This window comes from Arvicanthis niloticus, chromosome 4, assembly GCF_011762505.2.
Source record: "Arvicanthis niloticus isolate mArvNil1 chromosome 4, mArvNil1.pat.X, whole genome shotgun sequence".
In the NCBI taxonomy this organism is placed as follows: domain Eukaryota; kingdom Metazoa; phylum Chordata; class Mammalia; order Rodentia; family Muridae; genus Arvicanthis; species Arvicanthis niloticus.
Genome location: NC_047661.1, coordinates 84,398,197 through 84,674,833, shown reverse-complemented (window position 1 = coordinate 84,674,833; position 276,637 = coordinate 84,398,197). Strand labels below are relative to the sequence as shown.

The 276,637-nt window shown below is 46.3% G+C and overlaps 3 protein-coding genes across 5 annotated transcripts; 1 reads left to right on the top strand and 2 right to left on the bottom strand.

Moving 5' to 3' along the window:
* Positions 1–5,430: 5,430 nt before the first annotated feature.
* Inka2 (inka box actin regulator 2) lies at positions 5,431–21,503 on the bottom strand. Of its 2 annotated transcripts, none has more exons than XM_034501220.2 (2): positions 21,311–21,503; positions 5,431–9,943 (listed from the first exon to the last, which is right to left on the bottom strand). In XM_034501220.2, the coding sequence occupies exons 1-2, from the start codon at positions 21,365–21,367 to the stop codon at positions 9,101–9,103; spliced, it is 900 nt and encodes a 299-aa protein (XP_034357111.1). In that variant the 5' UTR covers positions 21,368–21,503; the 3' UTR covers positions 5,431–9,100. The 2 variants fall into 2 exon arrangements, with proteins under 2 accessions (XP_034357111.1, XP_076789179.1); XM_076933064.1 differs by lacking the exon at positions 21,311–21,503 and adding an exon at positions 20,632–20,710.
* Positions 21,504–40,254: 18,751 nt separating this feature from the next.
* On the top strand, positions 40,255–48,998 carry Ddx20 (DEAD-box helicase 20). The gene is made up of 11 exons (XM_034501143.1): positions 40,255–40,867; positions 41,239–41,333; positions 43,127–43,295; positions 43,885–43,999; positions 44,118–44,260; positions 44,398–44,536; positions 44,639–44,697; positions 46,153–46,235; positions 46,624–46,729; positions 46,835–46,936; positions 47,561–48,998. The coding sequence occupies exons 1-11, from the start codon at positions 40,567–40,569 to the stop codon at positions 48,721–48,723; spliced, it is 2,475 nt and encodes an 824-aa protein (XP_034357034.1). The 5' UTR covers positions 40,255–40,566; the 3' UTR covers positions 48,724–48,998.
* An 8,707-nt stretch (positions 48,999–57,705) lies between these two features.
* On the bottom strand, positions 57,706–269,311 carry Kcnd3 (potassium voltage-gated channel subfamily D member 3). 2 transcript variants are annotated; one of them, XM_076933061.1, is made up of 8 exons: positions 269,179–269,311; positions 261,512–262,693; positions 68,616–68,778; positions 61,972–62,073; positions 61,521–61,610; positions 60,050–60,106; positions 58,718–58,965; positions 57,706–58,037 (listed from the first exon to the last, which is right to left on the bottom strand). In XM_076933061.1, the coding sequence occupies exons 2-8, from the start codon at positions 262,615–262,617 to the stop codon at positions 57,836–57,838; spliced, it is 1,968 nt and encodes a 655-aa protein (XP_076789176.1). In that variant the 5' UTR covers positions 262,618–262,693; positions 269,179–269,311; the 3' UTR covers positions 57,706–57,835. The 2 variants fall into 2 exon arrangements, with proteins under 2 accessions (XP_076789176.1, XP_076789177.1); XM_076933062.1 differs by lacking the exon at positions 60,050–60,106.
* Positions 269,312–276,637: the final 7,326 nt, after the last annotated feature.

Genomic DNA, 276,637 nt, shown 5'->3' with positions numbered 1-276,637 from the left:
CTCAGCATCTCAAGTAGCTAGGATTACAGGAATATATCACTGTGTGACCAATTATAGGCATACCATATTTTAAGGACTTCTGAAGTCATTATGCTTTGAAATACTTCTCACATTTCAGACCTCTCACAAACCAGTTAAAATGTCTAAATACTGTGTCACATGGGTTGTGTGGGTGTTTGTTAAATTAAAACAGTCTCACCAGTAGTGTGGACTGATTTTATCAGGTTCCTTTGACACATCTTATACTCTTCCGTTGAGTTAAAGGTAAAACCCAAGAAAAACACCTTTTCGGCATCCCAGGGATATTCAAACCAGAGGGATGCAGTGTTATCCAGGGGAAATCTGTACTTCCTAAGCAACGTGGAAAGGTGTCCTGTGAAGAGAGAGGGTTATCTTTTTATTTATCTGATAATGTCTTGATGTGAGGTCCTTGATCTTGGGAAGAGTGACTGAAGGCAAGATGTATTTTTATAGTCAAGACATCGAGAGTCTTTAGTGTATTAATTTGAATCTCATGATATATATCCATGAACAAATTACATAGTAGTGTTTATGGCTGTTTCAAGTATTATAGCTTTAGTTTTTTTGGATAGCAATTTAATTTAAAGGAAGCTTGATGCCACAATTGGTAGGGCTTTTTTTTTTTTTTTTTCTTTTCCCAGGTAGACCACAGCAACTTTAATGACTTGATGCCTCCAGTCTAGTTTTAGAATTAACAGTAAATACAAGTGTATCATCCTATCCTCCACCAGGGGGAGCTTCAGTATCACATGATGCTTCTACCAGCATTGTAGCAAAAGTACATGCTTTTTCTTACAGAGTCATGGAGTTTAAAACTTAATTAGGCAGAAAATATACACAAAATTTTGGGGAGGTATAAATACTATTAACTTAATGAACTGTAGCCAATTTAGTATTTTTTTTCTTAATGTTTGGAGAAACAGTGGCTGATAGCATGTAACTGCCACCTCTCGACAGCTCTGAACTCACCTTGGTCTGCCATCTTCATCTGCCGTCATCAGAGGCCCCTTTTACTCCTCAGTAAGACAGTCTCCTTTTCTGAAGTTATAATGTACTTTTTTGTCTATTTCATTAAAACAAGTGATTGGAGTCATTTTTTTCTCTCCTTAAGAATAGTAATAAAACATTCTGTATGCCTTGAGTTCAGCCACTTTAAAATAGCTACTCTGTGTTCCCTCACAGGTCAACAAATATTTGCCAGTCATATGTCTGAGTTTTGATTAGGGCCAAGGGTCAGAAAGAAACAATGAGTACTGTGTTTCCTTTCCTGACCGATACTCATAGGATGTTAGAAAACAAAATGTGCTCTTATAAATTACGTGTTGAAGTCAGCATGTGAAGAAACTGTCTCATAATTTATAAGTGGAAAATTATACTTTTATTTGGGTCTTTGCTTATTTACGGTGCTAAATATGTAGTGAAGTGGCCCCACAACCATCCACACCAAGAATCAAAGGATACTTTGGTTTGCTCATCCAGAGTCTGGAAAGAGCCCGTTTTGTAAGGAGCAGATGAATGTGAGCATTGAGCCGTCTGACTGCCCAGCTATTAGCATCAGTGTTGCTCAGAATATAAACATGAATATTCTTGCAAATACAGTACAGCTCTTAGGTTGATTTTGGGTTTCTCTTCCTGAAGTTTCATCTTGAATCTATTGACTGTGTAGTCCTCTTAACTTTATCATGTTTAAATGTTCTGTAAGAACAGCTAGAGGCTTTGAACTGGCTGCCTAGAACCTTTTTGGGAAGGCAACATGGATCCTGTTTTCCAGATATTAACAGTCTTCAAAGGAAACTTGGGAGTTGCAAGTGCTTTGGGCTTGTTAAGAAGCAGACAACTATAGCTCTAGGTCCAACTGCTAATTGCTTGTGCAAGAGACTGGCTGTTCCCATTAAAGGAAAAATTTTAATAAACCTTCCCATTTTAAACAGTTGTGTGACTCTTACTTCAAACTGATTTTTTCCAGTAATTTTCTTTACTCTTACCTATGTTCAAATTTGTACACTACAGTTGGAGTGCATACAAAGCAGAAAAGTATATGATCTTTATGTGCCTATCAGTAGATACTGTGTTTATACTCTCTGAATTCACAGTATACAACAACATACACAAATTTCTTCCCTTGTAGACTTTTAATCCTTAGAAAATGGCAAAAGATTGTGCTGGAGAATTGAATGAGAGAGTAACCAAAGTTCTTTCTATGCAAACACGGGGACTTGAGTTCAGATTTCTAGCACTCACACACCCATCTAAAAGGTGAGGCCTAGTGATAACTGTAATCCCTGGGAAGTGAATACTGGGAAGTGAAGACAGATGCTCCCAGGAACTCGCTGTCCATCAAGTCTAGCCAGACAGTGGGCTCCAGGTTCAATGAGAGACCCTGTCTTAATGCAAGTGGAGAGCAATAGACACTCAACACTGACCTTGGATCTTCACAAGCATTTGCAAGGGTACATGCACTTACACATGTGCACATGGTACACGTACTACACATCCAGATAGAAAAAACTGCTGAGAGCCCCATGTGTTCATTACAATGAATGCTGTAAAGATTGTATGGTACAGACGGCAACAGGAAGTGGCTGTAAGATATATATATGTCCTTGTATTGGTTATGTGCACAAGGACTAAAAGTGTGAGCCCATGCAAGTCTTCACATGGGGAAAGGATGAGGGCAAGTGTCTTACTGGAGCATGTGCTGGGCCTGTTGGAAGACTAATGACAAGGTCACCATGGCTGGAGGAGAATGAACAAGGGGAAGAATACTGTAGATAGTAGAATTCACTGGGTTGAATACAGACAGGGAAAATCAGTATTAGCCTGTGTGGTATTCATGGGAAGGATTTTAACAAAAGGCACAACATAGAATCAATACTATGTCATGGAGAACACTGTGGTGGGCTGGGGGTTGGCTCAGTGCATAAGAGCACTTGTTGCTCTTGAAGAAACGCCAGAACCCAAATGGCAGCTCACAACCATCTACCTCTAGTTCCAGAGGTTCTGGCCCTTTTCTAGTTTGATAGGCACTGCATATATGTGGTGAACATGTTTACATGAAGACAAAACACTCATACATGCAGCATTTATCCTTTATGAAGCACCAGCTCCTGACAATTTGGCTGTCAAAGATATCAGAGAGGATTGGGGATAAAAAGCTCTTGCCCTTAGTTCTGTGTTCACTGCCATGGTTTGTTCCCCTCAGATTAGCACAGACAGCACACTCTGGACATACTGTAACTGCTAGCTCTCCCTCTCTGTCCTTACACTGCAGGTGAGGCAGCAACCCCTGGCCTAGGGAGGAGGTGGCTCAGTGGCAGTGGGTCTAGTGTAAGCTCAGGGAGTGAAATCTCAACACCCACCCACCCACCCCACACACATCACCTGTGTAAGTTTCTGATGGCCACCTCTCTCCCACAGCTTCCACACAAGTGCCTGTGGACCTTTTACCTTTCTGGCAAGCAGGGCCTGGTGGGGAGACAATGCCTGGAGTGCAGCCAGAGGTGGGACTGGAGGTAGAGAAGGCACTCACCACCCAACTCTCAATTTCCTTCCCCGCTACACTGCTCACCCCACCCCTCCCTTAATAGTCACAATAAGGGGAGGAGGATCTAGCAGGCTTGGTGTTCCCATTAGAGCATGGCAATTAGGAAAACATCCTGGAGTAGGAAGGTCTGGGACCAGATGTTGATGTTTTGGGTTTGGTTTGGTTTGGTTTGGTTTGGTTTGGTTTGGTTTGGTTTGGTGTTTGGTTTGGTTTGGTGTTTGGTTTGGTTTGGTTTGGTTTGGTTTGGTTTGGTTTGGTTTGGTTTGGTTTGGTTTTAAAAAAAAAAAAAAAAAAAAAAATATGTAGATGGAGGTGATCCAGGTCAGGAAGGCTGGAGAAGGCTGGAGGAAAGAGGCTAGGCAAGAAAGGGAGAAAATTTGGGGGCTGGGGCAAAAGGGGACTTCATCCTTCATCAGTAACTATTGAGAGAAAAGTAGCTAATCACCTGAAGGGCCTGAGCAGCCCAGTGACAACAGAAGGTGAGGTAGATTCCACAGCCAGCCAGAATTATAACAGAGTTGGCTTGAGAATCCAAGCAGTGGGCCATGGGCAGTTCTGTACCCAGCTTGAAGAGGGGCCTGTCTGTTGTTAACTGCTCTGACAGTAACTGGCCATGGCTCCCCTCTTTTCTGGCGAATGGACTTTGGTGCTGTGAAAAGCAGAGTAGGAGGGGATCAGCTAAGAAAGGCTTGGCCTCTGGCTCTTTCTAAACAGGATAAACTAAAGGTGGGCTCAGCTCAGAGCTCCCTGGGAAGTGGAGATCGCACAGGCAGCAGCCCTGTGCTCGGGATTGGAGGCAGAAATACTGAGTAGTCACTAGCTTGGAGGTTGTCACAGGTCTGGAGGAGAAGAAAAATATGTGCAGAAGCAACTCACCAATCCAAGTAAGTACTGGGGTTAGGCCAAGGCACAGACAAGACCTACAGGAAGACTCTCAAGCTGGGAAAAATAAAAGGCGGTCTGAGCAGGAACAGCACAGGCAGACCCAGAACTTGGAACCCTTAAAGTAACCCATCTCCTTGATGGGTAAAGTGGGTGAGAAATGCCAGGAACAAAGCCAATCAGGCCAGTTCCGTGTCTACTTGAGCAAGATTAGGTCTCTGACACTTGGGACAGACAGGAAGACAGAATCAAGTCACAGATCTCACACCCAACTGGTATCTGTCCAAAGCCGGGACGTTGGGTGAGGACATCTTCCCCCTTTGAATTAGCAGCAACATCCAAGTGGGTGCCCGAACCACCCTGCCTGGCCAGAAGGTGGGATATGCAGTGTTGGGAGAGTTCAAAATGAGCAGAGGTACAGAACACTGACTCCTATTGTCCCTGCACAGTGTAGAGTCCAGTCAGGGGTCCTGCTTGAGGAGATGCGGAGATGCAGAGGAAAGGAAAATTTAAAATGATTGTCAAGATCCCCTGTGAGAGATTGGCCCCAAGCTCTGGAACACACTGCTTTGAGGCCTACTTTCAGAGAACCATGGGGGTGGTGAGGGAGAGAGGACTCCAGTGGGAGACTGGAATGTAAGAATGAGAACTTTGTTGCGGGGACAAAGATGACTCCTTGGTGACCAAGAAGGTGAAACAGCTGGTCACAGAATTTGGCTCAATCAACTCCATCCCTGACCTGCAATTGAGGCTCCTGGTTGTCAGGGAGGGAGAATTGAGTCCATAAGACATTCGGTGTATATTTAGGGAAGGGGAAGGTCCTGAGGCAGTGGGAGCCCCAAGTACCTTCCTAGCCTGGCCCAGACTATCCTTCCCCATTTGACTAAACAGCCCAGATAAGCCACATCTGTGCAGTGGACAAAACCACATTTACTTCCCTCTGATCCTTGCCACAATCCTGTGATAAAATGAGAGTCACTGTATACTCTTTAGAACACCAGTAAGCACTGTTTATTTTCAGCTTTGTCCATGCTTAGGCGGGAGATGGGTGGGTAGTGCCTTTTCTGTGAAACCTGTGTGTTGGGAACAGTGTTTTTCACTACTGGTGTGTTGTGCTGTGTGCCTGACAGCATTTCTGTTTCATACAAGAGCAGAGGAGCCTCCAGCAGGTCAGGCCACATGCTCAGGCTCCCACGTAAAAGGCCCAGGTCTTGATTCCTATCTATTTGACTCCAGATCAGGAATTCATGAAAATACTGGTGCTGGGCAAAACACCAAAGTGTCCTGGCTGGAGAGATCACCTGAGGTGAGTGGACACTTCTCCAAGGAAGCTGCAGACAGGCCCCAGTTCCACAGACAGGTTGGACTCTTGATTTTATCCTGCAGAGAATATTGGGGTGACTTGAAAAAGAAAGGGCCCTCTCCTATGGAGACTCTGGGAACAGGTGAGCATAGTAGGTGAAACCGAGCTAAGTGTCTGTTCCTCAGGATTAGTTTGGGTTAGAGATCATCCTGAGGGTAGGCTACAGAAGAGCACGGAGAGAAGAAAGAGATTATACCAGTAAAGAGAAAACGGAGATCTGGCAGGCTGTACCAACTGTGGCCTGCAGGGAGGGGATCGTCCAGTAGATGCTGCGGTTGGAGAATATCTACAGACTGACTAACAGACTGACCACAGACAGGGGTGCAGAGAGGCAGGTAGATCCCTGAGAAGATGCTTAGGCCAACTAGAGGCCTACCAAGGACTTAGGTCAGGTGTGGGGCAGGTCTCGATGCCAGGAAGGTATTAAATGAGCTTCCAGCTTATTTACTTGTCCTAATTAACCATAAAATGAGCCCAAGAGGCAGAATTAAGCTGTCAGTTTCTCTCTGCCTATTTTCACTATCTCCATCCCCGCCATGTGGCCCCGCAGGCCACAGCACCAAGGCCAGAGCATTTCTGTTCTCCACTTCAGTAGAATACTCTCTATCACTGTCTCAGCAAGAGCCAAGGATGCGGACAGAAAGGTAAAAGTTATATGAGGTTGAGTCACCGTAAGGTTTCATCAGCCAAGCATGACGACGTAGTAGTTGGGATGTTCTATCAGCCTCTTTGAGACCCAGGCAAAACTCCTCCAATGGGTAATGAGCATGCCACTTGTCAATCATGAAGAGACATGGATAATCTCAGGAGACAAATGTTATTGTTGGTCTGGCTGCGGAGCAAATATGGACAGTTTGCCAGGTAGCATGAACACAAGATTGGAAGTCGATTACAAATTGATTCAATCCCAGCTTTGTATTCTGTGGCCTTGAAAGAGCTAACTTCTCTGAGCCTATTCTGGTAAAATGAGCAACCATTTCCTGGGTGTAGCAAACAAAAAAAAAATTAAAAAAATAAAAGTATAAAGAAGAAAAAAAAATAAAAGAGGCAAAGAAAAATAAAAACGGCAAAGGTGCCTGACACCTGTGGATTATCTTAGAAGCCAAAATTACTTCCGAATTGTTTTGTATTGGTCCCTTGACTCTTTTCTAGCCAGGTGGTGGTGAACTGCATTTCTTTGTGTGCCTTGGTAGCAATGGAGGCCAGCAGCTGGTTTCTTTCCCTTCGCTGAGTTCTCACCTTCTGTTACAGTGCCCAGACAAGCGAGGAGGCTGTCGTGTTAGTTGATTTAAATGATGTGAACTATGACTAGTCCACAAAACAAGCGAGTTGCCCATGGATGATGAAGCAGTGAGTTGGCTTCCCATGCCATCACAGTCCGTGCCCTCTTGACTGATTTGTTGAGTGTGCCACCCTTCAGGAGTCAGGATATGGGGTTTTCACATGTTCCTCCTCCACACACACTGCAGCAGCCATCAGAGGCAGCTCACTGATCATCCTTCACCAGAGACAGAAAGTTCAACGGAGACAGAATGGACAAGGACCTGCTTGACCAGAAAGAGTGAGCCCCGCTGACAAACACCAGGCCAAAGTAGATAGGCCTGATGCCCGTGGATTTGAGCTGGAAACTGCTTTCCTTTTGGAGCAGCCTGATGGGGGCATCTTGCATGCCAGGACCCTTTGACCCCATTGATTAATTGTTTTGAAATCGATAGGCACATTGCCTGGCAAAAAGCTACAGATTAAAAAAAAAAAAATCCCACTTTAAAAAAAAACAAAACAAAAAGACCATCTGTCATTTAACTTCATGGGAACTTGCAGCGACCCTTCCCACTGTTACTGTTACTTCCCATGCCTATCCCTTGAGCTCTCCCGTCCTCCTCTCAGTCCTCTGGGGGTCTAGACTGCAGGCAGAAGAGCTTCTCTTGTTATTTTTCTTCTTCAATTTGCTCTTAATGCTCTGAGGGCAGCAGGCGGCTTGCCTCTAATTGCAGTTGTCACACCCCATCAAGCTGAGCTGGGTCTGCAGGAGGGGTCAAAGGAGGAGCTAAGGCACCCTCGGGGTAGCTGGGCTTGAACAGGGGGCCTACTTTGTTCTCTCCTGGCTAAGGGGTGGGGGCTGAGATGGATCCTCTATGGACCCAGGCTTGCATGTCTGCTCATTATACGAAGTGCCTGACATTAACCCCACCCTGAGGGTCTCGTGTTGATTTCCAGGGTGATGAGAATAGATGTGTCCAGTTCACTGACTGACTATGAGATGTAGACTAAGAATTTTTCTAAATGTGTGGGTATTATTTCTGAGTTCGTCCCAACCATCTGCTGCCCTGCAGGAGCATTAAGGCAGGTGACAGGGGGTCAGGATGGGCTCTCACTGCTGGCTCGGGCAGTGTGTGACTCTAGGGTCCATTGATAACCATGAGATTGGCCTGACTTGTTTGCCTCCTGGCAGCCCAGTGTGTTCTCAGAGATTGCTGCTTTATGGACTGTCATGCTGGTTGGGCATGCCTACTTGGACTCATGAGACAACACCTGGGTAAAGGCACATTGCTTCTCCTATGCACTTTGTAGATCTGGGAGCATCTCAGGCTTCCTCACCACACACACACACACACACACACACACACACACACACACACAAATCATTCTGCTTTTTTCTGGGTCGTCAGCATCCAGCTATGGACTGAATCTTGGTCCTCGGAAGGGCTGTGAGTAGGGATTTTCCTCTTTCTGGTGCTCCATTCTGAGATACCAACCCTTTAAAAACAATCAAACCCTTGTCTGTAGCAGTGCCTTGGAGGGAAGCAGACCATTAAAATAGTTGGTGGTCCCTGAGACAGGTCTTTATTGGGAGTTCCTCTGGGAAACCTGAGGGCTCAATTCCCCTTTCCATATAGAATGTTCAAATAAGATCTTGGGAAGGTAATGGAGGAATATCATAGGCTTGTCCTGGACTCCTTTCCTGCCTCTCCCAACTATTGTCACATCCAGCCTCAAACAAACAAACAAACAAAAACCAAACAAAAAAAAAAACACAACACCACACACACACACACACACACACACACACACAAATACACACAAATACACACATACTCTCCCAGGACTCAGCTCAGCCTGGCCTGTGACAGCCTCTCTCCACTGTTCTACCGAGGCCTAAGAATTCTGCTTGCTTTCTTTCTTTTGAGGATGGGAACTTGCATCTGGCCTGAAGACCATGCCATCTGCCCTCCCTCTCCCCCAAGGCCCTCACGAGTCTGCATTTTAGGTTCAGAGAGCATCTCTCAAATTCAGACCCAAACAGCTGTGTTCATGTCAAAGCCCCTACAGGAGGGTTCTAAGGCCTTGGGGCTGCTTGTGGCAGGGGTTTCAATATGTCTGGGCTCTCCTGTGCTTGAGAAAGGGAACCGTCCTGAGCCCTTAGAAAGGCTCCTCTTCTTGACTTTCTTCGAGCGTCCTGCTCGTGACTCAGAGGCCATGGGTGTCATCCAGCCTGGCTTCTCCTTAAGCAGCCGGTCTCGGTCAGGCCGCACACTACGCAAGAACTTCCTAAAAATGTTTGCAGTAAGGGCAAACTTACGACCCAGATCTCTGGACTGGCCTTTTTCTCCTTTGGGCTCACTGGATCCCCCAGTCTCACCTTTCTCCCCACCCTTTTCCAGTTCTGGTAAATCTAGCCAGTTGCCCACCAGGTCTGCGAAAACATTGTCCCCCAACACCAAAGGCTGCCGATTTCTGCCTCGTGACATCAATGTGGAGGTCCAGTCATCTGGCTCCACCCACTCTGTCCCCTGTTGGGTACAGCTCTGGTGTTCCAGCAGCTGGGTCTTGGGAAGGACAGCCAGCTCCTTCCCACAGACACTCCTACGGCATGGAAACTTGGGGCTGCTGTCAAAAGATGGTTGGCTGGAGGAGGGACAGGCAGCAGGCCCAGCAGGACCTCCACTACCCTGCCAGTGAGGGCACTCAGGCTGTTCCTGTGAGCTCTCAGGGCAGCTGAAGGTGGGCGTGCCTCCAGAGATCTCCAGCTGTTCCAATGCTGTCTGCACTTGTAGGAGCTTCAGTTCTTGAAGTGCGCCCATCATGCAGTTCATCTGATCCTGTAAGCCATCCCCCAGCTCCTTCATGGATATCTGCAAGGAGAGACAAAACAGGGCCAGTGAGTGCTGGGGCTGCAGGGAGGGTTACCCCCTCACAGCCTTGCACCTCAACCTGTAACGTCTGAACATACACTTTCAGGGTCTACCAAGACAACCATTGGACCTTCACCTATACAGTCTGCTGCGGGGCAGGCCTGTGTCAGGAGAGGAGAAATCGGAACACTGCTCCGGCTAGATAAGAGAATGAACATTAACAGCCGTGGGCTAACCAAGATGGGCACTGTCCTGAAAGCTGCTCAGATGTTCCACCGCTTGCTACATCCACAGTACACTGAAACGATCATTTTAACTTGAAAATGCATTCTCTGTATCTAAGCCATCAAACATCACAGCCTGGTCTAAACTATGTCAAAGTGCTCAGAGCTCATATCAGCCTACAGAGGGAACATGTATCCAATACAAATCCCATTGCATTGCATAATAATGTATTGACTTTGTTACTGCACTGCACACACACACACACACACACACACACACGAGAGAGAGAGAGAGAGAGAGAGAGAGAGAGAGAGAGAGAGAGAGAGAGAGAGAACACAAACAGAATAGACAGCCAGCCATGATGGCTCACACTTGTATTCCCAGCACTAGATTTGAAGTACAGCATATAAAAGTTGAGGCAGGAGAGTTACTTTGAGATTAAGGACAGCCTTGCATATGTAGTAAATTCCAGACAAGCCTGAGCCAAAGAGTGAGATTCCGTTTCAAACAAACAAACAGAAAAATCTAGAATGGCTTTATGGATATGCCTTGTCCAAAATCATTAAGTTGGGGACTGGTGTTTTATGTGTTTGGTTGGTTAGTTGGCTGGTTGTGTGTGTGTGTGTGTGTGTGTGTGTGTGTGTGTGTGTGTGTTTGTGTGTAGAAATGTATATAAATACATATATGTATGTATATGTCAACTTACATTAATAGATTGCCCTATTTTAATCCTGCCCACCACTCTTGGCGATTGTGACTATTCTTGCTTCCATCTGACAGATAAGGAAACAGGCCCATAAGCAATTAGACAATAAAAGGTAGGGCTGAGTTCAGTCTAAGGCTGTACAAAGTGGTAGCAGCATACCCAGAGAAATGGTTGGAGGGTAAGGCTACTGGCTTTTCTTCCAGAGGACCCAGATTCAATTCCCAGCACCCACATGGTAGCTTACAACCATACATAACTCCAGTTCCTGCGGATCTGACACCATCTCCCGGCTTCCTCGATTCATTGCCCTATATGCAGACCAAACACCCATGCACACGAAATTTAAAAAACAAAAACCACTTTTTTCAAGAATGAAAATAGCCACTCTTGTCCCTTTTTGTGCCATTGCTCCCTGACGAATAATGGTGGCAATAAACATTTGAGAGTATTTACCATGTGACAGGAATCACACTGCACAAACTAGGTATCTCATCTCGTTCAATCTCTACAAACTCTGGAGGTTGCTATTCTCACTTCAGCAAGTGAGTAAGCCATAGCAGGAGTGAAGTGAGGGACGTGACACCACACAGCTCATAGAGCCAGGACTTCAGCAACCATCACACTTGCAGATGGCTAGGCAATAGGGCCAAACTTGAAGGCTACTGTGTCCTCTATGAGACAGTAGCAAAGGGAGGGGAAAGGGACACTAGAGAGGAAGCATAGGCCTGAGGCTGCGTCTCACTGTTCTTCACATATGACTGGTCAGGAGAGAGAGACCAGGGAACTCCTTTGTACCAGAAGCCCCTGCCCAACCCTGCCAGCATCCCCCACCCCCACCCAAGCACCTGTTCCCTCATGCTTGGCTCCAGCATTCTTCCTGCCTTCTCAGCCTCTCTGGCTCTGTCATGCCAGAAGCAGGGATTCCAGGATCAGTTCCCCTAACCCCATGTCCTAGGTACCATCTGGAAGGGGCTGAGGGACTGACTTGACTTGGGTGAGGGCCCCACTTGGAGACTGGAAAGGAGAGGCTGCTTCTGATAACATTCACAATGTTCCTAGCCCCTGTGCCCAAGCTGCCTTAGGCCTGCCAGCTCCCTCCCCACATCCTGATCAAATTACTCACAGTGAGCCTCTGTGCGGGAACCATCTGTTTTTTAAGCCCCCCAGAGACCCATGGGATCATCTTACCTCCCAGGCTTGTCTTAATGCCCAGAGCTAAAACCAAGGCATGGTGGGGTGGGGGACTAAACTAGTGGGGGACACAGAAGCACTATAGTGTGGGCTGTCAGTTGGCCCTTTCTGGCTTCTAGGTTAAATCTGCCAACCCTGGCCTGGTAGAGAGAGATCTATCCAAGCTCCCTTGAGCCAGCAGCACTAAAGGTCAGTGGAGGACTGTCAGCCCCTGAGGGCCAGGAGGCCTTTTTCTGGGCTTGCCCTTGCTTTGTGCTTTCTGAGACAGGGAGAGAACAGACACAGGCTAACAGCTCTGGGATTTGCTGGGGACACATATGTGCCATTTGAGTGGCAGGAGACACAGAGCCCACAGAGTAGCTGTGTTTGTCGTTGGTGGTCCTTGTCCTGACCCCCTCTTACACACATGTATTTACTACATATTTACATCAGCTGCTGCTGGTGTAGCCCAAACTCTAGGATGCAAGCCCAGCTCAGCTCCTTCCTGAGGAATTGCATTTCCCTCAGGTTGCCCTATTGATCCCCACTCTCCAATCTACTCTATCACACAGTATCTCTATTCGGTCACCGTGTTCTTGTCTAACTTGTTCCTGCACTGGGTTGGAGTCCTCTTTCCTGAGATATCCTGCTTCTTTCCTTCCATGCTGGGAAATGCTTCAGAAGCTTCCTCCTGCCTTCCATTTAGGCCACCAGCCCCATGAGTGCCTGGCCACCCCTCTGCATGTGTATCTCCATCCCATCCCCTCACACGGTGGCTCTGTAATGTCAAAACTCCGTTACTATGAGTCTACAAAATGCTGTGACCTCTAGTCAAGACTCATGATGGAAACTGCAATTCCTGGAATTTGAATCCATGCCCCTTACATGTCTCCATTGTGTTTCCATCAGGACACCCTCTTAGATCCTTGAGGTATATGTCGCTAGAGTCCTACTTCTGTACTGGAGCCATGTCTTAGCCATCCATGGTTTAAATGCTCAGTTGCTCATGAAATGTGTACTGAATGGCTACTGTTTAAAGGTAGAGACGGAGCTCTGCATCACTGTATGCACTGTATCACCCCAGAAGCCACTTGATGACACTTTGAATGACCGTATGTGGGATGTGGGACTACTGACTCCCCCCCTCACACACACCATCCTTGTAGACTGTTTACTACCTTAAGTCTCATATTAGACAGGGAGAGAGAGAGAGAGAGAGACAGAGAGAGAGAGAGAGAGAGAGAGAGCGAGCCAGGGCCATTTCCCAAGGTTTCGATTCAACAAGCAACAAGGAATCTAAGCTGGCAGGCTTTCATCCAGAAGGAGGAACACAGTCAGACCAGAGGTAGTGGGAGGAATGAAATGACCCCATTCAGTCTCCTCCAGTGTGGAAAAATCCATAAGAAATAAGGCTGACATTTTGTACAGTTTTCCAGCGGGAATGAATGTGTGTGGGGATATATAAATCCAGGGTTGTCCACAAGACAGGGGCTCCTTTTTAAGAAAACAAGGGCTGAAATTGTATCCATATTGAAAATATTCTGTATTGGTTCAAAACTCAGGGATCTAGAAACAAAAGGAAGAGGGTTCAAATCCCAAGTCTGTCATATAGTAGCTGCATTTTAATTTTTCCATGAGGTATTGTTTATTAATTTGTTCTATTTTCTTCAGAGTCTTGCTATGCAGCCTATCTCGGATTCAAATTCACAATTCTCCTGCCTCAGCCTTCCACGTGTTGACATTATAGGATGAACTATCACACCCAACTCAGTTTCTCCATTGGCCTCAAAATACTGGGAATGATCTTGAAAACCTCATCCTCCTGCTTCCCTCCCAGTGCTGGGATTATAGGCACACCCTCCATGCCCAGTTTTATGCAGAGCTGGGAATCAAACCCAAGACTGTAGTAGGCAGGCACTCAAACAACTGAGGTTCATCACCAGCTCTACTTCTCCATTCTTTAGAATAGGAAGAGCGTAGTCTCTGCCGCAATAGCTACTGTGCAGATTAGATGAGGTAATAATTTTCTACATGGCCCAAAGAAAGCATCAAGTGCAGGCTGGCTGTTAAGACTTCCAGTGTGCTTTCAAAATATGTCTTCCTTGGTGAATCTTCACACAGAGTGATGACAGGATTCCATGTATTATATATGGTCTGACCAAAGGGAGCACTTCTTTTGTCTAGCTCCTTATTCCCAACCCTGCCTCACTCAGGGAGGCCACTGAAAGGAAGGGAGGAAGGGGAAGCCTCAGCTTCCTCCTGAACACTCACACTGATTTCCGGGAGCCCAGGCTCAGGCAGAGGACAAACTGACACTAAAGGAAAAACAACTCTGAGAGGGATGAAAAGAAGGAAGCCGTGGGAAGCTGGAAGGGCCAGGGGCGGGGCAAACAGTAGCATCCTCTGGGCCATGTGTGTGAGGGGAGCCAAGAGGACAGCTTTTCCCACCAACCCCAAGGGGATGATGTCATCCATGGACAAAGAGCCAGAGGCTGTACTGCTCTCTTCACTCAGGGCGTGGGACCATCTGGGATCCCAGGGCTTCTCTTGTCTTAGGACCAAAGGGGGAGCAGTGTGGAGTGGGAGCTAAGAAACAGGGTTAGCTTAGATAGCCAGAAATAAATAGCTCTGAGTACCAATCTCCATGCTGCAGGCCTCTTAATATCTCAGAGCTGCAAGGGTCAAGTCATGCCCTACTTGCTCTTGGGAGTCAACTGGTGACATCCTAAGAAGATCTGGTTGGTTCTCATCTGAGTAGACATGGATCCCACAGCCCTGCCTCCTCTGCAGCTCAAGACCATCAGATGCAAAGTCCTTAAACATATCCCAATGGAATGTCTTTGAGCAAGGCTTCAAAGGTCTCCTCACCCACATCTTTGCCCTCATGTTGCCCCCAGTTCATTGCTTACCTCCTGCCTTGCCTGGGATTTGTATTTTTATCCTATACATTTTCTGCATATCAAATTTTAGTCTCTCTAGCCGCAATCTAGTTTTCTTGGTGTGGTCAAGAGTTCCTTGCTATAGTCTAGGAACCCTGTTAAACTTGGCACTTGTCATTGGGAAGATTCACCTGTGTTCTTTAGGTCATTGGGAAGATTCACCTGTGTTCTTTAGGTTGTGAACTTGTGCAATGTCCACCGTTCCGTGTCAGGGATGCAGCCTTTTCTTTGCATTCCTGAACACCACTATCGCCCTGGGTGGCTGGCTAGGCAGGAGAAAGAAGCCCCACCTGAAGAATTAGGAAGTTCCAGGTTGCCTCAGATCATCTTTTCTGGAGCCACTGTTACCCAAACCTTCTTTTCCAAGATACTACATTCACAGTATCTTCAAATTATTTAAATTCCTATTTACTGTTTTTACTTAAATCTACTCATGTTGTTACAATCAACGTGTTTATAAAGGAATTTGCATGAGAAGTGTAACACAAGCCATCAACAGGTGGGAACTGGAAGGATACATGCACCGGGACTCCTGTCCTAAGGCTTTTTGGTATGAGTGGGATCCAAAGGCCTTCCTGTAAACCAGTTGGAGTGCTGTGGGTAGCCAGGCCAGTCAATAGGAGATGGAAGAAGGAGTTACCATCAGATGAGGAAGAAGCGTGGAGAAACCATGGTCCGAGAGCTTCCAAGCCCCAATTCTATTCCTTCCTACTCAGGGCTCCTAAGAGGGAAAACTGACTGCCTGCCATTGGGCAGTAGATCCCTCCATCTTGAGTCATGGAGCAGGAAGGGGTTCTGGGGTCAGCCATCTATGGACAGACCCTCCCATCAGCACTGGCTTGGCCCTTTGTGGTGTGGGAGGAGGAGTTAGAAGGAGATGCCAACATCCTCGGCTCCCTTCCCAAGTCCTGCCTTGGGCCCCTGACTGATCCTGCAGCTGTGCCCTCCTTCCATCCATCTCACGCCCTCTCGGAGCTCAGCCGGAATCCTTTGACACAGGCTCAGCTTTGCCCATGGACTTGGCAGTGTGCCCTGCCTCCCTTCCCCACCCCATTACTCACAAAATCCCCACACAGTTCCTTTCAACCCATGGGGAAGCTAGGAGGAGGCTCTGGGCCGGAAACGGGAAAAGCCCCACTTTTGCCAAGTGACCCATTCTCCAGCTCAGTGAATAGGGACCTTCTTGACTCTTGGCTAGAACTTTCAACAGGAAGGTAACATGGAAACTCTGCCAAGAGCTGCAGCGGGGAGGAGGGTAAAGACAGGAGGAAGGGAAGGGTGAGAAATGATGAGCCTACTTTCCCAAGTGAACCATCTCCTGGGGATCACATGGTCAGGCAAGAAGCAGATGGAGAGAGAAGCCCAGTATTGCCTGCTCTGGAAAGCTGGCCTCTCAGCCTCAGCCAGCCCTCTTTCCTCTGACAGCGTCCTGCAGTCAGCTGAGGAACCTGAAGAAGTTCCCTGCCCCTCTCCTTCCTACTTCAGATTGTCATCCCCTCTTTCCTGATCTCTTCTGATTCTTGTCACTGATTCTTGTCACTGATTCTTGTCTCATCGGCTTCTTCTCCTCTCGTCCTATGTCTCAGGATGTATATCTCTGAGCATGCTGCTGTCTGGTGCACCGAGAAAAGTCAGTCGTGATACTCAAGGCAATCCCACCCACTATTTCCCTACATATAGTCTAGCAAATTCAAATTGGTCTTCAGACACCCACGTGACTTCAGCCTCCGTGTCATCTGCCTATGTTTCATTGTGGGTCCACCTTTGTGTGAGTCCTCATTGATCCCCAAGGTCTCATGTGTGTGCTGTCTCTCTGCGACAGAACACTTGCATCACGTACCTGGATGTTGCCGCTCCTTTCTCAGAGTGTATACTCCCCGTCTTTGCACAGCTCATCAAGCAGGTAGGGACAGCAGCTTTGTCATCGTCTGTCTAGGTCTGAATCCAATCCTCACCACTTATCATCTCTATGACCTTGGCCAAGTTGCCTAACCTTTTCCAGCCTCTATTTTCTTGCTTTAGATATGAAAATAAAGCTGGGCATAATGGCTCACACCTGTAATCTCAGCCAGTCTAGGTAAGATTAGGCAGTGAGACTCTGTCTCAAAACAGCAAACACATACAGACACACACAAACACACACATGGGGGTTGGAGAGAGAGAGAGAGAGAGAGAGAGAGAGAGAGAGAGAGAGAGAGAGAGAGAGAGAGAGCGAGCAAGCAAAGAGTAGACAATAGTAAAAATGCAACTTCTTAGGTTGCTATAACAGTTGGATGGTGTAATGTATTTGGTGTATCTTTTTTTTTTTTTTCAGAACCAAAGCTTGAACACAGGATCTCACACATGCCAGGCAAGTGCTCTATACTGAGTTGCAATACAGCCCTGACTTTTTAACATCAATATCCATATATGCTTACTTTTCTACTAAATAACTATCCCCTCCCCGAAGACCAAATCTAGGTATGTTTTTATCTGTATCCACACACAGTGCCTGTGTCTGGGCAGTGCCTTAAGCCAGTAGGAACTCAGTAAAGCTGTCTGATTCTTATGGAGACCAGTCTGAGGAGCATGACATCAAGTTTATCCAAGACTGGGTCTGGTAACACACACCTTGGTCCTGACCTTGGGAGGCTAAAAGCAGGAAACTCTCAAGTTCAAGACCAGATTTTACTTATATTGTCATTATGCTTCACAGAAGCTATATGAAGTAAATATCTTTAACAATCCATTCTAAAGATGACAAAAGCCACTAATATGCCAGAGCCAGACAGGGCCAAGGTTTGGGTTTAAGTTGACCTGACCCCAAATCATGTGTCCCTACTGAATGACCCCAGACTGGCCTAGAAGCTCTCTATCTTTCCCTTGGGAGAAAAATGGGGTGGGATTTACACACAGAGAATGAGATGTTTTTGCAGAAGCTTTTCTTTGTTTAAAAAAAAAAAGGGGGGGCTGCTTTGCTCGAGACTTGAAGACTCCAATTATAACTTCTCCACACCCTTCTTTTCTCCTTATTTTGCCTTTAGGCCCCATTCCTTAGTCATATGCTAGGACACCCTAAACTTGTAGCCACTAGTGACTAAAGAATTGCCTTCTGGGAATACGAGTTCCCTGTAAGGACTTTTCCCAGCCAATGAGAAAGAAGTCTATTGGTTGCTTCCCCAGGGCTCAACTAGGATGGACATTTCATAATGTTCTCCTATAACATTCCCCTCCTCTAGGAAATCTCCCCAGCCTAGCTGAACTTCAGGAGCTCTGATCATTCAAACTTCATGCATTCAGCTTGTCAGAATTGATCTGAATTCTCAAGAAGTGTCTGTGAGCATCCTACGTCTGCTTCTCCAGTGTGCCTGTGTCTATCTATACATTTGTTGGCACCCTGAATGGATGCCGTGTTTAAGGAACAGCTGATCCCAAGGCCTGTGTTCAGGCAGGCCCCTCTTAGGCAGCTTGAAGGAAAGGGAAGCGCTGGACTGCAAAGCCCCTACCCCCACATAAGAAGAGTGTCAGCTGCTGCCACTTTTTCAAGCCACATTTCATTCCTGAAACTCAACCCTCCTCCCCTTCCAGGCAAGGAGAAAGGACCAGTGCTCTAGCTACCAAGTTAATTGAGCCAGGGTCTCTGAACTCTCTCCTGCATTAATTATTACAATTCATGCTTTTTGCTTCAGGAAATCTGACCATTTGGCTATGTTGCTTTTTTAGGAACAACTCTTCTTGGTTGAATTTCAGTGCCAAGGAAGGAACTGGATTAAAGAGGGAACACGGAATGCCCCGGACAAAGACAATTTCACAACCTGTTAAGGAAAGTTGCCTTTTGCAACAGGTTCATCTCATCGTGTCTACAGGACATTCTTGAAGAGAACTAAATAAAATAAGCAAATGTAGACTTTAGTCAGAATTACATGGGGCATTCCTGGGCAAGAACCAGGAAATAGACAGTCCTTTTGGATGGCACAGAAGATTCTGTCAGGAGTGAACCAACTGCAGACAAAAATCCTGTATGTACTTAACCCCACTACAGCCTGAGAATATAAAGAAGCTCAAAGTTCCCTATCTCCACCATAGCCACGATCCATGAATTCAACCCCTACATTCCATGGATGAGGGCAGCTCAGAGGTGGGCCCAGTCTAACTGCACTTTGCTTTCCTCTTTGCTCCAATTAGGGATACTGAGGCTCAGAGATGCCGCTTTGCTACTTAGACCCTGAGGTGAGGTATCAGGGGGTGAATGAGACCCTGATAGCTCTGCCTATTGCTCTGCTAGGACTCTTCTTCAGTAAGCTGTCACCGGGAGGGAGCAGAATACCACGGGGTGGGGGGTGAAGAACTCTGCCATCGGAGTGTCATTCTGGGCCCCAGGCCAGGCAGTTGCTTCCTCTCCAAGACAGTCAAAGCCTGGAGATGCTCAGACAAAAGGCCAAATGAAAGCTGAAGGGGAGTGGGTGACATTAGTCTCTCCTTCTCCCAGGCACAGGGACTCAAGGCCTTGGTGGGTGTTTGCAGATCAAAATCTGGGAGCTCAGCTCAATACAGACTTCTTTTCTTTTTAAAAAAAAATTCTCTTGACATTCGCAGACTGTCTTCCCCCTCCCTCACCACCTCCCACCTAGAGTGACGTAAGATGCAAATCAGTAAGATTTAGAAAATCCATCCCCATGCCAGGAACACCCACAACCCTCTATAGATGCTGCTCCTGATGTAGGTGGCGTGATCCCAGGTTCCAGGCACAAAGAGGATTCTATTTGATGTTTTTCTCAGCTTGGGCTTTGATCCTCAGTCCATAATGATCTTGGTCTTTCTGGCCACATGTAGTAGGAACGTGAGCAGGGGATATTTATGGGTCAAGACCACCATCCCAAACTAGCATGACAAGCATAGGAAAACTGATAAGGTGCAGGGCCTGGTACAGTTCAGAGGAGCAGCAGTGGACACTGCTAGTAACTTTCATATTTGCGTGTCATCACAGAAAGATCTCAGGAGGAAGGACTAAAGAAGTGAACCATAACCTGAAAAGGCAGACTCTTGGACCAGACCAGACAAGACTAGGGCCAGGTCATCTTGGTCAGCGAGCATCAATGAGTGCACCTGCTACTTCTGCTTCCTTTGTCCACCCTACTACCACCAAAGCCTGCCTGTTATACATTGCCAAGCAGGCAGAGTGGAATCTCTGCAGATAAGACTGGAAAGGTTATCTCGGGATCTAAAGAAGCCTGAGCTGGGCACTCTCTGGATCCAAATCTGCTGTCGGGTGCCTGGATGACCTGACTGAATAGAAGAAAGAAGGAGCAAAGTGAGACAGGAGGGCCTACTGCCATGGGAGATAAAATGAAAAGAGACATTGAGAGGTGAAGTGGGAGGAGGAAGCTGAGGCAGTCTAGATGAAGGGATGGGCGGAGCTGAGAAAAGATGCACACTACCTACCTATCTGCCTGAATCCTGGTGGTAAAGGAACACTAAAAGGGAGGGAGAGAATGAGGGAGGGAGGAGGAGGAGGAAGAGAGGAGACAGAAAAGAGGAGAGAAAAAAGAGAGGAGAGAAGAGAGGCAAGAGAAAGAAAGCAGAATCCACCTGGCTTCCCTCACACACCTCTAACAGTCACTTATCCTTCTTCGGTGATTCATTCCCCTTCCCCAGGGTAGCATACTCACCCTTAGCACCCCGAGGCCCCGCACACTCCCAGCGCACTCCCAAGCCCAGACCTGACATCTGGCCGAGCCTCCACAACTCCCGCTCCGCGATCTGCCAGGCGGCACCCCTCCTCCCCCGTCATTACAGCTGCCACCCTCCTCCCTGCTGGCAGACAAGCCCAGGCAGACAGCCGGCCAAGCCTGCCCCCGCAGCCGCGCCAGCTCTGCCAAGCCCAGCAGAGCTGGGGGCCCCGGGCGGTGCCAGCTCCCCACGATCGAGCAGTCCAGCCTGACCTCCTGCCCAGGGCAGGGATCTGTCTGCGCGTGCAGGAGCCCAGCACCGGACCGCTGGCGCTCGATGCCTGTGCCAGTCATTCCTTCGACTCTGGGCACTTGAGCCTTATTCCGTCCGTGTGCCTGTCCCCTCTGGGTGTGCCCTCCTTTCTCTTCAGTTCTTCTGTCACATTCAACTTGGCTGGATGCTCTGACTCCCTGTTACTTGTCCATATCTCATCAGAAATCTTTGCCAAAGTTTGTTGCCTCTGAGCGATGGCCCTAACCTCTACCTACCAGTTGGCATCCTCTCTTCTCTCCTCTCCTCCCCGCGTCCGCCCCGTTCACGGAGCGCGGGGCCCATGCCAGGTACCTAGGTCTGGGTGGAGCAGCCCTCCCTGTCCCCTGGCTCCTGCTCCGCTCTTACCAGCTCCTGTTTGAGGCGACGCAGATAGCAGTCCATGTCCCTGCTCTCCTTCCTCATTCGCCCATTTGCCGGGCTCGGGCTCACGAGAAAGTAGGGTTCTCAGAGCGCTCCGCGCCCCTATCTGCGCAGAGCTGCGCTCCAGCTCCAGCGTGGGGACTTAGAGTCGCGTCCCCCGCCGCCGCGGCTCTCGGCCCCGGGTAGGGGCGGAGGAAAAGTGCAGCAGCCAATGAGAACTCAGAAGGGGTATCATCGGCCAATGAGAAGAGTGGTCGGGGTGGGGGGTGCGCGGGCCCTGCGACCCGAGAAAGTCTGCCACCGACCTTGCAGCTGCCAGCAGCAACTACTGGGGGACCCGCAGAGGTCTTGGTTAGGTTCTGGGTTCTGTGGGCAGGGGAACTGCCAAGGCCCCCAGTCAAGTGCATTATCTATTACAAAGGAAGAACACAGTTTTAGGAGTGAGGACTAGGCATAGGATCTAGGACTAGGCAGGAGGGTCACAATGTTTAATCTTAACTCCCTTCAGAGAAGAAAAAGCTCTCCTCTGCCTTCCCCTTAAGTCCTTCAGAAGCCTTTTCTTTCTAAAGAGGGTCCTGGAAGCTCGCGGCTCCACTTCATCTCCTCCGGGCCCACTCCTCGCCAGCGGAAGGAAGCGGCTTCCTCTAGGTCTCAGCTGGTGTGACAGTCCGTTGTGTCCTAGGTAGACGTGGTGTTACTGAGTAACAGAGACAAGGTCTCAGCCTTCCATAACTTTTATCGTAGGAGGAGAAGGAACTATGAGACAAACAAGTAAATCTGAGGATAGCCACTTCAGAGGGCGAGTTTTAATGGAAGATATAAGGATGGGGTAAGGGGAGTTGTTCCGATAGAGTGGGCAGGGAGTGGAGAAACAGTTCCCTCCCTAGGACTCCCTAATGCTGGTCTTCTTGAATCAGGGAGAAGAGGGCTTGAAGATGCTCTGAGTGTAGTCGACAGGCATCTTCCTGGTACCCAAGGTGCACCAACTCCCACTGGACCTAAGGGGTGGAGTTTAGGCACAACGGATTGGGAGCTTCCGCAGGCCAGCCAGACTAGACACTTCTAAAGCGGGCCTCCTGGCTGCTTGCCAGACTTGAGTTACCCTTGGTGAGCAAAAGCCTCGCCATTCGGCCTGCCAGAGTAATTAGGGCAATTTGCTTTGCGTTGTTTCAAGAAAATTAATAGGGGAAAGTTTGCCCCTGGCAAGATTTTGGTGGTCTTCTTGGGACAGAACCAAAAGGACGCAAGAGAAGCCGCTAAGGCAGACACGGTGGGCATTCATTCCATGAATGCCAGCCAAGATCACTTCTGCAAAAAACTTAGGGGGTAGGTGAAGAACCTGATAACTGTAACCGTGCTCCTGGACTCCCTTCTCACTTCTCTTCAGAGTGATGTGTCAGTCAGAAAATTAGGCTGAACGGTGCTGGTGCTGTTGAATCTGTCCAAGAAGTTCGCGGGTCAGAGCAGCATCCTCCACTGTGAGCCTCCTACGGGAACCGAGGTGGGTTCTGACCCCGAAGCGCCCCCACTTTAACACAGTTAGACCTCCACCCTGCGGAACAGCAGCGGGTTGTAAGGAGCTCACGGTAAACAGATCTGTGGTTTTCTCCATCCCTGAAATCTGGGCATGAATGTCCTTGGAATTTAGGGTACTGGTTGTGGTTGAAATGTCAGAAGAAGCAGTCTGAGCTCTTGACAAGAACCCAGCACTGTGGTTGGGGCGACAACTCAAATGCTTTCCTGGGCCTCAGTTTCCCCTGCATATTATTTAAACCTATGTGTGTCTAACATATACTCCTTGCAAACCTCTCTTCCTTTTTAAAGATTTATTATTTATTTATGTGTGTGCCACATACGTGCAGGTGCCCTGGGAGGCCAAAAGAAGGTACAAATCCCGCGCTCTCCCCTCGAAGAAGCTGTTGACAAGCAGTTTTGACTTGCCTGCCTTCCTTGTGAGTGCTAGAAATGGAACTTTGGTCCTCTGGAAGAGAAGCAAATGCTCTTAAGCACTGAGCCATCTCTCCAGCTCTACAAAACTGTCTTTTGACCACCACCCATGAAATAGTCAAGACGTAAGAATGTATACCCCGTCCTGCAGGTGAAGAAAACATTAGCAGGGGCTGCATGGGCTACATTCCACCTGCTCTGAAGATGGAAGAGGTGGCAAGAACAGAACTGATAACCACGATCTCGGTACAGAGATCAAGAGAGGACTTCCAGATGAATCAGGGATGCACACATTGTTGCATGGCTCCCAAGGACTTTGGAACACAAGTATCAGCAAATTCTGAAGTCCTTCAATGATGCTGGGCCATTGCAAGCCTGAGGTTAGTGTGACTAAAGAGAGTATAGGTGCCCCATCTCTCCTACCTCTATCTCTCCTTCTCTCTCTATTTCTACTTCTTCCAGAAAGCAATAGCAGGGAGATGGAACTGCCTTTCTATTTCTTCCCTTTTTAAGGGCCTAAGTGATAGAGAATAAAGCCTGTTGCCATGGTTATACAAACATGGGTAAATATTCCTGGCCTGAGCATGGGGGCTGGGGGGACATGATTCAGTTTTGCTGAGAGGAATCAGATGGTTCAGCCGCCATCCTCCCACCTTCTGAAACTCAGCTTAGAGAGAGACTATGGCTATCTCAATTGACAGTAAATCCTAAAGGGGTCAGAGGTCTTGAGACTGGCTATAAGCATCAGTCTCAGAGGCATCTAGAGCTGAAGTGAACCCCTCAAAGGGCATGTGGGCGCCTGCTCCCAGCAAGTGGGGATGGTGGGTCCAAAGGTGTCAATCACTTGGCATTTGCACCCAGCTTGGTGAGGGAGGGTGGCCCCCTTTGTCCTGCTGCCAGAGCCTGAAGGTCCTGGCACTTATAGATGAGCTTAAAGGGAGAGGCAGAGCTAGCTGTGTCCCAACAGAGTGCATCCTGAACTAAACAATGGAAATGCTGCCATTCTCCTGGCTTCAGATCCTGTGGCCCCACCTGAAAGGTCCCCACCCACCAGGTCCTGGCTCAGTTATGGAAGAGGTGGTGTCCAACTTCTCATCTCTGTTGGCGACAGAAGAGCTGGGAGATACATGGCCATACATGTTCTAGAAACTTCGACATAATAGCACCCTCCCAAAGGGTGGGGCCGTGTCCCTGTTGCCCTCATTGCTCACCTCCTATGGCTGCAGAGACCTTTAGCCCCCTTCCCCCTACTAACCCCCCAGAGCATCAACAGGAAAGGCTGACCTTAGAGATAAACATGTGTTGTTGGAATGTGTTCAGATACCACTCCAGAACGGCAACTCTCCAGGGAAAGGACTTGCCTCACAGGCTGCCCAGAGGTGACTGTGTTTAAATACACTGGGGTGGGGGTGGGGGGTATGCTAGACAGAGAATTTTTCTTGGAAGAGGGTGACTTCTGTTAGCATGGCATCTTCTTCTGTTCAGTGTACATGAAGGATTGGCTTCCTGTTGTCAGGAAGGGGAGAGAGAGAGAGAGAGAGAGAGAGAGAGAGAGAGAGAGAGAGAAACTTCTACAATGGGAGAGCCTCTTGGACCTAGACAAAAGCTTCACTTTGAGTTTAAAAAAAGTGGGGAAGGGTTATGACTCAAAGGCACTGGTCATAAAAGCTCCACAAGGAAACTTTAAAGATTTGCTCTATTAGTCTCTCTCTCTCTCTCTCTCTCTCTCTCTCTCTCTCTCTCTCTCTCTCTCTCTGTGTGTGTGTGTGTGTGTGTGTGTGTGTAGACCAGGCTGTCCTGGAATTCACAGAGATCACCTGCCTCTGCCTCCCAAGGGCTGAGATTAAAAGGGGTGTGTCACCACTGCCTAGAGGCTCATAAGTTTTAAGTGTCTTCAAAGAGTGTTGTTATTCTTGTTTGCAATTATCCGTTTATTTAGTGGAGGGCTAAGTTCATTTAAGCTCCTATTTTGAAGATACAGTCCATTACAACCAGGAAGGCATGTGGGCAGGAGCATTGCATAGTCACATTGCATCCGCAATCAGGAACCAGAGGACAGTAATCCATTCTCCCCAGTTTATAGGCAGGGTGACTGAGACTGAGGCCCACAGGAGAGAATAGAACAAGGTATCCTCCTGCTACAACTCTGTAAAAGAAAGAAGGGTGTGCCCTAAGGGAGTACACTAAAATGATGAAGGCCATCCACGGAGGAGATCCTAGCAGGTCCTTGTCCACGAAACTTCCATCGCTGATGCCCCGGTCACCATCACTATGGTTTCTGCTTCCTCACATCCACATGGCTTTAAGATCATGTGATTAGCCATGCAGGTGCTAATACTTATGGGAGGGGAACAGAAGGAAGGTGTTAGAGGAAGAAAAGGTACTTTTTAAAGTAAATATGTACAAATAATGACTCTCTAGCTCTCTTACCTGAACAATTCAATGAGATTTCTTGTTCTTCTTCTTGTTATTATTATTAGAGACAGGATCTTGTTTTGTTGCCCTTACACAGACCAGGCAATAATCCTCCTGCCTCTGCCTCTAAAATGTTGAGATTACAGCTGTGCCCACTCATTAGTGATGTAGACAATTAAGCTAGTGTAAGAAACACATATTTAGTCTGTGGGCTGATAGTCAAGACATGGAATTACTAGTAGCTGTGGGCTTAGTGCTTACAGTGCCTAAACTGTGGTTTCTTCACTCGCTGGGGAACAAATATTTCCATTTTTGTAAATATTTGTCTGTTAGAAACCCAAATACAAAGAACACCTGAAGAATGTTAGGGAAATGAAGACTTGTTGATTCATGCAAACACTTCTGGGTTTTGTGTAAACTAATGCTGGTAGATGTAGATCATACCAAGAAGGCTAATGGCTCGCCCTGGACGCCCCTGAGGATATTCTACAATGTCTGGGCCTCTAGAGGTACAACACTGGCTTCTCTGTAACCTTACCAGGCCCTGTAACTCAGAGCAAAAGCTCTTTTACTATCTACTACTTGGCTCCTTCTACCAGCCGTAAGCAAGCACCAGGGGCTGCCAGCCTGCTAGAGAGACACTTGTTAGTAAGAGATTAAGGGAGGCTATCTGCTTCTCCTGAGGCTATGAGGTAAGCAGAAAATGAGGTCACTTCTCAGGTTTGGCCGCTAATAGGCTGGCTCCTAAGCCGCCTCTGGTGTTTTGTGGGGTCAGAGAACTGTGCTAGCAGTAATCATTTGTCAACTTGGGGTATAGTAGAGATTTCATCCAGGACACCCTGAAAGGAGCCAGAGCCAAAGATGACAGCTGGACAGGCGGGACCCTCTTCCTGGAGTTTGCAGTGAATACCACCAGCAATGGTCTGTACCAAGAGACTCGGGTTTCCAGATAGGAAAGGCAGGAGGCCAAAAAATAGCGTCACAGGTAACAAATGGAAATGCACACCAAAGCATAGGAGCTGAGCACATTCAGGAGTTGAACACTGGGGAACTTGACCGCCTCCTCCCCAATACTGGGCAGACTTTCTGTGCTGTGATCATTCCCCATGAATCATCATCCTTGGAAAATGAAGGGGGCAGTGGAGGATGAACAATGAATCTTCCAAATGGTCTTTCGTGTCTCTGCATGGAAAGTTTTGAAAATAACTTGATTTGAAATTTCTGATGTACAACATAAAATTTTGGAGTGACAGAGGACCTTATAGAAAAAAAAAATCAAGGCTTGTGTGTTCATGGGAATACTAGAAAAGATGATAACCAAAGTTAGGTCTCTAGTTTGCCACTGGAAACAGTCCTGACTTTACATGTATGGAAAGCTTTCCTTGTGTCAGGCCCTGAATCCAGAGATGTGTGTACCCCAATTCTCTGCAGATGATAGAGTGAGGACTTGAGACAGTGACACATGCCTCAGGCCACACCCAGGGGGATGCTAGATACACCTAGTGGCACTGGCTATGAGTTGAGAATCTACCTTCTCAACCATTTTACTCATTGTGTGGCCTTGAATGAATAAGGTAACTTCTCTGGGTCTCAGTTTTGTCTTTATGACTGCCACAGTTTTAAACACTCGTAGCACTCTGCATTTCGTGACTAAGCCCATGATTTTACAAGTCAAGAAAGTGAGGGACAGAGTGTTAGTTATCTGCCCTAAGTCGCCATGGCGCTAATGATAGAATTAGCACAGGAGTCAGGGTCAATAATCTGTGACCCCTGTCCCCAGACAAGACCTCCTTCCCTTCTATCTTTCCGTGACAGGTGTTTCTAGAGCAGGGCTTCTCAACCTGTGGGTCATGACCTCTTTGGAAGTCACATATCAGATATCATGCATATCAGATATTTACAAGATGATTTTTTAACAGAAGCAAAATTACAGTTATGAAATAGCAATAAAATAATCTTATGATTGAGAATCACCACAACAGGGAACTGCATTAAAGGGTTGCAGCATTAGGAAGGCTGTGAGCCAGTCTTAGGACTCTAATGCCTTCCATTGGAAGAGTCCTGTTCAATGTTTTCAGATATGTTGGTGCTGTTGTGGTTGAGTGTGGTTAATCCTAACAAGGAAGGATGAGACTAAGTATCCACAACCTGTCTGGATACTGTTAGCCTTTTCTACATCACAAATTCTGACATGAAGTGAGCTCAGTGTAGGCCTGCTGTGGCACTCATACACTCCCCTTGATGGTGTTTCTAGTAGTTTGTCTTCTGTGATGGCTACTTTTTGCTAAGGTTATGCGAGAAGAAGGAACTTTCAGTTGAGAAAATGCCTTCATCAGATTAGCCTGTATGCAAATCTGTGTGGCCTTTAAATGATTAATGGTTGATTTGGGGGTGGAGGGGCCCAGGCAACTGTGGGCCATGCCAGCTCTGGGCAGGTGGTCCTGAGTTGTGTGAGCAAGAAGCCCAGGCAAGTCATGTAGGAGCAAGGCAGGAAGCAGTGTCCTCTCTGTCCTGCTTCTACTCCCGCCTCCAGGGCTCTGCCTTGAGTTCCTGCACTGACTTTCTTCTATGACAGAATGAAAACTGAAAGCCAAATAAATTCTTTCCTCCCAAGGTTGCTTTTGGTTGTAATTTCTATCACAGTGACAGAACACAAACTAGGACGTCTTGTCTAAGCACATCTGCCACTTCCATTGTGTCTAGAGGCTGCTCATTAAGTAGTGTGCAGCCTGGGGTAGGTAATGAGCATGCCCGAGTGGCAAGGTGTGACAAGGTCCCAGCTGTGCTCACTGATTGGTGTTCCTCACCTTTGCCAGAACCCCCATCCCAGTGCTCCCTACTGAAGAGGAGATTGGAAGGGGTAATGTGTCAATAGCATCGTCCGTCCGTGTGTCTCTGGAGTGAGAACAAGGGCCTGTGGCTGAGGCATTGCTCCATTCACAGCGGTGCTCTGCCTGTATGCACGTGTGAGAGTCTGCGTGTGGCTCTGATACTGAAGGAGCTCACACCTACCAGTGAGTGGAAAATTAGTTTTGGCAGGTGAGGAACTGGGTGACAGGTGAGGAAGCCAGCAGGGCATCACTGCTGTCCTCCTCCTCCTCTTGCTGATTGCTGGGGTTGCTAACAATATCTTCCCACCTCACCTCCTGCCCTTAATTACAATCAGATTGAGTGGAAATGACGTGGAAGGGCTCGGGCATTCGGGCAGCTGATAGGAAGATGCTGGAGTGGAATCCTGATCTTTGGAAGCCAGCCATGTGTTTTGTAGATAGGCTGCACAAGGCCATTTGGGAACTGGCATTTTCCTGATGGCCCAATGTGCAAGCCATACAGCCTAGGTTCTAGTGGGCGGAAGAAAAGGCTAATCTCTAGGGACTACATCCTAGGAAATCTGCCATATGGTACAAAACTCGAGGCAGTGTGTGCCAGGACCAGGAAGCAAGAAACCCAGGTTCCTGGACTGACTGTAGGTCAGCTCTGTAGTCTTTACTGCCTCAGTTTCTCTAGCAGCAAAGTGGAGCCAGCAATCCTACTGCGGCTTGCCTGCCCTGGAGGTAAAGTATGAGAAGGCCCTTTGAAATGTCAAAAGAAATGTTCTAAATGTGCATAAGGCCTCAGTGCCAGGGGGATTTGCCAAGCCTCCTGGGAGGCAGCCGTCTGCCTCTGCATCAGTTTCCACAGCCTGTGCTCAGACAGGTCCTTAAGCATCGAACATCTATAAATCCCATCACCTCTCTCCAGTCAGCAAATAAGAGAAAGGGCAGGCTGATGTTCTGCCTCTATCTGATCTTCTTACCAGTGCCAGCCCCGCCCCACCAGAGCCGATGATCCTGCTGCCCCGCTCCTCTTCTCTGAGCCTGTCAGTTTAATTTAACAAGGTTGCAGGAGAAGGTTGATTTAATCAAACCCATTGCTGTATCGCTCTCAGAGGTCCCTCAGTGTCACCACTGAGGCTCAGATTAGACAGCGACAATGCTTTCCTTTCTGGCCATTGCCTTCCCCTCCCTCCCTTTCCCTGGAGGGAGCAAGGGGGCAGACCAGTGTGCTGGGACCTAAGAATAGATGCTGGAGGATCAGAGGAGGCAACCGGGCTCTGGCCCCAGAAAGCCCCTCTCCGCGCGCCTTACATGGCCTTGTTTAAGGCTGAGCAACAACCCAGAGGGTGGGGAGAACAAAATGTGAGTGGAGCTGCTTTGCAAAGGCTCAGGGCTGCCTGAGGACAGAGCTGTGTTCTCTCTGATGGAAATATCTCCCTTACAGCAGGCAGACTGGAGTATAAGGGTGGACAGGTGGCTGGGTGCTCTACCCCACCCCATGAGCATTTGTGTCTAGGTTCTCAGCTCGGATTCTGAGATATTTGGGGGTGGAAGACGATGACAGTAGCAAGGTGAGGCTCCATCCAGCCTGGTTCCCGTGGCTCTGTTCTTGGCAAGAGAGCAGGAGCCTTACCTGGGCTTCCAGGAATACTGGAGTGTGAAGTAACTGCTGAGGTACTATGGTCACAGTGTGCGTGGGCGTGAGAGTGCATGTGTGCCTCTGTGTGTGTGTGTGTGTGTGACTGATTGTAGTGGTGATAGTGGCTGGAGGGCAAGGTAAAGGAGGAGAGAAAGCTGTCTCTGCTACAGAAAGTTTAGAATTGCAAAATCTTTCATGACCTGTGACCCTTCCATTTCTCTCTCTTTCTAGGCTATAGGTGCTAAGCACTACCCCGCCCCCCCACCCCCCCAGCAGCTCACAGAAGAGAAACAAAGGGCTTGAGAGGATCCTTCACTGAGGATGGTGAAGTCCCTTTGCCTTTTCTCATTTGTGTCATATTCTTCCATTGACCCAGCAACCGACAGGTGCAGCCGTCTCTAGGCCCCTTCCAGGCTCATCCCTGAGCCATTTATCTCTCACTCAGATATCTAGCAGGCCTCACAATGCATAGGAGGAGACAAATATGAACAGCAGAAACCCTTCCTGACAGCTCCAAAGAGAATCCTTTCCAATGCATATTCTATTGAGCACATCTCATAGTGGCTGACAGCCGCTTTATCAATTAAATTCCACATCCCGGTCTTTAGAGACACCACAAATCTCCCTACCTAATAAATCACAGGCCCCCAGTTATTGTTAAATGTCCCATCAGTCTCTAATAAACTCCCTGCCAAAAGGGACAGGTTATTTATTATGCTGCTCGGACAAGAATGAATTGGGCCCCTTTCTCAGAAGAAGAGCAAACATTCTGCCTTCCTCTCTAAAGATTGGGGCAGTGGTGTTAAATGGGGCAATCAATCAACTCAGGCCTTGAGCAGAGGAGAATCTGGTACATGTATATGTGGTATATGTGGGAGGATTGCCTAGAGCTTTAATCCCAAAGCCAGCCATGTCAATTCCCATAGCCAGAGGTGGCTACTCAAAATGCAGGGGCTTAGACCTTTGGGGTATATCACTCATCCCCAATTCCATTCTGAGGAAGTACTGAAGATGCCATTGATGTGACCATGGGGCACTTGTATAAAAGCTTATTCTCCATATTAGGAAATGACACCCAGGATTGAACTGGGTCATAAAACATTTTGTGTCTAGAGAGCACATGATGTTTTTTGACGTAGAGTTATGCTCCTCCACTGCACATGAACTGAAGAATAAGACAGAAAAGTAGAGAAATCTGGGGAAAGAAGCTAGAAAACACTGTCTTGAGGTTCAGGTAAGCAGCACACAGACAGTACTGGGACTTACAAAGGAAGACCTAGGAGCCAGCAGGTATGCAAGCCAGGTGCAAAGTGGCCTTGCTGTTACCTGCCTCAACAGCTACAAAGCTCAGTGATGCACCCAGACCTGCAAATTAAGTTCTACCCCCTGCAGCTTGCTGTGAGTCAAATCCCGTTTTCATTCCCAATCCATGTTTCTCTTCACTGTTACATAACACTACCCTCTGTAGAGCATCACACGCTCATTTTATATTCCTTGTGGTGACAAACAAGGCGCTCCATAAGATGGAGCCTAAACATCCCTTCTAGCCTCATTTCCGTGAGCCGCTGCCACCCCAGCCTCCGTTCACACTGAAGGACTTATACCTCCTTTAAGCTAGTGAAGTTCTTCATGTTTCCACACCCCTACACAGACTGTTCCATTACCCAGAATAGCTTCCTGTCTGCCTGCTAAAGTCTCCTGCCACCCCCACTGCCTGAGGAGGAGGAGTTGGGGGGGGGGGAAGCTTCATCCCACAGGAGAAGTAGAGAATATCAGTCCCACCGCTCTCAGGGACACCAGCTTCAGCTCCAGGTACTGATGCCATCCCCTCCCCTCAATGCTGGGCTCAGGGAATGGGTCAAGGGCATAGTTTTCCTCAGAGTTTCACTTGGACTTGATGTGAGGATGAGAAGGATGGAGGAACAAGAAAGTTGTTGCTCTCGGAATACCCAGAGCTGTCTCCCTCAGTTTCTTAGAACTTCTCACTCCCACATGACAGCCACACTCTGAGCAGGGGGGGACCTGAAAGTGTCAGTGGTACATATGATTTCACACCAGCCTGTGCTACCTGCATGTTTCATACTTGATCTTTTCCCTGGCTGGGCTGCCAGTTCTTTTTGGACAAGCAGAAGTCGGAGTGGAGTTTGGAGCTTTGCTGCTAGGCAGGTCTAAGCTTAAGCTCTGGGACTCTGGAAGAGGGTCTTTGCTCTTCTGAGGAGTTAACAGAGGGCAGTAAGTAGCTCCTTTCCACTGCATCAAAAGTCTCTATGGGTAATAAAGCCTTCAGCTCACCCCTCTTACCCCCTTAAAGCTCATTCTGTTATAGTCTGAATGTAAAATGTCCCCAACAGGCTCATGTATTTGAGCACTTGGTCCCCAGCTTGTAATGAAGTTTGGTAGAGGTGGGGGACATGGGGCCTGAATAGGGAGGGGATGTGGGATGCTGAGACTGGACCCTGAGGATTATGGCTCAGTCCTCCTTCTGGTCCTACTGTGTACTTTCATGTTTGCCAAGATTCGGATAAATAGTGCAGCAAAAGCTCCTGGTGCCCCTGACAAAGCTGCACCAACTACTCCAGATGCCGTGCCTTCCAGGCTGGGACACACAGTACCCTCTGGTTTTATGAAGTAAACACATCTCAGTTCACTGATGTTGCTTCTGTCGGGTGTTTTGTCCCCAGCAATGAGAAAAGCAACTAATATTTTCCCTCCATTCTCATTTTAAGATATTCTAGAATGTGCTATGGAGTCTGGAGAGATGGCTTAATGTTTTTTTGGGGGGGGGGTTATTTATTTATTTATTTATTTATTTATTTATTTATTTATTGAGACAGGGTTTCTCTGTGTAGCCCTGGCTATCCTGGAACTCACTCTGTAGACCAGGCTGGCCTCAAACTCAGAAATCTACCTGCCTCTGCCTTCCAAGTGCTGGGATTAAAGGCGTGCACCACCACTGCCCAGCAACTCAATGGTTAAAAACATTGCCTACTCTTATTGAAGAGCACAGATTCAATTCCCAAAACCCAAATGGCAGCTCACACCTGTCTGTGACTCCAGTTCTGGGGTATCTGACACCCTTTTCTGGCTTCTTTGGGCATTAGGAACACAAATGATGCAGATACTCATGCAGGCAAAAGACAGATTCTCTCTTTCTCTCCCCCTCTCCTCCCCCTCTCCCCGCTTCCCTCCTCTCTTCCTCTCCCCCTCTCCCCCTCTCCCCCCTCCCCCTCTCCCCTCCCTCTCCTCCTCTCCCCTCCCTCTCCTCCTCTCCCCTCCCTCTCCCCCTCCTCCCCCTCTTCCCCCTCCCCCTCTCCTTCCCCTTTCCCCCTCTCTTCCCCCTCTCTCCCTCTCCCCCTCTCCCCTCTCTCCCTCTCCCCCTCTCCTCCCCTTCTCCCCCTCTCCCCTCCTACCTCCCCCTCTCCTTCCCCTCTCCCCCTCTCCCCTCTTCCCTCCCTCTCTCCCTCTCCTCCCCCTTCCCCTCCCCCTCCCCCCTTTCCTCCCCCTTCCCCTCCCCCCTCTCTCCCTCTCCTCCCCCTCTATCCCTCTACCTCTCTCCTCCCTCTCCCCGCCCCCTCTCCCCTCCCCCTTTCCTCCCTCCCCTCTCCCCTCTCCCCTCTCCCTCTCCCTCCCCCCCACCACAAGTTAAAATGAAAACTAAAAGAAGTGTGCTGTGCTGTGCTGTGCTGTGCTGTGCTGTGGTCTTCTAAATCTTCAGGCCTCTGCTTTCTCCTTCTATGTATGATAAGAGCAACAGCTTCTGGTTATTCTCTGGAATGTTCTAAGATTTCACAAACTCTGGGAAGATGTAGAAAACTCCTAATTGCCTCATAGGTTGTCCCCACCCCATTCTGTAGTAATAGACTCCTTTCTAGCCTGAAGTTAGACAGGCATGGGTTGTTGAGGGAAAACTACATATATCTCCTATGGGCCCAGCAAGATGTCTCTGTGGGCAAAAGCACTTGCTGCCAAGTCTGATGATCTGAATTCAATTTCCAGGGCCCACATGATGGAGGGAAAGAAGTGATTCCTACAAATAGAATTCCAGACTTCCTTGAAGCCAGGCAGGACTCTCAGGTTCAGTTTTAGTCAATGAAATGCCCCCTAGGAGTGTAGTAGCTTTTTGAGAACACTCCATTTTTAAAAGAGGACTTTCTGGGGCTGGAGAGATGGCTCAGCAGCTAAAGCACTGTCCTTGCAGAGGCCCCAGATTCGATTCCCAGCACTACATGGTGGCTCACAACCAATATGTGACCACTATTCCAGGATAGTGGTCACATATGTGGTGCATCCAAACATACATGTAAGCAGAACACTCATAATCATAAAGCAAAATAAATAAATGTAAAGGGGGCACCCGTCACAATGACCCCTACTCTTTCTAGTTTGACACTTCCTTCATCCTAATGTCTGGAATGCAGATGTGATGGTTGGAGCAAGAGCAATCGTTTGGTCAGCAGGATAGAAGCTTGGGTACACATGAGCTTTGTGGACTTGTGCTACCATGTTACTTTTACCCAGAACTTCTCCATTAGAGAGGAATGAACTTCCCAGGGACCAAGGTTTCTAACATTTTCAATTAGTCCTAATTTTGACCCCTAGGTCTTCCGTAACTCTCCACACCTGGGTTATCTGGTTATCCTTGACTTCCATAGTACCCTGTACTTTCAGTGGAAAGGCCATCTGTTTGCTTTGAGGTCATTGGCTCTAATTGTTTTGTTCTGTTTTTCCATCTTCAGCATTTTCATACTTTGTAGGGAGTGTTCAGAAGATTTGCATGAATGAATGAAAAACGAAGTGTTGGTTAGTCTGAATATATTGCTGTTGGTTTGAGGCTCAAATGATTAAAGGTGGCTGCAATAATCCAGTTTTCTTTTCTGCTTACCACATTCCCTCAATGATCCTTAAATGCAGGGGCAGCCTCGACACTGCCGTCTTTAGCAGCCTACCAAAGAGGTCCTTTTAGCCTCTCCCTTGGCTTAGAAGTAATCACCTTGAATCTTCATACCCATTCTGGGGCCCAGTCTCACTCTTACTCTCTTACCTCAGTTCACAGATGTCTATCCCTCACAGGGTTCCTACAGAGTCTTTACTGGCATGGCATGAACAAAGTACCAGAGACATTAAGGATTTAGGTTTGGTTGGAGGAGGTCGGTAGACTTCAATGCCATCAAAAAGGCTGGATCCTCAGTGTGACCCTACCAGAGGCCAGGAGGCTGACACAATCTACCCAATAACTATAACTGCCACCCTCACATCAAATCTGCATATCAAACTGTTGATTGCCTTTGTGCTTTATCTTAGAGCATTCATTGGTCTCTCTATTGATCTCCTCTCCTCAATGGAGCACAGCCAGGATTTTCACACTGTGAGCTTTTTTTGTCCTGAATCTATCGCAGGCCTAGTAATCCTTGGGCCTGCTGGGAGAAGAGCCTGCACCCTTCCCTATCTCCATGATGACAGATCCCTGTTACTACTGAAAAGACGGAACATTTTGCCTGGCTTCTAAGGATTTCTCCCAGTACCTTGTTTTCTCTGAGCCATTGCTGGACACAGGCCTCTGCAGTTCATTTCTTCTGCTGGAAGTCATCCTTGTCCCAGACTCTGTTTTGATTTGCCAAGTCACTTCCTTTCTGTAGCCGAGGAGGTGACTTCAGGGCTCCTGTAAATCTCAGAAAGATCCTTAGGGAAGAGGGTCCTGGGTATTTTCCTTATGCGTGGGCCTGAGATTAGAGCCATGCAGACTTGGGATGACATCTTTTCAGTTTTCTACCTTCTTTTTTACAAGACAGTTTTAACTAAGATAGAATTATGTCATTTCCCTGCTTCTTTTTACCTTCTAACTCCTCCCAAGTCCCCTCCCTCAAACTCCTTCCACACCTCCCACTCTCAAATTGATAGCCTCTTTTTTATTACTATTACACACACACACACACACACACACACACACACACACACACACGTATGTGTGTATACAAATATATAAATATAACTTGCTGAGTCTGTTTTTGTTGCTTGTTTGTATATGGTTTCAGAGTTGACTACTTTGTATTGGATAACCAATACAGGTGCTTATCTCTGGGAGAGACTAATTCTCCCTCTCTGAGCAGTTCTTTTTCTAGGTATGGGACTTCATGAGATATTTTCCACAGTGGACATCCTGTTATTCTAGGGTTTATAATCTTTCTGCTTCTTCTGTGATGTTCCCTGAGCCATAAATGCAGGAGCTATGTTGTAGGTGTTTCCACTGGGGCTGGGCTAATTCACTGCTCTCTGCTTTGTGTCCAGTTGTGGGTTTTCCATGATGGACTCCATTTGCTCCTCTTCTTTTGGTTTTTATAGACAGAGTTTCTCTCTGTAGTCCCGGCTGCCTGAAACTTGCTCTGTAGGCATGCTGACCTTGAACTCAGAGATCTGCCTGCCTCTGCCTCCCAAGTGCTGGAATTAAAGGCATGTACCACCATCATCCTGCTAAGAGAAGTTTCTTTAATAAAGCTACACTTGCCTATGAGTTTAAGATTTAGAAATGTAGTTAGGAATTATGCTGGTCCAGCAAAGGGGCGTTGGGAGGTTCTCTTCTCAGATCCATGACCTCACTAGCCCCTGGAAGTCGGGCTAGGTTTCTAATACCAGGTGTGGTTCTGCTCCTGTTGAGTGGGCCTTTAGTCCAGTCAGAAAGCTGTGAGTTACCAGAGTGATGTGAGTGCCACTACTGTGTCCTTATGGATATCTTGTTGTGATTCATAGGTATGTCAGATGGGTAAGTGCCTTACCTTCTTTAACTGTAAAATGGAGATCATAGTATCCATCTCCTGGAGATGTGAGCTCCTCATGGAATGTGAGTTTAATAAATGCTAGCTGTCACCACAGCCATCATCATCATACCATCTCATGATCATCCTCCACCAGCATCAACCGCACTGTCGCCTCCTTTCTTTCTTACTTTCTCTGTTGTATTTGCTTTGCTTCTTTGTCTACAGAGCATCCCACTAGAAGAACTTCATGGCTCACGTTTTATAGGACCCTATTTCTCTGTTTTTCTTTTGGGGGATTATAATTCTGAAGCACAGGACACAGATTGAATGCATGAAGACATAAGCAATGATCTTTTAAAAGATGTTATCAATGACAAGACATGTATTTACGCTATAGCCCAGTCTAGTTTAGAATTCACTGTATAGCCTAGGCTACCCTCAAGCTTGCACTAATCCTCCTGCCTCAGCTTCTCAAGTGCTGGACTAGAAAGTACAAGCTGCCTTGTCTAGCTGTATATATCTAGCTGTTTGACTACAGTTCAAGCTGTTAAACAGATAACCTTGTTTTTATGGTTTTAAAAACTATATTCAAAATGTCTTTTCTTCTGAAAATGCCAAATAATACAAAAATAGACAAAAGTGAATACTAGAATTCTCTCCTCACATTTCTTAGGGTTAAATGCCTTTATTACCATGGTATGCACTCTTTTGGGTACTTTTCATTACACACATTAAAAAAAATCAGAGTACTGGATATGTGCATGTATGTCTGTATGCACATCTTTATGTTATGTATGTATATTATATGTGTGTGGGTATGTGCATAGGCTAGCATTTGTGTGTGTGTGTGTGTGTGTGTGTGTGTGTTTGTTTGTAGGTCAGAAGATAACTTGCCGGAGTCAATTCTATCCTTCCACCATGTGGGTCTCTGGATGGAACTTGAGTAGTCAAGTCTTGGAAACATGTACCTGTGCCCCATGAACCATCTTTCATGATAGTAGAAGCTTTTTAAAAGCCATGTTTTTAAGCTTTGGTCTAACCACTTGACAAGTTTAGTATCTTGGTCATTTTTAGGTGTACTGTTCAAGTGTTAAGTTATATTGATGCGAAACAGTATTTTGTCTTGCAAATCTCACACTCTAAACCCATTAAATAACAACTCTCTTTTGCTTCTCTTCCCACTCTTGCTAACAACCATTCTATGTTCTGCATCTATAAATCTGATTCATCTGACACTCACATAAGTGGAGGAAGCACAGAGCAGTTCTTCTCTAACAGGCTTACTTCATTTGGAGTAAGGGCTTCAAGGTTTATTCATAGCGTTTGCCCAAAATCCTTCCTATAAGGCTGCTTACTACTCCATGTGACGTCCACTTTATTTATCCTTTTATTACCTTAAAAAGCTTGTCTCTAATGAGTCTATAAACATAAGTGGGAAAATATCTTGAAAAGGAAATGTAATGGTTAGTATTAACTGTCCACTTGACAGGATCTAGTTACCTGGAGATGGGCCTTTGAGCAGTCCCATGGGCAATCATCTCTATTAGGTAAACTGATGTGGGAAGACAACTTAGTGTGGAAAGAACATCCTCTGACTCGGGATCCTGGGATGTATAACGTGAAGAAAGCACCACACTTGCAAATAGCCTTTGCTTCCTGAAAGCGGATGTAATGTGACCAGATACTTCAAGTTCCTCTACCTTGACTGTCCCACCATAATTGACTATATCTTGAACTATGATTCAGAAAAACAAAAACAAAATAAAACCCCCTTTTCCTTAAAGTTGCTTTTGTCATAGCAACAGGAAAAGAAACTAAGAGCAGAAGGAAGAAGTGAGGAATGAATTTTACTCAACTGGGAATGTGGTCAAATGGTAAAGTGTTTGCTTAGTATGCCTACATCATGGGTCCAACTCTTAAGAAAAAGAAAGATAAAGAAAGCAATTTCTGGGTCTCTGAGGTCTGTGGTCTGGATAGAGAAGATTCTGGACTGGGAAGCCAATCTAGAAGGGTTTTGCAATAGTTAGGATGACCAAAAGACCAAGGGTAGGTACTATGGAGATTGAAAAGGAGTGGATGAAACATCTGGAGACAAAATTATTTGACAGTAATTTGTTAGAAAGAGGGTGAGGGCAAAGCAAAAAGGGATTCTCAGATTTGTCATTTGTGAATTAGGTGGGTGAAAGATGTGGGCAACTAAGAGGAACCTTGAGAGCTTTATAGTGGCTGTTTGCTTAGTGCTTTGTTAATTTCTAAGCAAATAGCATTTGTCTTAGGGTTTCCATTGCTGTAAAGAGACACTATGACCAAGGCAACTCTTTTAAAGGACATTTATTGACGTTGGTTTACAGGTTCTGAGGCTCAGTCCATCACCATCAATGAGAAAAGTAATACAGATATGCTTAAATTTGGAAGCATGACTAAAGCTTTGTTCTAAGAGCTCTTTCAAAACAAAACAAAACAAAACAAAACAAAACAAAACAAAACAAAACAAAACAGTATTGTTTAGGACGTGTCAGATTGCATTTCTCCTACCAGAAACAGAAGGGAACAAATCAGAATAGCTTTCTATCTTCATGGAAAGTGGAGGAGACAATAAACATTTTAGGTAGTTGTATCATGAAGAAACTGACCGGGTATGGTGACACACACCTGTCATCTCAGTATTTGAAAAGTTGAGCCAGGAGGATTTCCAATTTGAGGCCAGCCTGAGCGGCACAGGGAGACTCTGATTTAGAAAACAAACCAACCAACCCGCCAACTAACTAAGCTAATCAAACCAAAGCAAATAATCAAACGTGGGGATAGTGGGGTGGGAATAATGGGAAAGGCCAGGAAGCAGTCAGGATGGAAGCGACTTAAGATTTCAAGAAAGGCCTCTTTTGACACGGTGACCCATGAGCGGGTCTAGAGGAAGGGAAAGTGGTGTGTGTGCTACTTGCCCACCCGAGAACGGGAGGAAGGGCGCACAAAAGATCCGTTAAACCCGAGACGTCTATTAGCCTGCAGTTTCGAGAGAGCGATCAAGCGAAGCCTCGGAGTTGGCATCCAGTTCAGGCTTCCACTTAAACCCGAGGAGACTCCCGTCACGCGCTCCGCACTGTGCTAAGCACCGGGGGCACAGACGTGACAGGGCTGTGCTAGCTTGCTAAAAGCCCGTCACGCTGTGTTCCCGGGCGCTGTCTGCGAGCACTGAGGGACCGTGGGAAAGGGTGCGCAGAGCGCAGACTTCGGCGTGGCTACAGCCGAGCTCGACCCAGGGAGCCGACTCGAGCCCCGGCGGCGACCGACTCGCGAGCTACGTCACAAAACGCGCCCCGGGCGCTCGATTCCGGAGGGGCGCCACGCGCCTAGTCCTTCAGAGCCGCGGGAGGCGGGCGGCGGGCGGCGGGCGGCGGGCAGCGCCCACCAAGGGCACGCGACGCCCTCTGCAGGCCGCAGGCGGCAACACACTGGTAGCCTAATCTTCCCTCGCTCTTCCCGCCTCTTCCTCAGGCTACATTTCCCCCCCACCCCGCCACAGAGTGTCAGCCTCCGACTTCCGTTCTTCCCCTCCGCCTCCAGGCGTGTCCGTGTCTTCTCGGGGAAATTGCCAATAAAGTTTTTCTCCTTCTCGCTCCCAGGAGCCCCGCCTCAATTCTAAGTATCGCGAGATCTGGAGGCGCGGCTACCATGGCGGCGGCGTTTGAAGCCCCAGCGGCCTTGACAACCTCCGAGTCCGCTATGGCGGCGGAGCGTGCGGCTGCGCCGGAGCAGGCTGCGGAGCCCACTCCCGCCTCCCCGTGGAACCTGCGGACGGCTCACGACATCGGCGGGCCGCGCACACGTACGGGGGACGTGGTACTGGCGGAGCCCGCGGACTTCGAGTCGCTGCTGCTGTCGCGGCCGGTGCTGGAGGGGCTGCGGGCGGCCGGCTTCGAGAGACCCTCTCCGGTGCAGCTCAAGGCCATCCCGCTGGGGCGCTGCGGGCTCGGTGAGGACCAGCCGTGGGGAGGGGACGGCGTGGCCCCGGAGAGCTCCGGGGCCGCGCCATTGCGGGGCTCGGTCAGGTTCTAGGCGCGCAATTGAATTTGAAGGTAGTAAAGGCTTTTTTAGCATGGAGTCCAAGTTGGAAAGCGGTAGAGATTCAGGGGGCAAGAGGCTGGAGAAATAGCTCGGTGGTTAAGATACTGAGCTATCAAGCACTCCTGCAGGTTTGAGAGTCAACTAAAAATACAGGCGGCAACTAGGTGCTCGTAGGGGAGAACCTACCTGTTCATTTCTCTTTTTCCCATATTTGGTATCTGGAGCTTCAGTGAATCTAGGTAATGATATATATATATATAATTTTTTTTTCTTCCTCAGATTTAATTGTTCAAGCTAAGTCTGGCACAGGAAAAACTTGTGTATTCTCCACCATTGCTCTGGACTCTCTTATTCTTGAAAACTACAGTACTCAGGTGAGTTTAACTCAGGATCCAGAAGGGTGTGTGTAGCACGTGGACTCTATGGAGAGTCATGAAAAACTAGTAACTCCTCGAGATGGTGAGTTTGATGAAGGGGAACCAAAGCACATGAAAGTTACAGAAGTAAACCAGATGGTAACATCGGTGAGTTGTGGTCAGGAATATCATTATTAGTATTTTAAATTTGGAATTTTCTGTAATAATTACATCTTGACTGTCAGTTGGAATCATACAATTAATTCTTTTACTTACTGACTAGATTGGAGTTAGACATAGAAGGTAAACGTTCTGGATTATATACTCTGCTGTGGCAGAAATTTCAGATGGTTCTTAAAGCCTTGTGTATGTGTTGTATTGATCTCTTACTTTTCTAGGTTGGCTTGGAATGGTTTTGAGATTGCCTTACTCAAATTAGTCGATTTGGGTTTGGGGGATTATTCTTTAAAAACTGTGTTCAGCCAGTGTTACATATAAATACTGCCTTAGGCACTGGGGATTAAACAGTGAATTAGATGTGACCCCTATGCTGTCTTCTGGACTGTTGTAGTGATGTCTGACTTCATTTTAAGTTCAAGGTGTGCCTTTTGTGATGATGGATCTTTACTAGTAGTTCCTTAAACCCAGGATTCTTATATTTGTTGACTGGAATCTTTGAGTTCTATGTCTACCAAACCCTGGGAGATACCGGGTATACTTTTTAAGGACATTGGCTAGTCTATTTGTGTGTTTGAGAGGTTTGGCTTTGTGATACTTGGCAGCAGATGAAATCCCAAACTTGAGTAAAATTTATATTTTTCATAAAGGTCTTTATATTGTTAAAATAATAAGTGTCTGTGTGTATCAAAGTAATACTATATAATAATTTTTTATAATTGGGAAAAATCAGAAGAAAAAAAGAGAATAAAGTAACAAAAACATGTACCTAGAGTTAAGGGACTTTTTAAAAAGTTTCATTTCCCAGTCTTTTTTTTTTTTTTTTTTTTTTTTGGTTTGTTTATTTTTAGTAGTTACATTGCAGTATGTTCTGTGTGGCTCTCAGGGCCTTTGGTACCTAACCTTTGGAGTTAGCTTTGAGATTCCTCTCACACACCTTTAATCCCAGCACTCGGGAAGCAGAGGCAGGCAGATCTACAGAGAGTTCAAGGATAGCCAGAACTGCTGCACAGAGAAACTGTCACTAAAACAACAATAAAGAGTACATACGTCTTTCTGCTGTTCTTCATGTATATCTCAGTACTTTTGAATTTGCAGTTTCTCTTCCTGAAGCGCTAGTGTGTCCCACAGCCAGCTCTGCTGTATATTTAGGTTTCTTCTCTAATGTGACTTCCTTATGGGGGCTCTTAAAATGTTTGTTTGTTTGAGGCAGGCACATATGGAATAGAAACCTGGAACATAGACCAGTCTTCAACTTGAGGCAACCCTGTCTCTGCTTCCAGGGTAGTAGAATCACCTGGGGATGCCAACACTCCTATATTTGTTTGTTTGTTGTTTGTTTTGTTTTTGGGGCAGAGTTTCTCTGTTTAACAGCTCTGGCTGTCTGGAACCCAATTTTGCAGACCAGCCTGGCCTGGGACTCATAGAGATTCAAAGTGCCTCTGCTTCTCACGTCCTGGAATTAAAGAGTGTACCACCATGCCTGGCCTAGTGGGTTCTTAATAAGTGTTAACTGAATAAATAAATGAGGTACTTTCTCTTATTTTAAAATAAAAAGTAGTGTGTCACAGTGAATGTATTACTCAAATGTATTCCTCTGACTTGTTAAAATAATGTTTTGCAATTTATTTTAGATTTTGATATTGGCTCCCACAAGAGAAATTGCTGTTCAGATACACTCTGTTATCACAGCCATTGGAATAAAAATGGAAGGATTAGAATGTCATGTCTTTATTGGAGGGACTCCATTATCACAAGACAAAACCAGACTTAAAAAGTGTCATATTGCTGTTGGATCTCCTGGTAAGTCATTAATACCTGTTGGTAGCTGAAGTTCTTGAAGAATAGAACAGTGAACATGACAATAAACAAACAGGAGTTTTGATGGTGGGAATAATTACTTTCAGCATAAATGAAGAGCATTAGACCAGAGAGACACATGACTGGGTTATCAGCAGAATCTGTTCATCTCCATTCTAAAGAGTGATGGAGAATACACATGGGATAGGCTTCTGAGACTTGAAGTGACTTTAGGAAACCTGTTTAAGCCATGGATTGAGGTTTCTTTTGCTGTTCTCTCTGCTAATTTGCTCATAAATCACTAGAATCAGAATCTAGGATTCAGTGCCATAGCATTCAAGTATTTTGATAGCAGTAATGTTTGTTTTCCATATTTATCAGTGATGAAAAGTGAGGGAAAGAAGAATGGATTCAGACAAGATGAAAACATAAGATTACTAAGATCATGAGTGGTATGTGATGGTACACTGTGAGGAAACTGAATATAACTGTGAATAACTGTGAATAAATATAGTAAAGCACTCCTGAGGTTTGTACAGATTTGATATGTCGTAAGTGTTTATGACAGGTTTGTTGTTTCCCTGCCATACAGGTAGAATTAAACAGCTCATAGAGCTTGACTACCTGAATCCGGGCAGTATCCGTCTCTTTATTCTTGACGAAGCAGATAAGCTTTTAGAAGAAGGCAGTTTCCAGGAACAAATAAAGTAAGAAAACTAACCTGTTTTTAAACATGTTGCACCAAAGCATTTGTCTTTAGCTTTTCCAGGTAGTGTTTGCTGTCTGCATAGTTTTCATGGTGTATGTTTTCCTATGTTTTTCCAGTTGGATTTACTCCTCATTACCTGCCAGTAAACAGATGTTGGCAGTATCTGCTACTTACCCTGAAGTTTTGGCTAATGCTTTGACAAGGTATATGAGAGATCCCACTTTTGTAAGATTGAATCCCAGTGATCCAAGTCTCATAGGTATGTATAGGTTTTACGTTACTAGTTTGTGATGTCCTGGAGCTTTCCCTGGTCTCATTGGCTATTTCCACATCATAGTTGCTATTGGAATTTACCAGATGTATTTGTTTTAACTGGGACTCTTGACTTCTTTATAGGTTTGAAGCAGTACTACCAAGTTGTCAATTCTTATCCTTTGGCTCATAAGATTTTTGAGGAAAAGACTCTGCACTTACAGGAACTTTTTAGTAAAGTCCCATTTAATCAAGCGTTGGTGTTTTCTAATTTGCACAGCAGGTAATATATATATATATAACTTAATCTAGGGAACTTAAAAACTAAAGAATAGGTATGGGGCAGTAGTTGAAAGTCGTAAGTCTTCTTTTCTTTTGTTTGTAGAGCTCAACATTTGGCTGATATCCTGTCTTCTAAAGGTTTTCCTACTGAATGCATTTCAGGCAAGTTCAGCACATGCTTTTGTTTAATGTATTGCCTTGAAGCCTTCCATGTCAAGAGAGAAAAAAACATCACATCTCAAATTGTCTCCAGAGTGTGAGGTTGCACTCATCATGTCAGTCTCCTGGTTTTTTTGTTTTTTTCCTTTTTTTTGTGTGTGTATGTTTGTTTTGAAGGAGTAACTTGGTGTATAGTAACAATTTAGTAATTTTAGAAAATCAGTGATCAGAAATACTTAAATTTTTATATAAAATCTGAGTTATATTTACATTGTCTTGAAATATAGTTTGTTTCTTCAATATAATCAAACTATTAAAATGCTAGAAGTTAAAGAAGGTATGGTGTTGCCTGTACTCTAGAGTCAAAGGCAGGAAGGTCATGGGTTTAAGACCATATTTGCGTACGTTAAGTTTTAGGCCAGCATAGGCTGCATAGAAAACAAGCTAAGACTAGCTGAGTTTTGATCTGTCTTCTCCACTCCCTACTCCCTACCATCAGACTTGGTCTTTTATATGTAAGTGGTCTCCTACTGGCTGTACCTCTGGCCTGTGAATTGACTTAATGCATTGTCTGTGGAAGGCAAAGTGACTCATTTCATCCACAGAGTTTATTAATTGCTGGGTTAATAGAAAAGACTTAAAGCAATTTTTGGTCAATGAGATCCTTTGTTTTATATGTTGTAGTGTAATTTAGCTGGAATATGCTCAGTATTGGGGAGACTATTTCTTAATGAGCTGATAGCTTAACTCTGGATCACATTTCAGAACCAGATTTGTGGGCTGTAGAAAGGGTTCAGTGTTAAAAGCCCTTCCTGTGCAATCCTGTGCACAGGAATTTGGATCTCAGCATCCATATGACAAGCCAAGTAGTATTCTTGCTCCTGGGGATCTGATGCCCTCTCCTAGCCTCTGTGTGCATAGGCACATGCAGCTGCATACAGTCAGACACAGACACAAGCACACACAGACTCACAGATCTTAAAAACAAGATTTGTAAATAGTTAGGAGGAACATTTACTGTCAGATACATAGCACATACAGACTCACAAAGCTTTAAAAAAGAATTGTAAAGAATTGGGAAGAACATTTTTCTTCTAATCATTTAAAATTGATATTTGATTTTCAAATTAATAATCTAAATCATACTTTGAAAAATATGGACTTTAGATTTTAGTACTCAAATTTGCACAGAACAGAATTAACTGGTTGGTATTTTTTTTAAAACATTAAAACTGGAAATTATGATTCTTGCTTATTGTGGATTTGATAAATATATCTTAGCTTAAGTTTTTGTTGATGTTTTGAGATGGGATCTACAGAGTCTATGCTGGCCTTGAACTCTGGCTTTTTCTACTTCAGCCTCTTGAATGTTAGGATGACATAGCAAGTGTATGCCACTGTATCTGCTTCGCTTAGGTGTTTTTAAAATGACTTTTTTGGGGGGTGGGGTCTTTTTAGGTAACATGAATCAGAATCAGCGCCTTGATGCTATGGCTAAACTGAAGCAGTTTCATTGCAGAGTCCTCATTTCTACAGATTTGGTAAATCTCCTACTTGATTTGGGTGACTGTTGATCTTGTCATGCGTTGTTATCAGATTGCTGTCCTGTTTCATGTAGGTACCTAACAAGTATCTAACCCTAAACCTTAACCCCTAACCCTAACCCCCTAATCCCCTAACCCCCTAACCCTAAAAAGTACCAGAGATAAAAGTTATCTTTCTAGATCTGGGGAAAGTGCTTTTTAAAAAATGTCTTTAATGTTTAATATTTGTTTTGAAATAAGTTTAGTCCTAGTTACTAGAAATAGATTCTTTCTTTGAATCCTAAATATTTGCCCATTTTAAATTTGGCTTTTGGTTATATCAGAAGGGCATACATAGTGTGCATTAGTAGCCATCCTGTAATTAATACAAACAATTATCTTTAAGACTTCCCGTGGGATTGATGCGGAGAAGGTGAATCTAGTTGTAAATCTGGATGTGCCGTTAGACTGGGAGACTTACATGCATCGGATTGGCAGAGCTGGCCGTTTTGGTAAGGAACAAGGAAGTTTGGTGCTTTAATAAGAAGACTGATATGAAAGGTACTTGGACTATTGTTTCTGTGGAAATGAGTTACTATGTCATTCCTTATTCTTAGGTACATTGGGGCTGACAGTGACCTACTGTTGTAGAGGGGAAGAAGAAAATATGATGATGAAAATTGCCCAGAAATGTAATATCAACCTTCTCCCTTTACCAGGTATGTGTTTGTTTCCTTTTGACATTCTTTTACTATTATATTTATTATTGCTTATTATTTTGAGGCAGGGTCTCTTTATGTAGCTCTGGCTGTCCTAGAACCCACTATTTAGACCAGGTTGGTTTTAAACTCACAGAGATCTCCTCTCCTTTGTCTCCTGAATGCTGGGATTAAAGATGTACACTACCATGCCCATTAGTCAAAAGTTTTGACATTCTTATAGTTGTAGTGATAATATAGGCATATTAAAAACGATAGCATCTACTGTATGTGTTCATTCATTAATTCTTACCACTAGCCTGTGAAGTACACAGTATTGCTAATCTGTGTCTTATAGACTAGGCATACTTTAACATGTAGGTTAAGTAAAAGTGTTAACAACTGATAAGTAGAGATTTCAAGCTAACTACTTGACACATGAAAAATATTCTACTGTATAGTTATGAGCTTTGCACTTTTATTTTATTTTTGAGACAGCCTTACTATGTAGCCTTGCCTGGCCTGGCACATAATGTTTAGACCAGACTGGCTTCTAGCTCACAAAGATTCACCTGCCTGTAGTGCTGGGATTAAAGGTGTACACTACCATGCCTGGGCTGAGAATGTTCTTATTCTTTTATGTAGATCCTATTCCTCCTGGCCTGATGGAAGACTGCTTGGAGTGGGATGTGGAAGTTAAAGCTATGATGCGTCCTTGTAGCTCACCAAGTATATCTACCCAGTCCCCCAGAAAGCAAGTTCAAAAACTAGAGAGAGCCTTCCAGTCTCAAAGAACTCCTGGTAACCAGGTGCCTTCCCCCAGAACTACTTCTGTATCTACACTCTCAGCCAAATCAAAACACAGCAAACAAAAGCTTCCTGTGAAAAGCCACTCAGAGTGTGGAATCATAGAAAAGGCAGCTCCACCACAAGAGTTGGGCTGTACCACACAGCTGGAAGAGCAAGTTAAGAATTCTGTTCAGACCTCTATTGAGGACTCCTCCAGTAACAGCCAGCATCAGGCCAAAGATACCTCACCTGGGTCACTCCCTAAAATTCCTTGTCTGTCTTCTTTTAAAGTCCATCAGCCATGTACTTTGACTTTTGCAGAACTGGTAGAAGATTATGAGCACTATATTAAAGAGGGGTTAGAGAAACCTGTGGAAATTATCCGGCACTACACAGGACCCGAGGCTCAGACTGTGAATCCTCAGAATGGCTTTGTGAGAAATAGGGTTTCTGAAGATAGAGCACAGATGTTGGTGAGTAGTAGCCAGTCTGGAGACTCAGAGAGTGACAGCGATTCTTGCAGCTCAAGGACTTCTTCCCAGAGCAAAGGCAATAAGTCTTACCTGGAAGGCTCTTCAGACACTCAGTTGAAAGACTCTGAGTGTACTCCTGTGGGCGGCCCTCTCTCTTTGGAACAAGTTCAGAATGGAAACGAGACCTCGACTCAAGTGGAGTATCAAGAATCCCCTGAAACCCAGGTAAAGGCAAGGCATAAAGAAGGAGCTAACCAAAGGTCTAAGCAAAGTCGGAGAAACCCACCTCGGCGCTCCTCTTACAGAGTACAGACAGCACCCCAGGAAGAGGGCTGGTATGACTGTCGCAGGGAAACAAATGTGAGTTTTTCTGATACCTACCAGGATTATGAGGAGTACTGGAGAGCATATTACAGGGCGTGGCAAGAGTATTATGCTGCGGCTTCCCATTCATACTATTGGAATGCTCAGAGACACCCGAGCTGGATGGCTGCCTATCATATGAATACAGTGTATCTACAAGAGATGATGCGTGGTAACCAGTGAGGTTAGCATGTGCCTGAGACTACTGACTGTCAACAGATAATTGGATATGCATTCTTCACTGAGAGCAAGTGGGGTTTGGTGGCATTTTGGAGGAACTTGAGAGGACTTGAGGCTTTCTACTGGGGCACAACTATTTTTCAGATTATTTTTAGAACTTGGATCTAAAGACCCCCAAGGTGCCACTTCATGTAGGCTGTTCCCAAAAGAAATCTTTAAAAAGGTGACTTATGCCACTCCTTACTTAAGAAACAAAATAAAAACAGTTAAAATTTGAATGTAATGTCAGTCTATTCTGTTGAGTTTCTTACAGAAGGATTGCACTACATTTTCTTTATTTTAAATAGACTTATGTGTAGAGCATTCTACCCGTATGTATGCCTGCAGGCCAGAAGAGGGCACCAGATCTCATAGATAGTTATGAGCCAGCATATGATTGCTGGGAATTGAACTTCACTCTAAAACTCTTCTTAGTGCTCTTAACTTCTGAGCCATCTCTCCAGGACGTGTATTGCATTTCTCTATTGCTGCATTTTTGTGGAAATTTTATCATGGTAGATCCTTGATGTTTAGGCAGGAAGGAATTTTTTTAATGTTCTCTGCTTCCAGTGGTAGTTTTGTTAGCCATGAAAACAGGTTTAGGTAAATGTGCTGAGTGCTTTCTGTTCATCTTCCTGACGAAGCTGTGAAAACACCCATTTCACTGTATTAAGTAGGTCAGCGTTGTCTGTGGTTACCTTCTGCTTATGTAAGGGGTAGCTTGTCCTCTTGTGTCTTGGGTTCTAAGCCTTTTAGAAGCTATAGACAGGTTGACTCCAGAAAATTTCTCATTTCTTAGTGGGATTTTGAACAGAATTTCAAAGGGCCCATAGGTCCTCAGAAGTGTATTTATGCAACCCTGGTTGAGACTTGACCTGGGTTGCATAGATGCAGACCTACTACTTTGCTGCTGGTAGACTAATGGAAGGTTCTAGCTCTTGAGTGTTTAGTGTTTGATGGAAGATGAGTTCATTCTGTTCTGAATCGTCCCATAGTATGTCCTAATCTTGTTAATCTGTGTTAGAGAATTTTCTTTTCTTTTTTTTTTTCCTCTTTTTTTTTTTCTTGAATACTAGGATCTAAGGAGATCTATCATTTTTCTGAGATGGTAGTACCTCTAAAATGATTTAGAAAAGTTAGGTTAAGCATTCTGTAGTCACTAAACTTCTCAGTCTGGGATCTTGCTGTGAACTGGCATTTAGGTAAGAGAATCTCTTATGTATTGAGCAGTCTAGACACTTTAAAAAAGGAAAGTTCTTCACTGTGTATATACAGCAGTGTAGACTCTTTATCCTAATGTCAGCAGATACCCATTGCCATTGTCATTTAATAAGGAATGTTCCTAGGATATATATACACTTAAACTGCTCAGCTTGGATTTCGGTGATTTGGCATGGTCATAAGTGGACATATCTATACTATACATGTGTTGTGAAGTTACATGAAATAATTTAGCAAACCTAGATTAGGTCCAATGTATTACTAAGATTTAGAGATTTTAATTTCACACTTAAATAAGGTCTTGTTGTTACTATGTAATTGAACTTAACCTCTTTCTACTCTTTTCCCCCCACAACAGAGTCAACTTCACAGTTTGTCACTGCTAGAGGATTTTAATTAGGATACTACAGCATCTTAATTAGGGATGAAGCTACCCTTTAGACTTGAAATTAATTGGGATTCTCTCTAGGTTTGTTTTGTGTTTGCTTCCCCTCCCCTTTTTTCTTTTGCTAGAAAATTACTTTAGTTATTCCAAAGAATAATTTACATTCTCTAGTTACCAAAAGAAACAGGTTTCTCCAAGATCTCTCTACATGTTTAACAATGAAGGCCTAATACAAGCTTCATATATGAACAGGGCTGGAGAGAGCTGGTAAGCACACTTGCCACCAAACTTGATGACTGCAGCTTGAGCTCCACAGGAACTTCCTGCAGGTTCTCTCTCAGTGCCAGGGACACACTCTACCTCACACACTAAATGGAAAATAAAACCCCCAAGTCCAGATTGTAAGTATATGAATTAAAGGTTTAGAAAATAGAGGCACTTTGAGCATATGTATGTTCATGGAGGGGCTGAGGGATTTAATTTCCTTGGATGTAGTGGTAGCTGCAGAGGTGAAAGTAGAGGTCATTACTATTGTGCATGGCTTACTGTGTGGGAGAAGCATCACAGAACTGTCAGGCTAGGCATGTGTCCACATAATCTCTTCAGAACCATGGTTTACAGGAAAGCCAGTTGAGAACTCTCTCATGAAAAGAAAGTTGGTCCTGGTTAAGACTTTACCTACTTGTAAACCTTGCACCAGTCATCTAACCTCTCAAAATCCAGCCTTTTCAATAAAACGAGACATTGGATTAGACTTTTAGGGTTCCTTGTAAGATTTAGTTTTTATATGATTCATAATGAGAAAGTATTTTATGAGGATAATTCAAATTTATAAATGAGTTTATATAAATCAAAGTAACTTGAATTCTCAAAATCTTCAGTCCATTATCTAGGTTAAGCTAGAATTAGGTGTTCATTATTACACAGAGATCTTGGTGAAACCTTCTTGGGCTAGTTCCCCCCCCCCCCTTTTTTTTTTTTAATATTTTTCTCTGTGTTTGTGTGCTCACATGGAAGCTAGAAAAGTGTTGGATTCCTTGGAACTGGAGTTCAAGGCAGTCATGAGCTGCCCAACATGGGTGCTGGGAATGGAACTAGGATCCTCTGAAGAACAGCAAATGCTCTTAACCAGTGAGCTATCGCTCTAGCCCTCTTCCGTGGGTAACTATGAGAAAATAGGAGAGCACAGGTTACTTCTTTAGTGACTTAAAAAAAAAATGTTTCTTAAAGGTAAACTTGAGTCCCAGAATACTTAAAGTAATTAAAGGAAAATGGTCTTATTGTAGGTCATGTCTAAGATAAAAGAGTGATTTGGAAGAGAAGTTTTTGAGGTCTTTTTCCATTTCCCTTTAAATATAAAACAATCTCAATTTTTCATGGCCATTGCTGACTCTTTTGCAGAAGGCTCTTATTGGGGCAGAATGTGTTTATTTTGTATCTTTTGATTAAGTGCATGTGTTGTTCTTGATATTTGACATTTAATGCTTTAAATGTTTTGTTATAAGGCATGGGCATAAAGATGCCCAGGCCTTTAATCCCGGCACTTGAGGCAAAGGCAGGCCGATCTCTGTGAGTTCAAGGCTAGCCTGGTCTACATAGTGAGTTCAAGGACAGTCAGAGCTACTTAGTAAGAAAAAAGTTTTATTATATTTTAATTGTGTGTGTGCCTGCATGTCATGGTGCATGGGTGGAGATCAGAGGATAACAGAAGTCAATTCTCTCCATCTGTAAATCTGGGAATCAAAACAGCATCAAACCAAGGGCTTTATGCCCTGAGTCATCTTCAGGTCCCACACCAAAGCTTTTTAATGAAAACGAATTGCTGACTGCACTCAGAATTGCTGAATACGGTTTCCTATTTGATCTATGGGTCTTTAGTGACACCTAGTGGGTGGTAAAGATGTGAGCATTAGTGCTTGGAATGAATTTCATAGTTGACTTGGGCATTCTGTGTTTCCCCCTTTGTCTGTTTTCATTGGGATCTGGTGGTGGTAGAGAATGAAAAGGATTTAAATTTGTGCTATTGGATGGCAGAACAAGAAAATGCTTCTCTCACATCAACAGAATTGTTAAGGTTGAAGCAGATCTTGAAGATACTCCTACCTCTGCCCAACCCCTTTAAAATTATGAAAGAAACTGAAGGGAAGAAGTTAAAAAGTGACTGATGTGAAGTTGAAGACACATGATGGACCTGAGCTTGTGCTTCTGTTGCCTGTCAGATCTTAGAGGGTGGGGGGAGGGAGAGGAGAAGGGAGAGGAAGAGCGAGAGAGGTTTGGTCTCGGTGGAACAAACATTAGAGGATATATAAAGACATCTTTGTATCTTTGTTTTGTAACTGGTCTGAGAGAGACAGAGAGAGACAGAGACAGACAGAGAGAGAGAGAGAGAGAGAGAGAGAGAGAGAGAGAGAGAGAGAGAGAGAGAGAACTCTGTAGACAACTTCAGCCTGGTGTTTTGTGGTTAAAACAGTGAACTTGCCTAATGCATGTAGGAAGGCAAGAAGCCCAGGAAGTTGTAGAGTTGCTTACATGGAAGGAGCTTGGGGGGGGGGGAGTTTGGTTAGATGAGGCCAGTACACCTGCTCTAGCAGCCTAGAAAGCTGACTGGTATAAGGCAATACTTTTGAAAAGGAAAAACAACTGGTATTAGAAAAAAAAATTCTCACTTGAAGGCTTGTGGCACATAGTTTGTTTAATCCAGATTGGATACATCAGGTACAGCAGTGGCACAGGACTCAATACTGTAAATGATATACATGTTATAACATTTGCACTACAGTTTTAAAAAGAAGACAAGAAACTTAAGAGTTTTTTTTCCCCACAGAAAGTTTTCACATTTGTCTTCCTGCAGTTTTATACAGTGTATTTCTTTGCCATTGTGATGTTGGTAAGCAAAGCCCAATAAATTATACGAAAATAGAAAAGAACACACTTGATGTTTTCCACAAAAACATTAATGGGAGTGCATGACCTCTAAGGAAAACATTGGAATGTCTGGTTATCAAAAATATACCATCCCTCCCACCTCCCTGGTTTGTAAAATAGTCCATTGGTCCAAGGAGTCCCCTAGGACTTGGGGTCTGTGCCCTGCACTGGCTAACATGTCATCAGCCAGATAGTTTAAATAACCTGTTAAGATAGATGTCATTCCAACATTTGATGAGAAAACGTAGAATATCCTGAATAAAAAACAAGACCCATAAGGAACCCCTTTAAAAAACCATTTCGTTTTTCAAAGCCACTTTCCCTTGGTTCTAATGCTTTTCATGATGCTGTTTGGGCTCCAAGTGCCATGGGTCGTGACAATGTTTTTCCTTTATCCTATCATTTTAAAGCTTTGCAAGTAATGAGAATTCATTAGGAAATCAGAGGAAAAATAAAAGTTTCTCCTGTTCCTCTTATGGTGGTTACCATGCTAACTAGCATGAAAGGGAAAGTATGACTTCAAATGAAAAGTATTGGGATCCTTCTGCCTTACTTAGTTACCTAGTAATTGAAGTGAGGGAGCCTGAATCACTAGAATCCATTAACAATTTCAAATCTAATGCTAGCTCAATTTCAGTCACTACTGCTATTTTTAAAACAAGGATAATGATCTAGGTATATAATGCTCCCAGGTACTTTCCCTACCTGAAAATGACATGATCCTGAACTGCAGAGAAATCAAAACAACTTTATCAAATCCTCAGCAGCCCTGCATGTGACTTGTGTCAACCACAGATCATTATTTACCACTTCCTTAACATCTGTTCAAATTATGTGGTCATAAACTAATAATGTTCAACTGTTGAGGCTACCTACTGGTCTTTCGAAAGAGGTTCTGTACAGTTAGTCCTGAGCTTGAGACTAGTTAGGAGAAATGGGAATGAGGAAGAAATAATGGTCTGTTTCAGGAGGTTCTACTGCAGGAGTGCTTCCTTCCGCTAATCAACACTCTTGGAAATCCAGCTTTAAAAATATGAGCAAGCCTTCACGCCATGGAGCAGGATATAGAAGACACTTCCAGGACATGCTAAGTCCTGGATCAAATCATAATTCTTCCATTCACTTGCCATGAAACCTTGAGTGAGTGAGGCATCCAGCTTCTTTGTGCCCATTTCTTCTGAGTCAAAAATTTACTAAGGTGACTACCTTAACAGATGGTAGTGAGAAGCCATAGTATGTTTTGAAATGTCATTGTCCAAGCCTCCTCCTCACTGAGAAAGTCAAACATTTGCCTGAAAAATCTTGGGCATTCCCTTGTTTATTCCCCTGTCTATTTCTAACAGAATTGATCACCCACAGCTGGCTCTGCACAAGAAACGGTGGCTTCAAAGTTTGTAATTTGAATTAGTACAGTCAAATGATTTCCAAGAGCTATATCAAGTTACGTTGACATTTACACACGAGTGTCTCCTTATGACATGGCGTCTTTGATGTTTCTTCTCCAACATAGTAACTCTGTGAGGCAAAAGGTGTGATGAAAAGCCCCAAAACAAGATCAAACCAAAACCAAAAATACCAAAACCACATTAGACTAGTAGCCAAGAGTCTTGTGCTCTGGTCCCTATTCTGTCCTTAAACGACTGCATTGCCTTGACGGAGTCAAGTTCTCTGCCCCCACCAGCTTTCTACACCGTAAAATGAATTAGATAGTCTTTAATCTTCTCTGGTACACTCAATATAGTTTCCAAGTTATTTCCATTTATTATTTGGGTGTAGTCTTAGTCTTATTTTTTTGCCCTTTTGGTACATTCTCCCCAGTGTTGAGTAAGGTTGAATGGAGTGGTGGAGTGGGGAACTTACTGATCCCCTAACATGGTGTGTGCACCATGAGTCATTGCACCAGAGAGCTATTGGTCTCCAGAAGAATCTGACATCCTGGTTGTTCACTCCCTAGCTGATGAATCAGGTTTACTAAGGTGATCCAGCGTTTGTTCTGTGCTTCCCTATGAATACCCTTTAGCAGATATGGCTGTGAGCTGTTTTCTTGGGTTGGTATCTTTGAGCACTGGTGAGTTGGGATCCTTATCTCTTACCAAGACTAAAATGGGGACATGAAAATGCAGACAGTCTAATGATTAGGAACTGGCATGATATGGACTTTGGGAATAAAATAGAAACAACACAAGCATTCAGTTCACTGAAGTCAATAAAAATGAAATTTATGGGGGAGGCAGCTTTTAAAGTATATTTCTTTTCATGAGAACCATAATATGCTGTGTTGGTGCACTGTCCAAGTGACGTGGAAATCCTTGGTTGAAGCAGTCATTCTAACTCTCTAATGACTTGTTCTGAAATAGAATGGTGGTTTGTATGAGAATTCAAGTGTTCCTTTTAAACTCCATCTGTATCCCACTCAGTTCTTAGGATTCATCATGCACCTAGATATTCCTTTGTTTCATGATCCATTCTTTCAAAAGAAAGATCCTTTTCTACTTCTTGGCCTACCAGCTAAATTGGGTCTAGCTTGGCTCTATGCCTTGGCTGATCAAATATATGTTTGAAGTTACTAGATTGGAAGAACCATTCCATTCCTATGATAAGGGAAAATCCTGAGGCCAGATCTAGAAGAAAGGACTGTCAGGGGCCACTGAGGATGAAGACAGGGAAACAAACATGGAAGGAAGGCCCCTTTCTTCCATCCTTCTATTCACTTGCTGGTTTGGTACCACCTCAAAACACCTGGGCTCCTCTGCCTACAGGGTCACTGGAGCTGGAACCAGGAAACCCCATGAGCGCTTTCAGGTCGCTGGCTAGTTAAAACTCACCTAGATGGTTGTAGTGGGCAGAGGGATATTGACATGCAAATTAACAGCTTGTTTATTTTAAACTGAGCTGTAGAATGGATACAAATTCTTAAGCGGCTCATGTGCCTCAGATCCCAGACTTCAGAGACTGCAGTCCAGTATTTAGGGGGTGAGGAGGGCAGGAAAGGGCTCTTGTCACTAACCCTGAGGCTCACTTGCTCTGCTGTTAAGTGGCGAAAATGATTAGGAAGATTCCAGAAACACTGTTCCCAGGCCCACTACTGTGTAAATAACTTGAACAAACATATCTACATTTTCAAGAAGTAATCTCCACTCCCTCATTTGTGTGGAGGTCATCAGTGGTCCCACACATCAGCTATCTTCAGAGATGAGGGCTGAAGATGATTCAGACCTCAAGGCATCTTCCAGACCAGGCAATAATCGTCTAGAGCCTCTTGCTTGCTTTGTTACTCTGTAACATCCTTCATGAGGCACACAGGCTTAACCTTTACAGCTTCTGTGTAGGAACTGCCTTGGGTGGTAAGGCAGGCTTTCCTCCCATCCTCCTCGCTTGAAGATGCTCATGGAGCATGGGCTTCACAGTGGATTCTACAGGAGGGTACATAGCAAGGTGCTCCAGAGCTGTGGCAGCTTCCTGGTGCTTCTGTCTTCACTGGGACATAGCAGAAACAGCTGCTTTCTGAGGTTGCTGATTCCATTTTCGAGGACCCAGTGTGGTAAATGTGACCACCAACCCCACCCAAACTGCAAAGAGAAGTGGTTCCAATCAAATGGGAAGCACCTCTGTTTATAATAGAGACTTACCTCACCCTTAAACTCAGCCCACTAGGCTTCCCTTCTTTTCTGTATTTGCATTCACTCGGCCTGGCTCCAGGCACAAATCTGCAGTACTTGGCAGTGACAGAGGATTTACTGTCATGGTGAGACAGATGGTTGGACACAGAAACAGCCAAGGTGAAGCAGATAGGTACAGAGACAAAGGAGACGGACCAACGGAGTAGAAGGTTTGCTGTGTGCTTGCCTGACAGTTCTGTTCAGGTTAGCTGGGCAGTGAGGGCCCGGCTAAGGTGACCTCACTCATCCAGGGAATGGGGAGAGAACTCAGCAGTAACTGACTTTGAGCCTAAAAGCTTTTGCTATAAAAGAAGAAAAGTAAAAACCAACCTCACAAAACACTTTGTTTTGGTTTAAAGGTGTTGGGTCCATGGAGAAAAACATTTCACAAAAATCCATTGATGGTTTTTGTTTTCCACCTTTTCCCATGAATAAATATTATCCATTAAGATCCTTGAAAAAGGTGCTTAAATACACAGTGTTATATTTTCTTCCTGTTTGCATGTGACGACTCGGCCTCTGGGCTGCTCTTGGTCTTGTGTTTTCCTCACTGGGGTCTCCAGAAACAACTGTTGTTTGGTCTGAGATACCCCTACCAGGCCCTGTCCAGGCAAGCAGCCTGCACCCCCTAATGGCCAATCCCCTACCCACCCCCTCCCTTCCTCTGGCCCCAGTAAGATGCAGTGTCACAGGGCTGTGTCCACACCAGCAGCAGCATCCTTGGATACCCTTTGCTGCTTCCTTTCCCTTCCAGCCACAAGTCTCAGTGCTAGGGGTGCAACGGGGCGGCCAGAAATAGTGGGAGGGAGTGGTCCCAGTGGCCACCCACCAACATGCCAGCCCCCTTTACTCCCCACTACCCCCTCAGGCCCTCTGTCCAGTGTTTTTACAAGGCAGAGACCTTGACAACATTGCTGGTTATGGAAGGAATGTTCGTGTTGGGGCCTGGGCTGGCAGGGGGTGGCCGACTTTCACCCTCTGGGGTTAGAGCTGGGGGGGTGGGGATGCTGATGATGGCTGTGGTAATCTGGGATGTTTTGCAGTTGGGTCTCAGTCCGTCGTCTGCTTTCAAATTAAGGCTGGAGCGACTGGGATAGAAAAGAGTGAGTTGAGGATGGTTCCTGCTTGTGGGCATCCCAAATCTCCCTCAACTCCCGCCATTATTTTTGTTCTATGCTCTATCAAGGAACTCAATGACCCTTGATCTCTTCCTCTAATAATCAGCTTATAATTGCTGTTCTATTATTAACAATTACTAAATCACGCAGATAGTACTTATCCCTAGCCCAGTGGACTTATCACTTGTGATGTTATGACACTGGCTTTTCCTGAATTCTCTCCGACTTATTTGGAAGTAATGGGAAATGGCTTAAATATAAACAGAGATGAGAAGGAAAAGTCAGTTTGTGATTCATAATCAGCTTGGGATCGGCCATATATGTCACACAGCTGAGAAAAGTATTTTCTTAGGAAACTGATCATCGTCCATCTTTTCAATTTTTGAATTCTTTTTGAGTCACCTCCGCCCCCCCTCCCCAAACACACACTGCTTAAACCCACTTTTGACCTACACTGCTACAGTATCATCCAATAGCCTATGAAGATTCTTGGATAACATTAATGCAGGAGAAGGAGGAGACAGAGGGGCCCCATGTAGTAGATAAGGAGAGCCACTAGGGGATCCCCGAGGTTCTAATGCTGAGATTGTTTAATTCTGGAAAGGGAATGACTCAAGACTTTGGGGGTAGCAGGAATGGAAGCCACCCACCTGGTGGTGAGGGAGGGCTGCTCACTGCCCTGGATGTGGATGGTGCTCAGCTCTTGCATGCTGCGCAGGCGGGTGGCTGGCAGGTTAGAGTTGGGCAGGTGTGTGCTCTTCTTGCTACGGCGGGAGCAGCAGGTGGTGGTGAGACCCGAGTGGCTGGACAGAGAAGGACTTCTGGTAGAGGGGTAGTTCTGCATTGAGCTCTCCATGCAGTTCTGCTCAAACATCTGCTCATCAATAAACTCGTGGTTCTGTGGGAGGAAGGAGAGAAAGTGAAAAAGAAGAAAGGCGGCAGGGCAGAGCCCTAGTCTCTGTCTGGCTGCCTGTCTGCGTGGGGCCTTTCATGAAGGCTGCCCAGATGCCTGGATTACAGATAAGTGTTTGGGAGGGTTTTTTTTTTTTTTCTCCACAGGTGTCAATGTCAAAAGAATCAAATTGGCCTCCCTGGCCATTAGATTGTATAGGGACATAGTTATTAAATCATTATGTTTCTTATACTCCATCTATAGCTTTGAGAAGAAGGGGCTTAGAGAGACCTAGTGGCATCATCAATGCTGGAATCAAATTGTTTTCAGTAAGCTCCAAAGCCACCGAATATGAGTCTCCTAGTTCATCTTTGCACATCTGATGACTTCTAGGTGTGACATAAGTTTGGACATGTTTTGGATCATTCATAGAATTGGACAAACATTGCTCTTGAATTCAAAGGGGTCAAATGGCCAGCGATAAGATTTTTTTAATTTTTTCTTTTTGTCTGGCTAAAGCACATGGATCCTTAGCTAGCTGGTGGTACAGGATTCCCTAGGTCAAGTGTAAGCATAGGAAAAGAATGTTAACAGTGTCTTGACTGTAGGCCATGAGCGTGGCTGGTAGCTAAACCCTGGACAATTTGAAAATGGCTGCTTGGCCAAGGTGATTAAAACTCTGTGGCATTGTCAGTGATGCTAAGGCTGTCAGAGTGAGGAGAAAGAGAAGTGTAAGAACAGAGATCAGATAAAAGAGTCCCCTGGCAGCCAGTACCACGAGTTCCCAGGAAACTTGGGAGGTAGTATAGAGATAGTGGCACTTAGGCATTCCAGAAGAAATGAACCTTGAAGCTGAATCCCACTGTTCCCTCAGCCCCTGGGGAGGTCAAAGGAAAGAATGGGAAAGGAAATTGGGTAGTTTGGGTGCAAAACCACTAGGAGCCTGAGCTGGTACTGGGTGTGACAGCAGAGATAGCATAATCCCAGGAAGACTCAGTTGCACATGCAGAAAACCAGGCTAGGGGTAAGCAGAGTAGATCCACAGACTCAAGATTCAGAGAGAAGAACAATTGAATTTATAAAGTTATACCTTGATGGTGGAGGTTCGTACAGATAACAGGGGATCATCCACAAGATAGGATAACCCCTACAGGACAACATGCCAACAGAAGATAGAAACACCATTGATTGTACATTCCGGCATTCCACTTTTGACATTCAGTTTCTCAATCCCAGCATTCCACCCTCCAAGTTCAACATTCCAGCCCTTGTTCCCAGCATTCTGATTCTCTTGTCCCAACATTTCACCCCTTGGTTCCGATAGGAGCTTGCTTAACCCAACATTCTCTCTTCCCATACCAACATTCTCCTCTTCTATCATTCCACCCCTGGGTCCCACATTCCTTCCCCAAAATCTGGCATTCCAATATCCCATCCCTGAAACCAATCCAGCATTCTCTCAGATTCAGCATTCCTCCCGTCAACCCCTGCATTCCATCTTGTACCCCCCCCAATGCCAACATTCCAGCCCTTCAAACCCCAAGGTTTTCACCCATGTCCTTTCAATGTATACATTCCACCCAGCACATGCAACTTGGAATGGGCAGTGGGGTCTGGGCCTATCCCATTGGCAAGCTCAGTTTCATTTTGGGAGAACTTCTAGATATGCATATATGGTTTTTGACCATAGATGCTGGGACCTGGGTTTGCAGAGTACTTTCCCTTTGGGAAGATCTCACTGGGTTTCAACTGTCATTCATGGTATCCAGTTTTGGCTCTGAGTAAGGGACATCTAGCATCAGGGAGGGCCAGGTTATGGGCTACTAGGAATTAAGAAGTTCCTGTCCAGAGTGTGCTGAGCCCTGACTCTAGGCTCCAGGGAACTTCTGGAAAGTAAAGGGAAGACGTTCACTTCAGCTTTTCTATTCTGACTTCTCCCACCCCATGGTTCCTAGTACCTTTTGCCAAGGGTTCAGGGTTGGCCCTACTGCCCTTCCTTTCAGGCTGTCAATAAGGCACAAGCATCATTCCCATTCCAGCTGTGGCACCCTGAGCCATGATCCCCTTTAGCAATTGGCCTTTCACAGTCTCCACTCCCTACAAAACTGCAAAGTTACTAAGTGGGGTTGGGACTGATAAATTCTTGGCTAAAGAATATATGTACCGCCTCCTTCATTAGTGTAGGCACAAAAGAGACCCATGGATTGCATCAACCCAGCTACAGCAGTGGGACAAAAATCTACCCTGTGTAAATTCAGCTTCAGTCTTTTAGGGTGATTTCCTAAACTGAGAAATGAAGAACAAAACTCTTAGTCCTCAGTAATCAAGATACACGATGGTGTTACAAGGGAATGGGAAGTCCATGGGAGTGGCTTCTTTTCTAGTGTAGGACATAGCTGATCTCTCACTCTGGTGACCTTGCCCCACCCCTTGGGGGTCTTCATCATAGGGGCTGAGAGACTATGGTTTTTGGATTGGAAGGGAACAGATTAACTATCTGGCCTAGGGTGATAATGGGAGGTCAGGGATGAGGCAGGAGCAGGTAGTAGGCTGGAACTCACAGTGGTCTTTTCTAAGCAGTGTAGCAGGTGGTGGTGCTGGCTCTCAATGAGTGAGGTGGTCTTGCCCATGTGCTCCTCTTCTGGGGTGCCCTAGTGAGAAAAAAAGGACCAGGTATAATGCCGATGTCTTCTCCCCTCTCCAGCCTTCCCATTTCTTCATAGACGGGCGGTAGAAGGGCATGGGGATAAGGGCATGGCTTATCAAGGGCATCTTGATAAGCCATACTAAGGCCACCATAAAACATACTGGCCTTGGGCTGGGGATCCTTGTCAACAGTGGGTTTATGGGCAGTGGTGATATTTTATGGGAGAGGTATGTTGGTGGGAACATTTGGAAACATGTCTCCATCAGAGTCTATATTGGAGCTTTCTGGAGAGTGCTGGTACATGTGGACGAGAAGACAAGCCTATTTCTATTTTATCTCCTCTGCCAGGTCTTCTGGGCACTTACCGTCAGCTCCAGGGCTTCATTGAGGAGCCCATTGCGCTTGCTGTGCAGGTAGGCATTGGAGCTTCCTGTTTTGGCCACACGGATCCTGGCAAGGCGGGCCTTCTGTGATTGGTAGACAATAAAAGAGACAATGAGATACAAGAAGAGCAAGCCTGGCAGAGCCCGTGACAGCAGCAGTTCACTGGGCTGCCCCAGCATTGTCTGATATGGGAAAATGAACTCCTGTGTCCTGGCCTTATGCATCTCTCTATGTAGATGCTGGATCTGAGACCCGTGTGCTCACTTTTGTAATTTAGCCATGGTCGGGACTCTAGGTATCTTCACAAACATTCAGCCTGGGTAGAGCCTTGGTGAAAGGAATACCACAGTTTCAAGTTCTCTCTTCTGAAGCTTTCATGACTTTTTTCCACTCAGTATTTCATGACTTTTTTCCACTCAGTTATGTCATTCAATTATCTCCTATCCCTAATGAGACTGTGGGCTCCCTAGAGGACAGCGTGTGCTAACTGTCCTGATTCTGTCCTGGGTTCCAGTGTGGTTGGTTCCCCACATTAAGTTTCCAAATAATAGTTAATTATGAAAAAAGTGAAGAGAGCAATGGCACCAGCGATGCCCCTTAAGTGCCTTGTCTCTTTCCTCCTAGCTCTCCCACTGAGGCAGCATACCTGCTGTCTTGCTACTGTTTCTCTCCTGCGGTAGAAGGTAAGCTCTCCGAGGGCAGATGGTTTGCCTTCTTTGTTACCAGGAGGCTCTCAATCTTTTTAAAGTTAAGAAATGCATTTATAGATGCATGACTGACTTTGGAAGTTATTGGTGGATATATTAACGGATGTGTCACTATACATCTCTGCTGTGCACAGAAGTGGGAAGGATGTCTTATACATACAGGTGGCCTGGTAGGTATGTGCAGAAAGGAAATGTTCCAGCAAATCACTTTGGCTTTACCTACCACGACTGGAATCCTCCCTGGGAAAGCCCTCAGCAGGCACCCCCTCCCCCAACCCATAGGGGAGCTGATAGCATCTTGGGTCAAGCTCATCTCACTTTCTTGCTGAGGGAATGGGAGAAGCTGGGCATATATGCTCGCTGCTCTTTTTCCCCCTCTAATGACCACTAGCCATGACAACAGTATAGCAAAAAAGAGAGCACCATACATCTAGTCTGGCACTGGAGGAAAGTCTTTTGGCTTAAAGTACATAGCCTGGGCTCTGTAGATCTAGAACCAGCTGGAAGCTAGTGCTGTAAGATGAAGAAGAGCCCATGAGATTCATAGTCCTAATCTGGAGTGGAAGATTTTCTTCCTGCCTCTGGGTACAGTGGCAAATAATTTGAACCTGGACTCTGAAAGAAGGAGCCGGGGAATTTGTGGCAATTTTCATTTCTTGTTGTCCTCTCCCAGCTATCCTGACTGGGCTGGTTAACATGCTAAGAGGAGACCATGGACTGTCAAGAGAATCACAAAGGATATGTTTCCTGGGAACTCTCCCACTGGCCAGTATCTCCTTGCAGGGACAATTCAACTCTTTCCCCTGGTCTTTGAATGTGGGGAAGGGGCTAGAACTTGTTTGGAAGGGCTTCCTATAAATCCAAGGATGCCTGTTCCTCTACATGGAGAGAATAAAAAGGAAGACATGCAGAGGAAAGGCCACTGAGCCATGCCTGTCACTCCCCATCTCTGAGAAAAAAATCATTCATTCACTCACTCACTCACTCATTCATTCATTCATTCATTCTGTGTCTAGGATGAGTCTGCCCATAAACCCTGCTGCCACCTTCCCATGGTAGATGTTTATAGTCAAGTGAGTTCCCCCATAGGTCATGGAGTTGGCTGCTGTCCGTTTGGAGGAAGGCTAGGTATTGAGGGCTGCATATGGAAATCCAATTGTGTAAAGCTCATTATAGCCTTATATAATCTGATGGCCACTTACAGCCAGACCTTTCTCATATGTAGGCTCTGTCTTTATTACTTTCTGGAGATGAAAGGTTCTTCTGTCCTCCTCTGTGGCATTTCTTTTAATCTTATCTCACTCTGGATTCTATTAAAGTAGAAGATTGTCACATCAAACACACCATATCATTTAATCATTCCCAAGCGCGATACAGAGGTTTGAGGCATGTTTGCAGAACAGTAGCTTTCCGTGTAAAACTTGGTGGTGCTCTCTGCTTGGTTTTGTGTTCCTGGGGGTCAGAGCCAGGCTTGCTCTTCTTGTATCTCATGCACATTCTTTTCTTGCCAGCATCCAGTGCAGGCTCAACACTGAGCAGGAGTTCAAGCAACGCTGCGGTAGCCAAAGGAAGAGCAAGCACAGTTGGCTGGAAGGCTCTGCTTAGAAAGCTATTGTAAACGGGCCCAGTCATTGTGTGACTTGGTCAGCTTCCACTCTCCTCCACGACCATAAGGACACTATGAAAGACAAGAGAGGGTGGAGGCCATGTAGGCTATTTCGAAGGCCAAGTAACTCACAATGAATTGATTTCTTTTCTTTTAAATGGAGTGCGTGAAGGGGAGCCACTCAGCCAAGGTAAGGGAGTGGACTAGAAAGGTTTCAGCTCATGTCTTCTAACTAGGAAGCCAAATAGTGCATCTTTCTCACAGCATCTTTCTCCTTCCTCCCAGAGTTCACCTCCTTTCTGGTAGGATTCTAACCTTGACAACCAAAGCTCAGGAAGCTGACTCTTCAACAGGTACAAATGAAATTTTGGGGTTGGAGGAGAGAGATCCAGTACAGCACTGTTAACCTGGACACAGTCAGGCACCATTATTGATCAAGATCACCCGGTGACCCCCGAGGAACCTGTCACAACTGAGACTTCCTAGCTGGCAGCTGCCAGGGACAGCCTGGACATGAGTCTTTGTATATCAGAAGGGAGACAAGGGAGAAATGGAAACACAGGTGTTGTGCACTTAGACATTTATCAGAAAGACATTCAGACATGTTGATATAAATATGAACACACGGATGCTTACTGTTCTTATTTGTAATAACTTGCTATCTTACATGTTCTTCAACAGACAACCATCCAATGGAACGCTAGTGAGGGAGAAAATTGAAAAGACTTTTTTTTTTGGTGAATGGACTTAAGTTTCAAAAAAAAAAAAAGTGTTTTTTTTTTTTTTTGTTGTTTTGTTTTTTATTGAGACAGAATCTTATTGAGTTACCCAGGCTGGCTTTGAATGATGTAGCCCAGGTTGGCCTTGAACTTACAATTCTCCCATTTCAGCCTTCTGAGTATCTGGAATTACAGGCCTGCACTGGAATAAGGGATTAGTGATATAATTTGAATTAGTCTCTGGGAATTATATGGATGAAAAAGGCCAACTCCCAAAGGTTACTGCTGTATGAGTACATACATGCAACTTTTGTTATTTTGAAATCAAAGCATTTCATAGGTGGAGATCAGATAAGTAGTTCCCAGGAGTAAAGGAAGAGTGGAGGTATAGCAATATTTTAAAAGCCACAGGTTCTCATAGTCATGCTGCTTCTGGGTCTGCAGGAATCTCAATGGGTAAAGAAACTGAAACACATACACACACATACACACACACACCACCACCACCACCACCACCACCACCACCAACAACAACAACAACAACAACCCACCCAACCCCAAAATCCTGGGGCAGTCTGAAGAAGATGGATGAGAGAGGTTGCTTCATACTATCTGTGTACTGTATAGTTTAATAAAATGGTATCATTAGACAAAACTAGCCAAAGTACATAAAAGGTCTATTTTTGCAACTCATGTGAACCTGTAATTATTCCAATAAAATATTTCTTGAAAATCAAAGGATACAGTACTGGGTGGGGGTGTAGTTAAAGGATAGAGCGTTTGCCTACACGAACATGGTCCTGGGTTCAATCCCCAGTACAACAAAAGTAAAAATGTAAGCAAAACTAAACAATCTCCCCGAAACCAAAGAATGTGGGTAGAGCTAGGGCAGGTGGAAGCTTCTCTAGGCCCTATCTCAAGTCCCTTTGCTGGAGAACATTGGCTCATCTCTAGTTCCCCTGGACCCAAGACGACAGTCCCCAGGGTAGATGTGATGCACTAATTTCTTTTGGAACCTTCGTCCACCAGGCACCTGGGCTAGAGCTTACTTTTATGTCCTTGCATCTCCCAGAAGCATGGTCATGGCTGAGGACTATCACTAGCTTCCCTAACCTCCTCCCTGTCCTATCTCTCCACTGTCACTAAGTCCCCTGAGCCGGCCTTGCCTTGGCTCACCATGACAGATTGAGTGCTGGGAGCAGACAGTATTGTTTTTCCTATCACAGGAAGCCCAAGGTGAAGGAGACAGAGCTGTGCAGCCTTGAGGAGAAACAATATCCAGGCCAGGTGAAAACACTGTAAATATTTACTTATTTCAAAGGATAGAGAAAGGGGTTGGGGAGGGCTCCTCTTGAGTAGTTTAGAGGGAGGAAAAAAGCCAGAGCTGGCCCTTCTGGATTTTAATCACACACCATAAGCTCTATACAGTCTATGGGAAATAGTGAAGGTTAGAGTCTTTGTGGATGAACTTCTTTGAGAGGTAGAAATGGTGTTGGCAGGGAGGGAAAGGTGGCTCCAGGGCACAGCCACCTCAGGAGGGGCTCTCACCATTAAGCCTGGCATTTCTGACAACCCTACCAGCTCTTCGAAAAACCTGTGTCTGTGCTTGCTGGGCGATAGGAGGTACAAGGGCAGCGCATGCCACAGGATACCCTGGCCCTGGGGTTTAGATATGAGAGCCAGGTTTTCTTTTCCCCTTTATTTAGAACTGTGTGATGAATTTAGTCATTGTTCGCATTCGCCAGCTGCCCTGAGCAGGGAAAGATAAGACTTCCATTTCAGGAGTGTCTGGGAGTTGGGAGACCTTGACCTTGGGCGAAGAGACAGAAGGTAGATGTTATAGGGGACAGAGGACATCAGAAGAAAAAAATTATGGCTGGCAAAATTATAGACCAGGTATGGGTACAGGGGAACAAGAAGGTAAGGAGGAGTTGACATAATGACGTGCAGGAGGTCACTTTTAGGATGTGGAGGCAGGGTTAGTATATGATTGTATTATTCATCGTGTATTTTGCTATTTGTTTTCTGTGTAAGTTGTTATACAACCATTGTTTTAGAGTTAGCTTAAACTTGTGGCCTTTTATAACTTTGTTATGGTCAGTATACACAGACCTATTCTGAGGTTCTAGATTCTTTTGTATGATAATTCCTGCTACCCAGGAATTACTCCTGCCAGTGGGAGCAAATAATCTAGCTGTTAGGCCTGTCACATGGATGGTGCTTACATAAATGTCGGTAGAAGTGAAGGGATGGAAGAAAGAATAAAATACAGAAAGCAAAATCCTTGTCTCTAAGCTCATCTTCCAACAAGGTGCCTTCTGTCCTTTCTTCAGAGAGACTGACCTCTGTGTACGCAGAGACACAGGTCATGATCTCCAGTGCCTTAGACAATAAGGGTACTATTTTCATAAGGGTACCATTTTCATCCCAGATCAAAAGGAAAGTAAACACTTCCCTTCAGATATCCCTTGTCTTCTAGTCTTTCCCAACTTGATTAAACTTAGACTCACCCAAGAGACTGGTGAGGCACACCCTGGGAGTATCTATGTTGTCTAAAGAGAGACCCATTTAATGTGAATGGTGCCATCATGTGTGCTGTGGGCTTGGATGAAAAGAAAAAAGAAAAAAAAAAAAAAAAAAAAAAAAAAGAAAGACAGCTGAGCACTGGCATTTCCCTTCTCTCTGCCACCTGTCCGTCAAGAGATGAAGAACAATCTCAATCATGTGCTCCTCCTGTCACCATGATGTGTGAGGGCCAAGCAGTCAGACTAATCCTTCTCAAACTGTGAGCCAAATAGTTATTCTTCTTTTAATTATATGCGGCAGGCATTTGTCACAGCAATGCAAATAATACAGGACCCTTGTAAAAGTATTGCCAGGAACCATCTCTGGATGATGCCTAGGAATTGTGGCATGGCTCTGCTGTCCCAGAGAGAAGCCTGACAGCCAAAAGGGAAGGGGATTTCTGAGCACAGGAGCCTATAGGCACCTTGCTCTGTGTGGACAATGGGATTTCACTTACCTGTCTTCTAAGTACAGACTTGGCAGAACCCAGAACATTGCCCAGGCCTGATGCTGACTCTCTAGTCCTCAGCTGAGGTCTGTGACATAGTGCCCTGGTGCTTACTAAAATGTGATGTTCCACTTGACCTAGAACTCAGTGGCCAGTTTCTTCTCTCAGTGTTCATATTTTTTCTTTTCTGCACATTTATTTTTGTCACTTGGTTTTGTATAGGGCCTCAACAGGATATTAAAATGACATTTCATTCTCTGGTAAGCTCTTGGGTGGGACAAGGAGGAGCCAGGAGCTGCTTGGCAGCCATGGCTTAGGGTGTAGAAGTAGAGCTATGTGTCAGTTCAATAGACTACTTAAAAGGAGGACAATCAGGTTCTGTGTCAATTATCAAAGGATTGTTGCATTCTGTAGCAGCAGACTGAGGCTAACTGGGAACACTGGTGGGTAGGAGGATACGACACTGCCTCATTTTTCCAAGCCAGAATCCTCCAAATAATCTAGGCCTGGCAAGGCTGCCTGAGTCCCCCACCCTTCCTATGCCCCCCACCCCACCACGAACTCTGTTTCTAAGGCTTACCTTTTGTGCCCTGCGTTTATCTGCTCGCTGGTTCTGGTGGTAGATCCTGCTAAAGTTGGAGACTATCACGGGGACTGGCAGAGCGATGACCAGGACACCACTCAGGGAGCAGATGGAACCAAATATCTTCCCTGCGATTGTCTTAGGCACCATGTCTCCATATCTGTAAGAGAGAGGGAGAAGGGTGGGAACAAGAGAGAGGATGTCAGTAAGGGGCCATGTGGGAAACAACTGGGGCTTCTCAGCCAATCACTTGCTTGCTCACACACTCCTTCATTTATTCATTTATTCATTAGTGTGTCACAGTAGCTACTATTCACAGGAGTCAGGGCTACAATCTCAAAGTGAGCAAAAGAAGCAAACTCCTTATGTTCATGAAGCTGACTTTCTAGAAGGAAGCCATACACAAGTAAATGATCACATTAAAAACTCTGTGGGAAGGTCACCAGACCCTGAAGACAAACGTTACATGTTCTCACTCATATGTGGATTTTAGCATCAAGACTTGTGGTTAATTTGGAGTATCTGTAGAATGCAGAAACTCAGAATGGGACAATTGGTGGGGAAGGAAAGAAAGATCTTAAGGGAGGGAGGATAGTGGAACAGGGGTGATAAGAAGGAGAAAGGGGAACAATAGGGGGAGAGGCTTAAGAGGGGAGAGGGATAGGAGGGAGGGCAAGGAGGGGATGGGGAGGGATGACTAACTCCAAGGATGTCTGAGAAAGCTATATAGCAACCTACTATTTTAATATCAAATATACACATACAGATACATATACATGGATATATATATATATATATATATATATATATATATATATATATATTCTGTATATGGATTATTGCTCCTCCCAGAAGCTAGCTATAGGTTGCCAAATTCAAAGCCAAGTGCTGGGTTTAGGATACCTACCGTTGAGTTGTCAGTCAAAGGTGTCCTGGAGACCCTCAAAACAACAGCTTATTCCTACTGCTCTTGGTTGACTACCAGAACTTTGTAAGACTATTGCTAAAGATATCACACACACTGATTATGACATGGAGAAATCAATCAAATTGGTACTGAGCAGGAAGCTTCCTTTCTGCTGGCCAGTTTTCATAGCATTACAAAGTGCTATGCAGGCTTCTGGGGTGGGGGAAAGTCAACACAGCCTTACCCAGCTGTGAACCCTGTAAACTGCAATAATAGCAAGATCTGCCATGGATGACAAAGCAGAATGAATGTTATGGGGCAACCAAGAGCTTTTGTTTAGGTTTAAGGCCTGATCCACAGGCGTTGCACCCCTAAATGAGGAGCTATGAACATTTGATGGCTTTTAGTAGGGAGAAACAGTCAGCTTTCTTTGACGATATGGCTCCTGGAAAGTCAAACACAATCCAGGGGTGGCCCCGCATCCAGAACTATATGAGAAGCAGAAACTGGAGTTGGTGAAAGGTCAGAGACATTTCTTTGTGAGTAGATGGTGGTTGATGCAGAAATGTCCAACTATTCAAGTTCAGAGAATATGTGACTGCGCCATGCTCTGCCACAGACAAAGCACTTACATTTGTGTCCAAATGGCTCAGGAACCATCATGGATGAGGGGACAAAAGATTATAAGACCTGGAGGTTGGGGAAAGACTGAATCTAAAGAGTGTCTTCTGGCCATGACAGAATGGCAGCACTCATGAACTCACAGAAGCCATGTTTACCTCCACAAGATTAAGCCAGTCAATACTTTAGCATGGAGTGAGAAGGGCTTCAAGAGTCCCCACAGCTAACTGAGGAGATATGGACATTTGATGACTTTGGGGGATGGAGGGAGGGACAATCAGTTTTCTTTGAAGATATGGCTCATGGTAGGTTGATCATACTCTAGTGAATGGCTGCACACCAAGAAATATATAGACAGCACACATTGGAGTTGATGCAACAACCAAAGAAGAAAAAGGAGGAGGAAGAAGAGGAGGAGGAAGAGGAGGAAGAGGAGGAAGAAGAGGAATTGTTTTTGTTGTAGTTGTAGTAGTAGAAAATTGGGGCAGCTAGGACAGATATGTGCTGGTTTAGTTTTGTGTCAACTTGACACAAGCTAGTCATTTTGGAAGAGGGACTCTCAATTGAGAAAATACATATAAAGTCTGTTCAGTGTTTTCTTCATTAGTGATTGATGGCGGTGGGTGGGGGGCAGATCAGTCTACTTTAGATAGTGCCAACCCTGGGCAGGTGGTCCTGAACTGTGTAAGAAAGCAGGCTGAGTAAGCCAATAGGGACAAGCCAGCCAGCACTGTTCCTCCATGGCTCTGCCTCAGTTCCTGCCTCCAGGTTCCTGTCTTGAATTTCTGTCCGGACTTCCTTCTGTGATGGAGTGTGATCTAAGAGTTGTGAGAAAAAAACTCTTTTCCTCCTTAAGTTTCCTTTGATTGTGGTATTTTATCACATCAATAGAAACTCTAGCTAACAGGGTGGATCTGGGAAGAGATAAGGGAAATATTTGTGGATAAATATGATCAAAACACATTTTTATGAAATTCTCAAAGATGTTTATTAAACTAAAAAATTTATTAAAAGTCATAACAACCCTGTGGCATGGGGCTGTCTCTATGAAGAGAACAGAGTCAAAGGCTGTGGTTAGGGAAGGCTTCACTGAGATAAGATGTGAATCATAATTTCCAAACACACAAAACACCTGGAACTGGATAAACCAGGAAGAAGGATCAGGAAGTACAGAGGCCTCAGGTAATACAAATCATTCTTTCCAGAAATTATCTAGGGGCCAGCAGAGCAGCAGACAGAGATGAGGGTATAATATACAGAAGGCTGAGGAGGTAGGCAGGACAAAGCATTCAGTATTCAGTATGTGTGTGTGTGGGGGGGTGTTGGATCTGAGTCCAAGCACATGAGGAGCCACAGGTGAGTTTGAGACAGAAGAGCAGCCAAGCTGTCATGTATAATGAAGAAAACAGAAATAAACTCAGCTTCTGTTTATGTGAAAATTTATAACTCACAAAGCTCTTAGGGGTTTACCTCCCATGAGCCCAGGAATGCTCTGAACTTCAAGTTCTTTACCCTGTTTTACATATGAAGTAACTGAGGCCTGGGTTCTTGCATAGTTTGGCTGTTACATAACTGAGATGGAGCCTGTTCATCTTGATTTCATCTACCAACCACACTGTCTCAGAGATGCGCACCGTCTCTGACACTCAACCACTTTAGCCACTTTGGAATAATGCTGGACTCCTTTCAGTCTGAAACTCTCTTAAGTGCTTCACATGATGGCTGCTGCCCCTGGGACCAGTGTGGCCTGGCCCTTGCTCAGCCCCAGGCAGGCTGGCCTGGGCCTCCTTCCTGTAATCAATAAGCTGTTCTCCACAGCAGTTATGTTTAGACTCCTCTTTACTGAGATAATTTAAAGTCCTTATGAAGGAAAGAACTATGATGATTCCCTTGGCCAAAGCTGTGGGCCGTCTGTGTCTGTAGCAGAAACAGCCTCAGCCTATCCAAGGAGTGTTTGCTGCTTAAATGAACAAAGTAAAGGCAGTGACACTGAGGGGATCCACATGTCTTGGGTTTCCACGAAGGATGCAGGAGACAGGTTAGCCATGTTGGAAGCCTGAGGGCCTTACCTGAAAACTTGAGGACTGTAAACAGGATGGGGTGGACAAATGTTGGGCGAATGAATGAATAAATAAATAAATAAGTAAATAAATAAATAAATGGCTTCATAAGACCCTCAAAACCTTATGAAGTAGCTCTGAGAACATTTTTTCCCCCTTTCCTTCTCACAGAACAGAACCCTGGGTACTGGCTTAAGCTGTCTCAGACACACACTACCATTAGGACCTGCTCTGATCCTTTGTGACCACATTTACCTCTTCAGCCTAGACACCCAGGAAATGGGGGGCGGGCTTAGATATTTTTACTAAGAGGATCTGGGCTGAGACCCTCCTAGGCCACCATTAAATCACTGTGTGATCTTGGAGGGTTTTTACTTTGGACCTCAGGTTCCTTTATAAAGAGAATAACAACAGCAACCAGTGTTAGGATCTCACTTGCTATATGTAGCCCATAAGCATTAAACACACTTGCTTTTCTGCAGGCATTCTGGAAACCATGATTTCTGTGGGAGCTCTAAAGATAGTTAATTGTTTCAAATCCACACAACCCCAGTGATGGTGATGAGCAGTTTCTGTGCAACAGATCATATTGGTTGAGATTTTCAGATGACATGACAGACCGAAAGGTGTCTGTGTCTCCACAACCGTGGGGGAAGCTAAAGATGGCAGGCCAGAGGCCAGAGTCAGAAAGGCTGCATTGGAGAGTGGCTATGGCCAGTGAGAACCCTGAGCAAAACACAGTGGTTGTTTTAGACATTTGAAGAAATAATGGGGAGGGGAGCTACAGCCACTGCTGGACAGATGGTCTGAGGGAGCAGCTGACGGAGGAAACAGAACAACTCCACTCTGCCGAGAGGAATGCATTTCATACGGAGAAGACTGGGACCTATGCCCATCTGAAGGGTTTGGAGCTTGGAGTCTGGGAGGGAGAGTGGGCATGTGCGTAGCTGGACTCAGTGGAGTCTCTCAGAGATGTACACAGCCCTACCTGGAGATAGGAGGGAACACAGGTGGGGCTGCAGAATCACTTCGTGAGATCTCTAATCACAGCACGGCAGAGAAACACCAAGAGCCTAGAGGCTTAAGACGGTTTTGTTTGGTATTTTGAAATCGAGAAACCACAAACCAACAGGCTTGGCATCCATCACTTCTGCCATCAGATTGCTGGCAGAATTCAAAGGCAGATTATTAAGCAGACAGCTTGTGAACTCTTGGAAAATAAGCCGTGTTTGGTTTGTTATGCACACATCTTGCCAACTTAACCTTATTTCTTGTTTTGAGAGTGAGGTTAATGGGCTGGCAGATCAGGAGATGGCTAGTGGCCCATCCCGTCGTGACTTTGTGGGATGTCTTTCTGCCCCAGTTCTTTATACCCTTGACAAGCTAGAGGAAGTGGTGTGGATGTGATATGAATGCAGAAAAGATCTGGAGAGGCTGAGGGACCATCTCTAGTCGGGCACTTCTTCAAGATAGCCCACAGTGCTCAGATGCCAACAAAAGAAGTACTCAGCCCCCTTAGGAGGGTCTCCTTTAGTGAAGGCATAAACAGTAACAAAATAAAGAAGAGATCAAAAGTTAGCTCTCTAGTAGTGTGTTCCAGAATTTTCCAGCAACTTGTATAAAGCCAGAGGGAGGCAGCATGGCCTAATAATCGGGAGATGAGCTGGAATCAGTCCTGGGTTTACACCCTGGGCCAGTATGACTCACTAACTAGTCAAATGACCCTGGACAATTTATTTAACATGAGCCTATACCACCTATAGAATGGGCTTCATATCCTCAGAACTGTGAAAATAATTTAATAAAAAATCAGTTCCATGCTTGGGTGGTTGTAAATTGTCTATAGTGTGGTGGACTTTTTTTTCTGTTCATAGTCTACTGTGTGCCCCTCACTCATCAATAAATGTGAACACTGTGTAGGAAAGCTGCCAGTCACACGCTGGCCACTCTGTTCTCATTCCGTCTGGCCATAGCAAGTTCAAAATAAGGCTGGGTCTTCTCTAAGCTAGGTCAATGAGTTTGCACCCTAGATTTATTTCCGATCACTTTATTGAGATGCAGACAACACACTAAAGTTCTACGATGCAAGGTGTGTATTTCATCAATTTTTATCATAGTTGTCTAGTTGTGCTTTCTGCCACTCCATGGTAATTGTTTATTTCTACAGGAATCAAATACAGAACACAGGGCTACACAGGGCTACACATTCTAAGGAAAGTGCACTACCACTGAGCTACATCGGAAGCTTTTAATGAGAATTTCTTCTTCTTCTTCTTCTTCTTCTTCTTCTTCTTCTTCTTCTTCTTCTTCTTCTTCTTCTTCCTCTTCCTCTTCCTCTTCCTCTTCCTCTTCCTCTTCCTCTTCTCCTCCTCCTCCTTCTCCTCCTCTTTCTCCTCCTCTTCCTCCTCTTTCTTCTCCTCCTCCTTCTCCTCCTCTTTCTCTTCCTCCTCCTCCTTTTCCTCCTCTTTCTCCTCCTCCTCTTTTTCCTCCTCCTCCTCCTCTTTCTCCTCCTCCTCCTCCTTCTCTTCTTCCTCTTTCTCCTCCTCCTTTTTCTTCTTTCTCTCCTCTTCCTCCTCCTCCTCTCTGTCCCTCTCTCCTTCCCTTCTTCCCTTCCTCCTGCTCTCTTTCTCTCCTTTCTTCTTTTTTATTTCTGCTGTGTGTGTGTATGTGTGCATGCGTGTGCATGTGTGTACCTGCTGGAGAATGAATCCACGGCTTGTTCACACTATACAAATGTCCCACCGTTGAGCTATATTCCACCCATGGGGCATCTTTATAACCCATCAAAACCACACACTAGAAGTCTGAGACCACCCACAGCCCACTGATGCTGTCTTTGTAGACTTCCTTACTTCAGAGGTTTTTCTCATAAACCACAGAACTTGTGGCCTTTTTGTCTGACTTCTTTTTACTCAGCATGCTTAAGAGTCAACTCTTTCTTATGGTTCCACAATATTCCCTTGTGAGGCTAGGGCACCTTTTGCTAACCAAGTCACCAGCTAACAAGCAACTGGGTTGTTTCCATGATTTGCCAATTTTGCAGGGTTCTTCATAACAAGTGAACAGTCGTGTATTAGCTTTTAAATGGCTGTGTTCTCATGAGCTAAGGTCACATGGTAATGTTTAACAGTGAGAGGTATTGCCAGGCTGTTTTGAACAGAAGAACATTTATAATCCCATCAGTGATGACTATGGGGTCTGATGTGCCCTTATCTAAGACAACACTTGTTATTTTCTGTCTTTGTGATGATGGCTTCTGTAGTGGGTGCACAGTGGGAGCTCAGTGCCTTCTGGTTTGCATTTTTCTGATGGCTAGTGGTGCAGGCATCTTCCTACCTTTTCTGGATTGTACCTTGTAGTATACATCACATTAGCAAGTCATCATGTGCTACCTAAGCTTGTTGAAAGCATTCTCTGGGAGTGAGAAGCCCCTCCCTTGTCTTCTACAAAATTCTGTCCTGGAGCAGGTTGCTCCCTCCTAACTCTGTAATAAGGAGAAAAAAAATCAACAAAATAGCTAAGGGCATTAAAACATTGTATCTTTGGGAACAGCTAGAAGATAAATTATTTCCCACCAAGGTTGTTATTGTTTACACCATACCATAAAACGCATACAGTGGGAACGGGAAGCCAGAAACCCAACCATGGAGGAGATGGAACGGTCTTTCTGCTCAGGATTCTATCAATCAGGAACAGAAGCTGACTGCTTCAGTCTCCCCTCACCTGTCTCTGCTGGATGGGTGTAAGCACCCAATGCGATGATGTCATTTCTCTGTTGTTTTTTGTTCTTTTACTTGGAAGCCTCACCTCACAGTGTGGATGCTCCGCTCTGCCTGGGACTCTCAATCAAGAACTCCAGCTGGCTGCCTCAACAAGGCCTCCCCAGTCAATTTCTGCTGGATGTTTGTAAGCCCTGGGTTTGATGCTTCTATCTATTGTTTGTTTTCTCAGTCAGGCTACTCCAGTCATCTCTGCTGGAGGCTCCGAGTGCTCGATTTGACGGCTGTTTTGCCATCTATCGGCTGCTTCAGCCTACCTGCCCCTTGCTATGTACTTCTTTTCCTTGTGCCTGCTCCACAGCCACTAAACTCACTCATTCGAAACAAAAGCATGGCTATTGTAGATCATTCCGGGACCGTACAGACCACACAACGGTATACAGAATATACCTTTGGGACCAGATCAATCTCTTTCAAAGATCTTGAAGCTTCAAAATGCCAGTCTATGGAGCTATTGGCAGCTACATTCTCTGCAGTGGGTAAAGACCATGCTGCTGTTAGGAAAGAAAAGGACCGAAGCACAGAAAAGGATCAAAGGTAGAATGTGATGGCATTTGAGCTGTGGTTCTAGCTGTTGCTGAACGACAGCTGTAGCCTTAACATCCCCATGTCTCAGTGGTTTGGTCCATTCCCCTCCACTCATGTTGATACAGCTCAACAGTGGTTACTATTTTTGCTCTCTCTTCTTTCATTTGGAGCCAATAAAGGTGATGATCAAGGGGCTGCCACTGCTGATTTTTCTTAGGTTTTTTTTCTTCAAATGTCTCCATGACAGTTACTATGAAGTGGAGTCTTTAGGAGTCCAAGGGATTTTCATAGGTGGTAATCATGGGTAAAATCAGCCAGATTAATTTTAACAAAGACAAATGATACCACCAGCATTTGATTCAAATAATCAATGACTTGCATAGCTGACGGAAATCTATGTTTAAGAAGAAGAAGAAGACATCACTGGGGAATTGAACTTTAGCACTGTCCATCAGTGTAACAGTTTCTGAACTCCTCAGGCCATCTTGACATGAGAACAGGAGGCACTGACAGGACACCAGATGCCAAGGAAGTGACTTAGAGAGTGATTCTCTCCAATTCCTGATGCACACGCTGCACTTCCAGGCTGTGTTATACCTACAGGCCAGGCACCCTTACATACCTATGGGAGATTGCCTAACTGAATCCCACATGGAGAAGGAGCCTACAATGCAGAATTATACTGAAATCTGTCACCTAAACAATAGGGACATTTTGCCTGAAGGAGTAGGACTAGGGATGGGGGTGGGGTTATGGAGAGAAGGACTTAAATGACAGCTGTGCAGGTGAGGACTTCATCCACACCTGTGGGACTTATGGTACCCCATGTTCTCAGGCAGGGATGAGAAACCAAAGTCTACAGAGGACAAGACCTTGCTCAAGGACAGTCTTGTAGAAAGAGGCAGAATATTGCCACTAGACCTGGGCTATTTCCTACAGATCTCCTCTGCCTTTTACTTCCTCCTCACCCAGGCTGGAGAAGAAAGAAAGGAGTGAGTGGGGTCGGGGAGATGACAGTCCAGAAAGAGAGCTCTAAGGACTCGGCTGGAATCGACTCCCTCTTCTCCACCCTAATTCCACACCCTGAAGTATGGCATAGTGATCGAAAGCCTGGGTCCCGAGTGCCAGCCTGCCTGCTGAGTGCCCAGTGCCTGGCTTTGCCACTCACTGGTGACTCTGGGCATATGATTTGCCTTCTTTCTCTTGTTCTCTGCCATTTGCATAGTGGAGGAAGAGAGTTTCTGTTTGTGAAAGTGCTTGCTCTCCACAGGTATTTATCAAGTAAGCTCTGGACTCAGGCCACTGTTAGTTTTAGACTGGACTTTTGCAAAAACCTATAGACATGACTTCTCATGTTATACAAAGATGTTTGTGCTTAAAATGCAAATCTAAGGGTGTCATCCCCTTGTTTGATGTGTATTAAGAGATGTATGTGGAACATGCAGGCAGAAGGGCCACACGCAGTGCAACAAAGACCGTGTACACTTGGCAATGCTGAGACAACATGCCTGTCACTTAACAGCTAAAGGGTATGCTAATAACCAGGATGGCCAGGGGCAAGTGTCCACTTGGGCAGCTGTGCCAGGCAGGGGGCACAATTGGTGATAGTTCCCTGAATCCCAGTGGAAACATGTGGCCTGCGTTCTCTGTGGAATTTCAAAAGAGGGGGCCAAGAGGGGAAAAATAGAAAACTCAGAGTTTAGAAAATCAATCACACACAGCATCATCTCCATTCCAAGCTCCCCATAACTCCACCCTGGCTATGCAGGTGCGTAGTATAGGGGCAAGAAAGCCTTGCTTGGGGCAACTGAGATGGCTCAGTGGGTAAAGGTGCTTGCTGCCAGACTTCACACCCTGGGTTCAATTCACATGGCAGAAGAGAAAACTGACTCATCACGTTGTCCCCAGACTTCCACATGTATTCTCTGGCTCCCCAATAAACAAACAAGTATAAACAAAATGTAAAACAAAGGTGATGCTTCAGGCACAGGACACAGGACTCCACCTAGACCCGCTAGCATGGGTCATCTGTCTGTACTGCACGGGTGGGAATCCAGGATTCGGAACTCCCTGCTTCCCGCCCCTTCTCTCAGCATGTCCTCAGTAATCCACAGTGATGTCTGGGCTGAAGCAAGAGCATGGAAGCTTACCTCCCTAATACGGAAGGCTAATTAATTTGTATTAGGGCTTAGGGATAATTAAACTTTTTATCTGAACTTAAGCTGCACAAACCACCCGCCTTGTACAGTTAATTGCGCCTTCATTTCCTCCTCCAGGTGCCAGGAGATAAGTGCAGCTGAGCTGGAGGCTGCTTCTGCCTGCCTCTCAGGCAGGGCCAGAAGACCACTGGGGGGAGTCCACTGGTACCGCATACCAAAGGCACTGTCCGTTTGCTGCCCACTCTAGGAGCCCAATCAAGGAGGCTCATCCCCGATGCAAGGAACAAGTCTTGTGTATGCTGCCACACCTGGTCTTGAGACCACCTTCTCCTCTGAGAAGCAATGACACAGGCTTCCTCTTTGGGTAGGAGCAAGAGAAGAGCTCTGAGGGCTAGCTGGGCCACCATGGTGAGCCCTGGGATCTCTGAACTCTTGGCTCCCTCCAAGTGCAGGGTTCAAGGACAATGCAGTGGTAGATGAGCCCAGAGGACAAGAAACACATAAAAAACATTGAGCTGTTTTCCCTGGATAAACAAGGGTGTGGCCTTTCTCCATGCCCTAACCCTCTTCCATGAAGCGGTATGGCTGGAATGTGTACATTTCAGTTCTTCTGCCCTGTCTGGGACATAACACATCACTTCATCTGCTCCCCCCAACAACCCTAAGAAGGAGATGCACTATTATACTCATAGATGAAGAAGCCAAAGAGCATTCCCAAGGTCACCTGACTGTCTAGCTGCAGAACGGGATGTGGGAGGGCCTCTTTGACTCCAGAGTCCCACAACTGCTAGTCACTGCAAAGCTGTGGTCTGGAGGGGCCAACATGGCAAGTGGCAGCAGGGCCAGAGAGTAAGGGGATTTTTTTTTTTTTTTTTTTTTTTTTTTAAAGAAGAAATCCCTGAGGGGCCTGGAAAATGAAGCAAAACTCCCTCAACTAAAACACACACCCTGCTGCTCATGTCTTCAAAGAGAGATGCTTCTTGGTGTTCATCTGCTAAGTAAGTCCTGGCTCCAACTGGGAAGAGAAAGATTGCTAACTCTAAGGCCCACCTGGAGTAGACCCACAGAGGAGAGCAGAGACTCAGCGCAGGGCCAACAGCAACAACAGAAGCGATAGTTCAGCAATAGTGTGTGTGTGTGTGTGTGTGTGTTCCTCGGGACAAGGTATCTATTATATAGCCATAGTTGGCTTTGAACTCTGTGTTGCTGAAACTTGCCTTAAACTCCTGACTTTCTCACCTCCATCTCCCCAGTGCTGGGATTATAGGCACGTGCCTCTTTACCCAGTAGTTATCTGTTTTCATTGGGCATCAGTGTGGGTCATATAGTCCTCACCAGCCTTTCTTCTAGGGTAAGTTAACTGAAGATCAGGTTAAAGACACACTCAGGCTCACCATTCTGGGACTACAAACCAGGCAGGCTGGCTTTAGGAAACTCTTGTCTTCACTGTGCCTTCCTGTAGGAAAGGAGAGATAAGCCCAAGGAGAAAGTCGGCCCAGAGAGAGGAAAAGGAGATGGCAAGGGTGGAAGCCCAGTGGGAGGCTCTTCTGTGCTGAGGATAATATTCTAGGTCCATCCATCCGCACAGACCCCAGAGAAGGGGCCATGTGACGTTATAGGCCATTTGCTACGTTTGCATTGCGAGGCAAGGTTACCACCAGTCACAGGTGCAGGCTCTTGCCAAGGGATGGGCAACACTATTAATCTCTTCACCTTGTTGTCTCAAACGCCATGCTGGGTGACAAAGCTGACACTCCAGACCAGGGTCTCAAACCGTAGTGTACATGAGAACAACCTGGGAGCCATAGTAAATCAGGCTGTGAGGCTCTAGTCAGTAACTTCCAATTCTGCAGATCCATGGCGGCACTGGTAAACTTGCACTCAAGGTTCCTAGGTGAAATTGATATTGGTGATCTGGGAACCACACATCGCTAAACCATGGTTTCCCCATGTGCTATGTATCTACAGACTCAGAATGTCAAAGCAGGGTGTACAGCCACCAGCTTCAGGTCACATAAGCCACACCACAAATGACGAAACTAAGAAAAGTTCTGAGTTACAGGGAGAGCCTGCCTGAACTCCGCCTGTCCAGAGTGATGTGCATTTAATGCACACACTCATGCAAATACACACATAAACACATAGATAGACACATGAACATACACAGACACATTCACAAACACAGATGAATGCACACAACAAACACAGACAGATACACAAATACAGCCCCCTTCTCTCCCATTCTCCTGCCACCCATGCTTCTGCTATATTGGAAGATCTGTGCTCCCGATGCTGCAGGCCTCTCCACGACCTCTAACCTTCCCCCCAAATCCTTCTCTCCACTGAAAATGATCTGCTCTGGCAGGCCACATGCATATTTTCAGATGTTGTTCAAATGTCACCTCCTCGGGCTCACCTTGACTTGGCGATTGGCATAGCTGTCACTCCTGTCTTTCACATCCATCAGGGCACTCATTCCTTTATGCCCTAAGAGACCTTGCAAAATGTCAGTTTTCCTCATTGGTTAAGAGCAGTCTGAGGGCGGGGCTACTCATCTCTGGATCCCAGGTGCCCAGCACACTGCCTGGAACACAGTCAGGACTCAACAGCTCACATGAGAGAGAAAGCAAGCTCTTCCTACTGTGTGGTTCTGTGAACTGGACCAGTCTTGGGGCTAACAAACCAAACTGCAAGCTCCAGGAAGGCAGAGGTTTGTACAACTGTACCCAGCATAAGCCAGACACTCAAGAGACTTGCCGAATGAGTAAAGAAACTATAAATGAAGTTTTTCAGTGGGACTTCTCTTTTAGCCAACTAGATCACCAGAGGGCTCTATTGCTATAGGATGTCTGGAAATATAGGACACATATACATAAAAAAATATGTATAGGACCCCCAAATCACCACTTCCAGAAAGATGCCATGGCAGCAGTGTGAGATGGGCGCTCTTGCTGATTGCTCCATGCTTTCTGAGCACCTGCCCAAAGGCTAGAGGTGGGGCTGGGGACTAGAACTTCAGTCCGCTTCCTTCTTGTGGGCTGCTTTGGATCTGGATCTTCAGATTTCCTTGTGAAAACAGGTTATATATGTTCCTGAATTTCAGGAATGACACAGAAAATTCCTTATGTTCAAGAGTAAGAACTGGCCTAACATTTTGGCTGGACAGTTCAAATCACCTGGCTGAGGGGCCACCCTAAGGAAAGTGTGCTTACCGTGAGGCATGATAAAGAGCTAGGTGGAATAACTAGCCTTTGATGAGATAATATGTGTTTCTTTACCAGAACCCTGACTTCCCGGTGTCTCTAGAAGATGCCACGGGGCTCTGTTGTGTTAGCTCACCTCACACAGAAAGGTACAACTTCTTTTTTCCGTTCTCTTTCTCTTCTTTCAGGTGTTCACCAGAACCTAAATACTTTTTCTGGATACCCTGGCCTTTACTCTTTTTCTAAAGCCCCTGCCCTGGACACACCACATGGCTGCTTGCTACCGTATGGCCGACCTCCATGGCGGCTTAACTCAAACAGCACAGCCTTTCCTTGTCCTCATGGTCCAGACAGCTGTTGAGATTTACAGCTTACCTGCTCTGAGCTTTTCTTTTAAATTCCAATGGAGTTGTTTTCAAGCTTCAACTAACCAGCCAGCCAATCAGGACCTACTAGGATGATGTGAAAAAGAGCCAGTTCTAGAAGTATAAAGTTAAAGGTACCCACATTCACTAGGACTGAGTGTAATGCTGTACACCGGCCAGCTATCCTTACTACAGGAGACCATCTACAGGAGACCTTCTCATTCCAAACTAGTTCTTGAGGACTCTCATCTTGTCCCTTGTTCCTGGACCTGAGTTCATTCCTAATGTGACTAGTCAGATAGCAGGAAAGAGCAGGGTGTGTGTGTGTGTGTGTGTGTGTGTGTGTGTGTGTGTATGTGTGTACACGCTCGTGTGTATGTGTGCATGTGCCTGTGTGTGTGCTCACACATGTGTGTGCATTCATGCCTGTGCACAAGCATGTGTGCACGTATGTGTCCATGTGTGCCAGTGCCCATGGCCGTTTGTGTGTGTGTGTGTGTGCTAACCTCATCCCTGAATGAAGCAATCAGCAGCCACACTGCAGAGCTGAACAAAGCTAGGTCACTAGAAAGCTCAGTTTTTTGGGGGTCTCCTAAAAAGCCCGCTGACACAGAGCAGCAGAGGCGGCGAATACACAGCAAACCAAGAGGAAAACTAGATGGAGGATAGAATAGCAAGTGCCATCTGTCCGTCTGAGGATAGAAACCGGGGGAAACACAGTCAAGTTCACTACTGGTCTCCTCTCAGTGAGCGCACATTCAGGTGGAAGCTGGGATTTGCTTGTTTACGGTGGCACTTCCTAGATGTCTGGGCAGTTGCTCCCTGGCCCTAGATGTGCTTGCTTTGAGTGTGATTGTCAGAAACATGTGTCCTTTGAAGAAGAAGTAATAGAAGGAAGGTTGAGGTTCCAGAGGCTAAGATGCCCTTTATCTCCCGCCTGGGCGCCTAAGGAGAGATGTCACATAGTGTGGCAGGGCAAGTGGAATCAAGCCAGACTGGCATGTGTGCTACCCCAATCTTGATTGGCATGCTTTTCTGGAAACTGCACGTTGCTCAGTTTGTCCTCCCCAATCTCAGATCCTAAGAAACCATTCACCATTATCTTCCCACACTCCTGGGTGTATGGGTTGACCCAGAAGAGCTGTGAGGAACAGAACATGTCTGGCCAAACCATGGAGTTCCCTTAGAGACCTTGTCCCACAGGCGGGCACCATCTGCTGCTCTTTCTCCATATGTACATCACAGACGCCCTTCTCCCTGGGTCAGATGCTCGGCCTTCTGGCACCTGGGGCTAGCAAGCATCTCAGAAATGGATGTGCTACCACATCTCCACAGTGGAGCAAGTCCCAGGACAACCCTTTGGTGGTCATGTGATACAGATGGAAAGGCTGGATACAAGGATGAAGGCTCTTGAAAATATGCATCAGAAGCAGCCTGATGGGACCAAGGTCAGACACCAGTGACTCTTAGGGGTGAAGCAGTGAGGTTAAAGCTTGTAGGGGTGGTAGAGAGCTAGGTGGCGGATGCTGGGTAGATAGGCAATCAGCCGGAGTGACTTCCTATGTGCTACTTGTTGATAGCTCCAGTCTAGCCTCTGACAGCTCACTTCTGATTCTGTTTTCCATGAAATAGGTAGAGACAGACAGGAGGAGAAAGTTGGCAAGGTGAAGCTTGTTGGCATGAGGGGGCCATGTCAAATTAAGGTGCTAAGAGATTAGGTCCTGGAGCCTGTGCATGGTCACCAGGTATCCCAGTCAGCACACACTGTGCTCTTTCTTGCCTGGACTTTTGTATCTTGTCTACATTCTTCTTCTCTGCTCTGAGCTACACTGAGACCATCTTCTGCATTCTGAGGGGGGGTCTCCTTTCCTCATCTTCTAAGGACTACTTCTCCCTCTCCCAGTATGCTACATCTAACTCAGTCTTAGACTTATAGGCCTAGAAGGCCACCCTCCCTAGCCTCTGTCCTGCCCAACTGGTGGACTAGTGTCAGATAGGCTTGTGTGGAAGTTAACACACCTTCTCCATCTCTCCCTTTCCCTCTTTCTCCTCCTTACCCTTTCCCTCCAGCTGACAGACTTCCAGCAGTCACAAGCTTCCTGGGTCTCATTTACTTAATCTGAAAGATGAACAATAGGAACTTTCTACATAGGGCTTTCATGAAAGTCTAGCTCATCCCAGCATTTTCTAAGCTAGATAGCCTCTTTTCTGATAGACAGCCTCTGGTTACCCTGCTCGAAGCAAGCCGGTCACTACTGGGCTGCTCTTGCTGTCAGTTCATCTTTAGCTAGCACCTTTGAGTTCCTGTTCTGCCTTTGGGGCCTCCAGAGCTTGTCTGATCCTGTACCAACACGACAGATCTCTAAGTTCCTCAGGCATAGCCTGCCTCCTCATCTCATTTGGCATAAACTGCTGGTGGCTGTTTCCCAGTTGCCTTTCCCTCTTCCCCTCAGCTGCCAGCTCTGTATAATGTGGTTCTGGAGTCAGAGGCCACATGCAAGCCTCTAGCTGTGTGACTTCAAGGCAGTGAGAGTCTCTAAGCCTCAGCAACAACCCAGACCTCACTGGCACATTTGGGTTCATGTCTTTCCAGTACCAAGTGTGACCTCCACCAGAGCAGGCCTGGCACAGTGTAATGTCGTCACCCAAAAGAGGGCTCCACAGCTCTGCATGGCCCTGGTGCTTGCTGGGCATGTGGCCAGCTGTTTAAAGGACACCTTAGGGTGGAGGGCGAAATTCAGTTCACATTTCTGCAACAGGGCTTTCCTTGAACTTTTATCAGGACTAAATTTCTGGGTCCCCCAAATTGTTAACAATTGCTTCTAACATAGTCTCAGGTACTTAAACCTGATCTAGAGCCTGGGGCCAATTTAGTGTTTCCAGTGAGTGGTGGAAAATTCTGAAGAGTTCTTTCACATCTTACAAGTTTGCAGCCCCAGGGCTCAGAGCTTCTGGGTCGGGTTTGATTTAGCTCAGTAAATTCAGCCAACTCTTGATCATTCCCCAAAGTTTTTTTTTTTCTCCTTTTTTCTCTGGAAGGTGGAGATGGGACCACATATGAGATCTAGCTTGCCCGACTGAGCATGGGTTGAAAAGACAGATACAGTAGGTGCCCTCTGTCTGCCAGGAATAGGAGACTGGGGCTTCTTTGGTCTCTGCTCTCTGAGCCTTTGCATCTGTCTCTTCACTGTCTCACAACCTGTTCTGGTCCTGAGGAGAAACTCTGACACCAGTTTAGCATCCTTCTATTTCCACATTGTCTCTCTGCCCTCTAGATACATGCTAGTGACAGCAGGGACTTTCGTCTCCCTGGTCTCCTCTGCTTCTCTAGTGTTCCTCCCAGTGTTAGTCACTGACAGGCTTCATTACTAATTCTATGAATAAATAAATGCCTATCTGATTCTTTTTCAGTCCCTGCCTCTCAGCTCCTCATGTCCACAATGGTCCAGCCAGGCCTCCTTGACCTGGTATCTGAACAGCTCCTAAGCTCAGGTGGTCTATGGAGATACTTTCTCTTTCCACACCCTCTCTCTACTTGTGTATTTGGGGGAGGAGGGAAGGGAGCCCTTGGGGGTGCTTTCTCCTCCCACCTGTTTCTGTCTGTGTCGGGGAGGGAGATGTGGAGACGGAGGGGGAAGGAGGGAGAGAGAGAAAGAGAGACGGAGAGTGCAAGCCCCTCTCCCCTTTAGGGAAACCCTCTAATGTCTACCATCACACCATACACACACACACACACACACACACACACACACACACACACACTAGACCAAAGCTAACACACACCAGACCAAAGCTAAAAGATATGTTTAAAATGATCTCTTCCTAACAGGAGAAAATTATTGAGGTCTCTATATAGATTTAGAATCTATCAAGAAGCCTAAAAATCAAACACAAATCAATAAATGGGCTCATGACAATAGGTTTTAGATGAAGAAATACAAATGACCAATAAATTGAAAAAGTGTTCAATATCCTTAGTCAGCATGGAAATGAAGGTTAAAGCTGCTTTAAAAAAAATTTGAAGCAAACAAAAACCTGCCCTGAGATTTAGTCTTGTCCCAGTTAGGAGTGCTGACAAGGATGTAGGGAGAGGGGTGCTTCTGTTTAGTGCTGGTGGGGTGTAAAGTGGTGAAGCCACTATGGAAATTAGTATTTCATTAAAATTAAAACTAGAGTCACCATCGGACCCATTGATACCATTTTTGGGCACACTGCACAAATACTCGCACCTCAAAGTTTCTTTCAGTACTGCTCACAATAGCCTAGATACAGACTGAACCTAGATGTTCATCAACAGACGAACTGTAAAGGAGAATGTGGTAAGATACATACAAGAATTTCAGCCAGCGACAAAGAACTCCATTATGACATTGGCAGGATAATGGGTAGAGTTTGTGATTATTGTGTTAAGTAAAATAAGCCAAACCCAGAAAAGCAAATATCACATTTCTCTTATATACAGAATCTAGATGTAAATTTATATATGAATCTCTCTCTCTCTCTCTCTCTCTCTCTCTCTCTCTCTCTCTCTCTCTCTCTCTGTGTGTGTGTGTGTGTGTGTGTGTGTGTGTATGAAATGAACGTAAAACCATGGGAGGGAAGGAAGAGGTCTGCAGGGAGGAGGGGACAAGAGAGGGTACTGGAGTGACTTGGCATAGATGCAGAAGGGAGGACAATTTAGGAGAAGGAAGGGAACTGGCAAGAGGCAGAAGAGATATGGGGACACTGGTGAGGGGGACAAATAAGAACAGGTATAATGATGTTTATCTGTGGAAATGTCATAGCTAAACCAATATCTTTTTCTGCTAACAAGAAAATTAATAATAACAAAAGATATCCTACAGGTAGGTACCACTTAAGCTGAAGACAATATGTTCTGTGCAGGCTCAATATTCATGTGTTTTTAAATGGCATATATCTGAAATTCACTTAAAATACTCTGGGGGTGGGGGGAATGGCAACACAAGGGAGCCAGGAGGTAGGCTGGGGAGGGCCACTTGCTCTTCTTATCTTCACATCCTTGAACTTCCCTATGATACAAAGTAAAGCTCAAGAGTTAAGAGAAGAATCATCGACTCTTTTCCCTGCTGTTTGGACTCCCAAGGCAGCTCGCACACATGAGAAACAGGACTGCAAGCTGAGCGGGCCTGCAAGCTGAGCGTGTCTGCAATTGTGGAGCTCAGGAGCTTGAGGCAGGAGAGTCCAGAGCTGGAAGTCTACATAGTGAGAGACTTTGGCTCAGTTAAAAAAAAAAAAAAAAGAACATAGATGGGGTTGGGGGTTGGGGGGAGGAAAGAAGGAAAAGGAAGGAGAGAGAAAGGGAGGAGAGGAGGGAGGGAGAGAAGAAGGGAGGGGGAGGAGGGAAGGAGCTTCTCAAAGTCCCTTATTGCTCTGTAACTTCCTATTCATGTGGTGCTTTCTTGCCAAATTATTACTTTTGAGGCCAGGGCTGTACCTTCCATCCCTTCCTTTATATTAAGTCTGGTTTCAAAGAACATCTGATGGAAGCTACCCACCTTTGAAAAACAAGATTGTCAGTCTCATTGTCCTTGGTATTGTTTCTACTCTGACTCCACCCCAGCTCCTCCCTGGGCCTCTCAGAGAGACTGCTGCAATGTGCAATGACTCCTTTATTTCCTGGATAATCAGAGCCTCTCCCAGCTCCTCCACTTGGTCAGTATTGAACTTAACTTAGATCTTAATGCAGGCAAGGGCTTGGGGCGTGTGCTGCAAGGCTGACAAGGGACTCAACTCCCAGCCTCCCCTATAACTGTTAAGTCCACACACAGAAGTAACTGTGATGGAATTTCTTTCTCTGAACTTTCCTTTCTAATGTCTCTGCTCTCTGTCCTTCTATTAACCCTCTGTGTTGTAGGCCTGAAAGCCTGCCCCAGCGGGCAGGGAAGAGAACATTATAGGGTCAGTCTTGGGTCTCTTCTGACTTTTCCCCATAAGCCTGACAGCAGTGGGAAATACATCTGTGGCCCCTGAGAGAGGGCAGAGGATGGTGCAGTAGCTTTGCTATGGCCCCTGGGAAGGGTATAACAAACAGTATGTATAAACACTCAGGGGATAGACACTGGTCCTGGGATTTTTTTGTATTAGTTCATTTAATTCTCCTAACAAGTCTTGGAGATGGGTTCTGTGATTATCCCAATTCTGTGGGCTAGGAAATGAAGGCTGGGAGAGGTTAGCTAATGAGCACCAAATTACATAGCTAATGAACCAAAGTGCTGAGATCTAAGCCCAGGCAATCTGACTCGAAGCCCATGGACCATCGTTCAATGAAGGAGGGATGCCACCACCAGATCAGAAGAAAGCATGCTACTCCAACTCCCAGAACACCCCCTCCCAATCCCACAACCCATTTGGTCCCCTCAAAGAACAATGCACATAGCTGCAGCGTACAAGACAGATCCTTCCAGAATGTTGCAGGGTGACAGTGATGGGTAGATCAAATAAAAGGGCGCTGGTATTTTTTGCTATGGAGTGGGGCTTTTTAACACGGCAGGGAGGGCAGCTGAGGCTGGCAGACAAGAGCTTATTTATGTGCTTTCTCTTTGTCAAAGGGTCCTTTTCAAATGACTCAATCGACTATTAATCTGGATGGAACATCAACTCCAACAGTGAAATAAAGAAGAAGAAAATCTGCAAGAAGACAACATATCCATCTTGGTCCAGTTCTGTACAGGGGCACATGGGGACATTGGGAAACAATTCTTCCAAGGGTTGCCACAGATCTGCAGCCAAGCCTGTCTCTTGTCCCTAACCCAGTCCTAAGCCACACTCTCTCTTTCCCAGTAGTGAAGTGTTTCCTGGGCCACGACTGACCAACACATAGTTTGTTTCAATTTACCTTCTGCGTGACTGCTATATAGTCTGTCTTAATTCACCTCCAGCATGAATGGTATGGAAATGAATGGTAGAAATACTTCTGAGTTTCCAAAGGGCATAAATCAACTCCCTTTAAAGAGCTTGGCTCCACAGAGACCTTAAACTATAGGGAAATTAACACTTTTCTTGAAAAAGTGGGTAGAGAGGTGGGGAAGAAGAAATGGAGAGGTGAGGGCAGGGAGTTGGAGAGGAAGGTAGGGAGGAAAGAGGGCCTTGGAGATGGAGGTAGAGGTATGGAAAGTAGAGTAGGGGTGTGGAGAACAGGCTAGGGAGGTGGAGAAAAGGGAAGGGCCATCCAGATGACTGTAGGAGTTAGGAGAAGGGCAGGGATGTGCTGAGGAGGGTAGGGCTGTGGAGAGGAGAGGAGAGACATAAAAGGGAGAGGAGGGTTTCAGAGAGCAAGATTCTGCCCTTTGCTTGGCTTAGAGGAAGTACCTGCAGAGAATTCACCTACAGCTCAATAGAAGGCAGCACCTGGCTTGTGGGAGGAAATGTAACTGCACAGTGAAGTCCTGTTTTCATAAGCCCTGCAGACGTGTGGGACGAAAGTATTCTGAAGAGGCTGCAGGGTCATTTCATGGGAGCAGCAATAGGACCTGAAGGAGAGAGCAATGAGTAGCTCCTGTCAGGCTGAATCCTAAATCCTCAGACCTACCTCCCTCTGAGGTCCTTCCACTAGGCAAGTAGTATCTAGTATCTCCCCATGGGGACCCTTACTCATGGAGCCACTAGCTGACATGGGCTTCTGGCTCCTTGGGACACTTGCCTACCCATTTGTGCTCTCTAGCTCCAGAAGGGAAGCTATGAACAGAGTTACTTGAGGAAAGTCAGGCATTATTCAAGAGACCCTCTATCCCAAAAGAGGGGTCTATTTTCTGCCTCACCATTTCCAAGTGGAAGGATTCCTTAAGTAGAAGTCCTGCTCACAGGATGTCTCTGCTAGTGGCTGTCCTGGTCCAGATCACTCATCTGCCTCTTTGTAGACCCTTCTGTGATAAATAGCTTTCATTTCCATTCCCATGTATAGTGTAGTGAGAAAACTACGGGACTTGAGTTCAGAATAAACTTGACTCAACTCAGGTCTTCTCTTTGGGGATCACTTGACTTGGATAAAAAATTTTCATTTTAAATTTCTCATATGGAACATGGGAAATTCCTATTTACTCAGGTAAACCCAGGGCTTAACACAGTTCTTGCCTTTTGGTCCAGAAGTAACAGGGGTAAAGAAGATGTATAATTTTGTGGATTCCCCGTTCCTGCCCAGGGTTGGAAGCCTGAAGACATTCTCCACCATGCAAAGTTGGGGTTCATTTCAAGGTTAAAAGCTGGAAACAAATATCTTCTCTCACTGGTCTTACAGGTTAAGTTGGGTTAAAGTGATTCTGGACTGTTGGTCCTCTCGGGTGTCTGGAAGAAGAAAACTGAAGTCCTTTCTGGAGAAAGAACACTTATTTTAACTGGTAACTCCTTCCAACAATTTTCAAAGACACTGACTAGCACAGAAATACAGATAACCACACAGACAAGGAAAGAGGACACCATGAGTGAGAACCAGAGGAAATTATAATAAAGGGATGTACAAATAACTGAAATATGACTATTATCAGACTTGGACAACCATGATTACAACCACATAAATAAAAGCTTAGAAAAGTTGCTGAGAAAAAATGACTTGGCAACTTTGGGGAAAAATTTCAAACAGAAACTCTAGAATTAAAAAGGACACTAACTGAAATTAAGAGTCCAATGTACGTTAACTAAACATATCTTATAAGGAAACCAGTATACTGCAGGTTAAAGTACCTGGAAACAGTAAATAGAAAGAAGAGGACAAATGTGTCCTTGTATAAATCCTAGCATGTACCATTGGGAATTCAATAAATGTCAGGTCTCTTTCCTCCTTTCAGATTGTAAAATAGTTTTTAATCTCAGAAAACCTTTTCAGATTCACTTGGCTTAGTATTGATCATTCTATCACTCTGAGTTTCCTCAGCACCTCTGTTCTTGGTATTCTTATTGACAGGTGTCATTTATTTCTTGATACCAATTAATGTAAGAACTTAAATCATTCCCCAAACTTAGGTCTCTGGGCCAAATGTGTCCTGTTCCACCAAAAAGAAAGGAAGGAAGGAAGGAAGGAAGGAAGGAAGGAAGGAAGGAAACAGAAAAGGAGTCCAGGTCCTCCTGAGCCCAGGTGATCTAGATAAGGATATCCCATAAGGATAATGGGTCAGGTAAATTCTCAGTATGGCTTCTTGACTGGCTCTGCAATAAATGCTGGGACAGGAAAACTGCTAAGGATAACCACAAATGTCCCAGGTTTCAGAATAAACAGAGAATGTGGATATGTAGTCTTGCTTTTCTCTTCCCTCAGAGCTTGTCATCTTGGCTCATTCTGGAAATACTGATGGACACAGTTAATAAGAGTGGTTGGTTAGCATTAATAAGGTCAGAAAAATTGACAACCGAACGAGAGACTAACTACTTGGACATATGTACATTTGTTTGATTGTCTTCAGCTGTCCAAAGACGTTGAGGCTCAGGTGGATCTCGCCAGAGATGCCTTCATTCTGTGCATTGACTTTTGTCATTGAGTCGCATCATTTTCAAGCACAGAAACAATAAGGATGCTCAGATTAACAACATAGCATCTCTAACTCCAATCTGGGTCATCTGAAACCCCTGACCAGAACCTGGACCAATGGCTGTTGCTCTTTATAGACCCCAAAGAATAAAGAGGGATGAGAGTTGGTTCTGAAGAAGAGTCTCCAAAGCTCGTCAGTGGGCTCTGCTGACTCTGGCCAAGTGCTGAGCATGGCAAAAGGCTGGGCTGCTTTAGGAGTGTTTGGAGGCCAGGGATGTGGTTTTGTGCAGGTGGCAAAGGTCAATGGAGGTAGCTGTGCTTTGATTAGGAAGCACCCCAAGGACCTGCAGGGTCCACTACTTCATTTTTACCAGTTCTATTTTCACATTTTTTTCTTAGAATTGGAAAAATTATGTCACATTTAATCTCTCTCTCTCTCTCTCTCTCTCTCTCTCTCTCTCTCTCTCTCTCTCTGTGTGTGTGTGTGTGTATACGTACCCATGCACATGCACTGATCCACTCATATTATCAAGGGTTAAAACAGTATTAATCGATAGTCTTTGTGTGTCAGGACTGAACTGAACAGTAGTGCTAGAGACTCCAGACTTACGAAGATATAGGGTCCTCAGCATACTGCTAGGTTGTGCTCCAGAAGCTTTGCACCAGCTGCAAGAGGTCACACTCAACCTTGATGGCTCTTCCCTGCTCCCAGCCTGCTCTAGCACTCTTTCCATTTACTGACTGGTTTCTGGGCCAGTCAAATGGTTTTTTCACGGCTCCTTCTGGTCTCCAAAAACAGCACAGGAAATTTCAAGCAAGAAGCAGTTTCCTGGTCCAGCATCACCCAGGGGAGACAGGATATTATGAGGTCAAAGATGGATGATTTGCTGCAGCTCTTGTTTGTCCATGAGCATGTAGTGGGAGCAGGCAGAGGAGGTCAGCATGTGAAAGCACCAGAATCTATTTGTAGTTCCACTTTGAATAAGCTTGGTGAGTGTTTTTATCTCATGTTCCTTGTGGCTTTCATTTCTCTTCTTCTGGTGTGGAGCCAGATTATGCTCTGGACTCAGTCTCTTCCAATTTCTGATCCCATTGAATGGGCCTTTTGGTCATGAAAGAGAACAGGTGTCTCATGCAAGACACCACCTTGGAAGAATAGACCTCCGGTGGTCCTGGGACCCAAGGAGCCCTGCTGTTCTTCCCATTTCTGTGCCCAAATGGCTGCACCTACAAACCCACACTGAATGTAAGCTGACTGGTCTGGATTTCTCCTCCGAGCTCCCATCCTGACTATAGAAACAGCAGGTGTCTGAAAAGTATCCTTTCTCTTCTCATTGAGAATCTATAGCCAATTAGCTGAGCCCAGAGAGGTGGAAAATGCTTCTGTCTAGCCCTGGAGCGAAAGCAAATCTGGTGTTTCTTGTAGACACCTCTGTGAAGGACAGGGATGCAGGCAAGCCCCCAAGAGCCTGAAAAGCTGGCTCTTGCTGTCAGCCCAAGGCTTTAATAACAGAAAAGGCAATGGAACACTCCACTCTGTAGCTTAAAATAAGTGCAAAACTTGGCGGTCATATCTTTTTCACAGTTGGTTCTGTGGTTGTTTGCCTGTGTGTGCATGCAATGAGCAGGAACTCTCCCCGGGGTCCAACAAATTGGTGGCCTTGTTGTGAGGGTCTGTGGCAGCTGTAAGAGGCAGTGAGCCAATAAGAAGGGCAGAAATAATTGGTCTCAGAATGTAAGCTCCCTCTGGCCTCTGCCTGTCACTCCCTCCAACTGCAGGGCCTCGGGCAGGCTGACATAAACCAGCTGGTGTGACATCTTTCTGTCACCGAGGTCAATATTTCCTTTTATCAGGTTGTATACGTATGAGACCATGAATGAGGCGATACAGGGCTTAGGCTACATAAATGAGAAGCTCTTGTCTTTCTCAATGTGGACTATGTGAGTCTCAGCAGACCACCTCCGACTGAACCTCTTACTCTGTCTGCTCAGTAGGTCAGGTGATTCTTGCATCACCTATCTACAGGAAAACAACCAATCATGCTTATGAAGGAGGAAATGTCTCTCGTCCTGAGCAAGGTGGTCAGCACACACTGCCCAGCTGATGATGGTAAGGATTCAATAGGATGGGAACGGTTAAGAGATGTGCACACACCCACAGAATACTACGTAAGTATGAAGTGGACATATTTTTACTGCTTGCTGGCTGCTCAAGCTTAGAAAATCCTGACAATACCTGTCATAAGTTATCTGGAGTATCCATTCTTTCCACCCCTGAGCACTGGGTCCCAAGGGCTAGATTGGTCAATAGATGGGAAATGAAAGGTGGGAGGGGGAGTCCTCACGCAAGGCTTGAGTATGGATTTCTGGGCCCTTGAGTGCATGCTACTCACTGAATCCCAGAGTCAAATGTTCTTTCAGGATCACCTACTCCCATCGGCACCCACACCTAGACTTGGCTGCGTAAGGCTGAAGCTTAATTATGTTTAAAAATCTATTGCTTCCATTAGGTATGACTAGAGTTCTATTTTAAACTTCCTTTGCGGAATGTTACTCACTGGGACTAGGTGAGTAACATTAGCATTTTTCTTTGAGATCTTGAGACCTAGAGAGCTCAGGCACAGAGTTTCTTTTTCTTACGCCCCACCTGCCAGTTTCCTGGGCACCGCACAGAAGTGTTCTGAAGATTCCAAGGTGATGGCAGAGTGTAAGAACAGGGAGAGCTCAGGGTGAGGCTCTCCTTATAATCTCAACACCCAGGAGGTAAAGGGAAGAGGACTGGACTGGCTGCTGAGTTCCAGGGTAGAGCTACACAGGGTGAGAGACCTGTCTCAAATCAAGCAGCAGCAGGACACCTCTCTGAGAGCTTCAGCTTCATCATGTAGAAATTGGGGTTAACACATGATTAGCTCTGCTGGGAATGCTGGTGGAGTTGTCTCTCACACCCTGATGGTGCTCCATTTAGCTGATGTTCCCCGTTGTGGAGCAGCCTCTGTATGCCACACTATGCACTGGGGATTATGGGAAATACAGAGATGATGGTGTGGGGGTATCCTTTGGCACCCATCACTGACAAACATGGAGCAATATGAACACATGAGTACTTGGTAGAGTCCTTTGCACAAAGTATCAATCAATCAATCAATCGATCGATCAGTCGATCAATCGATCGATCAATGGGCCACATACATTTTGTGAGTGTTGCTTCATGCTGAACACTGCTAAGCACTTCTTCCAACAGGACTTTCAGATTTTCAGCTGTATGAGAGCCTAGTGAAGCAGGTTCTCTTATGGCTGCTGTTCACAGACGTAAAACTAGAACTCCACAGTCACCTCATTTGTAAACAGTAGTAAAAGGCCTCAAGCCAAGTCCTACTTCCCAAGAGCATTTAGTTCAAGCTCTTGCCCTGGCTGCTAGGCATGGAGGGGTACAGCAACCCACAGAGGCCCTGCTGCCCACACATCTAAAGTTCCAGCTTTTGTGCGTTGCTGGTTCAGCTCTTGGGACATCCAGAAGGATGCTTTCCCAGTGTCTTCTGCCCTTCACCCCACTAAGATAGAAGCTGCCATCAGGAGACAGTGGAGGCAGGGAAGCTTGTCTGTGTCTAGAGTGAATGTAGGCCTGGATATTCTATTTGAGCAGAGAAACTGCAGGCCACGAAGCATCCAGTCTTTATGTGGAGAAGAGCTCACAGCAGGACAGTGGAGTGGGGCTGAGGGGAAAGGGCCATGGTGGGCTTACAAGAGCTCTGTGTCATTCTTAGAATCTGGGATCAAAAGCTAGTAGTTCTGATGGGGGGGGGGTGCATCCCTATCAGCCTCTAGTGGCTTAAATAATGCACAAATAATTTAATTTCCCTTTCGGAAACTCTGCATTCCTAAAAAATACATGAAGAGTCAGAAAGGAGCCATGGCAACAAAGAGGCTGAACACTGGCTTGCGAGCTTGAGCTATGCCCCTACCTTGGCTGAGCCTGTCTGGTGTTCTAGGTGGGAGCCTTTTGACCCTGTGTACAGCACAGCTCATGTGGAAGGATTCCAGAGCATCCAGGTCAGCAGAGGCCGCTGTCCGCACTGAAATACTTGCCTGAGGCTCATGCCACCCCAGGTTTGCTTAGCCACAGTGGAGCCACTGGGGTCCATGTTGCTCCTACCTGTGTTAGGTACAGCAGCTTCGCCTGGGCATCAGATGCTGGCTCTCTAGCTGGGTCAAATGTCCTGAAAGGGTTAGGCTGGCACTGAACATATAACATGTAAACAGCTATGCACATCTCACTCATGGCTGCTATTAATTCCCACAAGAACCTATGGCAGCCAGATTCCCTTTTCAGTACCTAGACCAGGAGACTGAGGCTTGGGTATTCAGTTGCCTTGAGTGGTGCGAGGTACCCATTCAATGAGAATTCATCCTTGCTCAGGCATGTGTTAGCCAAGTATTTCATATGCAAGTACATCCCTTTGTTGAGAGGCCCCGCCCCCACAACAGACTACATGCAAGTGTTTTTTCTGAGCTTTGATGTGATATGCTGGAAGCACCTGCCATCCATCAAATAGAGAGTGGTCATGACTTACCATAGGGTAGGTCTTCAGGAAAAAAGTGAAGAGCAGAACTGGAATAGTCCACAGCACAACAGTCATGAAGCCATCAGACATGGGAAGATATTTGTATCTGTCATATCCCAGGCATTATATTAGACACTGGGCCCCAAAGGATGAAAAACAATGAGATCTGGGGCTTAGTACAGCCCACCATGGAGAAAGATGCATCACCACGTGGTCAGGGGGAGCTTCATAATAAAGGTAGCAACAAGCTGCAGTGGGGCCTGGAGGAGGAGGCCTACAAGTTTGGTGAGGCCATCTGGAAAACACAGTAAAAGCAGGGAAGCCTGTCCAGGTCCAAAGTGAATGCAGACTTGATGCCTGTACTGACTGGTTTTGTGTGTCAACTTGCCACAAGCTGGAGTTATCACAGAGAAAGGAGCTCCCTTGAGAAAATGCCTCCATGAGATCCAGCTGTAAGGCATTTTCTCAATCAGTGACCAAGGCGGGGAGGCCCAGCCCATTGTGGGTGGTGCCATCCTTGGGCTGGTGGTCCTGGGTTCTATAAAAAGGCAAACTGAGCAAGCCAGGGGAAGCAATCCAGTAAGCAGCACCCCTTCATGGCCTCTGCATGAGCTCCTGTTTCCAAGTTCCTACCCTGTGTGAGTTCTTGTTCTGATTTCCTTTGGTAATGAACAGCAATGTGGAAGTGTAAGCTGAATAAATCCTCTCCTCCTCAACTTGCTTCTTGGTCACGATATTTTGTGTATGAATAGAAACCCTGACTAAGACTCTGCCCATTTACTGGAGAAACTGCAAGCTTCTGAGAATCCAGTCATTTTGTGAAGAACTCCCAAGGGCACAGTGGGGAAGGTCTTTTGGGAATGGGTCACAGTAGACTTATAGGAGGAGCCCCAGGTCACCCTCAGAACCTAGCAAGAATCAGAAGCCAACATTTTTGATTGGTGAGGGCTACCCTTATCAGACTCCAGTTGCTTAAACTAATGCACAATCCAGTGCACTGGTAAGAAGAGGAAAAAAAAAAGAAAAGCATCCCCTGTGTATCCAGTATGATGCACACGAATGAGACCTGAGCAGAACTGAGCGGACACGACCCAGCAGAAGAAGCTCTGCAAACAGCAGGTGCTTGCCAAACACATGCTGCACTAAGGATTAGTAGGGAGACAAGTAATTGAGGTGCCTCTGTCATCCTCGAATTTTCTTATCACTCAGATGAATCAGGTTTTAACAAATGCTCAAAGCACAGATTTCATTACCACAGAAACCCCAATTGCTGGATAAAGATCTGTTTTACTTATGGGCCCGAAGTTACTGCCAGAGAAATGATGCTAATATTAAGGTTTGTGTTTCTTCCAATGTCCTACTGGTAGGAGTGGAGACAAGCTCGACAGCCAAGACGGTGACCAACTTTCTGGATGGACAGACACATTTCCACAGCCTTCAGCTTTGCTATTCAAGACATACACTTGCTTATCTTTTTTGCCTGAGTCCTCTGGATGTGTCTGTTCAGCTATATGACAGAGGCTCTGAGCATGAATGTCTTTATAAAGCTATATAGTTATGCCTGACAATATTTACACCCAGACTCCTGAGATAGCTTTGTTACTAGAACACAAAAACACAGTCAGGAGACATTTCATCAGTTTACCACTGGAGAGGAACAGCTAATTTTCTCTGTGTGGTAAACAAGGCAGAAAGGTCAAATGAGGAATGAGGTAGAGCCTGGACCACAACCTTCGGAGGTGGGGTTGTGTCAGTGGATACCTGGAAACACTGAGTCCTCCCCCTTCTGTGTGTCACCTCCAGCACTGATGGCAGGGACAGGTCCACTTGCCTCCTTGGAAGTTCCTGTCCATGTTCCCTCTTCCCTCCCCTCCACCCCTTCCTTCTTTTCTTTCACACTCAGTCACTTCCCTCCACACGACAAGCTCTTTTTGACTGAACTTGACTCACTGTACTGGTGACTCTTCCCTGCCATCACCAGATACCTGAAGGAAACAACTTAAGGGAGGAAGATTTATTTGGCTCAAGTTTGAGGGAACAATAGTCCATTGCAGGGGAACAGTCCATTATGATGGCAGATGGATCCACAGAGACAGAAGCTTATGGATGGTACATTACCTAACATTTCAAGGGAACAGGAAGCAGAGACAGGAGAGGAAATCAGACCAAGAGAAACCTCAGAGTCTGACCCTTAGTGAGCCACTTTCCCCAGCACACACCCACCTGCAGAGGTTCTACAACCTTCTAAGACAGTGCCACTAGTAGGAGACAAGTGTTCAGATACATGGGCCTTATAGGAGATATTTCACATTCAAACCATACTGTAGGTGGGGCTCCCTTGAGTCGCCTTCCCAGCTTGGCCTCCGTTTTTGTGCATCTATGTCTGTCTCTGCACGGCTCAGATTCTACTAAAGAATCCTAGTGAGTCAGTATCTGAGCATCCTCAGCTTCCAGTTGGTGCCTCATCCTCCAGATCACCCTGGCCCACCTCCAGCAAGAATCCCATTAGCTTGGCTTAGCCAGACTCCGCTATTAGCTCCTTCTGATTGTTCCTATTTCTGATGCTTGTTCTACATAAGTTTTCATCTACCAACTCCCCTTTTCCCAGGCTATAAATTCTCCATTATCATTGCTGTATTCAACGGAGTCTGTGTCTGTCCTGAGTCCTCCTTCCTCCTGTTCTGATAGCCTTGAATAACATCTGTGTTTACTGCTTCATTGCCTAGCTCTGGTTTCCAACACACAATAGTCCACTTCTCAGAGTGGGAAAGAACAGAAGTTTGAAGGGAATTTCTGGTTTGTCCTTGATGTCTCCCCACAAACTTTTCCCCCTTCTCTTGTGTCACCTTCCCTACCAGCAGCTACTAAGGACTCTGGAGAATAATTTGAGGGCAGATGAAGAGTAGCTGTGGGATTCCCACAGTGTGAATAGTACCAGATGAGCCCCCCACTCCTTAGCCGGAATCCGTGACAAGTGTCTGCATAGTTGCATGCACACAAACCAAGCACTTCACATGTACACACATTTACAAGCAAGTCAAGGGTTTCCCTCTAACTGCTGAACACTGCGAACATTTCAAGTAATCAATAAACACACAGAAACATATCTGACCTCCTTATGTGCTAAAGAAGTAGCAACTGTCATTTCAGCCCATCAAATTATCTAAAATCAGCATGAAAGAGGAGAGAGAATGAATGAATGAGAATATGAATAGTCTTGGTAAGAGGCGTGAAAATGGACATTCTCACTCAATGCCAATTGGCATAGCTCTTTGGGAAAGGCACTTGGCAATATTCACTAAGAGGCCTGAAATTGCCCAAGACCAGAGTGGCCCAATAATTTTACCCAAGTGTCATTCAGAAGGAAAGGCATGGAAGTGTTCAACACAGCCTTGTTCATTGAGCATGAACTTAGTCCTGACCCAAATGACTTACAGTAGGGAGGGAAGGAGCTAATTAAGTCACACAGAGGAAAATGACCAAAGGAAAAAAAACAACCTGTGATATTGATATTGGTAGTGCTTGAATGTGGGTGACCACTCTATGGTTAAAACCCAATTGTCATTATTATTATTATTATTATTATTATTATTATTATTATTATTATTATTTCCCCTTAGTATTTTTCAATGAAAAAACATCATGCTTGCACATCTAATAAAAGTAACCTCTGTGTGAAACGTTGGGGGCAGATCACACAACTGATAGAAACCTGGGAACAAGGACACAGAATTTAATGCTGTGATTGAGTAGAACCCGTAACAGGAATTACCCAGCCTGTCAGTGACAGGCAAACCAGCCACTGTGGATATATGACTGAGCATCAATAGTGGAGCACTCCCAGAAAGAGCTGTAATTAGTTTGGTTTTTACACCAACAAGCCACTTGTTAGTTTTCTTCATTGTCGCTAGTTCTCTGGCATCTGCTAACCATATTGGGGCTGACTGTTCAGCCTGACACCAGGTGTGAGTTGTTCTTGCAGGCATGTGCACACACGTGTGTGTGCACATGGGCACAGATTCATTCACACATACACACACTCTTAGGAGGTGACTGTCCCACCAGCCAGGGTCCAGGGCTGGGCCTCATGGACTTCTTCTTCCCTGGGCTAGTAGGTTCTGGAAAATGAAGCCAATGCAAATGAGGCAATGGATGGTTAATTTCTTTCTCCCCAACCTGGGGTGAAGGTAGCCCTTAGATAAGGTGGGGGGGAGGCTCAGGGCCATGAGAATGAAACAAGATCTATCCATGCTAGGCCTATTTTGCCCCTCCTTCCCAGCAGGAACCCTTGAGAACAAATTCTGACTGACTTTGATCATTCAACAGCAGAGTGATCAGTGCTGGGTCAGAGAGGCTAAGAGCAGCTGGACGTCATATGGAGAAGGCTGGAAGGTCCTCCATGGCTATGGTGGGCTTGAAGGATGCAGCTGGGAACCTCATGGTTTGTCAGGAAGGGATCCCTGCCTTTCTGGGAACTTTCTTGGATTTTCTACCTCACCACTTTATCACATTTACAATCCCTTAGAGACCATGAGTTGTTGGGGAGAAGGGGTGAGTGAGACAGTGGTAGTCTCCGAGCACCCCAAGTGGACACAGTGCTCTGTGTCTGTCCTGTTGTCCATCTTGTTGACTGTTCTTGCATGAAGCTTGCCTCTAGCCCCCATGAGGCTCTCTGCTTTCTCCCCAGGGCCAGAGGGTTAGGTTGGGAGTTATCCCTTGGAGGGGACATAGCTCAGCTCACAATAACAAGAGTGTAAACCTAGGGTTCTGTCCTGTTCTAGGGAATTCCTAGGGGTGGGTCTGGAGGCCCAAGACCCAGGACACCAAGCACACACCTAGTCAAGAGGAAGCAGGGCTAGCCTGATCTCTTGAGCTTCTCACTGAGAAGCAATTCTTTCATGTTTGAGCTCAGCTTGGCCTACTTACTTCTCTCTCTCTCTCACACCACACACACACACACACACACACACACACACACACACATGCCTGCACAGGTGGGCAGGACCTTCTGAGCCATGAGTGTGGACTACCTCAGCATCCTTAATGTGTGCTTGATTCTCCCTGGATGTAGCACTGAAAAGCTATAATGGTCATTCTCACCTCTGAGGAACCAGAAGAGAAAAGCACAGCTAGAATTCAGATTAGAGATCTGAATTAAGAGAAAAAGAAAGAAAGACAGACAGCCTAAACCCAACCGGGAAAGAAAGCTCATTAATGTTTTCGCTCCCCTCCTCATTAAGGAAGAGCTCACTCATAAATATTCACAGAATTCTAAAGTAAGATGGAGCTGAAAGGTAAGTTAATGCAGAACTATTAAGGCTGCTGAGCAGCCTGACCAGACTTCAGCTTTCATCTTCCTAAAGCCTCGGGGTCTGGTACCCATGTCTCCCAGAGAGACAGAGGAAGGGAGCAGGACACCCACACTCTCATCGATTATCCCTGGACAATCAATGAGAGCAGCTCACAGGTACAGTTCTGTCTCCTGAGTCTGGGTGGGGGGGGGGTACTGAAGGTCTCCCAGCATGCCCCTGTTCTCTTCCACCCTGTGATGAGCAGAGCCAAAGACGGTGCACAGAGCGTGCAGGTGGGCTGACTCAGCCATGGGCTTTCTACCACTCACTCCTAGTCTTTAACCAGGAGAGCTCTCAGTTCACTGAGCCTTCTTGGGCCTGAGCCTTAGTCACACCCTGTTCTGGAGCCTGCAGGGCTCTCTGATCTTGCACACTGTGGTCAGAATTAATTTCCTTCAACTCAGGGTTAATTGCATCATTCCTTCCAAAACCCATTCATTGGCTCCCCCACTGCCTATGAATTAAATGCAAACTCCCTGTGCTCTGTGGTCCAAATGCTCTTTTATGACCTCAATCACCATTATTTTTTATTCATTTCCCAAAGTTCCAGCCAAATGGAGCAAAGAGCTCCACTCCGAGCTGCTCTATGCTTTTTTAGCCGCCAAGGCTTGCCTTGTTTCTGTAGCTCCCACTTCCTGGAATTTCCTCCTCAGCTGGTCCTACTGTCAAAATCGGCTGCATCTTTTCCACTCAGCTGATCCTGTCATCTCCTCGGTTAAACTGAATCCCGTTTCCCACAACCTGGCATGATTTCACCTGAAGGATTTGGCTTGTATGTCTCCTAGTCCACATCATTTTCTTATGCCTTGGCATCCAGCTAAGTAATGATAATGACGACAACAACAACAACAACAACAACAACAACAACAACTACTACTACTACTACTACTTTCTGGCTGCCTACTATGTGCCTGTTACTTTTGCATACTTTCTGCCTTGTAAGTGGTTCCTGCCGCCCCATCTGTCAGCTGTAGGTTCTGAGAGGTTAAACGTCCAACTTTATCTGCCTGCAAAGTTTTTCTGTCTCCTTTACTATATTTCTTTCACTTTTGGATGCTATCTTGCCCAAGCTGTGCCTTGTCAGAAGTTTATAAATCCTACCCTCCTCCTCTGCCCTGGCCCCAGTGAATGAGACCTTATTTGGAACAGTGTCTTTGTGAATGGAATGAAGTCAAGATGAGGACATTCTGGAAGAAGGAACTAATCCAGAAACTAATGGAGTTGTCATATTACCATCATCATCATCACCACCACCACCACCACCACCACCACCACCACCACCACCACCACCATCTCATCAGGGTGGTGGTGTAGAGATGGAGACACAGATGGGAGTGATACACCCCCAAGTCAAGAGCTCCTGGCCACCACCATTAGCTGGGAGCAAGACAGGGAACAGCTTGTAAAGAGGAGACAGGAGGTCCAGCTAGCATCTGTGAATATCATGATCTTGGGACTTCCATCCTCTAGACTATGAGTATATGTTTTTGTTGTTCTTAGCCACCCAGTTTGTGGCACTCTTTGTCATACTAGTCCAAGGACACTCTCTAGGGTGGGGTCTGTTTTCACCCTTATCATTACTCTTCTGAGGGACTGGCAAACTGTCTCCACACAGCTTTTGTTCTGAGAATGCTCATAGAATGCTGAGAGAGTTCTGACTCTTAGTGGCTTTTTTCATTCATCATCAGGTTTATCCATGTTGTAATCTGTGTCAAAGTCCTTTCTCCATTTTGAGGCTGAGTCATAGTCTAGTGAATGGATATACCAGGTTCTCTTTATCTATTCACCATGCAAGGGTACTTGGGCTGCTGCCATCTTCTGGCCCTTATGAGTAATGTCAGGAACATGAATGAGTAGACATTGGTTTTCACTTCTTTGGGTATATACCCAAAAGTCAGAATTGCTGGTAAATTCACATTTAGTATATTGAAAGTAGCTTTTTAATAGTCAAAAACAGGAATTAAGTGGATGAAGCAAGAACAAATTAATCACTTTTGATACCTTGTATCTTGCCTCTAAACTCCCAAACGAGCCTATGGCTTTCATATTGCAGACCCAAAAGGCAAGTCATCTCCCTTGGGGCCACAGGGCCTGTAACTATAGAGACCAACTGGAAGCAAACACATGCCCCTCTCTGGTCTGTGACGGTAAGCATTTTTTGAAGGGACGGTCCTGTGGTGTGTTCTGGGGCTCCGAAGGCTGTGTTGAGTCTGGAGAGGCCCTCTTCCTCATGAACCCCCTGACAAGCCAGCAGTGGTGTGTGTGCCATCATTTGGGACTTCTTTTCTAATTTCCATAGTCTCTCATGAGTGGCAGCAGCCCCCACCACCCTGCCTGTTTCTTTTCCATTGAAACTACTCAGGTCCCAAACAAAATACAGCCCAACGATTACATCACAGCCTTGAAGACTGGCCCTGCTCCAAAGCACCTAAGAGTTGAGCTCTTTAAAAGGCAAACTACTGTCTGTCTTTGCCCCTATTTTGAGCTGCTTCTCTCTGATGATCTCTGGCCATCCCAATCTGAAGAGCGTTCTCCTTGAACGGGAAAAGTCAAAAGGAAAAAATAAAACCCAACGAGAGCTGAATAACACATTTCACTGTGGGGTAAAGTAATTTTTTTGTGTGTGACTACTGTTCATGTGGCCCTCACTGCAAGCCTCCAAGCTAAGTAGGGCAGGTCTGCAGCTACTCAGCATGGTTGAGCGGCTTGTGTGAGGTCCCCAGCTAGTCAGCAGCCCAGGCTGAGATGAGGGATGAGCTCAGACCACAGACTATTAGGAGAAATTCTGAGGACACCAGCACAAATGACCTCAGTCAGAGGCATCTAATGTGGTTACACTGGGGGCTCTGACAAGTTCACATCGGAAAAACAAAAAACTAAGAAAAAAAATTGCCTGATTTGGAAGCCCCCGGGGAAGGATGCAGAAGATGCTGGCTTTTCAGGAAAAGCTGAGGCTTGGGAAAAGTGCAGAGGCAAATGAAAAACATTTTTAGTTATGCTGATAGCACGCTCTCATGCCCTCTCTAAGGCCAGGGAAAAAGCCCAAGCAACCATAAACAACAAACCCAACAAGAAATAACGATGACTGGAAGGAAGGATTGAGCTGAGCACCGGCCTGGAGGGAGGTACAGAAGTGCTGACCTGGGGGAGAGTTTCGGAGGTTAGAGCTGGGTACCTAGCCTTTGCTGGAGCAGGACAAACAGGCGTGGTCTGGCCTAGGCCAGGTGTGTAACTCATGGCCTGCTACTTCCCTCCCTCATCTTTGTGTTCCAAGTATCTGAGGCCCAGGCCCTGCTCAGTGTTCAACACCCTTCGTCCGTTCCTCTCCCTCGTAGGAAGGGAGAGAACAGAAGGTTAAAGAGGAGTTAGACACAGGGCATCAAATTAAGACGTTACCTTTGGTCTCATCAGAAAGATCAGAAGACAGACAAGGAGAAAAAAAAAACTTCAAAATCCAATTCCATGCTTATTCAAATCATCATCATAAGTCGATTGCCTCAGACATCATCCAGGTCAGCTGGAGTCCCAGGGTCTTCACTTCACCCAGCACCATGGCCATTCAGGTGGTTACTGCTGTTTCCAACAGTGGGGCTTTTGGTACCCAAGTCTGGGGTCCAGGAGTTTTCTCACCTTCCAGCACAATGGCTGATGGAGATGGCCCACAGTGCTTGGATTTCCATGAATCTCTAACACACATTTCTCAGGGAGCAGCTATCCCTGTCTTGTTCCCACTTCTGGGGGGAAGCTGAGGTAAATTCCTCATGTGAATGATGGCACAGTCCTGCTTGACATCAGCCCAACATCAGCCCACAGAGCTTCCCTTGTCTGCTGCACTAGTCTGCCATTTCTGTGAGTCCTCTGGATCTTCTCACTTCTCTGGTGTTTTTAATAAGTATTTTATTTCCCCATAACAGTAATGTACACTCACTGCAAAATATATATATATGACTGCCAAGAAGAAATACAAAAAGAACTATACAAACCATCCTTGTTTCATCACCTAGGAGACCATTGCCAATGCCATTCCTTTCTGACCTCAGTACTTCCTAAACATCATAGAGGGGAATGGGTACAGTCTTGTCTCCAGCTTCCTCCTGCACTGCATGGTAGCATCATAGACGTTATTTGACACAGTTGCTTTCAGTTCTTTCTGATTTTGCTTGTACAAACATTACTAATAACAGTACCAGCAGGTCCTCAAGAGAAATCCAAGAAGCGACTCCCCTGGGCACTATGCCCATCTGCAGTCTCTGAATGCTTCACTCTTAACAGCATCAGGTACTCATTAAACAAATCAAAGTTGAAATTATTGCTAATTTATAAGAAAAAACAGCTATTTAGTTGTTTGAATTTTCATTTTGACTGGTAAGACTGATGATAGTCCATCTTCTGGGAAACCGGGGCTATTTCTTCTTGAGTGAATGGTCTGTCTTATGCTTCTAACTCTTATATTATGCCTTAGGGGTTTTATTGTTTGTTTGTATGCACTCTTTACATATTAAAGATATTAACCATTTTCATATGTAAATTTTCATTTTCATTTCAAAAAATACATATATTTGATGTACATATATCTTCTCAGTTGATTTTGAAAACCTGAGGTTTCACAGAAATTTCCCAGGTAGCCATTTTGATTTGTTTAGATGTCCCCTTTACTTAGTTGAAATTAGATGTGTTTTTTTTGATCACTATAATTTCACTTTTAGAGTCTCTCATTCCTTGTAAGCTATGCTTCCTTTCAGACTGCTACCAAGGAACTAGCTTCCAGGTCCAGGTCTGTCTGCTCCTATCTACATGCTCTCCTTTGTATGCACACACTCCTGCTACAAGACATAGACACACAAAGACACGGAGCCCCAGGTCTTTAGGTTTGGTTTAGGGATGTTCCTCCTTTCTGCTGTTAATGCTTGAGTCAGAAGGGCACTTTGGGTGGTTTATTATGCAGATGAATTCATAGTGTCTGGAAAATTTCCAAGGCTGAAGCATTCACTCAGTTTTCACAAGACGTGGCACCTCAGAACAAAATCCTTACTTAAGAAAGACGTGAACTTTCTAGAACAGTAATAATAGACGTACTGACAACAGCTAATGTTTAGGAAGCTTTAAATAAACTGACCATTGTTCTAATGCAAGCTGGAATTTCTTGGAGTGGGTGAAAGCCGAGGCTTGTAGTAGGAAGAGCCAAGAGAAAGGGGAAGGCAGAAGGTGGTGGCCTGAGGGAGGAGCCCAGCAAGCACCCACATCCTGGGACTCGGCACTTAGCCTCTTGATGTTTGTGGGGTTCTCTCTGAAGAGCTCATCTAGTCTAGGAAGCACAGCTATCATTAGGGGTCCCACCACACCAGGAAACCATGCAGGTAGAATTTTTATTCAATTAAGTTGATTAGTTTATTTTGCGGCAGGGTCTCATGTAGCTCAGGCTAGCCTCACAGTTGCAATGTAGCCTCGGATGATTTTGAGGTTCTGACCCCTGCTTCCACTTCCAACTATGAGCATGTACCATGGGTTTCATACAACACTTTGGATCAAATCTTACACTCTGTGCATGCTGGGCAAGCATGCTCCCAACAGAGCCACCTCCCCGTCTTGCTAGTTTAAGTATTAGAATTCCTGAGGCCAGTGAGGGCTGGAGAGAGAGAGAGAGAGAGAGAGAGAGAGAGAGAGAGAGAGAGAGAGAGAGAGAGAGAGAAACAGCTAACTTGAACCCACTTGGAATTTATGGGTATGATCTTCTGCATGCTGCTGCTGTTAGGTGGCTGCTATTATTATTAGACTCATTTTATACATGAGGATTTCTATTGGGTGACTCCAAAGTGTGTACATTTCAGCTACTTCTCCCTAGTAAGAAATGTTGGTTTTGTGCAGGACATCTCCCCTGCTCTGAGACATCCTGAGGACTGTCTGGGACTGAACAGAGAAGAAATGGGTCCCCAAAGAACCTAGCAGGAGAGAAACTGCTGGCTTTTCTCTGGAACCCTGCATAGAGGAAAAGAGACTAGCAGTTCAAAATTGTTCTGATGTGATTTTTTTTTCCTCACTGATACAATTGGGACTGGCTGTAGACTCTTGCAGGCACAGTGGGGAGGGTGAAGGCAGCCACCTTCTGCTCAGAGGCTCAGCCTATCATGGGGCACATTGGTTACAAGAAGCGTATCATGGGGCACATTGGTTACAAGAAGCGTTTTCCATAGAGACCAGGCTCTATCTACATTTTCTGGGCTCCCAGAGGTGGCCACAAGATGTGATGAAGGTTTCACTCCCAGGGCTTCCCAGTCACAATTTCCCTACTATTTATGAAAGAAGTGACACTCAGCCCTTCCTTCTTCCACCTGTGGCTGTCTTAGAATAACTGTCTCACGCTCCACATTCCTGTCTTCGTTTTTGGCTCATGACTTCTCTTGTTTGAATAGATGAAAAAGTGTGTTTAGATTATTCAGCCCCATCTGTCAATAGTCACCAATATGAACTGCCTGTCCTACAGAGGCCAGCTCCCTCCCTGTCCCCTTAGAAAACAAATGCCATCTGTGAGCTCGGGCATTGCCAGCTGCTGCCACAACAATCCCCTCTGGCTGAAGGCTGCTGGTTATTTTGATGGAGAATGCCTAGTCCTTCCCAGAGCCAGGGCGGACTATTCAGAGCAGGCATATCTTCTATGTTTCTTCATTGAGCTCAGGGTCTGTTATGAACCACAAGCCCTAAACAGATTTTAGTCTGTTTAGTGATGCTATAATAGAATAACATAGTGTGGGCAATGCACAAAGCAAAAACTCTGCTTCTTACAGCTCTTGAGACCAAGAAGTGTAATATCAAGGAGCTGACATCCAGTAAGAACCATTTTACTTTGTCACAACATGACAGAGGGCAACATATGACAAAGAAAGCATGCCAGCTTGAGTTTGTCTTCTTATAAGGCCACTGATGCTATCATGGGGGGGGGCACTTAAATGACACCACCTAATCCCAATTATCTACCAAAGGCCTTGTTCCAAATACCATCAACATGAATTTGACAATTAAGTTTCCAATGCATGAAATTTGGGGGAGATTCATTCTGAGGTGTGGCAAGCCCACCCACCAGCTCTGCTTGGCATACTGCCTCTTATCTAGAGGGACAATCTTTTTTTTTAAATTTTATATAAAAATCAACGCTTTTATTTTATTTATTTTTTATTAGATATTTTATTTACACTTCAGATGCCATCCCCTTTCCCCATTTCCCCCCCCTTAGAAAACCCCTATCCCATGCCCCCTTTTCCTTTTTGCATTTATACATTTTTTTAAAAAATGTTAATCATAGGCTTTATAAGTTTGGTATTGTTCAATCAGAGGTGTAACCCACTACCCAACCTAGATATAACAACTATTTTTGGCTGGTGGAGATACATGAACATCTGCCTCCCTGTCTCCCCCGTCTTTCTCTCTTTCATCACCTGGCTTCTCCTAGAGGGACAATCTTGCTCTTTCTTGCCATTTATTTGCCACCAGAGCCACTGCTGGGCTTTTGCTCTCAACAAACAAGGCACCTGGAACTGAGTCACTACCTTCTCTATGCCTCCAAGTCTCACGATGTCCACAATCGTCTGAGGTCTTGCTGACTCCCAAACTCAGATCCCTATTGACCCTGAGGCGCGGCGGACTGGCTGAGTGGAGCCACTTTCTGAGCTGTGGTCCTGTTTTTCCTTCCTTTCTGATTGAACCCGTTTAGTTGAGGTTTTATCATTCATCCCAGAATCACTCCAAAACCCACGGGTGCAAAGACAATTCTACCCATGTTATGCTGTCATGTATGTGGCTTCACTGTGGCAAAAGACAAAGTCCTGTGAGCAAACATCTATAGTACACTGTTCCGAGAGCTCAGGCAGCAGCACAGCAAGACCAACTAAGTTCTACGAGGACTGATTGTAGACCGAACGTGGTGGTGCATGCCCTTGGGAAGTGGAGGCAGGAGGATTAAGAACTCCAGATCATAGTTAACTATTGTAGGACATTCAAGGCTAACCTGGACTACATGAAAGCCTGCCTCAGAACAAAAATAAACAACAGGAGGGCAGAAAAAGGAGGAAGACAAAATGATGTCTGATTGTCTCATGGTGCATGGCTGGGAGAAGACCTAAAATGAAATGAACGGACACATGTCCAGATCTTGAAGAATGAGAAATAACCTCTGGGCAAACAAGCTTTTGCTGACACCAGAATAGTGATATGCAAGTGAATACTTCAGGCAGAGAGGACAGGGTGCAGAAGTCAACCAGAGTCCTTGAGATGCAGAGAACAGTGGAGAGGGAGAGCTTGGGAAGGTCATGAAGCCATTGCAGTGGGAGTGAGTGAAAGTGTCCTTGGTGATCTGTAGGCCACCAGCTCTAACAGTAGAGAATCATGGGTATCAATAACTGAGATGGAGAACTGTCTTCAAAGGTGGGAGAAGACAACAAATCTGATTTCAGACGGGGGGATGGTGGCAGGAATGGGTGGCCACATGTTAGTGTCTCATGTCTCACTTCGAGCACTCTCTCATCTCATTCTCTAGTCTGGCTGCTCCCTTCAGAGTCAGATCCGTATAACTTGACTCACTAAATATCTTCAGCTGAATGGCCTGTTCCCTTCAAACACCTCACATTTAATATATTGTCATGTCTTCCTCCAAATCAGTTTTCCTTCAGGTGACCCACACCAGGGAGCACCCAGAAGCTGGGCACCATCTTTGATTTTCTCACAGTGACACTGGCTACTATCTCAGCACAGTTCTTACTTGCTACTGCTCTCTGCTGCTCTAGTCTTCTCCCTGGCCCTTTCCCTGTTATGATGGGTTTTTTTTATGTGGCAGTTGTCTTAACTGTACTTTTTCTAGTCTGGCTGTGCTTTTTTTCATTCTTCTGTGTCATGGGAGTCCATCTATATCTGTATACTACCCAATTCTCCATTGGACTGCAGGTTCTGTAAAGATAGAAACCACCTGTGCGCGCTGTCATCCCCATTGCTTAAGATCTGAGGATCTCAATGGGCACCATTTGAGCAGACAAATGACTCTAAAAATGCAAGCCAGCCCAAGCCTAGACTCTGTGTCTAGGCGTTTCCTCTGACTCTCTTTGAAGGTCAAAGCTGGTTTCTTGGTGCATCATTGAAGATGTACCCAGCTCTGGCTCCAGTGCAGCTCTGCAGCCTCTGGTATTCATTCGTTTCTCTCAGCTTGCCTTATATTCTAGCTCTAACCTCCTTGCAGTTTCTGAAACAAAGAGTATGATTTGTAGATTTCTGGGGGTCCTATGCCTCTTTACTGGGTCAATGGACCTGAGTGAAGGATCTGTTCAAGATGCAAGAAAGCCAACAGATTTTAAAATAAATATGAAAAGCAGATTGGTACAGTTGTGTACACAGTTACCACTAACCTACCACTTTTCACTTTGGTGTGGCATCAGAAGAGAGTAGCCGGCACTATCAAACAAGGTTGGTAAAGGACTAGTAGCTGTCCAACCATCTATCTATGTAACAGAACTGGAAAGACTCAAGTGAGACAAACAGGTTAGCCCTTCCCTGCATGACTGTCAAGAGAGGTGTCTTCCTCCACAGTGGGGCCTGGGAACTTTGGCTGCCCTACCCAAGCTCAGACTCTGCTGTGTGAAGCTGGGTTTTCTTCATATGTTTTAACCAAAAGCACAGATAACAAAAGCTAAAATGTAGATGTGGAATCTAGCTGTCTTCTATTGAAAAGGAGATGAAAGAGACTTTTTAAAAATTGTGAACCAATGCCACTCTTCTTACTATTTTATGATTTTGGGAATATGGCTATAGCATTTTAAAATTTATGTTAATACACAGTAATTTTTACTTTATTTGTTTTGAGGCAAAGCCTCACTCTATAAGACTCACTTGGGGAGATATCAATGTATACAGACTCCCCTAGTCCAATATACCCCGGAAACCCTGATTTACAAGATCAAGGGAATGAGACTCATGGCCAGAGCTGGGGATTCTGAGACTGGTAAGTAGCGGGCTGTAATCTCCTGGAGCAAAGGGGTTATCCCCGTCTTTGCCTGAAGACATGGTTCAGCTGGTAAAGTGAATGCTGCATAAACACAAAGACCTGAGTTCAAGCTCCAGCACTCATACAATGCACTGAGTAGTGTGCTCTTGTATTCCAAGCAGAGAGGAGTTGGACATGGACAGCTGTCTCTAGGGCTTATGGGACAGTCAACATCACCTAACTAGTTAGTACCACATCACAGTGAGAGGCCGTGTGTCAGAAAACAAGGTGGATGCTTCCTGAGGAGTAACACCTGAGGGTGGGCTCTGGCCTCTTCTACATGCATGTACACACATGTGCATGCACATGGATATCCACAATACCTCCCGACACATATATACAATAGCAAAGATGTCTACTTCCTTCATATGCCTAAAACAGGGCAGAGTTTTATGCCCAGCTCCGTGGATGGGTACAGAGTCCTACTGAACTGGGAGCAGACTTCCTAATCATGTCATCACCATTGCCATCATCATTGTCATCGTCATCATCATCTAACACTTGTCACAGTGTTAGAGATGGAAAGCAGAGCCTACTTATGGTAGAGCTCTGCCTCTGAGCTCCCCTATAGTTCTCCCAGCACCACCATAGCTGGACTAATCTCTCCACTCAACTGCCACCCTGCTCCCTACATCTGCAGGCCTCAGTCTCCTCAGGAAGCACCCAGGTAACTGGAGACAGAGTCTGCAATTCCTATCAGAAGACAAGACAAGAAACTTTCCCAAGCAGAGGTATAGAACCCCAGCCACAAGCCAGATCTAGAACACAGGCACCAGGAGGCAGAGTTTTTGGCAAGCCAGGAATGCCAAGCGACAGTGTGGGCTTGATCCAGCAACTTTTCTTTTGTCCCTTTTGGATATTAAGTACCAGGAGTTTCCAAGGAGGATTTTTGTCAACCCAAGTCATCTCTAAAAAGATTGTAAAAGATTAATTTATTTTGTTTGTGTATATGAGTGTTTTACCCTTGTGCATGTCTGAGTACCCACAAAAGACAGAAGAGGGTGTTGGGTCACCAGGACTGTACTTATACGTTATTGTGAGTCATCTCATGGGTTCTGGGAACCGAACCTGGGCCCCCTGTAAGAACAAGTGCTTTTAACTTCTGAGCCATCTTTCAAGCCTTTAAATCATTTTTGATAAACACCAACACAGTTATCCAACCATTTTCATCACGAATTTTATCCATATATTTCCTCATTTTTTCAGGTCTTTTCCCCCTTCTAAAAAAAAAATCTTCACTTACACTTCTTTTCCCTACATAGACAGCTGGAACTATTTCTAAGGACGAGACTGAGCAAATCAACCATGGAGGGGGCATCTTTTTAGGTTCACAACTGGTCCATCTACAAACACCCAGCTCCATTCCAGATCGAGTTTGTCTACAGTCCCCCAGAATGCAGAGGCAGAGTGATCGATGTGGTGCTGGCAATATGAAGCCAAAGGGAGGCATAACTCTAATGGAGTAAATACATCTCTGGTAAATCTTCCCACCAAGACGCCTTTGTAACTAGAGACAGTCACTCTGTTCCCCACGGTCACTATGAAGGCTGACAGGCTTCTGTGTTTCCAAGGGAGCCATCTCTCCTCCTTCCTTCAGCGCACCATCAGCAAGCAGGCATCCTTTTGGGCCCAGGAAATAATTAAAGCTTCAGGGGCAGGTGGAAGGCAAGTAGGGAGGGAGCCAGGAAGACAGTAGGACCATATATTGGCAGTACTGTCATGCTGGCCTTGGTCCCTGATTCCCAGTGACAGCCGAGCATCCACATCCACTTGTTTTTGTGGAGATGGAGAAGAGCTGGAGGCTTTACTTTTTGCCAGCTTTGACACCTCTCTGCTTTGCACATTAACAGGCTCACTGCTTGACACCATGTCTAATCTATCCACTGTTCTGCAGAGGGGTGTCAAGAAAACTTGCTGGAGATACTAAGGGCCCAATTATAGTGCCCAGCTTACACTTGGATCTTGACAGGTGCTGGAAGCCCTTTAAGAATGTGGGATGATTAGTGCAGACCTTTCCCTGGCTTGCAAGCCGCCAGGAACCCTTGTACCTGCTTTGCCGGCATCTAGTACGTCCTTAATGAATGGTCTTTCCTGACGTGGCCCATTGGGGCAGTTAAAGGCTCAGTGATAAGGAAGCTGGTGACCAGAAAGGAAAGGTGACTTGCTTGAAATTGTACTTCAAGCTGGTAACAAGGTTTGGTTCCTTAGGAATCGAGAGCTCAAAGTAAGAAAGCCAGGTAGGTCAGGGCAAGAGCAGCAAGCCAGTCTGAATTTGTTGGATGAGTAGAAGAACAAATTAAGGGGAACGCTGTCCAAATCACAGTAGTGTTGAGTTCTGGCACAATTACCCTGCCTTCTGCTGTTTGTACACGAAGGCCAAGAAGTCTAAAATAGGGTCTCTTAATATCACTTCTTGTCTTAGTCTCTTTCTTTTTTTTAAATTTTATTTTATGCGTAAGACTGTTTTGCCCACATGTATGTCTGTGCATCACGTGTATGCTTGGTGACTAGGACACTAGAAGAAGACATTTGATCCCCTGGGACTGGAGTTACAGATGACTTTTAGCTGCCTTATGGGTGCTGGTCCTCTGGAAGAGCAGCCAGTGCTCTTAGCAGCTGAGCTATCTCTCCAGCCTCTCTTTCTTGAAGGTGTATCTTACTAAAGGCAGAGCTAATATGTATGCATGCAGATTGGTATTAGAGAAAGATGGCAATGGTTAGTGGTGGCTGAAAATCATCAGATAGAATAAAGTCACCCAAGTAAACAGACTGAAAACAAAAATCTCCCAGAAAGTGTCATAGAACAGGTATTATTTTAGGAGGAGGGTCAGGATGAAATGGAGAGCAGGAATTCAGTTATCCATCCAGGTGGTAAGCTGAGAGGCAGGGCTTTTCATACGGCCACTGAGATGGACCTGTCTGCTTACCCTGTGTTTTGGATGGGATCATATCAAGGATTTGACCTACAGAAGTCTCGACGCCCATCTCCCCCCTGTTCCTATGACTATGATCAGCTTAAGGCCGGCAAACAGAGGCTAGAGGGACTGAAGTAGCTACTGACTCTCTCTGAGATTATTCCTTTTAAAGCAAAGATGGAACTTACTAAAGACCATTTTAAAAACACTTATTTGAGTGCAAGCATTAGGGTGAGAAAGGTACTTAGGAAAAAGACAGTACAAACTCGAGACATAGGTGGAAGGCTTCTCAAGAGAGAGGGCTACCTGCCCACTGGGATTTCAACTGCCTTTCTATAAAGGGGAAGAGGTTTTAAATCATGAAAGCAGAAGCCAAGTCTGGGTTGGGACTCACGGTTTGTTTGTTTGTTTGTTTGTTTTTTCCTTTTATTCAGATGTATTTACTTAAAAAAAAAAACACAGCCTGAAAATCCCAAACTTGGACATCCGAAGCTTGTGGATTTCTCCCAGTTGTACATACTCATATCAATCCTTTCTGGTTAAACTATAATCCTGACACTTCGCTGTCTCTACTTACAGAACACAGACATATATCACCTAAAATTTAGAAAGAAACTTTGGGGACTCCTGGTTCAATTCTCCATCCAAAGGGGAGCTCCTGACCCACTCCTGCTCCCAACAGCAAGCACAGCAGCAGGACACACCACACTTCCTGAGCCTTGCAACAATGAAGAGCCGAGGTAATCACTTTCCTATGCAATCAGCTTAAGACACCAACTGAGAACCTGCCTCAGAACTGAGCCAAAACTACCTTTGAAAATTTGAAAATCTCTGGCTTCTAACTGTAACTCAGCTTTCTGGGGATATTCAGGGGGAGTTTTGTAGGAAGCCCTGAGTCCTGAATGAATGTTATTGACATGGGCACAACCTCAAACCTATGGGAAAATGACAAAGCTCCTTTCATTTCACAGGGATGGCAAAGTCTTCCTCTGGTCCATGTGTATGATGGCATTGTGTATACAGAGAATGGCCACCATAGCACCCCACACCCCAACACTTACGACCTGAAGACTTCTTCCTTACAGAGACTTCTCCTACTAAGAATATGTAAACCTTGTTCAGTTATATATAATGAACCCGATTCTTTGTTTATTTGCATGTACAATCCCACCTCCTTGTTCCCTTTATGTATAAACCTTGACTCCCCATTCAACTGTATATAACAATCATGCTGAGCTTCCAGGATGCTGTGGTTTCTCCATTAGAAAGCCTAGTCTATCCAATCCCAGCTTTCCTGCCCATGTTTCTGTAAACCTTTGTGTTTGTCTTTTCTTCATCCCCCTCCCCCATCTCCAGTCAGGTTTGCCCCCGAAGCTGGGCAAGAATGCAGTAGGGTTTTATTCTAACTTTTACATGGCAACCCTGCCTGTGAAGAGACCATTCTTCCAATTTTCCAGCAGGGCACAGTGTCGGCTCCAAGTAACCTGTTTACATATCTGTGAATATTCTTCAGTCTGTCAATATCCTTCTAAAAATTGTGTGTGTGTGTGTGTGTGTGTGTGTGTGTCCCTATTCTGAATACAAATTAGCCAACCTATTTGTACCTATGGGGCTCAGGCCAACCTGGAAGGACAGGCAGTACTCTGGGTATTTGAGGCTCAAAGGATGTTTGGTCATGTGAAACTCAAGCTGAGAGCTGTTTCTCCAAAGGCGAATCATCCTCCAGGGATGGAGGCTGTGCCAACAGGGTGGGAGCTAGAAAGGAAAGGGGTCACACCTAATAAGATGAATTCCTGACCTGGAAATAGCTTTCAGATCTCTGTATGGGCTGCTGCTGGGAGCCTCTGCTGTGTGGAATGGTTGTGTGTGTGAGTGGGCGAGGGACCCATTTTAGTTGTTGTTGATTTTTCCAACAAATACTCAGAAAATCAGTGTCTGTATCATTTTATGTAAATGCAGATCCATCTGTCACTGTCTATTGTAACTCCAGACTGTAAATTTTTGAATACATAGCTGTTAGGTTTTTTTTTTCTCCAAAGTCATGTGGCTCCATCCTTTAGAAATGTCTGTGGACTGGAGATTTTAGCCTAACATACGCATCATCAAGGACACAAAACAAAGACTTTGTATTATCCAAGACCCATGACAGCTGAGCAGGAATCCTGAAGGGCTGGTTCACTTTTGTCCCATTGCCATGCCCCAGACACCCTGCTGCCAACGGGATTGTGCTGCCAGCTTGGATCCTTTGCCTTCTCAAGACTCCCTGCCACGATGACCATAGGGTAGTTTTGTAACTACCAGCCCAATTTCCTTCTTTCTCCGTCATCGTTCTCTCTGGCTGTTTTCACCCAGAACCTTCTTGGTTGGCAAGAGTTTGGTGTAAAGTGCCCGTGGAAGCCATGGGGGGTCGGAAGTCTCCGTCTTCCCTCTGTAGACCTGGACTCTATGTCAGTCTGTTTTTCTGGTGGGGTGGGCTTTTGCTTTTCTTTTCTCCAGAAGCTTCCAAAGGAAGTGACCATGTCACCTACAGACCACTGGATTTACCAATTCTCAGAACCTCACTATGTCCCAGTGCCAGGAGATTACAATGGCAGCTATCACTGGGTGCTTCCGGGGTGCTGGCCTTCATGCACATGCCCCTCCAACCCTGGGAGAGTGAGTTTGCAGATGTAGAGAACTTGGGTAAAGTTTCCAAGATCCTAACCTTGCTCAAGACTTATCTACTCTTCACTGTCCTTTGAATCATACTTCATCCTTAAAGAGAACCTTGTGTCCTGCCCTTGTCCTCTCTAAAAAGGCAAGCATTTTCTTTTGTTTGTTTGTTTTTTCGAGACAGGGTTTCTCCGTATAGTCCTGGCTGTCCTGGAACTCACTCTGTAGACCAGGCTGGCCTTGAACTCAGAAATCCACCTGCCTCTGCCTCCTAAGTGCTGGGATTAAAGGCGTGCGCCACCACTGCCCGGCGGCAAGCATTTTCAAATGATAGTTCCTTGTGCTTTCCCCACAGCCGGCACCAGCATGAAGTTAATCTCTGTTTAAGATGGTTTTAATAACAGTGTATGTCTTGTTCACTATAGCTGCTTCCAGTTAGAGCACTTTCACTTTTTTTTTTTTTACATTCATCCTTTCAGCAACTCTACAAAACTGACCAGAAAGTATCCTTATATGTTTTAGAGGTTAAGGAAATGTTATCATTTGAGTAGGAAATGTCCCCCACAGGCTTATGTGTTGAAGGAAACATCAGGAAGTGCAGCATCACTGGAGGCATGCTTTTGAAAAACATTTTTTTTCCCCCTGAGGTGCCTTGAATTGTCTTGGTTTGCTGTCTACCACTAGGTGATACACTTTGCTCTACCATGTGTCACAATGATGTTCAGCTTCACCTCAGGCCCATAGCAATGAAGCTGGCCAACCACAGAAGGAAACCTTTGAAACCGTGAGCCAAGATGACTAATTCTTCCATACGGCATTTATGTCAGGTACTTTGTCACAGCAAGCAAAGGTCCAGATAGGCTTATGTCCAGGGACATGCTCAGGGTTTCTGTAAATAGCCAAGAATGTCACTCCTCATTGACTGGCTCCTGCTAGGCCATTTGAAGCGATAACTCTCTCAGCCATTTCTTCAAGGTGAAGATTTTGTGATTTTCAGCACTCTCTCTGAGACACTGACCATCCCTTGAAATGATGCTTGTGCCAAAAGAATAAGGTACAGGCCCTCCCCTGCCTCAGTCAGACCCCTGTTACCACTATGAAACACCCACTTACTGAGCAAGCTGTTACAGGCCAGGGACTCGCTCTACCTTTTTCGAGGTAGTTCTATCCTAGCCTGGTTTGTAGACGAGGGAATGAGGGAACAACCACTGAAGAGACTAGGGGTCTTGGTCAGATTACAAAGACAGCACATGGCATGCTGCATTTGGACACCACTCTGAGTTTGGGGGTTTAAGCAGAGTGTGTGGGTCTGGACTCCTTGTGAGTTGCTGTAGCTCGGGATTAACTCTTTAACAACTGCACCGCCAGAGCCAGGGAGCCAATGAAAAGCACTAGATGTCTCTCCCATAGACTGAGCTTAGTGTAGATGTCCCCAAAAACACAAAAATAATTTTTGTGCTAAATGCAGGATTTTATACATTGGGTTCATTATATTTTATCAGAAATATCTTATAATGGCTTTATAGTCACAGAAGAATCATGAAACTGGTACAGAGTTCCTATACAGGCACACCCTCCCCAATTGTTAAAATTACTTTCATTGTATTATAGTATATTTTCACTATTTAGGAATAAATATTAATATTTTAGTATTCAAGACTATTGTATATCCCTATCTCCTTAGCTTTACCTAGGACTCCCCGTCCCTGGGATCATGTTATTTATTTTCAGTTGGGCTTAGGTGCTTCCAGTCTGTGACTGATTCTCAGAATGTTTTTGTTTTTGATGATGTGGTGGTTTTGAATATTCCTAGCCAGTTATTCTGGAGAATGTCCCTTCATTGGCATTTTCTCATGTGTTTCCTCAAAGTAAGGAAGGAGGGCTTGAGGGAGAAGACCAACATCACATCACATCACATCAATGGCGCATACCACCCATGAGTCTTGTGTTCAGGCGTGACCCCAGCCACCTAGTAGTGTCTGCTACATTTCTCCACTGTGGAGCTAAAGTGGAAGGAATGTGGCCAGGAGCAGTGCACACTTAAGGGATGAGGCAAGTGCTCGGGCCCCTTAGGAGTCTCCACAAAGTACCTGTTATTCTGCCAGTCTTTATTACAGTTAATGCAGCCTGAGCCTGCCACTTCAGGTGCTGGGACCTGTGGAAACCCTGGTACTGTTCCCATGCAGTAATTTAACTTTCTCAGGTATGTGGGGACTGTGTCTACAGGCACAGCTTTTGTCTTGAAGTGTGTCATTTATAAACACACTGAGAAAGTCAACCTGGAGACCTGTGCACACGCCACCTGCTCAGAGATTTTCTTGATGTGGCTCTGGTCATTTGGCCGAGTCCAAGTGCCAAGATCCTCTTGACACTTGGGGAGAACACCTGAAACTTGTGGCGGGACATTACTGTGATGGTCTTATTGTTGCCCATGGCACATTTCTCCTTTTATCTATCAGGCAATAAGGAATGATGTCATTATTTTTCTGAAACAAAACTATATGCCAATAGTATTTTCTTTTATTCTTTCCTTCTTCTCTTCTTTTTCTATTCAGCTTACATCCCAGTCACAGTCCCCCCTCCCTCCTTTCTTCCCAGTATCATGCCAAGAGTACTTTCTTGACACTTTAGAAAAAAAAATACTCTACTAAAAAAAAAAAAAGGAATCATTTCAGATTTTCTTAGTTTATTTAGTGATTACCTACTGTGGCTTCTGGTTAACATGTCTTTTCTATTTAAAGGCACTGTATATTACTATCCCATTTGTTTTTAGAGCTTTGTCAGTTTGACATCAGCATGGTCAGTGTAGACCCTTCACAACCTTCCTCCAGGCATCTTCCCTGCTCTCCACGGCGCCTCAGCAATGAGCAGCACTGTTTTAGCTGGCTTGCCTTAAAGTCCTTTCAGTCTCAAGACACCAAGCACCTGGATCTGGTGTCTTGAACTCTTCCATGGATGACTTGGATGGCAGATCTACAGTTACTGGCGGGCCAGATTACAGCTTGTTCTCTTTGGTGAAGGAGACAGAGGCAAAAACAGGGGCAGGCATTTCTGTGTCCCCTACTCGTTTCCAGGGATGTGATTCTCCTCACAGGGGTAGGTGCGCTGATCCTCCCTGTCCTCAGCACCACCCTCGCTTCCTTTATTCCTTCTTCTGCAGAGAGCTGGTATTACGTCATCATCTCCAAGAAGGCAGTCCTTTGCCTTTTTTCATTTTTCCTGCTTGAGGCATTACTTAAAAATAACAAACCACACAAAGGCTAACCTTTATTTAAGGGTTTAACAGTCAGAAGAGAAGAGCGAGGGCATTACCAGCAGGAAATGATAACAATCTTAATAATGATGGCTAGAACATGCCCAAGTAAGTGTGCCAGGCACCAGGCCAAGCACTTGACCTGAAGCATTTCATTGTTTTTAATAATAACCAGTTATGATAGATATCCTTCTCATTTTACAGACAAGGAAACTGAAGCTTGGTGAGATTCAAATCTGGTTGGTTTCTTAGCAATATATCTACAGAAATACCAGAGCATATACCTGCTAATCTTAGCACTTGGGAAGCTGAGGCAGGCAGATCACAAATTTGAGGCCAGCCAGGGCTACACAGCCAGATCCTGCCTTAACAACTAAAAGTAGAGAAATATAAAAGTGAACTTTTCCCAGAAAAAAAAGTGATACTTTATTTTATATATCTGAATCTATTTGGGCTTCTATAACAAAATGCCATAAACTAAGAGGCTTATTAAAAAATCATTTTATATCATATTTATAGAGGCCGAGAGGTCCTAAGATGAAAGTACTGGCAGACTTGGTGCCTGTTGCTATATAGTCCTGGCTGGCTTTGAACTTTTAATCCTCCTGCCTCATCCTCCGTAGTGCAAAGATTATAGGTATGCAGCAGACCCCATCTCTTAACAGCACTGGGGATCAAGTTTTAATATACCATTTTGGATGAGAACCAACATTGGGCTTTGACATCCCCCACCAAGAAAGTATTACACAGTATAGTGTCTTCCTATCTCTTGACATGGCCTGTACTCTCTCTATGCAGGAACTCCCAGAGGCATTACCTGTACCTTCATCAGTTCTTTTGCATTAGAAATTTTCCTACTTACGTACTTACTTACTTACTCACTCACTCACTTACTAGCTTACACAGAGGCTCAAACCCAGGGACTTGTGCATGCCTGGTAAGCACTGAGTGACAGTTCCAACTCTATAGTAGATCTTAACACACATTCCTTCAACATTTCCTAAAATCCTACAGAAAACGTTGCACAGCTGTAAAGTGTGGTATGTGTGCTATTATGGAAGAAAGGGACTATAGATTTTATCAGGTTCTCAAAGTGGCTTACCATCCACTCTCCTTGCCCCCTGTAAAAACGTATATCAGTTCTTCCAATGTCTTTTTCGCCAACTAGTTGTGACTGTGTACAGACATCTCATTCTTTATCCTCTCATCCACCTGAGCTCTGCTCGCTCTGGTCCCTGGGACTGGATCACTTCCTTCGGCACTGCATCCCTTGAGTCTCCCTTCCCATGGATTTTAGCCTTATGTCTGAAGATACTCAATGTGACCTGCTCTCATTATTGGCCATGCCAGGGTCACACAACCATCTCTTCTGCTTTTTGTTCACTGCACAAATAATTCAGCAACTACAATGGCCAGGGGCAGTTGCAGGAAGGGTGACACCCCAGTGAACAAAACAGCATAGATGGTACCTTTGCTCCTGGAAAGCCAGCATTTTTCCTCTCACCTTTTCTTAAAAATTGAAAATAGGTTTTTTATTCACATAATATATCCCGATTACCATTTGTCCCCCTTCTACTTCTCCCAGTTCCTCCTCAGCTCCCTTCCCATCCAGATCTATTCCCTTTCTGTCTCTCATTAGCTAAGAACAGGTTTCTAAGAGATAATAATAGAATATAAAATACAAGATAAACCAAAACCTATTGGAGTTGGATAAGACAAACAAACAGAAGGAAAAGAGTCCAAGAGCAGACACAAGAATCAGAGATTCATCCATTTGCACACTCAGGAATCCTATAAAAACACTACATTGAAAGCTATAACCTGGCATAGAGGACCTTGTGCAGAGCCCTGTGCATGCTGCTGCAGAGAGAGAGCCAACATTCTTATCAATAGTTATTCTTCTTGTGGAGCTCACTGAAGTCTAGACTTGGTCCTATTTGTCTGGTCTACCTTTCAAGGGAAGAGATTATTAGTGGATCATGTTAAAAATTCATTAGTTCTTCTGCTTTTAGCAGACTCCTATGAGCAGGCTTCTAATTAGGCAGAGGCTCCAGGCCTGCTCTTTGTTCCTGTCATTCTGCAGCTGGGTGTTGCTCCCAGGTGCTGCTCTGGCAGCAGTGTGCGACACACTTCTCTCAGGCCCTCTCCTCTGGGCCACTGGCTCCCAGGGCCCCAGGCTCACAAACCACATGTACTGCTTCCTGGAGGGGTGGTCTCTCCCTGTGAGGCAGGGATTTCCTTACTTTATACTCTGGGTGCTTCAGTTACACCCAGCAACAGGAGGACCTAGGAAGTTACAAGTCCTCTTGGTTCCCCTTTTGTTATGAGTAGGTAGACAGATGTCAGAGAAGGCAACTTCTCCCAATTCTTCATCCTCTACTGCCCGTGCCCTCCATGACACATCTTCTAGCACATTCTTTCTGGGGGCTGGAGCCATGGTTCAGCAGCTAAGAGCACTCGCTGTTCTTTCAGAGGACCCAAGTGGTTCTCAGCACCCACACCAGGTGGCTCATGAGCTCCTATAACACCAGCTCCAGATGATACAGTGCCCTCTTCTGGCCTCTTAGGGAATCCCCCAACACACACACACACACACACACACACACACACACACACACACACACACTCACACAGACACACAAATAAAAATTAATCTTTAAAATAAAGCTTTTTCTGTAGAATCAGTATCCACGAAGGTCTGGACAAACTAAACAAGAGCGGTCTTCATGAGTACTGTGAAGACAATAATACCTAGGTGTTGGTGTGAAAAATAAATGAAAAAAAGTGTCAACTGCAGTGAGGTTACTACCTAAGAGCATGTCCCTGCCTTGCTCTGTTCCTGCCTGCTTCCTTCAGGGACCCCTGGTCTTTTTGGGGCATTTTATTCTCTCTGTTTCATTCTGAAGCCTTATTTCAGTGTCTGCTTGATTAGAGCTCCACAGGAGAGAAGAAACTGATGTGGAAGCATATCCTAATGAAGTCAGCATATCAGGAGGCTTTGTCCAGGTACCCTAAATGCATCAGTCCAGGAGGCCCAGGGAGAACATATCATCTCCAGCAGTCACTGATGCTCAGTCTCTGCCTTCAGGTCAAGGCATACCAGATACTTTGTGGTACAGAGACAGATCTTGGGGAGAGGGAGGGCAGCTGGGAAGCAGAACATCTGAGAGGCCATATGGGCATCAGTCTGGGTCCCAAATACTGGCCAGGAAGAGCCCAGGTGTTTTGGTTCCAGGGCTAATCCTGATAAAGTGGGTATTCATGGGGCCCATGAGACTCATAGGATGCCTGGCAGAAGTGCCAACGGGGAGGGCAGACTATAACTGGGCTCTAAATAGACCTCACTTGTCTACTCTCCAACCAGCCTGGGTGGCCTTTCAGCCAGTTTCTCCATGTTAGTGTCTACATAGTCACAGGAGCAGGAATAACTCTTGATAGATGTTGGAGAGTGTCTAAGAATGGAAAACCAATACCACTGTTCACTGAGAGGTACAGAGGTCCCGGGCAGTGGGGGAAAGCCAGTTAAAGGCGTTCAGGCTGCAACAGACCTGTTTGGGTCTGAAAGAACTGGATCAAAAGAGTTAAGATTCAGGCTAAGCCTAGGTTACTAATGAGAAAAGAAGAAAATGATGCTCAGGAGAGATGGAACCACTGGTGTTCCACGAAGCAGCCAGTAAATGCAATAGCTCTCTGCTAAGGCGAGTGGTACCCACTCCCATTTGCAGAATAATGTATGATTGACAGATACCCTCTCAGGTCAGTTTCATGTAGGTGGCAAGTGTAGGATGAACCAAGAGGCGCTGCCAGAGAGGAGCAGAAGCAGGAGAAGCTGCCAGTTTGGAGTTCCCATTCAGGAAGGAAAGAGTCTGATTCTTTGGCTCCACTGACTGCTTGCTCTGATGCTTGCCCTTGATTCTCAGCAGTCCTTGGGATCAGTCATGAAACAGACAACAGTAGTACGCACGGCATCTTAAGAACAAAGACAAGGCCATGCTCATTTCTAGTATTCAAAGTCTCTTCACAGGCACTGGTGGATGAGTGAATGACGCACTGTATCGTACCGTCTAGATTGAGTTCAGCTGGGACACTCTCTGTTGCTGCCACTGCTGTTTACCCTTTGAGTTGTAGAGTTGATCTCAGAAATGTGGGAGAGTCCAAATGGAGCTCAGGGATGGTGCAGGGGAGGTTAGAGGGGGGCTGTGGAAGCAGAGCTGCTCCAGAGTTAGGGCTACTACAGCTAGGTCCTTGGAACTCCAGTTAGCCAAAGTCCTGAGTAGCGTGATTCCAATAGATTCCAGTGCCACTGTGGGCACTGCCATGTGGATGTCTTGGCTGGAAAATGTGGACGTGGTGAAGGCCACATTTGCCTGGCATTTCATCATGGGTGGCAGTAGGGCCAGATGGCATGGGCCCCAAGCTCTGCTTTCAGAAAGTGGGGCAGGGCTCAGGGGCCCATAGATGATCTAAAAATAAAGCCCGTCTGTTTTTGCTCCCTTGTGGGAACCTGGATGGCCTCTGGGAACACACGAGCTATGGTCCTCATTGCCTGAGTTCTGTTTTGTTTTGTAGTAGGAGACAGGAAGGGCTCCATCTCCTCCATTTTAGTGTTATCTGATGAAGTCCACACTGTCAGACTTGGAATAAGGAAGAACACAGTAAAAGGGACAAGAAAAGCTTAATCGATGGACAGAACAAAGGTGGGAGGTGGCTACACAGGTAAAGGCACTTACCACCGAGACCTTAGTTCCCCCTGCCTGGAACTTACATGGTGGAAGGAAAAAACTGGCTCCTGCAAGTTGTCCATCACCCACCCACCCACCACCATCAACACCTCCGATAGCAACAGACAACAACAAACTGTAACTGGCACTGGGGAGATGGCTCAGCTGGCAAAGTGCTTGCTGGGCAAGTCTGAGGACGTGACATCAGACATCTAGCACCTACAGAAGAGCGAGGTACAGACAGAAGCATGGGTCTGCAACCCCAGCCCTGAGGTCTGAGAATGGAGCTAGGGGAGTGGGGGAAGGTAGATCTCTAGGGTTTGTTAGCCATGTTAGCCAGATTGGTGAGCTATGGTTTTGGTGAAAGACTGTCTTAAAAAATAAGGTGGTCAGAGAGAGACGGAGAGAACACCCAACATTCTCCTCTGGCTTCCACACACATGTACACATATATGAAGACACATGCACATATTCACATATACAGTCTACACCTCAAAAATTAGAACACTGTTCTGTAATCACTGATTCTTTGGTGACGCTTTGGCATGTCATTTAGAGGTACACTGGTCTCCATTAAGCAAACTCTCAGTAAGTGCCTGAAATTGTAGACAATATAAGCCTTTTATATATTGTGGGGTTTCTTCTATATGTTCCATAATGTTAACATGTAGCACCAGAACACATCCATCCCTCCCTGTTGTCTTCTTTGTGTCACTCTTCTTGGGTTTTGAGATCATCATTAAATGAAGTCTCCCATACTGCACCAGTCCCTCTGATAACCGAGATAGCTGCTCAGTGACCATGGGTGGACGTGCATACCAGGTAGATTTACTGAACAAAGAGATCCAGGTCCTAAGTGGGATGGATTGGGATGCTAGGAATGTTCATCGTGCTACTGAGATTTTAAATCGCTACTCATGATTTAAACTTATGTACTATTATTTATTTCTCGATTTTTCCACTTAGTACTTTCAGATCTAGGGTGACTATGGGGGGGGCAGAAACCACAGAAAGCAAAACCTCAGGTAAAGACATCTGTGGATGGTGAAGGGATTTGGGTGGGGGTACTGTACTAGAACGCCAAGTGTGGTGGTGTGAATAGGAATGGTCCTCATAGGCTCATATATGTAAATGCTTGGTCCTTAGGGGTTGGTGCTACTTGACAGGGATGAGGAGCTGTGGCCTTGGAGGAAATGTCACTGGGGGTGAGCATTTGGGGTTTCAAATGCTTAGATCAAGCCCAGTGTCTCTCTAATTTCTGCTGCCTGTTGAATCAGATGTAGCACTCCCAGCTCCTCCAGCACCATGTCTGCTTGCTTGCCATTATGGTCCCCACCATGATGACAATGGACTAAACCTCTGAACCTGTAAGCCAGTGCCAATTAAATGCTTTCCCTTATAAGAGTTGCTATGGTCATGGTGTCTCTTCACAGCACTAGAACACTGTAAGCCACCAAGTGTGGTTGGGGAGGGGACTGCGGGATGGCAGTTACTGTACTGGAAACCCAAATGTTTCTAAAAATGTCTAAATCACTCCAGGCTGCCATAGATGGAGTCTGGAAATGAAGGTGGGTTGGGGTCAGGTTTCATGTCCCCTGGGACTTTGGCATATTCGAGGAATCATAGCAAACATGGTTTCTACATTTTTTTGACATTTCATTCTTCTGGTGTCCTCTGAGAAGAGCAGAGATTGATTATATCAGGGGGATAAGAGAGGAACTATGCCAAGCAGGAAGCACGGATTCACAAGGGAAGGGTACTCCTCAGGTGGGTGGGAGGGAAAGTGATACAGGGTCAAGTCAGACCCACACTTAGACCTCAGAGTCACTCACTGCTTCTGTTACTGGAAACCCAAACCAGGGCTCATTTTCAGAGGTGGACTCTCTCCTCCACAGCCAGTGCTGCTTCAAAATCCCTCGTGTCAAAGTAGAAGAAAAATTGTGCTTCTTCCACGCTAGGCCTACACCTGTTCCTTCTTCTTGGTCTCCATCATTTATCAACTTTCTAGCCACTGCAAGTCATGACATTGAACCTCACTCTGTTCTAAGCTCTTCTCCAGCATCTGGGTGAACCAGTCTAAAGCAGAACTTCGAGTCCTCCACGATCTCCTGACTGGAAGTCTCCATCCCCACACAGCTTTTCAAGAGTGGAGGCTTCTCCTCATTCTCCCTCAATCCCACACTGCAAATGGAAGATCTTGCCTCTTACATTCCGGAGAAAACAGTGGCCTCCTGCCTCTCTGTGTTCAGCGCAGAATCTATGATGACATGTGTCTACCAAGGCTGAGGAGAGCCTCTGCTGTGAGTCCAGCATGTGCTCCTCAGCCTTTGCAGCTCTGCAGCAGCAGGTGCTGCTGAGAATGTCCCCCCTCCCCAACCATGGTTAAAATTCAATTGTCTCTTAACTTTTGGGAACTAACTCTCTCTTGGTTTCCGCTGCCTTCCGAATCACATGGAGGGTTCCTTTGCTCCACCTATGATGTAAGGGCTGGAGTCCCCCAGTGCTTCTGTCTTTGGATTCCACTCACTGCCAATCAAAATACATATGATGTCAAGGTTGGGCTCTTCAGTCTAAACCTCCTTTAGCCTCGCTTCCCATCTGTGTTCATTCCCCACTGGGTCCCTATCTTCTTAGGATAAATTCAGTCTTTAGCTGTGGCAGCAAAGCCCATTTTGTAAAAAACACGTTCTTTGGCTTCATTTCTTGTTTCTCTTTTTTTCCTGTTTTCTACCACGATATAGAATTATGGTGATCACATAATTTATCATCCTAACTGGGATTGTTTGGGACTGAACACGGGACAAGCTGTTATAATTAAGCTGGACCAAGAGATAATAAACCAGGACAGTTCCAGGCAAACAAGGGTAGAACCCAGCTACCTACCATGTCCTTATTGAAATATTCACTGTCCTCCTAACATACTCTGGTCTTTCACCCCTGGGCTTCTGAACAAACAGTTCCTACTTCCAGAACAAGCCTATTTATTCTCTTTTAGGAGTTTTCCCCAGATTACATAAGGTACATTTTCTCTGTAACCCCATGGAACTTTATGCTGTCAGTATCAATAAAAAAGGTATTGCTGCATGGTGTACTGAGCTGGAGCTGGGAACAGACTGGCAATGGCATCAAGTATAAAGTCCTCGGTCCCAGACTGCTGGGGCTGGATCTCAGGTTACTAGGTAGCCCCTTCTTGTCTGCCTTTGCTTGCAAGTTCCTAAGGAGATAGAGTAAGCCAGACTGCACAGCCTCTCCCGGAGCACAGTCACAGTGCATTGCACAATTACTACTAGTGTTCATTTTGAACACTCACTTGCTCCATGCCAGGCCTTGCCTGTGACACATGAACTACCCATCTCAGCAGTTCTGCCAGGCAGACATTCTGATCACTTTCATTTTACTGCATCTTAGGGATGCTTCTTGCCCTTGCGATAAGCAGAGGTTTGAGCATGAGTTCTCTGGTAGCATGTAAGATGCCTCTGTTTGCCCATTCGGTCTTCCTCCTCACACCAAGGGCACTTTACATCTCAGCCTGAGGCCAGCACCTGGCACTGTTTCAGTACCTGCTTGAAAATGAAGGAGAGTGCTTGTGACTTGACAACTGGACAAAGTGTGCTTATGCTTGACCCAAACAGAACACCAAGAAAGGGATTGTTGTTAAAAGGTAGAGCTGTCTCGGGAGGGTGGTCTACACTAGGAGAGAGGGCCTTGAAGCCTTTCCCCCAGGACAGGAGTTTATATCACAGGGACAGAAAAAAAAATTAAAAAAAAAAAAAAAGACTCCTTCTGCTAGATTTTAGGCTTTAAAAACCTACTGGGGAGAAACAAAGTTGAGCGTATATTTGCCGGTACATGTGTGTTGTTATGACTTGGGCTTCTTTTGTGTGGCTAAGATAATGGTAGCCAATGATGGAAAAGCTTCAGAGTTTCCATGTTCTCTTCTGGAGTCAAAGCTGCAGGAACAGCTGCTCAGGGTGCCAGTGCCTTCCCTGAGCTTTCCCAGTAGTTGAGCAATAAGGACCATGTATGTGTGGGTGAGTGTGTGCATGTGTGTGCATGTGTGTGGGTTCCTGTGGGGGGAGCCATCTAGCTGAGATTGGCATATTAGTCCCAATTTCTGAGGCTAAACAGCAGCAAATTAACAAAAAATATTCTTGCCCGGCCTCACACTGCTAAAGAGTAAATATAATTATCCTTAATCAATACAGGCCCTTCAGCACTAGCTAATGGCTGTCCTGGGCTTAATTGCAGCAGTTGGGGAGGGAGAGTGAGGAGAGAGCATTCCAGCTTCCCTCTCACCTGGGCATTCCCAGATCAGACGGGGGTGGGGGGTTGGGGGTTGGGGGTCCAAAGTCAACCTCCTGGAAGCACAGTCTCTAGGCTGCTGTGTACCATGGTGCACACCCCAGAAGGAAGCACGAGAAGCTGTATGGCTGTCCTGTGGAGGCAGGGGAACACCTCTGAGCACCTTTCCCATTGCTGTGAGAAAATAACCTGCTGGAAGAAAGTTAGGGGAGGGAGGGTTTATTTTGGCTCATGGTGTAAGAGGACGAACAATCCATCATGGGAGAAGGCCATGGCAGTGGAGCAGGACAGCGCTGTTCACACCGAGGACTCATCTTCCCTCCTTAGTTACATCTTCCTGGAAACCTTGTCACAGACATGCCCAGAGGTGTGTCTCCTAAGTGACTCTAAATCCAGCCAAGTTGATGAAGACGACAGATCAGCCCCCATGGATGCGTTCTGATAGACACACAGATGCTGTTTTCTGCTTATGTTTTTCCTTATAACCTGGTTCTTTGCTTGGATTGGTTTCCTCTGTGACTAGATTCCTCCTCTGTCCATCTGTCCATTCTTTTAGGGGCCTGATTTCCCACATTGTGCTCCAGCATTCTTAGGGCAAGATTCTTGACCTGAGCTATTGTGTCCTTGACTTGGGCCTTCCCTGTCTTCTACGGAGCTGCCTCCCTGGCTCAGTGCAATTCCCTCTTAAGGCAAAGAACAGTCTTCTCTCCTCCCCCCCCCCCCCCCCCCCCGCCGTGGAACCAGCTGGCAAGTCCCAAACCTACTGGACATATCACTGCATCCCTTACTGTTGCATCTTACCTACAACCTCCGTCCTCTTCTCTGCAGATATGGAGAGTGCTGTGTTCTCCTCCAATCAACCCCTGGTCATGACTGCCACCTTCTTGGTCTAGTCCTAAGAGGCCCTGATGGGAACTTCAAATCTTTTGGCTCCCTCCGTTGGCCTGCTCTCTGCTCCCTGATTAGAGAAGCCCAAATTGCCTGAGTACCTAAGAATAGCAACATCATTAGTGACTGAACAACCTGACAGACAGCACCCAATTCCCCACCCCTTGTTCCAGCATGGTTGGGGACACATCTCCTGAGAGCTTCTGCTCTCTCAGGAGTGAGTGAAGGCTGTGGCACCATCTGGGAACCCTTGCAGCTGATCCACAGGTCCCCTCTCCCTTTGGAGCATGCCCAAAGCTAGCTAACCTTCCTTTCCTTATAAAAGGCTAAGAATTGGAGAACTGTGTTTGCTCTGTTCTCCACACATAGCTTTCTGTCACAGTCTCTCCTGGGAGCTCAGGATATACAGAGCCAGGCTGCCTGGCTGTAGTCTGGATGCTAGGTGATGCTAGGTGTAAGACTCCAAGAGCGTGGGCTAAGAAGACCTTTACAATATGCTAACATGGTTGAATCAGAGTCTGGGGCCACTCAGGAGGATGCAGTGGACAAAGTGGTTTTTTCCCCCTGTTTGTTTTCAACTAATAGAAAGTCCAGGAAGCAGCCCAGGACTTGGGAAAGTAATGACGTTGCTGGGGGTTGGTTCCTAGTCCAATGGCCCAGCACATTGGCATAAGGCACAAGCCACAGTGGCTGAGATGAAATCAAGTCAGTGCCTCATATGTAAAGGAACTCTGCAGGCTTTATTCTTCATAGTGGTGATTCAGGGTTTAGGGGGTTCATCTTCAATGCTGGGATATCTCACATCTCTTGTTCCAATTATCATGTTCCTGTATCACTCAATTATTAACATCTACCCAATCTCTGAGACTGTAGCCCCCACTCTGCCCCCTCTATCTGGAAATTCCTAATCGTGCTTTAAAACCTATCCTGGACATAGGGTCAGAGGTCTATCCTGAGCTTCTATTTTCTCCATTCCTGTAATCATTCCTTTCTCTTTGTATTATGCAAAGGCTTTTCCCATGATGATGGTGGACGCATGATGGATGTCGTCTGTCTGCTTCCTCACTAACAGGGTAGCGACATGTCTGACCATCTTTGCGTCTGAGTCTAGCACAGCACCTGCCATTCAGTAGATGTTCAGTAACTGCTTAGTGAACAAATGAGCACAAGGGGAGTCTTCCTGCCTAGCTTGCAGGTTCTCTGCGGCTAAGGACTATGTATCTTCTCAAATCGGTGCTGTCTAATGCACCTCTGTGGGTAAGAAGTGTCATTGCTCCCAATCTCCTTATAAAGCCACTGGAACTCAATGAACATCTCAGTGATTCCTCCTGTTAGACTTAACCCCTCCCTCCTTTGTGCTGGGCCTTTGTAAACAAGAGCCATCAGGATGCTTATTCCACTGAACTGCAGCCAATTGTCTACAGCTCTGTCTCTCCTGCACTAGACATAAGCTCCCCGGGGACCAAACATGCTTCTCGTTCTTCTTGCATCTAGCAGACTATCTGGCATCAGGTAAGTGCTTGGGGACTGTATGTGGAATGAATTGCCACCATGAGACGAGGAGTGACTCACAGGTGGATGGGACCCCTGGAACAAGAGTGCCGTGGCTCTGGGTCCTCCTGCTCCCCGCTTGCTGAGAGCAGCAAGGAGCTGGCAACGCTGGCAGAGCTGGCTTGCTCTGGGGTCGGCCCCTGTCAGCTTCTGCTTGTTCCTGCTATTAAGTTTAAGGAACACTTGACCCATCAATCTCCATGGCTGCCACTGTGTGGGCAAGTGACTATTTGTAGAGGTCATGGAATATGTGGGCCGCAGGTGCAGGTGCCTACTTTGGAAGACGGATGGAGCATTCCTAAGCATCCTTTGCTCAATAGTAACCAGATGTCCAGTGTGTCTCAGTCCCTATTACAGGTTCTGGGAGGCTGCACTTTCTGGCAGGATGACCTGAATGGTCAGTGGCTGTTAGGATTTGAAGGAAGGTTTGTCAAGCAACAATGTGGTCGGGGATGTACTAGCTAGGAAGTCCAGGAACAATGAATGGCAGGTATCAGGAAAAAGAGTCCCTGCTACCTTCAGAAAGCCCATACCTCTCAGTGGAGCATGCTGAGGAACCTTTCTAGAAGGCTGGGCATCCTTCCTGGATACAGGCTGTACTACATATACTTGGCCAAGGGCACCGTCTACATGTGCCTGGCCCAGCAGGCTTCCAGCATGGTGCTGGACTCTGTCCTCAGCACCCTGTTTAAAAGGCAATCATTTTAATAAATATAAATTGTGGAGCTCGGGCCTGAGAGCAAAACTGAAATGGAATCCGTAATCCAGACAGAGAGGAGCGCAGCTGCACTGGGTTAATCACACACACATCAAGCATATGGTGGTGCACCTTCAGACCAACAGGCAGAGAGCCTTCTCTGGATGCAATTAGGCCCTGCGCATGCATAAAAAATGAGCCAGTGCTTCCAAAAGAAGAATAAAATTGCAGAAGAAGTCGAAGAAGTCTTAACCTCAACTCAGAGTAATTACAATCACCGAGTCTCACCACTTGGTTTAAGCAGCATTCAAGCATCCATTGTCCCCCAGGTGAACCCATGCTTACCTTGTCAGCTTCCTGCTGAGGGGGAGTCCTCTGTTTCTAGGCCTTTATTTCCCCAGGACACCCCATTCTGCTCCCAAGTACTGCACACCAGGTGTCCCAGGGTCATTTGAGAAGCAAAGCATTGATTTTAGGATAGTAATGGCCAGCCAAGGGCTGAGGGTGTAGCTCCAGTGTGGAATGCTTGCTTAGCATGTACAAAGCCTGGCGTTGGGTCCAAAGCCCAGCATAAACAAGGTGTGGTGGCACATGACTGTGGGCCTATTACCTGAGCACTGAGGAAGCAGAGGCAGGAGGATCATCAATCCAAGGTCATTCTTAGCTACATAGTCAGTTTGAGCCTGCCTAGAATACACAATCTCTAAATCGAATGAATGAATGAATGAATGAATGAATGAATAAATATTTAAAGGCTTAAATACAGTGAGCCTAGCATGTTACCAGCATTGCCCACAAATCCTCAGTAATTAGGCAATGCTAGAAGGTCGATGATACTATTAAGTCTGCTTTTCAGATGGGGAGATCAAGGGTCAGGAAGCTGTGCAAGGCTGCCAAACAGGCAGCCAACATCTTTCCTTCATGTTTTGCCACCTTGGGTAGGAAACCCCAGGTTTGACTTTCCAGGGTTAGCACTCTAGGCAAGCCATTTCATCTTCCCTCTCTGGGAAACTGCGATAACAAAACTTGCCTTCAGGGTTGCTCTGACATGGGGGGATTAAGTGAACTCTCAGATTGGAGAGGGACAGGTAGAGAGCAGGCCCTCCATGAAGGGCTGGAGGCAGCAACATGTAATCAGTGGGAACCCCGCTCCAGAAACAGAACCGAGCGTGGTTGACGCTTGTCTGTCTCCTCTGATCTTACCCTCCCTTGAGTCTCATGTTTGCCCAAATGCCACCTCAGTTTGAGTTACAATGCCCAATCCTGGCACTGCAGAGCACTGCTTTCTGTGTCCTATGCTTCCTGCATGCTTAGTTGGTAAGATAGGTAATAAGTTAGACAGTAAGACAGTAGTTGTTAGTCTTGACTGAATTGAGAAATACCCAGATTAGTAAAACATCCTTCCTGTGTGTGAGAATGTTTCTAGAGATGATTAGATGAGGAAGGCTCCAACCCCACCCAGGGGTTAACCCACTGATGGATTCCACGTGGTGAAACTGTTAAAAGGTTGGGGAGACGCAGTTAGTTCCGCCATGACGCTCTCTGCCTACTCCTTTTAAACTGTTTCTCTTGGGTATGTATCACAGTAATGAAAAGCTAACTAACACATCATCTTTTCATTTGCTATTCATTTTCCTCTGTTTATGTTTCCCGTCGATGTTAAGCCCCATGCCAGGGAGGGAGATGACTGTTTACTTTGTTCACTGCTGATCCAGCATTGAGGATAGTACCTGGCAACGCCCCCCAAATATTTGTGAATGAATAACTAAACGATTAACCTTAACAAATGTTAGTCTTCTCATCAGGGAAATCAACATCCTTCCGCCTCCTCTTCTTCCTCCTTGTGAGGATTACAGAGATTGTATTTAAAGTCTCTGACAGGGTGTGACATCTGGAACGATGGTTGTGATATAAGCACTTATGTGTTCTGTTCACTACTGTAACTCCAGGGCTGGGGACAGAGGATAGCATTAGGTAGATACTCACTAGATGTCTGCTGAGTGGATTATTGTTTGAAGGTTCTTTGAGTATATGGCAAAAGTGACTCTGTTGGAACTCGAGGCCCTGAGGTTTCTACACCAAGGTTGGTCTTTGTCCTACAGAGGGCCATAGTGTGCTGGACACTTACAGAATGGCCATTTGCCAAAGCAGGCACCAGCAGTTGACTTGATTGGAGCTTGGAGATAGGGAGGTCAGTAAACTTCACCTTACGATGAACATGAGTACTTTTTAAGTATGTTCCGTGTGATACTTGGGACAAACTTAGACTAAAAGGAATGAACTACTTCAAAGATTTTTGTTGAGCCCTGAGGGCACCCTGAGAAGATGGAGGTGTCAGGAAGATCCTCTCTGCTTCAGCTTTCTCCGCTGCAGGAACCATAGTGCTCACACACATACATTTGGTAATCTCTAAGGCACAGTGAAAGGCAGGAGAGAAGCAAGGTGTGTGGGGGTGTGTTTGGTGTCTAGTGGAAGGGTTTGAGGGGTGTGGAGAGGGAGGTGCTGGCTGAGATGGGCATGGCCCAGGATTCTGGGTGCAAAGGCTGACAGTACAGTGTCCTACATGGCAAAGATGGCACCAAGTTGCTGCTTTTAAGCAACCTCTCATACTTGCAAATGTACTTCCTCTCAAGGAGGGTATCCTTGTTGCTTGGGAAGATGCAGGGTCAGGCCAGGAGGTCCCTGAAGCACTTACCTTGCTGTCTCACTCTGAACTGGGTCTCCAGCCCTACTCTCTGGATGCAGACCTCCTGTTTGAAACAGGCTGAAATGGGGTCATGTTGCACATCCTGTGCCATCTCTGAAGTACTTAGAGGATCTCCTAATATTTCCTAGGGGCTCTCCGTGTCCCTGGCCTTGTATCAGTGGCACAATTTGAGGTTTATACCTCTATGGACTATTCAGTCCTGCAGCCTGTGTGTTCACCAGACTATGTCCAATTCCAGTCAGGTCTAGCTGGCCACTCTCATCACTCTTGGGAGCCACTATGTGAAGCTGAGATCCCTAGGATTCTAGAAAACTCAAGTGAGGTCAAGCCTTCTAAAGGACAAATCTAGTCTCAGAGCTCAGGATGCAGCCTCCCAGATTCCTGATGTCAAGGCCTGGGTTGCTCCTGACCCTGCAGTGGCCCTGGATGGCCACTAGTATCCAAGCACAAGTCTCAACCCCAAACCTCAGGCTCTGTGGACAAGGCAGGCATGTTCCAGGAAGTAAAATCCAGGGGTAATGCTAGGTGCTAATATTCATCTATAACTACTTTTCCCACCTTGGTTACATCTCAGTGGTCCTCTTCAACTCTCTCTCTCTCTCTCTCTCTCTCTCTCTCTCTCTCTCTCTCTCTCTCTCTCTCTCTCTGTGTGTGTGTGTGTGTTTTACACTAACCCACATCCCAAGCTGGGATGGGAAGGCATAGGGCAGGAGCTAAATAAAGCCTGGACCATCCATCCATCCAAATCTAGGGGCTTCTGGCATTTTCTTCTGAATTCTGGGAACAGGGAGCCTTAGAGAATAAAATGAAGTTGGCGACATCTTCATCCTGAGTCTAGGAGAACACATGTCTCACCTTGGACCCTTCTCTTAGCTCCCCATTCTGTGCCCACTGAGGGGCCCCAGGAGGGACCACAGGTGACCTTAAGGGACTGCAGACTCTAGGCTCCTGACAGGAGGCCACAGCCATCCATAGATTTGTATCTTTCAGTCACATAAGGGCAACACCCTTACTAGCCCCTCCACAGCTGGAGTGAGTGACTACAGGCCTCAAGACAGATCTCCATATTAATGAGGTACCTAAAGACCAAGAGGTCTTAGCCAATTAAGTTTTCCTTCCTAGACCCTCCTCCCTGCAAAAGGTATTTAACCTCAGGCCCGCCCCAGAAGACTGGGGTACAGCTTTTATTTATCTACTCTCCACCATGACAATAAAAGCCTTAAATGGACTGTTTCTCTTTCATTGGGATCTGCCGTGGGAACAATGGAGAAGGCCTGCCATCTAATCTCTGCATTCCCAGCCACAGTGACCACCAACCTAAGTGAGCCAGCCTCAACGACCACTGCCACTGCGACAAGCCAAGGACTCTCCTCCCTGCAGGACACAGCCATAGTTCCTCTCTCCCTTTTGGCTGCAGTTACATAGAACCCACAGGCCCCCACTTTGTTCTCAGCTCTTTCTTCTGTGGCTCCCAGTGCCTGGAGGTCCAAGAGCCTGAGAACCAGCAGGTCCCTGGCTGCCTTTTGGCCCGGAGAACCTCCAGCCAGCTCCTGCTGTCCCCAGGACCTCAGACTGCCCCCCCCCCCCCCATGGGGTCCTGCGGCTTTCCATAGCCCAACACCTACCCTGCGGTGCCAGAATAGGGTAAGTGCAAACTCCTGTGTCTCCCCAAGCAGCCTGAGCCCCGTGGTAGGGCAGACTTGGGACCCACATTTTCCTACAGCCCACCACTCCAGACAGAAGGCAACTTGGTTAAGACTTTTTTTTTTTTTTAAAAAAAAAGAGGGTTCTCCAGAGCCTGTTTGCAGAGATGTGGGAAAAATTTACAGAAACCAAAGGGTAAAAAGGAAGAGTTACTACAACTAAATGAGTAGAGGGACAGAGAGCCCTGTGAAAAGGGCCCTTAGAGCAGTGCCGGCCTTCAGAGGCTGGCGAGAGCCTAGATAGCTAAGATAGCCATGGGGAGGCAACTGAGGTAATCCCCTGCCTCATCCCAAACTCTATTTAAAAAAAAAAATTTTTTTTTTTTAAGGCAAAATCTCTCTATGAAGTTTTAGCTCTCCTGGAACTCACTATGTAGACCAGGCTGGCCTCAAACTCACAGGTATGTGCCTGCCTCTGCCTCCTGGTGCTCAGATGAAAGGTGTACATTACCATGCCTGGTCTCCCTCCAAACTTTTGATGGGTTTGTCCACCAGCCAAACTCAACCAGAAGCCAGGTGGAGAGGGACACTGTGGAGCTGGATGGCAGGCACTGTGAGTCCCGTCTGAAAGCCCTCTGTGATCCACAACCAACGGGGTCATGTCCCTACTCTGTACCTGCTTTGGGGTAGGGAATAAGAGAGTGAGTAGCAGAGGAGTTTGTCTCCCACAAAGATATGATGGGGACACTGACTGCGGGTATGGACAGAGTCCAGAAGTTGGAGTCAACAAAGCACACAAGGTTCTCTGAGAAACCTCAGATTTTCACCTCTCATAAACTTGGTCAAGTCCTTCAGTTTTTGGACTGGTGACTGCTGACACCCTGCGATGGCGCAGGAATATTGTGATGAACCCACAGTACAATAAGCGTGACAGCTCTCATCATGGTGAAGAGCCATGTCATAGCTGAAATAGGACCTGAATCTCAATGGCAACTGGAGGTCTCCTGGTGTTGGCTTTCCTTCCAGCCCCAGGATTGCTGCCTGTTGTCCCCCTCAGACACTCATCTTCTCCACATGGTGAATGCTAAGTCTCTGCCCAGCCTGGGGTCTGCTCCAGGAAGCAGGCTGCCAGCCCCACCTGCCAATTGCAAAGCTCCCCAGCACTTAGCTAGACTCAGCTTCCGGCACTGGCTCCGTGCCTCAAGTGACTGCACTGCTGGATGCCAAAGGAAGAGGAAGGAGCTAGGGGCTGCCTGGTGTTCCACCCTGCAGCATCCTGTGCCCTGCACCCCAGGGGCAAGCAGCTGAGAAGGGCAGGAAGAGAGGGAAGGGCCCCTCTAGCCTGCAGAAACCAGCAGCTGTTAGCTACCTTGTTAACCAGAGAACAATCAAGGCTGTTAGGAGTCAAGGGTGTCTCATGTTTATTCATAGGCAGTGACACACTCTCTCTGTGCAGTCCACAGTCCCTGGAGGTGCTTTGTAGCCACTGGTCCTCCGTTCATTTTCTCTCCCTCCACCTTGTTACTGAATGAGTGCTGGCACTTCTTGACTCATTTTCAAATGGCAATTGAACATCTGTACAATGTCTTACAGTTTATAAACTGGGAAGTCACATACAACTCTCATATTGTCTACATCCACCAGCCTATTCTACAGATGCTCTGGGCTCTGGGGTCCCAGAGGTAGAGGGGAGAGGCGGTCTGTGGGTACATCCCTGAGCCTGGGGATGTAGTGGGCAGTCAAGAACAAATGGAGACTTGATGATTCTGCATCTGCTTGCTGGACACATGGGTTCGGTTTTAAGGTGGAAATTGGAGAGGATTCATATGAGCTGATAGAAGGGACATCTCTGGGATAAGCTTTGAGAACTCCTTCAACCACAATACAGCAGGGGAAAATGCTCATCACTCGGGGCAGAAGAGGGGCTGGCAAGTTTCTGTGAACAGTGTGGGAACTGTTACCTCGCAGCTTGCCTGGGGCTCCAGAGAACACCAGCTGCCTTCTCCCCACTGTTCATACTGAAGGTAACAGGGCACTCACACGCATGTCCCTTTCTCTGAAAACCCTCTCCGCTCACTTTCGTTGTGTGACCATCTTTCTGAAGAGTCTTGTGATAAGACTTGAACTGGGCACCCTGGAACTCTGGTAGCAATCCCTCCACTAGGACCCAAGTTCCTTCGCAGTGAGGCTCCCAGATCAGGGAGTGAAGCGTCAGTGAGTGACACTGGATCTTTGGCAAGGTTCAACTCCTGATGATAACCATGCACTATGAGCTAGGTGCTTTTACTTTGGTCATCAAGAAAACTTCTTTTGATTGTAACAATATACTGTGAGAGTTTACAATGTCCCCATTCTAGAGATGAGGAAAGACATGCTTGGAAGGCAAACACGTCATACCAAGGCTATTGATGGCAATGTTCTGCATCCCAGCAAAAGAAGCCTTCATGCACACAGCTGCCCAAGTGAATGAGCTGTCACACACAGGAGCCCTCACTCCATCTTTCCTATCCCCAAGGCTCATTGTGAACAGTCCTATAGCCTATCAACCCCACCACTGGAATATATGCTGATTCCATGTACCCACCACTCCTCCTTTTTCTCCATTTTGGATGCTGGGGAGTGAACAGGGCCCCTCACTGTTAAGCATGGGCTCTACCACTGACATCCAAAATTCTCTCTGACAGTTTCCTGGGTCACCCTACCATTTCCCAAGAAGCATTTGTACAAAGACAAAAAAATCTTAACTAGCTCAATATTATATATTTATGACTACCAGTAGTATATGCCTGTAGTCCCAGGAGTTTTTCAGGAGGCCACAGTAGGAAGATTGCTTGAGCTTAAGAGTTTAAGGCAAAAGCAAAAATAAAAATAAACATACACAACAAAAAAATCCCATATAGTCATTCATTCAATATTCAGATTTGTGTGTGTGTGTGTGCTATTAAAGAATTTTCATGGTCTCTGAAAACACCACGGGTCCTATGTACTGTTTTCTGTAACTGGTGGATAAGGCTGATGGCCTGGCATTGAAAATTCCAGCATCACAAGAAACCTCTCAAGCCTTACAGCTTGTCCTCACACTCTACTCCAGATCTTTGTACTTCCTCCTCTAGCTTCCTTCAGATGTTACCTTATCCGTGTCACCTCCTGTGACCACCAGTGCAACAGGCTGGTTTCTCTTCTCTGTTTCTCCTGTCCTTTCAACACATGGCATTAAGATGACCTTTCTGAAAAGCAGATTTAATCATGTCTGTCTAAACTTAAAAAATGGTTCTTGTTTCTTGTTACCTTTAGAAAGAAGAACAACCCCTCCTCCTGAGGATGGCCTTCAAAACTCTGATGCTATGCCCCATGATGAAATGGTGCTGTGCTCTATGATGGAACAATACTATATTCTCTATGGTGGAGTGGTGCTGTGCTCTATGATGGAGTGATGCTGTGCTCTATGGTGGAGTGATGCTGTGCTCTATGATTGAGTGATGCTGTGCTCTATGATGCAGTGATGCTGTGCTCTATGATGGAGTGATGCTGTGCTCTATGATGGAGTGATGCTGTGCTCTATGATGGAGTGATGCTGTGCTCTATGATGGAGTGATGCTGTGCTCTATGATGGAGTGATGCTGTGCTCTATGGTGGAGTGATGCTGTGCCCTATGATGGAGTGATGCTGTGCTCTATGATGGAGTGATGCTGTGCTCTATGATGCAGTGGTGCTGTGCTCTATGATGCAGTGGTGCTGTGCTCTATGATGGAGTGATGCTGTGCTCTGTGATGGAGTGATGCTGTGTTCTATGATGGAGTGATGCTGTGCTCTGTGATGGAGTGATGCTGTGCTCTATGATGGAGTGATGCTGTGCTCTATGATGGAGTGATGCTGTGCTCTATGATGGAGTGATGCTGTGCTCTATGATGGAGTGATGCTGTGCTCTATGATGGAGTGATGCTGTGCTCTATGATGGAGTGATGCTGTGCTCTATGGTGGAGTGATGCTGTGCTCTATGATGGAGTGATGCTGTGCTCTGTGATGGAGTGATGCTGTGCTCTATGATGGAGTGATGCTGTGCTCTATGATGGAGTGATGCTGTGCTCTGTGATGGAGTGATGCTGTGCTCTATGATGGAGTGATGCTGTGCTCTATGATGGAGTGATACTGTGCTCTATGATGGAGTGATGCTGTGCTCTATGATGGAGTGATGCTGTGCTCTATGATGGAGTGATGCTGTGCTCTATGATGGAGTGATGCTGTGCTCTATGATGCAGTGATGCTGTGCTCTATGATGGAATGATGCTGTGCTCTGTGATGGAGTGATGCTGTGCTCTATGATGCAGTGATGCTGTGCTCTATGATGCAGTGATGCTGTGCTCTATGATGCAGTGGTGCTGTGCTCTGTGATGGAGTGATGCTGTGCTCTATGATGGAATGATGCTGTGCTCTATGATGGAGTGATGCTGTGCTCTATGGTGGAGTGATGCTGTGCTCTATGATGGAGTGATGCTGTGCTCTATGGTGGAGTGATGCTGTGCTCTATGATGGAGTGATGCTGTGCTCTATGATGGAGTGATGCTGTGCTCTATGATGGAGTGATGCTGTGCTCTGTGATGGAGTGATGCTGTGCTCTATGGTGGAGTGATGCTGTGCTCTGTGATGGAGTGATGCTGTGCTCTATGATGGAGTGATGCTGTGCTCTATGATGGAGTGGTGCTGTGCTCTGTGATGGAGTGATGCTGTGCTCTATGATGGAGTGATGCTGTGCTCTATGATGCAGTGGTGCTGTGCTCTATGATGGAGTGATGCTGTGCTCTATGATGGAGTGATGCTGTGCTCTGTGATGGAGTGATGCTGTGCCCTATGATGGAGTGATGCTGTGCTCTATGATGGAGTGATGCTGTGCTCTGTGATAGAGTGATGCTGTGCTCTATGATGGAGTGATGCTGTGCTCTATGGTGGAGTGATGCTGTGCTCTGTGATGGAGTGATGCTGTGCTCTATGATGCAGTGGTGCTGTGCTCTATGATGGAGTGATGCTGTGCTCTATGATGGAGTGATGCTGTGCTCTATGATGCAGTGGTGCTGTGCTCTATGATGGAGTGATGCTGTGCTCTGTGATGGAGTGATGCTGTGCTCTATGGTGGAGTGATGCTGTGCTCTATGATGGAGTGATGCTGTGCTCTATGATGCAGTGGTGCTGTGCTCTATGATGGAGTGATGCTGTGCTCTATGATGGAGTGATGCTGTGCTCTATGATGGAGTGATGCTGTGCTCTATGATGGAGTGATGCTGTGCTCTATGATGGAGTGATGCTGTGCTCTATGATGGAGTGATGCTGTGCTCTATGATAGAGTGATGCTGTGCTCTATGATGGAGTGATGCTGTGCTCTGCGATGGAGTGATGCTGTGCTCTATGGTGGAGTGATGCTGTGCTCTATGATGGAGTGATGCTGTGCTCTATGATGGAGTGATGCTGTGCTCTGTGATGGAGTGATGCTGTGCTCTATGGTGGAGTGATGCTGTGCTCTATGATTGAGTGATGCTGTGCTCTATGATGGAGTGATGCTGTGCTCTGTGATAGGCGTGATGCTGTGCTCTATGGTGGAGTGATGCTGTGCTCTATGATGGAGTGATGCTGTGCTCTATGATGGAGTGATGCTGTGCTCTGTGATGGAGTGATGCTGTGCTCTATCGTGGAGTGATGCTGTGCTCTATGGTGGAGTGATGCTGTGCTCTATGGTGGAGTGATGCTGTGCTCTGTGATGGAGTGATGCTGTGCTCTATGATGCAGTGATGCTGTGCTCTATGATGGAGTGATGCTGTGCTCTATGGTGGAGTGATGCTGTGCCCTGTGATGGAGTGATGCTGTGCTCTATGATGGAGTGATGCTGTGCTCTGTGATGGAGTGATGCTGTGCTCTATGATGGAGTGATGCTGTGCTCTATGATGCAGTGATGCTGTGCTCTGTGATGGAGTGATGCTGTGCTCTATGATGGAGTGATGCTGTGCTCTATGATGGAGTGATGCTGTGCTCTGTGATGGAGTGATGCTGTGCTCTATGATGGAGTGATGCTGTGCTCTATGATAGAGTGATGCTGTGCTCTATGATGGAGTGATGCTGTGCTCTATGGTGGAGTGGTGCTGTGCTCTGTGATGGAGTGATGCTGTGCCCTGTGATGGAGTGATGCTGTGCTCTATGGTGGAGTGATGCTGTGCTCTGTGATGGAGTGATGCTGTGCTCTATGATGGAGTGATGCTGTGCTCTATGATGGAGTGATGCTGTGCTCTATGGTGGAGTGATGCTGTGCTCTGTGATGGAGTGATGCTGTGCTCTATGATGGAGTGATGCTGTGCTCTATGATGGAGTGATGCTGTGCTCTATGGTGGAGTGATGCTGTGCTCTGTGATGGAGTGATGCTGTGCTCTATGATGGAGTGATGCTGTGCTCTATGATGGAGTGATGCTGTGCTCTATGATGGAGTGATGCTGTGCTCTATGATGGAGTGATGCTGTGCTCTATGATGGAGTGATGCTGTGCTCTATGATGGAGTGATGCTGTGCTCTATGATGGAGTGATGCTGTGCTCTATGATGGAGTGATGCTGTGCTCTATGATGGAGTGATGCTGTGCTCTATGATGGAGTGATGCTGTGCTCTGTGATGGAGTGATGCTGTGCTCTGTGATGGAGTGATGCTGTGCCCTATGATGGAGTGATGCTGTGCTCTATGATAGAGTGATGCTGTGCTCTATGGTGGAGTGATGCTGTGCTCTATGGTGCAGTGATGCTGTGCTCTATGATGCAGTGATGCTGTGCTCTGTGATGGAGTGATGCTGTGCTCTATGATGGAGTGATGCTGTGCCCTATGATGGAGTGATGCTGTGCTCTATGATGGAGTGATGCTGTGCTCTGTGATGGAGTGATGCTGTGCTCTATGATGGAGTGATGCTGTGTTCTATGGTGGAGTGATGCTGTGCTCTATGATGGAGTGATGCTGTGCCCTATGATGGAGTGATGCTGTGCTCTGTGATGTAGTGATGCTGTGCTCTATGATGGAGTGATGCTGTGCTCTGTGATGGAGTGATGCTGTGCTCTATGGTGGAGTGATGCTGTGCCCTATGATGGAGTGATGCTGTGCTCTATGATGGAGTGATGCTGTGCTCTATGATGGAGTGATGCTGTGCTCTATGATGGAGTGATGCTGTGCTCTGTGATGGAGTGATGCTGTGCTCTATGATGGAGTGATGCTGTGCCCTGTGATGGAGTGATGCTGTGCTCTATGATGGAGTGATGCTGTGCTCTATGGTGGAGTGATGCTGTGCTCTATGGTGGAGTGATGCTGTGCTCTAGGCTGATGATTCCAGGACATTCTCATTGGACCATGTGTTCTCTTCAAGTCCTCAAGTTCTTCTCCTGAGACCCTGCACTGGTTGCTTGGGAGAAGCTTCTTAGGTCACCAAAACATGGCCATATATTCATTTGAGAAGAAGAGTAGTCTTAGTCATCTAGGACACATTGGATCTCATGCTAACAGGGAGGTTAGAGTGACAACAGAGGGCACTCCCAGGGGGTTTACTTCCTGTGCCTCCACAGGTCCAGGAAGAACACAGAAGAATCCATTCCCAGAAAGTCAGGACAGCAGTGTCAGGGAAATACTTGGCCAGATCTCCCTTCTTTCTCAGCTTTGGACACTATCTGAAGCTCCCCAGTGCTAAACAGAAGCTTTAGTGTGCAGACTTTACAGGATCCAGAGGGTGTGTGTGGTGGGGAACATGGCCCTCCTGTATGCTATAATCTCAGTGGTGGAAAGTGTGAGCCAAAGGACCTTACCCATAATGCCCTTATGCTTGTGGATGCCAAGGATGTGATAACAAGAGGGGTTCCCAAGCCTGTGTCATGTGGCAATTACTAATCTCCCCTACTGCCCCACCCCATGCACTGTGTGATATACTTGTCACATCGGTCCTGAAGGTAGACACCACTTGCTGAGATGAGAGTTTGGAACCGAGGAGACCAGGATGGTAGGCATGGGGAATGCCTTTGAGAAGACTGTACTTTCCAGGATGAGAAGGGGCACCTTTGAAGAGAGAACCTCTCTGGTGCTATTCTGATAGGACCATATCTGAGCTGTAACAAGGTCTCCTATCTCAGGTAATGGTTCTCAGAGCAGTGCCTGAGATATGATGGACACATAAAAATACTTGGTGATATGCTACTGATAAAGTTCATTTAGTAGTTTGAACATTTACCTAGCATACAAGAAACCCTGGATTCAAGCCCCAGCATTGTCTGAACTGGGCATGAGAGAACATGTCTATCATCAAAACACTTGGAAAGTAGAGTCAGGAGGATCAGGAATTAAAGGCCATCTTTACTAGTGAGTTTTAGGCCCTAGTTTCACAAAAATAAATTTACTGAGCATCTGTTCAGGGTCAGCATTCTAAAGAAAAGTTTGTGCTCCTTGTCTCATTTAAGGCACACAAAATTTGTACAAACTAGTTAATGGTTCCATTTAACAGATAAATAGACACACACAGAGAATGAGGCCACATAACAAATCAATATAAACAAGGCCACACAATGAATAAAAACTGGGATTTGTCCCCAGGTCTGCTTGACCTGTTTCTAACTGCATTGATGCTGATTTAATATTTGTTATGTGGCCAATGAAAACTGGGCCATGGGCAGACAGCTCTACCTGAGATGGAAACACCAAAAGCAATCTCACAAATTCTCAGAGAAGAAGCCCAGCTTCTCTCTTTGGATCAGGCCTTAAAACGCCACTGTTAATGCATGCAGCCTGCTTGAGTTCTGTCCTTAGCTCTCTCTGTCCCTGAGTGGATGCTGTGAAATTGCAGTGACAGATCCAGTTTAGTTCCCAAGATGAGCTTGCAAGGATATCTGCCTCAGCAGGAAGGTGACCCCCACCCCCACCCCCCTGATAGTCCTTGGCAGCAACAAACTGCTCTCCTCTGTCATTAAGGTAGCTGTTAAAACACCACCCCTTCCATCAAGCCTCCCAGGATTGACTGTCAGCTGTGAGCTAAGAGAAGCCCTTCAATCCAGAGAGAAAAAGATGAGCCCATCTCAGCGTGTCTGTCTACCAGCGTGACCCTGGTTTTGTCACTTTCCCAGGGTGTCATGGGACAAACCTACCAGCTCTGAGATGGTGGTTTGTGGAGGTTCCTTTGGAAAGGCCAGGGATAGGAAGTGAGGGCGAATAGGAAGTATGAGGTAGATGTCAGAGGTCATAGGATAAGAGCCCTGTGTCTGCAGCATGGTCTCGATTTTATAGCCAGCTCCAAGATAGGGACACACATAAGACATAATGACACTTGTGAGCCGGTGGCCTTGCAAATCCTTTTCCTCTCCATCTCCACTCCTGACTCTGGAAACTGAATGAGTACTTTTCCCAGAGAGTTGCACAACACTTTCAAAACCTTTGCATATTAGAAAGTAAGGGTCACAGACTTGCCTCAGGGCCTCTGCAGGCCAAGCTCTGTGTGCATGGAGGGGAGCCAGTGATAGGAGAGGACCTGCTGAGAGCAGACAGACTTCAGGGTCCTCTGCCCCTCCCTCACCCTCTCCTCCTCCTCCTCATCCTGAGGCAGCATTTTCAGGCTGGTGGAGCAGGCATAGGGTGTAGGGCAGGCTCAGCAGGGAAGAGGGCCCTGCAGGGCCAGGGCAGACACCAGTGACAAGAGCAATTTATTTCCCAAGTGCAGATTAGACAGCAAGTGAGGAATTCTTCCTCCTGCTATCCATCAGTGGGCAGTCTCCAGGAGCTTCCATGGACTCAGGAAATCTGTCTTGACTGCATTGTCCTGCCATTTTACTGGGGCCCCTGTCGTGTGAATCTGCCAGAGACCCTTTCACCAGGAGAAGGAGTCCAGCCCAACAATCACCTACAGCAGTTAGTACCTTAGAAACTAGAGCTGTATCTGGTACCCAGGCACCTGAAAGAGGCGGGGGCATGTTCAAAGCCTCAGGGCTTTGGTTGGTGCTAGTGTTCTGGGCTGACTAGACACTCTATTCTGATAGCTGAGATCACTGGGCTTGACTACTCTGCTTCAACAATGGGGTGTTGGCTGAATGTAGTGAAGCATGATTAAACTTTTTCTATAAAGGACCTGACAGGAATATCTGAGGTTTGCAGGTCTCAGTGTCTCTGTCACAACTACTTAGTACAAAAGGATGTTATATGCAATGCATGCACAAGCTGACATAACCACGTTCCAATATAACTTCACAAAATCCAGAGGAATGGATCCTGGCTGATTGATTGACAATGCCCAAATACCTGGGGAATCTGGAGACACTCCCTCTTCTAACAAGATTTATCATTGAGCAGTAAAAGATTTTACAGTGAAAAACTCCGAGCAATAGAGTTTACACTAAACTCTAACATGGAGCTTCCGTAAATGTTCTGTCGGGCGTTTGAAGCTGAGAGATAGGTTCTTCTGTGGCCACAGAGTGACACATTCTCATGGTGGCCTTAGTCAGTGCTGAGAAGACCTGCACAGTAGTCCAACATGAGCTCTGAAGCTCTGCTTCCTGAGTTCAACCTCACTCTACTTTTGAGCCATAAAACCTCGGTCATTGTTCTCTCAAGTCCCACCTCCAAACTAGAGACAGGGCCACTGGCTCCTCACCTGCGACAGTTATCACAACACTTGGAAGAGTTTCCAGTATAGTCAGACCTCAGCTAACCCCCAGTAAACACAGATCAGGGTCTAGCTGACCTTGTGAGAACGAGAATGCTGAGGTGTGAGAAAGATGCTTTTGCCCACTTTGATTAGACAGGGAACAAGATTAATCACAGCAGAGAAAAGAAGAAAGTGGGAAGGCAAGGGAAACACATTGATTGTGTTACTATGAGGAACTGTGTAGGTGCTTTATGTATTTTATTTCATAAAACTCACACCCCACTCTGCAATATAAGCATCAATATCTTCATTTTATAACCAATGGCATTAAACTCAGAAAAGATATGTGAGATGTTCAAGGCCACTAAGACTCCCTAATCAAGTTCATTCTTTTACTGGTTCTTTCTTTTTTCACCAATTATATGTTGGACAAATACTAACCTATTTTGTTCAGGAGATAAAGAACAAGAAAATGGACTCATGATCTAAACTAGGAAAAATTCAGACCAACCATCAAGATGGTGCTATAGAGGAAGCTAGGGGAACTGAGGCTTCACCAAAGAGAAGACCCTTACTCTGAGTCTTGAAGGATGATTGCATCTTGGGTATCTTGAGAGAATGAAGGCGAACACATACCCTAAGAACAGTGAATCATATGCAAAGACACAGAGACACCCAACAACACTATGTTTTTGAAAGTAGTCATTCACTTGCCACAACAGGATTGAAGGATAAAAAGGTATCAAGGAGGCTGGAGAGACAGACCTCAGTGGACCCAGAGGGGTCATGATGGAGAGCTTGAACTTGATCCTGCGTGCAGTGAGGAGACATTTAAAGGATTTAGGTAGAGCAATGGAGGTTGGAGTAGTAAGTGAATGAGGCAGGAAGTGGGAAGGCTGTCTTGAAAGACAACAAAAATAATTCAGAGGAAAAGTGATGACAGTTACTCCCAAGGAAGCAGTGGGATGGGTGGGGAACAAATCTGAGATGGAGGCAGCAGCTGGCTGGATTTGATAACTTGGATGAAGGCTGAGACCAGGAGGAAGGAATGCAATCCTGGAGGACTTGGGAGATGTCTTAGGTGATGAGATAATTAGGGAGCCCTGAACAGTAGGGAGGCTGGAGGAGGGGAGCAGGACTGGGTGTATTGAGGGAAATTGGCTTGGGTGAGGGCCAGGGTGAGGAGGACAGATGATGCAGTGCGGAGAAGACAGCACACACTTGCCTCTCAGCCCCAGGTGGAACTCACTGAGAAGGGCTGGGAAACAGTTATCAGACTTGGGGCTAGCCTTCAGTACTTCTCAGGAAGGGGGTTCTAGAGTAGGGAATTCACAAGGCTGACTGTTTTAACTTGGCTAGTGTAAACGACTTTCAAATGATTTCCTTCCTTACTCCCTTCCTCTCTCCTCCTTCCCACTTCTTCTTCCCTCCCACTCCCTCTCTCCCTTTCTTTTTCCTCTCTCTCCCTCCTTCCCTCCCTCCCTCCCTCCTCCCGGTCCTCCTTTCTTCCTTCCCTTCATCTGTTTCTAATAAAATTCTAAAGGGGACAGAGGGAAGGTGGTGGGTGGAAATAAAGGCAGGGGAGAGAAAGACACCAGAAATAGAAAGCAGTTTGTGGTTCTAGTGACCCTGGAGTAGGCACGAACAGGCACCTGCAGAAATTCAAACAAGCATGCCTCTTGGTCAGAAAGTGTCCTTGGCAATGAACTCTGAGTCTCCACTATCCGGTGGCGGTGGGAGACTTAAGCCTGTACATTCTTCAAATTCTCTATCAGTGTCACCGAGAACTCACAAAGGGCTGGTTTCTGCGACTGCCTTTCACACATCTTATCCAATTGCACAAGAACTTCCGTATCCAAAAACTCAAAGAGCTTCTTCCAGGCTTTGCCTTCAGTTATTCAGACCACACTACAGAAGGTGGCAGGTGCTTCTACTTTGTGAGAACCTTAAAAACAGGAAGAGAGGGGAGACCTTGTTTCTGATGTAGTTAGATGTGACCAAAAAGGTGAGGGCTGCTCAGTGACCTGGTGGGACTCAGTTTTTGTTTTAGCATTGTTTTTTTTTTTATCGGTGTATATTAATTGTACAAAAGAATAGGCTCCATGAAGACATTTTAATGCATATATACCTTCTTATACTCTTCACCCATCCTACTGTTTCCCATTTACTCTTCTATTTTTAATATCTCTTTCTTTCTCCATCCTCCTCCCCCTTTAAATACAGGGCATACTATATGTACTAGGCTAGCCTCAAACTCATGATCCTCGGACAATGCCAGCCTTTCAAACATAGAAATTACAGGCATGTGTCACCACACTCTAAGATTTTGTGTGGAATGTGTCTCACAGTGCTTCAGGTGTATGCTGGTAATAGGTGATGGGGTGTTGGAAATTTTAGGTGCTATCATATAGTCTAGTCTTTAATAAAAGAACAGAAAATGATGCATACAGAGAGAACTCTTTATAGCTGAGATTCCAGCAATTGCAATGCAACCCAATTATGTTGCTGCTGTTAAACCAACTTAGGCCCCTTTGTATTGTTTCCTCAAATACCTTTGGTCGTATTCGCTTGTGAAAGGCTTTCATTTTGTGAGTGCACATTATTTTTAAAATAAAATCTTAAATACAGTTTTAGTGTTTAGCATAAAATTTCTTAGGGCACTTTATTTATTTATTTATTTATTTTTGGAGCAGTTTTAGGTTCCTAGCGAAATGAACAGACATTCTATTTTGTGTGTTCATGTGCATATACAGATGCATGGGAGTGCATGCACCCCCTACCTCACCCCCCCCCCCATATACAATAGATGAGCAGACAAGCAATGATGCTATCTGGGGTCAAAACCATGATATGACTCTAATGTATCAATAGTGGCTTTCTTATTTGATTCCGGAGTAGAGTCTAATGGCTATTTCCAAAGAAGCACTCTGTAACCAGTCAGCATGCTACAACACTGGATTGTAAGATGTGGCCTCCCAACAAGACCCTTTTGAAAGCACTGCAAGCTTTCAGTATATACTGTAGAAAGAATACTGTGTAGGGAGCTAAAACATGCTGCTTTTATGTCCTGCTCTGTCACGTAGTATATTGACCAACTCACCTAACTTTTCTGTGCCCTCATTAAAAAAAAAAAAAAAAAAAACCTGTAGAAAAGGCTAACATCGTGGTTGTGGAAATAAGATATGCCTAGAGCAATGTTTGGTCCACAGTGGGCCCTTGACTGATAACAGGTTGTGTTTGATAGGGAAATCTTGTGTTAAGGCAGAGTAGTAGCTTGGTCCTGATCCTGGCACCAGACAGGAACTCAATATATATTTGTCAATCAAAGCAGAAGAATATCAAATTAACCTTTATAGGAGCCAGAGGTCTCAGATTAGGATCTACCGAAGACAGAAAATACTCTATAACCTCCTTGGATTTCTGAGATCAATGTGTTTGACATATTTTCTAGAAACACAGTGCACCCCAATTGTTTCTGGAGTGACACTGTCAAGTTGGAAAGCAGACAGGTCTTAGGAGCATTCTGGAGCATCAGTTGACACCATGCAGTGAAGGTTGTGGAGGGATGGGGTGCTGTGCTTGTTCATAAGACATAACTCCCCCTTCCCTCTCTGAAGGAGATCTGCATGTCTAAGAAGGAAAGCTTTAAGACTTGCTAGAAGGCATTGTTGAGGAATCTATCATGGCAGGTGCCTTGATAGAAGTGGATTGGAAGCTTGTGGATTCATTGGCAGAAGCCGTCTGCCCACAGTGGAGATCCTAGCTCCATAGAAGCCAGGGTGGCTGAGCAGGCAGCATGGCCTTTGGCATCAGATAGACCCTCGGATCCAGCTGTGGCCACCCTACAATACAAACTGGCTGACCTTGAAGAAGCTGTATTAAGCCTCTGCCTCATCTGCCAAGCAGGGGGATGATCCTCACATCTGCCTCATTGAGTTCTCTGATTTCAATGAAATAAAGCCTGCGAAGCACTTAGCAGAGTGCCTGGCACACTCAGCACTCCATAAGTGGCTGCTATTATTATTTTAAGCAGCTGACTATAATAGCTCCCATTTATTAAGCACTTACTATTTGCCAAACACTGCTAAAGTGCTCTGTGCATACATAAACTCCACAACAGCTCTTTGAAGCACCGTTCCCATTCTATAGTGGTGAAGACTGAGGCCAGGGAATGAAAGTGTTTCCTCTCAGAGGGAGAGAAATCAAAAGCATCGAGTAAGGCTTTGAACTTGAAAGCCTTGTCTCCAAAGCCTGTACCCTCTAATTCTAAGCAGTGCTTCCTTCCATAGGCCACCCACCCACCCCAGGCTCAGCCCCAGCGGGAGCAACAGCACTATCTGACCAAAGCCAGAATCCTCTTTCCTTTTCTGCATTTGGGCTTTCCTTTCTAAAACACCTGCTTCCGGGCTGGTGAGATGGCTCACCCAGTGCTCGTGTAGGCACAAGCTTGACAATTTAAAGTCAACTCCCAGAACACACGTAGAGATTGTCAGAGAGAATGGACTCTACAAAGGCATCCTCTTATCTGCACATGCTCACTGTGGTAATACACTTGTACAATAGTAATTAAATAAAAATGTAACTGTACTTCATAGACCTGAGAACTTTTTAAAGCTAGTTTATAAGATACAGAGGTATACAGGTTGTTTGTATTGGGCAGAAGGACGTCTAGGCTTTCATGGGTGTCTCTGAGAGTCCAGGAACCTGAGATAGAAGAACTCCTAGGCTTTCATGCCTCTGGGAGCCCAGAAACTCAAGATAGAGGCTTCCTCCTGAGCTGTACTCCATATCTCTCCACAACGGTCTTTCAGACCCATCACTCCAAGTGTGGAGAAACAGTTGGGTTAATGACTTCAGTATACAGTCTAGCTCACATATTCTTCTGGGATGTCTCTAGTTCCCATTTACAGACTAGAAATAAGAGCTAAGAGAAAAAGTGAGCAAGGTCAATGAAAGGTCAGCAAGCAGATGGGACTAGAGCTCAGACTGCGCTGACCCTTATCTGTCCTTGTCTGGGTTCTCTCCCATTCCACCTGTAGTCTGTAGCGTGGCCCTGGGAGATCATGCTCACGTACAGCAATGGGATAGCTACCAGAGACATCCCAGGGGTTCAGAACTCTGGGCTCCCAGTAGTTTATTCCCTGTGTGCTCAGTCTGGAAGACAGAAGTCGGGTATGGACAGGTACCAGGCAGGTTCATGTGTATCATCTCATCTAAGTAAACCATCATCTGCGAGTACCATTAACCCACTTTAACAGATAAGAACTCAGGGATCTGTAAGTAAAGCTGTAAGTGGTGCCACTCACCCGTGTGTGTGTGTGTGTGTGTGTGTGTGTGTGTGTGTGTGTGTAAGACTGTCTTCCAAAAGAATGCATACATAGAAGAGTTACATATACCCAGAATTAGGATCTAAAGCAATATATTTATATCAAGTAAATACCTAGGACAACATATTTTTTTTTTTGAGACAGAGTCTCACAATATCATAGGTTGGTCTTGAACTCAGATCCTCCTGCTTCAGTTTCCAGGGTGATGAGATTATAGAGATATGATACGCTACCATTCCTAGCTTACAGGATTTTTTGTTTTGTTTTGTTTTGTTTTGTCAAAAGTGAGATGAGAAGTAAAGACAGTAACTCCAGTAGATGTTAACAGAATAATAATAGAGCAAGTTAGTTGATTCTGTGTACTGAGACTCTCTGTACGTGTTCTCCATGCATCAGCAAATTGAGGCCTATAAAGCAGGTACATGCTTTTCCCATTTTAGAGATTCGAGGACTGATGGAGGAGATAAACATCTTGCCTGGCGTTACCGAGATAGCAAATCTTTGTGCCAGCATTTACTGCTTGTTCTAGCTCTCACCATTTTTTATCTATTCTGAGATGAGACTCTAGATTTCTTTGGCAATTGGTTTCTACAAGGCATGGCTACAACAGGCTTTAGAAAGAGACCATAAGACAGGAAAATGGAGAGACCTCTTTCCTATGCGTCCTGTTCCTTTTAGTATAGCTCTTGAGAAAGTCTTTGGCTGCCGTCACGTCACTACCTCATGTGTCATTCCAGAACTGATCCCTGCAGTACCAGCTCTAGTCCTCCACCCCAGGTCTGAGCATCAGCCTCCTGAACTCTGGCTACACTTGCTTTCTGTCTCTCTTCAGCCCTAAAGATAGTAGCTGCTTCCTGAATTTGTTTTCTCATGGTGGCTTTCAATGTTTTCTTGTGGCCTTTCAAGGTTCCCACTGGGCAGAGAACCAACCCTCTGTGTTCAGTTTCTTCTGTTTGAGACACCTAGGGTAGCTTTTCTGGTTTGACTGGCCTCTGGCTACTCTGGTACTTGGATGAAAAAGCTCATTTACAGAGCCTGTTCTCTCAACCACCAGGGTCTGATTCACTTAGATCTCAGTAGTTATGGACATTTCAAACCTCTGCAGGTAAGAGCCAGAAGTCCCTTGTTTTATTTCACACCCCAAACTCCATTGTCCCGATACTAAACTTAATGTTTTACAAGTAAGCAACTACAGTTTCTAAGAGCACAGGTCTTTACTGAAAATGTGCAGATGAGGAAATCCCAAGGAAGGGTCCCTGGGCATGGGGATACTGAGCTGCTAGTCTGGCTGTCTCACATTGAGGCTGGGCATCAGAGTCATCCTGACATAAAGATGAAAGGAGCCGAGTTCAAGGTCACACTGCCAAGACTTTGGCATTGAAGGAGATTACTGGGGATAGCCATGGTTTATGGCTTTCATAAGAGGGTCAGCTGATACCAGTACCATTCTGAAGACATGACCATCAGTACTCAGAAAGGGCCACAGCTTGGAAAACCATCAGCTGTGATGCTCTTTGTCAAGGAGTTTTGATCAGGGCCAAGGACTACTGAGAACAAGATGAAACAGAGCAAGCACATACACCAGTGAGCATAATGTTACTGGGTCTCTTGTCTAGGTCAGTGTAGCAGTCTTTAGTGAATGAAAAAAAAAAAAAAAAACCACTTAATCCCAGCACGTGGGAGGCAGAGGCAGGTGGATTTCTGAGTTCGAGGCAAGCCTGGTCTACAGAGTGAGTTCCAGGACAGCCAGGGCTACACAGAGAAACCCTGTCTCGAAAAACAAAACGGAAAAAAAAAAAAACCAAACCAAACAAAACAAAACAAAACAAAAAAAAACACAAAAAAGAATGAAGAGGTGGCTTCCATCCAACCACCCATTCATCCACCCAACCATCAATTCATACATTCATTCATCACTTAGTGAACATCTATTGAGCTACTCTTCTGTGAAAATGTGGATGGCAGCGATTAGTCAGCCATGGATCCAGTCCTGAAGGATTCTGAGCTCCAGTAGAGGAGATGTCACAGAGACATACCTATCTGCATGTGCAGTGGGAGGCAAGAAGAGAGAGGAGCAGGCAGCTCTCAGCTAGAGCAATTCTGTGACTTCAGGAAGACAGCAGGCAATTGCAATTGTGAGGGAATTGTAGAGCAAACGTGGGGAATGCTGTGAAACTTGAAGAGTAGAAGTGAAGGGCTTGTGAAGAGAAGTGATGAGAGGTGAGGTGAGAATGAGAGCTCCGGCTGCATCGGGGACAGACTTGAGTCACAACTGTGTTCTGTAGGTAGTGGGGAGCAACTGGAAGTTTCATTCAGGATATGACATGATGAGAATTATCTTTTGGAAGCTAGAAGCACAGTAGAAAACAGACAGGGAGCAGGGGGGAGGAGGAAACAGGGAGCAGCAGGGATCTGGGAGGAGGAGGGAGGAGCAGGGATCTGGGAGGAGCAGGGATCTGGGAGGAGCAGGGAGGACCAGGAAGGATCAGGGAGCAGGGAAGAGCAGGGAGCAGGAATCAGGAAGGATCAGGGAGCAGGGTTCAGGGAGGAGCAGGAAGCAGGGAGGAGCAGGGAGCAGGGATATTGACTAAAAAGTTCTGACATCGACGACGATGATGAGGAATATGATGAAGGCATGCTGAGGAGAAACATGACAGAGGAAGAGAAATGTAGATGAAGACATTGAGTTCAGAGTCAGATGGAAAGACAACTGGTGGGACCTGCCAAGCAGCATGGAGGAACTGACTTTAGGCGATGGAGAGGACAAACAAGAACAAAATTAAAGGGACAGAGCTTGAAGTCCAGTTCTGGACACCCCAAGTTTGAGAATTATAATACACCTAACATGTCACTGACAAAGACAGCACGGATTTTGTGAGCAATCCACTGCCTCTATCACCAGGGCAGATGGCACAATGAAGTAGGATGTGATTTCCAAGGACAGAAAAAAAGTAACCAAGGAATGCCTGCTGGATCAACTAAAAATTATAACATGAGAAAAAGAGGTGCCAAGACCAGGCAAAAGGCAAGGGCAGGGGCGGGAGAAGGGGTTGGGTCAGGGGCCTGGGTGGGGAGGGGCAGGGTAGCTCAGGAACAGATGCTGAGATAGGGAAGGGGTCTGGGGCCTGGGCAGTGATCAGGGTTGATTAGAGAGCAAGTTTAGTGGAGGGGAGATGGCCAAAGCCAGATGGAAAACAGCCAATAAATAACTGAATAAATGAATAGTAAGCAAGCCTTGTATTTGGGGCTCACTGGAGTGCTCGCACATTCTGAACATCACATATTAACTTGGCCTTATCATTCCCATTTTACAGGGCCCTGCAGAAAATCAGAAAGGAAGGCTGTACATTTCCTGTGAGCGCTCAGCAGAGCCCCAGTCCTGTGAGAGGCTTTAGGAAAAGGGCTTGAGGTTAAGTAAATTTGTCATTTCCTCTTCTAGGAACCCAGATTAGCATATTAAAGACATGGAAGTCCTACACTGCCTGGAACCTGTTTACTTTTGCTAAATGCCATGTTTTCTCAGTGTGTTTGATTTGCAAACCTTACCATCCACATCTCACACCGACACTGACTGGGTGTGGAAGACTTTATGACATCATGGCCAGAAACTGCAGGGGTAAAAAAAGCAAAGCAGCCATGGGGTAGTGGTGCTTGTTTTGGGGGGTCGGAAGGGGATAGGGCAGTAACATTTTACAGTGAGCTAATGAAAAGATAATGAGCGATAATGAGAAACAAGAAATTTTGGTGCCAGACAATCAGCCCAGAGAACTCAGAGCTTGGAATCTTAGGAGACTACAGGCGAGAAAATTGTTGTTAGCTTTGCTTCAGGCTCCTAATGCCAGCTGCCCACTCCTGTGCACCCTTAGAGAACATTACCAGTTTGGGAAGGGAGATACCCCTAAAGATTGAGGGAGAGGTCTAATGCTGTGAAGTCTCTTATACATAATTCATCCACCTCGACCATCCTGGAGGCTCACCCACCTGGATCAGAGTGTCATGGCTCTCACTCTGACACTGTCTCCTTAGCATACTGGGTTCTGCAGCCCTGATCCATGCTCCCTCGAGTCTGATACCTTGGTCTGCTTGTGTTCCCTAGAGTCAATCGAGAGATCCAGCGATCCGATTGCCTACTTGTATCTGGCTTCCTGCACCCCACTGCGCAGTTTCAGGTAAGAAGTGGAAAGCCCTTGGCCATCAATCCTGACTCAGGCCTCTTGGTGAGGTATTCAGGCCTGTGCTTTGTGCTCTCTGGGCTCTTCCAGGAGGTGTGAACAGTGTGTGTGTGTGTGTGTGTGTGTGTGTGTGTGTGTAATGGAGAGGCACACTGCCTCAAACTCTGCTCCCAACAGACATGGACTTATGGACTTAGCCAGGTCAGCTGTGGCAATGCCATCCCCATGACTCCTGCTTGGCAGCACATACACACAAGGACCACAGTGGTGGCACACATGGCATGAGATACAGCATGACAGGTGGCAACAACCTCGGGCTGAGGGCTTCTGGAGAAGAAAGCCTTAAGCCAGTGGCTTCATGTGGGGTCAGGAGACAGCAGGAGGAAGGAAGCCTGCCTTGGAAATTAGATTTTATGAATAAGAGTGTGCTTGGTTTGGCCTGAGACGATCCACAGAGACACCATGGGCGCTGCTCACTGAACCTGGGGCAGCGGGCTAAGTGTATTTTAATATTCTGCTTCAGGCCCAACCCAGGGCCCCAGGCTGGTCCAGGGATTCTGGCTGGAGAGGGTCTCTCTCAAGCAGATGTTTCCTATAGACTTGTTCTGAGCCCTTACCATGCCTTCTCTGTCCCAGCTGCTAAATGCCCATTTCCAAGTTATTGAAATTCACCAGGAAGTATAGTTAATATGCGAATATAGATTAGCCAGCCCCCTTGCCACTGAAGCAAAGCTGCCTGCTTGGCAGCCTCTGGTACTCAAGATTCATGAAATATCTGGCAGAAGCAGGAGGGGAACGGAGAATGACCCAGCAGGGGTGGAGATGGGGGTAGTTTAATTCTTGGGCTGCTAATGAATCTGATTGCAGCCAACTCTCCATCTGACTTAGATGGGTTACACACTGGGTGAGCTGTCTGTAGAAAAACGTTAAATCTCAGGAGGTTTTTCCATTGCTCCACAGACTCCAAAACCTTCCATGAAGCCTGACCCAGCCGTTAATTGGTGTGCACTCCCAGACGGGCAGTTCATTTACATAGCAGTAGAGGCAAAACATAATTATGAAGGCAAACATGCTGTAAGGTATGTACAATACCTACATTTCCTGCCACAGCCAGACGGCACTGAGCTTTCTGATTATCCACCGTTTTGCATTAATAGTTCCCCACTGCCCGCCTGCTTCTTCCAATGAGAAGCAGCCACATAACCCAGGAGGCTGTTGTAACAAACACCTAGAACAGGCACACCACACCAGTGCTGTTCATTCAAAATAGCTGCCTTAGGATTGCCTAGTAACCTAGCCAGAGACACTCCTGCAAGTTCTTCCTCTGTTTTGAAATTTGCCTGTGTCTATTCTTTGAAGTGTCTGTGGCCACTGAGAAGCCAGATTTCCACCTCAAGAGGGCAGAGTTTTCAGAAAGGCTTTGGAGCCTATAGTGAATGAAGTGTGACATCTAAGTTTGTTTTCTACTCCTTTGCATATGTGTTTCTTCCCCATTGTAATTTGCGATAAATTTTGCATTGGGGAACATGATCTGAGCAAGAGGTAAGCTCATCAGTGCTCCTCTGACTGAGACAAACTAAAGCCACACACCCCCCTCCCCGCAGTGACATGTGTAAGCTTCCTCTTTCTAAGCTCTCAACTCTCAGCCTGGCTTTCACTGACAGTCACGTATGAACAGCCCATCTCACTAGCCCCCAGGTACTGTTTTTTGTGCACATGCTAAAACACTGCTTTCTACACCTTGCTCTGGGCTAGCGTGCCTGCCACTTAACTAATCCTCCGTCAGTCCCAGGGCCACTCATTGCCCTGTGCCAGGGAAGGCACATTCACATGCATGTCAATGTCCAAGGTAATCAGGAGGATGAAACCATGGCAACGGCCTCCAGCAAATGAATCAAACATCCCAGTGAGACATTCTGGTTCCAGAGGGGCAACGTGGGCTGCAGTGACCTGAGGACTAGACATTTTCTTTTTACAGAGAAAGGCCGTGAAGCTGTTCCAGGAGATGGCAATGACCAGAACATGTGCATTCCCGAGAGGACCGCTCAGGGGACAGCAAGCCTCCTACTCAGATTTAGAAGTTCTGATGTATTGGTTCAATAATAAATCAAACGTTTTTGTTTATAGTCAGAAAGAAGGCTGGGGCAGCTGCGAGGAAGCAGGCAGTGTGGGGGTGGCTATCCACTTAGGAAGTCTGTGCTGAATTTATTGGTTAAGAGACATTCTAGATCTTCGTGTCTCTAGCAAGGCAGGTGAGTTTCCCCAAGCCATTCTATTTCCCTTAGAAAACCTAGGCTGCAGCTGCAGCTTTGAGAACTGCTGTTCAACACAGGTGAGAGGCTTCCAAAATGGAAGTTCAGACAATCAGCTCTCTGGGGAGGGTGCCTGCTGATCAGGGGCATTCTTAGAAGCAGCTACAGCTTCCTCCATTTGCCTTTTGGGGATCAAGGCCCTGTGAGGACAATGGTCCCCAGAGATGTTTCCTGATACCCGGGAAAAGTGAACTCTGGGGTTGTTCCTCAGCTCCTCCTCCCCCCCCCAAACCTCAGGGATGTGCTCTAACCTTCTCAGGCAATTTCCTTGTCTTCATTTCCCTGGACACAGGGCTTCCAGATTCAGAGAAACTAAAATTCCATTCTTTCCTCTAAGGAAAACCATTAGACCTGCACTTAGCAACCACCAGGAGGGTATTTTTAGCTCTCTGGCAGAAGTGTAATGTACAAAATGTAATAATCTCGGCCTTGAAGTTCCTCACAGCCCCATTCAACATGAAATTGCAACTGATGGATGTTCTTGGAGGCAGCGGAAAAACAGGGCCATTGAGCTTGTCTGCTATTGAGCGTCTAAGTCTGGGATGCAGGTACCAGAGACAGGGATAGTGGGAAGGTGAGCAACACACAGTTTTAGGAAAGACACTACTAATCTAGTCCAGAAGCAGGCAAATGTCTGCTTTCTCATTGGGCCAAACTTATACTCCAAGAGCTGAGAGCATTAAGCTGAAATCTCAGAGTGAGCCAGACTCCCAGATCTCTTTTCCAACTTAAGTGGGACTATGGGCAAAGCCCTTTATCTGCCAGCCTCACCTCCAAAACGAAGCCTTTCAACATAGTACATCCTCAATTCCAAACCCTGCTGGTAAACGATACAGGACAAATCCATTGGTTTGGGTGGGCAGCGGCCCAAAGCAACCATGTCACAGGAATTTCCTGCGTGCTTATGAAACACTCATTACTGCTACGGTGGGTTTCTGGACCTAGCCTGTGTGTGGCTCATTCACTTCCTAGGCCCTTTTCAGGGAAGAATTTTACATCTCATGGAATCCCCCCACCCCGACTAACATCTCTTCTTCCAAGCTGCCTAGACTGACTTCAGCTGCTTGAAAGCCAGTAATTGTGAGTGGATTTTAAACCCTAGCCCAAGCAAAATAAAACCATGCAGGCTCAATTCACTTCTAAACACTCATGACACCTATTCTGGGGCTAAAGAAAAGTGATTTTTGAATTAGTTACTATTTTCAGACCAACTAGGGAGTAGAGAAAGATTTTGATTTTGCTCTCTTCCTTCTGCCCAGACACTCCTAAAACAGGAGGCAGGAGGGGAGAAAAAGAAGTAAAAGGAAGCTGGCAGGGAAAACGAGCAGAGATGGCCATGGTACTTGTCTAGACAGGGAGGGGACAGGGAGTCTTCGGGATGTCCAGATGCACCCCTGGCCCTTCCTCTTGCTAAGTCTGGCTCCAGGATCATCTTCCTGTCTTCATGGCTCCACACCTAAAAGCACTGAGACCCTGTCTCTTAGTTCCACCATTTGTCCACTCACTCATTCATTGGAACACATTTAGAAATGTATCTGCCATGTGCTAGGTGCTATGCTAAATACTCTGGGGGATGCAACAATGTTTTAGACAGGATCCTATCCTCGTGGTAATGACCCTGAGATTCTTTTTGTTTCAGAGAAAGAGGTATCCTGGTTGATTTAAAACAAACAAACAAACAAACAAACAAACAGAAAACCTCAGAGTGACCCCCCCCCCAACTAAGTGCCATGTACTATGCACAGCACTTAAAAGATATTTTTTTTCTCCTTTCATTTGTCCCAAGGACTGCACAGAGGTTTTGTGCATGGTAAGAAATGGCTCTATTACTGTGATAGATCTGCCTTCTTTAAATTTTGAGCTATGTCTCACTATATTGCCCAGGTTGACCATAAGATCATTCTGTAGTTCAGGCAGTCCTTGAACTTGAGATCCTCCTGCCTCACTTTCTTGGTTAGCTAGAATTAGAGGTCTATGCCACTAAGCCCACACATTAAATGTTTGTTTGAGTGTCATCAATCTACAGTGAAGTTGGGAAGAAGTAGGTTTAAGTTTTAAGTTCCCCTATATCCAGGAATACTTAGAATGCCACCAAACCATTTTCTTCAACACTCTTAGTTTATGTATGCTAACAGGTGAACACTTGAGAAAGGATGTAGGACCCTGGGGATGGAGAGGCTGGAAGAGGCTTCACTGAGTTGCCTGTAAGAGGGGAGTAGAAGGGTAATTCATAACCAATGTTGATAGCCAATGAAGAAGCACAAGGGAGACAGTGAAGGTGTGGGTGCAGGTGCAGGTGCAGGTGCAGGTGCAGGTGCAGGTGCAGGTGCAGGTGCAGGTGCAGGTGCAGGTGCAGGTGCAGGTGCAGGTGCAGGTGCAGGGTCTGTGGGGCTAGAGGAGGATGAGACTGGAACAGATAGTTTGTCTTATGCCTTGAGGATCCATAGACATTACTTCAGTTATCTACGACCAGGATCAGGTGTAATGATGGAGGATCATCTAAAGCAGCATTTCTCAACCCCTGGGTCCCGACCCCTTTGGCAAGTACTCTATCTGCAGTATATTTATGATTCATAAAAGTAGAGAAATTACAGTTATGGAGTAGCAATGAAAATGATTTTGCGGTTGGGGATCACCACAACATGAAGAATTATATTAAAGGGTTGCAAAATCAGAAAGCATGAGATCCAGTGCCCTACAGTTTTCCCAAACCACCAGGCCCATGGTGCTTGAACACCAGCCTCCTGTTTGTAAGGAAGGCAGAGAAAAGAGTCCTTGCCTTCCTGTTGAGGAAAGTTCATCCCAGAGCATCCTTGGCTGGTAGTGAAGCTGACCGAGGACTTGAAATTTGTTATGAAAATTTCACTAGCACAAAACTGATTCTCCAAATCTCAGGGAGAAAAGGGGGCAGGGTCTTATAAGTGCCAGCATATATATTATCTAATCTTCTCAAAAAGCATCCTTTGGAGGTGGGTGTTATTATTTTCATTTTTCCAAATGAATAAGACTTGACATGGAAAAGTTAACCAACTCACTCAAGGTCAGGCAGTTAGTAGGCAGGGACAATGTATGCCTCTGATAATGACCTCTATCAGAGCCTCAGTGCTGTGTCACCCCAGGTTGCTGGATGGACAAGTCTGTACGTGTCTTCCTTGGCTTGTTGCCACCACCAACCTGCAGACAAGCAGGCAGAGAAGCATGTTCTCAGAACCTCTTCCTGTCTCTTTGCTGAATCCCATTTCTCAGAGTGTGAAATGCACTCCCTCCTGCCAGCCACAATATGGCCTTATTATGCCTAATAAGACACAGGCTTCAAGTCAGCAGGAGCTTGGTTATTGCTGTGCAAAGGGGAGATGAGACATGGGAGACTGCTTCCACTCCAGCCTCCTCCATCCAGGGTGCCAAGGGCTGGGCCAAGAATAAAGACTAGGCAGAGATCACATGCAGACTCTCCTGCCCATGGTCACCTTCTCTGCTGTGTTTCCTTTAGTAACAACAATTCCTTCTGGTGGGGGGAAAGGACGGGTGAGCAGTGGAGAGAATCACTCTCACTGTCTTTAACCTACACAGCTGGTTGCTGAAGCCGACAGATGTGGGAAACTGAAGGAAAGGGCAACCTCATTAGTGGAGCTAATGGGATGCTCTGAGCACCCGTCCTACTACATTCTTAGCCTTCGAAGAGAATTTTGTGGGCAAAGGGAAGAGAATATAAGGACGCACCCAGACAGGAGCCATGTGATGGTTAACTTTCTACATCAACTCAACTGGGCCACTGGTGCCCAGGTCCTTGGTCTAATATTACTCTAGTTTGTCTTTAAGGGTGTTTCTAGATGAGATTAATATCCAAATCAGCAGACTGAGAAGATGACCTGTTCCAGTGTGGGTGGTCAGTTGAAGGTTCAAAGTAAGATTAAAAAAGCCCATCTGTCTTGCCAATCAGTAGGTGTGCTGCTTAGTCTTTTTGTCAGTTTGACACAAACTAGAGTTTCCTGGGAAGAGAGGACCTTAATTGGGAAATTGTTTCCCTCTGATTGGTCTGTGGATGTGTCTGTGAGACATTTTCTTGGTTAATGATTGATGTGGGAGGGCGGGCCTATCTATTGTGAATGAGCCTAGGCATTCAGCCCAGGCTGTATAAATAAGCAGACCAAGCTACCCATGGAGAGCAAGCTAGTAAGCATTCTTCTTCTATGTTTTCTGCTTCAGTTCCTGCCTCCAGGTTCCTGCCTTGAGTTACTGCCCTGGCTTCTCTGTGATGGACTATGAAGCATAAACTGAAATAAACCCTTTCCTCCACATGTTTCTTTTGGTCATGGTGTTTATCATAGCGGCAGAAATGTACCAGGACAAGAGGACAACTTCCTACTTGACTGTTCTAAGCGAAGATATGGGACTTTCCTAGACTTTGGACTCTAGCTGAGTAATTTTCTCTTATGTCTTCCTCCTGCTACCTCTAGGACTGCACCAAGTCTCCCAGGTCTCCAGCTTGCTAACTGCAGGTTGGGGGATTTCTCAGTCACTATAATTACAAGAACAAATTCACCATAATCTGTCATCTATCTATCTATCTATCTATCCATCCATCTGTCCATCCATCATCTATATGTATATATGTGTATGTATGTATGTATGTATGTATCTTCTATCATCTATTATCTATCTTCTGTCTGCCTATCTGTTATTGTCTATTATCTATGTATCTATGCATCTATGTATGTATGTATGTATGTATGTATGTATGTATGTATCTATCTATCTATCTACCTAGCTAGCTATTTGTCCTCGGTTATGTTTCTCTGAAGAACCCTGAGGAATACATGCACCATAAGACTCTGCTGGTGAGGACCTGCCTGGAGCTGGTGGCTGGCTTTTTGCATGTGGTCAAATGTTCTGCATCAATGCATTTGTATTCTTGCTTCTCAGCTTCCAGAGATTACTTAAATGACCCCTGAAATATAGCCTTGAACAGAAAACTCAGTGTGAAGGCATTTCTCAGTCCAAACATTCCTAGATCTGGCCTCTTTTTCAATGCTTGAAATGAAAATCCATGCTCAGGGCTCTTTATTCTTTCCCAGCTCTGCCTGTGCTATAGGGCTGAAAAGAACCGCATGGCTTGGTCGGTTGAACATGACTTATCTCAGTCTTGCAGAGAGGGGGAGCTTACTTGGGTGACCACATGCATGCAGAGTCTGCTGGGAGACAGTGGTTGAATTCACTGTCTTGTTGTCATGAGCAGCCTCTGGCCTTTCATCCCAGTATGTGCTTTCTGAATTTCTTCAAGGTTCTTGTGTTAGTGTTTCTGTTGCTGCGATAAAACACCATGACCAAAAGCAACTTGGGAAAGTAAAGGGTTTAATTCAACACTCTATCACCTAGGGAAGTCAGGACAGGAATTCAAGGCAAGGGGATCTGGAAACAGGAACTGAAACAGAGCCCATCGAAGAATGCTGCTTACAGCTTGGTTCTCATGGCATTCTCAGACACCTCTTATAGAAACCAGGACCACCAGCCCAAAGATGGCACTGAGAGCTGGATCCTTCCACATCCATCACCAATCAAGAAAGTGTACTGGTGGGAGCGTTTTCTCAAGTGAGGGTCTCTCTTCCAGAATGACTATCTTGTGTCCAGGTGACATAAAACTAGCCAGCATAGTCCCTAAGGAAGACTCATACCTTCCCCTCATACCTATTCTGCTGTTGGCTTGCCCACATTTCAAATGCATATCTCTAAGGAGTCAATATTTCTGTGATAGTGACTTGAGATGGGTAAAGATGTGGTAGGGCACTCTGCAATAGGATCTGGGACCATTCTCATCCCCAACACTACCTGTAAGAGTATGGACAAGTGACTTAAACTCTTTAAATTTCAGTTTACTTACCTAAAATGGGATCATAGTGTGGTAAGAATGGAATTGTGTGTGTGTGTGTGTGTGTGTGTGTGTGTGTGTGTGTGTGTGTGTATTTGTATGAGATAGGCAGGCTATAGTTTTACTACGGCTACTACTAGTGTTATTATTAGATATTCATAGATTGATGGAGTAGTCTACCCTTCTTGAAGGTGATGATGATGATAAAAAGAAACCTAGACATTCTGATCTCAGACTCACCTCACTGCCCCACCCTACCACACTCTCCGACCTTCCAGGACTTGACAGGTACCAATGGCCTAAGACTTAGAGCTGGATTTTACTTGCATGGAAGTTGCCAATTCCTGTAGGAGGCAGAGGCATAGGGATAGGCAGTCCTGCGGGGTGACCCTGCCCATGATACTTTTGGGATGTGAGGTAGGAGCTCTGAGACCTCGGGTGACCCAGCTGATGTCTCAGGTGGGTGGTATGAGCTCATGTTCCTTGGAGCATCAAGAGGGAGGCACACTGAATGGCAACCAATAATGTTTTGAAGTTTCCTGCTGGGACAGCTCTGCCAGGGCTGTATGAGTACAGCTTAGGAGCACAATGTCTTAAGTAATAAAGGAAGAGGAGGGAAAGAATAATCCGGAGAGAAATCAACTTATGGTTCATTTAAACCTTATTGAAATTTCTACCGTGGAAACGTTTAAATATCATAGTTACTGCGGTGTGCCTTCACTCTCGCTTGTCCCTGGTGGATGTTTCCTTGCACATTTGGTTGAGGAACAGAACAATAAAGCTGCTTGGAAATTGCTTTCCCACTGCTAGGTAATTACAACAGGTTTTTATTCCAAATGTAAAGAATGAACTGCTATTTTTTTATTTTAATAAAGAAAGCTCTCATTCTGTCCCGGCCCCCTGCACCCCAACCTCAGTCTGCACTGGTCCTGCACTCCCGGGTCCTAACACAGTCCCCAGCATGGCTTCCTGTTTTCTCCAAGCAGCAGCTGGAAGCAACTCACAGGGCGGCCAGCTCCTCTGTCTCCCAGCCATCGAGCCTGGCAAGCCTGGCGTGTCACTGTTTAGAGAAAGGGACAGCCTCCTCCAGGTCTCTGTCAAGAACATTAAATATTTAGCCTGACTCCATCCAGGCCATCAAACACACTCAGGCTCCTTTTTTACCCAAAGGGACACATTTCTCTCTCTCTCTCTCTCTCTCTCTCTCTCTCTCTCTCTCTCTCTCTCTCTCTCTCTCTTTCTCTTTCTTTAAAAAACCCAAGCAAGTAATCGGGGATTAACTGCCCATTCATCAGCCTGTCTGACACAAGCTCGTTAGCTCTCACCCGACAGAGCAGAGAGGTCTGTATGTTGTCGGGTGCCCAGTTCGGCCTGAAGCAAAGGGAGCACCTGACCATGGCCAGGTGGGCACAAATCCCTGCCAGCTGTCTGCACCTCATGTCACCCAGATGTCTGGGTTTTCAGGTTTCTAAGTCAAGGCTCGCTTCCCCAGTACTTGATCCTTTCCTAAGCCACTGTCTCTGGCTACTGCATGTGGGGAAATCTATTCTCTGTGCTGTATCATCTCCAGTGTCACTGTAAGAGCCAGGTCATGGCAGCAGCCTTTAGATCTCAGCTGGTACAGCGGGAGTCCTGGACGGCTGCTAAGGGTGAAGGTTGGCCCATCATTCTATAGACGATGGCTTTGAGCGCTCCCTGCTCTCTACACCTCAGTCTCCTTCCTTGACAAATGAAAAGGGGTTGAATAAAAAGACCTTTGTATCTCTTCACCTCTTTAACAACCTGCAGCTGGATGTTCATTAATACCGGCACCAATCTACCTCCTGCTGATTTCCCTTAGCCACACCCACATGGCCCACCAGGAGTATAACCAAATGGGCAGACACCATACAAAAGCACTGTGCTTCTCTTAGTCACCTGGCTCTGAGAGGCAACTGTCTTTATCAGATTTATTCCTGGGAGAGCAAGAAAGTGGGGAATGCCACAGTGCCCTGCCACAGGTAGGAAGTGTGAGCAGAGACCCAGAGGCTTTGGGGTGGAAGAGGTGAGTGGACTCCTCAGCAGAGGCTGGCTCCTGGGGGCTAGCTGCTGGCTGCTGGATCTGGCCTTCTGCATGGTTTCTGCTATGATCTTGTGAAAGCCACTTAAGTTTTCTTCTTCTTCTGTTTCATGGGATGGCATTTCCTATACCCTCAGCTTGGGACTATTAACAGAGAAGTAAAAATTTTTTCATTAAGAAAGAAAAAGAAAAGAAAAGAAAGAAAGAGAAAGCAAGCAAGCAGGCCAGCTAGCAAGCCAGAGGATGGACAGAGTGACTGAGGTACAGATTTCCTGTGTATGTCAAGAAGTACTGACTATATCTTCACACTGGAGTAAGGTGGCACTTCCTGCATTCAGTTGGAGCTCTTAGAAAGACGTAGCTGCAGAGTTTTGGGGAACAAGAAGATATTTGGAAGCACAGCTTTGTCCTGTGCTCCCAGTGGGGTGCAAGTGTCAGGGACTCTGAGGAATGGAGTATGAGCCAAGGCCTACCTCCAGGCTAAAGTACCACCCAGGCTGGTTTGTGAGGTGTGGCTAATTCAGCAGAGGGTGAGGGTGTGGGGGATGGGAGGAGAGCAGCGGCTGCACTGGGGGCGGACAAAGGGAGAAGACAAAGATTATTTTAAACCTGTATTAATCACAGCTCCAAACAGGGACTGGGGGTGGGCACTGCAGCTGTCATAGGGAGGCTAGAAGAGGGTGGTAGAAGAGAGTCCAACAGGGAGGGGCTGGAGCCCCACACTCTCCCCTAGGACCTTGGTATAGCCAGCTGTGGTCTAAGTTTCTGCTGCTTGCTTCAGTGTCTCTAATGAAAACAGAGTGAAAACCACACTGTAACCCACTTTTCCAGGCCAGCTGATCTTCCTGCCTCTATATGGCCTTCCTTGACAGCTGACCTCTTAGAGGCACCAAGCTGGTCAAAACTTCTCACAGCCCAAACCACTGTACTCTTCATTGGCCTGTCACACAGAGTCCTTGAGAACCGGCCCTTTTGAACCTTAGAGCTCTATACTGTCGTGTGTGTGTGTGTGTGTGTGTGTGTGTGTGTGTGTGTGTGTGTGTGTTAGCAATATTAGGAATGGAATCCAGGCTCTCAAATATGCTAAATAAGCACTCTACTACCTTTACATCTGAAGGCGAACAAACTTGTCCTCAAATCCCTTAACATGTAGCCACTGAGCTAAGCTTCCAAAGAAGACTTCAGATTTTCTTCTCCTCCTCCTCTTCCTCCTCCTCTTCTTCTTCTTCCTCTTCTTTCCTCCTCCTCCTCTTCCTCTTCCTCATCTTTCCTCCTCCTCTTCCTTTTCCTCTTCTTTCCTCCTCCTCCTCTTCTTCTTCTCCTCCGCCTCCTTCTCTCCCACCACCTCCTCCTCCTCTACTTTATTACTTCCTCTCTTCCTCCTTTCTTCCTTTCTTTCTCCTCTTCTTCAGATGAAGAAATAGAAACTTGCACAAGTTAGAGAACTCAGTCGGTCTGAGGCTCATGTTTGCTCCTAATCTTCCTGGTCAGTTCCACAGGTCTCCCCTCTCCCAGCTCCCCCTTTCTTTGGGTCCTCTCTTTCACTTTTCTTTTTACAACCTCCTCAGTCTTCAGGGCTTGGCTCAAATGCCAGTTATGGTAGGAAGCCTGCTTCCCTGGCTGGGTACAACCATGGGCTTGGTAAACATTTATTTGATCCTCAATGCTATTTGCATAGGTCCTATTATCCCCATTTTAGAGAAAACAGAGTTGTAAGGGAACTGAAGAAAAGTCTCTGTGTTCACAGCTACTGAGATGGAGATTCAAAGCTGGGTCCCTCGATGACCCCAAGTTCAGTGTTCGCCAAATATTTTCAGTCACATCAGTAACCTTTTATACCTCTATGGTCCTTTTGGGGGATTGTGTTTAGGGTTATCAGAGTCTGTACCTAATATCTCTCTACTGTAAGCACTAAATAATTAATTACTACAGTATTGACTGAATATGTGCACAAGGCATGAAGAACACTTTTTTTTAACCTTTACAAGTGGGAAGTAGGCAGTTTTATCTTTGTTCTTAGGGGGAGGAAAAGCAGATCTTTGAAGCCATTACGAACTATATTTTGTTACACTAGTCTCAAGAAATCTGTAGGATTTGTTGCAGATCTGTCCCAAACTCACGCTTTTCCTATTCTACAGGATGCCTCTGATAGATTCCTCAACAGCTGGGTCAATGCTCTATTCCTCCCCTAAGGTATGAGACCCTAACAGTGTGTAGACAGTGTAGGCACTCTGAATACAGAGACAGTCATTCCTAGATGGAAGCATGGCCACCATGTCTGCCTTGGGAAACCTGGGTTCTGTGGGTTCTGTTGGCCATGAATGGCTCTTCCTATAATGTTTCGATTATTTTCTCTAGTCACCTAAAGAGGTGTAGAAAGTTCTCCACCTTTTTTGTTTATTAAGGTATTTTGTGGAGGTAGGGGACATGCAGGTGTGTGTGTGTGTGTGTGTGTGTGTGTGTGTGTACATCTATGCACACAGGTTACACGTAGAGATCACAAGTCAACCCAAGGTGTCATTTCTAACGTGACATCTACTTTGTTTGACACTGGGTCTCTTATTTGGCCTGGAACTTGCTGATGAGGCTAGACAAGTCTGTCAGCTAGGCCTGGAGATCTGCCTGTCTCTGTTTCCATAGAGCTGGGATTACAAGCACATGCCACTGCATCTGGCTTTTTTATTTGCCTTCTGTGGATCAAATTCAGATCCATGCATCAAGCACTTTGTCAATTGAGCTATTTCCCCTGCCCTGCCGAGGCTTTTGAGATGCTACATCAGGGACAGTCACTTAAATGGAAAATGGGCATTTACAAAGCCTGAACCAGAGCCTAGTTTACTGCACCTACTCCCTTGTTACTGACATTTCCCCATGATATCCTAACTCTCCCTGAATTATATTCAATTTCTGGCTAGAGTTGGGGACAATGATGAGCAAGGAGTCAAAACTAAAGCCATCACCACAGACACGAGGCATTCTCATGAAGAAGGGTACCAAAGGAAGATTTGTTTCCCAGGAGAGGGGACACACTCATAAAACTGGGGGTCTAGTTGATGTTCTGGCTTATTTAATTAGTTGAATTTTTTTTTTTTTAATTTTGGAGATGAAGCACAAGCCGTTGCGCACAGTAAGCAAGCTCTCTGCTATGGAGCAGTCCCAGTCCTGCGATGTTCTATTCAATTAGATGATTCCTTTTTTGCTAAAAATTAATTGAATGCTGGTATAACTTTTGAAAAGCAGTGATTATAAAGAACCAGCATGGATTCATCAAGGTCAAATGACATTAAAGTAATCTTTTAATTCAAAATATTTTGGTAATTTTCTAAACCAAGGTTTCTCAATCTCGGCACAAAAGACACTGAGACTGAAGATCTTTTGGTGTGTGCATGTAGGGCCATGAGCAGTCTTGTTCATCGTAAAATATTTGACAATACCCTGCCCTCTCCCCTTGTGTTTCCTCCAACCACTGTCAGCTGAAAACCAAAAGAGTCACCAGGTTTGCCATATGTCATTTAGGAGAGGAAAAAAAAAAAAAAACTTTTCTAGCTGAGAACCTTTGTTTTAAACTGATAGATTAGTAACACAGTTCTGTGTCTCTCTCTCTCTCTCTCTCTCTCTCTCTCTCTCTCTCTCTCTCTCTCTCCCTGTCTCTGTGTGTGTCTGTGTACACATGTGCTCACTCATTTGTATTCATGAATGCAGACGGGTGTATGTATACATGTGTGCAAAGGCTAGCAGATGACATCAGGTATCCTCAACAATTCTCCACCTTATCTCTGGGAAAGATTCTTTCACATAACCCAGAGCTTGTGATCCAGTTGAACTGTCTGACTAATGAGTGCTGTGGGGCTTTCTGTCTCTGTTGCCCAGCATTGATTGACATGATAGGTTCTTGCCAATGTGGCTGGCTCTTATGTGGGTCCTGGGGATTGAACTCAGGTCCTTGTCCTTGCATGATGAAAATTCTCTTCACTGACTGAGGTCTCCTTTGGCTTCATTTTCATCTCCTCGGTCCAGGAAACTAATAAACTAGTTCTTTCTTCTCGCTCCTTCTCTCTCTCTCTCTCTCTCTCTCTCTCTCTCTCTCTCTCTCTCTCTCCTTTTTCCCATCCTCTCTCTCTTTCTTTTAGATGCGGTCTCTTTCCTTAGCTCTGATTGTTAAGCTCAGTGGAACTCACTGAACCTTGAATTCACAGAGATCTGCTTCTCTGCCTCTGGAGTACTGGGATTAAAGGTGTGTGCTACCACACCCAGCTAGAACGGTAGTTCTTTAATGAGGTATAAGATAGGTATGGGCCCTAGCCTGTGAATTAAGGGGAGAAGTGGACTGAAAAACAAGCCTGGTCAGTTGTACCAGTGAGTGGCAGAATATTATGCACCTCAGACTGGGTTTGTAGATACATGACAACATCATCCTGGGTACATCCAGTGAGAGATCCTCAGCTTTCTAAACATTTCTATCAACAACTTAGATGAAGATGTTGATGACATGTTTAAAATATGCACAGGTGTAACTGTGTCAGACGAAAGAATAAAGAGTCAAAGGGACCTCACACATTGCTTGGTGGAATCCTGCTAACCACCACAAAATTCAGAGCTGTGGGTATCAGATGCTACCAATCACATAAAAATGTGAGTGAAAGATAAGGGCTAATATTGGTATTCCTTTATACCTGCATAAGGAAACTCCAGAGGATACATCAGACATGTAGAACATTGTAGCCGTGGCCAATGTCAGGGAAGGGAAGACAGGACAGATTAGAAGAGGATACTGTGGCAGCTTCTCATTGTCTGCCTTTATATCTTTCCTTTTCAACATGGAAATATATTGATCTATTCATTCATTGAAATTAAAAAGAGATCCCCAACTCATAGTCAAAATAATAGAGTACAGTTGAACCCATGTTCGCCAACACTGCATCCATGAAAAAGGTTATGTTTGGCAAGTATGATGCGGCTAGGCTTGGCAGGTTCATACGAAAAACAAGTTTAGTTGGTTGCAGATCACTAAGCTACCATTCAACAGAGAGACACAGCAGCACACACTGGTGGCAGATTCAACTTTTCACAGGATCCAGATCAAGGTCACTGTCCCATTGTATTCTAGGCAGGTGAGACCAAATTCAAAGTCTTATCTTCAGGTCTGTCAGCTATATTTTTGGAAAGGCATTGACAAATGTGTACAAAAGGCAGTGACCTAGATGACAAAGGGTCTGGAAATCATGGGAAATATGAGGAATAGGGGAGGAAACTGAAGATGCTTCTACTGAGGAAGACTTAGAGAGGACATGAAAGGTGTCTCTAGACATTTAAAGGGTTTATACAAGAGGAATTAGAGGCTTCCATGCGGCTACTGATTGCAGAAGCAAGCCCTCTTCAATTTATTGGGAGGCCAGTTTCAGCTCAGAGCCATGCAAAGGCTGCCTTGTGAGATAATAATAAAACAGTTACACTTACCGAACACTTACATCATAGGCATGGGATAAGTACTCTCCCCGCATTATCTTCCTGGCTTTTCACAACACTCTGCCAAATGTGCTTTCTTCATTGTCATTTTAACAACAGGGAAAATCAGGCCACAGGAGGGTTCAGTAAATGTACTGGAGGTGGCACAATAAGTAGATCGTGGACCACTGGGACCCCAACACACCTATTATGCACCACTAAACCTATTGTGTAAAGGTGCTGAGGTGTCCACGGTGAGCACTGTTCAGCTGAGATGTCAACCATGTCTGGCCACAGTGCAGTGAGGAAATCCCTGCAGAGAGCAGACGAGCCCTGTTTTACACTTAATGCGGAGCCCTCTAGAAAGCTAAGCTCCAGGTGTGTGGGAGAGAGCCAGGAGTGAAGCAAGCATGCTCCTGCTCACAGTCATCTGGGAGTAAACCTGTTTTGAGCTCAGATCAGTAAAACATCAGTGAAGAGTAAGCCAGTTTGAAACATTACCCAGTCCTAGACAGTTAGCTTATGATAGCACATTCAAGCTACTGTGTTATCTCTTCTTAACTCCTGTCTTGTGTTCTGTAACTTTAGTTAGCTATGGTCAATCTTGGCTCAAAAACATACATGGACTATTCTATAAATAAATAATCCACCAATTGAAAATTGGACATCATTCTGAATAGTGTGATGAAGCCTCCCATCATCCCATTTGTCTTAGTTGGGGTTTCTATTGCTGGGATGAAGCACCATGATCAAAAGCAACCTGGGGGAAGAAAGGGTTGATTTGACCTAGTCATTCACATCACTGTTCATTATCAAAAGAAGTCAGGACAGGAACTCAAACAATGCAGGAACCTGGAGGCAGGAGCTGACGAAGAAGCCATGGGGGTGGGGGTGGGGTTGCTGCTTACTGGCTTGCTAGACTGCTTTCTTATAGAACCCAGGACCACCAGCCCGAGGATGGCACCACTGCAATGAGCTGGACCTTCCCACATCAATCATTAATTTAAAAGATGCCTTACAACAGGATCTTATGGAGCCTCAATTGAGGTTCCCTTCTTTCAGATGACTTTAGTTGTGCCAGGCTGACATAAAACCAGCCAGCACATCATCCTAATCCTTCCCAGGATACTAATCATCCCCTTGTGAATTGTATCCATGGAATATGCTACCCACCCATTACTCATTCAGTGGGTATTCGGTTGCTAGAGGGAACTGATACCACAGTGGATGGGCTTCAGGAACTCAAAATATACAAGTGTAAAATCAATAATGCCAACAGTTCAAATACATCAAATAGTAGCTACAGAGTGCTTCCTTCAAGTTAAAGGTTCTTTCTTTAATAAGGAAAGAAAAGAATTGTACACTGAGATTGCTAAGATCAATGGTGAGAACAAATTTCCCATCTGTGAAATTATGTAGAATGAAAACGAGACTCAAGCTAGCTAGTCTTGCTGTCACACCTCAAACTGCAGAAATAACAGCCTTGGTGCTTACTTAAGGTGGAAAAGGTACAAAATTGTGTGTGTGTGTGTGTGTGTGTGTGTGTGTAAAGTACTGTGTATTGAGTCGCTTCAGGGCTTCATGAAGGATTTTAGAACATATCTCCTGCTATCCCATACAGCAGCTACTACATATCATGCTTTCCAGTTTCCAAGGTCCCTTCATCAATACATTCCCATTTAACTCATCGATATCTTTTTAAGAAAATATCATATTGGCAGGGTAGAAGCATGAAAGAATGGGAGACATGTCTTCAGAGGTGGGAGGGGAGAAGGCCAGCACAATTGGTGGTCATATAGAGAAGGATGAATTGGGAAGAGGAGGGGAAAGGGTGATGCTTCCCAGCCTTATTTGTGAGGGGGGGGGGTTCCTGAAAGGACTGCGCAACTGCCCACAAGCAGTGGTACTTCTAAGCTAACCAAACTCCAACAGGAAAGAGCAACTAAAACCCTCTATTCCTCCATTGTGGCGCTGTGGAAATTCATGGCTTTGCAAAAGGAAGAGGCAATACACAGACCAGAGGCAATACTGACTGAACAGGAGCAGACAAAACCGAACCTTACAAAGTGGCCTGACACTCTTGCTGTAAAAGAAAAGATGTCAGCCAGAGCCAGGGCTTACATGCAAGAAGGAGCTGCTCCAGAGTACCTGGGAAAGCGTGGGCTCAGCTGGTATGGAGCTTTCCAGCTGCCATCTCGATGGGCTCTTGGGAAACCATTTATGCAAGGGACTTGGGAAGTTACATTGTAGACCCAAGTACAGGTCAGCTTTGACAAAAGAGGGGAAGCTCCATCCCACTGAAGAGACCACAGGCCACCAGAAAAGTCGACACAGTGGGTCCAGGCCAAGGCCATTCTGATTGACAGCATAAGAGCATTTCCTGAACTCACTACAGAAAGGGCAAGGAGCTAGGAAGGCAGGAACAGAGTAGACCTGTTGTGCTCAGAGACCAGGGTTGTGGACAGAGGGATGGGAGGGATGGGATGGAGGGAAGAAGTACAGGGCTCTTCAGACACCTGGCAAAGGACCTGGAGCATTGTTCTCATAGACTAGCGGCCAAGAAAAGAAACCAGAGCAGGGCTGGTAGGGTAAAAACAGGAGAGGAAGGAGCAAAATACAAAGGGAATTGGAAAGAGAGGGGTTGTGGAAAGAGAATTGGGGTGAAAGGCAAAGATGAAAGATGGGGTGTGGGGAGGAGGCAGGTAAATGGACATGCAGTGAGTTTGGAGGGAACCACAGCCAGTGAGGAGACAAAGATGCAGAGAAACGGAGGACAGGGAAGCAGGGAGCTCTTCCTAAGAGCATGGTAAGAAGCAGGCGTTGAAAGAGAGAAAGGCAACGAGGCAGTGAGCACCATGAGAGGAAGAGAAGAAAGCACAGGCTGGACCCTGGCATGGTTGAGGTGGGGCCCCAGAGGACAGAAGCTCTCCAGTTCTCCCAAGGTGGGCATTGCAGCCCAGTGTCCTGTCACTCACAGATAGCAGCTTTGCTGACACACAACTTTTCTCTGGCTGTGCCTGCGGGGAAGTCAGAAGCAGTCAGAGAGAGAGAGAGAGAGAGAGAGAGAGAGAGAGAGAGAGAGAGAGAGAGAGAGAGAGAGAGAGAGAAGAGCTATTCATGGGGGCCTCTTCAGATCAGGGCTGTTTATTTCAGTGGATGTGATGTATTTGTCTGAGCTGACATGGCTGCTGGGCTGGGTCTTACGGGCCGTGTTCAGCATGCTGCTGCTCTTCCCTGGACATGGCTACGAAGTACACGTCACCATGAGTGAGCAGATGGCTGCTGGAAAATATGGAGGCAGGTGCTTGTCAGTAGGTCATCTTCACAGAGTCTGGCCTTGATTGGGCAAGAAAGAAGATGGAGGGCCGTGGTACTCTCTGTCCTGAACTTGGCATACCTGTCCAAGCAAGTCACAGGGGCTCACAGGTACTGCCTCTGGGCCAGACTCTGACTTAGGTGCTTAGAACATCACTGCATAAAATAAAGATTCTGACTCCTCTGCCGTTCTTGGTCTAGTGTAGGGTGGGATTATATGTCAATGAAATAAGTTACCATATCCATGGTGGAATGTGCCAAGGAAGGCCAGAGCAGTGGCAGGGGAACAGAGAAGCCCAGGAAAGCAGAGTGGGCTTTGGCGTGAGGTAATAGCTGAGAGAGTTGGCCACGAGTCTCTCTCTCCAGGAGTTAGTGATGGGAAGAGTCAAGAGGAATAGCCTAAAGTGGGACCATTCCTAAATTGGTGAGGGACAGCAGACCAAGTGACTAGGACCCAAAAGAAGTGCTGCAGGAGATGAATTTAGGGAGGCCATGGGAATCACATCATGGAGAACGTTAAGGACGCAGTAAGGGGGGTAAATGTGGGCCTGAACAAGTCCAGTGATGGTTGGCTTATTTAAGTTTGGAAAGGGCCATGTTGGCTGCTGTGGTAAGGGTGTCCAAGATGCCAGTGTCAGCAGTGGTGGTGGTGCCCGTGGCGTCAGGGGATCTTACAGTGACACAGAGATGACAGTGACTCTCACCAGTATGGTAGGAACAGGAATGAGAGACATGGACAGGCTTCGTAAGCACACAGAAAGAAGAAATGCAAACTTTCTTAGAAGTTGGATACGAGGGCTAGAGAATAGAAGAGTCAAGGATGACTCCAGGGCTTCGGGCTTACTTGAGAGGATGGAGTTTTCCCTTCAGGAAGATAATGAATGGGGCTGGAGGAAGAAAGCACAAGTTCAGTTTGGGATCCCTAAGTGGAGATGCTAAGAGCTCACACGTTACGTTAAGTGTTGAGTTTAGGAAAGAAAGCTGTGGTAGTGAACTTTTGTTGACAGCTTGATTGGATTAAGAAGACACACGCTTTGAGTGTGTCTGGGAGAGTGTTTCCTGAATGACTTAACTGTGGAGAGAAACCCACCCTGGATGTGGATAGCATTGTCTCATAGGTAGGGGGCCCAGAGTGAATGAATGAAAGAGGAAAAAAGGGAAAAAGCTGGCTGAACACCAGCAAAGCTGCCTCCTGTCTTCTTGACCATTACCATGAACCAAACTGCTCTGGTTATTCAACCATTCATTCTTAGGAGTTTGTAAGCTGAGATCTCCTACTTCACGGGGTTATGATGAACCCACTTAGCAGTGTTTGTTAAGTGTCACAAACACTGTGACACAATGAGGTTTCATCGAGTCAAAAGAAACAAAGAAAGGGTGAAAGTCTGTGGTAGGGATGTGGAATAACGGGAAGGCATTTTACGAAGACAGGAGAGAGAGGCATTGAATGCTAAGGGCATCAGTACATTAAAGTGACTCATTGGTATAGAAGAGAGATGGGGACTCACTGAATGACTTACTAGAGGAGTGAACCCCCAAGGCACAAATACTCCAGATACTTCTGCACATGTTTTAGGGTATCCCTATTACCATCTTCTCAGCAGATCTTGACTCCCCTGTTCAGTATCCCTCCCCTAACACACCCTGCACCCTTTGCTGTATTGATCACCGTTTGATTTACTACATTGCTTATGGTGTTTTTCTGGCCCCTCATCGCTGTATAAGCTCTGTAAATGCAGGGACCTGTTTGCTTACAGTTGCACCTCCAGAGCCTAGGCTAATGCCTGATACAAAGTAAGTCCTCAATAAACATTTGCTGAATGAACAATGCATTAGTAGCTGTTCGGAGGGTCTCCTTGCCCATTGGGGAAGATAGGCTTTTTTTCTTCATTGGTTCAAATACTTTGAGTGTGTGTGTTCCAGGAACTGCATTAGGTTCTAGGGAGTTAAGGGATGAATCAGAGGTCACCTTTGTCTTCGCTTAGCCATCTTCCTTGGGAGGAAATGTGTATGAGATTAAAAAACAAAACAAAACAAACAGTACAAGGCAATGCGAAAGCTGTGTGAAAGCCTTACAAGAGAGGACAAGGAGGACAGGCTCTCACAAGCCTGAGCATATAGACTGGGTAAAGCTTCCTAGCAAAGGGAATCTGGGATTGAAGAACACTCTGGCCATGGTCAAGTGAGACAAGGGGTGGACCCAGGGTTGCAAGTGGAGGAGCCATGTGGGCAGTTCTAAAGCTCACTTCAGGCCTGGTTTGGCAACTAGTTTGGCTACTTGGGCCCTAATTCTCTCTCTGTCCAGACTTCTGCTTCCTGATGTAGCACATAGTAGGGTTCTACCTGACCTGTCAGCCACTGCTCTGAGACCTCTGTCTTCAGACCTCAGACAGCAGGCATCTCTGAGGAAAGGCCTCCAGCAGCAAGTCATGCCTGGTCAGAGCCCAGGCGTTCCATGCTTACAAAATGACTGGGAGTGCCTCCACATCCTGGCTCTATCCTGGGCATGTGGGAAGCAGTGCAGAGCAAGGGCCTGGGGGCAGCAGTTTGTTAGGGAGATGGTAGCATAGGGTCAGCCCATGTGTAGATTGGCAGTCTTCCTGCTGGGGCTTCTGGACCCTCTGCCTCCTCACAAGTCAGTTTTCACACATCAGCTGTATCAGGCTTTTCACACAGCACTGGCCCAATCGCCCCACTTGAAACCTTCTGCCAGTTTCATGACACCTCATGTATACTCCTGGCAGGCCTCTGGCCTGGTTACTTTTGCATTGCCAGTAGCGTTCTCCATGCTCCACTTGCCCTCTCTGCTGCAGTCCAAGACCTACCTCTTTTCTCAGGCATGGCAGCTCACTCCCATGGTGGGGACCTCACTGTGTGTGCTTCCTTTCCATCTAGAGGTTCACCAGCTTTCCATAGCTCCTGTCATCCTGCCAGCCCTTCCCCAGAGGCTTCCTGCTCTACTCAGATCCATCTCTTTCTTGATACTTGGCTTGAAGTTATTAAGGCATGTGTATCTGTATATGTGTTTATGCCCACTGCTAACAAATAGGAACTCGGTCTCATAGGTAGGTCAGTAGCTGGTACCTTGTAAATGCTAACAAACTTTCTTCCTAAGACCTAGGAGGGGAAGCAGGAGGAGGAAGAAGAGGAGGCGGAGGAAGAAGACAGGAAGGATGAGGAGGAGGGGGAGGAGGAAAAAGAGAAAGAAAGAGGAGAGTAAAGGCACCTGCTGCCAACCCTAATTGCCTGAGTTCTATCCCAGAAACCCACGAGATGGAAGGAGAAAATTGACTCCCAAAACTTGTCTTCTGACTTCTCAGCACAGACATGCACACACACATGCACTCACACACACACATGCACTCACACACACATGCACTCATGCAAACACACATGCACATGCACATACATGCACATGCACACACACATGCAGACACACACTCATGCATGCATGTGTACACTCGCACGTGTACAAACACATACTAAAACAAAAGGTGATTTTAAAAAAGCAAAGAAAAAAGAGGAGGAAGAAGGAAGAGGAGGGAGAAATGGGTAAAGGGGAGGAGGCATGAGAAAGGAGAAGAAAGGATGATGGAGAGAAGAGAGGGGAATAGAGAAGAATGGGAGAAAGACTAGAGAGGGGAGCAGGCAGGAGGGGGAGGACTGCCTCAGGGAAACAGGCTGTCAAGCAGACTTGGGGGTGCGGAGTGGTGGAGTGTATAGCCTTGACTCTGAAGCTCAGGGGAGGCCCTCGGGACATGGAATACACATCAGTCTCCTTGGCCTCAGAGAACAAATGGGGAGGTGGAGGAAGGAGTAATAAAAATTAAATTAAAAAAAATTTAAGTTGGAAGAACAAATTATTTGGAGACGAAGCAAAAATATCTGTGACATCCCGAGCACTGTTTTAATGACAGCCGTGTGGGAGGACAGTTTAGTCACATTTCTCATTTTCCTTTCCCCGGGGAGCTGGATTCCAGCTCTTAGGCCTTGATATCAACCCTGGCATGTTCCCTAAATCAGTCACCTTATTGGGTTATTTGGCATGAGTCAGGGGGCTGCTGAGAGGCCCTTCTCCATCTGCTCTGGACGTCTTCCTTTGATTCCCTGGGGATAGCCTCAGGACCCAGTGGGTGGGCAGGAAGCTGTGAACAGCACAGCTCCTTCCCAGGCCCAAAGTGAAGGCCTGCTGCATCATACCTCCCGTGAGCTCCTGGAGTGAGGATGAGTTCCAGATCTGGGGCCACATCCGGTGTGCAAATGCATTTCTTCCAAGAAAGCTTGGTCAAATGCCAGGAGGAAGAGTACAGGAAGCCACCCTGCTGTCCCCGCCTTCGGACAAAATCACTTTCAGAAATACTGAGGAGGACTGTCACTGACTGGAAGGCTCACTGTGGGCTCACACTCAGTGACTGGCTGGTTTTTCCTCCCTGTGGTACAGGGAGGCAGGTGTGACTGCCCTGTGGCTGGGAACTGGGCTCAGAAGTGAGGTTCCTCTCCCAGGAGTGTGGTGGATGCATGTAGGATGAACTGGGTTTGAAGCTCATTTGATACCATAGTGCAGAGTTCAGTGCAGAGGTCAGAGGTCAAGAGGGAGTAAGGGGTGGTCCTTCTGGGACCCAGAAAGAATGAGTGGGCCTGGTTCTGACAGCACGATGCCATGTGGACCTTATAGCTCGTTGGAGTCCCATCTCTGATATCTACCAGCTATCTAGAAGACCGCATTTGACTTTATTTTCCACAATCATTTTCCTTAGCTGTAAAATGGGAACAGTGAGATCTGCTGGAGACACCTGCCAACAGGCTCAGGTGAGCTTAAGAAGGGTTACAAAGCTTCGTAACCTCTGAAGCATTGTGCCAGAGAGGGAGGTGGAGTCTTTCATGAACACTGCCACCGAATCTTGGTTAAACACTGTGTGGGCTCTCAGAGCACCTGGATTCTAAGACTGGCTCCTTTATTCACGATCTATCTGTAAAAGGTTGCACAAGTCACTTAACCTCTATGTGTCTCAGTTTACCATTGGTGAGGGTGGGGATGCCACTAATGCTTTCCTTGTGGTGTATAACTAGGGTAGAGTCACTAACACTCATGTAAGTGGCGAGAGTCCTGGTGCCTGCAAAGGGCTGAAAAGTTGCCATTACCGCTGTTAGGTGTACACCACTCTAGTCAGCCAGAGGGCCCCTCGAGGCCTCAGCGCCAGCCCTGTCCATCGTATCGCTGTGCTTAGAGAAGGGGCACGCACAGAGTGACATTTGGCTCATACTGGTTAATAAAGGGGACACATCAGCATCTACCAGCATATGCCCTGCCCAGTAGGTGAAAGAGATTTAAGTCCTCACCAGCATTAGTTGAGTATTTTTGGGTTTTGTTTTTAGTTTTTTGTTTGTTTGTTTGTTTGTTTGTTTGTTTGTTTTTTGTGGGATTGCCTGACAATGCAGCAGCAGCTCCGCCTCCCTGAAGGCCTCAGCCCTGGCCCCTGCTTGTCTACCTGGTGGTTCTTAGAGCAGTGACGTGAGTTTGTTCTAGAGTCTGTCTCTTCTCTCAGAAAACTTCACTCCCTGAGGCCTTGGCAGGGCTCCTGGGCCTCAGTCCTGAATATCTTCTTGGCTGCATCTGGTTTTGTGGCTTCTTCTTGCTGTGCTAAAGGGGTCAGTGTTTAGATTCTTGTTCTTATGTGTGAGCAGTTGGGCGCCCAGGCATTGTGTGTATATGGCGTGGGTAGATGCCAAGTGTCCATGCAAACGTAAGGATATCAGGGAGCACTGGCTGGGGACATGTGGCTGCATGTGTGTAACTGGGAGGGGCTGAGTATGCATTCAGAACTGAGATGAACGATGGAAACAAGTAAAAGGTGGATGGATGGGTCCATATGTCACTACTGAGCTATAGACAGAGACTGGATAATATACACCCAGAGAAATGCACCCTGTATCCTTTCTCCATAAGGAATCCGAAGGCTGGTTAAATGTGTGTTAGCTATAAAGGAGGAAATACTTTTTATTTCCCAAATAGATGGCTTAGATCACCAAATAGATTGGGATGTCAGAGGTCTTCTATCTTCAAATACAATTAGTATGTATTGCTATCCAGCCTTGTCAGAGTATGGATACCTGTGATGATATCAATTCTGATCATTAACTTGATTGCATATTAAAAAAAAAAAAACCACCCAGGACGTTAGTGAGGTATGTGATTGAGGGTACTTCTAAAAGGACTAATGAGAGAGCTTCCCTGAAGGTGAGCAGCAGCATCCCACGGTCGGTCTAGGGTCGGACTAAGAAAGGAGAAAGCTGGCTGAGTGACTGGTCTCCGCTTTCTCGGCTTTGGGGTCCTCCAAGGTATAAGCTAGTAGTTTCCTGCTCAATGCATGCCTTGCTGCCATGATTACCACTCCTGAGCCATGAGCCAAAATGAATTCTTCTTCCCTTCAGCTGCTTCTTGTCAGCAATGAGAAAAGTAATTCACATAGCATTACAAAAGCAGTGGGTGAAATTGGACTGCTGGGTTTGTCTCCCAGCTTCAGCATGCTATGTAACTTTCTCACTCACCTTGTCTGTCAAATAGGGACAACATTGGTCCTCCCTGTGGTGGTGAGGATGGACAGGGTACCTGGGGGTGAAGGGTGGATTTCCCCTGCTCTTATTATCTTAGTCTTTCCTTGTCTTTGTCTTAGCTGGATGAGAAGTAGTTAATTTACAAAGCCCAGTCAGCTGTTGAAGGAGCCTCCTCGGACTACTTTCTAGGGGTAACTGCTCCCAACCCCTTACCGTACCCCCAAGATTGTACTTCTGAGGTCCTGGCACACATGAAGCTCGTGGCTTCTCTAGTCATCTTGGGACAGGGATTGCTCAGGATTGCCGCTGGAGGAAAAGAGCCATCCACCTTGGGAGCTTCCTGAGGGTTAAGATGAATCTTTTGTTTCCGGGTCCTGGGACTGTTACAAGGAGATGTAAGCATGCGGTCATGGAAACTCCAGTAGGTCACCGAGGTGGTATGTCTGGGTTCTTGGTACTGGTTACTGAGGTGGGGCTTTAACAAATGACAAAGTAAAGGTCTTACCATGAAGGAGAATGCAAGGGCCCACGGGAGGTGGATAGGGGAGCACCAAGTAGAGGAGACTCCAGACACTTTCGTGGAAGATGCTGAGACCATGGGACTCAGCAGCAAGTGGGGCAAGAGTCTGGACAGGGTCCTCCTGCATCCATGGCTGCCTTGGCTCTCAGCTACAAAGCCAGCCTAACATGGTGTCCCCCTTGTCTCCCTGTTTATGGACTTAGCTTTGCCACCATCTCAAACAGTCTTTTTCAACAGTGACAATGACTATTATATGAGTGCATAGGACAGGGTGACATTATCTGGTCCCATCCATTTCGTAGCTGTGGTAGGGGTGAGTACTTTGTCAACCTCCCTCAAGCCTCCTGTCCTTAGTGATGATCGTGGCTCTGTTCTTACCCCTAAAGGACCTCTAGCTCATGACGTGTCCACAGGACTGCCTCGTAGTGACCGCAGGGATGAGTGTTAAACCTCACACAGTCTGTTTTCTGCTCATTTGCTGAGTCCTCGTTTATCAGTGTTTCAACAATAGACTCCGGAGCCCCGAGTGTCTCTGCTGTAGAGTGGTGCTCAAGTCCTGGTCCCCTGGGTGGTGCCTAAATGTGGGCAACGGAAAATGGCTAACGATCAGCCCACAGTAGCATCTAGCACCCCAGCCTCTAACCATCTTCTGCTTCTCATGCTTCTGCTTGAAGAGTCTGAAAATGGCTTTGTGTTCTGCTTCTCTGCCTGGAGCTAGGGATCCATTAGGAGAGGTGGGGCCTCCATGGTATTATGCATCACATTCTAGGTGACAACAAGAATGTGTCTGCAGAAAGGCCAAGCACCATTCACAATGAACACAATCCTGACACAATTTCTATGAGTTCACACTTGCTCGGCCAAATACAAAGGATCTAACATAGAAAGGAGATTGAATCCCACTAGTTGCCTGCCAGACTCCTATAGGAGTCAGACTTGGGAAGTTGCTTTGAATTTCCCAGGAACGTGCAAGTGTGTGTGTGTGTGTGTGTGTGTGTGTGTGTGTGTGTGTGTGTGTGTTGGCAAGGGAATGTATCTAAACATGTCCAGGAAAGTCATGTGTCCACAGGGTGTGCTTACATGCATGGTACTTGAACATGGTTTACCCCATGGCTGGCAGAGGAGGACAGTGCTCCAAGGAGGCAGTCTGAAGTTTCCACATGAGTTCCTGGATGGACCACACCATCCCTGTTATGCTCTGAAGAGACTCTGTGCAACAAGGCCCAGAGCAGGGCACTGCTGGTAACTTTACCTGTACCTCTTCAATGTCCTTCTCCACAAGCCTCCCCTCCCTTCCACATCTTCTTGCTTCTCTGTGTCACTTGTGGCAGAAAACAGACGCTTTTTCTGCCTTAGAGTCATCTATGATGCTATGCCTGAGACACAGTATAGCAGTGGAGCCTGCATCACCTTCCAGGGTCCAGGGAAATCACTTCAAGGACTTATGACAGGTGTGGTTCCCTGATAGACAGCTATGACATAAAGCCCTGTTAGAGCCTAGAAGATTCGAACTATAATCTCCATCTTCCCAAACAGCCACAAACTGATGAATGACACAGACCACGTTGGTGAGAAAACCATGTGGACCTCCCCTCCTCCATCTTGTTCCCCTGGGTTTCAGAAATCCTCATGCCTCAGCCGCATGAGTATCTGGGACTACTGGCATCTGCTACTCTGACTGCCATGGGTGCAGTCTTGATGCATACAAGCTTTGCAGGCAACTTACTGAGTCCCCAAGTCTATTTTTTCATCTTTGAAAGAGAGGGAACAAGGCTGTTTATCTTGTATACTACCAAATGTTCAGTGCCTGGCAAACACTGAATGCTCAGGAAATACTGGCTGGATACATGAGCAGTGAATGTAGAAGAATTGCTACTGGGATTAAATGAGATGAGGGAAGTGAGGCATTTGTCACAGCGATGTCACATATTAGACATTCAGTATAAAGCAGTTAATGTTAGCTATTATCCATGAGCAAAATCCAATGGTTCAGTCAGACTGGTTCCCAGAGCCAATATAAAGTCAGATGCTTAAAGCTAAATAGCATCTTGCCCCAAAGTATCTAGGCAGTTGCCTCTGGAGTCCAGAGGGCGACGTGTTGTATTCTATTGCATTTATTTTAACAAGTTTCTATTGAGCAAACCTTATGTGCCCAGAATTGATGATATCCTATGCAGCTAGATAAGCTGCCTTCCTGAAAGACTTGCTTTGTAGTTGAAGGCAAGATCAACACTTATTAGCATAAGTTGCCATCTGTAGCAGAAAACCCAGGCCTGCATTTTAAGGCCAATGTAAAACTTTCATTTATTCCTTTAACTGTATTCCTGGAACTCTTGCTATACACAGACGACCCCTAGCTGGGCACTGGGGACCCCTGAGATAAATTCAATGAATTTGATGAGCTGCTCCAAGATAAGAGATGAGGAGCTCACAAAAATGGGTCAGGACAAGGAACAGGAAAGCAGAGTACCAAGCTTAAAAACTACCTCTGTGCTGGGCCAAGAGACTCATCTCCAACACTTCCAAGAAAAGGATGGAAAAAGGGAGAGTGGGGTCCCTGAGCCTTCGTCTTCACCTAAGGCTGGAGAACGACATGTTATGACACCCACCAGTCTCTGGAAGCAGCATCTCCATGGTGGTCCTCCACACTCCCTTCCTGAGCCTGACAATCTGGAAGTATCTGGATGTCCAATCAGACCTGATCAGAAGGGACTTTAAAGAGCATGTGCGTTGGATTTGAGGGTTGTTTGTTTGTTTGTTGTTGTTGTATGTTTTGTTGTTGTTGTTGTTGTTGTTATTCTAAGGCATGGTCTGATACAGCACAGTCTGGCATTACTTACTATGTAACCAAGGATGGTTGTGAACTCCCGACCCTCCTCTTTCCCTTCCTGGGTGCTGGGATGCCTAGCTTGCACTGCCACTCTAGCTTGGAGAGATCTGAATGACAGCACAGCTTTATTTTGTGGCAGAGATGGAGGCCAGGAGAGGGCCAGAAACTATTCCATCATTGGCTACATGACATGTAGGATCCCAGCCTGGCCCGAGTGCTACTCTACTGACTAAAGCATAGAGACAAGACTCAGACTCTCCCAGAGCCCAGCCTCATGAGGGTCAACAAGCCAATGGGGGACAGTGGGAGCCTGCTCAACCTGATAAAGCAGGGAAGTCAATCCTAAAGCGGGTCTTGGTTTTATGGGGAGCACTTTGTACTGAAATTCAAGAATGTAGCATCCAGGGGTTGAGAGGGTGGAGGAAGGGACAGCTGAGGAGCATGTGACTTAATTGGACACCTATAACCAGCAGTGATTGGAGAAGAGAGACTTTGGAAATAGATAGCAATTTGGTGGCAGAGGTGTCCTAGGATAAAGGAAAGTGTGGGTGGAAAGACAGGAAGTGTGGGTATGACAGGGCTACAGTATCACCCGCCCAGCTCTTGGCAGGATGCTGCCTCTGACAGTGCCCTCCTGGGTAGAGAGCAGTAGACTTCACTCCCACTCCCACCTGTTCATGGTGCGGTAGATACAGCAGTGTGAGACTGTGCTTGTCCTGTGTGCTCGCAGCTCTCTAGAATGACAGCCAGTGGTTTGGAGCTCTGGAGCCAAGGTAGCTTTCATATTCAGATCTGAGCTGTGCTCGCTCCTCTCTATTCTGTGCCCTTAGGGAAGTTCAACCTGTCTGATCCTTATTTTCATTGGTCAAATAAAGATAACAGCATATACTTTGAGGTTGTTCTGAGGTCAATTAGATGTACTGGGTGTCATGTAACTAATATAGTGCCCGGAACATACCAGATGTTCAGTAAATAATATGACTGTTACCATACATTCCCTTGCCTATCTTCAACACGGTGCAGTAATGGAACTTTGTTTGCAGTGGACATTCGATAAGTATCACTAACAATTCATATTTGTACATGTTGAAACCGATGGATATATAATCAACACACACACACACACACACACACACACACACACACACACACGGAACTGCTTATTCTTGCAAGTATAAGTTGCTTGTAGCTATGGACATATTTGGATAAGACTTGAGTGCTCAGAATTATCTAAAATGAAGCCTGCCACCTGGAATTGCCAATATCCTGAAAGAATGCCAGGCCAAGGGTTCCTCAGACCCATTGGATGTTCCTCCGTCAGCCCCTCCTCTGGTTCCCATCACACTCATTTGCATGAGCCTCTGCTTTGACCCTTCCTTCTGCTTCTCTTGTCTTGTAACTCAGAGCTTAAGAGCCTCAGGAGACCAGAACCCTCATTTTGCCTTTGCTTATCTCTCTAAAAAGCCAAATGCAGGCAGCAGAAGCAAGCAGAGGAACATGCAATTACCTGGTGAATTCAGGCAAATAAACAATTTACTGACTCTGGTGTGCTAAACCCCTTTCATGTGTCTTTGGAGGGTGTGAGATGGGACACTCAAGAGCACATCTTCCAGGCTGGCTGGCCATTAACCTCAATTTCCAACCACTCGAGTCTGCCATGCCCTCCCAAACTTGGAATCTTTCTGAGGGGTCATTACTCCAGCACCCTAGGGAAAATGCTCAATTGCTCCCAGCTCTGCCTCCGCTGGCACCAGCTGACCACTAAGCAGCCCCATTCTGGGTTCTGCATGCTGAGACTCTGAGCCTTCTTTGGTGTCTGCAAGAGCCTCCTTCCAAGTCCAAGAGTGTGAATTCTGAGGTGTGGAGAGGAACTGTTTGGGGGCAGTTCCTCTGGCAGCTATAAATCAGCTGTCTTCTCTCCCCCCTCCTCTTTCTTTTTTTCTATATACTTCTTTTAACCCTCTCAATGCGTGAGACACAGCCCACCGTAGACTGTGCCTAATTGAGGAACCTTCTCATGGCTGGAAGTCAGCCTCTTTCTAAGCGTCCACTGGGACGAACCCAGTGAGGGAGCTAAATATAGAAAGGGCTCCCTCCTCCCGCAGCCTCCCTGTCCTCATGGGCACTGGCACAGGCGAGAATCAATGCTGCGCTTGGCGGTGCAGACAGCCACCCCTGCTTAGAGACCCTTATCTGCACCTGCCACCGATTGGCTCTGATAGACCCTGACACACTGAGGACAGGAAGTCACCATGGCGACCTTACAAAGCAGACAGAGGGAGAGAGAAGGCAGAGACTTAGCAGTGTGAGGCTGACTCAGGACACTTCGAGTTACCAACCTCACAGGCTCCTAGCTGGACAAACAGTGGTCCTGTCCCTTTACCCTAGCCACTGCAAGACATTCAATAGTGTAGGTCAGGAGTGGCCCTGCTGGCAACTATGGAGGAAGCAATGTTATTCACACCGGAAGTCCACGGCATTCTTGGGACTCTTCTGTGTGCCTCCGAAGAACACCAAGAATGGATGAATCAGTCCCTGCTCATCAGAGCCTTTCATGCTAAAGCAGCCCAAATGACTGATTTAGAAACTGCGTGGTCTTGTTCTTTGAGTAGATTTCTGAGGCACCCCTCAGAGCAGGCCCAGGTCTTCATTATCTCCACACACACCCTTTGATTAAGCATCTGTGACCACACAGTGTGGTATGCTGGATACTGTATCAAACTGAAGTGGCCAGAGCAGGATGTGGTGGTGGGAGACACTTACCCAGAACACTCAGGCAGTGAGCAAAACAAAACCATTTGTACCATCACCTCAGCAACTATTACAACTCTGTGAGTAATTGCTACAATTCTAACTGAAATATGAGCACAGGGGCTATGCTACCTTTTATAAGGACCCCAGTGACAGAAAGATGTAGGGGTTTTCTAGCTCCAAACCTGTAGCATCTGAACCAGTTTGGGATTCTTAAGTGCAGATTCCCTGGACCTCATTCTAACTCAGAGATCTGATTCCGTGGGTTAAATCAGCCATTATATGGGTCCTCAGGTGACTATGTCATACAATCTTCCTTGGGTCACTCCTGAGACTGCTGTTGTCCTGGAGGCAGGTGGCACTCACTCTCAGCAGGCCTCTGGGTACCCTGGTTTGTTCAAAGGAGCAGTGAGACTGAGCCCCATCCAGCCACCAAGAAGCAGAATCACGCAATCCTTTGGGAGGGAGCCTCAGCTTCTGACTTTGGAAGGTTTGTTGGGAATCACAGTAGTACATACCTATAATCCTAGCAAACAGGTTGAGGAGGCAGGATGGCAAGTTTGAGGCCAGCTTGGGGAAAAAAATTCTTCTCTAAGGAAAGATGGCAGTGTGTGTGTGTGTGTGTGTGTGTGTGTGTGTGTGTAGGGGTGCTAGGGAGTATCCTAGGGTGATTCTCGTGTACAGTGTTTGCATCGAGACCCATACAACAGAAGAGCAGGGTCAGCAATCACTACCCAGGTGGGAAGCAGGGAGGCCATCCACTGTTTGGCCTTTCTTTTCAAAGCTCGGGCTCCTTTATTGCTCTGTGTTCTTAGGACTATAAGCTCAGAAGAGGCTACAGAGCCATGTATTTATGCAAAGGCTTTAGGGAGCATACCCACTTCCTTTCCTAGACACTTAAGTCTGAAAAAGAGCTAGCAGTCCAAAATAGGGTGTGGTGATTTAAGGCTAATGAGGGGTATAAAGCATCTCCCATCAATCCCCCAGATTCGGGTTTGTGGCATCACCATCTGAGACTGTGAGTACGTTTTACTACTAGGTAACAGTGTATCTTGCCTGGCAATACCTGGCTTATGTTCTGGTGCTCATTTACATTAGAACTTTGGGGCTAAGGAAACAGCTTGATCAGTAAAGTGCTGGCCTTGTAGGCAGAAAGATCTGAGTTCAGTCCACAGAACCTACTTTAAAAAGCCAGATATGGGACACATAGTTGTAACCACAGTATCAGCCAGGCAGAGACAGGCTGATCTCTGGGGTTCTTGGGCTGGCCAGCATAGCCTACTTTGGTGAGCTCTAGGCTAGCACACATCTAAACACTTCTGTGTACCTACACAAAGATGAATACACGCACACACACACACACACACACACACACACACACACACACACACATGATAATAATGTAATGTATCATTCTGACACTAGATCCTTAAGCTGGCATGTGAACCTATGAAAGTCTCATAACTTAATGTGTGCAATGGTGAAAAATGGGTAAAAGTAAAACGTTTCTGAACAAGCAATGCCCCCAAATTATTTCCAAATCAAATTTGTAACAGATCTGAGATGGTTCTGGCAGCACCTGCCAGTGTGACATGATGCACTTCAATGTGGTCTTGGTTCTGAACACAATGTGCATGTTGTTACACCGTGCAATATTGCCTTAAAAAACCTCATCTCAGACTTAAGCTTACTGCACGCTATGACTTGCAGTGCTTTTACTGCACAGAAGTAGTTTTGTGCTCTTATAGAAAGGTAATGGTTTAATTACAGAAAATAAAGACTTTAATGTTTTTCTATTGTCATTCCTCAGAGTGCTGATTTGAAATTATTATGTCTTTGGATTGTGTTAGAATATTTGATTTTAAAGATTGCTGTTTAATGGGCCAGCAAGATGGCTCAGCCAGTAAAGGTGCTTGTCATGCAAGACTGGTGAGCTGAGTTCAATTCCCAGAATCTGTATAAAGGTAAATAGAAAGAAATGATTCCCTGGGCATTGGTGGCGCACGCCTTTAATCCCAGCACTTGGGAGGCAGAGGCAGGTGGATTTCTGAGTTCGAGGCCAGCCTGGTCTACAGAGTGAGTTCCAGGAAAGCCAGGGCTACACAGAGAAACCCTGTCTCAAAACAACCAAACAAACAACCCAAACAAACAAACAAACAAAAAGAAATGATTCCACAAAGGTCCTCTGACTTCCACACTTACAGTGTGGTATGTATGCCAGTACATATACTAGACACACACACACACACACACACACACACACACACACACACACACACACCAATAATAATAAATTTAAAGGTTCTAAAATTTCACTTCAAAATACACCAACAATAAGACACTTAAACATTTTAAAACTTGAGTTGCTGACTTGAGTTTCAATAAAAAACAAAACAACTCCCTCCTCACACAAACAAACAATCCAATCTCATATTTGGTTTGAGATTAAAACAAGATTCCCAAGAACTTATGAAACTGCTAAATATACATCTGCTATTTTGCATTGCATATTTATGTGAACATATTCTCAGTGCATCCAGGGATGGCGAGATGGCCAAGCAGCTAAGTGTTTAAAATGTTCTTGTCGTGTACCTGAGTTTTGTTCCCAGCACCCATGTCAGGAGGTTCACAGTTGCCTGTGACTCCAGCTCCATGGGATCTGACTCCCTCTTGTGACTTCCTGAGGGGACAGCACTCATGTGCACAAATGCACACAAAGATACACATGATTGAAAAAAAATAAAAATATCTAATCAATAATAACCAATAACCAAAACCATTGAAAACTCTCTGCCCTTCAGTATGGTACCAAAGACTCATGCCTTATGTAAATTTAAGCACATCTGTCTCATTAGTGTGAAGGTTTGTTTTTGTCTTTAATAAGTGATAAAATTACACATATATTATGTATTTTTACCTAAGAATTATTTTAAGATAAATTTATGACTTGTCATCTGTAAATGTTTGACTGCCTATTTATAGATCTGTATTTTGGAGTTAAATGCAAATTTCTTAGGTAAAAAGGGGATGTAAGGAGATGTTTAAGATGCTGTGGTCTAGGGCCAGGTGTGGTATCTGTGAGTTCAAGGCCATCTTGGTCTACAAAGTGAGTTCCACAACAGTTGGCTATTGCACAGAGAAATCCTGTCACAAACAAACAAACAAAAAACAAAAAGAAGAGGAAGAGGAAGAGGAAGAGGAAGAGGAGGCAGCTGTGGTTTAGACTATGCCAGAGGAGGGAGTCCATCCTTTTAAATCTCCTGCCCTTTAGTGTAGGGTCAATAGCTGGCACTTGGACTTTCACTTGTGGTGTCTGAACCTAGCGCATCTGTATAGTTAAAAGCAAAACAGAACCATTGTCATCAGATGAACCCTGGGAGTTAGCTTTGAATGCTGTCTGGCCCTGACCTGCTTAAATCTCAAGGCTCTGTACAGACTTGAGCCTTGCTCTCCCCTTGTACCTTAGAGATGCCCTGTCAGCCTCAGCCCAAATGGTGTTTAAGGTTTCTTTTGTTTTGTTTTCCTGAGTCCAGATTTACTTATGTAGTGCCCTCCTCCTGAACCCAGTGTGACCAATGTTATCAAGATAGACTTAAGGGGCCAAGAGAATCTGATGGTCAGGTAACTGCCATGCACTGCTATCAGCCCAGGAGCTTTTATTGTCCTCCATGTCTTTCTTCTGACGTGTTGCCTTCCCTGGCCCAACTAGTTGAAACACCCACACTCACTGCTGGCTAATATCTCTTTGTTCTTGGCTTCAGGATTCACTCAGTGAGAACATCTTTGACCTCCTCTCCTGTGGGCAATTATTTATCCAGCGACCTGTTGTACTTTGTGGAGCACACATGCTCAATAAAAATCCATGAACCGATAAGAAGAGAGAAGCCCAGCCACAGAGAGAAGCCCAGCCACAGAGAGTAACCCAGCCACAGAGCTGAGCTCAGAGTCCTCGGGGTTGTTTTTAGAGGAAAGAGCACAGAATGCTTTTTATACACATGTGCAAAGTCACAGTGGGGGGGATGGAGGGGAAAGCTTTGCCTCCAGGTGCCCTGCGATCTCTGGGCATTCACATCTAGGGCACTGCCTTTGTGTGGGGACTGGTCTTGTTGACTATTTTCATTAGCTGATGAGAAGTCACTTAGGTGGTTATATTTCTGACCCACAGATACTATAAGCTATTGCTTTATTGTTTTAATGAGTTAAAGTTTGGAGGTGTTTTGCTATGGAGAAATAGATGCCTGGTTAGCATATATCATTCATGTTGCTTTTGTGTGCACACAAGCTGGGGCACCTGAGCGGCCTTAGGGCAGGCCAATAGACCAGGAGGGGTAGCTATGAATCCTGAGAAGGCAAACAGCTTGCTGGGGCCCAGTCTGTACTTTAAAAGATCAAATCAAAGGTACTCTGCCTACCTTCTTCAGCCATTCTGATGTGCTCTGGATCCCACCTCCAGAATATACTCCTTGTCTTAGGACATCATTATCTTGAAATTCAAGCGCTTATTTCTTTAACGCACGTAGAGCCGTTTCTCTGGACCAGCTGTGTACAGAACATGGTTTCTGCATTTCACAGCATGGACAGAGTTGGTATTTGCACAGTTCTTTCCCTCTACGTGACCCTGAATGCATCTTGAGGTAGGACACCCTTTCTGCACTGCTGGCTCCCCATAACACCCAGCCCACAGTTCAGCATTCTGCAAATATTTAGTAGTTCAAGAGGAGGACATGAAGGATTACCTGGCAGAGGCGTTTTAAAGATGTATGCAAGGATAACAGTAGGGGAGTCTAAGAGCTATTTGACTGACATGGGACATCTGTTATATGTCTGGGGCAAGCAAGACCTCCCCACATTAGAGAATTTAATTCTCAAAGAATCTGTTTATGAGGTAAACAAATTTCCCACCTCATCAGTCGGTACATCAAGGCTGAGAGAGGTACTCATGGGACACAGTAAAACTAATAGTCAAAGCTAGTGGATTGGTCTGAATTAGTTCACTGAATCTGAATTCTCTAAGATGGAAGCAAACAAAATTTAGGTAAAGTGCTCACACCTACACTTGCAAGCGACTGTGTGGCAGAGCCATCAGTAGAGTCTGGGAGACTGAGTCTGGTGCTGTCATTTCATCTTTTCTGTAACATCATTTATTCAGTGAGTGTATGGGGAGCCGGGAGTGGGGAGTGGTGTGCACATGTGCTACAGTGTGTCTGTAGTAGAGAGAGGGCATTTGATGGGGTTCAGTTCTTACCTTCTTGTAAGGGTCTCTACCTGCTTTGCCATGTCACTGGCCCTGGCGTTGTTATTCTTAGCAGTGAGAATATGGTGGCAGCACTGTAATTACAGGTGAGGTGTGTGCTCAGCCCCACTCTGTGCCCACCACTGCTCTCCTCTCCCTGCTTCCTCTATTCATTGGAGTTTCCCATATGACCCTGATTTACTTTTTTTTGAGTCATTCTTTGGTTTCATCTAATCTCTCCTTTTTTTTTTCTCTTCAAAAATGAAGAAGTCAGGGTTGGGGAGATCCCTGGTACTCATGTAAAATCCAGACACAGTAGCATACATACATCTGTAACTCTGTCACTGAGGGTGGGAGGACACGAGACAGGTGGATTGGAGCTTGATGGCAGCCAGTCTATCTAATCAAGCACCAGGTTCAGTGAGAGACTCTTGTATCTAAAAATAAGGTTAGGCAGTGATTGACAGAGGAATACACTCAGCATTGACCTCTGACCTCTACATAGGCATACACATGTACAGGTGTGCACATATTCATAACACACACATGGGGTGCAGGGGGAGATCAAAACTTTCTCCTAATCCATTCTCTGGGGAGCCTTCCCCATCAGGCCTATTAACCATCCTGTTGCAGGGGACAGACACATGTGCAGAAAAGGATGAGGGAATAAAAATATTAGTAATTTTAAAAAATCCGTAAGTGACAGAGAGCTTCTCAACAGACTAAGTTTTGGGTTAAAATGAGTCTAAACTCCAGTCTTGTGCTGTTTTTCTCTTTCTTGCCTCCCTCCCTCCCTCCCTCCCTCCCTCCCTTCCTTCCTTCCTTCCTTCCTTCCTTCCTTCTTTTCAGTAGGAGAAACATGTGAGCTGGCCAGTGACGAGGAGGTGTCCATTGGCATCGGTGGAGTTTAGAATCCTGAAGGCAGCTTCTCAATTCTGAATTAACATCCTTTCTTCCTGGGCACAAGAAGGTCTATGTTTCTCTCTCCTCCTCCTCAGCCCCACACATGCTCTTTCATGCAAGTCAACAGTCCTGCCCCACAATAGGTGTGATTGCTTCCCATTATGTTGTCATGGCAACGCCCATTGCCATCTGGGGGGGTGGGGAGGTGGCAGCGGAAACAAATGAGTGGCCAATCAGGCTTTCCAGGAAAGTCTTTCCCTGATCCACTGCTCACTGCCAACTGTGGAGGCCGGATGGAATAAAGGGTGGTGTAGGAGGGCCCCGCTGATGGGCACAGTGTTGGCAACCCTCCCAGTAAAACTGAGGAACAGACAGAGGGACACTTGGTGTTAACATGGATGTGCTGACTGACAGATTATTGACCTGCATGAGGAGGGAGACAAATGGTCAGATGGGGTGCATAGGCACATTAACACTTGAATTGTCATCCTATTCTTGGAAACTTAGATGAAAGGGGATAGAGCTGTTTTCTGTGCCGAAGGTTACAAGCCCCACTGTCACCATGGTCCTTGCCTTTTTTCCTACACCTCTGGCTACAAATGACTCTCCTTGCAGGATCTCTAAGAGTCAGGAGGTCTGGTTGACAGACATGCCGTACTTTGAATGCCCTGCCATGAGCAGCTGTGTAGTCTCCGCTGGCAACAGCTCTAGGCTTGTTTTTGTTTTCTCCTTTAGGACATGGGGGGTCATAGGGTCATAACAGCACGCCCTTTCCAGGCTTGTTGTGAGGGCAGACTGAGGTAACAGCAGGCTGGGTGCCTGCTCCTAATAAGCACTTCATGGATTCCAGCTATCACTGCTGCACCTGGCCACAGATCTCTGGGCTCTTGGTATGCTGTACGGTTTCCCATCTCCCTATTTCAAATCTATGTTCTGGGGATTAAACACAGCAGGAGTGAACTTCTGATAGCCTGGGAGCCAAATACAGCTTTCCACTGCAAGACATTTCCAAAGTCAGCCATCTCCCTAAGAAACAGAGCCACTGGATACCTTCTCAGAGCACCTGGGGAGGTGGGTTAGCAGCTTGAGATTCCTTTTTAGAATAGCTGTTGACACCATATTACCTTGTACTGTGTGGTCCCTTTAATTGCTTCAGAAAGGCCTGTGGATGGAACAGGCTTTAGACTGAGGGACACCATCATCCTCAAGTAGACAGCAAACCTGTGTGAGCATCTCTCAGACTTGCTCCTGCCCAGATAGTCTCTCATCACTGAGCCCCTGGGGCATTCTGATCAAGAGCTGGGAAGACAGCTGGCCAGATCAGGCAGTTGAGGTCCACTGGAGTAATTAATCCTAAAGGTTACCAGTGCCGGTCCTGCTGGGGAGCAGGAATCCAATTACCCACAGTGACAGCAGCTTAGTCCCCAGGGACACACTCGTCTGCAGGGTGGCTGGACAACATGTCTACTTGAAATCTTCTTGACAAGCAAGTCTAGCTTCGCCTTCTATTTCTTCCAGCCACCTAACCTGGTTCAGACCTTAGCTGACTGAGACAACTTTGGGTCACAGGACAAAGGATCAAACTCTGAGAGACTGGGCCAGGGCTGCTTTTTAGAGGCCTTCTGGGAAATGCCTGTCTCCCCTGTCGAAACAGAGACCACAAGAGCTGAGCCAGACCTAGAAGATAAGTCAATAGTAGGAGGGAAAGAGAAGCAATGAGGGACTCCAAATGAGTTTACTTGGCCATTAAATAAATATGCAAAATTATGCAGATGGAAAAATGAGCATATAATTTTCAATCAATTGCTCTGGCATCATCTGAAACAGACCTGTGGTTCTGGATAAGGAGAACATTGGGAGAGAATTCTGGCTCCCTTTCCTCCATCAGCCCAAAGAATGCAGGGTAGGAAGCAGGGAGGGCAGGAAGGTGGGCGTGCCCTGGAAGTGGTGCTGGCTTGGACCATGATAAGCTCAAACTCATCTAGAACTTCCACCCTGGGCAAATGTGAGATGCAAACCAAGCCTTTCGCATGGCAGCCACCAGGGAAAGGCATTTGACTTTTGTAATGCAAATTGGCTTCCTGGCTTGAAAGAACATGATTAAAATGATATGTTTCAATGTGGGAGCCAGACAGCAGATTTGGTATTGGAAAGCAGCAGCAGCTGCTGCTTACGCACAGGGGTGTCTACAAGGTGTACGGAGGAGTAAGAAGAGAAATATTTGCTGCGGCTTGGAGACTCCAGAACTTGTTCATCGGCAGAGGCCATTCTGCTGGGACATATAAACCCAGCCACGACTGGGGTGTGGGAAAGGCAGAGTGCTTCCTCTCTCCATCCTGGGAAGGGTTCCCTTCAGTCTTAGATTGACCATTTCTTCATCCATTCAACATTTATTCAGTACCACTTCCATGTGCCAAGACAGGCAAGGAACTGACAGTTTAGTGAAGACAGCTGACCAGGCCTCAAATAAGAACTCTGCCCTTTACAAAGAATGTTTCTTGGTAAAATGACATCGGCTCTCTGTGACTTGGTTTCTTCAATTTTGCAATAAGGAGACATGAAAGTAAATGTTATATTACAACACATTGTGAGGACCCAGTTTATCTTCTTGTCTTTAAACAACTAAAATGCCATGGAGCATATGAAAAAGGATGCTTTCTAACAATGGACAATAACCTCCCCATTCTACTGCCATTACCCAATTCCCAGGCTTGGCACAAGGAAAAGAAACTCAAACCAACACAGCCCCAAATTTTTGGAATTGAAGCAGATGAGAAGGCTGGAATGCTCAAAGTTGACACCAAAAAGTGCTCTGGAGATCTGAAAGTGTTCTATTAACATACTGATTGGAACACACACGGAGTAAACCCTATCAATCAGGAGACAGAACCACTACAAAGCAGTATGACAACCTCCATAGCTGAACCAGGGCTTAGAGTTAATGATCCCAGGGCCAGAATATCTGAGCCTCATGGTAAATTTTCAAAGTATCAAATAATTTTCAAAAAGTTACCAGATCAGATAGATAATTTTGGTTGTCAACTTGATATACGTCTGAAGAGGTAAACTTGACTAAAGACTTGCTTCTATCAGATTGGCCTGTGGGTGTTTCCTTGATTGCTAACTGATGTTGGAGGACCCACTGTTCGGTGAGTGTTATCATTTCTAGGCAGGTAGACATGGGTTAATATAAGAAAATAAGTTGAGCTCACATTTGAAAGTGAGCCAGTAAGTAGCATTCCTGCATGGGCTCTGCTTCAAGCTCCTGCCTTGACTTCCGTCTACCTGTAAGCTGAAATAAACCCCATCCTCCCCAAGTTACTTTTGCTCATAGTATTTATCACAGCAACTCACAAGAAACTGTGGATTGGCCACCCTATGTAATCAGACTAAATTAACCTCAAACAAAAGGAGACACTAAATGTCTTACTTTGGCTTTAAAAATATCAAACTGATCTCAATGTGTATGCCCTAACAGAACAAAGCCCACCAGTCTAGCAGATGATGATGATGATGATTATGATTATGATGATGATGATGATGATGATACAGGGCATGGTGGCACAAAACCATCATACCAGTAACTGGAAGGCTGAGGCCTAAAGATAATTACTTAGAGGTCAACCTGTACTGTATAGTGAGTTTGAGGCTGCTTAGCATGATATAGTAAGATCCTGTTCTAAAAAAAAAAAAAAAAAATCAAACCAAAACACTACACAAACAAACAAATATACCAAGAAAAAGAAAAAAAAACCTGACTGGTAATCAGAAGAAAAATCAATCCACTAAAAATGACTCAGGCATGACAAAGGTGATAGCAGAGGAGAATGTTAGAACTACTATAAGGAACGTAATATGCATGCTCTAGAACAGTAGATCAGACATAGCAGAAGAGTCGGCAGTGTGAAGAAATAGAAATTTAAATATCTGAAAGCAAGCAGCAGGTAGAAAAACAAAAAGGAACACAGCACCAGATGTAGGATATTAACAAAGACTCTGACATGCATGCAATTGGAATCCCCTGGCAGAAGGGGGACAAAGAAAAAAAATTGAAGAAATGACTAGAATTGGCAAAATCTACAAATCTACTGATTCAAGAAACTTAATGATTATTCAGTAGGATAAAAAAAAGTGTATCAATAAAGGTACATTATAACCAAATCATTGAAAATCAGTGATAAAGAGAAAAGTTCTTGAAATTGGCCAGTTGCAAAGGGACATTATATAATATGGGATATAAATGGGAACCAAGACAAGGTGGCGACTTCATTGTCAAGCAGTATGCTCGCCAGAAGACAATGATATCTGTAAAGATGGACAGGAAAAACTGTCAACCTAGAATTATAGGTCAAGGAAAAAACTCAGAAATGAAAGTAAAACAAATACTTCATATTAAAGTTGAGGTAATTTGTCACAACTAGATCTGCCTATAACAAACTTAAAAACAAAACAAAACAAAACAACCCAGTTCTCCTAAGAAGAAGAAAATGATCCAAGTTAGAAATTTGCATCTTTTCAATGGAATGAATATCACTGAGAATAGAAGATATGTGAGTGAGTAAATCAAAATACATTTTCACTCATTTTAAAATTTTCTACAAAAAATGTTGTCTATTTAGAGCAGAAAGTCTTTTATTGTAGGATTTCTAAGACATAGTAAAAACATAAATGTATCACAAAATAAAGAAGGTAGAAAAATATATAGTCATACGATCTTTTATATTGCACACAAAATATTATAATCTATAAAGATAGACACTGATATGTTGTTAAGTATATTATGTACAACAGAAGTAAAAATCACAAAATAGTATGATTAAACTAAGCTATATCAGTATTTCATTAAATATAAGTGGCTTAAAACTTTAATTAAAAATCAGAGGAGGTTATCATATTGGAAGATAAATAGCAAGAACCAGCTACATGTTCTCTATAAAAAAAAAAGCATTTGAGATATGAAAATATCCATAAATTCAAAGAACAGGAAAAGATACACTAAAAACATTGATCAAAACAAAACTAGAGATTCTATACCAGGCAGATTTCAGAACAAGGACTATCATGCAAGGCACAGAATATTGTGTGATTAAAAAACAAGTAACTGCATCAAAGGAATATGACAATACTGATTGTATATGCACCAATAATATGGCTTCAAAATACAAGGAACATAAACTGATAGAAATGGAAGGCTTCAAAACACAAGAAACAAAATGATAGGAACGGAAGGAGAAATGAACAAACCATCACTAGGGTTAGACACTGTCTTCCATCAGCACAAGTCAGAAGAGGAAGACTGAAAATTGGTAGGGTTGTAGAAGCTGGAATAACCCCATCAACCATCTTAGCTTCATTGACATAAACTGCATAATGCACAGGTGCATGTGTGTGAAATCATTGACCAAGACAGGTCATATACTCAGCTATAAAATCAGTCCTAATTTATTAAAATGGACTAAAAGTGACAAACTCTTTTCTTCAACCACAAAAGGTCAGTTAGAAATAAAATTTAGAGAGGTATCTGAAAATCAGTCAAATATTAGCAGAATAAATAATATATAATATAATAAATAATATGGATAAAAGAAAAAAAAATCACAAGAAAAAAGAAAAACCTTAGAACTGAGAAAAAGAATGAACCCACGGCACCAGAACTTGCTCCTCTGTAAAGCTAAAGGGGCATTCAGAGGTTAACTTATGACATCAGATAATTTACTATTAAAAAAAAAAAAACACTAAAATCAATGATCTAAGCCACTTCCTTAAGAAACTAGGGAATAGATAATTAAAACCAAAGTACCAGCAGAGAAGAAATAATAAAGATTAGTGAAACAGAAAGCAGAATGCAAAAACAAATGTAACCGAAAGCTTTCCTTATAAAGGTGGATATGAAGGCCTGCTTCCGCCATAGCCTCTGAGTACTTCCAAAGGGTAAGAGTAGCCACTGAGACGGTTCAGTAGGCGAAGGTGCTGGCAGCTCCAAGCCCCATGTGGTGGAAGGAGAGAACTGAGTCCTACACAGTATTCTCTGAACGTTATGCAGTCACTGTAGCACAAGTACTCCACGTAGAAACACACAGGAACATGCATGCATGCATGCACATACAAATACATAAGTAAATGTCTTTAAAAATTGAGAAGAAATGACTCAGCCATTAAGAGCGCTTCCTGCTCTTTGAGAGGACTCAGACTTGGTTCCCACACCCATATAGAGCCACTCACAGCCACTTGCAATTCTAGTGACAGGGAATGTGGACAGCTTCACATCTGTACACACATGACATACATACAAACATACACACACAAATAAATCTTAAAACAAAAAAGCTGGGTATCATAGAAATAAAAGCATCTTCATACCAATAAATCTGCATGATGAAGACATTTCTTAAAAGACATTTCACACAGCCAAAACTCATCAAAAAGCAACAAATAACTAGAAGAGCCTAGGTCTCTATTGAATAAATGTATTTCTACTTTTCCATCTTTCTCCAAATTCAAGGAACAAATCATCAGTAAACTCCATAGTAATTCTTCATTGTGTAGGTCATTGTATCAAAATGAAGCCTGCACTCATTTCAGTAGATGCAGCAAAGGCTTTCAGCAAAATCTTATACCCATTATTACCTAAAAATACAATAAACATTAGCAAATTTTATCAACTAGAAAATAGGTATCTACAAAACCCTACAGCTAGCATCACATTGAAAACATCCGTTTTTAGCACATCTATCCACCATTGTGGTCTACACTGCACTGAAACAGACAACACAATAAGGCAGGAAAAGGAAATGAAAAGCATTGGATTAGAAATGTAGATGGAACACGCTCTCTTTACTGGCAGACTTCCTGCTCATCCATGCAAGTCCTCCATTCCCAGGGGAAGCTGTAGTGATCACATTATGAGGACTGGGCTACAATTACTTAGAATAGCTCCTGGTACCCGATACCTATTCAGCAGATATTCTGCTACTGATTCAAATTGTGAGAGAACTGAGACCATGTTATGGGGGGGGGGGGGTCTGTTCTGGCTAAAGGCAAAGCTGAGAGAAAATGCCTCCTTGCCTCAGAGACAATCATGAGGGTATGAATGGAGAAACATGACCTTTCTCATTCCTCCCTACAAAAGGTTTTGCTCTCAAAATTATCTATAATCCTTTAGTGACCTTGGGAAGAGATAGTGCAGGGAAAACTATCTCAAAATGGTGGACAGAAGGCCAGAGCAGGGCTGTCACCCTGAGGGCACCAGGTGTGATATGAGAAGGCATAGAAGAGGAAGCAGGTCTCATGGGGTAAGCCCTGACATGCCATGGTAAAGAGGTGGATTTTGATCTAAGCACTCCATTTTGTTTCTTACGAAAGAGGGCTTTAATTCAGACTGCTATTCCTGAAGCAAGCCGTGTGCACTTATATACTATCAAATACAAGCCTCTCACAATTATAGTTCCTCTGGTAAAACCCAGGCTGGAGCCCCTCACCAAGAGTCTTATCAAAGAATGAACTCAGTGAATTATTGTGACTTCTCTGGTGTCTCAGGGCTGGCAGGACTTGGGTGGATTTGAAAGAAGTGAGCTCCTGTTAGGAGCTCAGTTGTCACTATACCAAGAAAGCATAGAGAATAGTTTAGTAACCTGGGACTCTTCTTGAATTAGGTTATGTACACCCCCCATCTAATAATGCATTTGGCAGTCTACCTTTACCTGTATGAACTATTCCCCTCATTTGCATCGGGCTACCTGTATACCCCTTCTGAACAATGGGATACATTTCTCCTCTCTTTAATGACCATCAGTCTTGGAACAGTTTATCTTAAAGCATACTCACGAAATACCCAAGCCCCAGGGTAAGAGGTCCCAATCTAGTCTGAACAGGTATGAGATATGGGAACTAGAAGGCAAAACTGTGTCTTCAAATGACCATTAGGGAGAACCCTGATTTATTATCTTATGCCTATGCATAATTGGGCTTGCATAGGATTAAATCGGAATCTTTATGGGAATGGACATGCCCAGTAGAAAAAATATCACATGACCTTCTTCTATCAATCAAAAGAGAGAACCACCTTCATTGTGTCCCTTAGTAGCCAATCTCCTCCTCCTCTTGAACTCCAGAAACTGAATCGCCAAACAACAAGCAGAGGCTGTGAGCATCTTCACTCATGTGGCCTGCTCGAATGCAGTGATCTTTTCCATACATAGCTTTAAATAAAGTTCCCTTGCTACTTTTGAGAATTTGGACATTTACTTTAAGTCCTTGAATAAGAGGGCATGGACCGAGAAACAGACAACCCTACCAGTAACAACCTTCTCTCTGATCTCTACTTTTTCTTAGGAAGACGGAGCAAAGGATAGTTTTGCCCCGAGGTTCCTGGAACAAGATCAACCTGCTGTTCTGGGGATCATAAGAGGGGAATCTGTCTGAACCCTCTGAACAGTTCTCTGAGCCCAAAGAAAGTGCCCAATCCCTGCTTATGTTTCAGTCAGACCTAGGACTCACAGCAGATAGGTTAGAAATGAACCCCGTGGGAGGGCAGGACAGCAGCCCCGTGGGTACTGTCAGCACGCGAGTCCTGACCCAAGGAGGGGAGGTCGCCTTCCCACAGCCCGACCTTGCACATTCCTCCCGCATCTCTGGGAAATAATCACACTCCTCGCCCTGAAGAAACACAGTCAACAGATTCTGGTTTCCTAGATACGCCAGAGGCTTCTAAAAATAGCCAGGCAATGACAAAGCAAATTGGCATATGGACTGCAAATAATTCCAGTACCAGCTTGCTTGGCAGGCTCTAGCCTCCCTGGTGGAGTGCGGCCTCCTCTTCCCTCCCCGGTTTCTGAAACCGGCTATTGCCGCGGAACACCCCAGTCCAGACAGGAGTTGGAGGGGCTGCTGTAGCCCCGCGTCTGTCCACAGGGTTGGTCAAACCTGGGTCCTGAAGCCACTCCAGACATTCCTATTTCTCTCCTTGCCCATCCAACGTGCCCTCCACTTTCCCATGTTCAAGCTGACTATTCAACCTAGTCTAGCTAAGTCCAAATACCCAACAGCTCTGACTGACGTCCCCAAGCAACCTGTCCCATCCTTCATGGCAGCAGCAGGGCTACCTTGACCTTGCCACTCTGGATTTTCTCTTGACTAGAATAAGACACTGTTCGTTAAAACCCTTTCATTTGCCTTGAGTATGCTTTAGGCTCCAAGAGGAAGGGCACCTAAATAAATGCCCTTCCTGTCTAGGGCATTCCAACCTTATCTCTTGCATGTGGTGGGAAGCTGACTGTGTGACCAGCTCCTCGTGGGACGGCACACCTGGTGCAGGAATTCCAGGGGCACACGGGTTCCTGACCTGAAGCGGGATGATTAAATATGCCAGCCACTTTGCTAAGTGATTCTTCTAGTTGTCGAGATTGTTTATCATTCAGCTTCTATAATGAGCCCACAAAGGAGCCATTCTTATCTCTATTAACATATTCTGTTATTCTTACCATGAACTCTGCAAACCGACCGAGGGAAGCAGCTTACAGTCACCATGGAAGTGAGACAGTTTATAGCTGAGAGTTGTGAGTACACTTGGCTTCTACTGCCCCATGGCATCAGGGCCCTAGACTCCCTCTACCCACCATAGCACCCTCCACCAGTTGGTACCCAGAACTGCATTGAGAGAACTATTTATACAGTTGAAGACTGGATGAAAGGCAGAATGAGGAATTGAGAATGAGGAAGCAGGTAGCTAGAGTGTGCCTTCAGTGGCCTGTCTCTGGCATCAGCTGGTTTCCAACTAGATCAAATGTTGGAGTCGAGGTTGTTAAGAAGGGAGAGCCACTCTTAGAAGGGGGAATACACTAGTCATAAGAAGCAGCCGGAGGAAGGGAACTGGGAGGGAGGGGTATGAGGAGAAGAATGGAGGATTTACAATCAGGTGTGGGAAAGGACAGAAGAGATGTCCGGACAGCCATGGAAATGAATGGAAATCTGCATGAGGAGGTGGGGGGGGGGGGTCATCTTTAGGATGAGACTGAGACCTGGGATAACCCAAGAATCAATGGGGGTGACTTTAGCTGTGACTCACTACACTAGGAATATGGAACATGAAGAGGCCACCTCCTGTAGCCAGTCAGGAACCTCAGTGGAGTGATAGGGATACCAATCTACCCACAAAACTTTCAACTCAAAAGTTATCCTGTCTACAAGTAATGCAGACATGGGGGAGAACAGACACTGAGGCAATGGCCAACCAATAACCGGCCCAACTGGAGACCCATCCCATGGGCAAGCACCAATCTCTAACACTATTAAGGATATTCTGTTACACTTCCAGACAGGACCATGTTGTCCTCTGAGAGGCTCCACCTAGTAGCTGACTCAGACAGATACAGACACCCACAGCCAAACAGTGAATGGAGCTTGGGGACTCTTATGAAAGAATAGGAGGAAGAATTGCGGGCCCTAAAGGGGTTAGGAACTCCACAGGAAGACCAACAAGGTCTGGACCCTTGGGGCTCTCAGAGTCTGAACCACCAACCAAAGAGCATATCTAGGCCCAACTGCTCATATGTAGCAGATGTACAGCTTGACCTTCATGTGGGTCCTGAACAACTTGAACGGGGGCTATCCCAAAAGCTGTAGCCTGTACATGAGATATGTTCTACTAGCTGGGCTGCCTTGTCTGGCCTCAGTGGGAGAGGAAGCACCTAGCCTCACACAGACTTTAAGTGCCAGGGCAGAATATCCAGGGGGTCCCCCACATGCTCAGAGGAGAAGGGGGGCATGGGAGAAGAGTTGTGGAAAAGGGTGATCAGGAGGGGGACAGTGAGCAGGCTATAAAGTGAATAAGTAAAAAAAAAATTAATTAATTAAATTTAAAAACAAGGGGAGGGAGAGCCAGGGGTTTTCATTTTCAAACATCTCTGGAAATGCAGGGCCAGAGAGAAAGGAGGGCCCTATAATGCAGTCTTAGCCGTGAGCAGTGGCTTCCAACAGTGGCTTCCTGTTATACTTACCATCTCTGATTTATCCCTGTTATTTCCAACATCCAGTCACCAACTCTCTGGATTAAGTTTTCTCTGTTTCAGACATTCAGAATGAACCAGGTGGTACATGGTTATAACCCACGTACTTGGGAGGCAGGGGCAGGAGAATCACTATGAGTTCAAGGCCAGCCTGGGCTACAGTGTCAGACCTTTTTCTCAAAAAGCTAACCAAACAAATAACAACGAAACCCAAATATTCCAAACAACCTCCTCTGTTTTCTAAGTCAGAACTTGGACTAGATTGAATGCTGTGCAGACCCATACAGGCATAGCTGGAATTCAAGTGCAGGACACTGAATAAACTACTTTCATTTGCTGCATCTTAAGTCAGAAATCATCTAGGTCCCAACTGATTGCTTTACTCAGGCTCCAAAATGAGGAGTGACTTGTCCAAGGTTACTATCTAATTCATGGCAGAGTAACTAGCTCAATGGACAGCCCCTACCTCCCAGCTTTCCCACTGGTGTTTTTTCTCTCTGATACATCAGCTCCTTGCTTCCCATTGGCCTTTGATAAGTCCCTGCTTCTTTGAACAGCTAACTTTGCCTCCTTGTCTTGGAGCTAAAAAGTATCCTAGCCTTACCCTCCTGGAAACTGTTGGGAGATGGCAGGCTAACCTAAGGCACTGAGCTCCTGCCAACATCCCTAAATGTCTAAACCTATGATATCAGGGTGGTGGTGGAGAGGGTGACATTAGGAAAGTGCCTATGCAATAGATGTATGCACAGCATTAGAATAAAACCCTTAGTTCCTGCATTTGCCATGAGGTTATCAAGGCAGCTGGAAAACTCATTGAGGCTTTTCTGTCTTAAAGCCTTAAAGCCAAGAAATGCTCATAGGCAGCCCTGATTTGTCCAAGATGAGCACAAAAGAGGTGCCTTTATTGTGAACTACAGCCTCTTTAGCATCTTTAATTCATGAGCAGGGTAGGGTGATCAGGGAGACAGCAGGAGGAAGAAAGGGAGGGCAGGAGGCATGGAGATGAGTCGCCCAGAGTTAGAGCAAATTGATATTCCAGCCAGGTCCAGCATAGCTAAGCAGATTCAGTTTGTTCATGAGGAAAGGACACACACTGTTGTCAGGAATGGAAGAACTCTACCTACCCACCAGACCACTGTGCACTGGCAGCACTGTTTAAGATCTATCAGCTGTTACTTCTGTATGTCTTTCCATCTGTCCATCCATCCATCCATCCATCCATCATCCATTCACCCATTCCTGCATCCATCCATTCCTGCATCCATCTCACCATCCATTCACCTATCCATGAATCCATTCATCCATCCCTGCATCCATTCCTGCATCCCCACATCCATCCATCCATCCATCCATCCATCCATCTATCCATCCATCCATTCCTGTATCCATCTCGCCATCCATCCTCCCATCCTTGCATCCATCCAACAACTGCCCAACAAGTGTAGTCCAGAATTAACAGTGAATTTTTATGTTCAGAAAATTTAGGTTTAAATCTGCCCTCTGCTCCAGAGTCAGCTATATGACTTTGGTAAAGATATTTAACCTCCTTGTCCTAATGTCCTTCCTTTACATGTGATAACAACACTCAACTAACATCATTAAGAGAGTTAAATTAATACATGCAGGGTCCCAGAACAGTAATTGGATTACAGGAAGCGCACTGAGATATTGATAGCTACACTGGTTCTGAAGACAGATCTGAATTGAAGTTCTGTGTCTAGAAGCTGGTAGTTGAATGGCTTTAGACAAGTCACTTGATCTTTCTGCACTATGATTCTTCACCTACAGGATTTTCTGCTTTGTATAGTAGTTGTGAGAATCAATGAGATAGTGATATAAACTAAATGTTCAATGGAATCTTCTGCTGGTCCAACAGCCCAACTCTTAAGGCTGATGTCTGTGAATGTCCCAGGCTTATATACTCAGGACTGACGACCACTGCAGGCTTCAGATGAACACTGGTACTCAAAGCATGAGACTTGTCTATGCCTAGCTCTGTGCTTAGCTGTGTAACCCCATGCAAACATGTCTAAACTTACAACAGCAGATTCTCCATTAGCAAAACTAAGGTGCTAGAACCCTAAGGGTTTCTTTTAGCTCAATCACCCCAAAAGGCACGTAACATTGTTCCAGCCTCTCTATCTCTACAGTCCCGCCTTGTCTTGAAATCAGCGTGCAGAATGGAGTGGGAACAGCTCATAGGACAGACCAGCATACAACCTGGCTGAATGTCAGTGATACCCGGCAGAGGGCTCTCCTGGCCTCTCATCACTGCCTGCCCACAGAGTCATGCTGGAAGTCTAAGACCAAGTACATACAGGTGGCCACATTCTTCATTCTGTGTCTCACCTCACTCATGGTAAGAACTTCTGTTTGTCTGGCTTGTTTTGAGCAGTATCCTTCAGGAGTTCCAGGACTTAGGAGCTTGCTATGCACCTGTCTACCCTCAAGTTCAGACAGGAATCCCACTCAGACCACTGGAGGTGTATATGTGATCTTCTCACTTCCATATCCCAAGTCCTAGTCTCCACCGTTCTACTATCCAAGGCAGCATCTGGGTGATTTATTTCTATGCCATCAGCTAGGGAGGCCACACCTGTTTGTATATCAGAGCCATCCAGGCCTATGACCTTATTCTGCATACTCCAATAGAGAAGGTTCTTGGGGCCCCTATCCTGTAGCAAGTGATCCCTGCCTACCTGACCCAACCTCCTGAAGGCACAAATACTCCTTTGAGTGATGGCATAGGAAGTCTAACACTGTCAGAGGACAATGAAGCCCAAGAAGAATTTCTGAACTGCCTCTCTACTGTGCCCCAGGGCAAGGCTCACCAGCACAACCTGCATCAGGCTGTTCTTGGTACATGATCAGTTGCAAGCAGATGGCCTACGTTAGCACTAGCTACTGAGGGTTACGCATAATGCTTCCATCCTGTCTCTGTCCCTGCTCATACCCACTTTGCAAAGGCTCTCCAAGTACCTGTGTTCCAGGCATGGAGAGGAGCTACAGTAAAGAGGTAACTACAGTGAACAGCTCCTTCCAAGGAGCCCATAGTCTGGAAGAAAAGATCATGGATATATAAAGAAATAATTTCAGCAGTGTGTGCTAAATGGCATGCTTTGAGAACATGGAAGTTTCTGGAAAACATTATGCCTATAGACTCAGGAAGCAGAGGCAATGACAAAGGCATCATTAGATTGCCCGAAAGGACTTCTTTCTTTGTGCTCCAGCTCATGGAGTTTTCTTTCATGGTTGTTAACATGTGCAGAGGGAGTTAAGTCACAGCCTAGAAATCGGGGTCTTGGAGTTACCCATGGCCAAGGAAGGGCAGAACCACCTCAATATAATGGCCAAAGGTCCTTGTGCTTAGAAACGCCTTCCAACCAGGACTTTGTCAAGCTTCAAGATCAGGACAAAAGTGGCCTTAGATGGCCTTGGTCTAGGAGGAGCTGAGATATGACTATGGCCACTATGGGCTATTTCAGGGCATAGTATTCTTAAGAAGTCACAGCCTGACCTGTCCTCCATGTCCAGGCTCCCTTGCACTTGATTCTTTAATTTCCCTGGAGGGAACATGTTCTGCTTCTGACTATGACCCTGAGAGGGACAAGAGCATCCTGACAGCCCTGTCCTCCTTGCATGTATCTCCACTCTGCCAGGGAGCACTTCTGAGAGAAACGTTCATGGAGCCAAGCCAAGTGAAGGCAATCTTATCTCTAGCTCGTGGGCTACCCAGCATGCCCAGGGACCGGATTCAGAGGTCGGGTGATGCTTTACTCTCTCCTCAAATGTCCCCTTGATCTCTGTACCCAGATGAATGACAGGGATCCAGATGGGACAAGGACAGGTCAAACCAGCCTCAGTCTATGTGCACAGCTGTCCGTGCTTCTGTTGTTACGGCAACAGCCTCTGGTGTGGACGGTCACAGCTGCCAGTTTCTGTGAGACATGCTGATCAAGATTCATCCCAAGCAAGGGCCTGCTTAGGATCCCAGACTAACCAGTTCCTCTGGAGTATGAGGTCACTTTTGACCCAAGCAGCTGAGTCATGGTTGTTGAAAAAAGGCAAGAGTGCCCACCTGACACGGGGAGGAGCTTTCCATATAGAGGCAGGTCAGAGCACAGGGATTCTGGCCAAATCATACTTTCCTGGCCTAGGCTTGTCCCTAATCCTCTGACTGGCCAGCAGTTCAGGACCCCAAGGGAAGAAACTGGGAGCTATGACGCTGCTAATGCAGATCTTGACAACAATGGCTGACTTGCAGCTCACACTCCATCAGTCACTCTGCCATGAGCTATACACTTTAGTTCATTCAATTCTCAGGACATTTTTCCTATTGCATTATGGGCAGTGCAAGGTGATGGGACTGGTTCAATACGACCCAGCAGTAGACTCTAGGTCTAGAAGAAGCCTTAGGAATAGGACTATAGAGCCTGAGTTCTTCCTAGCACATTACACTCTCATTACACATTACATTACATTACATTTAATGTCAGGCAGGTAAACATCCTAGTGACTAACAGAAAAGGTTCTGGGGTCAGAAGCCAGCAGACACTGGTTCTAACTGTATGACCTTCAAGACCTGCCTGGGGCCCCTCAGCTAATGGGATTAACAGCCTGTAAGTGAGATTAAAAACAGCTGTCTAAAGAGGTAAACTGGAGGCTGGCTCAGGTCTGTACTCTTTGCACTCTGGAGGACTACTACAAGTTTGACTACCTTGCTAGCCTGACTACATCACAAATTTCAGGAGAGCTGGGCTACGTGAATGCATAAGTGAAACCCTGATTCTAAAAAACCAAAACCAAACAAAAAAAATGACAGGTTAAAATATGCAAATATCTCAGTGGTTTAACTTCTTGATTCCTTTGGGTATATACGCAGTAATGGTATGGCTGGAACATATGGCCCTGTTTTTAGTTTCTTGATGAACATCCATAGAAATTCCTGTAGTGGTCAGACTAATATTCCCACCATCTCTCTGTTTACAATAGCAAAGTCACAGGACCAACCTAGATGCTGTTCAATAGATGAATGGGTAAAGAAAATGTGTTATATATTCACAGTATTCAGCTATAAATAAAATAAAGTCATTTACAGGAAAATGGATGATACTAGAACTCACCACGCAAGGGGAAATAAGACAGTCTCAGAAAGATACATACCGTGTTTTCTCTCATACAGAATCAAGATTTAAATATGTGCATAAATTTGTATGTATATGTGTATGTGTGTGCACATGTGTATGTACTTGTATGCATTTGTGTGTGCGTTTGATGGAAGTAACTGGACAACCACAGCAGGGGTGGAGGAAGTCAAAAGGAAGGAACAGAGGAGGACGGTGGTGGAGGACATGCAGAATCTGGATGTAAGGATGTGGATGTGTGACAAGAGGGGGAATTGCTCAGGCAGTGGGAGGAGCCAGTGAGGGGAGCAGAGATGAGTGGGAGTAGAGGAGAGCATGCGCAGAGCACAGTGATGTCTGTGTATGAAACGTCACAATGAAACCATTATAGCTTACACTGAAGATTAATTTAAAAGAGGTAAAAACACAGTAGTTTTCTTACTCCAGAATTAGTGACTATTGTCCCACAAGTGTGTAGTAAGGGCTTTTCTGATGTTCTTGCCAATACCAGATCCCTAGTTAGGTGGCCTGGCAGGTCATTTCACTCCTGTCTTGCCACCTGGGAAGCAATGGGGACATCTGAGGTCTAAAGCATCCTCTGAGCAAGCCCAGTGGGCAGTGGAGAGACGGCAGATTCTCCTGGTCTGCACTTTAGAACACCATCAGAGAAATGCATCGAGGCACCCACACATCTGCACAGATGTGCAGTCTACGATGTGCCAGTGCAGCCCTCTCTCCCAGGCCCTAGGCACTCATCATTTCTTTTTCCCAGTCATTTGTCCTCTCCATACTACTCACCAGCAACTGGCAGAATATGTCTTATTAACCATCTCCCCCAGCTATGCCACAAATTCCAAGAAGGCAGGAGCTGTCTTATGTTGGTCACTGCTAAATCCTCAGCTCCTAGAACAGAGCCTAACATAGGAGGTGTAAAGTAAACACAGGCATGAGAGGGAAGGAAGGAATGTGAAGTAGACTTCCAGCCTCCCCACTTCCATGGGCTCCCACAGTGCTCTCAGCTGTTCTCCTCATCTGCTTGCTCCTTCACTGCGTGGCTTTGGAAAAACATGATTGGGTTTCCAAAGGTACCAGAAGTCTATAGACGAGGGTACATGAAGGGCTAATAAGAGGCTTATTTGGTACTGACGGAGTGCCTGGCCCTGTGCTGAGCCCATTATGCACATCAACCATATTAGCTCTTTTAGCCCCCATCCAAACCTGGTAATTTCTAGTTCACAAGGCAGAAAGCTGAGGCCAGAATAGCTAATCAGCTGGGAGCTCCAGACCAGGAGCTTGGTTCTGGAACCTCATTTGCTAAATTCTTTGAACTCTGGCGGTACCCTCACCAGCTTCTTCTCTTCTCCCTCACTCTCCTTTCTCCCCAAAGGCCATTCCACACATTCTGTACAGTCACCCAGCATGGATGTGCAGAGAGCTACAATATGCCAGGCACTGTTAGCCATCAGCTGTCCTCAGAGGGAAGAGTCCCTTCCCACCTTAGCACATGGGTGCTTCCATGGACAGTCGGCCACATTCCTCCTCACATCACAGCTCAGTATTGGAGGAATGTCTAAGTAGCTTCTGGACTGGTTATCAGAACATGGGGTAAGCTCCAGTCCTGGTGTCACTTGGAAAATGGACCTACCCTTCCTCATGCAATAGAGGAGGGGCATCCAGAGATGTTATGCTAGGCTTCCTTTGCCCTACCCTATCTATCTTCTCTCCCAGTCCTAGTTTCCCCTTCCTTTCCGCTGATCTCAAAATGTCTTCTTTTCCTAATTATTATATATACTAATTATTTTCATTTACATGCCTAGCTTACCATTTATATCTAATTATTGTGTGTCTCTGAAACAATTATGCATACCATTAAAGCTGTATCAGGGTAGCTGTGGCGAATGTTATTTAACTTCTGTACCAGATGATTTGTATATGATTCATCTCCACGCTCTATGGCACAACAGCTCCCTCAGCTGAGCCGGGGACACCAGGGTGGGTCAGACTGCTCCCACTCTTTGATGGTTCATCAGCACAGTAATAAGAGTGGCAGCAACAGAAGCAGCAATAGTAATCCCTACGATTGACTGAGCTTGTATACTTTACGGCGTTAAACATTTATGTACACTGTGTTGTATGAGATTCATGGCCATGCTATCATATAAGATGAAATAGACATATGAGGTCCAGTGGTTAATGAATCACACTTGGTCACTCAGCTGGGCACTGGCAGGTTTAGGGTTCAAATCTAAAGGCTTGGGAACCTGATAGAAGCTGCTCCCTAGGTGACTGTCTCATGGGAAGGTCTAAGGTGAATCCTGGTGTGGGGAGCAGGAACATAGGAGGCTATCTTGTCCACTCTTCTCACTCTCCAGAAGGGAAAAGTGAGGTTTTCTGAGGACACAGCTTGCCCCAGCCTTGCCAGTCAGGCAGGGACAGTCCTTAGGAAGCCTCATCTGCTGATGTTCGGCTTTCCCCCCAGAATGTGAAAGAAGCCTGTGCCCCAAGGCAGAAGCAGCATCCATGAATCCCTGCTCAGCACTGAGGTTGAAGTAGGCAATCCACACCCTGGACTGGATCGTCGGCCTGGTCAGTAACAGCAGTTTGCTCTGCTCTACTTCTTGCTGCTGACCTGCTTCCAAAGAAAGCATCCTTTTGAATGATTCCTGGTCTCTGGTCTCTTCCTGAGTGGTCCTTTCTTCCCTACACTTGTATTTCCTGTGTTCCTTCTGTTATCATCCCTCGAAGGCAGGAATCGTTTATGAAGCACTTAGCATGGTTCGACCACCACACAAAATGTCTTATCTTGATTTTTCCCACTTATTTCTCACAGGACTTATAAGAGGGAGAGGTCGAAACAATCATCACCTTTCCATTCTCAGGGGACCTTCCATGGAGGATAGCCCTCCACAGATCTGCATGCAAGCACAGGGTTGGGCTCAACCCAGAAGCCTTCAGCTGGTTCTCAGTTGGGACCTGGCTTCCACTATGGGGACTATGATGGTTAATGCTGTTAGATTGACAGGATCTAGAATCACCTAGGAGACAAACCTCAGGGCAGGCCTGTGACAGAGCTTCTAGATGGGGTTAACTGAAGTAGGAAAACTCACCCTAAATGTGGGAGGACCAAGCTGAGGTCTTGGACTGAATAACAAGAAGACAGCAGAGTGCCAGCATTCATCTCTGCTTCCTTACTGAGGACTAAGCCACCTGGAGCTCCTATCACCATGCCTTCTCCACCATGATGTACTGTATCCTCAAACAGCTTAAATAAGTCCATCATTCCTGATGTTGCCTTTGCTGGGTAGGGTGTTGCAGCAGCAGGGAAAGTCATGAATGCAGACCGTTATTGTATCATGCACTTTTGGAAATGCCTCTCTAATGAACACGCCCCTTTCTTTTGACTATAGCCACTATTCACCAAGACCTGGGTTAAGAATGTGACTGACAACCCCATCCTCCTGTGTCACTGACTCCCTTACAGGTCAAAGTCTCTGTAAGCAGAGAGAAAGAGCTCTGACATAGACACTCCCAGGTGAAACTTGAATGGCAGAGTTCATATTTTGAGGCAGGGTTTCATTCTATAGTCCAGACAGGCATCTTCCTGCATCAGCCTCCTGAGAGCTGGGATTATGGATTATCATATTGAAGGGGTTCTATCTCCTTCTCTCCCCTCCTTCCATTCATATGGCAAGCAGTCTCTAGTCCTTACTATATCCAGCATTGTTTTAGGCCCCAAAGACACAGATATGGCCCAAGAGCCCATGGAAGGATAGGGCAAATCACCCTGGTCTCATAGTATTGCAGCAAGGCTGAGGCAACTCACAGAACCAGCATATGGTGGCCTCTGAGGCCCCATGGGACCAGCCCTGCTTTCTTTACCTCCCAGAGGTGAAGATCTTGGTCTGCTCCTGCTTGTATGGCTGTTCTCTCTTTCTGGAAGGTTCTTCTTCCTTAGTGAATAAGTTGCTCAGCTGTTCTCTTCCATAAGATCACTGCTCACCTGTGGCAGTGGCTTGCTCTTCTGTTGTGACAACTCCCCCTGCCTACCCTCTCCCTGCTCATCCTCCCCCTACCTGCCTACCCTCCCCCTGCCAACACTACTTTAGCCTTTTTTTTTATGGTAATGATTAATCATCATTGTCAATCTGATAGACCGAGAATTGCCTATCAGATTAGTGAAGCATACCTCGGGGTATGTCTGGGAGGGTGTGTCTAGATCATGAAGACACCAACCTAATCAATGGCTTAATCCATGGATAGATTCAAAACTGTGAACAGACTACTGAAAGGCAGTAGATCTGTGAAATGTGGGCCCTGGTTGGAAGAAGTAGGTCACCAGGCCCTGTCTTTAATGCATCCTTCTTGTCCTGGTTCTCTTTCTGGCTGCCACAGGTACAGAACCCCCAACCCCAATCCACATGCTCCCATCGCCATGTGCATGAGGACCGTGGACAGAACTCTGTTATTGTGAGCCAAAATAAATCATGCCTCTCTTATGTTGTTTTTCTTTGCTTTTGATCATAGGGACACAAAAGGAATCACACATTACTTAATCCGACTACCCTCTGACATTTTTCTTCCCTGTTTATCTCTGGAATATCAACCTTCACCATCAAGTGGGTTCCATCAGGGTAGGGAGTTTATTCTACTTTGCTCATTATTGGTTAGAATCCTACCTACCATGTAGGAGATCAACAAACACCTGTTATGTGGAGGCATGGCATAGAGGGAGTGGCCATTGCACGACAGAAGGAGACAGGCCCTCAAACAAGGTTCATCTCCTCCCTGTGAAGCCCAGACTTGAAGCCTCACCTGGATGGAGATCCTCTACTCATAAATATGTCTACAAGGACCCCTCTCAAAAGATTTCTTCTCCTGGCTGGATGAGCACAGAGCTTAGCCCAGGCTTGCTCTTCTGCCTAATAGAAAGCACTGTTAGGAAGTTTAGTGAAAGCACAGGACTGGCCGCAATGGGCTTGGAACATCATCTCACTTGATTACATCTGTATAAGCTGAGGCTAAGATGAGTTTTCACCTGTCAGAAACAGCCAATGTGCAGTCAGGGACCAGCCTCAAAGGGAAAGCTGCCGTAGGACTCGAGTTCCCAGAAGAGAAGCCTGAGTTTAGCTCACAGGTAACCGTAGGTGTCCTGGACCCAGGGCATTAGCACAGCTCTACCTAAATCTCACATCTACACAGCCCTTCCTTGGAGTGGTGTTACTGCATAGTGGCTCAATCCTGGAGGAATTCTGGAGGAAGAGGTTACATAGCCTGGGACCAGGGAGGACATCTGTGCTCCTCTGATGTGACTGTTTGAAGGGAGTGGGAACAAGCCTGTGATGGCATCAGGGTTAATAGAGCCTCCTGCAAACTTGGAATCCAAATGGCTCTGGCAGCTGCATTACGATCTAAACAGTCTTTCCTGTGGATTTTTCTGATTAATGCAAATTTGTTTTGCTTTGCAAATTGAAAATCAGTTGCAAGCACCTGGTGTAATAATTCCAGTAGGATGCTGAGTTCCCTGAAGGGAAACCATGTATCCACACGACAGCCCCCAGTGCCTAGACTCGCCCATCCTGTCCCACCTTTGGTCCTTGGGTGGGCAGGCTTTGTTTTTCTCTGGCTTCTTAACCACATAGAAAACGCTCTAGGCATCCTACTACAGACTGAGTACACCAGAGTTCCCACCTGTGACTCATGCTGTCTTTTTTTCCCCTCTCCTGATGCAAGGTGGCAGGTACAAGCAGAGAAGTAATCCAAACCCTTTGTCAGAAGCCCACCCTGTGCCTCCTGTAGTGATCTGTAGGGAGGTCATTATTGTTAGTGGCTCCAGAATGACACTTTTATTTTTCAGCAAGGCAACTACCAGAGCTCAGGAGATGGAGTCCCAGGTCCCTTTGCTCTGTGCTTGTCCCAACAGTCACACACCCACGTCTGGGCAAAGCTTCCTCCCAAGCACTAAAAACAGAGACCTATTGGGGGCTCACAAGGAAAGCTAGTGACAGGGGAGACCTTGTAAGAGTCCTTTAACTGCTTCTCATGTTCTGCCCAGCCTTAGCTTAGGTACCTGTCAAAGCAGAACTCAGGAGTCAGGAGCTGATGGGAGAGAACACATGAGCAGCCTGTCCCCTCCTCCACCGGATGGCCACAGTGCATTGTTCATTCAGCTCTGAGGGAAGATGGTTATGAACGGCTAGCTGCTCGCTCCCCCTTTCTCTGCTACACAATTTAAAGGCAAGAGACCGAGAAACACATTGGAAATCCAAATTAAAATGTACTCCCGCAGCAATCACGCACCCAATTAAAGTCACCCAGAGCCTATTGTCCTTCTGCTAAATTTAGAAAATGCTCAGGTGTGTCTGATCCTACACCGAACAGATATTTTTAATACAGATTTAATCATATTTTGGGTTCTGAGAAGAAGCTAATTAGGTAGGCAGATTTAGAAAGGCTGTCGGAATGCGGACAAAGCGGGTGATTTAATGCAATTCACTGATGGGGCTCTTTGTTTAAAGCAGTGAGTTGTGTTGGGCCCAGGCTTTGTACTTGTAGCCAAGTAGCATGAAAACAGAGGGGACAACAACCAGAAAGCCTTTCTGAGTGTGTGAGCAGTTGGTGAATCCTGGGGTGGAGGGTACCCTGAAGGAGAGTCTCCTCGGCTCTCTGCCTCCTGGTTTGCCACTTAGATGCTTCAGAGAGGCAAAGGGGCTCTCACCTGGCAGGGCCCCACCATGGCACTCCTTATCTAAGGCTGAGGCATGTTTACTCACTGGGGCTAGGTAGACACCATCTCATGCCAGTGACTCAAGAACCAGCCCCTTCGTAGGCTTGGGCAGGGGCTTCTGTCAGACTATGCTTCACTTCTGTCCCCCTTTCAGTAAACTACAGCTAGGTCTGTATCTCAGAAAATAGGGTCAGGCTTCACTCCGCTGAGGTGACATGTATAACTTTCTTTTTTGAGACAAAGTCTCATGTAACCTGGGACTTGCCTCTAGCTAGCTATGTAGCTGAGGATAATCTCGAACCCTCAATCCTCCTGCCTCCACCTTTCAAGTGCTGAAATTACAGGCATGATTGTCATGCTCAGCTTTGAATACATGACTCAAAAGCAGTTCTGAGCCCTAAGTTTCTCTTCCTATGACACAGAAATTCTAATCTCTTCTTTGATATAAAGATAAGAAAACACGTTGGACCTGCTGCTGGAGGCAGCTGTGAGTGGAAGATTCCTGTTACTACAAGTCCCCGTTCTTTCAGTTGTTGTTTGTTCGTTTTTTGATAGAAGGTCCCACCTTGTAACTCTGGCTAGCCTGAAACTCATTATGTTAGCCAGACTGGCCTTGAACTCACACACATCTGCCTGCCTCTGCCTTCCAATTTCTGGGATTAAAGGCATGTGCCACCACCACGCCTGACATGCTAGCTGCTGTTTTGAAGCAATGTACTAGCATGTTGGGACTATTTCTCCAGCCTTTCCTTGCCCGTGTGGCGAAGGGAGCAGAGCCATGCACACTGCCTCCTGAGCACGCTAAAGTTAAGCACAAATCTGAAACACGTACTTCTGCTGTCCTAGCTGCAGATAAGGAAGGGACGTAAACAAGAACAAGCTGTGCTCTTGCGTATGGAAAGAATCCAGAAAGGATAACCTGGCAACCTAAGATCCTGCTGATCTCTGGGAGGTAGATGGGAAGAAGGCTCACACAGACATGATAGCCCACTATCTCTCCAGTGTAGCACCTGAAAGAAAGGCTTCTGGAAGTGGCTTCAGATCCTAGTAACACTATGCATAGGGCTGGGGCTTTGACTAAGCCATTTAATTTTTCTGAGTCTCTCTTTCCTCCTTCTAACGCAGAGAATGACAGTAAACACTTCCCACAGTTCTGGTGATATGTTTAGAAGTTAATACTAAACTAGAGCTTAGGTGGTACTTGACAGACAGGCTAAGTGCTTGTTGGGGTATTGTTCCTTTAGAGCTCAATGGTTAGGGCCAGGTGCAGTTACCCATTTCCTGTCCCATGGGATAACCCTTCCATAGGAAGGCAGTCCCAGGCTTGTGGCAGGAACCCTTATGTTCCAAACAACCTTGTTCAGGAATTATGGGGGTTTCATATGACTGCTGTTCCAGAAGACTGCACACTTAGTGTTTTAAACCTCACACATGCATTAGCTCTATAGATAAGAGGTCTGGAACAGGCAATACTAGGCTAACGTCTTCTGTTTATGACCCCCACACTCTGTCTTTCAAGCCAGCAGAGTGGGTTGAGCCCTCCTTTGGTGACATCGCTCTGACTTCTTTGCTCTGCTGCCCCCTCTTCCACTTTTAAGGACTCTGGGAGGCAGTGGGCCACTTGGATAACTCCAGCTACTCTGTTCTTCCTACAATGAGCTGCTAAGCAGCCTTAGGGCCAGCTGCTAGCCTAAGCCTTCTTGGCTGTGAGTCACACAGACACTAGGGTTTCATATCTGAACATCACTGAGAGGGCACCTTACTGCCACACACAAAATCCAACTCCTGGTCTGCCCATCCTCTTTTCTGTGGCCTGAGGGGTTTTCATTACTTGCCCCTACCCCAGCTCTGGCAGCTGTCCTTCTGTTTTCTGTCTCCATGAGTCTGACTGCCCTGGGGACTTCATCTGAGTAGACCCACAGGCCTGCCTTTGTGTGATTTTGCTTCTCACTGGAAGAAAACATACAGCATCCTTAAGTCCTCAAGGCTCTTAACAGTAATCTATTTTATAACAACCCAGCCGTCCCTACCCCCACTGGCTTACTTATTTTTCCAAAAGTTGGCCCTACAGGAGGTAAAAAAAAATCCCCAACAAGAAGGGGATTTTTTCATGAAAGCGTGCCAACAAGTAGCCTAAAGATTTCAAAGGAACAGAGAGATGACAGGGTATAGTTAGAGCTAACATACAGGGGCCAGACTCCAGACTTTGACACAAGGCAGCACATGATCTCAGTGAGAAACAATCTCCACAAGGCTAAGATGCCTACCATATAGGATTTGCATGAGGTTAAAGAAGGGATATATTAATCGAGCCACTATGTCTCTGTACATGCTTGACTAAGGTCAGATGATATTCCCAGTACCATTAGATATGCATACAGGGTCTTTACAGGTTACGGGATCAGAGCATAGAGAAGATTTTCAGAGCAGTTATCAGCTCCAAATGGGATCCTCCTGGGCTGAACCTGCCTGTACTTTGCCTCCATCACTTGGCAAGAGACACCCAGGCTATCTTCAAGGGAAGTATCACATCCAAGAGACAAAGACGGGTCTGTTGCCTGCTTGAGGAGTCAATGTGGATGGAAGATCAGCCCAGCTGCCAAGACACACCTAGAGGCGTGCTCCCCTGGGTTGCTATCCACCTAGAGACCCTCAAGGGGAGGCAGAAACAGAACAGTAACTTCTCATATACTGTTCTCAGGCCTTTGGAAATTCCTTCCTTCTTTCTCTTGTCCCCCTTTCATCTTTTCTATTTTTTTCCAAAGAAGATACAAAAGAGTTCAGCTTTACCTGTTTAGTTTGGCCCTGTACTTGGACTGTAAAACCTATGCCTCCATCTTTGCTAACTATAGATAGCGACAAGGCTAATGGATACCCCTACCAACAAAGACACAGAACTAAGCTGGTGGGACTACAGACAACGCTTCAAGTGCATCTCCCTCATCTTCCCTCTACCCTCAGTAGCTCTCTGTATAAGGAAGTGAGATCTAAGGTTTGTGTAGGTTCCTGCACCGAGAGAGGGAACAGACTAAAGATTTTAGAAGTACTGACCGTGTGCTAAGCATGTTAGTTAATCCCATCCATCACCTCGACAATCCGTACATCCCTACATCCTAGCTTGGGAAACTAAGTCACAGAAACATAGTTCATCTGGTGGCTCCACGGAGAGAGAGAGGATGAGTAGAAAAATTGCCACTAATGATTCATGAGAACTTTAATGTCACTCTCCCCTGTGTGACAAGAGGCAGCTGCTCTGACCACCCAGGCCTAAGGAGTCCAGCCCTAAAAAGCACAGTCAACTCTCATTTATCTCCGTCGTTATAACCGTGTAGATCTCCCAAATTCCTTTCTGTTTTTCTCTGGTGTTTATGATGCATTTTATGATTTTTAGAGGCAGATTTACCCTCCTGATTATACATCTCTGAAGGCAGCTATTAAGATGAATTTTATTTTCTGGGCCTTCATGCCCCTGGGTGTGTGGGAAGCTGGCTGGAACTTAGCAGGATATGAAACATTGTCCCAGGGAACTGGAGAATTGAGGGTGCCAGAACTAAAGAGCTGAGTGGGGAGCGGAGAGGAGACCATGCTTATGGAGATGTCAAGGATACCTTGGGGGCTGGAGAGATGGCTTAGTGGTTAAGAGCACTGACTGTTCTTCCAGAGGTCCTGAGTTCAATTCCCAGCAACCACACGGTAGCTCAAAACCATCTGCAATGGGGTCTGATGCCCTCTTCTGGTGTGTCTGAAGATAACAACGGTGCACTCACATACATAAACAAATAAATAAGTCTTTTAAAAATGTTTTTTTAAAAAGATACCTTGGGCTTGTGAGCATGGTGAGGCATAGGGTTGGGGAGGAGATACATCTTCCAACTGGCTGGTGACTTGGCCCAGCCCAAGGCAGAGGACAACAGGGTGAAGACCAATAATTATGTGTCCTTATACATGCTTCATATCACTGGGCAGCTGAGATATCACATTGATGCTCTAAGCTCTAGCGGACTCTGTTCTCAGCAGGCAGACATTGTCTTTATGCTGGTGAGAACCATAACCACAGCAATCCTCCCCAGTGTTCTCTAGGGCCATAGGAGGCTGTTTTTCTGATTTAGCTCTCCAAGGATTGGATACAACCTTCAGTGCTAAAGTCTAACCAAGGGAGTTTATGCCCACCTATTTCCACCTGCTCTAGCTCAGCCTACCTACTGCCCAGCTTGGTGAGTCACCTAAGTAAAGGGTATAACCCAATCAAGTCTTAGTAAAATCAGGTATCAAGTTCCTCCAAAGCCCTTGCCTACTAAGGGACTAGGTAGAACAACCACAGGCAGGGGAGAAAACCTCAGAAGCCAGAATGTCCAATTAACTGTCTAACCCAAATATGTAAATAATTTCAGTCCACCATCTTGCCCAACTTTTGAATGTTCTAAAAAGGCAGATAAAGAAATGTGTAAGTGTGTGTGTGTGTGTGTGTGTGTGTGTGTGTGTGTACATGTGATTTTATTTCTGTGGATGTATATGATGAAGTCAGTGCAGCAGACTGTGTAAGCTCTAAGAGTTTACCTCTGGACCCTGGTCTGGTGGTCTAACAGTTGAGTGGATTTGAGACAGTGCTAGTCTCAGTTGTGCCATGAAATTATGATTTTAGCAGTACTTAGTTCACAGAACTGCTGTGGTTATTAATCAAATACATACATTTATAGTGGCCTTTCTAGATCTGAGATCTTACTTTCTATGGTTTTCGTTGCATAGAGTCATTCACAGTCCAAAAGTGTTAAATAAAAAAAGTCCAGAAGGTTTAAATTACATGGCATTCTGAATGGCTTCAAGAGTCTTATGCCATCCCGCCCTGGGCAGGTGTCATCCGTCTAAACAGGACACCTATACTTTATAGGCTATCTGCATGTTAGTCACTTGGTAGGTCAGATCGGCTGACAAAGGATTGCAGTTCTTGTGTACCTTTATGTAGTAGCCAAACACAATTCTGTGTTCATTGCTTTACTTATTGCTATGACGAAATAGGGAACAGGAGGCAGCATAAGGTACAGGTAGTTATTTGGGCTTATATTCCACCATTCAGGAGAAGGCATGGCGGTGGGGTCCTGAGGCTGCTTGTTCACATGTTGACGGGTCAAAAGCAGAAGCAGGATAGTGCTGCTGCTCAGGCGGCTTTCTCCTTCCCCCCTTTCATTCACTTCAGGACCTAATCAACCCCTGGGGTGGTGCTGCCCACATTAAAATACTCTCTCAAACACCCAGAGTGGTGCCTCATGAATGCCCTAGACATTTCTCCAGTAAAGTTAACATAAGAGATAAAAAGAAATGGCCTGTCACAAAAGCCTCTCTTCAGTTCATCATGCAGACACTATTTCACCCCACAGGGTGAAATCATCTAGTGAAATATTTTGAGAGAGATCATATTCACATAAATATTAGTATATATTGCTGTAATTGCTATATTTTACTAGAAATCAGTTATTCACCTCCTAGTATGTCTGATTTATAAATTAAATTTTTATCACAAGTATGCATGTATGGGATAACATAGTACATATGTAGGGTTTGGGCCTTGGCTCTGGCCACTGTTGGCCTTAGAACATATCTTCTGTGGATAAGAGGACTACTTAAGAGTACCTGATGATTGACACAAACTTTATTATTGCATGTTTATCTATCCAGGTCAACTGGTTGATGTCTGTCCCATCTTCTTGATCCTTAAAGGAGGCATGCAGGTATTACTGGAGCTGGCCAGACTGACGCCAAACCCATCCATCTATGCATAAGCATGGAGCATATAAGGAAATCTAAGCCCTATGCTTTTAAGTAGATTCTCAAATTAACGAGAAAGACTTTTTGCAGACATGCCACCAACACAGCTCATGACATTGGGGCCTTTAAAAATATTCAACACCTTACAGAAAGGTCCATCTGATACTTCATCAGTCAAAAGCTTTTAAATTGGCCCAGTCAGACCTACCTCCTCCTCTGCAGTTTGATTGCAGACGGCTTTCTGAATTGACTTTAGTGCCGGCGCTCTTGGATTTTGGGTTATTTGTGCAACCACTTGCTTCTCTTACTCCTAGATAATTAAATTGCCTGTTTTTACTCATTAACATAGAGCAATATCTACATAAGTGAAATCATTTTAATATCTTATCCTTATCTGGTTGTAATTGCTCAGAGAGAGAAAAACATGTCCTTCTCCCTCAGGAGATGCAAATTTTGGGTATTTTGGTGACACACTCAGTGACAATAATAACGAAATATTAAGTAATTAAAATGGCAGCAACAGTGGTGATAATTTTGATGACGATGGTGGCAGCCTCTATCTTTTGCTGAGTATACGTGCCAGGAGGGGTTCTCAGTCCTTATGGGCATTTGCTTTTCCAGTGTTGGCAGCGGAGCTGGGCTGCCTCTTTGCAGCAAATGATGAGCTAGCTTTCCCTGTGTGCAGGACAGGGGCTGGAAGTTCAGATGTACGAGCACCCTACTCTTCCTGGTTCCTATAGTGGACACAAGTCCCTGTCTGTAACAACCTTTCAATTATCTATGTGCTCAGGCCCCATGTCATTAACCAAACAAACGAGCTCCAGAAGAATAAACTGTGCAAGACTGACTTATAAAAATAGAAAAGTGCACAGCACAGGCCTGCGCTGTATAATTCATGCAGAAAACATGGAAACATCTCATCCTGATCAACTGTGCTTTTTGTGGTTCCCCTGGATTTGCTGATTGCACATACTCATTCTCTCTCTCTCTCTCTCTCTCTCTCTCTCTCTCTCTCTCTCACACACACACACACACACACACACACTCACACACATAAGTGCAAACAAATTGCCACGCCCCCACGTCTTTCCATAGCACTGCTTCAGGTTTCAGTGAAGAGATATGAGAGTTCTACTGAAGAGCAGGGTGCTCTCAGAGATCTTTCAGCCTGTGGCCAGAGCCTGGGTATAGAAGCTTATAGAAGTTTGTCCCGGTTCAATCTGGTCTAGCACAATCATATTTACCTAGTTTCTGAGATAAGCCAGTGTGGGGATACAGAGAGCTTCCAGACAGGAAGGAGGGTTTGTTTGGTGGAAGAAGCTAACAGGGAACATATTAGTAATGACCACAATGTTGTGTGGATGACCAGGTGGCCTTCCTGAAGGATGGGGCTGAGACTTAGAGGATAGTGTACTGTGTAGTGCTCAGAGAAGGAAGGCAGGGATGGCATTTTAGGTGGGGAAACAACAAAAGCCAAAAGTCCTGTGTACAAGAAGATGCTTGGTGTCAGGGCACATGGTCAGACAGGAGGAAGATGAGGCTGCAATGAAAAGCCAGGCCAGAAAAGAAAGGATGTTAGCCATCTCCACTAACATCTCTCAGCTTCACTGAGAATAAAGGGTGACCTCAAGTCCTAAAACCCTACAATATAGCTCATTTACTCAGAGACCCTTTGAATTCTCTTCCTTAAGTGAAAGGCCACTACTGAAGCTCTCCACTCTCCTTCCCTCGCATCTTAGCGCATCCAGTTTCAGCTGGAATTCCAATGTTCTCGGGAAGGCTGAGAAGCACCTGGGAGGCAGGAGCAAGGGTGAACATATGTTATTTAAGAAACAATCATCAAACTGGTGCTGACTGGTCTTACATGGGAAAAGAAAAGGAGAAGTCCTTTGGATCTGTCCTGAGGAGCAAGGGGGAAGGTTTCTGGGAGGAAACGAAATAGTGTACAGGGGTTGGGGCTGAGAGGAGAACCCAGGGGACATGGTGAGTTGAATCTAAGCTCCCAGAGGCTCAGGACATTCCCTTCCTGGAAACAGACAGCACCTCACCCCCAAGTTCCTCAGGAAGGTTTGCTCTCATGCCTGAAACAGATGATCAGATCCAGCATTTATCCATCCACTGGGTCATCAGGGGTCAGCAGACTCCTTGGGGAAGGGCAAGGGAGGCCTGGCCTGAAGAAATTGGTTTTGCTACCATGCAAGGAAGCCTGCTGCAGAAGTGAAGTCCTCTGTGCCACGGGAGGGTCTGTGCATACTTAGTTTGAGGAAGCAGATGGCAGGCTGGGCAGAGGTGGTGCCCTCTCCCTACCTCCCAGCCTGTTCTGCTGAGTCCATCCCTGAAGCACCACTCGGATCAGGCTGCTCTCCAGCTCAGCCAACCTCGGTGGCTCTTTGCTGTCTTTGGAACTGAGCTGAAGTCAGAACTCCTTTAGTCTGACCTGACCTATCTTCTCAATCTGCCAGCTCAGCTCACTTCCCTGAATCCAATTCAATGCAACCAGACAAGTCGCACCAACTCAAAGCCACACAAAAGCAGAATCCCTAACTTCTAGAGACGGTCAAACCTCAGAGGTCATCAAATACAGCCTAGCTTGCTATAGACAAAAGCGTCGGTACTGAGCAGGGTAAGAGATCTGCTTGAGGCCAGTGTTTGAACTACCTCAGGAACACAGTCCCTCATTTATTAGTCTGTTTACTCACTCATTTGACTGCACTGAGAGCCTGTTGGCTGCCAGACACTGTCCTATTTTGCATGAGAACAGGGACTCAAGAGGCTTTTGTATACTTTCCTCCCATGACCCCACCTCATATCAGCACCCTGGCACCCTGGAATTTCCACTGTAAGATGGTGGTTCCAGCTTCAGGCTCTCTTCTGCACACACGGTCCTCAAGAGCAAAAGTTGGCATAGCCTTGATCACTGCTGCTTCTCAGCTCCAGGTTTCCAGAAACAGGCACACAGTAGGTGCTCTACAAAGACTTTCCAAAACAAGTGAGGAGTCCAGTCAGGAGGAACAGGAGGAGGCAGGAGAGCAGCAAGCAGGCAGGTGTTCTGCTCTGACCAGATTCTGCAGCATCTTCAGGGTTAATTAAAGCAGAGCGAGGCCCTGCCCAGAGATACTGTCCAGCCTTTCACATAAAACCTAACATTTTCTGCTCCTGTTCACCAACTCCACCCTGCATAGTTGGCACCCTCACTGGGAGTCTGCTAAGATCCCCACAGGGAGTAACTCACAGGAAGTCTAGGGGGAGTCTCCTGCCTATAGGGTCCCAAGTCTAGGCTCCAGTCCTGCCCAGCTTCTACCTCTTCCCTGGAAGGCTAAGCAGGTCCTCAAGTAAAATATAACCTGGAAGAGTCCAGGCTCAAATCCCCAGCCCAGAGTCCCAGGGTCTGGAGGCTGGCACCACATCTACTGGGGTTTTTATCACAGCAATAAATCAGGGCCTTGTTTTACCCTAGAGTACACATTACTTTTCCTCTCTCACAAAAGCAAACTTCTCTTTCATCCCTTCTGGAGAGGTTCATTTAATAGTGTGTGAAATGAAATGTCAACAAGAATTAGAACAAATGGCACCGTAATCCCCAGCAGATGACAGGCAGCCAGGGCAAGCCCGCTCTAACAGCCATGGGCCCTGGGGAGGTGACCCAGGGACCCCCACAGCCTTGACTCCTGGAAGGCAACCTCTAGGCACCCTGACTCCCCACCTGTGTCTGGAATCTGGCCCTCTGACACACAATTAGCAAGGACAAATGTTCCCCAGTGAGGCCTATCAGGGGTGATGTGGATGGAAAGCCCTCCACACCAGAGCCTCAACCTGCTGACAGTAGTTATCAGATCACTTCATGGGGGCTGCTGTGGCTCTGCTTATCCTGCCCTGGAGATTTGGGGTGTAAGAAAAACGCCTCAGCCCTTTGGCTACCTGGACCCAAATGGGCAAGAGCTGAATCCACATAACTGAATAATGGAAAGAGTGTTCCTCAGGACCTTTCCATGCTTACTCTGTATTAAGAATTTGGTATGCGTTTTTCCTTTGAATCTGTGCCTTCACCGAAACACAGATTTTACTGTTAGTCATGTACCAGGTGCTCTTCTAAGCACAGTATAGAGCCAGCAGATGAGTCCTGTCCCGGAAAGGCTCGGGTCTGCCTGCAGTGGAGATGAGGAAAAACTCCGAAGTGAATAAGTAAGAGCATACCTAGTGCTTGGGGAAGCAGGTTAGCTGCAGAGAGCTTACCCAGCATCCTCAAGGTCCTGGGTTCAATCCCAGGCACTTGCCTAGCATGTCTGACACCTACTACTATAAGAAATAAAATAACAAAATATATAAAAGGGAAAAAGAGAAGCCCGTCTAGTAGAGAGTCAAATGGTGTGGCTAACAATGGGCCCACACCACACACCCTCAGGGAACAGACTTGACACAGTGCCCAAGTCCACCCTGAGTCCATACCACTAGGAACATGGAATACTTTATTTTTTAATAGCTGCCTGGGTGCTTTCTCCAAAACAAAGGACAGCCAGTGGAGACAGAAGCCCAATTCTCTAAGCTCCAAGTCCTTTGACATAGGTGGCAACTTTGAACCACGTGACAGTTTCTCAGAGGTGCCCACGGTATTGATCCCTCCACCCAGCAAGATGACCAGCTCACTAAGCTACTATGCCCACCACCTTTATCCCAGTTTATTCAGTTTCAAGACTGCTGCCTGGAACCACCCACTCTGGGCTTGGCTCTCTTTTCAGGGAATCCCAAGCTAAGATGCAAGGTGATCCATGTGAAGTAGAAAGAAGGAGGGGAGGGTCTATTTTAAATCAAGAAGGAATGGATTTCCAGTCATTTTCTAAATGGGAAATGAGGTGCTGGCTCTGATTAAATGGCTTGGTCAGGGATTGGTAGGAAGAAAAAAAGTTAGACTTCCCTCCCCTCTTTCTGGAACCATGGTGGCAAAAGCTCTTAATCACCGGCCTTGCATCTGACTGAGGAATTGGTGCCAGAACCCATGAGTATGTGTGCAGGGAAGCAGAGGCAGCAGAGGTGTGGACTGAAGTATTTGATCAGGACAGGGGCATTTCAGGTTGGCTAAAGGGAGGATAGTCCCTAGAAGAGCCTTAGTGTGAGCTCAGAGGTAGCCAGGGGATCCTGGCAAGCAAAACAAGCTAGAAGTAGAGGGCCTTCTGTCTCCATGTTTCCATCTAGTTCTGTCCACTGTAAGCACCCTGCACAGCCTAAACTGGCTACAGGTGCAGCTTCGACACCAACATAGAGCTGGTGCCCTCTCTCCTACCCATTAGATTGGAGGTCACTTAGGCAGTGTTTCTCGGAATATTCTCATTTTACAGAAAAGGTACTTAGGCCCACAGAGGGCAACCAAGGAGCCAAGCTGAGACTAAAACGTGAGTCTCCTAGTGTTTCTGGAAGAGGGGGAGTGTCCATTTCTGCTTTTCCCTGGAAAGCAGTTATAGTGTGTACGGCTTGTTGTCTGCTTATGCTGTCTGTGTGTTACCCACACAGGGCAAAGCTTGGAAGGAGAACTCTGAGGAAAGCAAGGGTACTCCAGACATCTTTGCTGCACTTAGTTGGCAAAGCACCTTCTTGCATGCTCCTCTATCTCTTGAAGCTAGTGGGCAGGCATCATTCAGCCGACTTAACAGTGGACCAGACAGACTCAAGAATGATGTGGCTAGCAGCCAAATCCAGAAGCAAGGTGCGTGCTCTTTGCAATCGTGCCACGCTCTGTGCAGTCCGGCCTCACAGTGCTCACCTTCCATTAGCTGCCACAAAGCCTCTACTTTGGCGAGTTTCATAAAGGACTCAATCTGTCAGGAAAACAGAGAGACAGCACCTCATCCATCTTCCAGACAACTATTTATTAGACTTATTATTATGTAAATACAAAAGAGGAGGGGAAGCTACATTATAAAATCCAAGCAGGGGCTGTGGTGGGAAGATCACAGGGGAGGAGGGAGGAGGGAGGAGGCTAGATCCCTGGGACACTAGTAGCAGTCTACCTGATGGTAGAAGAACAAGAGTGGCAGCCTCCGGAGGAGCAGAAGGAACACTGAGAAGTGTGTTCAGTAGCCAGGGATGTGCAATGCTCAGCTTACAGGCCTGCTTTACCGTTGTTATTCCACTCTGAGTTAGCAAAAAGGTGAAGCATAACCAAACAGCCAAATAGTCCTCTTGGTTGCTACAGTGGGAAAACGGCTTAGTAGTCCCTGAAGAGACCTTTTCTAGGGACTCAGCCAATCTTCAGTGGAGCAGCAGAGGCTGTGGGAAGATAAAGCCAGCTGACTTTGTCCTGGGGCGGGGCTGAACCTCAGCATCCCCTTTTAGGCTTAGGTTTCTGACCAGCTTGTGGGTGTGTGTATGCGGCTGCCCTGGAGTAGGTCTGCTGACAAGGATCAGCTCATAGTGTCCCACAGCCCCCTGCTGCCACAATGTGGGCTCATTGCTCTTTATGCATTCCCCCATGGTGTCTGGCATATGCAGGCAACCCAGTAAATGTTCCTTCTCAAACATGTGAATACGTTTCCTGGAGATGATTATACTGGGAGGGGAGGGAAGGGAAAACAAATGCGAGTACTTCAGCCACTGTCATTACAGGAAGCTGGGGTGGACTGGCAGTGCAGTTAGCAGCCAGCTGCCTGCCATCCTCAGCAGGCCTGGCTGTTAGTTACCCCTCTATATACTAGATTCTGCTACTCAACCCTATGGGCCCAGGATACCTCGACTGGGTCCCAGGGCTGGAACAGTGCATGTCATGCAGTAGTTCTCCATTGGCATTAGTAGAAAGAAGGAAGCTAGTTGGGGTACTAAGTTCAGACTCACAACAGTCGACCCTGAGACCCCACCCTGTGCACCCCTATGGGTACTAAGTTCAGACTCACAAGAGTCGACCCTGAGACCCCACCCTGTGCACCCCTATGGGGAGAGCAGCGGTCAGTGAAAGCTCAGATAGGAAGCAGTTGCTTGGGGCTATCCAGAGCAGCCATTTATAAGGTAATAATGGATTTAGGTGCTGGCCAGGTCTCTCAAATTTGTCCAATCCCACTTCACAGAGCAATGAGATTCCAGGGGAATGGTACATATTAAGAAAACATGATCAGGAAGATGTGGTCTGAGCCCCTTCATGCATTTCTTTGAAAACAGGCAGCCAGGTACTCTGCTCAGCTCTTTGGGAAGACTGTTCAAGATCTCCAGGCCTCGGGGCCTGATAGACTTTCCCCAAGCCTCCAGATGCCCATCCCCACCCCCTCCACCCCACCATACACATGAGCCTCCAGACCTCCATGGGTGGTACATTCCTGTTTCCTCTAACCTCATTGCATGGAGACAACACATCCTCCTTGCAAGACTCCCCCAGAGACAGGCAGATTATTATTAAATAGCCAGCCACAATAACTCTGAAGGTTATGTTGCTCTTTCTGTTTGCAAAGGGCTTTGCTATATCCTGCCAGAGCTGTTTCCTGTCCTCACACACCACCCTACTATGGATCTCACTGGCTCAGCTGGCCAAGGAGACAGCTATTCCATTCTCATACACACTCATGCATTCCCTCAACTGACAAAACGGCTATAATAAATATGCAGGGGAAAATAGTGTGGGTCAGGAACTCAGCTAGGCTAAGCAAGACACAGGGGAAACATCAGGACCATTCTCTTTCTCTCTGCGTTTCTAGGTACATGGAATATCTTTGTGTAGTCACTCATTTAAGTCTACACGTATGCTTTAGGTAAAATGAGCCTTGTAGGTAGCATGTAGTTGGGCTTTGCTTTCAAAATCTATTAACCCGCTCTATAGCTTTTGATTGGAAAGTTTAATACATTTGGATTCAAAGTACTTATGGTAAGGACTTCTTGGAAACTAATTAGATACTTAAATACAACATTTGTACAGCACTTCAAAGTTTATATTATGCTTTCTCAAACATTATCTCAATGAACTTTCACTTAGGTCCCACGACAACAATGTTTTTGCTTTTTCCTGTATTATGAATGAACAAATTCAGACTTACATCAAATGACTTCCCCTAAATCACACCGCTAGTACTCATGAGACTGGAGACTAACAGGCAGTTTTCAAACATACAAGATCTTGTAGTTTTAAAGCAGAACAGTTGCCAACCTGAGGAGCTAACACAAGTAGAACACTCATCATGGGGACTTCTGTTTGAAGCCTCCAAGACCATCCCGAGGTGGGAGGGGCTTCAAATCTTGTTACAATGCTAACAAATACCTTATCACAATAGGCCAGCTGTTTAAGAATTATCAAAAAGACATGGAATCTTGTATTGAGATAATTATATGATTCCTTTTTGTTTGTTTGTATTGTTTGATTTTGCTGTGTGACCCTTGTTTGGGGTACAATGATATTTCTGTGTGTTTGTGCATGAGAGGAAATCATCAGGCCAGAAGATGTAAGACAGGGCAGAAGGTGACAGCCTGACCTCTAGGAACCAGTTCAGACACTATGTATGCCTCCTGTAGATTCTCGATGGCTTCCTGGTGCGCCCTGGAGCATAAGATGACCAGGACGAGCCCATCTGATCATCTGATGCTTTGGACAATTTGTCTCAGCAGCCCACTGGACAAACAGAACCGGTTGGCTGTTACCATGTGGAAGGCCTCAGCTGAGCTTCTTGTCTGCTCTGTCCCTACAGGAAGCTCTATTTCGAGGCACTGAGCTGGTGCTGGGATTGGGGCTCCCCTGCCAGAGATGAGAGTTGTTCTCATCTGTAAATGGCTCTAGCTCCTTGAAAAGCAGCCACAGCCAAGTGCTTAGCAGCAAATAGATCACTCCCTGCTGAGCCTGTGACTCACAGGGCAGAGAGCCAGCCTCCAGGGAGGCAGCAGCCTGGGGACTTGCCTGGAGGTGCTCAGGACTATAGTCCACACTAAAGGGCAGAATTTATTTCCTCTCTTCTTCAGAGCTTTTGGGACCCCTTCTGCTTTGATCTCCCCAACCCACTCCAGGGCTAGAGAGCCTTTCTTTGTCAGCCGTCCAGGCCGGCTTCCTAGCGGCCCAAACAGGCTCACTGAAGGTGTGTACCTCGTTCCTCCCTTCCTAGTCAGGAGCTCTGATGCTCCTCTCAGGAGATCTGGCCCAGTCTTTACCCCTCTGCAGATGGTGCCTGGGCCAGTTCCTGACAACCTAGTTGATAACTTCTGTCTGTAGCAGGGAGCACCTGACTATGTGCAGCCCTGCAAGGCAGTGAGGGACAATGGAAGTGTAAAGAAGGGAAGCAAAAATGGGGGATAGATGAGGGGAGGACAGGATGAGAAGGAAAAGCAAGAGTACGAGGGAGAACAGCGCAGAGACATAGTGAACACGAGAAGAAAGAAGTAGGGGCTTTGCTGTTTCTGGGATCCTTTCTATGGAGCCTAATGCCATGTTCCAAGGAGGCCAGAAAACTACAGCAAGCATCTCTTGGTTTCTGCTTGGCCGTCTAGTGTGGTAGGGAGGTGAAATCATAACCCACAGACCCTCATCCCAAAGCATCTAATGGTTGATGTGGTTGCAGGGTTGGTGCATTGTATACTCACAGTCCACTGTGATGTAAATAAGATACTTATTGGAAATTGAAAATATGGTGCTGGTTCTCACTCACCACACACAGCAGGATGAGTCTAAGTTTGAGCTGAGCCCCCCTGCCCAACCTCAGTTCTCCTTCTGTGAAAATAGAGATACAGTGGAATATTTTGCTTACCTCATATGGCCACCAGGACATTCAAAGTAGACACTATGGGTGGAAATGCACTTAAGAGTCTACAGCTCAACAGCTACTGGGGCACAGGGAACAGCTACAGTGGTACTCGGCAATCACAGGGAAGAGTACCTGCAGGCAAGGATCTCAAGCTGCTCTGGGGAGGGACAAGGACGAGGAGAGTGCAAGGGAGGACAGATGTCCAAAACTCCCGACCTGTGGGTGGGGATGAATATATTTGCCTGATCTATGAGACAATTAAAACTATAGTCCTCCACTCTGTTTTTTTGCTTGCACACTTTTTCCCTGTCTTGATATTTCTGGCTAATGACTTCTACCCAGAAGAGGCTCCCCTCACCCCCATTTCAGTCTAGGAATTAATATTTTATGCTTTATGTAGAGAACCCTTGTTCAGGGAAGCTTGAGTGACTCTCAGCGATAACTATTGCCATATACCTTGTATACTTCTACTGTGACCCCAAGTAAGAAATATGTTTTACATTATACACACTGGCCATTCATCTATCTATCTATCTTCTATCTATCTATCTATCTATCTATCTATCTATCTATCTATCTATCCATCCACCCATCCATCGATCCATTGATCCATCCATCCATCCATCCATCCATCCATCCAACCATGTCTAGCTATCTAATGAAAACAATATTTTTATAAGAAATCACACTTTCCATTCTGGGTATGACACATCTTATGGTATTTCTTTTCTGCTCAAAAAAATTCTGGTTGTGACCCACTAAGTTAATTTCATGACCCACTAATGGGCTGAAAAACCACTGTTTGACAACACTGCCTTCACTCACACTACTGTCTCATTCCCTGCTCTGGACAGCTATGTCTGTAGCTGTGTGGCAAACTCTGAGGACATGCACCTTACCAGGCTCTCCCCAATCCAACCCTGATCACTTTGGCATAGGCAGGTACTTTAAAGGTGTTGAATGGGTTCCTTATTCAGTGGGGTGGGAGAGGGGTGACTGGCCACAGGGAAGGGCTCTTTCTTAGGTCCACTGAAGCCATAGAGAGGTGAGAGAGTTTTTTGGCAGAGTTCCAAGGAGTAGAAAGTAACTCTCCAGCCGCAGGGCAGGATGCCCTGTGATGGATGCTCTGTTGATCTGAAGCTAGAACAGCTTGCATTCAGTGATCATGTGCTGTTTGCAGGCTCTGGGCCTTTGCATACATCCCTTGTCTACAGCTACAAGCTCAAGGTCACAGCTAATGAATGGCCCAGAGTGGGCTGGAGTCAGATAGTCCTGAGTCTACACTATCTACACATATGCATTCCCTTTAACACCCTGCCCCTATGTCAGCTCTCACTGCCCTCTCCTTACATCTGAATATGAATTTACTTAGAACTGGGAACTTTCATCACCAGGTGGAGACACAAATGTATGGGGGTTGCATGGGTAAACTAAAGTTAGCACCTGTGTGGAACACCTCAAATGTGGGTGCCTACAAGGAACTAGACACAGAACATTTAGTCATTCACCAAACATTTACTGAGCAACAGCTATGTGTCAAGAACTGGCCATGGTGCTGAAGACAGAATGGTGAACAAAACAAAGTTGTCTGCACTTGCAGAGATCCAACCCCCAAAAGGAAGGGAGGAGACAATGAACAGATCAGGAGGCATAAGTGTGAAGAAAACCAACAACGGGGCTTGAGCTGGGCAACAATAGAAGGACTGAAAGGAAGGTCTATCTGAGTGGGAGCTATGTCCTGAGTGGGAGCTAGGTACCTGAGTGGGAGGCACCGTCTGAATGGACAGCAGGAAACGCTCCAAGGGCCACCAAGGTCACAATGTGGGAAGGCAAAAGAAACACAGTAAGGAGACTGAAAGAAATGCTGGCTAAGAGCAAAGTCTCTCCAGGGACACCACAAGGGGCTAGGTCTAGGAACAGAATAAATGCCAGGAGGCAGGAGTGTCCTGGAGGAAATCTCTAACAAAGCACCATGCATCAGGGGCTGCAGACAGCCCAGCACACCTGCATCTTAGCATACGAACTTGCCTGGTCCACTGGCAGGATACAACCACCTTGGAAAGAGTCTGAAGTCTGCTTCCTGGTTCTAGAGTCTCAGTGAGACTTAGAACTGTCTGTCCTCAGACTGGACTCTGCAGCCCCTTAGAGGTATTGATCATGGCTGTAGGGGAAAGTTGCCTTCAAAATGGTCTCCCTTCCCATCCTCACCCTGAGAAGGCAGTGCTAACAGGAGGACCTCTTCCACACAGGTGGGTCCTCTGTAGCCTTACCCCTGTGTAGGATCTGAGAAAGAAGAAAGGATCCTTGAGGCTGACGCTGGTGAGCCTGAGCCTGAACAGCCCTGACAGCAATCCATCTTATCCAGTTCAGGTGGTTCTCATCTCCTACCAGAGTTGGCGTCTGGATAAGGGGAAGATGCTACAGGAAAAGGAGGGTATGACCTGTTGACTTCTCCTCCTCACACGTGAAGGGCTGCTCCTTCACAGAGGGGCGTGTGACCCCTAAGTATGAGAAGTCCAGGGACTTCTACCTTCTCTCGACACAAGGGGCCAGCACGTCCTAGCTGCCCACGCTGGACTTTGAAAGCCAGAGAGATGGAGTGGGTAGAGGGACTTTTGTTTCCTTCTTTGGATTATCATTTGGCAGGAGACCCTCCGCACAAGCTGTTTTCAGTCAGATGAGAGAACACAATAGTGCTATCGACTGCATCCTATCAAACATTTACTCTAACATAAGCTCACCAGTTCTTGTGTCTTCAATGAACGAACGCACTACATCTTTGCAAAAGCTGAGGAGATGCCAATATCCCTCCTGTACAGATGAGGCCCAGGGAGGTTAAAAGAGCCACTCAAGTCCGTCAAGATGGCTCAGGGGTAAAAGACCCATGGCACAAACCTGAAAACCTGAGTTTGATCTCAGGGATCCACAGTGGAAGGAGAGAAGTGACTTCTTAAAGTTGTCCTTTGACCTTCACACACATGCTACAGCACATGCATGCCTCCCCCAATAACAGATTAAACTTAAAATAAAGAATGATTACTCAACATTACAAATTTATGCTAGAATTTTAAAACTTTGGTTTTAGGCAAGGCTACATCAGAAATACCAACTATAATCTCTAGGGAGAAGCAAGGTTCCCCTCTGTGATCTGAGCTGTCTGCCTACACAGGTCCATTAAGGAACAAACAAACAAACAAGCAATGGTTGCCAGAGAGTAGAAGAGGTTGGTTGAAAGAAGTTACTGTGACTAGAGAAATTGGGGCCTGAAGGAAGCCTCTAGGATGTTCATTCAGGGCATCTGCATGGGGAGAAATGGAAAGCTGGTTCCTTCATGCCCAGACACAGAAGGGAAGAGATGCACTCCTAGGCTAGGTCAGCAGAGAGTCAAGGAGTGGCCTCACGGATACTCCATGTTTCCAGGCAAAGGCAGTGCTGCCTGTGAAACTGAGTGGGGCCCCATCTTAGAGGCACGTGCCTGGAAGAAAGCCTCCAGGCTAAGGACAGAGGAGGAGGCTAAGTACTCAGAAAAGATGCCATGCCTCAAGGTGAATGCATGAACAAGGGTCTCCATTCATTCTTGGGAGAGGAAGTGAGTTTCAGAGCTGGGCCGTAGCTCATGGCAGTCGTGCAAGTTAGAAAAGGAGAAGCTCCAGTGGGGGAATCCCACAGCCTTCCAGATCCTCTCTTCACTCTCCCTTTCTGCCATTTGTATGGAGGCCCATCTCACATATGGACGCCTTTGCCCTCCAAAGAGCCACTGTGGGCTAGCAAACCAAGGAGACAGCAGTATTCTCTCTGCTCCCAACCCAGCCGTTCATCTCTCCCAGAGATGGCAGCTCCCTCAGGTGGATCATTCATGCAGTTCCCTTTTGTAGGTTCTGGTACCTGGAGATCTTGGAATCTCACCTTTGTAATAGTCCCCCTTAAGGACTCCCTGCCAGCATCCAGATTTTGTGAGTCACCCACTTTCCTGTGAGTCCTGAATCGACTGATACTCAGGGGAAGAAAAAGGGAAGTGCTTGCGGTCCACCTCAAGTAGAACTGGGAACAGGCAATAGGTTATATTTAGTGTCACTTAAAGTTGTGGTTACTGAACTTGACACACAGAGCCGAGACAGCTCAGGCTGCCTATAAGTGTCTATAAGAGTCGTGAGACTGGCCCAGATTTCCTCCGGGGAAGCAAATTTGGCTTGTGGACAATGGGAGATGAAAGCGAAGTTGCTCTCTGATGCCCTGGGTTGTCATGCTTGTTCAGTTCTCTTGGGTGCCTGTGTGGGTCAAACTCACATATCTGCTCCAGGCTATATTCCTGCCACTTCTGTGTGGTTTCTTATGGGTTGGTTATTCCACAAGTGAGGTCTATTTTCGTTGTCGAGGTCTATTGCAAATGGACCCTACGTCCTGCAGAAGCCTCCATTGAGAATGTGGCCTCTCTCCACTGGGCTTTCAACTCAAGTTTTCATTTGGAGGAAATTCCTTTAGTGTCTCTAGGGAGGATATTAGTTCATATAGTAATGTGGTAAGGCCATCAGGCAGAATTTACTGGGGGGTTTAAAATTTTAGTATGTGCCAGATACAGTTCACATAGCAACTGTGTGGTAACTCACCACCACCCAATAAAAGGAAGTGTTATTATTATGTCTAATATGCAGATAAGAAGGGCGTAGTGTAAAGTCACCTAGCTAGGAAGTGTCTTGCAGAATTGACCCAGAGTACCAAACTTATGGGACAGATCATTGATTCTGCTGGAATGAAGGGGATGGGACAGGGGTGGGGGTTGGGGGAAGGAATGAGGCTGCAGCATCTGGGAGCACCTAGGAAAGGGGCAGCCTCCAATAAAGACCCCCGTGGCCCTCACTTCTTTTCCCTCACCCTCAAGTGTCTGGGGCCCCAGGGAGACCACTGCATGTGAGATGACTGCCTGAGTGTAGACGTCACTGGTGCTCCGTCAGGCGCCTCCCCAGTTCCGGAACCTGAGGGGGTAGGAGCCCACGGCAGCCGCTGATGCTGATTAATTTCCACTGACAAGAGGTTGCGTCTTCGGCAAGCACGATATTAAATAGCTCCTTTTGATCATAATTAAGTTTCTCTCAGGCTGATGCTATAAATAGCCATGCCCTATTGATTGGAGGGTCTGGGCTGTGAGCTCAGCACCCTCTGGGAGCCTTTCCAGCCTGGCCTGAGCTCACGAGTCCCACTTTTCTCTTCCTGACATGCAGCATTCCTGGTTTCAAGAGCAGCTCCAGCCCAATATCCAGCTTGAAGTCAGTTCATTCCTTCCAACGAACCCATTCCAGGGTCACTCTCTCCCTTTCTCTGCAAACATCCCTGCCTCTCCCTATGGGTGCTCACCAAAGCCGTAGAGAAACCAAGGCCCAGATAGGTAAGACTCTTGCTTATAAGTCTCTAGAAAGGAAACTAACGCACAACTAGGGTTGTCTTTGCCTCTTCCTCATCCTTAACAGAAGTGTAACCAATATTGCTCAGCTGTACTCCATGTTCTCATAGGATAGAACAGGAAGGGTCGGGGTCCTTAAGACCTGTGGTCACCATAAAGGTAAGAGGGAAACATCTACAGAAAAGTACACTGGTTATCATTCCTCCATGGATCACATTTTTTATATGCATTTTAAAGTCACCCTGTGGCTTCTCCTCCTTCTCCTCTCCTAGACGCTCTGCAGTCGCTCCCCAGAAAGCAACATGGTTCATCCCTCAAGGCTACTTCCCAGTTCCATGCAGTGACGTCCCTATTCATAACCACCAAACACACACAGGGTGCTGCTTAGCCCCAGCCACGATTTTCTGGTTCTTGGCTCTGTTTGGCTCCTTCCATCCTAGGGATGTGGTAGACGTGACACTGTGGCAGACAGGTGGGATCTGCTCTGGAGCTGCCAGGCTTCACATGATCCCACCTCTGCCATCACCGGGCAGAGGCAGGTACTAGCTCTCCCCTCTACAGGGCAAACCAAGGTCAGATCTGTTCCTTCTTTTGCTCTAGTGAATAAAATTGGAAACTTCCCATGCTTGTCCCTTCCCCTGGTGTCTGGCTGATGCACCTCTATGACAAAGCCCAAGTAGTTGAATAGAATACCTAACCCACAGAGTCTAAAACTATTTATGCTGGCTCCTTACACTATGAGTTTTGCAGGCCTCTCTTAGGACATGATGAAGTAGGGGAAGTGGGAAAAGAGGACACTTACAGTTGAGTTGGACTTGGGGAGTTCCTAGCAAAGAAGACTTCCAACTCTCCACTGGCCTGAAAATCCAAGTGTGGTGATGCTTTCCCAGAAGACACAGTTAAGAACCCTTGAGCCTCTATGGACTCTGGCCATTGACTTGGCAACCTAGAAAAATGCTGTCTCCAAACCAGCAGCTTATACATAGACACAGGCATGCACGCACATGGATCCATACACAGCTGGTTGTGAGTGTGTGTGTGTGTGTGTGTGTGTGTGTGTGTGTGTGTGTGTGTAATGGAGTGAGATGAGGAAGCCTGTGACAGAGCAAAGGTCCTAATTTAGTGTACAAAGAGCAACTGCCCTGAAGCTGTGCCCACCCTTGTCATAGCCATGGTTAATCTGCTCAGGACACTTCCCCATCCTCTGTGGAATACTGTGAAAGTTCAAGTAAGATGTTGCTCCTGTCCCATTTGTGGCTCTCAGAAACAGAGCCATTTCCCCAGCAAGAGGAGGAAAAGTTGGTCATCAACAGACAGCACGAAGGAGGCCAAGAGCTTCCCTTGGCTCTTTGATATATGAACAGAACAGAAGAGCTGCCAGGGAACTGGGGGGCAGGAAGCGGCTGGAGCCAGAGGGAGGAAATGGAGACATTAAGCAGGATAGAAATGGATGAAATGAAAGCACATTGCATTTAGCCTCCATTCTCCTTGTCTCCCCAAAGCGCTCCTCCAAACTCCTGACTTGGGATGCTTAGCTTTATCTCTTCAGGGGTGCTCCTGTCGCTCCTCACTGATCCCCTCTCTGCAGCTGACAAGACCCTCCACCTGGCATCCAGCCTGCCTGACAACAGTGCCCAACAGCCCCTCTGTTTCAACCCTGGAGTCCTCAACACCCACCCGGTGGATGGTCTTTTTTCCCTCAGTATGAAGCTGATCTGTTTTTTTGAGGGGTGGTGGTAGCGAAACAAAACCTCCCAGTTAGTTTTCACACAGAGGCTGCCGGAGGCCATATGCTGTGTTCTCCAGCTCTGCCATTACGCATCTTGCTTGTAATTGCTTTAGAATGACACTCATCATGTTCTATTTTATCACTCAATGACAGATGCATACAGGAGAAGGGAAACATACACACACACACACACACACACACACACACACACACACACACACACACACAGAGCAAGCCAGACTGCAGAACAGTTAGTCAGAGTAATTGTTCTGAAATTCCACAAGCTGGACTCGGCCCACTGGCTTCAATAGTGTTCCAGCTGTGGTCACTGAGTCTGCATTGGAGTGGGCAACGTGGCCCATGCTTTCAGAAGCACTTTCCCATGTGTCTTGGCTCCCTCTGAACTCTACATAAAATCCTTAGCATTCTTTATTCTGAGAGATTACTCAAAGATGTAGATTTCTGTCCAAGGATGAATAGCGACTATGAACACTGAAGGAGGCAGTAGCTTTTCCCTGTTGTTTAAATGCTCCACACTGGGCATCCCAGGACCAAAGCTCCCCTCCCATTCACTGGGGTCTTGTTGATTGTATCATCCAGGCCCATCATCACTTCCTACTCTCAAACAGGCAGGGCCCTCGCTCAGGAGTCCCAGGAGTAGGAAGCTCCCAAAGGCTCCTGTGATCAAATTGAAAACATGGACTAGGCTCATTGGCTCCTGCTTCCCAGAGCCAGCAGAGACAGGATGTAGTGTTCTCTTCCTGCCTACTTCTGGAGGGGAATGAAACTCAAGAGAGCAGCAATTGTACCAACAGATGCATCTTGTATCCATGCTGTCCATCCTGGGTGCTGAGAGACATGCACAGTAGGTACATAGAATCGTAGCAGAAGGTCAGTCCTCCTTCCTTAGAGGACCAATTCACAAATGGTCTCAAAGCCCTAGTAGCTTCTCCTTTTCCTGCCTCAAGCACTCCACGACCAAAGACGCATTGTGTTTGCCTGAGCTGGCTCTACAGAAGACCCCACAGAAGCCCTTCAGGGCCCTGCTAGCCACTTAGGGCTTGAGATGTCAAGACATGGACTATATTCTAGAGTCAAATATCCTTCCTCATTAAGAAAGCTAATTACCAGTCTCAGAATGGTGGATAAAGCCTCACTGAGCAACCCTGCAGATACCTCTTAGTCCTTAGTCAAGCCCCAGACAACGAGTCCATTCTGGTGTGGGGGTACTATATGAGCCAAAGACCATCTAAGGCCCCTGCCTTCCTCCACATAAGAGCCTTAAGCCAAGGGTCTCCAGGAGCATGGCCCATGAGACCCTCCTCTTCAAGCTAAGAAAGTGGCTAAGGACAGACCATGTGGGCCATCCTTAGGAAGTCTTGGCCAGTGGTGGTGGAGAACATGGAGATCCAGGCTGTGAGGTAAGAGGCCTGGAGAGCCAAGGCTTTGCTTTGACTTTAGAGGCACATTCTCCCCACCCCCTCTCCTATTAAGATGGGAATGAGTGTGAGTCTCCGGGGATGGAGAGAGAACAGAACAGACTGTTTCCAGAGCACTTTCCACAGCACTCATCTTTCTATTTCTTAATTAGAAGCCCAAGGGAGCCTGGGGCCTTGGCAGTGAGTGAGGTTAGCAAGTGATGGGGGAATCCCATCTAAATGCCAGTTTACCCCTCCCGGGATGTCCCCTCTTTCCTAGGACAGTGTCTTACCCCTTCTCCTCTCCAAGCCACAAAAGTAGGTAGGGGACCTGAACAAGGGGCAGCCTTGACTACACTGTGCCTTGGAAAGGAGTTGGGCCTTATAGTTTGGGGGTGAAGATCTTTCTGTTCAGGGAAGGGATTGGGTGTTACAGTTTGGGGGCTTTCTGTTTAGGGACCCAGGTTAGAGTTTGGCCTCCTTTGCTCTTTCCTGGTCAGCCACTGGAGGCCAGGATTCTGTCTCTCTACAGAGGGCCCGTCCACCTGTGCTCATCAGAAATGCTATGCATGTCGTCAGCCAACCCTCAAAAAGCAAGCGTTGGTGCCAGCAAGGCCATTGTGCTCTGAGAAGCCCTGTCACTCTCATTAGACCTAGTTGGCACAATGCTTCCTGGTCTTTGTTGAGTTGGTCCACTTTCCTGACCAACTCATCCCTGATAAATAATTGTTTCCTCACTCATTCTAGGCAGCTATACTCAAGGGGAGGTCAGAGACTGGTCTGATGAGGACGCTCTTTTCTTTGGTTCTCTGGTGTCTGAAGGCTAGGGCTGACCTCCGTTAGTGAAGGGCCACAGGCTGCTCTGTGAGATGCATCACATCCCTGGCAGCTGCCAGCATTTACAAGGCGCCTTCCCTTTCTGCCTCCCTTCCTGTCTAAATGTCTTCTCTCCCTCTCTCTGTGCTAAAGATATGCATATGGTATAGGAATAGGGACCTGAGGGATGTGGATGTGAGAAAAGGGTATTTAAGGGAGGGACCCAATGGTCCAGGAATTGTTCTGGAGTCCAGTGTGAGGTGCAGCCTGACTACAACCCCTTACCTTCCTCACATGTACGACAGAACTCAAGCAGATCTCATCAGGCTGTGTGAACGATGCCCATGGAGTGGCTCTAGTCCCATATCTGTGCTCCTCATAGCTTCTGCCCCGTGCTACCTTGGCCCGAGTTGTTGACATACCATCTGGCATTCCTGGGTGAGCCAAAACTTATTTACCAGTGACAGCTTTGTTCATCTGGCCATCACCACCCATGGACCCAAACCCCAGGGATGGCTGATACCGAGTGTGCACTGCTGCCAGTCTCCAGCTTAGGCACGTCATAAACATCATTATTTTAATTCTCATGACAATCTTCATTTGTCAGAAGAAAAGAAAGAGGTTCCCATGTTGACCTCTTCCCAGTCACACAGTAAGAAAGTGGCAGAGCGATGGTGGTCCCCAGACGTGTCTGCTGTCTTATGAATCTGCTCTTACCAGTAAGACGCCTTCTGTGAGGAGCTAGGCTAGGGATAGAACTAGAAATTTAAAGTATGGGAAGGCTACAATCATACAAACAGTACCAAGCAAGTCCATGGCTCCTCACCCCCTGGCCTGGGACAGATAGGTGAATCCATTCTCTGAACATTCACTGTGTTCTCAAATCCCAATCAAAGGAGTCACATCATGCATGATATATATCCACATTAGGGATGGAAAGCCTGCATTTATGTTGGCGGCTTCTGAACCTCAGTAGAAACACTTGGCCTTTTGACCAGGCTAACACACACATGGAGGCCCCTGACAACCCTGTCATTCCTCCCTGCTGTTTCCTCACCATGAAATTCAATCCATGTGGTTCACAGCAAGCCCTTATCATCGGTGGCAGGTCACAAAAATGGCCACCAACATTTCCCACCCTTCTCCTTCATACACAATGTAACATGACATCACAGATGCTTCTGTTAAGAGGTGCGATTGATTTCTCTGTTCTCTGAATGGGACTTGGACACTAGATATTAGCAAAATCGAAAGAGCAGAAGCTTGAAGAGACCTCGCAATTGCCATCAATGGAGGGCTCTGCTCTGCTCAGCTCTGCTGGGTGGTGAGAGGTCAGTGCTAAGCCATCCACACAAGATGCCTCAGGTGCTCACTCCTCAGCTGCAGAACTGTAAGCCCATGCTAGACCACCCTTAGGGAACTACAGATGGCTTGATGAAGAATAGGGCCAGCCACACTATGACAACTGCCCTGACCACTTAACCCACAGAATCATGAGAAGTAATCAATAATAAAGCTTAACCTGCATTTTAAGGGTGATTTTCTGTGAGGCAGGAGCTAACTGATTCAGATGCTCACACAGGAGCCGATGAAGGGGCCAGAAAATAAGTCCTGTTCTCCTTTAGAACTTTGACCATGGGAGTGCAGTCTGGTGTGGAGGTTACAGGGTACAGAGGCAGAAAGCCCACACTTAAAACCTTCACCACTGAGAAGTTGTGTGCTCTTGGATAAGTTACTTAAACACTCTGTGCCCCAGTTTTTCTCATCTGTGGGGCAGAGATGATAACATCTCTTGATGGAGATGCTATGTAAACAAGTTAATAAATGCAGAACACCTAGAGGACTGCCCAGTCTACTATGTGAGGCTTTTCTTATTACTACCCAGACACACAGCCCTGCTACTTTTCCTGCCACACTTTCCAGCTGTCAGGCGGAGGATGCACGCTGACCACCAGATCGCCAGCTCCATAGGGTTGATGAGGCAGAGAAATGGTCTTTTCATGGAGGACAGAGGCTGAAGATCATGAGAGATGGCCGAATGAAAAAAAGGTTGTGAACAACTGCATCTGCTATTTTTTTCTCTATTGTGTCCAAGTCCCTGAGAAGAAGCAATGGTATGGAGGAAGGGGTTATCTTGGTTCACAATTCAAGAGCAAATTAAAAGGCCACAAACCATGGCAGGGAAGGCATGGTGGTGGCATGAACATGATACAGCTGGTCACATTGCATCTGCAGTGAGGAAGCAGAAAGAAGTGAATGCTGCTGTTTAGCTTTCTTTCTCCTTTAATCCAGTTCAGAGCATCCATCTCCATAGGATAGACCCATCCACATTTAGTGGGCTTTCAACTCAATCTAGGAACTTCCTCATAGATATGCTTAAAGGTTTGTCCCCTTGGGGATTCTAGATCCTGTCACATTAGCAGTCAACACTAACCATCACAATTATCTTCTAGGTAGCTTTCTGGGGCTGAGACGAACCCAGAAATGTGGCACCAACACACACATATGGTTTCTTCTTTTTTTTTGAAAGATTTACTACTAATACATGGTGTTGGCTGCTCTCAGTATAAGCTGGCTATCTTCCTAGAGATACCACCTCAGTGTTCATAGGAAGTCCTTCTCCACAAAGAGGAAGAGGAGAGAGAACATGACTCTATCCTGGATATTCCTAATGCTACCCATAGCCAGTGTCTTTAAACTGCCTCTGGTTATAACTCTATTGCTGGTCAGGAGAGAAATGAACACTTACACACCAATAGAGATGCCTGGGCTGCTGGCCAGGGCCCAGCAGGGAGAGGAAAGGGGCCAAGACTCCTCCTGGGCCACAGGACTAGGCTCTGGGAGCTGCCTGCTTTGTACATAGTACTGAGCTGAAGCAGATTTTCACTACAGATGGCTCAGTTGGGACCCTAATAGCAGGTGGGTGAAGTGATCCCTCAGACAGCCAAAACACAGGATATTGAAGCATCCCACGACTTGTGGGCCATAGCACACAAGTTAGGGATAAGGGATACAGGTATGGAAGAGACACAGGACCCTTTGGCTTCCAAGGTGTTTAGGAGGACTGGAAAGAGAGCTCTTAACAATGTCCCCCTGCCTCAAGAGGCTTGGATGGCCCCAGGGTAACAGGTAAAACCTATAACCACACCGGGAACTACAGTTCTATGAGGAAATGCCATTAAAGCTCAGTTATGAAAGTGACACAAATTTGCAGGGGTGGAGGTCCCCTGTGCTGGGTTTGTTTGCTTGGTTTTGTTTGTATGTTTTTGGTTTTAAGCAAAATTAAAGTGATATTTTCAAAATTCTTGATGTTACTAAGAAGGAGACACCAGAATAAGGTGGAAACAGAACTGGCTACGGCTCTTCCAAAACCAGGGAAAGAGAAAGCATTGGCCTCCTAACCAAAGAAGGGACTCCCATGGTACCAGAGTGTTGGGGGCTGGCTACTTTCTTGCTTTGCATTTCAGCTCCTTCCACAGCCAATTTTATGTGTTTTTTTCCAGGTTTTCTTAGTCATTTTATGTGCTTGGTGACCGGACCTGATAGATGTTCATCATGTCAGAAATGTCTGTTGATTAAATAAAGGATCTGGGCGGCAACATACTGGAGTTCCAGCAGCAGCTAGAGTCTCTGGTGCCCCTCCCCACTCACCCCTAACACTTTTTTTTTTTTCATAAACAAGACTAAAAATTCAAGGAAGAGTCACCTGGCAATTTTCACCTGGAATTGCCACCTGGCAATTTTCTCTACAGGCCCAGAGAAACTCTTTGAGAAAAGAAGGTAGGGGAGGGGTCCATTTCATCTAAGGACCATTTCATCTCAGGGAAATCTCCCCTTCCTCCCCCTTGTCCTTCCCCCTCCCTCTTCTTCACCCTCCGTCTTTCCTAGATCCAAAGGTCTGAACCCAGGAGTCATTCTGAAGATGCAGCTCTGGGACAGGATGGGAAAGAGGGTTACCTCAAGAACCCCCCAAAACAAAATAACTCCAGATGGCAAAAAGAAAATATCCATTTTTGATGGACATGTTACCAGAGAATTTTCTTGCCTCACCTGCCACCCTCACAGCAGGCAGGTCTCTCTCTCTCTCTCTCTCTCTCTCTCTCTCTCTCTCTCTCTCTCTCTCTCTCTCTCACACACACACACACACACACACACACACACACACACACACACACGAGTCTAAGACCAGAGACTCTCATGCTGAGGAACCACACCCACTTGAGAGCAGGGCTGTTTAATTCAGGCCTTTGGATCCAGAAGGGTTGTGATATCTTGGCCATTTCTACATGGTTCCCCTTCACTGTAACCACCTTGGCCACCTCTTGTTTCTCATCCTCTCCCTGCATTGGAAAGAAAGCCAATGGGATGCTCACAGCCCCAAGGGAGCCTGCAAGCTTACCGTCTCCCCGGCCCTCTGTGATCATTTAATGGTTGGTTTCATTCAAATAACTTAAAGTAAGGTAAGTCACGCTGCTTACACTATAGATGTGTAGGGTAGCATCCTATAGACTACTGTGTTCCTCTGGGGAGCTCATGTAATAAAATAAGGGAAGTGGGAAAAGGAAGGGCCATTTGCAGGCAATCATGACAAAAGTATAAGAAAAACAAGTTGATGAGGAAGGCGGGGTATGATGGAGGTGCCCACACAGTGAGTAGTGGGAGACAGTATGGTGGATCCTGTCACACCCAGAAGCCAGCCAGCCATATTGTATAGGTTCTTCGATGTTTATCCTACAGGTCTCTGCATGGTGGTTCACCCAAGAAGCTTACACACACACTACTGGGACCCAGTCACACTATTTATCCCAGGACAGATATCAGAGTCTCCAAGTGGTTTCTGTGATCATGATTGTTTCTGCCTTCCAGAACTATTGTCTAAGAGCCTTCTGGTTCCTCAAAGCCCTTGTTCTTCTGGATTAAATGGGAGAGAATGGGTTGTGTATATAGAGCCCTGTGAGCACTGACTCCTCCCAGACTTCTCCTAACAAAGAAAAGGACCATGGCAAACAGGGGCAGCTCCCCCTCCCCAGAGCTTTGTAGGTAGACCTGATGCCCTTTGCTGGAGTGGGTGAGTCCAGCCCTGAAGACAGACAGTGTACTAGACCCATTAAAAGGCCCTTGCCCGCAGGGTTGATGCCTGACAGTCTCTGAAAACCGAATTCACAACTCCTTGCTTTTTCCAGCAGGGCTTCTGCCCTGGGGCTTCAGCAGACAATGACCTGACTACAACCTATTTCTTATCCCCAAGGTCCTGAAGACTTCCTAGGAAAAGGATCTCTAAGCATGGCCTGTAAGGCCTCTCTGTGGACTTGCACTTCTTATGGGGGACTTTGGTCAAGGATTCTTAACTTCTGTCTTTTTTAGAGAAGAAAAAAATAGAAATGGGAAGGTTGCCAAGAGTCTGACCATTTAAAGGCCAGTTCTTTGGGTGTTAATAACTCGGGCTACTAGGCTAATGACCTGTTTTCCTTGGAAGCAGAAAGGGCTCAGGGCTTTAATAGCTGGCTAGGAACTGATAAGTCACCAAATACATCCCTCTCATCATTTAGAAGAAGTCACTAACAATCAGAGAGGAGAGATAACCTTCCCAAGGTCACATAGTCCCCAAAGCTAGTTCTACAATCACCTCCCCGGTTTCCAATCTGGTGGTCTTTCCATGGTTCCCCAGAGCCCCACCCCAGCTGTAGGACTTGGCCAACCCACATAAGCCAGCTCAGGTATAAAGTACTACACTCTGAGAGTAGACTCCACAGCCTCTCCTCCTCAGATGAGAAGTTGCCCTTACATGGAGATATTCGGAAGTCAGGCACGGGGTGGGGGTAGGGAGCGGGGAGTGGGCATGGAGTTTCCTAATCTCTCCCTAAGCTCTGCCCAAGCTCTGAGTGTGCCAGTCCAGCTGCAGGAGAATGTTTTATTAACTGACATGACACCCCTCACTTGCTTGAGGCATTCCTGTTGAAAGAGGAGGTGGTACTGGAGTCAAGGTGGCTATGACTCTGAAGACATTTTTCAGATGCAGAAATCTTGGGAGAACTTCCAGGAATTTTTGCAGGAAGAAGAGAGAGGGGCCAAGAAAGAAGGGAATGCAGAAACAGTCTAGGATCCCATACTATATACTGTATACTGTATACTGTCCTTTTCCATCTCTCTCATGTGAGAATGGCACCAAAGAGCCAGAACAGTCCCATAGTTACCCTCCTGGGAAAACCTAAACCTAAAACCACCCACACCTGGCACCAGGGTTCTTCAAGGAGGGACCAGCATTGGCCGTGACAGCTCAGGAGTTACAATCCCCAGGTGACTTCTCCACTCCCCATTCCCATCTTTGTGGAAGTAAAAGTAGTCACAGGTCTGCTACAAAAGGTCAGTTGCTAAGGAAACCAGGGACAAGAGGCCTGAGGCCAGTGAAAGAACACAGACCTCTTCCCTAGCAGGCCAGTGTCCCTCATCTCTGAATTGGGCAGAGTTGTGATCCCTTTAGGAGGCTGGGGGAGGCCAGCTATAAGGATAAGAAGTGCCCAAGGGCCTCTAGAATGGTTAGGGATGCCATCGAACAAGGCCACTTGGAACCAGAAATTCTTTAATCAAGGAAAAAGTTTGAGATTTTGAAAAGGTATTATAAAAGATATCTCTGTAGTATGTGTATTTCCTTGGGGAAGGGAGAGTGAACAACGTAGAGCAAGTTCCCACCTCTGCCTGTGCTGTCTTCCCCCTCCTCATCAGCTGTGTTTTGCCTATTGGTAACTTCCCTACCTGCCTGTCACCAGTGTCCATGACTCCACAAGCCCAGACAAGCCCAGCTCCCACATGCCTATGCCCACTGGCTTGGTCTCCCTGCCCTCTGACATTTTCTCCCTTACATTCTATGTTCATCCTTCTCTCTCATAACTTCTGTACATGAATCCTGCAATGTTAGTGAGTTAGGCCATTGCGTCTTCCTCTCCTTTGCACATGATGACACCAGGAACGTTTTGTTTTGTTTTGTTCTTTCATTTCTCAGGAAACACCCTCCAGTTTCCTTTGGACTGAAGTGGCTGATGGATGACTGGGCAAGAGTGGATTCTATACAGACCAACTCTATGTCTCTCCACAGACAAGCAGTCAGTCTTGAGGCCTCAAGACTTAACTGCAAACCAGATGCAATAGCAAAAGCCATCTCTTTCCTAAGGCGGTTGGGAGGGTGGGCCATTCTCAACAAGCGTATGCCTTGGCCCTTGCTGAAGCTAGGCACCATCAGCTGCTGCTGTGAAGAGCAATGGCAGTAGTCACTGGCGGTCAGGGTGAGCCCACCTCCACTCATTCCGTCTTCAGCACAGATGGCAAACACTCACTTCTCCACTGCTGAATTACAGCCCCAAAGAGGCTCAGCCACAGCTCTTAAGTCATCGCTGTGTCCTGGACACAGCCTCTCTCCGACTCCTAACCGACTGCTAGGGGCGCTCTCACGCAGGAAACTGGGAGCAGCTGCTGTCCCTCTGCCCTCTGTCCTGTGGACCCCTAGACTTCCCTACACCTCAGACCTCCCCTTCTTCTCACTTTCCAACTTTAGCCCTCTCTTTATGGTTTTTAAGTCAACATTTCATTCTCATCCATTTGCTTATTGGCAGTTCCTACTAGAATGCCAATTCCGAGAACTTTTCTGTTCTGTGCACAAATTCTTCCTCACTCCCTACTTCAGTGATTCTCAGCCTTCCTAACACTCCGACCCTTTAATATGGTTCCTCATGTGCTGACCCCCAACCATAAATTTATTTTTATTGCTATTTCATAACTGCAATTTCGTCACTGTTATGAATTGTAATGTAAATATCTGTATGCAGGTTATCTGATATATGCCCCCCCAACAGAAGGGTCATGACAGGTTGAGAGCGACAGCCCTAGTATGATGCACGACATTCTCACTACACCTATTAAATAAATGGCCATTTAGTGCATGTAGCTTTTCCACCAGGGTCTTTTAAGGTCTAGCTGAAATGCCATAGCCTCCGTGGGGCCCTCTTTAAATGCCACCTCCACTGTCCCCTTCCTCTTGTGTCTCACTCATGCCTCTTTCCTTACCGAGGCCTGCAATACAGCTCTGCGAGCATACACATCTTTTATTGGAGCAAGGCTCATTAGGAGGCCCAGTGAACATCGAATGGAATCCAAAGACTTCAGCATGACTGCAGTGTGGGAGCTTGGACACGATGCCAGGGCCTTCCCACGTGCAGAGTGGAATCGAACACTCACCTCACAGGGATCGGAGCCGTATTTCCCTTCTCTCTCGTTGAAGCTCCTAGTATGAAATTGGCTTGTTTCTTGTTCGCTGTGAGGCATGTTTACTGAATTATGAAAGCATAAGTTTTTCCCTTAGCTGCTTCCCAAAGGCCCAAATAAGAGGTGAAAGGGCACGCCAGAGGATAGGTCCAGTGCTTCAACAAGTGCAGCTAACACTTCCCCGGGGTCGGGGGTGGGGAGGAAAAAAAGTGGGAGAAGAAATGTCTCAAGTTTTGAAACGTTGTCCTAGGGTCTGACACTGCAAAAGACCAGCAAAGACTGTAGCCCTCTACTTCAGTATCACCCTGAGCCAGGCAGAGATGGCTCTTGGTCTGTCCGTGACTATTTCGAGTGCATCTCCTATCCACATGCCAACATAAGGGCATATTTATTTATTTTCTATTGTAAAACCCATGAACAAAAATTTTCCCCTAGTGGGTGCTGTTATTTACTTATCATTGTAGGACACTAAAAATAAAACCTTCTTTTACTCAGAGGATCAATCTTCCCTTTTACTTATAGCAGAAACACAGTATGAAAGTGAACTTTCACAGGCCAAGGGGACAGCTACAAGAGAAGCTTCAGTAAAGATATTTGCAAATGGTACCAATGTACCTATCAGGGCAGTATGCTTGAGTAAGGCACGGGCCAAGAAGAAGTCCTCAAAGTTCCTTCCTCGGCACCCTGCCTTCAAGAGTCTTCCAAGTTTGTCACTTAGCCTTGTTCTCCAAGGGAAGCCCCAAAGCCATTTTCTATTCGGAGGACATCTGGGGTAATCAGTAAACTTCACAGAACCAAAGTCAAGGTCGTGACCCTTCTCTCTTGAGCCCCCACAGACCTGTTCCTTCTCTAGAAGCTCATTAGCCACTCTTATATCACAAAGTTCCTTCAGACTCTTGGCTGCTGCCGTTCAAGCCCTCTCTTGTTCTGTTGCCACTGTCTGGATTCAGAGTGTCTTCATCTCTTACTTGAATCAGTACCTGAATGACGGTCTGGCATCCACGAGATCTAGCACCCTCTGGCATCCACGAGATCTAGCACCCATCCAGGAGCCAGCTGCCAAGTGACTCTACCTCATAGATGCAACCAGAGCATCTTTAGTGGCTCCCGATGCCTACCCCTGAGCTCCTCGCTCCTATTTTGGGTCCTCTGAGTCCCTGGCAAACCTTTTGTTCCTACTTATTTATTATAAGCCAGGTTCCTGTTCTTATGTCCTAAACCCCGGCAAACAGAAGTCAAGCTTCCCAAGCACCACGCCCTTCCCCAAGTTATGAGTTACTTGCCCTTCACATTCCCACTTATTAAAATCCTGCTTGCCGTTGGTGGCCTGCCTAGAATGTCACTCACCTCTTCTGTGGGGCCAATCATTCATCGGAAAATCTTAAATACTTAATCTGCAATGCACACTTCTGATCTTTTCAGACCATAACATGGCCCTTTGTTTCTTGCATATGCCTGTGAACATACATCCCCTGCTATACCACAAACTTCTCAGGATACCCTCTTCCTCCTCCTCCTCCTCCTCCTCCTCCTCCTCCTCCTCCTCCTCCTCCTCCTCCTCCTCTTCCTCCTCTTCCTCCTCCTCTTCCTCTTCCTCCTCCTCCTCCCCCTCCCCCCTCTCTCATTCCTCCATCCCACTCATTGTAATAGTACTGGTGAATGAACCTGGCCTTGCACATACTAGGCAATAGACAAGCACTGTACCTCTGTCTTACATACCCAGCCCTCTTATTCAGTTTTATATCTCCAACATTGCCTTCTACTTTCCCTTGCAAACAGGATATTCAATAGTTACTGAATCAAATGAAACTTATGCTGTCTATGTTTTTGATACTGGTTGGTTTAATTTTCCTAAGCTTCCCCCACTGCTAAAGTACACATGTCCAGAGAGAAGTAAAAGTAAACTAATGACGCTTCTTAAGAGTCTATAAGCCTATAATTATGGTTAACTCTGTTATTCATGCCATTGGAAAAATAACTCTGAAAAGGATCCCATACCAGAAGTGAAAAAAAAAAACAACCATTATTTTCTATCAGCCTTTGACAGTACTGTATGATTTTTGAGCAGCTGGCTGTCTTTTCTTCTGTTTGACTGATCTATTGGTATTTATGTTTATAATCTCTCCATAACTGGCTGGGAGGCAGGGGTGGAAGACAGTGTGCAGAGCTATGCTGGTGGGAGGAACCCAGTGGAGAATGAAACATTTGCTTCGTACAACCTCAAAGGAAGGACTGTCGATAATGTCACAGACACTCAGAGTGTGGCAGCACAGCCCAAGATGGCTCTACAGTGACTGCTGAGAGTCAAGACTCTCAGCCCCTTCAGTGCTCACCCTGGTTCAAAGCAGATGATGAAGTGCTCCTGAGAGTGATGAGATCCGGGATGGAGTGGAGGCCATGCTTCCACTTTAGTTGGCACTGCAAGACACCTTGCTGGGCGACTGGATGCAAATCAAAGAAAATGAGATTTGCAATTTTGCATTGATAGCCAGTTAATGTAGGAGGGAAAGGTCCCCTTTGCCATTTCTGAAGCAAACAAATATTGCATGTGGCGATTCAGCAGCTGCATTAGTTGGTGAAAATTGATGCACATTTCATGTGTCAGGGAGCTGAATCCCAGAGAATGGAGCCAGCCTCCCAGAAAATGGGTTCTTTATATAGTTCCATCCATTTACTGTTTGATTGGACTTTCTGTATATTAAATTCAAGCTGTTCTGCCACTCATGGGTATTTTGATGCGTTGCCTTGGTGGGGAATAATGAAGGTGATGGGATTTTACAGCATCGTGTTACAAAGGAGGTGTCTCCAGCCTCATCCATCTCTCCATCAACTAGCTTGCATGTGAGGTGGCACTTATATTAAAACGATTTTTCTGATTCAGTTTAATGACACTCATTCGAGTCCTGGCACCCAGAATATGATTACATGAGCTAAATGTAATCTTCTTCTACCCAGTCATGGTCAGCCAAGGCTGGGTTCTCTTCCCTCCCCAGTCCTACCTTCCCATATACCTATCATTTGTATGGGGCTGGTGTGTCCTGAGGAAAGCAAGATGGGCAAATAAGAAGCCGAACTCAGCCTGAAGCCTGTTCAGGGGATGCCCCCAAACACAGGAGTAACTCTTTTCTCAAAACAAATCTTTCTTAGACGTTGGTCTGAGGTCAGTATTACACACTCTTTGCAAAGACAGTTTCTGAGGGCTGACTTCCTACTTCCCAGAAAAGAACTACTGACCTGAACATCACCAAAAGAAGAATCTCTACAAATGAGTGTTCCAGGGTCAGCTTCTGAGAAATGTCTAGTTGTATGAAGGCTCTTGTGCCTAAGGATGGTGGAAGGGTCCCCTGCTCCAGTCCTTGGCTCAGAACTCCCAGCCCTTGTGGAGTGTGGTCCAGAGCTTTGCATGGCCTAGGACAAGCACTCCTTCCTGGGTGAAAGAATTGAACATATCCAAGCAGCAGCTGAGGGAGCTCTTTCCTGGCTGAGGAGGGAAAGGCCTTCTGTATTTTTGTTTACAGTATTTCAAGGCAGAATAATTGTGGTTCCTCAGGAAGAATCATGTTTGTGTTTACTAGTGTGTTTAAAGAAAGAAGCACAAATAAAGCCGAGCAGAGAGAGGTTGAGATTGATTTCCAGACGTTCTGGAAGGGAGCTGTGAAATGAATACCAGCGTGGAAATCCTTTTCCAAAAATTGCAGTGACCTGAATTGCCAGATCACAAAGCAAAGGCATCGTGAGGCTCCCAGTGTGAGACACCTGAGCCGCTCAAGTGCAACCATATGAGTTAACCTTTTTTGCAGAAGCCCTGGGTCAAACCTATGTCAAGGCAGAACTGCAGTCACAGCGTGGCCTCTGTGTCAGAGCCAGGACTGGCCCTCATGATGGTGAGTGCAGGCCAGCTAAGCACACATCAGTAGCTATTGCCTGGGTAAGTTTTATTTTAACAGGAAGGGTGATATGTAGGAGGAGCTAAGGTGGGAGGAGTGCTGAAAGGAAGAGAAGGAGTAAGGAGAGGAGGAGAAGGAGAAGAAGAAGCTAGGTGATGAGAGAGAGAAAGAGAGGGGGGATATGGAGGCAGAAGTTCACGTGTCTCCACCAGTCAAAGATAGTTGATATATCTAGGTTGGGTATTAGGTTACACTTCTGATTGAGCATTACCAAACTTATAAAGCCTTTGATTACCATTTTTAAAAAGTGTATAAAAGCAAAAAGGAAAAGGGGGCATGGGCTAGGGGTTTTCTGGGGGAGGGGGGATGGGGAAAAGGGATGGCATCTGAAATGTAAATAAAATATCCAATAAAAAAGCAAATGTCCAATAAGACAAAAACTTCTCAATTTTTCACCCTTCTAATAAATGTTTATACCGAAAAAAAGAAAAAAAAAAAAAAAAAAAAAAGAAAAGAGAAAAAAGGAAAAAGGAAAGCTCCATCCAGCTTTACAGCCCTGCTGCCGGCCCACTCCTCTCTCAGATGTTGTGGCTACAGCTTGGTTCTCTGGGCTTGCTGGTCCCCTGCTGAGGTCTTAGCTGTCCTGGGTTTTAGAGTCAAGTCTCTTCTTGTCAAATGTTTCTCCCGAAGATGTAGAAGGTCTTCATGGCTAATCCCACCATGAACTTTTACCAGGCTTAATGGGAGAAAGGCTAGTGAATAATTCCTGAGAAAGCATCTTGGGTTTTCTTTTTTCTACTTTGTGTGTGTGTGTGTGTGTGTGTGTGTGTGTGTGTGTGTGTGTGTGTGTAATCCACTAGTTAGTGCACACAAGTAGATATCCCCCAACACACACATATATAGAAGACAAAGGTCAACTTCAGGGGTCTTTCCTCTATCTCTCTCTACTTTTAGTTTTTAAGACAGGGTTTTTTTTTTTCCCCTGAAGCACCTCAATCAGCTATGCTGAGTGGCAAATGAGGTGCAAGGACTCACCTGTCATCACATGCCCCTGGCTCCAGTGCTGGAGCACAGTTATGCCGCTGTGCTTGGTTTTCAAGAAGGTGCTGAGGATCCCAACTCAAGTCCTCAGCAGGCACTGAGCTAGTGCCCCAGCCCTCTACCTTTAAAGAGACAAGTATCTTTCAGTTCCCCCATCTCTGTTGCTCTCACCCACACCACCGCCACCATCTCTTGCCTGCATTATTGCTGCGTTATTTCATGTTAAGGGACCAAGAAGGGCCTCTCAGATGCTGAACAAAGACCTAAGGGGATATGGACAGAATAGAAAAAAGCAGGAATTATACATAGAAAAAATCATCAGGTAGGAGGGCCCTTAATATGGTATCCTTGAAATAGCAAGGAAATTCCTAATGGAACTTCTGCAAGGGGTGGCAGGAGATCAGAAGTTAATGGGAGAATCAATTCAAGCATGTTGCTTGTGACAACCATGCCATTGTGGCACTGAATAGGAGGTTTCTGGGGGAGTTTTAAGCCAGGGGACCTGGCTGTTACAGAGTAAATACACTCAGCACTCCCTATGTGTTATGACCTGTTTTATTCTTCCATGCATGCTAATAGTGTGTATTTATTTGTTTATCTATTTACTGAATTGTCCTTTCTATTGAATGCAAGAATCATAGTGCCTAGAACTTAATATTTAGGGAATATTGGAGAACAGCTGAATGAAGAGAGGCCTGGCAGGTGGGAACTTACCTATGGTTCTCTCTATGCCTCTCCCTGCCCCTGGAATGTCTCAAGATGAGCATGTCAAGTAGCCTGATACTGTGCAAGGGCTCACAGCAAACATCCCTTACAAAAAGTCCCAGGCCTCCTAAAGCTGAAGCCTCAAGTGTTTGTCCTCCCTGTCTGATCACTTCTTGGAACACTTCTTGGAGAAGACAATGGAGGTTTACATTGGGAAGAAGACTGTTCATGTTCTGAGGAAGGGAAATGTTTGATTCATCTTGCAGATTCACACTCGACTGTTATGCAATTATAGTGCTTGTGTATTCTGAGTCAGCGATGCCCTCCGGTACACAGCAGGTATTCACAAACATTGAAGGAATGGAAGATCCTTTGTTGGGATGTAAGTTTGCTTCCTCTCTTGGGAATTCCAGCACCAGGGAACTATCAGTTAAGAAATCTAACAAAGAAAAGACCTGCAGGTCATTCATTCTCTGGAAGCATAATATAAGCAGGCCCGTGGGCAGGGGCCCACCCCATACAGACACCTTGTCAGTTAGTATCTAGACTGAGGTATTCGTGATCCCTGTGAAAGTGTATACAGAATATTGAAAACTGAAGAGTTAATAAAACCACATCTCAGACAAGCTTCATATCTGGCATCAGGGGACCCTGATTGAGAACTCCAGCCTTCCGTGTTCTTCTCTCTAATTCCAAGAGTCTTCCTGCCTCCTGGAACCTCAGACAGGCTCCCTTCAGGATTAGGTTTTAAAGGGAAATGCAAATCACCTGCAGATTCCTTCGTGCTTGAAAGAAGTAAAAAAAAAAATCGATTCTGCTTTTGGTAAAGTGATTTTTGGACACTGTCAAAAATGCTCTCATCTCAGAGCACAAGGTGACGGACAGGCTGCTGATGACAATTATGTAAGTGAGCCGCCATTCGTAGAGCGGAGCAGAGGCTGCCCCACACCTTCCCTGGTTTTTCCCAACCCCAACCCTCTCTCCACTCTCCACTCCCAATTAAGATGTCCAAGAGCTGTTCAGTCCATCCAGGCCTAAAACTTCTCCCCAACCCACCACAGCCCCCGTGGACACACACCCAAAAGCTCCCAAATTTTTGCATCCCATGTCCTCACCTGAGTTGCCCCAAGGACTTGCTCAGCCAGGCCAGATCCACCATAATGCTAATCAAAGCCAAGCAAAATTAAGAAGGGAAATTTGCTTTGACAAAACTCACCTCATATAATACATTCCCAAACTAGTTATGTTGATCTTATTTAATATTGGGAGTTCCACGCTATTCCTTTCCTCTGTTAACTGAGATAATTGGGGATTTGTTTTATTTATAGCATCAATTATGAACACGGAAATTAATCCTTGAATGGTGCATCTGGGAGCTCAACTGTCAAGGGAGCACAAGAGAAGCCTGGGCACAGCTCAGGGGTCTTTCCTCCCGGCACAGGAGCCTGCTGAGGAAAGACATCTTCAAGCCTGGGTGATAATTTGGGCTGTCAGTTGTTCTTGTGTGCTTAAAGTATTTTGAAATATTAAATAAATGGTGATAATTGGCTTCAGGAGATCCTTCCCTGGAGGACATCTACTAACACATGAGTGAGGTAGTAGGAAAGTAGGCAGAGATGGCAACCAGAGCCTGGCGGAGCCAACACCTTCACTTATGTTGGCTCTCAGTATGCTGGCTGACACTGCTCTGAGAAGGAGCTGAGGTCAGTGCGGTTGATTAGAAATGGGAGCTCGGGAAGGAAGGAGTAGGGCAGGGAGGGGCGACAGACAGCTGGGAGTTGCTGCAAGCAATTGGGCTACTGCAGAGTTGGCCCGTGATAGTTCCTAGTTACATGGGGTTCAAATTCAACATAGGCTAAGAAAAAGATAAACTTCCCTCAATGGTTGAACATAGCTAAAACTAGCCATTGAATGTTATTTGAACAGAAATCAGCCAGGAGAAAGGGAAAGCTTCCCAGGGTTGAGCCAGACAGTCCCCTAGTAAGGGCAAGGACATAAGTGTGGTCCTGTAGAGCATCTCAGTGGACAGATCAGTCACCAAGTACAGTCTGCTCTCCTGGAACAGAAGAGCTGAGACAGCATCCAGGGCTGGAAAGGCTGCAGGACTGCAGGCTCAAACCTTAAATTTACCCTCAAGAAAGGACAGATACATCTAGGAGAGACTGAGAACAATATCAGACCAAGCAAATGGGGAAGGTGCCCCATTGACACTGACCCCTCCATTAGAAAGCATTTTGTCAAGCACCTGCTATGTATAGCCAAACAAAGGAGCCTGGTAATGGTGCCAACTGCCAGCTCAGGTCAAAGTCAAAGTAGCTTGATCTAGCACAGAGCTACAATCAGACGGGGTGGAAGGAAGAAAAAGAACTGCTTTCTTGTAACTTGTCTGAACCGAGGGAAGAAAGGACTAAAAGCTTCCTTTAGGTCATTTAGTTTGCCTCTCAGAAGATAGACATTTCAGGGTATTGTGGATGGAGAAGCAAACCTGTTTGTCCTTGGGGAGTGGAGTGAGGAGGTCCGGACCTGTAGGGAAGCCACAGCTATCGACAATGTAGGCAGATGCTTTTCCTTCTCATACATCTTCTGTAGCCTGCCTGTGCCCTACACTACTCCAAGAAAGTAAATCTGAAGCCAATACATTCTACCCCTGATGCTGAACTTGTACCTACCTCTACAGACGAACACTCAAAGAAACCAACCATTAACCCACAGTAAAAATAGCAGTAAAACCCCAAGTTTAGCTATGAAAGCAGCCACGGATCTCTAATGCCACCTTCTGACCCGTGCAGAAGAAAACGTATGATGTGTCCAGCCTCTGTGTGCCCAGGACAGGGCCTGGCATACAATGTTCAGCAAGCTGATGTTTGCCTGACTAGTAATTTGACTAGAGTAGAATATCACACATCTTGAGGCTATCTTTTAAAAAGTAATAATAAGGAAAAATAAGCCTAAAGACCTGATTTCTACTGGAGGCCACAATGGAGTGGGGACAGTAGAACATGGTGAAAGGAGAAAGGACACTGAAGACACAGAGACTGGCATCTGAAAGTCAGCTCTGTGACTATGAGAAATTTACTGAACCCCTGAGCCTCACCTTCTGTATCTTTAAGGAGTACAGAGCCTTTCCTACCTTGCAAGGCTGCTGAGAGGACCTGAAGTTAATATATGCAGAGTGCTCAGGACACTGCTGACACACAGTAGACACCCAGATGCTATTACACTAATAATAAAAAGTGATGGGCAGGTGGCCAGTAGTGTTCCCATTAATCTCCTTCAAGTTGATTCCATTTTAACCCTGACACCCATCAATCTGCCTGGGATTTATCCCAGTATAAGTTCCTCCCTTTCATGTCACGAATCCCAGAATCCCATCAAGAAGCAAGTAAAGGCACTGGTGACTCGGGATCATATCAGGGGCATGCCTGAGTGTTGGGATGTGGTACCTGGGTTTCTTTAGGAAGATGAAGCATGGCCAGGGTCAGTGCAGAAGGGAAAAATATGAAACCAAGCCCTCAGGTCACATTATCCCAAACATCCCACAGTGCCAAAAGATTACATCTGCTATTTGCTTCAAGAAAGATAAAGTCTGAGAGTTAAACACTCTTACTCAATCTGATGAGCAGCTATCTGAAAGCATTGTGTATGCATGATATGGTGTGTGTGTGTGTGTGTGTGTGTGTGTGTGTGTGTGTGTGTGTGTGCGTGCGCGCTGGTTGGGAAGAATGACTGTATAGCTTTCTTTAGACAGACAGAGTAAAGTGAATGCTTGCATCCAACTCGGCCTTAGCAAATGGATGGTGACATCCCTTGCTCTCCTCCCTGCACCTCCCTTGTGGCAGAATGACAAATGTAATCACTTTAAAAGGTCCAATCACCTGCTCAGTCATTCCCAATAAACACTCGCAGCACTGTGGAATAACCTATAGCACCATGACAGGGGTTCAGCCAGGGGAAAAAAATGGAATCACCAGGATCCCACCAACAAAATTGTCAAAGACCAAATAAAAAGCTTCATGAATTCTCCATCAGCAATATAATGCTTCCTTGTCTAAGCAAATCCAGACGCGGCATAGGAATTGTGGAGGGATCTTTCATTAGTCTCATGACTTCCAACTGCTGAGGCAAAACCCCTCTGAAATCTATGTCTCCATAAAGCTGCCTTTATTTGCTCTAATCCTGTTAGGGTGAAGATTTTAATCTCCTTCCTGGGTCCCTTCCTCTGATGAAAAGATTCACATCCCAGCATCATACATGTATTTTTGTGACCTCAGTGGAGTAGAGAACTCAAGAGATCTGGAAGAGAAAGTCACCGGAGCCCTCACCAAGTACTTGTCTCTCCCTCTGATGATACCGCTGCTTGTCTGACCACATGACCCATTGAGACTGTTTCACAGACACACAAGTAGGCTGGGGTCATTCCATCTCTGACTCCAGCTGATAAAACAAGACTGTTCCTTCTTTCGTGAGAAAAAAAGAAAAAGAAACCCCGGTACCTTGCTTTGCAGAAAACCCCAAAAATCATTGTCATTGAGAGAAATTCTAATCAGAGATACTGAATCTGTGAGTGTCTACGGCAGCAGAAAAGAAATGAGGCAAAGGAGAAAGCAGCTTGCAAATACACTACGAAGAAGAAAGCACAGGAGGGAACGTGGAAGGAAATCTGTGTGTACAGATTGTACGCCATTCACCCAACTTCTAGCCTCTGCTCCACTGCCCACCACACTTCATCCTCCCCTTCACAGTCCTTAGAGGCACTCCACCCTGCCATCTCACACACTGAACTGGTTGCCTGGAGGACAGACATGGTGACTTACTTTCCTATGCTTTATAGAACACGTGCCTCACCTCCCCCCAAACACTCAATTCAGAGCAAGTCATCACCCACAAACCAATCACTCATTCCTTTTCTGACTATTCTGCTTCCCTGGCCCCCCATGACTGGAGCGAAGGGCTTTTATGTCCAAACCTCCTCTCCTCGATCCTGATACACCATCTAAAGTTTCATAATCGATCAACCCAACTCTTATTCAGGTTAGTGGTACTGACTTACCCCAGTGTTGTCATGGTGACTATGGTGTACCAGAAAGACGCAGGGATGCTTGTGAACTTGCTGGCAGAGGAACCCTTCTCAGCATAAAACATCACAGTGGCAAAGATGATGATGGCCATGGTAAGGGAGAAGAGAAGAAAGCCCAGTTCTGAGGCACAGCTCTTCAGGGTGTAGCCCAGGATCCGTAGGCCCTGGGAATGTCGTGAAAACTTGAAGATCCTGAAGACGCGGAAGACCCGGAGTGTGACAAATGCCCCGGACACGTCCTCATTGTTGGTCATGACCAGGCCAATGTAATAGGGCATGATGGCCACAACATCGATAATGCTCATCACACTGCGGATGAAGCGGTATCTGCTGGGTGCCGCGAAGAGTCGGAGCAGGTATTCCACTGTGAAGATCATGACACAAGCGGTGTCCAGGCAAAAGAAAGCCACTGAGTAGCGCTCTCCACAAGGCAGCTCCTTGCTCCCAGGCACTGTGCCGCAGGGCACCGTCTCCACTACATTGGTGATGACTGAAACGGCAATGAAGAAGCCAGTCACATAGTAGAAGACCAGTGCCAGGGTGCTGGTGTGTGGGTTCTCGAAGGCCCGCCACATTGTCTGGCGGAAGCTGAGCGAGGGCATGGACTCTTGGTTGTTCTCAGAGTCATTGTCATCCATGAGCCGCTCTGCATTCTCCCGCTTGCGGTCCTTGTATTCCTCATAGCAGCAGTCTCCGATGATCTCAGGGAGGATGCCATAGAAGGCCAGCTCATCGTCATAAGCAGAGATGCATTCATAACGTGGGTAGTGCAGCTTCCCAGTGCGGTAGAAGTTGAGCACACAACGGAACACTTCCGGGTCACGGTCAAAGAAGTACTCCTTGGTATCCTCGTTGAAGAAGAACTCCTTTTCTGTGCTACCCAGCAGGGTGTCAGGATAGCGCTCCAGAGTGGTCCTCCAGGTCTGGAACCGTCGCCCACTCACGTTGAGGACGATCAGCTCATCTTGCCGCTTGTTCTTGTCAGCTGGAGCTAGGGGCATGGGACAGTTAGCCACTGGCATCCATCCAATGGCTGCAGCCCGGGCAAAAGGCAGCCAGGCTGCGACTCCTGCCGCCATGGTGACTCCAGCTTTTGGGCTGGTAGCTGCTCAGACACTGTACACACCAGCTTGGAGTTAGTTAGTTCAGTAACCCCTGGAGGATAGGAAAGAGCAGAGAAAGGGGCTAAGTCCACTTTGATTTTTGGAGGAAAGGAGCAAGGGAAGGATCATTGCTGATAGAAACGGTAAGTCCCCATGGCCAGATAAAAACTAAAATCACCAAAAGAGGAAACCACATTACAAAGACAGCACCTGACAAGGGGCTGTGCAAAGGGCCCAGTCATCGGATGTTGCAGACCGCATGACGAAGTGTCAAGCTCCAAAGGGGCCCAGGAGAACTTGGGAAGGAAAGCTTCTCTAACAGGAAGATCTGGGAAGATGGGTAATAATGAGCTCTGAAAGGTTATGGCGTTATTACGAATTTAAATTGGGAGAGGGTAAATGAGTTCTCATTAAATGAATTTAAAAGTGGGATAAACATGCTAATTTTTATTTCACTCTTCATCCACCAGGGTAATCAGGAATGGGGTGCCAATGAAAGATATCAAGAAAACACATCCTTTCTATTCCTCCCTGGTGCAAAGGAGACTGGGGCTGGGTTTGGAAAATTCTGTCAAGGCAGGTGACCCAAGGAAACCCAGAGCCAGTGAAGTTCTACTCCTAACTCCCATAGAGAAGGCTTTATCTGGCAAATTGCTACTTCCTCTTCAGGATGCTTGGCCTGGGGCCTGTCCTAGCAACCTAATATCCACTTGTAGCCTTCAGGAGCATAGTGGACAGATAAGGGAAAGGTTGTGAGGTGTGGTTAGTTGTACGGGATCTCTCTCTCACCCAGTGAAGGGATTCTTAGGCTCTTCATCCACCTGCCTTCCACATACTGTCCCTCTCCCTCCCCAGAGAAAGCTGAGCCGAGCTCACTGCTTTTCCTACTTTCCCTGCCTCCTGTCTCCATCTGCCCAGAACCCAGAGTTCTCTCCCATTATGTAACAATACACCATCCCATGCCAGGCTCCCTCACCTGTCCTCTACTGCACCCCCAAGACTTCTTCCAGGGTGGGCACCATTAGCCCTTCGGTCCCAGCTTTCTGAACCACATGTCCCAGTCGCCAGCCTGGATGGAGGGACTAATGACAGAGAGAACTATATTTGGCTTTGGGAAGCAGATTTACCTTCCCAGATCTGGTTTTTTAAAGATGATAGTGAAATGACTCTGCAATCCCCCAATGTATACCATCTGTGGGAAGACATGTGGTGACACAGAAACACACGTAACAGTGACGGGAAATTGTTTGGGGTTGGCACGCTCAACTCCACTAATCCTAAACTGATCGCACAGCTCAGAGCCAAATCCTAACTAAGAGTTATTTGGATTCTCTAGAACTCACTTGATTTATTTCTGTAGTGAAGTAAATGAGGCAGAGGTGACTTTTGGAGTTTGTTGTGTTGTTTGTTGGTTTGATTGTGGCTGTTGAGTGGTTTTTATTCCACCGCAACTTGTGAGTTTTGGCCTTCATCTCTCCAGAAACGCCACTTCACCTGCTTCCTGATTCCCAGAACTTCTGATTCTTATGCTTCTGAGCTGCTACTGGGCTTTTCTGCCTGGATGCTTCTGAAACAGAGAGGCTTAACCGGCCTCCATCCAGAATGTTGCTCTCCACCTTCTGCTCACAGCATCCCTCACCCTAGGCCACACACCCTGCCTCTTTCACACTCATTCAAGGGACTGCCAACTCATGAAATACTAAGAACACCTGAATTCCCTTGGCCCTCCTTCCCACTGACATTCTTGTCACCCACCCACCCCCAGATTCCTCCCGTTACCTTGAAATTCATTCTACCCAGAGTAGTCTCCTAAGAGCAAGGCTCTGTTTGTGCTCTACTCTACAGTCTGTGAAATAAAATCCTAACTCCATGGCCTGGCATTCCAGCATCCTCATAAAGGGACCCAGCTTAGCATATCATCCAGGCAGTCCAGGTACCCTCCTACCTTCCAATAACAAGAGCAGAGACTGGCTCACGGACAAAGCCTGGATGTCTGTCTCTGCTCTATATCCTGCTGCCCCTCCTCCCGCCCTACTCATTAAAACCCTACCTGTTCTTGGTGATGCTTCCTTCTCTCCCACAGACTCTCCTTTCTTCCCTAGCACCTGCCATATCAAGCTTGGATTACAGGTGTTTTATATCCCATTCACTAGCAGGAATGACAATTAATGGTAACAAATGGCCGGAGACTCTAAGCACGGTATCCACTGTCTCCACGGCTATCTCATTTAGTCCTCACAGCAATCCCAGGCAGAAGAGTCTATCGGGTACATCATTTCATGGAAAACAAAATCTAAGGCCAACAGATGCCCAGCATCCTGATAACCTGGAAGCTCAGGGTTGGGATTTGACTTTGAATGGATTACTGATTGCTGACCACACATGGTTCAGTCATCCCTGGACTGTTTCCATCAAGACACACACACACACACACACACACACACACACACACACACACACACACACAATCTAGAGGAGACACCACTGTAGTCCTCATCTTACACATGAAGAAAATTAAGATAAGAAGTTGTCATGATTAGTAAGTAGTCAGAATTCACTGGGGGTCTAGGCAGGACACTCCCCAGGCCCTACAAGGATCTTTTAAAGACAAAGGCCATGCAATCTCAGCTTCCCATGCAGCCTCAGCATTGAGTAGTACTAGTGCCTGCGATGTTTGAGTAGGTGCTGGAGCTAGGAACACTGTTTTATAGATGCTGCTTGCTTTGTATCAGTTCAACTCATACGCCTTATGCCTTGCTACTGTTTCCTGAGGTGGTCAAAGATGGCTACCCTCTTTATAAACTGAGCTCTGAGGAGTTCAATCACAAACCAGAAGAATCAAAACCTGAGAACTGACTGTAGTCTCAGTTAAGTGTCCTCAAGGAGTCGATCTCTGCCTGGGCTTTCCCATCTGCATGTTAAGGGGGAATTTCCATAAGTCCCTCTCTTCCTTAGCAAAGGAGCTTGTTCAGATGCTACAGAAGATGAGAATGACAATGACATTTCCTATAGGTGTCACTGCTTAGAGGATATAGACAAACAGCATGGGCCAGATGAGCTCTTGATTATAGGAACTGAGAGAACTGAAGAGAGTGGAGGTCATTCATCCATGACAGCAGGTAATCCACACACCACTGAGAGAAGCCTCAAAAACATGGCCTGCATCTTGTAGTTGTCTTCAAGCATTTGCCCTTACAAGGAAATATGTTTTCTTTGGACCAGATGTTCCTGCCCCTAAGCATACACTCAGGTTTCTAAGGGGTTGTGGTCCGGGAAACAGAGCTGAACACAGAGTATAGATAATTCCAATTCTGACTCAAGTCATATTTTCTGAGAACTGACAAAGCTCTGGGCATTGTCCAAAGCACTTTTGCATATCACAAAACATTAATTTATTTCCCAGAAAAATCCTATGATGTTTCTACCTATTGGTGACAGGAAAAAACTGCCCAAGCCTCAGAATTTTCCTTCAAAGTGGCTAAGCAATGTATATATGCATGGACATTGTTCAACACAGACCATTGTCTGGCTCACTGCCAAATGGCTTTCCTGATCTAGGTGCAGCCCAGTCCTGTTGCTCCCACAGAAGCAGGCAGCTGGGAGCACATGCTCTGGGGACCCTTCAGTCTGTTTTGGTACTATACTGAACTTTTGGAAGCAAGCCACTATTAACTTACTGGGTTGCAGAATCCTCATCTGTAAAATGAAGGAGCTAGAAAAGAAAGTGACAGAGGACCCCATTGGTTCTAATGATTCTCCTGGATCCAGGACACAGAGGCTACAGCTCCAGTCTCTGAAACTGCCTTGTGATGGCTGCCCATGCGGAGCGGGAAGTAGAGCACCAGGGTTGGTTGCTGTGGGGATGCAATTAGCCTGAGCTTCATCTCAGCAGAGGGAGTTCTGGGAATTCCTGATGAGGCTGGTGCCCAGAACAGGGCACACAACTTTCATCACTTGGAACCCAAGGCAATCTAAGGTCTAACCTACCCATAGAAACCCCTCACCCTCCTAGAAAGGAAGAGGGCTAGGCCTCAGGCCCTCCTTGGCCTCTTGACTCATGACCCCTAAAACTCCTGCTGTATCTAAGATGGGCACTGGCAGGGGTTCAAATGGCAAAGATTAAGAGACTGCTGAATCAGGACGTGCTCTGGAGAGTCTCGTTAGCCAGACACATGGCTCTGAGAAGACAATGCCCTTCTCCTGCCAGTCTCCCGGTACTGCCCCTTGGATTCTGGAATCCCACTGCCAGCTGCCTGACTTTGCGAGCCGAGCTCCATGCCCTCACCCTCTACTCTGAGTCAACTCTTCTAAAGCCATGAGTAATTCACAAACTGCTTTCTCATGGATAACTGAAAGCTCAGAGAGAGGCAACATCAATCCTCTCCCTATCTATCCTAAAGTCTCTCTTCCCAAGGGCAAACTTTTAATCTGTACAATAATCCAGAACAGTTTTTTTTTTTTTTCCAAGAAGGCCATGCAGGTATCAGACTGTCTCTGGAGATTCAGAACCTATCCTTCTGGTTCAGAGTACCAAGAAAATAGCAATGATCCCTTTACTGCTTTCTGTGTGCACGTGCATATATGCACACATGGACATACATGTACACACCTGGGTTTGGAAGAGGACTATCGTCCTATCAGACAACCTCAGGTCCATACCAGCCACGCCCACCATACAGCCCTGCAGGGATGACCTGGCTTAAACAGGACTTCTGCAGATCACTCACCCTAACAGCACCAGCGCCTCTCGAAGCTGGCCTGGGTATGAACCCTGCAACAGGCACTACAGTGCGGCCCCATTTCCAGCCAATGGCACCGCACACACCTCCCATACCACAGTTTTACTAGGACATGAATGCTTTACAAATGAAAACTCTGAAGCTATTTTTGTTTGTGGCAAAAGAGTTTGACAGTAGGAAAGATTTGGCTGCGGGGTGAGGTAGGGATGCAGGAGGGAGAGAGATTAAAACTAGGTAAATGGAGAAATGACAAACATGAAAAATCCTGAAAAAAAGAGACCACGTTCTCCTGCTGTAAAAAAGTCAGCTGCCTGCTAAGCAGCTTCTATTTTAAAGGGAGAGGGGAAAAAAAAAAAAGCAGACCTTCTGTCCTGGGGTTTGACACTTTACCTGAACACAGACACAAAGCAGCAAAAATGTCACATCACCAAGATCTGCCCTTCAATGACCTCGGAGGAGAGTCCTCAGAAACCAGAGCTGGTCTGGGGAACTGTTTCATGCCCCCAGGGAGTCTGCCCGTGTCTGCGGGATTTTTTTTTGTTGTTGTTGTTGTTGTTGTTGTTGTTGGGTACAAAATGAGCATGGGGAAGCAAGCTGGAGCTCCTGGGGCACAGGCCTGGGACGTGCGGATCCTCTTCTTTACAGTGCGGCTCCTAGGATGGCCAGTGCAGTTTCCCCAAACTCTCTCTCCAGCCTCCTCAATAGCAAAAGGGAACAAGCTGTTAATCGGTCTTCCTCTGGAGGTCCCTTGTGTACTTGAGTCTTATAGCATTCAAGACGCAACACGGAAAAATAAACACATCAGCTCCTTTCAGTGGGCTGGTATGTGTCCACATGGGGAAATGTACACATGCTTTGCATTGAATGTATGTCCAGGAATCCCCCGCCCCCTTTTCCGAGATTAAACATTCAGGCTCCCTGGAAGTAACAGTAAATAAGGCATCGATTCAAGCATCACCTACATTCATGCACGACCACTCTGCAAAACCTGATTACTGATTGCATTGTGCCGCCTATCACCCCGTGAAAGTTCAGAGGCTCCGTCGAACACACGGAGACTTTTCTTTGCCTTGATTTCAGGTCTGGAACCTCAGCCTGTTGCTGACTTATCAAGGCTGCCCGGGATGAAAGAACAACGTGGGCTGAATCAAATGCCAGCACTAAGAAAGCGCAGGAATTTAGTTGATTTCCAGGTAACTTCTCTGCCCATCCCCAGTGTAAATACCCTGTTAAAGCAAAAGAGCCTTTGAAACCCCTTCCCTAGGGCCTCTCGTGACACTTATGGGACCTTTCCTGGGGCTCACAAGGTGGAAGATGCGCCAGACAGGACGAGCTGGACCAGCCCCCATCCTCTAACAAGCACAACACAGGCTCGCCTGGCTGGAGAACTTTGCGAAGCTCCCAGCTTCGACTCTCAGCCATTTCTCTTCTCAGCTCACAAAGAGCGGGGACGGAGCAAACCGTCGCCACCTGCAGCCAGATCCCGGGGCGCTGCTTCTGGCGCCCGGCGAGGGAAGGCAGGCCAATGGCAAGAGGGCAGAGGTTCACACCCCCACCCCCAAACCTCTCAGCGCCTCAGTGCCCGGAGGTGGCTTCGCAGCCGAGAGAACTGACGCCCCCAGGCCGGCTGCCTGCTCCCCCACCGCCCGGCCCCACCCCCAATCCTTCCGGCGCCCCAGCGCCCACCCACCCGGGCGCGGGAGTGGGAGGGTGCCGCGTGGGCAGCCGGAGCAACAGGCGTGGGAGCAGCGCTCCTCGCACTTGCTGGCTCCGGAAGGCTCGGTCGCTTCCCTCTTACCTTCGCCGAAGCCAACCCCAGGCCCCGCTCCCCGCGCGCGCGAGGAAGCTGCGGCCGGGGGCCGCCAAGGCGCAGAGCGCCCAGCAGCGCGGGGAAGCGCCCAGCAGCCGCCGCTCGGGCGGCTCCTCCTCGCCGGCGAAGTCTCGCTCGTCCCTCCTTCACTCGGTCGGTTCGTGCGTCGGTCCGTCCGTGGGGCCGTCCCTCCCCCGCCGCCGCCGCCGCCACCGCCACCGCCGCTCCAGCCCGGGCTTGGCAGCGCGTCCCTTCCCCGCCTAGCCGCTCCGCTCTCGGGCTCGTGAGCTCCGGTTCGCTCGTTCCCTGCCCCCGCCGCCGCCGATGCCGCGCAGAGCGGAGCCGGGCCGGCCACGGGCTGCCTCTCCCGAGGTCCCTCTCCCGAGGAGGCGGTGGGGGCGCGGCGCGGGCGGGGCGGAGAGGAGAGTCCGGGGGAGGCGGCGAGGCTGCGCCCTCCGCTCCCCACCGATCCCCACGGGCCGAGCGGCCCCAGGCCGGGCCGAGAGCGCAGAACGGCCAGGCAGCGGAGGGAGCGAGGAGGAGGACCCGGGAGCCTCACCACGGGAGGGTGCCCAGGGCGAGGGCGTGCGAGGGGGAGTGACTCTGCGCGAGGGTGTGTGTGTGTGTGTGTGTGTGTGTGTGTGTGTGTGTGTGTGTGTGTGTGTGTGTAGGGCGCGCGCGTGAGTGGGGGGGGCTGCAGCGGGGGGGGCGGGGAGACTAGGCAGAGCCTGGTGCGTCTCCCCAGGAGAGTGGAGGAATCCTAGGGTGTGCCTGGAGGTGGTAGTGGAGTGTGCCGACGCGGGTGTGAGCGCTTGTGCCGGCGAGGGTGGGCATGGGGCGAGTGTGGCAAGGTGAGCTTGGCTTGGGGGGTGGGGGAGGAGCCGGGCGTGCGGCGTGATCGTGAGTTCGGGGGCGTGTGTGGCTAGGGACTTGGGAAGAGGTGGCAGGGAGCGCCGGCGTGTATGCGCGTGGGGTGTGTACACTTAACTGGCTGGCTGTTTCCCATTCACTGTCCACGCGACAGAGCAACTAACTCCTCTCCTTGGTCACCTAGTGAGGTGCAGCCGGTCGCCGCGCAAGCTTCCAGGCTGACCCTGAACTGTCTGTCAATTGCGTGTGCCAAAGCTGGGAAGATCCCAAAGAAGACAAATTGCCTTTACCTCCACGTAAAAGCCACTGACCTACAGCAGTGAGAGGGCATGACCAGAAGGTCAGGATTCGCTCCAGTGCCCCACCACGAATACCCAGAATTAAGGCTGGGGATTCGGGAACTCTCATTTCTCTCTTTCCAGAGTGGGCCCAGGCCCTGGATCCTTTCCAGAAGCCCAAAGTTCCCTATTGCTTAGTACTTGGACCCAGCGGGCGTGTAGTGTCCAGCCGAGAGTCCCATGACCACAACATCAGCAGGAGTAGAGCGCTTTGCTGGCTGCTAAGCCAAACCGTGGCCGGCTTTCCCCGTGTCTTCGGCCCCGGTGCTGGGAATCCCGGGCCTGGAGATCGCGAAGCAGGCAGCTTCGTGCCTCTGCCGGGACCGGAACGCTTTGGCTTGAGAGATGGCAGCTCTGAGTATGGAGAGGTGTGTGCTGAAACACCAAAGAAAGAGAAATGTGCGGCGAGGGTGAGGGCTTACTTAGCAGGACAAGTCTTTAACTGTGGCTGGAAAAAGACCTTCCTGAGTCAAGAATAGGGTTTCTGGCTGTGGCAAACCGAGCCTGCTCCAGAAGTACAAGTCAAGGAGTAGTTTTACTGAGGTCTCAGCTACTCTGGGCCTCCGGTACTTTGGAGCTTCGTATTCATAGGCTCACTTACTCTAACCAAAGCTCCTTTAAGTGTGTCAGTCTGAAAGGTGTACAATTGGCCCTTCAAGAGGTGGGCGTGGACCCCATTAACATTTGCCAAGAGTCCTAGAACCCTGTGGGATTTGCATACTCATTTGCATACAGTAATAATGATTAACAACACTGCCACTCCCTGGCCAACCATGGAAGAATTCTGGGAAGGCCCTGCCAGGGATTCTCCCTCCCTCCTCTATCTGGGAAAGAGGTTTTTGTTGTTGTTGTTGCTGCTGCTAGTGGTAGTGTTGGGTTTTTTGTTGTTGTTTTGTTTTTTAGTTATAACCTTAATTGAAGTATTCTGCCTCTGAGTGGTCTGGTCCCAGTAGGGACACTTTCCTTTGGTCTAACACCTCCTGCCCAACTTTGGAGCAGTAAAACTCCAATATTTTATTTCCGTTGAAGTTTGAATTTCCTGTACATTCTTGCCATTGTTCTGCAGCATAAAGATAGTTCAGGACCTAGTCTCCCAAATTGTCAGGGAAGGGATGGTTACCTGGGAAGACCACTATACACGTGGAGTGGTCTACTAATGGTACAACTTGTGGCCTCTGCAGCTTTGTAAGCCCTGCGTAAAGACAGGAGACTCATTCACCCTGCCCCCAGCTCCTCCAATCCCATTCCTCCATTCCTCATTCCTCAGATGCTCATACTTGGTAGTATGCTAAGTGCCGTGCCTGTGAACTGCGCTCTCTCTCTCTCTCTCTCTCTCTCTCTCTCTCTCTCTCTCTCTCTCTCTCTCTCTCTCTCCTCCAATATCTGGAGACAAGTAAGGGAGACTCAGATTTCTAGTTCAGGCCACTGTAGGTTTTATTTACAGTTCTCCCTAAGGCTGGATGGAGAGTCGAAAGAAGGTACCTGGATTAGGTTTGAGCAGCTATATGAGACATTGACCAGGAGACACTGGGTACCCTCCATCTCATCCTGGAATCTCCCTAGCAATGCCTGTTGACTCCTTCCCCCCCTCTGCCTCTGGCCCAGCCTGGCCGGGATTTTTCACTTGCTTTTCCCCCATGACACGGCCGCTTTTCCTTTAACTCTCAGCTTCTATTTAAAAAGCTAATTTGGGAGCTTGTCGATGCTCCCAATTCAGACATTTAAATAGGAACTGAGAGTCAGGAGCTGCCAGGGCAGTAGGTTTCCTCCTCTTACCACCCACAGGGCTAAAGTGTTGGAGTTCAGTCAGTCCAGCCCGTGTGTGTGTGTGTGTGTGTGTGTGTGTGTGTGTGTGTGTGTGTGTGTGTGTGTTCGTGTTCTGCAAGCTCAGGGTGTATTTCAGGTTATCTTTTCTATTTAAAGACAATGCTCCTATGAAAGACAGTGCATGTGTATGTCTGTGTGTGTCTGTGTCCTTTCCAAGCTGTGCGTACATAAGGATTCTTCCCTAGTCCCGAGGCTCTGGCCGCTATTTGAGGAGCCTGTCGCCATGTGGACTGTGAGGAAGGAGCAGTGTAGCTCAGAGTCTGCCCCGTCTTTGCTGACTCGCCAGACTGTTGTTGTCTGTGCAGTTCTTTCTAGCACTGTTGTACTCAGGCTTGCTCTTTGAAGCCTGCCTGGGTTTTCTAAAGGGTCACTCTTGCCCTCACTTCTTGTGGCTGTCCTACTTCAATTGTTTGTCCCATGCTGGGCAAGCATTTTGGAGTTGGGACTCTTCTGAGGGTTGCAAGCTTTCTACGTTGAGAATGTCATGTATCTTGAAGGGGAAAAACATACTTTGAGGTCGGAGTGATTAGGTTTGAACCTGTCTCTGCTGTTACCTAGCTGTGGGACCATAGGGAGCTTACTTAACCTCTCTGTGCCTTTCCCCTCCCCTCATCTCTAAAATGTCCAATGATAAAATTACAGCTCTTCAGTGACTATCATAGATAACACACTTAGAACCATGCCTGGAATTTGGGCAGTTGGTTGTTGTTTAAGATCAGAAGTACAGAGAAATCTGTCTAGGGAAAAAGTTAGAACTGGCAGATTGTGTGCGGGTGCACGGGCACATACATTAAACCAACATGTACATGACAATACAAATGTCAGCCTGTAGCCTATCAGGTCAAGTTTATCTCATGGGACTGAGTCCCTAAGCTCCAGAAGAGCATAAAGGAACAGAGACAGAGTCATAGGGACAGGGGTGAGGAAAGAGCTTAGCAATCCAGATACCCATAGGGAATGTCCTAGAGGTGAGTTTTATGCAGAGGGAATAAGTTCCAAGACCTGTTTGTCCACAGGCTCCAACCTCCCTGCTTTCCCCCAAGCATTTGGCACATACGGGCAGGTTCCAGGAAATGAAGCTGTGGGCAGTGTTCAGCCAGGGTAGCCCCCAGTTCTTCATGACACTTTTATTTTTCTCCCCTCCTCTTCTTCCTCCTCCTCATTCCTCCTTTTCTTCTTCTTCCTTCCCTTCCTCTTCTCCCTCCTCTTCCTCCTCTTCCTTTTTCTTTTTCTGTCCCTGCTTCTCACCCCCTTGTCTCACCATCAGGCAGAGGAACTGATGAATTTGCTATCAGAATCCATTTCTCTCCGTTCAAAAGAATATTAACATATGAGGAGGGACATGGGAGACCATGAGCCAAAAGAGAAGCTAAAAAGCATCACAACATGGGCTTTCTGGGGGATCCATTGCGACTTATAAATCCTGAGGTAGATTCAGTGTCTTAGTTACTTTTTTATTGCTGTGATAAAACATCATAATCAAGGAAATTTATAAAAGAAAGCATTTAATTTGGAGCTCATGGTTTCAGATGGTTAGAGTCCATGTCCATCATGGTAAGGAGCATGGCATCAGATAGGCAGGCATGGTGCTGGAGCAGTAGATGAGAACTTATATCTTGATCCATAAGCACATGAGACAATTGTGCTTGATCCATAAGGCAAAGAGAAGAGAGAGGAGAAAAGAGAGGGAGTTGGGGGGAAGAGGGAGAAAGAGTGCTAGCTAGCTAACTGGAAATGAAATGGGTTTTTGAATCCTCAAAGCCCACTGCACAGTGACACACCTCTTCCAACAAGGCCAGACTTCCTAATCCTTCCAAACAGTTTCACCAACTGGGGACCAAGTATTCAAACACATGTGCCTATGTGGGTGTTCAGGTGGGGGGGTATTTTCATTCAAACCACCACATTAGCTTTGCATGTCAACTCTAAGCTGGAACAGCCCTAAGTTGGCCGCTGGCTATGTATTCCGTGCCTTTATGGTAGACATCACCACTCATAGATACACAAAGGCAGGTGGTTGGTAGATGGGGATCTCTGTAGCATTCCTCTTGTGTTTTGAGACAGGACTCCTCATGAGAAACTGCAGCTCAGCCTATTAGACTAGGATGGCTGGTCAACAAGCCCCAGGGAATCCTCCTATCCACACTCCCCAACCCCCAAGAGATGGGATCATACGTACATAGTACATACCGCACCTGTTTTTTTCTGTGGGCATTAGAAGTTAACCTGAGGTCCCCACACTTGTGCGGCCAGCACTTTACCAGCTGAGGTCTGCTCAGATCCAGGTGCCTTCTCCTGCATGTGCACTGTTTCCAGAACCATTTCTTGCTCTTTCTTGCTTCTCTGTCTGTCCCTTCCCAGGAAGAGTTTATACAAACGTGTGGTGTGGTGTTAACTTTATTCTCATGCTGGGATCCTTCCCTGAGCTCGCTCTGGCTCCTTGCTACCAGCTTTCTCTGTTCTTGACCTCCCTCTTTGCTATATCTCACTATCCTCTCCCGTTGGACTCTCCCGGTGATGTAATTTGTCTCATTTCCAGACCTACTTGACCTACTTACACTCTTCTTTCTGATGGCTTCTTGCCCTATTACATCTCCAAACCTTTGCACATGCTGCCCCCCCCCCCCATCTTCCAAAATACCCACTACTACTTTCTGTTTGTTTTCACATTGTTGAGTGATGTGAGCAAACATTTACTCACCCCGCCTAGGGGACTGATGTCAGGTCAAAGACTGATTGCACTCAAATGTAGTGAGTTTTTAGCGATTATGTACAGGAGCATCAGGAACTCAACGGAGATTGGGTGGGGCACCCAGCCCTACCAGACAGCTTCTTGTCCCAACAGTTGTTCAATGTTTGGAGCCTTGGTTTTGGTGGGTGATGGTGGTGGTGGGAGCTTGTGAATCTCACAAGTTGCTGGGTTTCCTGAACTTCTAAGTTTATTAACTTCTTATTTCTATGAGTCTCTCTACTCTTTCCAGGAGAGAGTTTGTCTCAATTCTGAGCAAGTAACTATGGAACACTCTTTTCTTAGCTGACTTCACTTGGCCTCAAACCTTAAATACCCAGCACAAAGTTTATATACTAAGTTTTGGTAAAGTCCTTCCTGTATCCCAGAAGAACTAACTATTTCTCCTTTGGGGGTTCTAAAGTCCTTCTTGTGTATCATAAGGGTAGTTCGTTCCATCTGTGCAGGCTTAGTTGTCTGCACACAGTGTCTCTTTCTAGCCTTTATGTGGTAAGGCAAGGACTCAGTTTCAGCCAGCTCTGAATCCTGGCACAGTGTGCGGCACATGGGAGATGCTCAGTGCATCTAGACGATGATTTATCCTAACAGTCACTCCTCCATTATGCGTGTGCAGAATATGTGAGAGATTTGCCGTCTGGTCTGTGTCCACGTTCCTTTTTGGTGGATCTCAAGCATGGGCATGAAGGTACAATTGGGAGAGAAAAAAAGACAAGGGTATTCAGTTTGGGCTGATCCTAGATCAAAAGAATCCCATCCCATCCTTTCTTTCCAGAGAAAGGCTACAGCCTGGGATTCAGCTGGTCCTGCCTGTGCAGATGGGGCCAGTTGTTAACCAGACAGGTTTGCAGAGAATTCTTTCTTTCTCACCCTCCAAGATGTGAGTCACATCCTCAGAACATCACCTCTTTGAGAACAGCCAGGACACAGCCAATTGCAATGTCCCTGTTTCTTTGCAGCAGTGAACATAGACTAGCATGGCTTAAAAACACCGAGACTGAAGGCTGCTGGATTTGAAGTCTAACCTTTTGTGAGAGCTACAAATCCAGAACAGTGGGGGCTTAGTGGGGGAGCACAGTTTCTGGATAGACCAGGCTTCAAAGTTTGACTCTTTTACCAGCTGTACAACTTTCCCTTGCCTGCAAAACTGAGTCCTAATGATGGTGTCATATCCTAAGACTTATAAGGATGGTGTCTTACTAAGTGGAGACATGCCCCACATGCAATTATAAGTGAAAATGTTAGCTGTCAGGATACTGTAGCTGGGTCTAGACATGACTGAAACCAGTTCTTTAAAATATTCAGCACGGTTCTCCAAATGCTGTTCATGAACCTCAGGCAGGACACCCAAGCCTTTGATGTGACGAATGCACTCTTGACCCTCAGAATGTGTGAGGTAAGAGTCTACCCTTTAGACATTTCTTCCATTCCCTCCTCTTGCTGGTCTGTGGTACCTTATTTCTGCAACTTTAAGGTCTGTTTTTTTTTTTTTAAAATATTTATTATAATTAGTTTTTACTATTTATATATTATTATATATGATATATTATTTTATTGTATATTATATATTATGTATCATTTAATATATATATAGTGCATTGTATAATATATAACATATTTATATGTGTAATATATTAATATATTTTATATAGTATATTTTATGTAT

What these genes read in the sequence shown, in the direction of transcription:
- Inka2 (XM_034501220.2), bottom strand. Translation starts at nt 21,367, where the DNA reads ATGAGGAAGGAGAGCAGGGACATGGACTGCTATCTGCGTCGCCTCAAA. An exon ending in GTCGCCTCAAACAGGAGCTG is followed by an intron (nt 9,944 to 21,310) that starts GTAAGAGCGGAG and finishes CTCTCCTTGCAG; the next exon opens with ATATCCATGAAGGAGCTGGG.
- Kcnd3 (XM_076933061.1), bottom strand. Translation starts at nt 262,617, where the DNA reads ATGGCGGCAGGAGTCGCAGCCTGGCTGCCTTTTGCCCGGGCTGCAGCC. An exon ending in ATGAAGCCCTGGAGCTGACG is followed by an intron (nt 61,611 to 61,971) that starts GTAAGTGCCCAG and finishes TTTTCTCACTAG; the next exon opens with GGCACCCCAGAAGAGGAGCA. An exon ending in CAGCCCTCCCTCACCACCAG is followed by an intron (nt 58,038 to 58,717) that starts GTGGGTGGCTTC and finishes TTTCTATCCCAG; the next exon opens with TCGCTCCAGCCTTAATTTGA.
- Ddx20 (XM_034501143.1), top strand. Translation starts at nt 40,567, where the DNA reads ATGGCGGCGGCGTTTGAAGCCCCAGCGGCCTTGACAACCTCCGAGTCC. An exon ending in GCTGGGGCGCTGCGGGCTCG is followed by an intron (nt 40,868 to 41,238) that starts GTGAGGACCAGC and finishes TTTCTTCCTCAG; the next exon opens with ATTTAATTGTTCAAGCTAAG. An exon ending in TGGCAGAGCTGGCCGTTTTG is followed by an intron (nt 46,730 to 46,834) that starts GTAAGGAACAAG and finishes CCTTATTCTTAG; the next exon opens with GTACATTGGGGCTGACAGTG.